The sequence below is a fragment of the Triturus cristatus genome, chromosome 12, assembly GCF_964204655.1.
Source record: "Triturus cristatus chromosome 12, aTriCri1.1, whole genome shotgun sequence".
NCBI classification, from domain to species: Eukaryota; Metazoa; Chordata; class Amphibia; order Caudata; family Salamandridae; genus Triturus; species Triturus cristatus.
This window is the reverse complement of record NC_140595.1, coordinates 101,069,650-101,358,007: the sequence shown is the minus strand read 5'-3', so window position 1 is coordinate 101,358,007 and position 288,358 is coordinate 101,069,650. Positions and strand designations below refer to the sequence as shown.

Genomic DNA, 288,358 nt, shown 5'->3' with positions numbered 1-288,358 from the left:
GGAGGCAGTTAAACTGTCAAGTGAACAATGCGAAGAAAGAAAGAACCCGTGTCTGCCGGTGTTTGAGTGGCACGTTGGCACTCAAGAATGAGGTACGGCCCTGTCACCCACGACAGCCGGAAATCAAGAGTCCCGCCCAGCACTGGGATACCAGAAGCAGGCGGCTGAGCAGGTTCTCGTACTCACCTGTGACCATCTGCAGAATCGTAGTACCAAGACTCTATGCAGAACCTCCTCCTACAGGGGACTCAAACAAGTCAATGTTTACACTTCTGCATGCACTCCACGCACATTTTGGTTTTGCTCAGCACATTTTTATTTATTTGTTTATTTATTTAATTATCTTTTTTTTTTTTTAAAGGCGGTGTTGAGCAGGTAATAGGCCGTCCAGGCCCTGACATTGAAAATATGGGAGAATGGTTGAGTACCAGGGCTGATGATACTTATCTAAGCCCGCCATCTGTCCTAATGAAAGGCGTAGAAGAGATGCCACATTGTCCTGTCCTGCCCTGATCAGAAGAAAGTGTCTGCAACAGTGCCTTGATGTTGACAATAAGAAACAGATGGTGACCAAGTTTGATGTTAAGTTTCTCCTCCCTGAGATTAGCTTCTTTTTAAAGTCCTGTGGTGGTCAGGTAGGGTTGTGTAGTCTCAGTGGACAACAAAGTGTGCTTGGAGGCTTCTTAAATCTGTGCAGAGTAAAATAACAGCCACCAAAGAGCGGTTCAGGTGGTGAGGCGCGTGCATCATGGCTCCTATGAAGAAGGACATTATCCACCTGAAAAGGTAGCGGCAGGTGAGAGAGGCACATGCAATGATATCAGGGGCCCTGCTGGAGGTGGCAAGCAGATCCCAGTAGACGTGTACCTGTGCAGAACAAGAGAAGTGAGGTAAAGCTGGTCAAATATGACACCGTGGAATAAAGTAGAGAGAAGAATGGCAAACGCATCGTGCAAGCATTTGCATGGATGGCACAGTGGAAATCAAAAACAAAATTCAGACATGAAAAGTGAAAAAAAAAATATACAAAAATAGCTGTGTGCCGCATAAGTCTATAGTAAGTAGGTAGAATGTTAGTTCACACATACGAATGGGAAAAAATATACATTGAATAAATTTAAATTTGGTGAGTATCACCTTGAGAATTAACCATGTACACCACTAGAAGGAAAATAACTTTCTTTGTGTGAAAGGAAGAAAGACTGAGATCTTAGGGGGTAATGGAAATCAAGAAAACACTCTCATTCAATTTATGTTTGTTGTCACAAAACTCTACTAGTGTAGCCTAATCTACGCGTAGGACATTGGTTTCAATTCCAGTTTTACATGCATGAGGTGCTGGTAGTTTATTTAAAATTTAAAAGGACATTTTAAGACAGGTGGTGGCCATCACACTGTGAAATCACTTAGACACAATTAATCTGAAAACAGTTAAGGAGGAAAGGCATTATAAATGACCGCTCACTTTAGAAAAACACAGTCTTGCAAAGTGCACTTTCTGAGAGAGACTAGAGGCCATACTTCCAGTGCCACCACCCTGAACCAAAATTTTGGAATTTGATAAAGGAGAGACAGGGGGACATCAGTGACTTCAATTCTGAAGAAGTGGATTATAACGCCACATTTCATTCCATGAACAAATGGGCACATATCAGGTCAAATGGGCCCTTTCTGCTTCTTTGTCACATGGAGTAGATTCTTTCCATATTTTCCTTCCATCCATCTTCCGCTTTTCAGCTTTGAATTCCCAACAATGTGACAAGCCAACTGAAGCCTTCAAGCTTGGCCTCTGACACTTCCATTTCTACAATAATTTATTGAAAAAAATGCTGGACATTTAAGTCTCACCACTGCTACATCCAGTGAATATTTCTTTATCATGGAACAGAACTTTGCTGGCAACAAAGAAAGAGGACTGGCACTGCAACTGTTGTTGTTAGTTACTTCCTCGTGCTCTGGTTGTGATTGGGTGATTAAAAGCCAATGAGGATCAGTTTGTAGGTGATTTCCGGTCCAGGTTCAACCGGGCAAGTACAGAACAAAATATTTAGAGCACTAGGTCTACAAATAGGAAATACCTGGAGAGCATTCTCGAGAAAGGAACACAACTTGCCAACCTTCATAGGAGCAATAAGAGCAAGGCTTCAATGTGGATTTTAACCCTCTTCAAGACAAAAACCAAGACCTCAACCTGCCCACTTATACAGAGGGACCAGATACCTCCAACAAGCGACCTCAACACATCGCATAAGCCATCACCTGCCTGACACGAGAATCCTGCTTCCTCCGACACACATCTTCTACCACACCCAATGCAAGACTCCTCAAGGGGTCCCAAACCGAAAAACTTTCACATGAAGAGGCCAGAGCCAACAAAGTGTCACAGTATCAAACAACTAAATAAAAAAGAAAATGCTGTTCTTCGAACTTTTGCGTCTCCCTGTACTGGGAGCAAGAGGTTTTACTTTCAATGTTAAGTAAACAATGCTGCCTGAAAGAAGAAAGATGACTTTATGTGGTTTCGCTCTTTGTCTTCAATAACAACGTGGTCGCAGGAGCTAAGAAAGTTATAACATGGCCATGATTTCACGCAAGTTCCAGGACTGTCTTCTGCGGTGCACAGTCTCTATAGTGTGGAAGTCTGTACCACATATTGCCATTTCATTCCTTTGAGTAATATCAAATTTCTAGTAGGCTCCTGTCAACAAATCTTCTCAACATCAAATTCCCACAGAGGCCTTTTTCCATGTTTTTCATCAATATTTCTACTCTTAAGATATATTTGTTTTCAACTATATGGAGCAACTTGACACCAGTTTCTAGAAGGATCCGAAGATGGACCTCAAGAGACCATCAGAAACTTTAGAAAGGATCAGACACTTGTAAAAGTCAAGGATACCTTTGAAAACCATCCATATGATGGGCCTGCTACATATAGGTGGTAATAACTCATGGCGATGAGGTATTCACAGTCAACAAGTTTCAGGTTTTCTTTCTAATGTGAAGCGCCAGGGAGCGCTTGTTGGTTAGAGAAGCGCTTTCAATATCACATAACATGTAACACTTGTTCACTTGCTGGTGGTGGTGTTTTTAGGATAGTGTGAGAGCCCACATTTGCACCAAGAGGTCCAATTTTCAGCAATAATACACTTGCTGGAAGTGAGCACCTCTCTCCGCACTATCTCGGCAGAACCTGTTCTCTCTGCATTTATCACTTCCTTTTCTATCTCTGTCTCTGCTGTCTGGCTCCCTCTGTTCTCAATAGCTCATTCGCTCGCATTTATTCCACCTCTCCCACGATGTTCTTGTCTTTCCTCCACCCTCCCCACCCGAGGGTTCTCTCCCTCTTCGCCTTTCTCACTCCCCAGTTGCTGTTACTGGTTTCAGTTTTTCCCTTCCTCTAACGTGATTGGTCCCCACTCTCTCTGGGCTCTGGCCACATGCTCTCTAGTAGCTGTATTATCCTAAGAATTGTTGGGGCCCCGGGCAAGACATATTTTGGGGGCCCTTGTTCAGAACAACTTTTAAGTTTATTACACATTTACTGCCGTTTGAAGCATTTCTGAATCCGATGAGAACTGAATTATTTTTGAAGTTTCACAAATGGTGCTACACAAAAATAGTTTCACTATTTCTTGCCTGGTGCCCCACAAATTCTTAGGATGGCACTGGGTATGAGATAAAAAAAAAGAGTGACAAGCAGAGGTAGGCAGTAAAAGGGGCAGAGTGGTTGAGGGGGAGAAATAGGGGGAAGAGGGAGGATAGAAAAATCACTTTTCTGGGGAGCGGGGAGGAGGCTCGTAGGGTAGGGGGGTAACTCTTGCTCCCCTCTTCGCCTCGCCTCAGCATTACCTCCTCTCAGTTTTTCTCCCTATTCTTTTTTGTTGTTGTTGCATTTCTCTATAGCGCTTACTCGACCCCAAGGTATTGGAGCGCTTTACATGAGCACCGGTTACAGTATACAAGGACAATCCTTCTGTTCGCGGTAGCTCCCGCCCTCCCTCTCTTCCATGTTGTGTGCTTTGCGCTTTCTGAAGCTGTGTTTTCTCTCTCTCTGTTTCCCTCTCTGCACTCCCTCCAAAGTTCCACCGTCTCCCTCTCCCCGCCTCGACCCTTCCCTCCCAGCCCAGCCTCTCCACAGCACCTTGGGCTCGGCTGTGGTGTGATTCGCATCCCATGACGAGGAACCGACCAATCCGCGGCGAGGAGGGGGGCAGGGTGACCTTGGCGCCGGTTCCATTCATGGGAAGTAACTTGTTCCCGGGGTAACTGTCGGTCACAGACGGAGCACACTGGCGTACCGCGCCCCAGCGCTCGCACAGTACCCCCAAAGAGCCCGAGCCCGGCTCACACCACAGACCCTTGTGTAAACACGCGCACAGACCAGATCGGACCACCTACCAGACCCCCTGGGGAAAGTTGGGCGTTTGCAGGAAACATTCAACATTCTTAGTAAAACAATTGGATATGTTTGAGCAGGAGACCTCGAATAACAAAACCGTGTTTATTTAAAAAAAAAAAAAAAAAAAAATGAATGAAAGAAAGAAAGAAAATGCGAGTCTCCTTAAAAATCCTGACCACGAAACAGTGCAACCTGCAAGATTCACTGGCTGAGATCTGCTCAGAAGACGCAGACAGCCCGAATGCACGCCCCCCCCCCCCCACACCCCTCTCCCCCGCACACCAGGAAACTGACGATCAGTCCTAACAAAAATTGAAACTCACTTGAACTTTAGCTTGAAAACTTAATTGGGGGGAAATGTATGAGCGGTCACAGCAGCGGAATGGCAATTGTTCTGAAATGAATGAGGGGCGCGTGTTCCAAATGAGGGCTGTGTGAAGCCCCAGTCATAAATACCACCTGACCCCCCCCCCCCCTACAAGTGAATTTGTGTACAAACACAAACAGGTCGCCTAGAGTCGCAGATGTCTCGTCTCGGACCAAATCCGGGACACTCCCCTCACACATGGCTCCTCCCAGCTGAGCCCTCGGAAGATGCGCTGTCTCATACATAATCACGACTTGTGCACTTCCCTGACAGCCTCATACATGTATCCAATTCGGGTGTCCTCTCTCATAGACGCCCCCAAACGAACCCTCTCTTTCGTTTGTGCAGCAGGTGCAGTGGCACCAGGACCCAACCAAATCCTGATTAGTACTGTATTGTACACTTCCGAGAGCAGTATTGAGGCCCAGTCCATCTGTCTCAGCATCCCCGGCGAATTCTCTCGCGCGTGCACCACTTGCCGCACACATCTCAGAGAGCCATCTTCTAAACACCCCAGGCACCCCCACGCGCATCACAAGAAGCCCACTCACAGATGGCCCTTCTGGTGGGCCTCTCTAAGGTAGCCCGTTGGGTACACCCTGGGGGTCCCCCGTCACGCACACCTCCCCTCGCACGTCCCTCTAGCTCTCGCAGACTCCAGGTGCCAACTCAGGCAGGCACTCACAGGTGAGGCCGCCGTCATGTATTTTCACAGCTATCTACATACAGCGCTCTGAAGCCCTGGCCTACTGGGTCATGTTCGCGCTAGATAAGTCAGCCAATTATTAAATATAGAAGAATCTGCCTCGCTTCTTTCAAACACAAAGAGATCCCGTGACAGGAACTCAGTGCGGCCTCACAGACACCCCTCCACCCTCCAGGCGGAACGTCTCAACAAATGAGCCCTTCTCGAGATATTCCTCCGTGGGCTCCGGGCCCCGGTATTACTGCACCTGCTGCACCAATAGTAACCACGCCCCGAGGCAAATGCATCATCTCAGACGTCAGTACTCACAGACGTCCACATACGTTCCAACTCAGGGACCCCTCACAGCTCTCTGGAGGTTTTCAAACCTACAGATGGACAGCGCTCTGAACAAGGAGGGTGAAGTTCGCGCTATAAATACAAACGAATCTTCGCTCACACATGCACGCATTCAACAGTTACCTGCACCCGCACCCCTTCTTCAAAACCTTAGACACCCTCGCTCGGCCATCAAAAGACATCGCCTTCTCAGGGACGCTTCGGCCCTTACAGAAACCCCTCTCTGCAGGATTCCCCCCGCACACCAGAGACATTTCGATCTTGTAAGGACCCCGGACGTCACCTGTCACACAGACACCTTCTCGAACGTCACCGTTCCGAGAGGTCCACAGACACCCCTCACGGGTGAGACCGCTCCTGTGCGAATTCAGTCACAAAGGCGCCCACCTTACACAAACCTCACCTCCCTTCCGACAAACATTCCGAGGTTCTGAATAAAAACCCATATGCCCGTCTCGCAGACACACAACTCTCATACATTCCTCCGAACTCTCTGAAGGTTTTGAAAACAGTAAAAAAAAGTTCCTTCTGTGCACTACTGACAGCTGTAATCCTGCTATTAAAACATCACTGTTAGAGGTGAAGAAAGCTGGGTTAATTTGTATCAGGGGGCTGCATATCCACCCACTCCCCGGGCCAGAAGGGGCAATCTGAAGTCCTTGGGCACCCCTCTGCCAGAGCTGCATAAATCTGGACGTAAAGCCAGGACACTAGACTTGATTGGTGAAGCTGCACACAGTGAAGTGCCAAAGGGCACACGGTGAGTCAGCCTTACCTGTGCTGGAGGCGGGAGACTGAGGGCACACCCCAGGCAGGGCCCAGGCGCAGAGAGTCCAGCACACTAGGGACCAGGTGACGCCGCTCCTCATGGTGTCCAAGATCGGTCTGTGTGTGGAGCAGGCAGGCAGGGAAGCTACAGGGAAAGTCCTGAGTGACAGGGCCTAGAACTTAAGAGAGGGGCCCAATGAGAGGGGGCGGCTGGTTGCCCTCCCACGGACTGCCCCTCGCCACTCCTCCCTCCAGCCCTCCCCTGAGCACTTTTCAGCCTCCGGGCCGTACACCCTGGCTGCCTCGACCCTAATCCCCTCCAAAAAACCCTGAGCCCTCCCAGAGCGGGAGCTCTTCTCACCCTCCAAGTCACTGAGCCGCACCTAACCCCTCAGCCTTGAACTCTACCCAGCCCCTCCCCCCACCTGTCTGCCTTCCGAGCAGGACTGGGTGGTGTGCCACCACCAGAGTGCCAAGGTTTGGGATCTACCTCATGGCAGTGAGTGTGTTAAACTTTAGTGCACACAGCGTCTGATTGGGTGCCGTGTGCACACGCACACAGACTTACTCCAGCATCGGTGTGAGATCCTGAGTAGTGCAGACAGCACCAGATTGATACACCGTGTGTTACAGTAACTCCGATCGCCCGTGTGCTGCTGGAGCAGCCTGCAGCCGGCAGTGGGTGGATGGTGGGTGTGTTCCTCCTTCTCGCCCGGGATTGGCTGCCGGCACTGGGCGCTGGCGCCTGCTCACGCGAGAAACCACGCGGGGGTAGGGTGACCAACCGTCCGTAAATTTCACGGACAGTCCGTAAATTGGACCTCACGTCCGTTGTCCGTGAAGATCCTTTTTACGGACGCCTTTTGTCCGTAATTATAGGCATTACAGAGAACAGATCTATTCCCCTGCGAGAGGCCTCAGCTCCCTGATGGGGCCGCCTCGCACTCCTCTGAGTGTAAGAGCAGCCCCACACCGCCCATTGTCATTCTGTGTGGGGCTGATTGCCACATACAGAATGACAATGGGTCAGTCTGGGCTGGCACAGCATGTGGTGGCCTCCTCCTGCTGCCTCGGTCCAGGCAGAGCATTCTGTCACATGGAAGTGCAAAACGCCCATGCTGCTGCTACGGGAGAATCCAGTTAATCGAAGGAAGGCAGTGAAAGAAGTTCAAAGGAAAGGATTATAGTTATAGTATAGCAGCCATGGTTGCTGCTTTTTTTATTTTATGCAACTAACAACCATTGACAAAGCCAATAGTTCTGGCTTGTTGTAGGTGTAACGTTACTTGTTCGTAGTGTAACGTTACCTGTATTATATATCTGGATCAGGCACGCAACACCCATTGGACTCGAAGGGCTTCAGCCCCCCCCCCCCCCCAGACACACTGCCGCACCCGAGCACTACACAGGTCTTTGAAAGACCATTTGCATGTTAATGAGGCCTCGCTGTTGTTCCACCCCTTCTACGAGCCCCTGCAGCTCCATTCTGCCTATTGCTTAAAGTTTCAGCCCCCCCCCCCCCCCCCGAAATGTTTTCTTAGCCCCCCCCCCCCGAAATTTGCCTCTAGTTGCACCTCTGATCTAGATGCAATGACACAAGCAGCAAAAATACCAGTCGGGCGGCACATTATATTAAGCACAGATTTTTAGCTTATGTGTTTTAAGCCACGCATTTTATTACATTAAATATCCTTTTGGAGAGACCCCCTAGTTTTTACATCCCACTTAAAGCTCTGGAAACACCATGTCACAGTCGCCCCACGTCCAGGCACTGTGCATCATGCATGACTTCCACTTTTTCAGATTGCCTAAGTGCAGGGGCATAGTGAACCCTGCCCCACCCCACCCCACCCCTTGCTTTAGGAACTACAGCGAGGGTGGAGTTCTTTATGGGTCTCATAATTAATGTGAAAAGGTGAGTGAGTAAGTGAAGGGATGGGTGGATGGATGGCTGGATAGATGAGTGAAATGAAGGATTGATGGATGAGTGAAAGGGTGGATGACGGGGGAGAGAATGGGTGGATGGATGAGTGAAATGATGGATGGATTGATGAATTGATAAGTGAAAGGGTGAATGAATGGACGAATGAGTGAAAGGGTGGATGTAAGGCTGGATGAGTGAGTAAAAGGGCGGGTAGATGGACAAAAGGATGGATAGATGAGTGAAGGAGTGAAAGGGTGGATGGATGAGAGAAAAGATGAATGGATGAGTGAAAGGATGGATGAATGATAGGTTCAATGGATGGATTCATGAGTGGATGAGTAGATGGATGGGTGGATGGATGGAAGGATGGATGGCTAAGTGAAAGGGGAATTGAAAGTGAAAGGGGGATGGGTAAATGGATGGCTGAACGGGGGAATGGGTAGAAGGATGGGTGACTGGATGGATGAATGAGTAAGTGAAAGGATGGCTGGATAGGTAAATGGCTGGATGGATGAGTGAATGGATGGATGGGTGGAAGAGCGGATGGATAGGGTGAAAGGGTGGATGATGGATGAGTAAAAGGGTGGATTGAGGGATGGATGAGTGAAATGATGGATGGAAGGATACGTGATGGATAGGTTTGTAAATGGTTGAATATGGACATGGATGGGCATACAGATGGAAGGACAGAATGAATGGTGAAAGACTGAATGATGGATGAAAGTATGATTACACATTGTAAGCCCCATTATCTTAAGCAACATTTCCTATTCATTGACTTTCACATTTATATGAGTGAATTGTCTCTATATAATATGTGTGTGTTGTAACGCACGCCAACACTCTGCCCCACATCCTTGGGATGAGTAGCACTATCGAAGAAATTAAATACGAATGAGAGAGGCTCTATGTGAAGATGAGGGGCGCCATTGGAGGGTGGTATCAAGGCCGGACTGGCCGGACCGGGCATCAGGTGTTTTCTCTGGGAGCTGGAAAGGTGGGGGCGGTTTTGTTACCACAAAAAGACCTGCACATTTGCTTAAAGCTGCGCGCACACTGACAAACCATGAAGTACCCAATTGTCTCAACCTAATATAAACTTATTTTCACTTGTACTTTAGTAGTTGTCTATTTACTTACTTATATACTATTGCGCAACCTTCTCTGATGTTTCTGTAAAACGTACCTTTTGTCCTGAATTTTGACCTCCTGTCCTGAATTTTTGTCCTGAATTTTGACCCCTTGTCCTGAATTTTTATACTCACTGTCCTGAATTTGCACCCATGTCAGTTGGTCACCCTACGCGGGGGCGAAGCCATGAAATCGGCTCATACTTTCCAGGAGTCGTATGAAAGTGGACACATTAGCACAAGATTGAAATCCGTGAGCTGCAACGGCCCGGCAAAGAGCCGTGAGGAGATAGCACCTTTAAGAATGTCTGGGGCCAGCGCCCTACAAATGTAGGGCCCGCGCGTACAGGAAATTCCAAAACTCATCAGCACCAGGGGGTTCGAAGAAGATTTACAGTGAGCACGCGATGGACGGAATAGGTGTCTGTAGAAAACTCACAGCGAAGGAGTAGCTGGGGCAATAACATTCATACCCCATTGAACCGTATATCCTCATGGCACTGAGTGCGTGCAGATGGATGTGGGTGAACCTAAACCGAACCAGTCTGCCCGACATTCCATCCATCTACACACACACATTCATTCATTCGTCCATCCAACGTCAGACATCCACCCTTCCAACCACCCACCCACCCCCAAACACACACATCCATCTATAAATCCACCTATCATCTGTCCATTCGTCCATCTATCTATCCATTCATCCATCCTCACACATTCATTCATTCATCCATCCAACGTCAGACAGCCACCCTTCCAACCAACCCAGACACATACATCCATCTATAAATCCACCCATCATCTGTCCAGCCATCCGTCCATCTATCTATCCATTCATCCATCCACACACCCACCCTCACACATGCATTCATCCATCCAACGTCAGACATCCACCCTTCCAACCAACCCAGACACACACATCCATCTATAAATCCACCCATCATCTGTCCATCCGTCCATCTATCTATCCATTCATCCATCCACACACCCACCCTCACACATTCATTCATCCATCCAACGTCAGACATCCACCCTTCCAACCACCCACCCACCCCCAAACACACACATCCATCTATAAATCCACCCATCATCTGTCCATCCGTCCATCTATCTATCCATTCATCCATCCACACACCCACCCTCACACATGCATTCATCCATTCAACATCAGACATCCACCCTTCCAACCAACCCAGACACACACATCCATCTATAAATCCACCCATCATCTGTCCATCCGTCCATCTATCTATCCATTCATCCATCCACACACCCACCCTCACACATTCATTCATCCATCCAACGTCGGACATCCACCCTTCCAACCACCCACCCACCCCCAAACACACACATCCATCTATAAATCCACCCATCATCTGTCCATCCGTCCATCTATCTATCCATTCATCTATCCACACACCCACCCTCACACATGCATTCATCCATCCAACGTCAGACATCCACCCTTCCAACCAACCCAGACACACACATCCATCTATAAATCCAACCATCATCTGTCCATCCGTCCATCTATCTATCCATTCATCCATCCACACACACACACACACCCTCACACATTCATTCATCCATCCAACGTCAGACATCCACCCTTCCAACCACCCACCCACCCCCAAACACACACATCCATCTATAAATCCACCCATCATCTGTCCATCCGTCCATCTATCTATCCATTCATCCATCCTCACACATTCATGCATTCATCCATCCACCGTCAGACAGCCACCCATCCAACCACCCACCCTCAGACACACACACACATTTATCCATCCAGGCATTCGCACGCGTACTTGTGAATGTGCGCGCATTGCGGAATGCGCGTGCACAATGATGCTCTTAGGCCTTTTTATGCCTCTTTAGAACGTGTGCACACAAACGAGCACGCTGAGCATACTCCCTATGACCCCTGAAGACTGAGTGTGCAGAGAATGCTGCCTCAGTACTGTGTACGTGCACTGCGGACGGCTAATGATCTATGTGTGTGCACGTCAGAATGTGTGTGTGCACATATGATGCTCAGTGCATTGGCGTGTGTGCATACTTCCGAATGTGAGTGGTGTATGTACATACTTAAGAAACTGTGCATAGAGAGTGAACACTGTACCAGCTTATAAGCATACTTAAGAACGTGTGCACGAGGGTGCTCAGTCTACTGGCATATGTGCATACTTCGGAATGCGTGTGCATGAAGGGTGCATATTGTGTTGGCAGATAAGTATACTTCAGAATGTGCGTGCACCGGGGGTGCTCTCTGTACTGCATGCATACTTCAGAATGTGTGCACAGAGGGTGCTTACTCTCCTGGCATATAAGCGCACTTCAGAATGTGAGTGTGTGAGACCGGCCTCACGGCGTATGCCCTCCCGATCATCCCGCCAACCTGCAACCACCCCCAAGACACGGCATCGCCGACTCCGGCCGCCCCAGCCACACAGACCCGAGGGCCGGCCAGAGTCCCCGACAGACTCGACACCCTACCACACATGTCCGACCGAGGGAGCGGGAACCCCCGAGCCAGACCAGGAGGCGCCAGCCCAGTCACACCTCGGATCGCCTTCCCCCGGGAGGACTCGATCGGCCACCAGGCCCCTGGGGAGCAGGCGCCTCGCCCGCCGAGCGTCTGGGGACCCTCCCAGACCCACCTGAAAAGACCAAAGAAACGAGCGGCAGGAAATCCCGCCGAACCCCCCTCAGTCACAAAAGGCCCCTCTCTGCGAGGACTCCGGACTTCAAAGGGCAGGGGGAGTATAATAGGGGGTGCCGGAGGAACGAATGGAGAGAAGACCTGGAACCATCAGAGCCTGCTGACGCTGTCGCGGCTCCCGAACGCTGAACCACCTGGGCCTGCTGAGTGACTCGCGGCCTCCAGTCATTGAACCATCTGAGCCCTGCTGACGAGGTCGCGGCTCCCGAACTCCGAACCACCTGGGCCTGCTGAGTGACTCGCGGCCCCCAGCCATTGAACCATCCGAGCCCTGCTGACGAGATCGCGGCTCCCGAACTCCGACTACCAGTGCCTGCTGAGTGACTCGCGGCGCTCCCCTCGAGGACGACTTGGCAAGAGATCGCCCAGAGACACGACACCCTCCAGCTCGAGGATTGTGAGCTATCCGCAGGGTACTTCGCAGAGACACTACCTTCAAAGACTGTCCCGCTACCCCCATTCCCCAACCGCCGATTTGTAGTATCTTGTGCCGCTGCTGTACTGCTTGCACCTTGGATCATAAAGATCCCTTGAAACCATCGATAAAAGAACCTATCGTCCTGCAAAGAATACGTGTGGTGTCACTCTGTTCGTAGTGTAAGCTCAGGGTGTGCGCGCCTGGTTCGGCCTACTTGGGAGAGGTGGGTCAAAGGGGTGGGCAAGACGTGTATCGAACCCCCCTCCGGCGAACGCCTTTCCAACATTTGGTGGCAGACGACGGGATCCGAGCCGACACCGAAAGAGAGCGTGCAGTGAACGACTGACGCACTACCAAACAGAGATGGAAGGAGAAACCTCCCTGGGTGCCGCAGGTACCGAAATAAGCTCACCGTTCCGAGAGGATCAATTGGACTATTACACGCATAGAGAATTAAAACAATTTTGCAAAGACCTTGGCATCGCTACCACCGAATTAAGCACAAAAGAAGACTTCCAGAAAGTATTGAAGACCTGGGTCGAGACGGGGGCGCCCCCGACCCAAACGGAAGGAGACTCTGCCCATGAACCACAAAGCATCCCGGTGAGAAACAACGGGCCAGAGGGGAACCTGTCCCCCGAGGAACTAGCAGACCGAGAGAGAAGACGCAACCACGAACTTGAACTGGCAAAGCTAAAAATCGAGGGAGAAATAAAACTGGCCGAGAAAAAGTTAGCCGTCGAGCAGTTACGGCTACAAGGGGAACTCGAGGAAAAGAGACGCCATAGAGAGCACGACGAAAAATAACTCCAGCTGGAACATGAACGCAGCCTGAAAGAGATCGAGTGGAGGGCTAAAAGCGAAAAGTCACAACCTTCCGGGAATCTACCATCCGCTCCCACCGTGGAAGCCAAAGTCCACATCCCCAAGGATGTGGTAAAAGAGTATTACAAGAACGACGATATCCAGCAGTGGTTTAAGGCCTACGAAGTCGCCATGACCTCTCACCGAGTCCCGCAGAAGGATTGGGGGGCTGGCCTATGGGGCCGGTTCTTAAGCGAAGGAAGAGATACCCTGCTGGATCTGCCCTCCACGGTCATGAACTCCTACAGCCACATGAAGGAAGCCCTCGTGGGCCGGTATGGACTCACCCCCGAAATGTACCGGCAACGGTTCCGAGATTGCAAGAAGATACCGGGCACCACATGGGTAGAATACGTGAACTTTTACAGCCGGGCCTTGGACGGGTGGATCAAGGGCAGCAAGGTCTCCACCTTCGAAGAGCTGTTTGATCTGATCGCCTGGGAACATTTAGCGGCCAATTGCTTTGTAGAACTGCGCCAACATCTCCTGGACAGTAAGCTCACCGACCCTCGAAAGCTGGCCGCCGAGGCTGATCGTTGGGTGAACACCCGGGCCACCCGAGGCCCCGTGGGGGACTACGGTCGCCACAGTCAAGGACCCCCCCGCCAGAGGGGCGGAGGAAACCACGGCCGACCGAGAGACTTCCCAGGGAGGCCCTCGCACAGCCCTCCCAGCAGCCCACCAGCGGCAGGTCCAGCCCCGTCCCCAGCCAGCGCCGGAGCCCCAGGGCGGCTAGGGCCACGAACCAGGATCACCTGCTTCCGCTGCCAACAGCCCGGACACTACGCCAATGACCCCCAGTGTCCCCAGTATCAACGAACCGCAACCACCAACCCCCCGGCCCGGCAGATGGCCTCCGTGGCCCTAGGGGAAGAGATGGAGGACTCCGAAGAGTGGGAACCAGCGGCCATGGCCCTGGTCTCCCTTGGTGATCGAGAAATGGTCCCCGGGACACCCTTGCCCGCCAACACAAAGAAGTACCGACAGCAGGTGACCATCAACGGCCACCGAGTCGAGGGCCTCCGCGATACCGGGGCGAGTGTCACCGCGGTCCACCGCAGCCTAATCTCAGAAGACCAGATCCTACCCGGTGCCCTCTGTCCGGTCATATCCTCCGACAATTCTGAGAGCCTCTGCCAGATGGCTCTGGTGCCTTTCGAGTGGGGAGGAGTCTCCGGAGAATTGAAGGTAGCCGTCCGAACATCACAGCCCGTAGACTGCCTCCTGGGCAACGACCTGGAGAGTTCCCCGTGGGGGCAAGTGGAACGAAGAGCCCATCTCGAGATGATGGGCCTACCAGAATGGGTCTGCGCCACCACACGCTCCATGACCGCGCGATTGCCTCTCTCCGAGAGCGGCGAGGCCCTCTCCCCGAACACTGTCCCCGAGAACCGGGACACCCTACCAGAACCGGACAACCCTCCTTCGGAGGGAGGAGAAGCCACTAACCCGGGAGAAGGGCCGGAACCTTCCGCCCCTGAGGCACTGACTGAGCTCGGAGAACTGCCCGAGATGGCCCAATGGCGCTGTGAGGGAGGGCCCTCCCGTGAAGAGTTCTGCCAGGAACAGGCCACCTGCCCTTCCCTCGTGGGACTCAGACAACAAGCCGAAGCCCAGAACGCCGGTGACCGGACCGGAACCCATTGGGTCTATTGGGACAATGGTCTCCTATACAGCGAACAAAAGTCAGCCGAGCTAGGCGCAGCCCGAGTACTGGTGGTTCCCCTGCGCTTCCGAAGCCTCCTCCTGGGCCTGGCCCACGATGTACCCTTGGCAGGACACTTAGGCCAAGACAAAACATATCAGCGATTAGTTACCCACTTCTATTGGCCCAAGATGGGAGCGAATGTAGAAGTCCACTGTAAATCCTGCCTCACGTGCCAGGGCAGTGGGAAAAGTGGCGGAAAGCGCAAAGCTCCATTACAACCCTTTCCCGTTGTGAGTACCCCGTTCGAGCGGGTCGGCATCGACATCGTGGGACCCCTGGATCCGAAGACCGCCCAGGGCCACTGCTTCATCCTTGTCCTGGTGGACCATGCCACCCGCTACCCCGAGGCCATTCCCCTCCGCACCATGACGGCTCCCGTGGTGGGCCGGGCTCTCATGGGGATCTTCTCCCGTGTCGGATTTCCCCGCGAGGTTGTGAGTGATCGCGGCACTAACTTCATATCCCGCTACATGAAGTCCCTGTGGCAGCAGTGCGGAGTCACATATAAGTTCACGACCCCCTACCACCCCCAGGGCAACGGCCTGGTGGAACGCTTCAACCGAACCCTGAAGGGGATGATCCTGGGCCTCGAGGAGCCCCTGCGCCGAAGATGGGACGTCCTCCTCCCTTGCCTCCTGTTCGCGTACCGAGAAGTTCCCCAAAAGTCCCTGGGGTTCAGCCCATTCGAACTACTATACGGACACCCCGTCCGGGGGCCCCTGAGCCTGGTCAAAGAGGGCTGGGAGACAAGCCCCCGGGGGACCCCCCCTGATGTGTTCCGCTACATCCTGGCGCTCCGCAACCAGACCAGGAAGTTCAGAGAACTCGCAGAGGCTAACCTCGAGGCCAGCCAAGAAGAAATGAAGCGCTGGTATGACCAGAACGCAACTCTGGTCGAGTTCCAGCCGGGCCAGCAGGTTTGGGTCATGGCCCCGGTGAAGCCCTGCGCCCTACAAGACAAATGGACTGGTCCCTTCAAGGTGATCGAGCGGAAGAGTCAGGTCACGTACCTGATCGATGTACAGTCCCCACGGAACCCCCTCCGGGTCCTCCACGTGAATCGTCTCAAGCCCCACTTTGTGAGAACGGAGTTAAGTTTGCTACTGGCCACCGATGATGGGGCGGAAGAAGACACTGAACCCCTGCCCGACCCCCTGTGCGCTAAAGACCTGGATGGTTCCGTGGAGGGAGTGAAACTTTCAACCACCCTCACTCCCCAACAGTCCGAGGACTGCCGCCAGCTGCTCAGACAATTCGCAGACCTCTTCTCCCTCATTCCAAGGGTCACCGACTGGTGTGTCCACGACGTGGACACCGGCGACAGCCCACCTGTGAGACACCGAGCCTACCGGGTGCCTGACCGGGTCCGCACCTGCATCAAGACCGAAGTACAGAAGATGCTAACCCTTGGGGTGATCGAACCCTCCGACAGCCCCTGGGCCAGCCCGGTAGTCCTGGTCCCGAAAGCGGCTTCCCCTGGGGTCGCCCCCGAACTAAGATTCTGTGTGGACTACCGGGGGCTCAATGCGGTCACCCGAGCGGACGCTCACCCTATTCCCCGCGCCGACGAGCTCATCGACCGCCTTGGGGCCGCACGTTTCCTCAGCACCTTCGACCTGACTTGCGGTTACTGGCAGATTGCGCTCACGGAGGGAGCAAAAGAACGCTCCGCCTTCTCCACACCAGATGGACACTACCGCTTCAGGGTCATGCCGTTCGGGATGAAGAATGCCCCGGCCACGTTCCAGCGGTTGGTGAACAAGGTCCTGGCCGGACTCGAGGAGTTCAGCGCAGCGTACCTTGACGACATAGCCGTATTCAGCTCTCAATGGCACGAGCATCTCCAGCACCTCCGGCAAGTACTGATGGCCCTGCGCCAAGCCGGCCTAACCGTGAAGGCCAGCAAATGCCAGCTCGGGCAAGGCTCCGTGGTCTACCTGGGGCATCAGGTGGGCAGCGGGCAGGTCGCCCCTCTCCAACCGAAGATCGACGCCATCAAGTCCTGGGAGCCCCCCACCACTCAGACGGAAGTCCGGGCCTTCCTGGGCCTCACAGGATACTACCGGCGGTTCATTAAAAACTATGGTAGCCTCGCAGGGCCTCTCACGGAGTTGACCTCCAAAAATCTCCCGAAGAAGGTGCAGTGGACCCCCCCGTGCCAACAGGCGTTCGACGCCTTGAAAACCGCCATGTGCACCGCCCCAGTGCTCAAGGCCCCCGACTACTCCCGAGAGTTTGTGGTCCAGACCGACGCATCCGAACATGGCATCGGGGCCGTCCTCTCGCAGTTCAACGACAAGGGCATAGATCAGCCTATAGCCTTCATCAGCCGAAGGCTGCTGCCTCGAGAACAGCGTTGGAGTACCATAGAACGAGAGACCTTCGCCGTAGTCTGGGCCCTCAAGAAACTACGGCCCTACTTGTTCGGAACCCACTTCCGAGTACAGACGGACCACCGGCCCTTGCGGTGGCTGATGCAGATGAGGGGGGAGAACCCCAAGCTATTACGATGGTCCCTCTCCCTCCAAGGGACGGACTTCACTGTCGAGCATCGCCCCGGGACGGATCATGCCAACGCCGACGGCCTATCCCGGTTCTTCCGCTTCGGCGAGGAGAACCCCCCAGTGGATGGGTAGTTCTCCACGCCTTTCAGCTGGGGGGGACGCGTGTGAGACCGGCCTCACGGCGTATGCCCTCCCGATCATCCCGCCAACCTGCAACCACCCCCAAGACACGGCATCGCCGACTCCGGCCGCCCCAGCCACACAGACCCGAGGGCCGGCCTTTACATTATATACATTATATACATATGTACCTATAGAATCCTAACTTTAACATCAAGGCACTCCACCACTTGGTCGATGGACCAACTAGTTGGACTGGTTGATGGTGATTTAGAACCAGCTAAAACACATCTAAAGGTTCAGAACTTTTCGGTTAACTTTCAATACCTTATTAAAGAATCACAAACTTGTTTCTTATTAATCAAAGTTTAGTTTATCTAATTAGGTCACTCTGTGTTGGCATATTCAGGATTACAGTTCAAATCATATTTCTATTGAGCGATTTCCAATCTTTGATCTTTAACATACAATTGACATAACGAACCAACAACCCAGCAAATCACCCTCCACACCAACAGCAGCCGACACCCCCCGCCCCTCTTCTAAATCCCTTTCTTTTATACTCTTTTCCTCCTTACTTTTAGGACAATGCACAACAATTTAGGGGTAGAAAGTGTTCTGATTGGCTAAATCCTCTGAATTTTGTAAGTCTCTTGAATTTTCCCAGGTTTGCCTGTTTCCCATGAGACCGGGCATAACATTTCTCAATTGCATTCTTTTTGGTAATGTCACAGGCGAAAGTTCCGAAGTAACAACATGTAAGCTTTCTTGTACAGGTCTTTCATTGTCCCCTCGGTCATTCACACTAGTCTTTATCTTGGCAGTCCTCCATGTTCCTATCCTTGACAAGGAACATCTCGGTTGTCGTCGGAGGTCGCTTGGAGATCTTCAGGGCCATCCGAGTCTGCGCAGTAGACATCGCGCTCACATGACGGTGGCCACTTCCGAACTCCATTTTAAGTACTGCGGCCTGGTAGGCCCGAATGCCAACTTAAGCAAAAACAAACATAATAGTAATTAATATATAGAAATGAAGATTCTAATGTTTAAACCTGCACTAATCCCAATATATATCAGTATTTTCCTAGCTTGTAGCAACATTTAAAGCTATAATACTCACCATTCTGCAGCACTGGAAGCACAAACCATCACAAAAGCAACATGAATCATGCAATTCTCTATTTAACCACATTCTAAAGTTAATTTGCGTACCACAGTTAATCATTTAATTATTTACCATGCAATTCGCATTTTAGTCCCACGTGTATCTCGTGTTTATTAAGGTGCAAATGTTGGTTAGTTATGCCACTTCACACAAATTAGTACAAGTTAATATTTAGAATGATTACGTAATTAAATTACATGCAAAATAGAGACGGTATACAAAATGTTGCTTTACCTGCTCCATCAATCCCCCCTTTGGTGATTTTTAACATCCCCACAAATCCCAATAAATGACAAAAAAAAAGCGGAAATGATTACTCAGTTCCCTTACATCTTGTTACGTTATATCATAGTATCTCCCATCTCATCTTCTCTTGTTTTCTTGTACATGTTTTCTTTCCATTCTTCTAGTTCTATATCTCCCACTTCTCTTCCTCTTATTTCCTTCTCCTTTTTCTTCACAATTTCTCTTTTTATTCTATTTTGTAATTTTCTTCTTTTTATACATACACACCCTAATCTTAAGATCAGTATCAGTATTACCACACAAGTCACTGGTATTAGTATTCTACCTACAAATGAACTACCTAATTTTGTTAACAAACCCTTTATGGTAGAAAAACTTTTACCAAGCTTCTCCCAAACACTTTCAACCTCAAATGGAACAATTTCCTCATGCAAATCGGTTATATTCTTAATGTATTTCTTTAAATTTTGGCTCTCGTCAGGAATATAAGTACAGCAATGTTGTACTTTCAGCATTCCACAGAATCCTCCCTCTTTGGCTAATATAATATCAAGGGCAAGTCGATTTTGCATAATCATGGCTCTCATGGCAACCATTTCGGTATTTACCATTAAGAACCCTCCAGCTATGCTTGTCGATAAGTGATCCACAACTGTAGACAATTTTCTAATTTTATGTGCATTCAGAGATATTCCAACGGCTGGTATCAGTGCTCCAAAAATATCCCCTACAGTTTCTGACCAACTCTCCCTTCTTCTACGTGTTAGTTGTCTACCTCTTTCGTGCAAACCGTCCTCTCCCCTTCCCACATGAAATACTTTTGGGAAGACCAGGCCTAGGTAGCATTTACCATACCAGTGGTCCAGTAACCTATAATAAGCCCTGTTCCCACAGATGTAATATATTCCAGGAAATACCGGATCATTTCCTCCTTTAAATCCCGATCCTCCCATGATTTTATATACATCATGGCATTCACTTGCACCTACAATATAATTATCATAAACAGTGTTATCTCTACTGATGCACAATTTTCCTTTCTGAGGCCAATCCAAAGCCATTGTGGGATTTATTTCTCCCTTTAAATGGTTTCCCTTTTCAGCATCCCAAAATGTTGTTTCCAATTTTCCCCAGACACTTTTCTTTGCATCTTAATTCTCCTCTCCTCTACCATGTTCAAAAAAGTTTTTTCTTCTTTTCTCTAACTACAAGTAAGATTAATCTTAAACACTTCTTCTAAAGTTAATTCTCTAGTTTCTCGTGTTTATTAAGGTGCAAATGTTGGTTAGTTATGCCACTTCACACAAATTAGTACAAGTTAATATTTAGAATGATTACGTAATTAAATTACATGCAAAATAGAGACGGTATACAAAATGTTGCTTTACCTGCTCCATCAATCCCCCCTTTGGTGATTTTTAACATCCCCACAAATCCCAATAAATGACAAAAAAAAAGCGGAAATGATTACTCAGTTCCCTTACATCTTGTTACGTTATATCATAGTATCTCCCATCTCATCTTCTCTTGTTTTCTTGTACATGTTTTCTTTCCATTCTTCTAGTTCTATATCTCCCACTTCTCTTCCTCTTATTTCCTTCTCCTTTTTCTTCACAATTTCTCTTTTTATTCTATTTTGTAATTTTCTTCTTTTTATACATACACACCCTAATCTTAAGATCAGTATCAGTATTACCACACAAGTCACTGGTATTAGTATTCTACCTACAAATGAACTACCTAATTTTGTTAACAAACCCTTTATGGTAGAAAAACTTTTGCCAAGCTTCTCCCAAACACTTTCAACCTCAAATGGAACAATTTCCTCATGCAAATCGGTTATATTCTTAATGTATTTCTTTAAATTTTGGCTCTCGTCAGGAATATAAGTACAGCAATGTTGTACTTTCAGCATTCCACAGAATCCTCCCTCTTTGGCTAATATAATATCAAGGGCAAGTCGATTTTGCATAATCATGGCTCTCATGGCAACCATTTCGGTATTTACCATTAAGAACCCTCCAGCTATGCTTGTCGATAAGTGATCCACAACTGTAGACAATTTTCTAATTTTATGTGCATTCAGAGATATTCCAACGGCTGGTATCAGTGCTCCAAAAATATCCCCTACAATTTCTGACCAACTCTCCCTTCTTCTACGTGTTAGTTGTCTACCTCTTTCGTGCAAACCGTCCTCTCCCCTTCCCACATGAAATACTTTTGGGAAGACCAGGCCTAGGTAGCATTTACCATACCAGTGGTCCAGTAACCTATAATAAGCCCTGTTCCCACAGATGTAATATATTCCAGGAAATACCGGATCATTTCCTCCTTTAAATCCCGATCCTCCCATGATTTTATATACATCATGGCATTCACTTGCACCTACAATATAATTATCATAAACAGTGTTATCTCTACTGATGCACAATTTTCCTTTCTGAGGCCAATCCAAAGCCATTGTGGGATTTATTTCTCCCTTTAAATGGTTTTCCTTTTCAGCATCCCAAAATGTTGTTTCCAATTTTCCCCAGACACTTTTCTTTGCATCTTAATTCTCCTCTCCTCTACCATGTTCAAAAAAGTTTTTTCTTCTTTTCTCTAACTACAAGTAAGATTAATCTTAAACACTTCTTCTAAAGTTAATTCTCTAGTTTCTAAGAAAAATTCACCTAAAATTCTACCAGGAATCACTTATTCAGTTCAGGGACTACAGGTATCTGTGAGAAAACATTATCTACATCAGTATAATAATATTCTAATTTCCCTGTTCTATAGAACAAACTTGCTAATACACTACAAGTTATCCCATATGTCAAAGGAAGGTGATGATAGGTGACACCTTCTGACACCGATGCAGGTAACTGCATACAGACATAACAATCTCTAACTTCCATAGTCTTTACATATTCGTACAGCAACTTTGAAAAAACATTATTAGAAAAATCATTTATAGACCTATCCTTGTGGAAAACTGTTCTATCTACCAGTTTAGTAACATGAGTATCATAAACCCCTTCTCTATTAGTCCTGTTCTCAGTGTGGTTTTCTACCCTTTCAAATGTCACCTTAAATGAAATCGTTATTGCTAATATGATCCATAGAAGCATTAGTAATCCTGAACAACAAAAACACATTTTACACCAACTTTGGAGAAACCCACATGTAGGTTTGCTACCTTCTGTGTTTGCCATTTCGGAAATGAGCAGTGTCTTTTGACTTAGCCTCTTTTCATTCACAACTTAATTTTGTCTAAACCTAAGGCGTTGGGTGCCTACTTGGTTCTTTCAGGTACGTGTCTTGTCCAGTGTTTAAATTCCCTGCATCTTTCTTTGTTACTTCAATCCGTGCATAGATCGTCTTTGTCTCTGTTTTCAAAATGGTTCAGAACTTCCTGATCATCCGTCTTCTCTGATATCAGATAAGATAACTCTCAGGATTTCCGAATCTTCTTCTTCTTCAACCACTCCTAGACTTCCTTGGCTGTCTCCTTCCTCTTGTATATCAGGAAGTGCCACATACGTCCACTCTGGTGACTTGTACTTCTGGTTGGGTTTCTTTATTCTCTTTACTCTTTTCAAGTGTGCCTGATCAGTGTCTTCTGATTTCTCTTGACTAGACACTTCATTTGCTTGTTCAGCGTTAGAAGATTTTACTCTCGTTAGTTGGTATCTCAATCTTTTAAGTTTATTAGGCCAAATTTCCTCTTTCGACGGTCTCTTCAACCTGTTCCCCTTCTCACCTCGCTCTGTTTTTCAAGCTCTTTTCCTCAAGATTCATCCTCCTTGGCCTTCTCCTTCACTTTCTTCAGATTCTGTATCGGTTTGACTTTTACTTTCTTTGGATTTTATTTTCTGGACCTCAGGTTCACTATCTACGTTTTTCCCTCCTCGTGTTTCTTCCACGCAATCTTCCTGCTGACTAACTGTCCCTTCTTCTACCTGAATGTGTGTTGTCCCTACACCTCCTCAGGGGTCTTCCGCAATAATCTTACCATCTCTCTCTGTATCTAATGCCTCACCTTCTATTTCTATGATTTCAGGTGGAATTTCTCTCGTGCTTGCACTTGGTGCTTCTTTATCAAGAAATTTCTTGTTCAGTTTCTTCAATATTTTCTTTTATCCTTTCTTGTGTTCCCACCTGTTCAGACTCTGATTTGGAGCTAGTGTCGGAAATTTCCAGTCGTCTCCTCAGTGGTATGTTCTCTGGCTTTGCAACTTGGCTCAACTACGCTTCTCCCGTTCTTGGGGTTTGTCTTGTTCTTGTGTCTTCTGATTCTGACTCAGAACTTGTATCAGACTTTTCCAAATACTCTTCTTCAGGTCTATTTATAGGACCAGGGATTCGAAGAGTATGACTAGCATGAATCCAATTCTTTACCTTGGCACACTTCACAGCAGTCGTCGTGGTCAGAATCACTTGACGTGGTTTCCCCCAGCGTGGGACCAGACAATTTCTCCTTCTATGCACTTTGATTCGTACCCAGTCTCCTGGACTCAAATCATGAGCTGGCTTCTTTTCAAGGGTGGTTGCATCCGGACCAACCTGATGAAACACAGAATGAACGGAATCAGCCAACCCCTTGCAATAATCCAAAACAAAGTCATCAGATATAGGCAGTAGTTTGTTGACAGGAATGAAAACATGTCTCATTGCTCTACACATAATAATTTCAGGGGGGCTCAGGCCAGTGTTCCTATCGGGAATCGACCTAATAGTCATGAGCACCAGAGGCAAGACATCTGGCCATTTTAAACCTGTGGCCGAACACATCTTTCCCAATCTATTTTTAATGGTGCCATTCATTTGTTCCACTACTCCAGAAGCCTCTGAGCGATAGGCACAATGTAGTTTCTGCTGTACATTCAATGCTTCACAAATCAATTTTATAATTTTGTTCTGAAAATGCTTTCCTCTATCTGATTCAATCGTTACTGGGAAACCAAATCTAGGAATGAACTCTCTCAATAGGAGTTTCGCTAAAGTAACTCCATCGCTTCTTCTAGTCGGGTAAGTTCCACCCAACGTGAAAACAGGCAGACAACTACCAGGACATATCTTAGCCGATTACATGGGGGCATTTCAATTAAATCAATCTGCATTCTGGTGAAAGGATCTCCCTCCCGTCCTATAGTTCCCAAACTCACCACTGTCTTCCTTCCTGGATTATATTGCTGACATATCAGGCATCTTTGACAAAGGCTCTCAGCTACAAGCCGGAATTTGGCATTATACCAGGTCTGTTTGAAAAGTCTAATCATGGCATCCCGACCTATATGTGCCTCTCCATAGTACATCCGTGCCATGGTAGAGACCATGCTATCAGGTATTACTGGTCTTCCATCACGATAAACCCAAACCTTGTCTACCTAGCGTGGTGCACATCCTGATTTTATCCGCTGTTTCTTTTCCTCCTCTCCTGCCTCTTCATGTAACTGCCTCACCTCATAGCAAAAACCAAAGGAAATCATGGACGGAGTGTTGAACATTGCAAGCACTCACCCCCAGAAACCAAGTTGAATCAAAAGTGCTACTTTCTCTTCCGGTACTTTAAAAATCCCTCCTTACATTACGGTGCCTCCATCTGTGCCTTTTACAGGTCTTGAAATAACAACAGATACTAAAAACCTTGCTTCTTCTCCTCCACCCGGCTTGATGATGCTTTCCTAACAACAGTGATGATTGGTGAATTGTAAATGGTGGAGCAGAGATACCCAGCTGTGTTGTACCGGTTGTATGTTAGAACAACGAGTTCCTCAACAATGACTATCTCAACAACGTGGTTGTCTCAACCACAAAGGCAAAGGAATGCATGGTAAACGAAATCCTTCCTACTCTTTAAAAACTAACCCGAACCCCTCCCACTTCCTAGAAACGACTCCGTACCTTCCCAACACCTAAAAACTAACCCAAACCCCTAAAAACTACCCCAAACCCCACCACCTCCTAAAAACGTACCGAACCTCTTAAAACTACCCCAAACCCCATCACCCCCTTAAAACTATCCCATACCCCTCCCACCACCTGAAAACTAACCTGAATCCCTCCCAACCCCTAGAAACTATCTCAAACCCCTCCCACACCCTTAAAACGACACCTTACCCACCCCCTAAAAATTAAGTCAACCACCTAGACACTAACCTGAATCCCTCCCACCACCTAAAAACTACCCTGAACTCCTCCCACCCCTTAAACCTACACCGTACCCACCACAACCCCTAAAAATTAACTCACACCACCTAAAAACTAACCCGAATCCCTCCCACCACCTAAAAACTAACCCAAACTCCTCCCACCCCCTAGAAAACTACCCATCCCCCCGACCCCCTAAAAACAAACCCGAATCCCTTAAAACTACCCCAACCTCCCAAACCCCCGAAAAACTACCCTGAACTCCTCCCACCCCCTAAAAAATAACCCAAACCCCACTTACCTGTCCTGTTCCTGTCCTTCGCCCCGCTCTCCCCACCCATCCCGAACATTAGACCGACTTAGCCTTAACCACGCACATGCATGGTTAAGGCTAAGTCGTTGTTCGGGCAAGTTGTTGTTAGGCTTGCGTGACTCCGGAAGTCGTTGTTCAGATGTTACCATATGAACGAGCAAAGCCAGCTAGTCAAACCTTTTCGATACCGTTCTGGAAGGCGCACAAAATTCCTTGTAAATTTTTCCAAAATTGCTCTTTTATCTAATTATTTAAAAATTACAGACAGTTAATCAGGAGCATACATGACATATCCCAACAGTTGATGGCTTTCTCAAATGACCCCTGATACTCCAGAACAAAAGTGTGTCGTTTGACATGGTCCATCATTTTTATAAAACCTTCCCTCTAATTTACTTATCTGTTCTTGCCCCTTACAAGTAATTATCCCCTTACAAGTAATTATCAGTCACAGGATATGTCTGAGAGTCTATCTTGAAGGAGTTAACCATGAATTGAAAAAGATGAAAGTTTGCACAATCCCAGGCTTTGAACACTTCAGCTACCCTTTATGTTCAAGGAACCCCAAGTTACACTCATCTTCTATGCGCAGGCATCATACTGTTGTTTGGCACATTAATAATTGTCAGCAAAAGGTACTACTATAGAACATGTAAATCCTTCACACTGGTTATGAAATTGACATCATAGCAACAGAACATGTCATCGAGCATTAATGCTAACATCTGGATTAAGGCTCCCTCAATCAGTGGCATAATCACTAAAATATAACCTGGCGTTATTACAGAAATGCATTTATTATTTCTGATTGTAATTTTCTTAGCACATAGAGGATTCCCCTGATAGAAACCCACCTTACAATTCGGAGTAACTCTACTATCAAACGTCAGTTGGTCATTTCGTGAAAATGCACTCATTTTGTCCTCAAATATCAATCAATCTGCCATTTTATAACTAGGGCTCCCGGTTTTATGGTATTTTTTTTTTGACATTTCCATCTGTATTTATCCATATTTATTTATTGTCAACTTTATCTGTATTTATCCATATTTATTATGGGTTTTGTGAACAAATAAAGCTGAAACTGGTACATTTCCACACTTTTTAACCAATAAATATGCAGTCATGCTTGAATGCCTGCCAGTATTCACTGATATGAACACCTGCAGAAGATAAATCAATGCATTTATATGAAAATATGCACATTTCAGTATCCGCCTCGTGCATATTTACTGCTGTTTAAGCCTCTTTGATAAAATTACTTTTTTATTTACCCCCCTTACCTATCAATCCACACAGTTATTGGCTTGGCAGTCATGGCAAAGTGTATTTAGAATCACTCAAAAAGCACCCAATTTCCGTTTTTATCCACATTTAAAAATAAATACAGACAAGAAAATAAATGCTTTTCTGTCTATATTTATGTGTAAAAATCAGTAAAAACGGAAAACAGGGAGCCTTAATTATAAGGTACTCATGTTTGTTACTGTCGATTGTGCCAATGTTCCGCCAAGGTAACAAAAAAAATGTCTCTGTTGCCCTGGCCGAGGTCCTGACCGTCAGATTTCAAATGGACACCAAGCTGGTGGTCATTTACAAATAGGGCTGCCTGTTTTCCGTTTTTACTGATTTTTATAGATACAGACATAAAACATTTATTTTTTTGCCTGTATTTATTTTTACATGTGGATAAAAACGGAAATTGGTTTGTTTTTTAAGTAATTCTAAATTCTGTCTGCCATGACTGCCAGGCCAATAGCTGTGTCGGTTGATAGGAAAGGGGGTTAAAAAAGAAAGGGATTTTAGTAAAGAGGCTTTAACAGCAGTAGATATACACAAGGCTGATACGAAAATTTGCATATTTTCACATAAGTTAATTGATTTAACTTCAGCTGGTGTTCACAGCATTGAAACCTGGCAGGCATTAAAGCATGAGTGCATATTTATCGGTTAGATAAATGTGGAAACATACTAATTTCAGCTTACATTTTTTGCAAAGAGCAAAATAAATATGGATAAATACAGATAAAATTAGCAAAAAATAAATATGGATAAATACAGACAGAAATATCTAAAAAATAGATACCATAACACTGGAAGCCCTATTTATAAAACATTGGCAGGAACCGCCGTCATGGCGGTTCCTGTCAGTGCATTTCGCTGTGTGGTGCAGGACTCCCTCAACATGACGGAGCCCTGCACCAAACAGTTTTCTTTTTTCTTTTAAAAAAGAAAATACAGAAACAGGATTTTCTTTTTGAAAATAAAAAAGATAATGCTCCCGTCACCATTGGAGTCATCTCCCATGGCGAGAGTGGCATAATTTATTTTTTACTGTCCCTCACTGCCATGGTGTGCCTGGCAGTGACAGACAGTAAAAAAACAGTTATATGTCCGCCTATCCTAAATCGGAGAACAGACATATAGGCAATTCTCCGACGGCTCTTACTCTGTTGGGCCGTCGGAGGGGTCTTACAGTGGCAGAGACGGAGTAGTTTCCGCCATGATTACACCAATGTTGCGCCCAAATATAAATCGAGCAGGCGGACCATTATCTTGGTGGTATGGATATCCTGCTGACGTTTCGATGGAGTATCCTTATCGCCAAGATATAAGTTAGTTTGTAGTAAGCTTTTTGCGTAATGCAAGCCACCTTGAACTGTATCCTTTGCTTCACCGGAAACCAATGGAGTTCCCTCCTGGCCTTAGTCTCATGATTGAACTTTCCTAGCCCTGCTGGTACTCTGACCACATAGTTTTGAAAGAGTTGTAGCTTATCAAGCACGTTATTTAAGAGGCCTAGCAACTAGAAGTTACAATAATGAACCGTGCATGGACACCAGTGGTTGCTGCTTGTTTATGCAGGGGCTTCGGAATATTGAGTAGATTTTCCATAGGAAGCACAAGATATGGTAGCTGCAGGAGTAGAATGCATTTATGTGTTCGTTGACGGCTAGCAAATCATCAATCCAGCTTCCCAGCAATTTCACCTTGCCTGCTGAAATGGGTGAAGAGCCAAGATTTGTTGTCAAATTAAGTTAATAGAAGCTCAGTTTTATACCCCTCAGGTTTTCATAAGTTCTGACTCATCCAAGCCTTGATATTAACTACGCATGAGCTTAGGTTATGTAGGGAGTCAAGCGATTATTTGTCGAGCCTAACAATAAGGTGTTTATCATTGTGCATATGCCACTGTTCGGAAGCCACGGTTCTAATTGGCTTCAGTGGCAGGACTACTTAAATGTTAAAGAGCACAAGTGATGGCATAGTGGGAAGCAGGGCCAAGCGCCACATTTGATTTAGGTAGAGATAATCCAAGTAGATACAAGGCCACAGGTTGTGAGTGGTTGGACAAAAACAATTAAATCAATTTGACCACTAACCTGGATAGGTCTATCTTCCTTACTCTCAGGATCACGATAGAGTGTTTCACTGGATTCAGATCGGCGGACAGATCCAATAGAATCAGGACCAATGAATCCCCATCGTCTATGATATAGTGGAGTTCATCAACCACATGCAGCAGAGCTATTTTTGCCCATAGCTTTAGCAGATAACCAATTTGGGGCAATTCACCCCTTCAAGCTAGGAAGAGATTTGTTCCGCTACTTGTTCTTCCAGAATTTCCTAAGTACAGGAAGCTTGGTAATATGGCTTTGCTTTTCCACTATTTCACTGTCTGGATTTAGCCTTTTTAGTAACAGGGTGATGACCCAAGGTTTTCATTGCTCCAGCATACTTCCAGTGGTAAGTGACAGGTTTGAAAGTTTCTGAGACATTTTCTCCTTGTACCGAGGTACGGGCTTTTAGGACAGACACCAGATACATATCATCAGGCAGATGGTATCTTGAGAGCTAGATGTCAGAGTGACAAGATAAAAGACACTATTGCCTAAGATTTGTTGGAATCGTGATAAGATGCTTAAAGCATGTATTAGATATGACAACATATGCTGAAATCTTAAGAGTAAATTGTAAATCTGCAACACAGGCTATAGGACTGTGATCTATTGACTTATGTATTTGTCTCAAACTAGTCTAAGACCCTAATTCCAAGTGGGCAAAGAAGGGGTGAGGTGAGCACATACTAAATACTGACACCATCAGGATGTGCTACTTACCAGGTGGAGTAAATATTTCCTATTTCATATTTGTTTCTGTTTTCCACCTCAAATTCTGCACATATTGATATTCAAGTAATGTTAGTGACTCCAGGTTTAAAACTTCATCTGGGTAAAGTTGCAAGGTTCCGGATTTTACCGCAAATTTTAGGATTCCAATCCCTGGGCAAAAATGGGTTTGCGTATGGATCTGAATTTACCACCTTACTTGGAATTAGTCAATAAAGCTGATTTTCGATATCAAAACACCTAAGTAACATGACCTTCCAGGGCTGATAATGTCTCGATTTCAAAATATTTTAGCTCCAGTGAAATTATGTTTTGTATTAAGAAGTGTGATCATTGGTCGAAAAGTTGTTCTTCATCACCGAAAAATTCCAACCCTTTTTGAAAATTAACACTTTGCTGACTCACAAGATCCACCGGGTTCCCTAGGAAGGAAAATCCTTTATGGTTTAAATCTCTTTATTAGTTTTGTGAAACAAAACGATCAGTGGTCAATGGCACAATAGCTATGACATCTTATATACTATCAAACAATCCCAACTCCCTAAGCCTCCCTACCCCAGGAATATCCTTTAAAATGATAGAATCTCTTTATAAAATTGAAGACATTTCGGTATCTTCCTTAGAATTGTTTTCTTTCGCTGGTTTTGGAATTGCTGAAAAACCTCAGCTTATTTTTTAATGTATTTTGAGCTGTGTGTTGTGTATGTAAATGTAGAATGATTTGAAATTATTATCTATTTATGGAAGTATAAACATTGTCTTTAAAAAAAGAAAAAAGACAACATTGTACTTTAAATCAACAGCACAAGACCAGCTCGGATCCCTTGAGCCTTATTCAAAGGTAAACAAGTGTCTTAAAAAAGTGTTACAACAACCACTGCATAGTACTGGCTTAAAGGTGGGAAAATATTGAACAAGAAAGCATGCTCAGTATAAAAAAAATCACTCTCAAAAAAGCAATGTCAGTAAAACTATCTCTGCAATGCCTCATTTTTAAAATTCCCCAGCCTCCATGCAGAGAAAACTGAATATATTTCAATTTTGTTTTTTTCAAATCATCTATTTTTCTCATAAGCAACAAGCATAACTTCGAAAGTCTCTTCATCGCATTTCATTTTCAATATGGTACATTAACCAGACAAGATTCTGTTTTTTTTCTACATTGAAGAAAGCATTCCTTACTTTGATACTACACAGTCTTTATAGCCCGCACAGATGTAGTCTGAAAGCCTTAGCTGACTTTTATTTTAAATTATGGGCCAAAAGTCTCGCTTCTTCCAAGGCTAATCTGTCCTCCATGTCTTTTTTGTATTAATCTTCATACGCAGTGAGCCTGTTATACCCCTCTTAATCAGTTGTTTGAGGATGCGATCTTTGACTAGATATTTCTCAAGTATGGCAAAAATTTGCATCGCTTCCTAATCTTCTTCAGTGGTGGCTGGTACAGATCGGGGGTGTTTGGGTGGGGGATTGGGTGAGCAGTAAAAGAAAAAGAAACTTACTTCACCACCGCGTCTCTCCTCCGTCATCTCTCCGTGGCCGGATCAGAAGCAGGAAGCACTCAAACTCTCATAGTCAACCATTATACTGCTGATAGCAGCATCATGATTGGTCTGAGCACCGTGGTTCGACGCTCAGACGGAGGCTATGGGTCTGTGCATGTTCTCCACCCAGGCTGTAATGCAGCCTAGTGGAGAGTATGCTAAGTGCGCATGACTGTTTGGCTGGCCCAAGATGGCCAGCCAAGCTGTCATGTGCACTTACAGACTGCTCACCACTCCCCCCCTTGCTCCTCTGTGATCAGAGCAGCCCTGCCCCACAAAACTGCCTCAGCAGGGAAAAATAAAATGATAATAACATCGAGTTATTATCATTTTATTTTTCCTTTTTTTATGCTGCTGAAAAGCAATGAGGCAACGCTTCTCTGCCTTAGCGGAGGAGCCGCCACTGATCTTCTTTGCGTTTTGTTATTGGCAAAATATCAGGCATTTGTTTTCCAAACACACCAATAAGCACAGCTTCCACAGTGGTACAGTTTCTAAAGCTAACATTCATGGTGGATGCGTGCTTATGGTGCTCGTCTAAGTATGAAGCAAACACAAGGAGATGATGGATGGAGCACTAAAACTTTTCAGACACTCACCCCAGTCACAGATCTGGGTTGAATCCATCACCGTTCTGTAGCTCACTTCGCCACCCCAGTTCAGAACCAGCCATATGCAAATCAGTCGTGACCCTGTGCCTCATGGGAATAGTCCAGCCGAACTGCCAAGCCAGGTCTTCCCTGGTCCAGAAACACGCATCCTAGGACCAGTTTTGGGGTAACACCCCTCATCAGCCAGGCTAGCTTAAATTCAGTTGCAAAGTGAGCTAGGGACCCACGTCTGCAATAAACGTAATGGGGCAACCCAGTGTCCCTCAGAACCTGGGTATACGTATTCAAAAAAGGAGAAAATGGTTCTGTCAGGGTTTGGTTACTTGAAGTGAATAGCAAAAGCTTATAGGTATCAAGAAGCAAAGATTTGTCAAAAAGCAAATTATCACACACACCAGAAAATTAGAATCAATCAGGATTTTTATAAAAACAACCAATGATAACGCGAAATTATTAGTAGGCTGTCACAATATATATTTTTCAATTTGTGAACGTGACATAAGTGACTATGGTGAATAGTGACGTGATAAATGGTGATACAATACTGTATATAACATTAATCAAAAAACAAGTGACAAGAAGGGGAAAAAACACAGTTATATACAAAGTCCTTATTATTTTACACATATGCTTAATAATCCAATAATGAATTGGACCATATTCTTAAGCTTTGTGTGGACATAGGTAGTACGCCGACGTTTCGACCCTGTGTGTCGCGCAACAATATATGCGTCAAAGCGGGTCTTCCTCAAGGCAGGAGGGAGACAGATGACAGCCCAAAAGTGGATAAAGACTGCGATGAAAGAATCTATGTCAGGTAAGTATGCGAGAATTAATCGCAAGGAGACTCCACCATCCAGATTAGAGTCTTGTGAGGCAAATTAATTAAATGACCAACATTCAGTTTGGAAAATGAATTGGATCAGTCCGATAACGCTTGAGAAATAAATATCCCACAATCACATTGGAGAATGATTTAAACACCAGTCCGGTTTTTCGTGATCTGAAGATAAACGCGTCCTTCCGTCTTTTCGTTTGGGCAGACGCTACCAGCTTAGGGCAAACAAAGCAAACACAAGGAGATGATGGACGGAGCTCTAAAACTTTTCAGACACTCATCCCCAGTAACAGATCTGGGTTGAATCCATCAACTTTCTTAAGCTCACTTCGACACCCCAGTTCAGACCCAGCCACATGCAAATCAGTCTTGACCCTGTTCCTCATGCGAACAGTCCAGCCCGAACTGCCAAGCCAGGTCTTCCCTGGAACGGAAACAAGCATCTTGGGACCCGTTTCGGGGTAACACCCCTCATCAGCCAGGCTAGCTTGAATCTAGTGGCAAAGTGAGCAAGACACCCACGTCTGGGAATACCCTGCCAACTTAGGGCAAACATAGCAAACACAAAGAGATGATGGACGGAGCGCTGAAACTTTTCAGACACTCGCCCCCTGTCATTGTTCTTTTGTTCTCTTCGCCACCCTAGTAAGTATAACACATTTTCCTTGCAGAGAGGAGATACAATCAACATGCTTACAAGCAGCTTCCTTGATGCCTCATTAACACTCCAAATCTTCTAAAAATTCTCCTCTTGGCTGATGATACATTACAAAGTACATTTCCAAAGTAACAAAAACAATTGTGTAACTGTTTGGACACCCTGAGCACCCAAAGGGCAAAATTTCATTTGGCTGCCGCTCTAACAATCCTTGCACTCCACCATCAGGGAATATCCACGAGACTGACATGTTTATCACCTCTAATACCACATTCTTTTTTATTTAAGATTGTTTTCACATCTCTTCCATATGAAAGCTGCATGAACCACACAAATCTGGTTTTCTTGATTCCTTGGAGGCAGGCGACTTGTTATTTTTTTCCGCAGTTCTCGGCTTATCTCATGAGCTGCTTATCAAGTCGTAGACAAAAAAACATGAAGAAATGGTGACTAAAGTTAAATCTTGCTTCACCAAGGCCGGGGAAAGCAGATCTGTCTCTATGCAGCCGCTCTCTTCCCAACTGGAAATGTCAACATTATTTCTAGAAAGGAACGTTAAAAAAGAATACATCTAAGCCGGGTGCTGAGTGAATCGCACTCTTTGGATTTTTTTCTATAAAATGTTACGTAGATATTCACATATATGAATTTTTGCAATAGAATCAAAGCAAATCCTAGTTTGATACTTTTTCAAAATGTATCTAACAAATATTAAAATATTGCATGGATCCTTAAATTCAGACTCAAATGAGAGGTCCTACAAAAATCTGGTATCTGATATGAATCTCTGATTTGAGTAATAAGGAAGACCCTATCCCAATCGTTGCCATGAGACAATAATTCTTCTCAAATAGAAATGTTACTGTTCTCATTGATTTCTAAAACAGTAATCAAACTTGCAAGGTCTTATTTACATCCGAGACACAGTGGCGGCTCCTCAAGGGAGTGCTGCGGGGCGGTGTGGCGGGGAGGGGAAGCACGCGCAATGTAATTCATTTTATTTATTTATGTATCTACTAAACTCTGTTTGGCCGTATGCCGGAGTTTACTACCCCCCACCCTGCCCCACCGCCCTGCAGCACTCCCTCGAGGAGCCGCCACTGCCGAGACTCCGCCTACATTAATGCCTTACCCCGCCCTAAGACGCTTTAAGGCATGGGCAAAGTGGACCCAGGGCCCCAGGCTTTCAGGGGACCCATGGATAGAGCCAGCTCTGTCCTTGCCCTGATGATCTTGAATAATTCTTAACAGGTTCTTTTAAATACTTTAATGTGTATTTTAACGCAGGTGATGCATTGGAATCTATTACAGACATTTGGCAGAGAAATGTTTGGTTTTCAACACCATGCAACATCCATAACAACAATTTCTTAAAGATGAAAACAAGACCTCACATATTAGAAATGGCAGGGGGTCTCAACGATTATTAACAATAGTAGTGAGCTGCTGCTGAATTATAATATTGAAAAAACTCATCCCTATCCCTGAATATTAGATGTAAACAGATTTAGAATTTGGAGCAGTGTGCCCATTCCATATCAGTGGCCTGGCCAAAGAGAGCATGAAAGAGCTGAAATTCGGTCATAAATTCAAAGTTGTTACGAACAGGGGCCACCAAAATACGTTTGACCCAGGACCCCCGAAATCCTTAGGATGTCCCTGACCCGCCATCATGCCACTGTGATCCCACCAAGACACCAGTGCTAATTGCCATCAATTACAGGGACAACCCCTGGGTGTAAGCAGGGCCGGACTGGCCATACCAGGCATCGGGCGTTTCTCCAGGAGGCTGGAAGTGTGGGGGCTGGTTTTGGAGCAGTGGGGGCCGGTTTTGTTACTGGGGGCCGGTTTTGCAGCGGTGCTCCAATATCGGCCCCCAGGCTCTGTACAATATATACAACAGACGTTTTCCAAATTCTGATTCAGGAATGATGCACTCCAGGAGGGAATATGGATAATCCCAGAGCACAGAAACTGGTGTACCACGAGTGGTCCAAGGCGACCTGTAAAAGTCTGTAACAGGGGCGCTCGACAAATCTACGTTTAAAAAATAAAAAATAGTTTATTGATTTTTACAAACATAATAAAATATAATCCACTTTTTCCAGCTTTACCGCATAATGCGTGAAGGTACTTGTTTCTTATCATACAGTATATTCTAAAACTTTGTCGCTCAAGTGTGAACCTAAACACCTTTTGTCCTCGCAACATGCCCAGCACAGCGTTTAGTGACAAAACACCAATATATTATTAGAAGACACCCATTATACACCGACATCCGAGATCGGCTCTGCCCGTGGGGGTTCACATATATTTCCTCAAAATTCGTTCCATTTGCCCCATATTCTAGACCGCTTCTTGGGGCATCCCCTGTACATGTATACCGCTCTTTCCGCCACCATGGCGTTGTCCATGTCATTCCTCCATTGTTGATATGTGGGGGACAGCCCCGAACCCCAGTTCTGGGCTATAGTACGTTTTGCGATTGTCATCCCCAGCGCCGCCCAGTCCTGCATCCTCAGGTTCAAATCTGTTGGTTCCCAAATGTTGAGGAGGCGCCTTATTGGCTCTGGTGGGACCTCTGCTTCCCCCACCCGCGAAATGTCAAATCTATGTTTGTAGAAAACTGTCTAGTCCGTACTCACGTTCAATAATTAGCAATGGAATCAGGTATCCAAGATGACGCAATCATTAAGCTTATTAGGGTTGGGTCATGTATTGGGAGAGGATGTGGTCTGTCGGCTAGACTGCTGACTTTGGTGCTGGAAACCAGGGTTCGAGGCTCGGGGTCGCGTCCACATCCTGTGATTCTGGGCAAACCACTTAATCTCCCCGTGCCTGAATGTGTAATGTAAATACGGTGCTCATGTACAGCGCTTCAATACCTTCTGGTCGAGTTTGCGCTATATAAATATGCAAAAAAAAAATAATGTATAAGAAGAACTATCCTGAAGTACTTAATGGAGGCCCAAGCCCCGAACCGATATATTAGATAATATCCTGTGGGTGAGGACCTGCACAAGGCCAAAACACGGCCTCCGAATCGCCGCTAATCCGTCAGGGCGAGTCAGGGGGGCTTTGATCCTTGGTGTGGTGAAATTTCTCTGTCAGAGGCGGAGAAGCCTCATTATGTAATTTAAATTTTATTTATTGAGTTTTGTATAGCACGAACTTGCCTCAAAGGCATCAGAGTGCTTCACAGAGTTAAAACAGCATCAGTTACATGAGTTACAAATGTAGTAAATAAAATACATAGTGAAAATAAATAAGAGAAGTGTACCATAAACAGAGGGGTCTGTGGACGATGGCGTGATCTAGGCCCGAAGGCATCAGAGCACCCATTTGAGGGATGTGGGACAGGAGCGCCACACCATACTGGGTCGAGGAGGACTACACATCAGGGTGATGTTTATTGGTTTTCTTCCAAAAATGAGGCCGGAGAACGATTGTGGTGCATTTGTTATTATTCAAGTAAGCATTTCTTCATAATTCTGGATTCCTTGGTTTTCAATAGGAAAAGTGGCCTTTCCAAGATGGCTTCTTGGAAGCTTTTTTCCATGCCTAACTGTAGATCCCCCCCTCTAGCTGACTCATAATGGCTGGATCTTGTTTACGAGTATATTCCGTACTAACGTCACATGGGCCTTGACCATGTGTTGGGGGGGTGAATCTAAGGGGGCCAGTCGTAAGCAATATCCCAACCAGTCCCAGAGGGACACTGATGCTTTACTGCTGGGTGGCCAGATAGAGGATTACTATGTTTTTTAGTGACTACCCAATGCATCTGCCTGGCACCATTCTCCACCCCTGCTGCCAGGTCTGGAACAGCCCCCAACTTTTTACAACGCTTGGTCCCAACCTTTAAGCTCGGCTACTTAGGGTTTCATTTGACACCCCTTCCCCCAAAGCTGGCCCCAGCAACCAGCTGAAAAATATGAATATTTTTCCACCCTTTTATTATCATAGAGTTTATGTACTGCTTGACCAGTGATCATACAGCAGGAAGGAAGTCTTTGTATAGCCACTTCTCCTATACCACAAGTGTCACCAAAACAAAAGGACTCTGTACATGGCAAGAAGATGTCTGTTTTAGGACGAGAGTGTGTCCTTTATTAATTCCTTGATGGAAATAGGCATAGCAGTGAAAAGTGGCAAAGAGAGTAGGTTCTACTTATAGTCAAGGCCACTGGAATTATGCGGCAGAGGTTGACTAAATTATGCTGCAAGAAACAGCAAATTATGCGACATAATGCAGCACAATTATTAATTATTTCGCCATTTTTATTACACTTGGTGACACTGTCTGGGACAAGATTTCACCTTATTAGTTCCAATTCAGCACCCAAATTCAGCAATAAGCAACTGAACGATGACCAGTCACCCTTAGCAAATGGACTTCCACTGCCCCGGAACAGGTCGCCACATTTGTAGTAACTTTTGATCCGTTTAAGCAAGAAACATTTTTTTTGTTAAAATCTGAAGTTTATGCAGCAGATGATGGATTATGTGGAAAGTGCGGCAAATCAATAATTATGCGGTTTAACACATTGGCAGAAGAATCACATTATTCTAGTGGCCCTACTGATAGTTCACAGTGCCTCTTTATTTATTGCTGAGTCTGGGCACTTGTCACTATGCGTTCTTTCACAAGCCCCTGCCCTCATTCATCCATTCATCCACCCATTGACGATTCTGAAAGTGTTCCATTGTGACATTTTTAACTCTTTTATGAGGTCTATATCTATAAGAATGCCACCAGTGGCCTAGCAATTGAGCCAGGGCCCTAATACAGGCAAGTGATTTTGGCCGCCCACCCAGAGTTTGCTGGCAAAAAGCAGCATTCATTGTGAGCCAAAGGCCCCTTAAACCCCTGGACCTTGCTGCCTCTGTGGCTGCTGCGACATTAATAACTATGCAATTGGATGCTATGGTCTTACGTTTCTACTTTGAAGTGGAAAACAAAGATTTAAAGAAGAACTATTGGCATGTTATTTAAACCATAGCTGCACAAATAAATCATTTCCGAAAAATATAAGCAGAATACTTGCAGTTAGAAGGGGAAATAGTAAGGAATTCTAGAACTATAACTTTTCAGTTCCTCAGAGAATACACAGCGTAGGGTTAAGACTAGTCATCCCTCAGGAACAACCAAAGTTCAGTTTCCCTCAAGTATGTCTGCCATTGTTTACAGTCACAAACATGAAGTAACACCAATTAAATCCTATTTTAGTTGGTATTTCTAAATTTTTTAGAATAAGTCTCTAAATATGTAGAAATAATCCAAAATCCATTGAAATAAAGAAATCGGGCCCAATTTACAAAGGGACTTAACGCTCATATTCATACTCATGCTGACTCTCCCCGCTCAGGGTGGAGCCTCACACTCCTGGCCGAACCTGCACTGAGCACTGCAGTGCGGAGACTCCGCCCAAGTGCCGAGACTCCCCGTGTAACTTTGCGAGTCGTAAGTCCCTTTGTGAATTGGGCCCCGAGTCATTAGTAATGTTTGACTGCAAGAGGAGGTTTGTGGAGCAGTAGTAAAGCGGATGGAGAAATAGTTTTTTTCCTGGGCTAACATAGGTGGATAAGAAGGACCATCACGCACCTCTAAGTATATCACAGGACGTGATGTCACTGAAGCATGTCAACATATGATTGACAGCATGGACAAGGAACCAGCTACTACGACCAGAAGCCAAGATAAATGCTCTTTTAGCCTAAGAATGACAAGTTGACGTGAGATTATAGAACACGGTCTACCAGCGAGCAGCAGCATCTGGAAAACAGCCTAAATCCCTAGCTCAGTCCAGAGATTCTTAGTTATTAGTCATATATAGGTATATATCTATATTACCTACTGACGGTCGCCAGAACGTAGTTATAGTTAGGATATAATATCAATAGGAGAAGCATTTTTTCCTTTGCCTATAACTTTGGCATAGTTTTACAAATCTTTGGAAAATTTTCAAAAATAATTTGTCACTCACTTCAGCTTCTGTCTTGAAAATTTCATGGTGATCTATCAAACGGGGGCCAGGAAAAAGGGGGAGGTCCCAAAATGATTTTTCTCCATGTTAATTTCCGTAGGAAACTTTAGACATGGCTACAGCCCGAACTGCTGAACGGAATGACACTAAATTTAGCAGAAAGGTAGTTCTTGATCCAGAAAGTACTCTTTTTGTTCAATGGTGTAAATCCGTTCAGTAGTTGCTGAGGAATTTAAAGATTTTTAAGATATGCAACTGAGGCCGCGGTGGATCCGCGACCCCTCCTGATCTCATGCCTGCGATCTGATTGGCTGCCAACACTTCAAACCAGGCCTCCTTCCTTCATTACATTTTTTTTTAAAAGGAAAGAAAAGACGGGACCCATTGCTGTAATCGGCCCAGGGAAGGGGGGGGCTAAACAGCACCCTCCTTCCCTAAAAAAAAAAACCTCAGGCAAGTTGCCGGAGACCATGCCCCTTAACCACCACTCTGCAAATCCATTTCCTGGCATAGTGGTGGTTGGGGAATGAAGTACCATTGAATGCTGAGGGTCTTTGGTGGTCAATTAGGCCTCCTGTTACCTCCTATAAGTCCCAGACAGCTGGATTGCTGAGAGGACTTGAAGGCTACGCCCCCTTTCTCCACAACTCTGCAAACATGCCTCCTGGTGTGCTTCTGGTTGGGGAATGAATCTTACTTTACTCATGAGGGCCTCAGGACTAAAGTGGACAACTTCCCCCAAACAGTAGTGAGCCAGGAGGCGCATTTGACAATGGTGGAGAAAGGGGGCATGGCATCTGATAACCTCCCAGCAATTCAGCTGTGTGGCTCTTACTGGAGGTGACAGGAGGGGTAGTTACGCCCCAAAGACCCTCAAGAGCCAAGGAGACTTCATTCCCCAACTAATAGTGCGTTAAGAGGCGCGTTTGCTGAGTAATGAAGAAAGGCGACGTGGCCATGAAACACCTCTCAGCAAACCCATTGTGTGGGACTCACGGGAGGTAACAGGAGGGGTAGTTGGCCCCCAAGGACATTCTTCGGGACCAACAACCCCTCCTGTTACCTCCAGTAAGTCCCATACAGTGGGATTGCTAACAGGTCTTTAGAGGCCACGCCCCCTTTCTCCACCACTCTGCAAACGCAGCTTGTGGTGCACTACTGGCTGGGGGATGAACTCCACTTTACTCCTGAGGGACCTTGGGGTCCAAGAAGCCCTCCTGGTACCTTCTATAAGTCCTAAACGGCAGGATTCCTGAGAACTGGTCAGAGGCTCAGCCTCCTTTCTCCATCATTTTGCAGACGCGACTACTAGTTACAAAAAACTATAGAAATTCACTGAAAAAAACAGAGGTACGGGGACGTAATAGTTAGGAATGAGCATTTACAAAACCTTAGAAATTCACAGAAAAAACGAAAGGTTACAGAGACGTTATAGTTAGGAAATGAAATTTTAAAAAACATAGAAATTCACTGAAAAATACCAAAGGTTACATAGATGCTATAGTTAGGCTCAGGTGTCACTCGTAAAAAAACAGACAAATTCAGCCGAACTAACTATAACTCACGCCCCCACAATGCACTGCTTATGACCTCATATATTACATCACCCATGACATGGTCAGTGACATCGCTGATGACATCTCAAATGACATCACTGATTACATCATCCACAGATTTTTTCATGCACCCACTCACTATCCCATATAACCTTTCATACACCCACTCCAACTACCTCAATACCATTCTCAAACCCATTCACACACATACCAGTGCTTACACAGCCACTCACTAACTCATAGATCAACACACACATCCACTCACTCACCCATACAGTCACACATACAACCAATCACTCACTAATACAGCCACAGACATATCCATTTATACAGCCATATAGCCACTCACACACTGAATCAGTCACCCATAGAGCTACTCACACACCTACTCACCCACCCATACAGTCAATCACACAGTCACTTACTCACCCATACAGTTATACACACACTCACGTATTCATATAGATACTAATGCATACTCACTCACCTATACAGACAGTAACACAAGCACACACTCACCCATACAGCCTCTCTTACATTCACTCACTCACCCATACAGACACTCATATACCCCATCTTTCACCTATACTGTCTTTCACATATCCAGTTACTCACCCATCTACCACTGACACATGCACTCACTCACACTCAATCACCCATGCAGCCCCATACACAAGTACTAACTAACCCATACAGCCATTGACTCACCCAATCACTCATCACCCACCTACACAGACACTCAGACACACATAGAGGTACTCAGATAACTAATCACTCACCCATACAGAAACTCACATACCCACTCATACACCCATACAGCCACTTAGACCCCAACTGACAGACAGATACAGACATTCACACAATCAGTCACTCACCCATACATTCACTGAGACACCTAATCATTTACTTATACAGTTAGTCACACACCCACTGAATCATCCAATCAGGCCCTCATACACCCACTGATTCACCAATGCACCTTGGTATATAATTTAACACTGAAACTTTTTAAAAACACCCACAGTCACGGATGACGTCATCAGTGATGTAATTTTAGATGTCATCAGTGATGTCACTGTCCATGTCATGAGTGATGTAATATGTGAGGTCATAAGCAGTGTATTGCGGGGGCACGAGTTATAGTTAGCTCGCTAACTAGAAAGGCTGAATTTCTCTGTTTTGTGTGCAAGTGACACCTGGGCCTAACTATAACCTGTAATCTGTAACCTTTGTTTTTTTCAGTGAATATATATATATATATATATATATATATATATATATATATATGCATATATATATATATATATATATAATGAGCTTCCTGTTATCAGTGCTTTCTGGGACTTGTAGTTCATGCTCAAATATTACCCTGTACGGGTTCTGCCTCAGCGCAATATTATTCTCAAACTCTCGATAGAGCCTCCGGATTTGTAATCAGTTTCATTGCGCTTCATACCTGCTCTTCTGCTACATGCCTTCAGGAATCTGAAAACAGCAGTCCACCTAAATCCTCGTGGCGGTGCAAACTCCCTGACCTGGACCCGCCAGAATACTTCATCAAAGAGTTGCCCACATACGGAGTTGCACTCAAAAAGCAGGCGAATCCCACCATGTAGAGGAATCCTTTATTTCAACAACTGATTACATGTTGTTTTTGGTGCATTGAGAAGTATTTTTGAAAAGTGATAGTTCTCAAACATGAATTTAGAAACATTCATACCTACCCCCACCATGACAACAATGCCAAAAATGAACTAAGAGGTAATTCCGTTGTAATGTGACCTTTTTGGGTGGACTGGGTTTCTATTATACATGAACATTATAGTTAATTAAATCAAACACAGAAGGTTTTGTAACACCTCCTGAAGTCATGTATGTGATAAGGAAGTAAAGTGTAATAAAATAATTGCCTAGGATCACACAATTTATTTAAATGGAGAAGGTGGGATTAATCCCAAGCATTTTGTTTCACATTGTTCAATTCAGACACTAGATGTATATGCTTTGCTTCCCCTACATCCACCTTACCACAAACATTCCCCCCCCACTCCACTCCCTGGCCGCCACCCTGCTGGTATCAGTGCTCCATCGGCCACATCACAGACCAAGCTTTGTGGCCCCTGGAAAAATGTTTGCGCGTACCCATGGTCTAGAGGAATTGATTGAATAGTCCCAAAAACCCTCTTTCTTTAGCAACAGACAAAATAAATCAGATGTCCAAATAACGGCCCAAACTGAGGGAGTACGGGCCAGCTAGATATCACACCTCGCCGCAGGAGGATAGCAGACTAATGTATGAATTGCCAACAACCTAAGCAGCACTTCAGCAAACGGTGATGGTGCCATCTACTGGCCAAGTGGACGAATAATAAGAAATCTATGTGCAGACGCTGAAGCGCAAGACAGAGCAGAAGCAGCTAAATTTAAATTCCAAGTGTGATTTTTTGGCCTTACATATGCCAAATATGTATTTGGCATATGTAAGGCCAAAAAATCACACTAAATATCTGTCCAGGGGATGATACAGGTACACAGGACAGACTTTTACACATGCATGATACACGTATTCACCAGGGCAGAGTTTTGTGGCAAGCCATTCAGTAGTGTAGCAAAGATGCAAAGGGCCCTGATGCAAAGCAAGGAAAATACCTGCTTTTAACTGCTGTTGGGACAGTAAAATACAGCATTTATCAGGGGTCAATGGGCCTCTTGGAACTCTGGGCACCGGCGCCACTGCACCTGCTGCACCACTGATAGCTAAGTCCCTGCATCGATTAGAGGTGAAAACAGGACCTTTATCTTATTTCATAATATTGCGTGTATTTTGTTCACATGCTTCCTCTTGGTGACTGAAAGTGTGTTTCCATTCTCGAACTGTAGTGCCCCCTTCTTTTTAGGGGTCACACCCAGTAGATATCCTAAGACCCTGAGACTTGTACATAGCCTTGTCCCCCACGGCAAAAGAATAATAAATATGTACTTCCCATCCCTTCCTTTGGGCTGTACTCATTGGAATATGAAGAATTTTAAGAATAAGACAGACTTGCCAGAGAATCTCTTGTACAGTATAATTAATGCTTACTATGTAGTAATATAATATATGCAATATGTATTAGAATTATCATCATAATAGTGGATAAATCAAGCAATAATTAATATTATCAATCTCGATCAAATATACATCTTGTTCATCATACATCCCCAATAGGTTATTCCAAGCTCTCCATCTGCCTTGTGACATTAAGGGTCTGATTTCGATGTCGGGTGGAATTTCTTCACCCCGACACCGACTCGGTCCTGGGGCTGACCGACACCCGGTCGGTGGTCCCGACCACCTCATTAGGCTGCGACCGAACACTGTTCGGTCACATTCCTGTATTTCACTATGGGAGCATGCATTACGGCTGTAAACCGGCCGTTATAGATGCGCCCATAGTGAAATGGGAGGTGCGGTTCATCCCTGCACCCCGTCGCAGACACCTCAAGGTGCCTGCCACAAGGTGCAGGGATCAACAGGGGGGCACCCTCCAACCAGAGGCCGTGCACCAAAGGGGGCCCTGCTATGGACCCCCAAAGATGCCTTAGCTTAAGGTATTTACAGTGTCTGGTAAATAGCTCTTATTCCAAGTTTTCAACATGAAAAGGAGGCATTACATGCAGAATCGTGTTTTTAATGCCCTGAAGTCCTTATTATCTGCCCTTTTTTCTGTCCCTTTCCCCTGATAAAGTTCGGCAGGGTTGACCTGCTGGAATCTATCACAGAACAATTGTGAGGGTGTGAGAATTATCACACAGTTTGTAATTCTGATTCCTGTGCAAGTTCTTGTTTCCAAGGGAGTGCAATTCAGCCCAAAGCTGTTAATACACAAGGCAGAACTGTGCTGCATATTGCTCTGCAAAGGTGGGTGTAATATGCAACTCTCTATAGGGATGTTAAGTATCTTTCTTTTTCATGTTAATGTTTTCATGCCTTTGGGATTGTGAACCTGCCAGGCCCTATCAGGTCTTAGCCCTGCCTGAGTGGTGTGTTGCACCACATGATTAGGTGGTGAAAACAGAACTTTCCACTCGCGGCCTCATTGCAGCACATTTCCAGTCCTGTGGCGTGTGTTACATGATTCCATTTGGTGATTGAAAGACTGCAGGTTCCTTCCCAGTGATGGCTGCATTGCTGGAGGTGTACCGTGTGCCTCCTCTATCAGCAATGCACAGTCCTGGCCTATCATAGTGTGAGACCCTCAGCTAACCCCATGGCTTTGCATTTCTTCCTAGCTGCACAGGTAAACATCCTTTAAGACAAAGCCAGAATCACGCTGTGCCACAACAGCGCCGGAAATAGAACGAACGCGGCATTAGCATGCATTCGCTCAGAACGAAAGTCGCAACAACGACTTGCTTCTAGGGAGGAGCATTGATGGAATTGGTGCAGGGGCGGAACACAGGCCCCTCCGCCTCTGCAGTGCGGGGGGGCCCCAAGCTCCGGGGGACCCCCTCAGCGCAACACTCTGTCTGCAGAGCTCCTGATTGAGCCCGGAGGGGGCCCCTGCACGTGCCTTGCAGGGAGGCCCCCTCAAGTTTCGTTACGCCAGTGAATTGGTGTAGGATTTAAAGTCCAACACCTTCCCTACTGATGCGCAGACTCGAGTTAGAATAGTAAATTAAACTGTTCCAACATCCAGCACCCCCTAAGGCAAGTCGTTAAAATGACTTGCTTTGCTGAATAAAGGCATCCTAATGACGTGTTCGTACTAAAGACGCCGTTCTGAACACATACGTCCTGAACGCATGCGGAATACCCTCATACATTCAGCTGCACAGCATCTCTCTGCATCTTCCTTCCTGCCCCATAGTTCTGACTCAAACCACCACACGAAACATACACTCTGCCTCATCCCTCCTCTCTTGCACTCATGCCCTATGTCTTCCCACAAGCTGTTTTCTTCTGCACCCACTGGCCTTCGGTCTCAGCAATCATTGCACACTGCGGTCCATCCCCTCTGTGTAGGGTGGAACCCTCACTTCATGTCATCACGGACACGGTTTCCAGCCCTGGACTTTCATGTGACAACTTAATGCGTCCTGGGTGTTTGGTCTTTGTTTGCTTTCATTGAGCTAATTAGATTAACACACCTGACAGCAATCATTTGTAAATTATAAGGCCAGGACTGAAAACAGTGTCTGTGATGACATGGAGTACCGCGGTCACCCTACCCATGGGCGACACCTCGTCTAGCTGCTGTGACAAATGCACACTCCTGCTGTCCTCACTCGCATCACTCCACTTCCCGAATGTATGTCACGCCATCCGACGCCCTTTCCGTCGCCTCTGAGGGCGTTCCAAAGTTGGTCCGGATTCACAAAAGTAAACTGAGACGAAAGTTTAAGTTTACGACTTTTTGTATTCACAAAGGGCATTTACTACTCCTGAATGCCCTGTGTGAATATCAAAAGTTGAACTTTACGACTTTCGGTATTCACAAAGGGCATTTACGAGTAGTAAATATCCTTTGTGAATACCGAAAGTTGTAAAGTTAGACTTCCATCTTATCTTACCTTTGTGAATCGGGCCCGTAATCTATAAATGATGATGTTTACTTCTTCCCAATGATGTTAGAAATATCTTTAGATTTTATGTCCTTGAAAACCTTCTCTGCTTCTTCGGGCTGATTTCTCAACATTTTTAGTGTGAGATTGGTGTTGCTGCTCATAATTAAGTTAGTTCTGGCCAATGAAAAAAATATGATTCAGCTTCGACCTTCTACTTCAAAACAATCATTGGCAAAGTCAATTGGTCTCACCTTCATGACCTAGTGGCATTATCAATGCAGTTTTGCCATGCTGTGCAGCATCGGTGTGATGCTGTGCAGCACAAGCAAAAGCCAAAGTTAAAATAAAAACAGAACGTATGGTAACGCAATGACCGGGCATTTTGTAGGCACGCAAGTACAATGAACCATCCACTTAGAAGCGAGGAAATGAAGGTGACAAAAAAGCCTAACAATTGTAATCAAGGTAATGCTCTGTAAGTCTTCCGTAAGCCAACAATATATAATTTACAAAAATACAGCTTGTGCTTTCTGGTAGGCACAACCTAAACAACACACCATTTGTTCCTGGAAACCATTACCCGTGACTGCTCTTGATTGACTGTTCTCCTTCCCAAAATGAGAAATGACCCCAGGGCCAGACTGGCTGTAGCGGGCACCCGGCATTTCCCAGCTGGGCCGGAAGGTTGGGGGCTGTTTTTTGCCCGTGGGGGCAGTTTTGTCACTGGCGGCCAGTTTTGCAGCAGGGTTGCAATATCGGCCCCTGTAACAAAAGCAGCAGTGCTGCTTCTTGCTAGCACTCCCCCCCCCTCGCTTTCAGGCTGGTCAAGCAGCAATCTGCTGGTTTCGGTTCCCAGTCCAGTCCTGCATGACCCAGACCAAATCTGATTACGTGTGTGAGTTCATCTGGCCCTGTAAGTCTTGTTGGGTATCATCAACCTGAATTGGTTTGTTAAAATTCCAAGTTTATATTTTGCTCCATGTGTTCCTAGCCCATATAATCTAGGCAAACCATGCGCCAAAAGCCTAATATTCATTATTCGAAGTGCGTTTGCAAATGTCAAAAACTGTTTATCGAAAACACAGATTTCTTTATCTAGGTATTTCATTCCCACACTCTTACAGCAATCTACCTGCCCTATTGAACATCTTGTCTCCCAGTTGGAACATCAGTGTGCCAGGTAAGCAAGCTCCAAAACATACCACCATCCGTCTCAGGATTTGATAACCATCACCTTTGGGGCACTAAACTCAATTCCAATTCTTTCACCACTATTGGAGACCCACTTCAGCTCGGATGGTGGAGAAGTCTTGGGACAGCTGCCACCATACCCAGTCATCAATGGCAAAGAGGGCACCTGGGCACTCCAAGTACCATTGTACATCGTCAAAGTTTCACAGATGGGAACATGGACACTCCAAGTACCATTGTACATGGGCACACCATGTAACATTGTACATCGTCGAGGTTTCACAGATGAGCACCTGGGCACTCCAAGTACCATTGTACATCGTCAAAGTTTCACAGATGGGCACCTGGGCACTCCAAGTACCATTGTACATGGGCACACCATGTAACATTGTACATCGTCGAGGTTTCACAGATGAGCACCTGGGCACTCCAAGTACCATTGTACATCGTCAAAGTTTCACAGATGGGCACCTGGACACTCCAAGTACCATTGTACATGGGCACTCCAAGAACAATTGTACATCGTCGAAGTTTCACAGATGAGCCCCTGGGCACTCCAAGTACCATTGTACATTGTCAAAGTTTCACAGATGGGTACCTAGGCACTTTAAGTACCGTTGCACATCGTCGAAGTTTCACAGATGGGCACCTGGGTACTCCAAGTACCATTGTACATTGTTGAAGTTTCACAGATGGGCATCTGAGCATTCCAAGTACCATTGTACATTGGCACTCCAAGTACCATTGTACATAGTCAAAGCTTCACAGATGGGCACCTGGGTACTTCAAGTACCATTGTACATCATCCAAGTTTCACAGCTGGGCACCTGGGAACTCCAAGTACCATTATACATCATTGAACTTTCACTGATGTATACTTCAGAGATGTTTCTGCCTTCTTGTGTCTTCAAGTGTGGAGCACAGTTTGACTTCTCTACATACTTCTGGATACTCAATGAGAATTTTTTACAATTCAAATAAAACCTTTTTCATTGGACCGCTTACAACTTCTTTCAGATGCTTCTAGTCACATACAAAACATCAGAGCGAAGACCACCACACTCACTGAACATCAGTTATGACTTAAATATGTGCAAACTGTAGAGAGTTTCTGAATATAGAAACATTGACACATCTGAAAAGGGATCAAGATGGATCCTGGTGTTCGCAGTGCAAAATCGCTAAAATAGTTTGGGTTGCCCTATGTGTACTGAATGTATTGTAAACTGATCAACTGGTGCAAGTAACAGAATCAAGATGGTCCATGAGTACCGCCACATCTGCCCGCCTTGCGGGACATGTCGAGCATATGTTCATTTGAGAGCATCTGAGGAATTGGTTGCAAATTAACAAATTTATTTAATTTGAAATTCCTGTGAAGATCTAATTTGTAACAATCTGCCATCTTATAACCTTTTTATGCCATGTGAAGATAATATTCTGCTGTAAGTGGAGGTGGTCTGGAGGTGACCCTGAATGATGCAGTCCTAAATGAATCTCAACTCTTTCTTCTGCACCTAACTCTTACTAGTGAGGGCTGAGACATCGACAAGCTAAAAGTGCATCCATAAGGGATTATGAAAAACTTTAGATGACGTAGCGTACACGGTGCACTTGGAGGTCTGGCACATGCTCAAGATTTGTAAAGTACCTTAGACCAGCACAGTCAATTTTAATCATGTATAGGGCAGATTTTAGGTTATGCTTCCAGTCTCGCCTTGTCACTGACTTTCCAAATTTCGTCTTCTAAATTCCTCAAAAAGAGAAAAAAATGTAAGAGTCCCCCTAAATGCGATAGGATCTCACTAACAAGTTTTCAATACTATATTTCTTTTTAGATTGAATCTACATGATACCTCCGTCGTTTTCTCTGATATGTTCTCCAGCCCACTCTGTTACATTTTTGGTTGTGACATGCAAAGCTTGGAAAAGCAAACATATTCTGACTGTGTCCTTTTAACCCACACTTGTCTTGGCTGAATAATTGTCTCATCTTTTCACTCTAACATTGCACAACAAATTTTATCAAGCTAGTGAAATTTGGCTGCCATTAAAAATCTGCCTCAATTGGCACAATCACTCCCTGACTTAACTATGTATATTTTTAAATGCCTGCTAACAATCCAAGAATTAAAGGGTCTATGTAAATAGACGTATTATATTGCCAGACTTTTCATCTCACTTGACACCACCATGTGATACTCGATATTGTCTCCCTTCACACAGTCTCCCGGTGAAGAGCTGCTATCGCATGGTGAAGTCGAAACCCCTGCACAGAGTGGGTTTCCAGTTCATGTATGGAGGCTCTGAACAGCTGATGTGCATTACAGGTTGTAAAACCTTCCCAGGACATCTACAGCAGCCACAGAACCTCTTCTCCTTGTTTGTGGTGGGGTGAGGGGCCCAAGGCAAAGCTAGGCACAAAGCCCCTTCCCCCTCCTCACAGAGTAGAAGATTTGTAGAGGTCGGCAGGTTTGTATTGTATTCAGCCCACTCGGCCAGCCCATCTATCTCACCAACCATTCACCTGAAACCACATAGCCCAGACTAATGAACACACCTAACCGGTATCACAAAGTAACTGGAGTAAACGTGTGCAATGTTGTTGAGAGCACATGACTAATCACATTAACCACTGAATTAACCACTAACCTTGGGTTCCAGAGTAGCATGCTACTCACCGTAAAGCACTTCTAATCCTCATCGGGGGTAGTAAGTGCTACATAAATACAATAAATGTGTTTGAGTGTTGGCAGACAGTTTGCAACTAGTAAATAACTCAAGGGACCAGCTGGTGGAAGGTTATTCCAGTGTTTATATCTTGGTCTCTAGTGTTCCATCAGAGGCAGCTCTAATGCTAATAGAGCAGAGACCAATTACTTATTATATTACATAATTAAGTTCACTTAATTGGAATTTGTCAAGCTCTTAGCTAATTTCTCATCTACATTTTAATGAGCACCCAGACACATGATTTCTGTGTTCTCACAATTAGTGACCATATGGCTTGATACAGCCAATTGCGAAACTCAAAATCAAAAAAAGAAGTGGTCGCCCAAAATATGTTAGTATCTTAATGATTGAAATGACTGTCTTTGAATGGAAAGGTGGGGAAAAATGATGAAATATGATGTAATTTAAATATAGAAAGCTCTATTTCTGGTTCAAAATTATGTCAATACATTTATTAATCTTGCTCAATAATTTCATCAACAAGCTATTGTGCCGTGTTGTTCACTACCACTACTATCTACCTCAATACTATTGTCCACCAAAACTTTAATCACCACCTGTACTAACCACGTCTATCACCTCTACTGCTAATCTCTCTCATTCACCCCTATTTTTATAATGGACCCTTGATTTCCAACCACAAATTTGCCATACCATTCAAAGCTGCTTAATCAATATCACAATATCCCTCCCTGTTCCCTATCTCCCTACATTTGACTCAATTCAAGCCGTCATTCATTCTCCCCATTTGAACACCTCTGTCTCTCAAATTGCAGTTTTGAAAAGGTTATTAAGGAAGCAACTTCCTTAATTTCAGTGTGGTATTCTCACAACGTTATAATACAATGCTATCTTTGAATAATCACATTAAATGAAACAAACATAACTACTATTAAATCAATATATATGTGTGTGTGTGTGTGCATATCAATATGCTAAGCAAATGTTCTGCCCTACAGCATTTATAAAGAAAATAATCTGTTGGTCTTGGCCCTTTCTGCAGGGTCATCCTCAAATGTTTTGCATTTGCCCTGCACTTTTTGTTGGAGTTGTTTTTGCTGGACTTTGGACTTTACCACTGCTAATCTGTGCCAAAGTGCTTGTGCTCTTTACCTAAAACATGGTGACAGTGGCTTATACTCACTTGGCATATTTAATTTACTTGTAAGTCCCTTGCAAAGTAGCACTACATGTGCCCAAGGCCTATAAATTATATGCTACTAGAGGGCTTGCAGCACTGATTGCAACACCCACGTAAGTAGCATTTCAAACATATCTTAGGCCTGCCATTGCAGTGCCTGTGTGCGCAGTTTTAAACTGCTCTGTCAACCTGGCAAATTAAGCCTTATGCCAGGCCTAAACTTTCCTTTTTAATACATATATCACCCCTAGGTAAGGCCCTAGACAGCCCAGAGGGTAGGGTGCAATGTACGTTTAGGTTTTACATGTCCTGGTAGTAAAAAACTCTTAAATTTGTTTTTCACTACTGCAAGGCCTATCTCTCCCGGGGGGATAACATTGGAGTAACCTTATTACATTTTATTAGTGTAATTTCCAAATGGGAAGAGATGACCAGTTCATGTTTGGAGTCTTTGGAATCACAATTTAAAATCCTCACTCATAGTGAAGTCAGACTTAAATTGCACTTCTGAAAATGCCACTTAAGTTGGCATTTTCTTGCCATAGTCATGTGGTGGCTGCAGGCACATGACTGGGTGTGGGTGACAGTTGCACTTTGTGTATTCCTCCTAGACAGCCACACACAATTGGGAGCTTAGCTGTGACTGGATGGGCCATCACTCGCAGGATGGGAGGGAGAAGCTGGGCCAGCCCCACTTATACCTGAATGGGCTGTGTCCTGTCTCCACACAAAAGGCTGCATACCCACGGTAGTTTTCTGGAGCCAGGGCCAGGGAGGCAGGGCATCTGTGCACTTCAAAGGCAAGCCTCTAGAAGTTTCTCCCCACTTCAAAGTCACAACTTTATATAAAAGTAGGACCTCAGACACCAGTTCTTCTGTACACTTCTGTATCTGTGGATACTCTGCCAGGAAGAAGGACTGCTCTGCTGCTACAAGGACAGCCACTATACTGGATTGCTGCAATAAAGGAACTGCTGCCCTGCTATGCTGACCTGCTGCCTGCTACCTCTGACAACAAAGCTACAATGGTTCTGTCGGGTATGAGAATAATTACTTTACAGCATTATATAATTTTTCAATTTTTCAATAGTACCATATAATTTAATATTACCTAACCGGAACACATGCAAAAACCACTTCATGTATGCTGAATTCAATCAGAATATTTATTTTAACTAGAGTTTTAGATTTCTCAGGCTGTCAACAATAAAACAGTGACATGTGAAATATGTGCTCAGTGACTGTGATAAAGTGAATGCAATATATACAAGTGCAAGTAAAATATGTACAAGTATTCACAATAGATAGTACAATTTAATCATAGAGGGGGTCAGTACAAGTCTTAATCAATGTCTCCAATGGCGGGCAAAAATACACTATGTTCAGAGCCAGGAGACTCGATAATACTGAGCCAACAAGTTACGCCGACGTTTCGACCCTGAAGACAGCTTACTTCATAGGTGTCATGGCGGGTCTTCCTCAAGGCTATGGAATGGATGTGGACAGCCAGAGTCTGAGGTCTGACTTTATCTTCTTCTTCAGTCTGATGAGAATCAGGGATCGGAATAATCCTTGTACGATTTATGGTGGAAGACTGGGAGCTCAATTATTCTGTCTTTTCTTTGATTGTTTCAAAGGCGTGATAATTCTAATTTCACGTCCTCCGTAGAGACAGTCTGCATCTGGCCTGGGGAACAAGAACTGGACCTGCAACTTCATCTTGAACCCAGGACCTTAGAGTGACTCAAAGGGCTAGTCTGCTGGCCTCCTGATCTGAGCCTCAGGGACATAAAAGACTCCCCAACAAGCTCCTGGGCCCAGCTGCAGTGAGTTCCTGACTCCCAAGTGGTGCTCCTCAAGCCCTGAGCCCTTGGTGTGGCTCTGCACTCTTGAAATCAAGCTTTTGGGCTCTTTGCGTCCATGAACATGCCAGTTTGCACCGGAACCACAGCCCTCACATTGAAAACCAGCACAAACCACCAGCAGCCCATCGCTTTGTACAGCAAACATCAATCGCCTGCGGTGGACCGCCAACGCGAAGCTCAAGCCTGCCCGTCCGCGGCAAGCCGGCCTGCTCTTCTTGCCACGCTGACCACTGCCAACAAAGGTCTCCTTGCTCCACATGGTTCTCTCAAACATTAACGGGAGAAGGTAAAACTCCATCGTGGTCAGCCTGAACATTTGACTTTGACCGGTCCAGCTGAATCAGATATCTCCAGTTCACGCTTTATGATTTTAGGCGCCATATTTTACTTTCTGCTTTAAAAATTCATAACTCAATTTCTACTGATTGGATTTTATCGTTTTAGTCTTGTTTTATTTATTAAATTCAGCTCAGTTTTTCTAACCTACTGTGGGATCTTTTTATGTGGTGTTTTCACTGTTTAACTGTTTTAAGAGTTTTACAAATACATTACAAATTGCCTCTAAGTTAAGCCTGATTGCTCTATGCCAAGATACCAGAGGGTCGAGCACAGGTTAATTTGGGGTTTGCTGTGCCTAACTCGGACAAGGATTGTGGCTGCTGCTTGACCAGGGCTCACCCCTCTGTCAACCAGTAGCCCAATTTCTAACAACATTATATTGATAATTGGTTTCTGTATGTCTTTGAAATATAAATAGGTAATTATACCATTTCAGTGGTAAGCTGTCAAGTGCAACCACACTGTCTACGGAAGCACATATCGCCTAGTGTGGACAGGGATTCTTTAGCTTCCTAACTTTTCCCGTTTGGTAGTATTGTTGAGAGTTGGTATCCATTCCATTTGATTTGCGCATAGTTCGAAGGTACTCCCTTCTATGATTTTGATTTCTCTGATTTATATCCATCCACAGCAATTTAGTTTTATGTTCCATCAATCCAAAATGAGTGTTTAAGCTACAGTGCATTTTTTCCAGCATGAAATATAGGTTGTAGGACATTTTAATGTCATTATTTATTATAATTTAGCTATGTAGAGCATGTTGAGAATCTAGATGGTAGTGATGAGAGAACTAGTGATAATCAAGCTCCTGGTGTTCAGTTTCTCAGAGATTGAGAGGGGTCCAACAGTTCATCCTTGAGTGAGTTCAAGTCACCTACAACATTCACATCATTTTTGCCTTGCACATTGTCAGGGAGACTTTATGAGCAAAAAGACCAATTAATTCTTTTTCCCAAATTTGTCAAAACCTTGGGCAGGTAATTTGCTTTTTGATAATATGCCCACTCTTCTAGAATGGTGAGTGTATTTTGATTCAAGAACAAAATCTCTTTGGATTTTTGTGGACTTCTCTTGATAGACCCATCATGTTCCTTGTTTTTACTTTGATGTCAACAAATCCAAGTATTCGTTTGCAGGTTTGTGACTGCTATCCACTAATGTCTTCTAAAATGCTTGCTGAATATTTCAAGTTGTTGTGTGCTTTTCGGCTGGATTACTTGGGATATTTAAATGGCTGTATTAAAAGAAGGCATTCGAAAGCAGATAGAATAAAAAAAAATAAGAAAAACAAATAGACTAGTTTTTTTTTTCCTGGAGTTTTATATAGTGCGAACTTGACCCGGAGGTATCAGAGTTCTTTACATGAGCACCAGTTGAGTTATACAAGGGCACATTCGTTTTTTTGTAAGACACGCGAAGATTAAGTGATTTGCCAAGAATCACAGGATGTTGAGTGTCGTTGCCGAGACTCGAATCCTGTTCCCCAGTTTCGAGGTTGACCACCCTAGCCATAAAGCCACACTAAGCCATTTAAGTTTTTCTCGTTTATTTAATTTTATGTTACAATAAGCTGTTTCAGCTGCTGGACTGGAAAACCCCAAAAGATCAGGCAAATTCAGTTGGACGCGCGACAGAGGCAGGGAATTTTTTAGGAACATTAATTACTGGAAGGAAGTGATAATAGTGGGAACCTGTAATTGACTTGTGTATCTGGCTTCATGAAAATAACACACCCTTGGGTGAGGCAAGCAATGTGCTTGTGTTGAAACAGCAATGATAGGTAGATGAATAATCCAAGCAGGGCCAAACATGTTTGAATAAAGAAATTAGACTTACCAAAAAAAGAAACAATAATAGCGCATGTGTACGTGTGATACAGCAGGTAAGGCACAAAGCCTTTGAAAACACGATGGGCAGCTCTCTTTGAAGTTTGTGAAGACAGGCACTCCAGCAACTTCTGAAGATATGTTAATAGCTTTATTAGAAAATAGCAGACTACCTAACCAGGAAACTTGACCTCAGATCCCAGCTTCTCCACCTGACCTAAATATGTGACTCTGAAGAAAAGGTTTTCACCTCATTGTGACTCTTTAATTGATTACAATTTTGGGTACCCCCTAGTAGAGATTCATTTTAGAGTGCTGTGTAACCCTTATGTTGTTTAATACATATTGTGTCCTATAATATTAATATCATTAACCATCTAATACAGTCCATAAAAATGTAATTGACTATTGGATGAGTCATGGTAAACATTGGCATGGAATTATTTATTAAATCTCTCTAGTACTGTGTAATATATTGAAACAATTGGAAAAAAAGAACTGTCTTTGAATGGTGAAAGCTCCACAAATATTATGACATCAGCCGCGGCCCGTGCAGGTAAGAGCAGAGGGGCAGTGGAGCCAGGTTGTGGGGGGATTCGACAGACGGCCACAAGGGAAAAATAAATAAATAATACATTTTTCCTTGTTGTCGTCTGTCGAAATCCCCCCCCAACTGTCCCCACCGCTCTTAACGGCTGTATGACATGCCATCCATTGTAGGACCATCTGGGTTTTCAGTGGTTGCTAAGGCCAAATCTGCCTCTTGACCCAGCTGTTCTTATGAAATTTGTAGCTGTTTATCACTACCCAGTAGGCTGGGGAACAACCTTTACAACGCAACTTTTACAACGCACTACCATTACAACGCATTTTTTACAACGCATAATCCATTACAACGCATGATATTACAACGCATGACACTACAACGCATTTTTAAAAACTACCATTACAACGCATTCCATTACAACGCATACTACCATTACAACGCATACCATTACAACGCATAATATTACACTATACTATCCAACACTTACCCTACTGATGCACCCCCTGGAGTTAGAATAGTAATTTTTACCCCTATACTATCCAACACTTACCCTACTGATGCACCCCCTGGAGTTAGAATAGTAATTTTTACCCCTATACTATCCAACACTTACCCTACTGATGCACCCCCTGGAGTTAGAATAGTAATTTTTACCCCTATACTATCCAACACTTTCCCTACTGATGCACCCCCTGGAGTTAGAATAGTAATTTTTACCCCTATACTATCCAACACTTACCCTACTGATGCACCCCCTGGAGTTAGAATAGTAATTTTTACCCCTATACTATCCAACACTTTCCCTACTGTTGCACCCCCTGGAGTTAGAATAGTAATTTTTACCCCTACACTATCCAACACTTACCCTACTGTTGCACCCCCTGGAGTTAGAATAGTAATTTTTACCCCTACACTATCCAACACTTACCCTACTGTTGCACCCCCTGGAGTTAGAATAGTAATTTTTAACCCTATACTATCTAATACTTACCTTAAATGCAATTTAATATTATGCGTTGTAATGGTAGTATGCGTTGTAATGGTAGTGCGTTGTAAAGGTATTTTTTTTAAATGCGTTGTAGTGTCATGCGTTGTAATGTCATGCGTTGTAATGGATTATGCGTTGTAAAAAATGCGTTGTAAGTGCATGCGTTGTAATAGTGTGCGTTGTAACGTCATACATCCCAGTAGGCTTCCATGTAGATATTGTCTTTCAGGAATTAAACCTCCAATTGTATGGGTCACCGCGTCCAGAGGGATAAAGAAGTATGCCAAACAGAGAGTGCCATGTCTGAAAATAATAATGGTGCAAAAGTCTTTAAACATTAACTAGTCAATCAAATGTGCACATTGTGAGATGCATATCCTATACATGCACAGTGACTTTGATTTTTGTAACTTTTTTTGTTGTTTTTATAGAGCCAACCTGGCAAGAGTGCATTTACACACTTTACAACAGAGCCATACTAAGGGCCTGATCACGAGTTTGACAGATAGGATACTACATCACAAACGTGACGGATATCCCGTCTGCCGTATTGAAAGTTCCATTGGATGTAATGGGATTGTAATTTGGCGGACGGGATATCCGTCACTTTTGTAATGGGGGTAACGCTGTCCTCCCGACTCGTAATCAAGCCCTAAATTACAATTTAGTTGTCACAGGATAATGGTCAAATACAAAAGAATAAAGTATCGTACGTTCTATGAATATTAAACTTTAAATTGTTTATTTTGCTTTAGTTATTATTTCTTATAACTTGTTTAGTCTTTTTTAATGCATTTTTTCAACAGTTGCCATCAAACAAACATAGGTGATTGTGCAAGCATCAACGGTCTGATTTCGTCCAATTTTGTAGTATGATTTCAGTCTCACCCACGATCAAAACAGTCTTACCCTTTCTCCCACCTTATTTCTTTTTTTTTAAAATGTACATACAACAACCAAAGCTTTTCTGAGGGGACTGCTACCAGCACTGATGAAGACCTACGTGGCCCAATACCGAGACTGTTTTGTCTTGATCCCACCTCAGGACACTTTCCTCCACCACACTACAATTTGTGTCTCTTTCTCTACACTTGCAGGTTGTTTTTGATCCACATTTCACTCTTTGCACTGTTTACCTATCTTTTTTTGCTCCTTATTTCTGCCTTTTCAGACTTTCTCTTTCTTGCTGTAGATCAAAGTCTAATGATGAATAAAAAGTCACCATCTCCAAAAATGAGTGCCGGTGCCCACCGCATGCAATCTCGGACACAAATTACGCACTTTGAGGTAAATCTTTGTAACTTGTCTAATTTGCTGATAACATCTGCTTTACGTAGCATTCAAAATTTGTACAGTAAGCATGGTTTGCAAACAAATTATTATTCAATTCAAGATAATTTATTGTAATTGACAGAAATCACAAGCATTGAAATCTCAGAATGCAATACATCTTATTGTATTATACAACCATAAATGAAAACACCTTTATAATCAAAGAACACTAGTTAACATTTGCCATTATGTCTTACTATTTTACTGCTCTTTTCATGTTTATCTCACTTTTTACCACTGCTCTCTTCAATTTCTCACTCTCCTCATTGCTCACAGATATTTCTTGTCATTCAACTCTTCTCTACTCTCTTATACGTTATTTCAACCACTCTCGCCATCACGTTGCACTCTCTTTACCTGTGTCTATGTCCCAGTTCTATTTCTCTATTATTTATAAATGGGAACATCCCCAGAGGGGCATGCAAACCTTGCGGGAATCCTCCAAAAAGACTAGGAGATGTCTTCTGGAATCCTTCTTTCTACTTGGTGTTCGTCTTTCTGGCCTACGACTCATGCCTTCCCACTCCGAACTCGTCTTTCAGACACGACTCCCCAACATTCGCCTGAGAGCAGCTTTGATCTCCTTGTTCCTCAGGCTGTAAATGAAGGGGTTCATCATTGGTGTGACTGCAGTGTACATGAGGCTGACAAGCTTGTCCCTGTAGAGTGAGCGAGCGGATGAGGGCTGCAGGAATGTAATCATTCCGGCACCGTAAAACAGCGAAACAACAGCTAAATGGGAGGCGCATGTGGAAAAGGCAGTTCGCCTTCCATGTGCGGTCCGTATTTTCAAGATGGCCGCAAGTATGGAAATGTAGGACAACAGGACACATGCCAATGGGCTCAATATGAGCAAAGACGCTTCAATGAAAAGAACTATGTTGTTGGTGGAAGTATCCGAGCATGATATGTTCAGCAAGGTTGGAAGATCACAAAAGAAATGGGTAATGACATTGGATCCACAAAAGGACAATGTTGTTGCCAGAAGAGTGTGCAATAGGGAGTGCAGAGAAGACACCATCCACGAAAAGATCACCATTCCCAAGCAGAGTCTTCTGGTCATCACTGCAGTGTAATGCAACGGGAGGCATATGGCTACGTATCGATCGTAGGCCATCCCTGCCAAGAGAAAGCTCTCTGTGTTCCCGACAAGTAGAAAGGAGTACATCTGCACAAAACAAGCAGAAAAGCTAATTGTCTTCTTCATAGAGATTAAGTCCACCAACATTTTTGGTACAGTCACCGAAGCCATGCTCATGTCTACAAAGGAGAAGTTCGCAAGTAGATAGTACATTGGCGTCTGGAGGCGAGTGTCAGTCCATACTGCCATTATGATGGTCACGTTCCCTATCAATGTGAGCATATATGTGATGAGGAAAAGAGTGAAAAGGAGTGGCTGATACTCAGGCAATCCGGAGAGGCCCAAGAAGATGAATTCTATGACTTTGGTGCTGTTCGCGATTCCCATACCACTTGCGTTGCGAAAGGAACCTGAAGATCGGGAGCATAGCCGAATATGTGAGACTGAACAGAAAACTGGATTCAACTGTCTCTATGCATTGCAAGCCAACATTAGTGAATGGAAGCATATGTGAACCCTGCCTTGCAGATTTTTTCTGAAAAACATATTTGAGCCTGACAATTTCTAGAAGGTTAAGTAGGTCAAAGTTTCTGACTTGAACCTATATTAATTTTAGGTGCGAATGGCAAATCATAACTGATGCACTGACCTAGGAGCAGGGCTTCAAGATGTTACTATGTGAATAGAATAGCTCTTTGCTAGGTAGGACAAGTGGTCTCAAACCCTTGTTTAACCATCAGTGACAAACACATCAAAGGTCATGATGTGACCTGATGCACGTCCTCTGTGATTGCCCCTCGGTACAACCCTTTTGGGAGGCAGTCGGCACCACGCTGAGCGAGACCCTACCAATCACATCACCCCTGCTTCACCCCCTGATCCTTCTACATGATTTAGCGACCTCCTTGGGCCTTTCCCGCCTTCATAGCTGTCTATTGCATACAACTCTAGACACAGCTAAGATCTGCATTCTTCGCCGCTGGCCTCTCCCCACCTCTTTCCCTTATACACTGTTTTGTTTTAATCTTCCAATAAAGATTGTGAAACAATCTTTTTTTAAAAGGGTCAGTTCAACTGGAAAGTATGTCCAGACAAATCTCCCTTTTTTTAGCAAATGCTTATTTTTAAGGAGCTTTAACTTCGGTCCATGTATCGGTTAGATCACAATCCCGAGGTACGGGCCTCTAATGGTGATTGGCCCAGCACTGAAAGCCTTTGCTTTTTTGACCACTGAGTTTTAGTTCAGTGACATAGACATGCCAGTCCAGGTTTGCTCTAAGAAGCTTGCTGCAATGCTTAAGATCAAGACCAGCCAATGAATCAAGAACTTCCAGAGGTTGTGAACAGCAGTTGGGAAGAGAGGTGGTCTTTCTGCTGGAGTGGCAACTTTGGAACTGGGCACCAGCAATCCTGGAATTAGTTCAACAGTCTGTGATTGTTGGCAAATCACTTCATTCCTAAAAAAAAGACAAGAGATATCCAATTAACCCTGGTGCTCATGAAAAGCATTCCGATGCCCTTATATATGAAACAGCAAAAATAAAAATAAAACAGAGTGGGAATTGAAGGGAGTGGTGCAATTTCATCAATTTTTAAAGGCGGAAGAAGTGACGTCACTTCCCATTTAATTTTTAGGGGTGGAGGAAGTGATGTTTCTTGTCTTGATATCAAAGGAAGCAACATAAAACATTTTATATCAAGAAATAGTGATAATCTGATATAATGCTTTCCAAAGCACAGAATACACAAGGCGCTGAATCACCTCTGACCTGACTCTAGGTTTAACTGGAGGGATCATATATCTCAGTGGCGTAACTGGGGGAGGGCGGACGGGTGGCACTGTTTTTGGGGCGGCAAAGGTGAACAAGCTGTGTCTGTCGACAACCACCATCCCCCACACCCGGAAACAAGTCATCCATCGGACACCAGACCACCACCCGAACAAGTCGGCCATCGGCCTCCACCCCTGCTCTTACCTGCACCGGGCGGCAAACTTAGGGTCCACCCCGGGTGGCATTAGGTCTAGCTATGCCAATGATATTTCTCACTATTTTATAAACACCACTGGCTACAAGGCCAGAAAATCATTTTCAAATCCCTCTGCATATGTTCATGGGTCTGTCTTTTGAGATAACATTCAAAACGCTACGCGTACTCATCCTCAGCTAAATTCTTTGCTGTAACCAGAGGCTCCCTCTCTACAGCTGGCAGTAGATCTCTCCTCATCTGAACCCATCAACCCTGGGACCTCCTGCGTTTTTCCTCAGATTACACCTCACGCTAAACTTGGTGATTTCCCATCACTTTACCTAATATTTGGGTAGCTGGTGCTATCTACAAAATAGCCCTCCAAGTCACTTGATTTTCACTTCATCAGACCTAGACTCTTCTTTTGGTGAGAATTTTTTTATGTAGTCAGCATTTTTCTGGCATGTCAGGCTTTTTGTGGCATAGACCAATCGCCCTTCAATGCAACTTTATTGTGTTTGTTATTGTGTACCATTTGTATTAAATGCTTGTTTTTGATCATTGTACAGCTCTCACTCTCAGGAACTTTATAAATTAATTAAATACAAAAGTGTGATGATACGTCTACAGCATTGCATGCTACTAAGTGGTTGAGGGGGAATTTTCAAGGTTTGAAGCTGTTTTTTGAAAGTTTGACTGAGTGGCCACCAAGAAGTGATGATTACTTGCTGAGGCGCCTTTATTGATTTCAAAAGTTAAGAGGAAGACCCTTGTCACAGTATCATTTCATTCATGTGCGGCTGTACACGGTTCTCAAAAGATAATGCCACTGAAGAAATTCACAAATGTCCATTCTTGAAATAGTATTTGAAGTTTTGTGTCTAATTGCGTCCGCTGGCAAAATTCTTCTCTGAAATTTAGGGGCAGATTTACAAGAACTGACGCATCTCTGCATTATAGCAGAGATGCGTCAGTTAATTTGCGTCATGCCAAAAAGTCCTTGCGCTACAATGGATGCGTCGCATTAACAATGCAGCGCACCGTGGCACAAGGATTGACAGATGCGTGATGCATCTGTTGGCGTAAAGGCAACGCATTGCTGGAGTCGTGTCGCAAGCACAACGCAACTCCAGTAATGCTTCGGAATGCCTATTGCTATTATGCTGCGTCACTCCTTACGCCTGCTTCAAGCAGGCGTAAGGTTTTGACGCAGTGGCGTCGTAGAAGTGACGCAATAAAATTTATAGATTTCACTGCGTCACTTTTACGAGGCTTTCTTACGTCGGAACGCCCACCCTGCATACATTATACCTGACGCAGCTATAATGTAGCGCAGGGCTTTACAATGTGACCCATCTTCCTAGATGCGTCACGGTGTAAATGTGTCACAATGTAGCGCATTGTTTACGACGCCGCTGCGTCACAAAAGTGACGCAACGGCGGCGTAAAAGTGTGCAAGGGGCTTGTAAATCTGCCCCTTGGTTTGCAGAATGTTTGTTATTGAATGAAATGAGGTTAATTTATCTTGCTAAAAAATCCAGCAAACAATAGGAGCTTTGTCCATTTCCAAATCTTTTCTGCACATTTCTTTTCCCCACTATTTTGTTGATCCTAGGTCGATGGCTTTGAATCAGGGGAAGAAGATACCGGTTATTTAACTTAGACACCAATTATGAGTGACCTTTCCTGCATTTCTGTGTTAGCAAACATATCCGAGTTAAGAATATTGTAGTCATTACTACCACACACCCCTTTTTTAAGTGAGTATTTACTATTTGTCAACAATGAGCGAGAACTATTTGGACATAGAGCTAGTTATCACTTCTGCCCAAATGTGTGTAGCCAAAAGAACAAACAACAATTTGCAGAACAAGGACTTCTTCCTCTGTTGAAACCTTTGTAAACAGGTATCCTTTGTGAATATTAACTTTCAACCTCAACAAAAGCCATAAATGCCTGTTTGAAAATTATAAGAAGAGAAATGTGTGCATAAAAAAGACAAACATTCAGCCAAAGGGTTAAAGACTTTTCAAAGAGTTTGGCGAAGTATCCCTGGTCCACTTTTTATCCCAGACATTTAGGCCTTGATTATAGCTACAGTGCTGATCTTGTTTTGTGATGCTGAAATGGAATTAAAAGGTGGATTATAATTAGAGCTCCCGGTTTTATGGTATTTATTTTTTTGTCATTTCCGTCTGTATTTACCATTATTTATTTTTTGTCAACTTTATCTGTATTTATCCATATTTATTATGGGTTCTGTGACAAAAGTAAAGCTGAAACTGGTATATTCCCATATTTATTTTACCAATAACTAGGCAGTCATGCTTGAATACCTGCCAGGTTTCAGTGATATGAACACCCGCAGAAGATAAATCAATGCATTTATATGAAAATATGCACATTTCAGTGTCAGCCTTGTGCATAACTACTGCTGTTTAAACCTCTTTACTAAAATCCCCTGTTTTTGTAGCCCCCTTACCTATCAATCCACACAGTTATTGGCCTGGCAGTCATGGCAAAGTGTATTTAGAATCACTCAAAAATCACCCAATTTCCGTTTTTATCCACATTTAAAAATAAATACAGACAAGAAAATAAATGGTTTTCTGTCTGTATTTATCTGTAAAAATGAGTAAAAACGGAAAACAGGGAGCCTTAATTATAATTGCCAACGTTCAAATTGAGACAGGCTATTTGGCCCTGTGCAAATCATGTACCCTTTGCGATACACACTCGCGTTTACAGTAGGCAAAATCTGGGAAACATTCTGGAATTGTGATTTTTACGCTATAGAATACCAGGTTTTTCCCTCCTGCTAACTTGTGAGCTAAAGACGCAGGTGAATCATTTAAGCATGGGCAAATATTACATGTGCAATTAGCCCAGTTGCTGATACCAATGAGTTAGAATGTTGATTTAGGAGCAAACAGGAGTTTGCATCCAAAATCAATTAGCCCATAGTTGTAATGTTAATCTTAGCAGTAATACCACTAAGAAATTTAAGGAAATATTGATCATTTTAACACTGTTGGCAAATGCAAGATACCCCAAGGTTCAGTAGGGAACCTCCATTTCAGGATTGAATGAATGAATGAGTGCATTTATAAAGCGCAACGTTCACTCCAAGGAGCATCTTGGCATAAGCGGAGAGAACTTGGAAATCTGTGGTGGGGAAAACTTAGCTAACACATGGGGAAAAGGGATCAGATGAGAGAAAGCACAGTGTGGGCTGAGGCAGCAAAGATTCAGGTTTTTAGAAGTTTTTTAAACATTAGTTCATACAAATATACGGCAATTGCAAAAACATAGATCCATGCTGGATTACCTCTAATCGTGCAATCACCTCGCCTCCGACGCTAGGATTGTCTCTCAGACATCCATTACTCGAATAATAGTCGACAAATTGTTAAATTTTTCACCCTAAATATGATCAGCTCTGTGCTTGTGTTAAAAAGGTTTGAACCTTAACCGGATACAGTTTTCTAGACATGTAGGCTACCAATATTCACTATATATTCATGCAATAACCGGTGAATACGTTTCTCACAGTTTCCCTTCAGTTTTCTCCTTTAATTATGGCCGGTGGTATTCGTAGACATCAGAGGAAGAATTTAACCACTATTGATTCAAAGCCATTGCACCAAATTAGATGCTGTAAAGAAGGAAAACAAAATATCACTGATATTAGATGCTGTAAAGAAGGAAAACAAAATATCACTGATATTAGATGCTGTGAGGAAGGAAAACAAAATATCACTGATATTTGATGCTGTAAAGAAGGAAAACAAAATATAACTGATATTAGATGCTGTGAGGAAGGAAAACAAAATATCACTGATATTAGATGCTGTAAAGAAGGAAAACAAAATATCACTGATATTAGATGCTGTGAGGAAGGAAAACAAGATATCACTGATATTAGATGCTATAAAGAAGGACAACAAAATATCACTGATATTAGATGCTGTAAATAAGTTTAAAAAAACAACAACACCGCTGATATTAGCACCTAGCAGAGTGGGAAATCTACGGAGAGTGTAATTTACAACTGGTTGTATTTCTTGCAGAAATGCCAAGAGAGTGTAGTGAAAAGAAGACCAAATGTTCCCCTAATTTTGTATTTCTTTTTACAATTTCTCGACTCTGGACCATTATCTAATAGTTATTCAAATATTTTTCTCAGGGAAAGAAAATTAGTAACTTCTCTGAGATAATGTTTGTTAAAATCAATGAGAACTTTGAAGCTATCCCCAATGGGAAGAACTTTGTGTCTGCACACAGGTGGAAAAACAGAAGGAGCTGATGGAGCCAGATGGATTAAGCAAGCTTCAGTGGATGATGTCACATTTCGGATCATTGTGTTGGACCAGGTAAATGTGACTATACAAGACCGTCTGTTTTAGTCGCAAATAACAAATGTTTCTCGTCTCCAGACATGTATATGGCGGGACTTCCTTCTTACAATGATTTCCAAGTAAGTCAAGTCAAAGTTGCCAGCTTATGGTACTGCCAGAAAGGATTTATCAACCACACATTTTGTAGTGAGGATTGTGTGAGGGGTTTGGGATAGCGCCAAAACTTCAACACAGTTTATATATTCTTAGTGCAAAATTAACCAGTGATTTACTTGTTGGAAAGGTCATATTTGACCCTTTTCTGTGATTCATGTGCAAATGCAGAAAGTAGAGAGTAGCTTTTTGTACCTAAGGCGGGTTCGCTTGAAACAGAACTATAAAAACAGCCTATGGCACGTAATGCCCCAAAGATGCTCAGAGACAATCTGCCCTTTGGTCAGTTTTTGCCGGTCCAACGCAACTGTTCCTCTGTCCAGAAATACAGAGATCATGTTAATACTCTTTTGAACAACTTGCTAGACAACCAATATCCGGCTCCGCCCATAGGCCAATCAGCCAAAAAAGCCAGGAGCAATAACTGAGTGCCTCTCCTTGACATCAATCCACTGAAACCTCCAACCGGAAGGCTGGTGTGTGTGAACACTTTCAGCAGTTTCTTTGAACTAATAGAGAAATCAGTAAGCAAGAATTGGCACATCTTGAATAAATGGATCATGTCTATTTCACGCCCTTTGTTTTCATTCAAAAGAGGTAGCAACCTCAAGGACAAACTGGTACACACCAGGCTGGTGAAGTACAGCGGTAGAAGGCAAAACACTCTTCGGAGGTTGCCACCAGTGCATGGACACTTCCCCTGTTGTTTGTGTGGAGTGTGTGCACAGACCGAACTCTCCACCTAGTTGGACATTGACTTGAGCACACCCTGGAAGCAGAGACAGCACACGAACTGCAATAGTGAAAGTTTGGTTTACTTAATGTCATGTCCCTGACGCCTACAGTAAGTGGGGATGACGACACGTAAAATCAGGACCCGCATTGCAGAGCATAGGAGCACTGGCAGATGCAAGAGACAAACAACCAAGACGACGAATCTCTTCATCGTGGAGGGTCATTCAGCTGATGACTTGAGATGGACTGTTTTGAACAAGACATATCTATCCCCCTCAAACACGAATGTCTCTCAGTTCTTGTTTGTTAGGGAACAGAAATGGGTTTTTAGGTTACGCAGTCATATCGCGGACTTAATGAAGAGATCCCTTGGACCTCTATCCCAGGTCATCAGTATTGTAACCATGATGAAACTACACACATACATAGTTCTACACTCAATGATGTTGCAATTTGCATCCACCCTGGGATGGGATTAGGACCCATACATATAAGTCCATATCCACCTTAACTGACTATGACCACCCTGTGCCTTATAAAATAAGGGAGAAAAGCAGCCCCAGCACACCAACCCAAAACCACCCCCCTTACTTGTAAATCCAATAAGATTGTTTAATAACTATTTATTTGTTGGTGTGTCATTTACAAATCTATCTATTATTCACTGAATACAGTTCCCATGAGCGTCAATGGCCATGTGATTCTAAACCTCTCATCAGAGCACAAACCTATTCTCCCTTGGGGCTCTGACGCTTTGCCAACAGCATTTCTCCCTACGCCGGAGCGAGATGGCTACAGTTTCCATAAGCCTCTTTTGGCTCTGTGTTTTTGAACACTCTATCAGCTCACAAACTGTGTATCCCATGAGGCTTAGGGTTTCTCCGATTGCGTCTCAATACATCCACGCTCCTCCGGTCTTTTCAGAGGACAAGACACATCTAGTAAGGTGTACACCAGCTACTTAAACCTGGAAACAGCGCAGCGGCCAGTGTCCTCTAACCTGGCGTCACTTGCGCCCACATCAGTTGGCAGTGTTAGTGAGGTCTTCCGCCCTGTGTGGTTTTTGCTAGCAATAATGGTCCAACTGCCGCCATGGAGTGTGGGCGTGTTCAGGGGCGGCTCCTCCATTTGAGCAGAAAAGCGTCACCCCCAGTGCTGAAAAACCGAATGGTGATAAAGTTTATTTATTACCGTTTTATTTTTCTGCAATCCGTCCTGAACTAAGTGTCAGGACGGAGCAGGGCCCGCGATGACGAGTGGCAACAGCAATGTACTGTGCGCTTCAAAATGTGCATGTCTCTTTGGCCAGCCATCTTGGGATGGCCAGCCAGACATGCACATTTTAAAGATCTCTTACGTAGTTGTCTTAGACAGCTGGATTAGAGAAATCACAGGTCTCCATTGCTCTTAAGAGCGCTGGGAGATCCTGCTCCTCTATCCAATTCTGGTGCTGCTTTCATGCTGTGAAAGCTGCACCAGGATTGGGTAGTGCAGTTTCCTGCATCGGGTGCTTCCTGGAATACACCCGAGGGAGGAGGACGTCGTGCTGCAAAGGTAAGAGAAGTCATTTTTTTTTTGTGCCCGACTCAACACCCTCGGTACAAGCCAGCAGCCTTTGGGTGTGTTTCTTCTTCCGCCACTTTATTATTTGCAAGTCTGACATTGTCGATTACGCTTCGCGAGCCTTAGTAAAGTCATATTTTTTAGGTCTCGCCTGACCCAGCGCATGCGCTGGTCTGGCGAGACTTTTAGTGAGGGCTCAAAAAATGCTACCATGACCAGCCTAGAGCTTCAGTGCATATGCGCGGGCGCGCGCTTAGGAGCAGAGGCGCCATATGGCAAACCTTGTCATGCTCACTAAGCGCCTGCGATCACTTTCGCGGCGCCCCTTTGATGTTCTCAGTGAGCCACGCGGCCAATGGTTGTTCTTTTTTTGTTGTTGATTGTAAAGAGACGTCTCCAATCAACATGCCGGTGACTGCTGGCTTTCACCAGGTTAAAGCACTATCATGCTCACCATTATGCCTTATACATTTTTGAGAGGTGTAAACATCCAGCCCTTGAAACCCTTAAAGCACGGCCAGGCTGTCACCTCTGTGTATGGTTTCCCCGTGGCTGCATTCCAATGTTCTGAGGCCCTTCAGCATGTCAGCTGCTCGCTTTAAACTTCAGCGCCTGCTTCGCAACACCCTGCAGATAGCGCCATATGTTTACAGACTACACACTCTCTGTATACACTGTTATTATGTAGCATTTGTATTCAGTTTTGGCTTTTCTCCTCAAGGAATTTCTTTCACCTGTAATGTTATACGTTCTTGTTGCCTTGCAAGTAGACTGTGGTCTGTGTTGTTTTTCAGTTCAGTTTTGTCTGACTTTAATTCGTATGAAATTTCTTTCGTTTTTGTAAAGGACCTGTAATGCTCCTAGCTTCATGTAGATACATTTTCTTTGCTCATATTTTAAAAGGTAGCCTGGGTTTCCAATCTAGTCTGATCCTACCACAGATTAGATCTAGAAGTGTCCTTGGCCCCCACCATGTCACACATGCACAGTCACCAACACACACGGGTTACATACAATTCATGCTGATGTCCCATGTGTCGGCAGATGTGAACCTTGAATTGCTACGTTGCCACGCTGCAATTAAAATACCACTGTTTTCTTACAGAAGCTGTAAGTGACTTCCATGTTTCCTAAGGGGTTTTCTGTAGTATTGATTTCATTGAAGTTAAATGCTAAACCGGATTTAAGGTAGGATACCTGACAGCGTTTTTTAGAGCATCCTCTTCAATTCATATTTTTTATTGTTTTTATTAGTTTCTGGCACGGAGGATTAATTGACTAATTCATAAATGTTAAGCACCTTTGTTTCCTGGTACTTGTTTCTGTGCCCCTGTCTTGCCCCCCCCCCTCCCCCCCGCATTTCCCTGCCTGCCTTCTTCAGACAAGGTAAGGATTTCTCTTTCTCCGCAATCATGGGATATGTGCCGCCTTTGGGGTACACGAGGCTGTGCCAATCTTTGTAAGCCCCTAGCCGGCATGACAGAGGACGAAGCCATGACTTCCTACCAATCTGAAAACTTTGGTGTGTTTGTTAAAGTTTAATATTATGCAGCATGTTCATTGTTAAATAGCTGTAAATGTCTATTTTTAAAGTATGTCTCTATAATGTGTGCGTGTGTGTGAGCATATAAATATGTATCTGTGTGTGTGTAGATATATATATATACATACATATGCGTATGTAGAATGTGAAGTTGTCAGATGTTATTTGAAGATATTTGTGTCACATATGGAGCAATGAATTACACAGCAAATTAGCAGTATTGCTCGATGAATCGTCACAGGCCTGTGCTGACCTATGATATATTATTTACATCGACAACTCTTCCTTCTTTTTGTGCATTGTTGTACGTATACAGGCATGTGAATGTATGTGTGTCTATGTGTCATACGTGCGTGTTGCTTCTTTAGCTTCTTTGCTGGGTAGCAGCTGGGGCATCCGAAACCCACATTTCACGGGGGTGATGAATTAACCAGGAATTATTGTCCGTAACTCACTGAAATCTCAATAATTCCTATGTATTATGAATTTCATCCAATGGGAGTCCTAGTCTCTGTCGTATTTCCCTCTCAGCAGCTAATTCGTGTGTAAGGATGACAATGTATTTAGATCTAGAAAGCATCCAATCGTTGCCCACCTTTACACCAGCCCCTTGTTTCATCAGCATCCTCTCCATGACTGGTCAACATACCCTGAACATTCGAACTGCAATTAGGCCCCAAATGCTAAATGAAAATTGCAGAGTGAAACTGCAAGGTCTCCACCTTTAGAGAAAAGTGTACTTCTTAACACCACAAATGTTGTATTCAGTCCATATGCCACCCACTCAAACTATTTATAACTTTTCTGTTCTTTTTAAGATAGACGACCAAACAGTATAGTCCAATATTTAACTTACTGTTTTAAATAATAGAATTACTATGTGAAAAAAGTGCTTGCTAACTGTACCAAAGTGAGCACACGACATAAAAATGAATAACATATATCATACTAGGGTTCTATGAAGCAATTTCGGGTGACATTGGTTTTGAAATGTCGAGGAGGGAGTGTTGAGGTGACGCAATGTCATGATGCCGAGGACCAAAATATAGACTGCTAATTGTTTAAATATTTTATATACCTAACTTCCAGATTTACATACTCTGCCAATATATAGACATTCAAGGTACGCAGATGTGGAGTAAAGAACAATAAATCTGTACCTCCCTCTGTGCACTTACCTTCTCGATAGTTTGGTACTCAATATACTGGTCATGAAATTGTGTGACCTCAATATTCCCTCTTCGATATTTCCTCCTCAATACACCGTCCTCAATATTCTATACTACAATCTATTTAAAAGGCCCTGGCCCCAAGATGTGTTAGACCACGGCACCCCAGATGTCAGATTAGGACCATCACACACAGATGCCCTAATAAGTAATTTTATTTTACATGAGAAGATTGGTGCAGTTATGGACAAATGTTTATTGAAAACTGCAAGCTAAAAGGGCTGTATTTTTTGGCGCGCTGTAGTAGTTACTATGGAAAACATTTAATGTATGTTAGTCGCAAAGTGTGTGTGGAGGGGTCACACAACATGTTTGGTTCCTGAAATAATTATTATGTACACATTACAAGTTTTACAGATATTATGTTCATGACCTAGCTAACATTGCGGCATTGATTACAGTGAAATAAGTATATTTTGTTTACTTTTTGAGAATGCTGGGCAAGAATTATCTTACGCTGTGTGTTTTGATGTGTCATTATCTAAACGCATTGTCATACTCGTAGAATATGGAATCAGACGAGAAGCTCAGTTTCCAAGTTTACTTTGTCATGAAATACATCATTCATAGAACAAATGTAACGTCTGAAAATTAAGTCAAATCATTCAAGAGTATTGCACAATCTTTGTGAGTTGTGGGCTTTAAATCTACTGACTTTGCGCAATGAAAGTCACCAACTATGCAATATATTAGAGAGAAGCAGTAGCTTCTCTCTAGTTACGGGCAGGTCACATTCACCACTGAAAAAACAGGCATTTACTGTTTAGCTAACAACGCCTGCATCATTGAAGAAGTCAGCATGAACCTTCAAAAAATAGAAACTTAATTCACTCTCCTTCAATTCTGTAAATTCTTCTTCAAGTTGGCCAATAGGATAAAAGTTAATGGAGGACCTCAGAACAGAGCTATGTGCATTACATTTCCAAGTCATTTTTTCTTTAGAACTGGCTATCGAAAAAAATATTTGAGCAGATTAAGTAGGTACAACGAGGCAAACTTCTTCTCCATGTACTTATATTATTAGTTTACCCAGCGTAAATACAACAAGCATTGGCATAGGCAATAGGTCTCGCTTTTGGGACCTCCTAAGTATTTAGTTTTGCAGCACAATATCCTTGGTGCAACAAGGAACTCAGTCTTGGAGTGGACGCACTCGCAGGACGACTTTGGTGCCCGGAGAGATTACTTCCTGTGCCCCAGTCTGTTGCACGGCTAATCCTTGTACCTTATAAGTGTTTAGCCATGCAACAGTTGATGTGGTTGCACCAAGGATATTTTGCTGGAAAACTAAATACTTATAAGGTCCCAAAAGCGAGACCTATTGGCTATGCCAATGCTTGTTTATTTGTGTACTGATGCGACTGTGCCGTATTTCGTTCCCTCGTATTTGAGCAACGGTGCTTTGCATCAAAGACAGAGGTTATTTGACCGATCACTGTGGTCATAATGGTTTAGTGTTTACACACTGTTTTCATAATGGTGGGGGGTGACGGTCACCACACATCGATAACCTGGGGGTGTCAGAAGCCTTTTACAATTGAGATGCCAGACATAACTACACAATAAATCCAAATGATGAAGGCATTTGTCAAGGCGCTACTAACTGGGTTACTGGGCACATACCTACACAGTGATGTTTACGCCTGAATTATAAATTGAGCTGATTTTTGAATTTTTTGATTTTATAACCTTGAAGTCACAATGAACCTCAGCGTTTTAATTGCTCTTATCCTTGACTGTTTTTCTCTTTCTCTTCTTTCTCCCTTCTATGAAGCAGTCTAGGGGCGACTGTTCCCTGAGCCTCACGTAAGGGCCAGGTTGAGGCAACTTTCCTGACGTAAGCTGGTACGCCTCTTCCATACCTTGTTACACTGACCTGTCTCATTAGTTCCCATTAAGTCACAGGGCTTGTTGCATGGGTGAAAAATAAGTGAAATATCCACTATATTCTAATGTGTTTTTGCAGGGTTGTCTCTGTGAGTTGGTTTCTTTTACCTACTGTATGTGGCTTTGTATTGCTAACATTATGCATACTGTGTCTTTCAGGAAGATGTCAGTAGACCCCTACTTTGGACTTATATTTGGACCACTGGTTTTCTATTATAACACTTATCATGTTTTCACTTTGAGCACTGAAGCAGAAGCACAATGATATAGGTTGTGAGGAATGCCGCAACACCCCTGAGGAAGGTCATAGGCGGAAACATGTCGACCTACCTTTTTGGAGATATCCAGTAGGTATAAATTTGCCTCTCTGATTTAGCTTGTTTTAATCTTGACCCAGGGACGTATTAATAAAATGTGATGCGTACCTTGGAGCCACTTTTAACTTTTTTGTTTTTTGCAGATTTATATAGCGCAAACTCGACCCGAAGGTATTGGAGCACTTTATACGAGCACCGTATTTACATTACACATTCAGGCAGGGGGAGATTAAGTGATTTGCCCAGAATCACAGGATGTGGACGTGACCCCGAGGCTCGAACCCTGGTTTCCAGCACCAAAGTCGGCAGTCTAGCCGACGGACCACATCCTCTCCACTTTCACCCTTCCACTCATGCCCTGCTTATCCTCGCCACTCCATGCTCATTAGAAAGGTATTTATCATACCTCTGAAAACATCCCTGAGCTCATCCCTCTAGTGAGGGGGTCATAGACCACACTGTGACTAGACATCACGGCGCTACGAGGTTCCCTATGATGAAGCATACCACCACTGGTGGGTGAGGGAATTCGCCCTTTAAAAGGAATATCCCTCTTCTTTCTATTTCTTCTATCTAGACGCAGGTGTTTATTTGTTCTTTGTTGTTAGTTTTGGAGAATCAACTCCTGCTGGTCTTTAAATCTCCTCTGGCCCTTATGTTGTGTCTTGATTGGGCGTATTTGAGCAACTACAGTTATTTTAAGTCTGAGACTCCTGGTGTACATAGAGCTGTAAATTTACTAAAAGGACGATAGACGTTGAAAGGAACTAGTAAGGCGCTTTTCTTAAAGCAGGAAGTATTCAAGTGTGTGTGGGTGTGTCTCCATTCCTGGGATTCGCCTTTGTGTCTGTGTGTTTGTTTGTGCCATGCTTATTTTGTAAAACAAATAAGGGCATGGGACCCATGTTTGTCTTATGAGCCCAGGTTTTGTGAGACCATGTGCTGGGTTACTAAATGCCAAGCCTTCCTAGTCTTCCGTCCTACACTCCCTGTATCTTCATCTCACTCTTGTGGATTTGTTTTCATCCCTGTTTCACCCTTTTGTCGCCGTCCTATTCCACATTATTTCCCCTTCTGTGTCTTTCTCTTGCTCTGGGTCAAAGTCTGGTGATGAAAATGATGGGTCTGATTTACGGTTTGGTGGACCAGTTATTCGTCACAATCGACCTTATTAAAAGTGCAATAAATCCCAAGGAACTTGAAAACAGGACATCAGTGGGGAAAGGGGAAAGGAACATGTTACCCTCGACGTGCACTACATAAAGCAGGTATTGTTCATATTTTTGCTGCTTGCGCTGAGCTAGTAAATTTGAAAAAAGAAACATCTAGGTTTCTTTCGAAGGAACTCAATTTGGCAGTAGTGCTATCACCAGATGTAATTTTATTAGGAATATCAGAGATAGATGGGCCAGAATATGGACGTGATTTGATCTTTTTATCTGTGGCAATCTTAAGACTTTGTATTGCTTCAGTGTGGTTAGATCCTAACTTGCCAGGGTTCCAACAATGGTTGGCTCGGTTTTTGACAGTGTATAATTTAGAAAAAACGATATACATGTGGAAAGGTAGTTGTGAACGACGAAAGATCTTGAAAATCTGGGCCCACTTAATAGAGTGGGTTAGAAGGTATCAGGAGGAGTGAGTGACAAATCTAGAGAGATAAATGTTTACATATGGTTCTTTGCACTGAACACTTTCAGGGTGGGGGGGTTTGGTGGGTCAAGTTTTTTTTTAAAAATCTTTTTTGTATATTTGCCTATAAATTGTGAATCTTTATATGTTGGTATAAATTGTAATTTATTTGTGAAAGCAAAGATTTTGAATGAATTATGCTATATATTTCTGTTGTGTCACCAGCTGTGTGGGAGGGGTGGGCGGGAGATTAGGATGAATTTTGAAAAACCGATAAAAATATTTAAACAAAAGAAATAAAAACAGGACATCATATCCATCACGTTTATGTAGGAGTAACCTGTCAATAAAACTCTAAATATGAAACTTAGTCGGGTTTTTAAAACCAAAATGAAATGATATCAAACGCGTCATAAACTTACAGATATTTCTCTTTACCTGAGTGAAGGTACGCTCTATCTGAGACCAGAATTCAGACATTGAAGGTTGGGGACCTTCTCTACAGCAGGAGAGAGTACAGTGGAATTCGCTGTGTGATGGGTCCAGAAGTCCATTAGCACGTGCTGATCTTACGATGACATAGAGATATGTTATCGATGTCCAACGATATTGATATTGAGGTTTTCACTAACCCTGAATTTGAGATTAAAAAAGTAGGGAAAATCATAACTCTAAAAATCTACCTTGCAAGCATTGCCTGTTTGGCTGGTTTCTGTACACCTCTTGTGTTCACTCTCATCTCTGTGCCTGATGAAGGTTATTTTAAATGTAGTTTTACATCCCTGAGGTAGAGCAATCCATCTCCCCTTGGACTAGCACAGTGTTATTGTATCTTTTTAGTCCCATCTGTTTTAAAAGCCCTGATGGACTAGGTGTATCCTTTCACCATTTGGGATTTGGCACAGGTAAAGTGACTACCCAGTGGCTTTACAATACCCACTCCTCATTAAAATCTACAGAAGTCCTTTGGGTATAACCTGGTTTAATGAAGAAAATGAATACAGTCACTGTTTTCCTCCACAGAGCCTAAGCTGAGTCTAACTCACTTATTTAGAATCATAACAACGGAGCTTCTTGTGCAACCTAAATCTTGCGTGTGGCATTTTAAAAAGAAAAGAAGAAAGATTAACAGAATAAACAAGGAGAAATAAGCACAATATAAAATATATATATATATATATATATATATATATCTGCGACTAAAGGTTCCAATGGAAAATTGCATAGGGAAAACACGTTTTGGGACCCCCCTTTCTTCTCAGCTCCCGCTTGCCAAATCACCCCGAAACTTTCAAGATAGGAGCGGACCGAAGCGCCCCACGAGTTTTGAAAATTTTGCGAAGATTCGTCAATCAGCGCCAAAGTTATTGGGAATAAAATGTTGCGATTTTCCTATGGTAACTAGGTCCTAAGTATAACTACCTACTGGCAACTGCCAGTAGGTAATATATATATATATATATATATATATATATATATATATATATATATATATATATATATATATATATATATATATATATATATATATATATATATATATATATATATATATAGATATATATAGATATATATATATATATTAAGTGGCACTGTACATAAACAACTATGAACCTGTAAGATGTATGAGTTACTGCAAGAACAGTTAAACAGAGTCCTTAAGTCTCACAAAGGGAGTCTTATTCTACTAATGTGTTTCACCCTGTGGCAATAGAATCACAGGAATCGAAAAGAGGTTCAGTGCTACCACTCACCCTGCCCTCCACACTCGGCTGGGCAGTTGGCACCTCCTGGGACTTCAGTGTGGTTTGGGGCTCTGTCCTAAATCTTACTAAAAAATCAGCGCCTTCGAAACTATCAGCGGGGCTTCAACAAAGGCCTAAGAGCGGCTAAAAAATAAGTGAACCATTCACCTTTTTTGGGCATGAGTGAAGAACTTTTATTTATCCAATGTAAGTCAGGCTTTAGGTCTGGATCCTCCTTCAGTCCTTAGAAAAGCGTCTTGAAAATCTTTGATGTGCCCTTGCCTTCCTGTGGTGCAATCTACGGTGCAGTCCTGTACCTCACCGGCCCTTCAGAAACGAATGAGTACAAAAATATATGTGTACGCCTTTCAAGTGGCATTGCTCTGCCTCCCGGGCAGTTCCTTGAAAGTCACCAACACATTCCTACTCAAGATAAAAGTTGAGGACACCACACCAAACAGTACTGTGTAAACTGAAACACGCCATTCGGTGTCCCATGTAACAATGTGTGCCTTAAATAGGAGGTATAGGGTGGTCTTGTGGTCAACTGGACCACTGCCATCTCTTAAACAAACTTTTTTTTTTTAAAGGATGTTTTTTAAAATGCAACATTGATTATAATGAATATATAAAAGTGATCACAGACATGGTGGACTGCTGATCCCAGCAGGACAAAATCCTTGCAATAGTCACCAATTGGAGTGAATCGCAAATTGCAACCTACCTCATGAATAGTTATGTAAGTGGGGGTGTTGAACGACTCATCCTGGACATCCCCCGTCGCAGCCACATCTCCGGACACCTGAGAGATCTGCATTGGCTCCCGGTCAACAAGAGAATCACCTTCCGTCTCCTCACCCACGCACACAAAGCTCTACACAGCCAAGGCCCAGGATACCTCAACGGCCGCCTCAACTTCTACGCTCCCAAACGCCAGCTCCGTTCGACCAGCCACGCCCTCGCCGCCGTCACCCGCATCCGCAGAGCCACCACAGGGGGGCGGTCCTTCTCCTACCTCGCCGCCAAGACATGGAACTCCCTCCCCACCCACCTCCGCCTGACCCAGGACCACCTCGCCTTCAGGAGGCAACTTAAGACCTGGCTGTTCGAGCAGTAGCGGATCCCCCCCCCCAGCGCCTTGAGACCCTCTGGGTAAGTAGTGCGCTATATAAATACGATGATTGATTGATTGATTGAACTCTCCCGCTATAGGAGCTACAGCGGAGTGGGGTTCTTTTATGAGCCTCTTCTGTTTACAACTTGGCAGACAGAAGCTCATCGTTAATGTTATACAGGAATGCCAGAGTCAATAGGAAAGCAAGCAGGAGAAAAGAAGAATGACAGCTGGGAAAGAGGGAAGGAATATTGAATGGAAGGAAGGGTGAATGAAAGGTAACAAGGGTGATAGAAAGTATGCATGGATGAGTGGGTAGATGGATGAGTGGGTGAAAGGATGAATGAACGGATAAGTGGAGTGACAGGTAAAGGGATTGCAAAGTAGAGGGAAATATCAGAGTGTGAATGGATGGAAGACTTTATTGATGGATGGGTAAGTGAAAGGGCGGATGGATGGGTGGATGGATGTGTAGATGGATGCATGCATAGATGATGGATGTGTGAACAGATAGATGGATGAAATGGCTAAATTATTGGATGAGGAGAGACTGGATGATGGAGGCGAAAATTAATGGGGGACAGAATGTAAAGGTAAAATAGTGGATATCGTGGGTGAATGGAAGAGTGAAAGGATGAATGAATAGATGCTCGGGTGGAAGAGACAAGGGAGATGTCCTATGGAGGGTTGGGTTCACTTGCTTCTCATGCTTGGTGCGGTCAGAGCATGAGTTCCAAATGTGGGGGTGGTATTTGAGTTTTCTGGCTACTCTCTTAAATGTGAGAACAGTCTGGGTCCAATCCACAGTTAATGGGAATTTTGTGATCAAACCTATTCGTGCATAGGCCTGTTCTCAAAATCTGTCCCTCTGGTTCATAAAATTCTATTCCATTTTCAAAATGTTGGTGATCAATTTTCAATCACATATTTCAAATCAAATTCATATACATCTGTCCCGCTGGTTTATATTAGGAGCTAAAATACTGGATTAGAGTTTGGCAGACAGGGTAATCCGTCGAATTTGCATCGGAGCAGCTTGCTGGCCAAACTGTCATTACACCCACCTCATTCAGAGACAGGCAGACTTTATTCTGGCAATGGAATACTTCTTCTGATGGCACACCGCAGTTGTGGCAATCGGAGAAGGGGCATTACAACATTGGCCTATTTATGCAATTAAAATATAATGCTTTGGGGGCGTGGCTTGGACGCCGAACAAGATGGCCGCCTGAGACCGGAGCTTTCCTACGCCGCGGCGGACTCTTCATCTCTTCGCCGCTATCTGCGACCGTTTCGGCTGATTCCTTGCGGCTCCTTTAAGCGGATGACTTTGCGCTGAAGATGTGACCGCCAGACTTCGTCTCTCAGCAGTTTTTGGCCCGTTCTTGCCTCTCGATGTAAGTCCCTCAGCGTGGCCGCCATTTTGAAATATGCGCGATGTGTGCGCGACGCTGAGGTGACCGCAGATATGCTCTCCTTGTTCTTCCTCCAGACACTGGACTTTATTATTAGCAACTAAGGGCCTCTCCTTTGTGTTTTGTGCTCTGTCATTGCGCTATGCCTGCAAGTTATTCCTCATGTCGATGCTGCTTCCTGAGAGACCCCTGCGTTCATGTTCCCCTCGCAGGCTGTTACGTCTGCTGTGCTCTTTTTTGATGATTTACTTCAGACTCAAGGCGTAAAACTCCCTGCATCCCCATTACGTCTACGTGCTGGGTTTTTGCTGCAATTCTTTCACCAAGTCTCAGCGCATATGGCATTCGTGCCCACTGGTGATCTCCCTGTTACTACTGGAAGCAATTTTTAACTCCTGTTTGCAACACCTCTGAGTCTTGGGATTCTTCATGGTTTTTGTTGTTGCCCCTTATTGCTCCTGTTGACCGCTGTGTTTTCCAACCAAGCATATTGACATTCTTTGCTTTTTGAGTACAAGACGTTGCGTTGGATTGCTTCTTTTTCATCCTGTCACTGGCACGTTCAAGCTTCTATGGGCAAGTTACGCAACCCAAAGTTTGTCTTTGTGCCCTCGAAGACCCCACCTTCCTCCGCCTCTTCTTCAACGGCAGGTCACTCTTCTCATCCTTCTCCCACAGATCAAATGGCGACGGCATCCTCCATCCGTTCTTCTCCGTCACAGCCTACCTCTAACAAGTCTTCTCCTTCTGCTTCCTTACCTAAGCGCTTGAAGCAAGACTCTTCTCCTCCTCCATCTGAGTCACCTCCATCCCCTATATCTATGGAGCTGATACTAGAGGAGATTTGCGCTTTGCGTCTGTTTGTGGAGGAGACCAATACCAAGATGCAGCTTTTTGAGGCTAAGTGGTCAACTATGGAAGTTCGTGTTTCTTCCGTGGAGCAGCAGGTTACAGAGATTCAGTCAAATTCTCAGCGCATCTCCTCTCTGGAAAAATCTCTTCTCGCCCTCCAACAGCACACTGAGGATTTGGAAAACAGGAATAGGAGGAACAACCTACGCGTTTATGGCCTGCCGGAGTCCTTGGAAGGAGATGATCCTGTTACGTTCTTCTCCTCTTTTCTTCTGAAACTTCTGGACCTTCCTGCTACTACCTCTCTAAGTATCCAAAGAGCTCATAGACTTGGCCCTCGCTCCTCCTCCTCAACCAAACCGCGAGGGGTCATCATCCTCTTCCTCAAGTTTACTGATCTTCTTCTGGTCCTCTCTACAGCTCGAGCAAAGCGCCAAGTGTCCTGGTTGGGTCAGAGAGTTTTTCTCTCTCAAGATGTCTCTAATGCCACTGCTGCCAGAAGAAAGGAATTCTTGTCTCTTCGAGCTCCTCTGCGCTCTATTGGAGCTAGATATGGTCTCTTTCACCCCTGTACCTTCAAAGTAACTCACCAAAACAATACTTGGACCTTCCAAGATCCAGCTGAACTCAAGAATTTTATTCACATTCAGACCAATGCTGGCATGGATACATCCAATCCTGCTACTGGTTGATTATTTAACTTTTTTTGTCTCTCTCCTTGCAGGTTTTGCTGATATACTCTTATCTTGGTTTGCTTTTTCTCCTTTTGATGTGATTCTACAGTGGTTGTTGGTTTGGGTTCTCTGTTTTTCATATAACGTCTGCTTTTGTGTTGTTTTCCTTAACATGATTTTTGTATAACGTGTCTCTTTTTCCCTCCCTTAGATTGCTCGATCCGCTCTTTTGTGTTCCTCTTCATCTCATACGATTCGTCTTTCTCATCTCCCGTCCTGGTGCGGTGTGTTGTTCTCCGGCTTAGGAGGCCGTTCTTGTCGAATCCTCCCATACCCCATCGTCATCTTGTCACCTCCTTTTTCCCCTTCAGGTATGTTTTCCTCAGTCATCCGTTTTGGATATGTACTGTCTCTTCTTGTACTTCTTTTTTCTTCCCTTTTCCCCTCTTTCCCTCTTTTCTACTCTTCTCTTACTGTATCTCTTGAAGTTCTTTTGTCTTGCTCTTTTCTTTCATTCATTTGCTGTTGTCCTTTATGGCGTTCTTGTTTCTATGCCTTTTCTGTGTTCCTTGCACATTTTATTGTTTTTAATTCAAAGTTATTTCATGGAATGTGAAAGGTTTCGTTAACCCTATTAAACGACAGAGAGTGCTTTCCCATCTAGCCTCTTATACTCCTGAATTAGTTCTTTTACAGGAAACTCATCTTTCTGAGGCGGAGTCTCTTAAGTTGAAGAGAGGCTGGGTGGGAACGGTCTTATTCTCTCCTACATCTAATAAAAAGAATGGTGTGGCCATTTTGTGTCACAAGAAACTCAAGTGTAAAGTTCTTTCTCAAGAGAATGATGCTGATGGTCGTTGGGTCTTAGTTAAGCTGTTAATCAATTCTGTATCCTTGACTGTTTTTAATGTTTATGGTCCTACTCATCCCGATTGTAATTTTTGGCCTCTAATTACTTCTAAATGTTTTCAATACAGTGATTCCATGTTCATTTTGGGGGGGGATTGTAATCAAATTGTTGACCCGTTTCTTGATCGCAAATCCTCTGCCCGCTTTACCCCTCACAAATCACATACGCAATTTCTTGACACTATTTCTAAATCACACCTTGTTGACTCATGGAGGCTGTCCCATCCTGACACTCTAGACTATTCCTTTTTTTCACCTCCTCATGCCTCTTTCTCTCGGATTGACTACATCTTCCTTTCTCAGTCTCTTTCTCAAAATCTTCTGTCCTCGTCTATAGAGCCGATAGTTATCTCAGACCATGCTCCCATTGTCACAGTTCTTGATCTTCTACCTCCTCATCCCAAATCTTCTCGTTGGCGTTTCAATAATTCTCTTCTTCTGGATCCTCTCTTTTCCTCTTCTTTTCTTTCTTTTGCTACAGAATTCTTTTTATTCAATTCTGATCCCTCTTTAGCCCCTCATGTTATCTGGGACTCTTTTAAGGCTACCGCTCGCGGTTTTGTGATTGATTTTGTCTCAAAGAAAAAGAAATGTTACCTTAAGAAACAGAAAGACCTGCTAGCTCATATTAAATCCCTGGAGCATAAATTCTACACTTCCTCTACTAAAACTATTTTACCAGACCTTATACGCGCCAAACTCGATTTTAACAAAACTACTACTGACAATGCTTCTTCAATTTTACTACGGAGCAGTGCGCGCTACTACGGCGGTCGCAACAAATCCGGTAAACTTTTGGCCAATTACCTTAAGTCTCGTAGGGAGCGTAATTCTATTGATTCGATTTATTCCACCGATAATCTTCTCTTGCATAAGAAGCAGGATATACTCGCCCAATTTCAATGTTTCTACCAATCTCTTTATACTCCTGAGTCGCCTCCCTCTGCTTCTCTTATTCAATCCTACTTAGATAATATTCCTGCCCCCTCCACTTCTCATCTTAACTTCCCTGGTCTTGAACTTGATCTCTCTATTACCGAACTAGATAGCGCCTTAAAGTCTTTAACTAAAGGTAAATCTCCGGGTCCTGATGGTTTCTCTGTGGAATTTTATCTGCATTTTTCAGATCTTCTACTTCCTAAACTTCTCTCACTTTTCCAGTCCTTTTTTACCTCTGGCACAGCTGCTGGTACTTTTCACGAGGCTACGATTTGCCTTATACCTAAGGAGGGTCGCAACCCCCAATTCTGTAAAAACTACCGACCAATATCCCTAGTTAATGTAGACTACAAATTATTTGCTAAACTTCTCGCCTTACGCTTGGATCCTCTTCTCCCGCATCTCATTGGCAAGGAGCAGTGTGGTTTTGTAAAGGGCAGGCTTACCACGGATAATTCCCGCCTTTTCCTCAACGTCCTAAATAAAGTACCTTCTCTCAACATTTCTTTAGCCGCCATCTCGGTTGATGCTGAGAAAGCTTTTGATAGAGTGGATTGGTCCTTCCTGTTTGCCTCCTTGCGCTGGCACGGTTTTGGCCCTAATTTTATCTCTCTTGTTTCTTTACTTTATTCTGCCCCTAAGGCGTCTGTTTTAGTCAATGGTCATCTATCCCCTTATTTTCCCCTACAGCGCGGTGTCCGTCAAAGGTTGCCCTTTGTCCCCTCTACTTTTTGTTCTGGCCTTAGAAACATTTCTTACGTCTATTAGAAATAACATATCTATTTCTGGTTTCCCTTATGACAAGACTCATTTGAAACTCTCTGCGTATGCAGATGACATTCTTTTGTTTATTTCTGACCCTGACCAATCCATTCTGGCCTTACTGCTTGAGTTTAACTCCTTTTCCCAAGTTTCTGGATACAAGATCAACTCTGATAAAACTGAGATCCTCCCTCTTACCAAATTTTGTCTCCCTCATCAGTTCTCGACCACTGGCTTCGCATGGAATTCCTCTAAAATTAAGTATCTTGGAATATGGTTCTCTAACTCCATCTCTTCATCTATTCGGTTGAACATGTCTGCTGTATTATCCCGTATTGATAAATTGTTCTCTTCTTGGAATCCTCTCTTTCTTTCATGGTGGGGTCGGCTGGATTCGATCAAAATGATGATATCTCCCATTCTTATATACATCTTTTCCATGCTCCCCGTACATATCCCTGATATCTACTTCAAACGCATCGACTCCTGTCTCTCTAAGTTTCTATGGAATCATAAAAAATCGAGAGTTGCTCTAGTTGCTCTTCGTAAACCGAAATCCAATGGCGGAGTCAATTTTCCGGACTTCCGTCTCTATCATAAATCTTTTTCTCTCCGTCAGGCTTCTAATTGGCTTGTTCTCGCACCCTCCCCTCTTGCTCCTCTTTGGCTTTCTATTGAACGCTCACTCCTCTCTCCTTTCTCTTTATCTGAGGTTGTACATTTCTCTGCTAAGAACTTAACCACTTCTCTACCCCTGTTCAAGCACACTTCCTCTCTTTTATATGCTCTTGTCCGTCCTGGTCCTGTTTCTCGTGAATCCTTTTTGGCTTCCCCTATCTGGTACAATTCGCTTATTCTCCTCAATAATCGTCCTATTTGTTGGAATGTGTGGAGATCAAAGGGTCTGATGTGGGTTAACCAACTTTTTGATGGTCTTCTTCCATGTTCTTTTCCTCGATTCCGACTTTTGTTTCAATGCCCGCAATCCTTTTTCCGCAGATTCACTGTCCTCATGGCCATCATACTTGATGTTTATTATTCCCTTCCCTTGTCATCCTCTCCCGTATCTCATTCCCCACTTCTTCAGATCTTGTCTACTCTCCCTAAAGCCTCTCTTATTTATAAATTCTTCTCCTCCCCCAATCCGACCCGCCCGAAATCTAAATTGGAATGTGCTTGGGAGTTGGATCTGGGCTGTGACTGGCCTATAGCTGTTTGGGACAAAGTTTGGTCCAGGTCCTTAAAAATTTCCCATTCTGCTTCACTCACTCAATCTATGTTTTTTCTATATCACAGACTATATCTCTCTCCAGTTTCTATTTCTCGCTTTTCTCCTGATAAGGACTCTAACTGTTGGACCTGCGCTGCCCCTAATGCTGATCTTTTTCATCTATTCTTTCTTTGCCCTTCTGTTCTCGTGCTCTGGGATCAGGTGTGGTCTTATGTCTCTCGTCTATTTTCTATCTCTACTCCATACTCTATCCCTCTTCTTTTTTTAGGTAGTATTTCTGACACTCTAGATATTCCTTCACACTCCTCTGGTCTATTAGATCTTATGCTGGCTCTGGCTTTTCAACACATTTCTTCTAACTGGAAGGATCTTTCTAAGCTCTCTATACAATGTTGGTGGAACTCTCTCTGTCATTATCATAGGCTCGATGTGCGTTTTGCCGCTGCTTCCACCCCTACCCTTAATAGAGATTTATTCTGGTTGCCTCTCACAGCCTATCTTGACCGCATGGCTCTGAAACGTATCTCTCCTTTATCCTCTGAGAATTTTAAACCCCCATGAGCGACTCTTTCTCTGTCCTTCTTCTTCTTCTTCTTTTACCCTTCTTATATTTTTTTTTACATTTACATTTGTCTTTCCTGCCTTTAACTATTCCCTATCCTCGGCTTCCTTGCTTTTTCTATTCTGCCTAGTCTTTGTATGATCTCACTTTCTATTCTCCTTCTAACGCCTTTTACCTCTTTCTTTCTTCTTTCCCTTCCTTCCTTTCTCCTCCTTTTTTCTCTTTTTCCTCCTTTTTCCTGGTTGCCTTTAAAACTTTTACAAAATGCTTTTTAAGCTTCCTTTAGGTTTCTTATGTTAACACATGATGATTCACTGTTTTTTCTTTTTTTTGATTCTACATGGACAATGTTCTTTGTATGATCTGTATTTCGTTGTTCTCTCTACTTTTCTTTCAATAAAGCATTTCAAACTGAAAAAAAAATATAATGCTTTTTTTCCCTGTCCATCACTGCCAGGAAAAGGTGGGTGGCAAGTGGCAGAATAAAAACAATAATGACCCCTTACCCTGGGAGAAATCTCCAAGAGTGTGTGAATCATTACTTATTTTTGTATTTAAAAAAAAACTCTTACTTTGGGAGTTTGTTTCTGAAAAACAAAAAAAGTTAAAACGTTTGGTGGCCAGCCTTCAAAACCGACGGCAGCCGTTCATCAAATCTTTGGTACATTGAAAGAGAACTATGCAGTGGCAGCAATGACTCATAAACACCATCAATGACTATTGCACTGAATATGAATGGAATTCCATCGAGAATGCTAATGACCTGTACAGCAACGCTTCATGAAGCCTGCCAGTGATTAATGCCATTGGCATGTCTAAGACTGTGGTGTCGTGAACAGATCTTTCGAAATACATTAGCCTCACCCACCCTCACTCTGCCATTGCATGATCATTATGAGGAAATGACTACATGCTTTTTCCCCATGTCTCATTTCGCTGAGATTCTGTCTTTGATGGTACACGGCCATTTTGTCTCTCAGGCACCAGGGCTATTTAGTTAATGGAATGTGTTGCATTCTTTTATAGTATTTGGAACTTTGTTTACTCGTATGTAGAATGTGGTAAAACACGTTACTTAATTAAGCAGACTCTGCCACTGTAAAATAAGACCAGACTTATGATGCAAACATCTGCGTGATGTTGAACAATTCGGAACATCTCTTTGCGGCTCTTGGCTAGCAGTCAGTCAGTCAGTGAGTTCTAATATAGCCTTATAGCCTGCCATGTTGGGCTGTACCGACCATCAAAGGCCTGTGCCAGCGCTAAAGGTCCGAGCCAAAGGAAAGGTCCTTTAACAAGGGAGCAGGACTTTAATGCCGTTATAGCCCAGTTACAGAGGGCTATAAGGCTATTAGAACATTCTGCCACTAGAGGTCAGAATGTTCTAACAAATAAAGCAAAGGCCTCACAGAGCCCGAGGGGATTGAAATCCCCTCTGCTCCATGAGGCCTTCGCTCACAGCAACATCTGTGAAGGACGCATTGAAATGTTGGAGCTCCGGGCTTCTACCGGCCATTAGAAGTCGGGAGCACTCCATTGTTTACAACGGAGCGCCCAACATTCCAATGTTCTAATATGCATAGGACTTCCTCAACAGATGATTTACTTCCGAGATGATTATATTTATTATTTTAGATGAATCAATTCTGAACAAAAAATAGCACTTAGCTTTTACAATCGACACAAAACAATCTTATTTGCATTATTTGCAACTCTCAATACTTGTCTAAAGTTTGTATATAATTAAAATCTTGCAAAGTGAAGGTATTTGTAGAGTGACTGTCATAGTTTGACTGCTGAATAAAACATTAGTATGAGTCACTAATTGATTCCTGGGAGCAGAAAGATCACAATGCGTATTTAACACTCTAGCAATTTGATCCTCATCAGATTACTGAACGCGCTGCCAAGAATAAGTCATTTCTTAATTAAATCAATCTTTGAACATGTTGTACATAATTGTTATGTACAATATGCTGACTCCAAAAAACTGGTAAAACGTATTTTTATCGTGTCCAAGGGATATCATTAATATTTTTGAATCTCATGTGATTTGTGATTTTGGTTAACAAATGATACTTGATTTACAAAGACACTTTCACATCAATGGATCTTTGCTCTTATAACTAATTCACAAAAGGTATCTGTGGTAATGAGGTTCCAGGCGTAGAGGTGAAGTAGTAGACGTAGCCAAGCAGTGTCTTTGTAGTTATTTATTAAGTCCATAACATCAGTGGTAGCAGCCCCACCAGGAGCAGCCTCCCTGCTGCTCAGCCATATTCAACGGTCAACACTCACACCAGGCACCCAAGTATTCCACTCATTTCCATCATACCAGCATTCTACACAGAACACTCACAGTGGCTTAGGAGCTAGGAACCAGGTACACTGCCCTCCTTTTCATGGCGGTGAGCCCGCCATGAAAAGGGTGGCAGTGAGGAACCTAAGGGACCCCTACAGGGCCCCCGGGTGCCTCTTTGCAAAGGGATGCATGCAGGGGGCACATGGTGTGCTCCCCATCTGTATGCACCCCCATGTTCCTGTACGGAATGAAAGACACAACATTGTGCGTTTCAGTCCGTGCTGGAACGTGCTTTAGTGTTCCCATTGCGGTGCCTTTCTAAGGCTTACTGCCTGGGACCACCGAAACGTCACCCACCAGACCAGGAGAAAACTCCTAATCTGGCGGGCAGTTAGAGGTTGACTTTGGAGGTGTGGCAGCGGGGCACTGGTGTGGCAACGTACTACCACACCGCCAAAGACGTAATCAGACTCTAAGTTACGCCAATAGTTCTAAAATGCACTGTGTAACTGCATAACATAAAATATAAAATCTACCAAAATGGGCATATGTTGCTAACAACACAGTTTTTACCAATCCAAATGAAATGTGAACATATGTACTGAGTACTGACCATACTGATCAAAGAAAGAGCAGAATCCAATTTGGTAACCTAACCTATGGCGCAAACCAACCACCTCTGTTCCACAGCTAAACTTGGACCCACACATCTTAAAACATATACATGTCTAGAACAACACCTTTTACAGCCTCTATCAAAAACAGGCAAACACAAAATGATTCAAGGTGAAAAAGTAAAAAAAAAAATAGAAACATTAGTGAATAAAATGAATTCCAGAATGTGAAGCGCAGGTGTTTTTCTTTTTTAATAAACAAAATATCTAAATGACAAAGAAGCGCACAAACCAAGGGAGTTTTGTGCTTGTGGAGACTCATGCTACAGCACAACCATTTGTAATCCAGCCAAAGAAACTGCCTCCATCAAGGTGGGAGAGTACCACAATTTGAACAGACGCTTCGATTTCTCCTCCAGACCAGCGCATTACACCCATACAACCCATAAAAGCGGACAGGAGAGATGCACAACTTCCTACCAAACAGGCTGCTGTGGAGAACCTGTGAGAATAGTTGTACATCCTAGGCGTGCAACTCCAACCAGTATGCATACTTGTGCATCACCGCTGGCTACGCGGGAGAGGCACTCAGGAAAGAAGGTTCAAGCAAAGGGAAATTCTTCCTAAATAAATTGACTGGAACCTCTATACAAATGTACAGAATCTCCAAGAACATCTCAAACACCCTTCAGAACAAGTACTCACACAATGCACACAGAGGCAGAGATCTGTGGGCATGAAAATACTACACCTCTAGGTCACTCCAGAGAACCGCCGAGACAATATTGACATATAACCTCCAACACTATGCAAGGAGGGGTGGCCCTCCAGCCAAATGTGACCCAACATATCCGCTTCTGGATACCAAAACACAACAGCGCACAGAGTAACCTATACCATGGTTGACTTCCTCTGTGCCATATGGGCCACTGGTTGCACACACCGACTATGAAGCAACGAATGGCCTTGCACGGTAAGTTGGCTCCATGAATTACAAGCTCACCGCTGACATATGCGAGCCGGTCAACTTGCTGTTTACACCAGCAAGCTCATGCTCTGGGATTTAGCATGATCCTAACTGAAGTGCTGGATAATATGGTGGTTGAGCTGTAAGGCAGAAGTTTGGAGTCCAGGTGTCAGGTGCATGTTCAGTCGGTAGAGGGTTGCTTGTATTAGAATGTGTTGTAGTATTGTCCAGAGGACAGGTTGTATGGGTTTTTGACATGCGCACAATGTAATTGCTTGGTGGTGGCGGATGAGTAATCTGTGTCTCGCTTCAAGTTTTACTCCAAATTGTTGGTACTTCTGTCTCATTTACTTGTTTTTCTCTCCTGTACTCGCTGGTACTCCTTCTCGTGTTACTTGTTTTTTAACTCCTGTACCGACAGCTCTTCTGCGCCCCTGGAATCTAAGCTTAAGCCTAAGGGAGGATCCATTTGTAAATATTTTTTATATTTTTAGTTATTAGTTAATTATGTAATGATGGGTGTGTAGTGTGGACAGAATGTTTTCTTGACCTTGACTGCTCCACCCTGCTTGAGATTCAGCTAGGAACTGCTGGCCTGTGTTCTGATTTTTGTAAGCATGTGCAGAGGTGTAGAATTTTCTAAAATATCTATTTGCTGAAAGGAAGGAATGCTTCATAAATCTACTTGTACCATAAAAAATGCACTTGTCCCTATTGGCACCATAGTGTAAGGGGACACATTAGGTCAGCGTTTTCATTATATCTGTGCTCTGATAACAGCCTCTCTGATTATGCTCACATTGTATCTGGGTTTGGATTCTAGCAAGGATCTGAATTTCCAACATTTCCACAAATCTAGAAACAGGAGCTCCAAGTAGATTGAAGTAGTTCCTGGGTTGGGGTGCCCTTTGATTCTGTGCACACCCACTAACTTGCATGCCGACTGGTATTTGCCAACTCCTCTCCAACATCTTCCCACACTGGGAAAGGTTGGAATGTTACTCCTGACAAGATCAAGAGTAGACCTTTTACAAGGGGGAAAAGGGTGAAGGAAAAGTAAATCTGCAATCTTTCAGCAGATTGCCCCAAGAGCAAATGTAACATGGTATTTGTAAAATGCATGCTCACCCTAGTATTTCCTGATGCTGAAATGGGAAATGTTTATTATTACTCAACTCAGTTGTACTCATGTTATCGACCTCAGGAGAATAAAAGGCTAAGCAGAGCCAGCGAGATTTCAACCTGCGACCATGTATATTTGTCCAAGTGAAAATGTTTTTCGAAAACATATGCGAGGTGTTCTGTTTCTAGGCATAACTTAGCAAACTTTTCTGAATTCCTGAAAGTAATTTATCTGAACTAATGCAAAGTCATATATCTGTAGGTGCACCTTTCTGTCTTTCTCTAAGAATTGGGCCCTAAACGTATTGTAATGTTGTCCACAAAGGGTTTACATTGACTCTCCTTAAATTTTATTTTAGATACTGGATTGCATCAAACAAATTTGACAAAAAGATGCCTCAAAGAAATGTTCTCAAAGGTTGTGCAACGGTTGAGCAGAACACTTTTTTTAAGTGGAATGTTTGTATGTGTGAATTTAATTTTGTATTGTATTGTAATTGCATTTATATAGCGCTTACTACCCCTGACGAGGTGTCAAAGCACTTTTTCGGCGAGTAGCACGCTAGTCTGGATCCCAAAAAGGATTAGTAGTGAATTAGTATAGTGAAATATGAAATTAATTTGAGCGGTGGATATGTTCGTCTGTTCTTTGAATTGAGAAGGATAGTGGTGGGATAAAAGAACGCACAAAATAAGCAACATTGTTTTCAGATTTCTGCATATAATCAGAGATCACTTTAAGTAGTCTCAAAGTTTTCAATCTTGCAGTCGTGTACCCGTTGATGTATTGGAATCACTGTCAGTAATGCAGGCTGAACTCACAGCTCATTACATTTCCTTGCAGCTACAGTCTTAATAGGAAATACATTGAATTAATGTAACACATATTCATGTTTGAATATTTTTTACACACACATATACAAATCCTTTGTGCTTCGGGGACTTGGGCCTACTTGTCAATCAAACATCGGCCCTTGGCCCCAAACAATATCTCCTGGGTTTCGGACAAGAGAAATTCCACACCACTGATTGTGGAGGGATTTGGGTGGGATTAAGGTTTTTCACAGCAGCACACAAGTATCAATGTTTCTGTCTGTAGGGATCTTGTGTGTCACTGCACTGATATATTTTTTCTCATTAGTAGTTTGTTTATTGTAATTTATTTCTGACCAGATGTGACCATGTAAGGGCCTCAAAGCAAATATATGTTCTTTTTTGTTGCTAGTTGTGTTGTTCGCCAATAAAGTCTAAGGGTGAGGTTGTGGGGTGTGATAAAAGCTTTTGTAGCCGAAAATTGAAGATATCTTTGAAATCAAAAAATCTAAATTCCTCCCTTGGAAATCTAGATGTAGCCTCTAAGCCATATGGTAAAAAATTGGTTGGCTAGCTGGAGGATTAATGTTGCCAGTGGTCAGTGTCTGCTATGAGCAGTAGGTAAACTGCTGTTGATGGGGCTGAGTTGGATTAGATAGCACAGGTTGCAGATTTTGGGTCACCTTTTCTTTGGAGCTCTTCTGAACTTTCAGAGTGGCTGAGACTTAAAAACAACATATCATCATAAATGAATATAGCACCCAAGCTGACCAACATTATCAACTTGCTTAGCCTGCCCTTTGACATCTTGCTCAGCTTCAAGACTTGTACCACACATAAGATGAAAACCACCTGGCACCGCCTATAGCTGTTTAGGAATGTATAACTTGTTGTTGTGGAAGAAGGCATCAAAGCTGCAGTACAAATTGTAGTACTCTTTTTTTGGGGGTTGAGGCGAATGTCTGAAATAAATGTTATGATGTGAGTTCAAGAGTAGTCACACTAATAAGGTTGTGCATCTTCTCGCGCTCCCTGTGCTTCAGCGGACTTATCCTTGCACCTCTTCTTTCTCATCAGTAGTCTTAGTTCCTGTTCATACTCCTTCATCCGCATGACGTAGTCTAGGCACTTGCAGTAACCCCAAACGTGCCGCTCATGTTTGCATGCTGTAAAGTTTGGCCAGTAGTCCCTCTTGCACTTCATGAACTCGATTAGGCGGTGGACACAGTAATCCCGCTGCACTAAGGAGAGCTGGGCAGCTTCCATCGCTGCTTGGGTAGCTATCATCACTCGCTCCTTGCGCTCCTCCGGGAAGCGCAACTCTGGACTAAAGGTCGGCATGTTCAGGGGGTTGGGTTCCAGGGACCCCAGTACCGGCGTACAATGTACACCCCGATGGCTTCCAATAGCAGAATAGTCTCTGCCTGCCCTGACAGGAAGTCACCTACAGTCGTGACCTGGAAGGCATGCGCTATCAGCGTCGTAGAAATAAAAAATCAAATTGTGGTACTCTCAAACCTTGATAAAGAGAAGGAACCTTATTGCTGATAGGTGCGTTGAAATCAAGCCCTTCTGACAAGTCTTTGATATGCAGCCGACCCCACTGACTACAGATCTTTGGAAAGGTGAAAGAAGCATGCCCACTCTTGGATAAGAGACTCCGTCTGTCAGCCCACATTACCTTAGGTCTCTCATTTTATGCTATTTTTCCATGCATCTACTGTGCCTGCAATACATTGTTTAGAATAATAACTAAGAGGCACATTACGATGCCACTGGGACCACCACCAGGCCATTTGGTGTAAGTCCCACTGACAGACGGCCCTTTGGGCCAACCACCTCATTACGATGCAGGATCCTTGACTGTCGGGGGATGGACCACCACCTCCAACAGGGTCTACTGATTCCGATGGGGCAGCGGTCAGAATTGTGTTCTTGAATGGAGGCGGTGCCTGCGCAGGCGCCACCGCCAGGGTTACAATGTCCACTTCCAACAGCATTTTCATGGCGGTCCCACGCATTTATAAAGCATTCCACAGGAATGCCACTACTTATCTGGCTCTCAGGTCCAGTATCTTGGCACAGCAGCATCGCGGGCTTGGTGAAAACCCAACAGAAAGCCTTCTCCTGCGAAACTCTGAAAATCTAGAACAAGATTAAATCCAGATTCACAAGAAACAGCTCTCCTCTCCGGCAACAAAATGAAAAGACGTCTCTTCACTTCGATTCTTGCCATATACTATTGTCTTTCCACTGATTAAAGAACATTTGTTTCCATTTCCCAATACTCTAGAATCTCCTTTCCAATACTCCCTGCCTCCCCTCATGTTCTACAGAAATTTAATTTATTTAATTTTTCACAAAAGCACAGAACCATGACATTTTCAACTCATCTAGAAAAGCAAAGCACAAGAAGACAGTTGAAAAACATGATAAACATAATGACTAAATTAACTGTATGCATGTAAAGAAGAAGAATAAAAAATAGTTTTTACATAGCAAATAAAATAAATTGAAATTTAAAAAGCTCAACTGGGTTGACAAAAGTTAAGGAATAATAAAGATAATTTTCTGCTATATTGTTATCACTGAAATTTGGAGCAAATCTTAATGTTGTTTAAATTCACAAATTATTCCAAAACACTCAGCTAGATACCACAACAGCCACACCTACCTCTAGCAATGAATCTGCAATAATACAACTGTAATATTTTAATAAATCTGGTAGATCTCATATTGGAATTCATAAGAGTTTTTACCAGTACTTAACTAATGTCTCGCCATTTTGTAGACCTCAGAGCAATCATACTACAGGTATTGTCCATATTCTGAATTTACAGTGCTATTTTAAATGGGACCAGCAGGTTTAACTCAATACTTGAGCCAGAAAAATGGAATCAGCATGTTTAACTCAATACAATGCAATTTTGGTAGCTGCAGCAAGTGCATGAACCAACTGAGGTGTCTTATTGATTTCTGCTTCAGTAGGAAACTCTGGATCAGGTTGACCACTACAGATCTAAGAGGTTCGAATAAATGCCAGAATTTCATAATATCCAGCTAAGATAAATGTAAAAGAAATGAATTTAACTAGAACTTATTTACATTGTGGCATGAGTCTTCTTACCTTTATCTGGCCCTCCATCTTTCAAAGGTTTCTACATAACTAAGAAGAAAAGTTTCTCTTCATGCTGCAATGAGCACAACTCTCATATAAAATGCAGTACCTGTACAACAAGATGTAAATCATAGGCTAATTACAGGGCTGGGGTTAAAGTACAATAAAGGAATTAAAAAGCCTTTAATAGTTTTATATAGAATTACTAACGCAAGTTTAACTTATTGTGAGATCAAAAATATACCTAAGAGCCGAGTCGATGAAAATGTAATATGTGCTCTCTAATAAGGTGTCAATGACACACCGACAACACCATGGTTTACTACAGATCCTCTGAGGTGTGGAGTCATCCAACAGGTTTGTCGAGGATTCCCGCCTTCCAAGCATGGGATTTCATCACTTCTTCATAGAGGCTGATGTCTTCAACCAGCTTATTAAATAGGGTGGCTCCAAATAACATGGTATAAAGGATGCACGTTAAGAAGACCTAAATTGACTCCAGCAAAAAGCACGGTCACGCCAACAAGGAGTTCCGGCGCCTCTTCAAGGATCAAAGCCATCCAATCAGTGGCTGAGCCACTTTAACGAGGATCAGGGTTACTCCATCAAGGGACGCAGTCATACCACGAGAAGAAGTGCTACACCAATGAAGAGCAGGGCCACTCTACGATGAACGATACAGTCACTCGGATGAGAAACAGGGTTTCTCCAGCGCAGACCATGGTTTATTTAATAAGGGGGTTGGACACTCTGGCAAGGCGTCCACGTATTGTACCTACTTCATTGTAATCCCAGATTGGTCACTCAGATGTAGCAGGAGCTCTGTCACTTTGGCTGGAAACACAGTCAACACATCAAGAAGCACAATCCCTTGAGGAGCGCGGCACTCCGCCGACGAAGCCTGTCGCTTCGGCTTGGACCATAGTGACTCTGTCGAGGAGCACAGCAAGTAAGACAATGCCCTTTTTTCTTAATGTTTTTTCAGGTTTTTGTTTCACAATATGAGAATTGGAATATCCACAGGTGGGTTTTCTTTTTATATGTGCAAACCATTATTTTATTGTATTTTAGTTTGATTTCTTTAATTTTAATGAATGAAAACTGTAACTCTAAGAATGCATTAGTTTCTAAATTGATAGCCCAGAAACACTGACTTTGGCACATTTCTGCCAGCACAAAATACTGCCACCAGATTAGGACCTGTTTTAGAAAATGGACAGATACCTCTTTCACAATTCACTTACTAGATGTGTGCTTAAAATGCTTAAATGAAAGTGGTTTAGTGAACTGGAATTCTTTTAAATTAAGTCTGCCTCTGGCATGTGTTAGTTTTAGAAGCTGCTTTTTGGGCTTGTTATTCAATGTTTACTAACAGTCTGCGGTACAGACTCTACTTTTCAGTCGAAACCTTACAGCATCACCAATTCTACTCCAGTGACATCTGTGAATGCCACTAACGGCATTGTGTATCTGCAGGTAACACGAAATGTGTACATGCCATATCTGCGAGTACCACCAAGCGTGCCCAGTAGTATTTCGAAGGACTGCCAACTGCAGTGGTGGTCCCTGCAAGTAACAGTAAAGTCAACATGTCATATGGACCATCAACTGTACACATGTGGATGTTGTGTGTACCACCAACGATTGTGACCACCTCATCCCAGGTCTACATAAACACACTCCTGAATTTTTCTCCTACAAATCATTGATTTCAGGTGTGTTTGTCTAATTAGTTAATGGACGCAAAACAAGACTACAATGCCCAGAACACAGCAAGCTATATCACAAATGTTCAGAAATGGAAACAGTGTCCGTAATGACCTAGAAGGAGGCGGTCACCCTACCACCAACTCTGCTCAAGTGTTACCCTAAGAGAACCACCAATTGTGCACTTTTATTTGCAAGTCAGTCTCATGGTGCTTGGACAACTCTGTAATAATATCTATAATAAAGTTGAATAAATCGCACATTTAGGTTTCGTGATCAGATCTAACAATACAGCATCAGAACTTTGAATTGTCACATCCATATCTCTGTCATTTTTCACAAGTTCCCTTATGTACTGCTTCCTCTTTCCTAGGGATGAAGGGCGTTTGTCGTTTCTTTGGATGCCTCCTGATCATTGCCCAACTGAATGCTCCGGGATGTTCGGCTCAAGGTATGGCTTTCCCGCCACTGTTATATATCTACAGGTCACTCTTAGATCTGCCCAAGAGTCTGGCAGTGATCTCTCGTTTCTTTTACAACATGCACATCCAGACACCTCTTCCTGTCAATGGGTGCTTGTGTTATCTTTTTTATGAGCAACCAAAAGTAACTGCTTCAACACTTGGCTCACCCAATGGTATCCATTTCGTTTTCCCTTTCTACCCTGGTCTTATGGTTCACTAAGGGAACAGCAGGCAGAGAAAGAACATTTAAACAGTTTCTGCTCCTTACTCTTCCCTGGTTCATCATCATTGGCTGTTGAGAGCTATGGGCGAGATAAGGGTCCAATCGCGTGATCTCATATTGGGTCAATGGATGTGTGATCTGTTTTCCACCAGCCCTACTATTATAGTGAAGCAAGAGCCATGAGTGTGAGTACCCAATTCCTAGCTTCCTCCAGATCTTTGTACTGCACACCACAATAATGTCCTTCCACCCGCAGGCCACCTTGATGACTTGGCTTATGTACCTGTACAACTTTTGCTTGCCCGTCCTCCTGCCTAGGTTAAAATGTTTGAAGAGAGAATGATTTGTCAAATGTATGAGGCACCATATGGGGTAGTTTTGTAAGTAAGGGCAGATACTTGTACGTGGAAGTGATGTTTGCTGTTTTCCGCAGGTGCGGTTTGTCAACCAGTGACATCTCAAGACGTTTGAAAATGTGCCTTTTGGTTTGTTAATGGGAAAGGACGAGGAAGGAAAGGTCAGTCTTGTTTTGAAGTGGAGAGGCTGGATAAGTGGCTGAGGGGTCAACGTAATGGTCACCGTGATTTGGGAGGAAATGGAGACTGGAGGCAAATGTGTTTAAAGGTTTAAGGAATGAGTATGAGTTACTATTACTCTGAAAGTTAGATCAGAGCTACATTTAATTTTAACACCTAATGGCTCTAGTGCTATTCATAGTGAACATATTTGTATCGATTCGCATCTGTATTTTGTGGTAGGTAAAGTAGTATTACATTAGCGCTATTTACTTACTATAAACTACAATTCACAAAAGACGAGTGGAAATCTCCACATCTATCCTTTCTATGTGGAGCGCTCAACACATCAATGGGACCATGGGGAAAGGTGGGAAATTGTGGAATGGAAGGGATTTAGGAAGGTGTAAACACGGGTTTAGAAAGGGTTATGAAGCAGTTTAAGGTAGGACAAGCTAATACTAACACCTACCAACAAAAGAGTATGCTTGTTGTTATTCACAAACTACAGCCCACAAGGCACCAAAAACAGTTGTAAATTTACTCCAGTCCATGCTGGGAGTTGGTTCTAGCACTACACATGATAGATCACAGGTCTTGCAACGTGATCCCATAGAAAACAATGGCAATAAGGACTTAACATAAAACCCATAGATTTTTTTTTTTTTTAAATTAAATTATTTAGACTTTTAATATTGAACATATATATATATATAATTTCTGTTAGTATTTAAACGTTACATTTTAATAAAAGTAAATAATTTATAATTAAGAAAAAAATTTAATTAAACTTAAAATTTGAATTTAGTAAATATTAATTAAATCTTCTAGTGTGGCTGTTATTTGTTTGTTTAAAACAATATTTATAAAATACATTAATAGATTTTAATTATTTCAATACTTAAATACCGAATTTGATTAGTAACTGTGATATAATGTTTTATTGTACAAGTTCTAGATTATTAATCGTTATTTTAAATTAATTCACAAATATATTTTACATTTAAATATTTAAAAAACAAAAATTAATAAATTGTATGAATTTTCCATATACTTTACCATAGGAGATCTCTGCTTACGTGTGAAAAGTTTCTATTAGTAGTTTTATGCTCTTAAACCTATTCTTTTTTGTCTCCATCCCCTGGTTTCAGGGAGTTGAGACATGTTAGTCAAGACTTGGGTGTGAATCTACACTCCGAAATAGTGAATTGCACTAAAGTGCATATTTACACCTATATGCAAGAGTAAAATTACACATGAGTAAGTCTGCATGTGTCAACTTACCTTTGTGCTTAGAGCACTTCGTATTCTCTACATACTCCCTGGGGCTTTCTATAAGTCTCCTTCCGCCAATGTCTTATTTGGCTCAAGAACTTTCGGCACGTGACTTTCTTCTCTTTGCTGTTTGGGTATATCCTTCTACATCCATTAGAATGCACGAGGATCTATTTTACCTCATTAAATTATACTCATTCCTCATACATTTTGGCCCTGATAAACCAAGCGATTTTAGGGTCATATTGTCCAATGTGAGCCTTTGCAACCTCAAAATGGCTTTAATAAATGTATCAAACCTATATTGCGATTCAGTAACATGTTATCGAATTGCAATTTGAGTTTTAGATTAAATGCAGAATCAGTAGCTGGAAGGAGCATGTACCAGGCGTCTCTTCCAAATACAGATTCTTTAGCTTATGTATTAATGTTCGGCGACCAAAATCCAGTTACAAAAATAATTATTTTTTACCACCCATTCAAAAGGGGTGGTAAGCATTTGCAATTGGGAAGGGGTCCCCAAGGGGCACCTCCCCTTTGTGAATGTCAACGAAACATTTTTTTTGAGAAGGCAGTGGTCCTCGTAAAAATGTTTATAAAAGTATTCATTTTATTTTATAATGCACCCCGTTTTCCGTTTAGGAAAATGAGCTGCATTAAAAAAAGAACTTGCTTATTTGAAAGCAACAACTGACATGGTGGTCTGCTGCCCCAGCAGGCCACCATGCCTTTGACTTTGACCAATCATAAAGGGTTTCAAATTGTGACCTACGTCATGCAAATTAATGAGGTAGGTCGAATTGTGACACACTATGAATCTGTATTTTGTGAACCAACCTATTAATGCATAGGTTGGTTCACAAAATACCAATGTGTTCGGTAGAAGTCGGTGTGCACATTGCACCCACTTTTACCAAATGCATTTTAGTAGATTCCTATTAAGAAATCACAAATCGTTATTTGATGCAAAGTACGATTTCTTAATAGGAATCTTAATACATCAGGCCCTCTACTCCTATTTCATTTGATTTCATTGTATACTTAAAGAAAATCTTTTTTAAACTATTTTGCACTGCATCAGGCTATATTGCTTTTGTCAGTGCTCAAAGTCAGAGTGTCAGACCTATTGGCTTTGCCAGTGCTTTTTAGTCATTTGAAACTTGTGATGCAACACAAGGAAGCAATAGATAATAATGTGTTTCCATATCATGATGAAGCACCACCTCTGCTATTTTAATTTGTTTAATTGCTGGTGAAAGAGGAATTTAGTTTCTAGCCCTGGATGACTCATAAATGATTTGTGAGATGGCACACCTGTGGTCCTTGCAGAACTGTCCACCTGCGGCATTACCAGAGGCAGGAAAACACCAGTCATCTGGGCTAGTATACTGAACTTGCATTATGGGTTCTGTATATGAACGCATTTTGTGTGCAGACACAACCGGAAGTTAATACCTTCTTCGGGAATATGGAGCCGAGCTTCACTCAAGGCCCATAGCCATACTCCAGGCAATGAGCATCACTGGGAATGTGCAGACTCTTCTGAAAGGAAATATCCCACATTGGAAACATGGCGGCTTAACAGAAGACAAATATCAACTCTCTGAAAATCAGCATATGTCTCTGAATGCAAATAGTGTTTCGGGGAACATGCAGCGCAACTCAAGGCAATGACCCTCTTTGCAAATGTACAGACTCCATTGTAGTCATTCAACCTCTCTAGGATTGTGCAGACTCAACTGGAGGCAATTGACCTCTTTAGGAATAGGCAAACCCAAATTGAGCCAATTGGTCTAGAAATATGCAAACCCAACTGGAGGTAATTGGTCTCCCTAGGAATATACAAACCCAACTAGATGTAATTGGTCTCCCTAGGAATATACAAACCCAACTGGATGTAATTGGTCTCCCTAGGAATATAAGGAATATACAAACCCAACTGGAGGTAATTGGTGTCTCTAGGAATATGCAAACCCAACTTGAGGCACTTGGCTTCTCTAGGAATATACAAACCCAACTGGAGGTAATTGGTCTCTTTGGGATTGTGCAGACCCAACTGGAGGCAATTGGTATCTTTAGGAATATGCAAACCCAACTGGAGGTAATTGGTCTCTTTGGGATTGTGCAGACCCAACTTGAGGCACTTGGCTTCTCTAGGAATATACAAACCCAACTGGAGGTAATTGGTCTCTTTGGGATTGTGCAGACCCAACTGGAGGCAATTGGTATCTTTAGGAATATGCAAACCCAACTGGAGGTAATTGGTCTCTTTGGGATTGTGCAGACCCAACTGGAGGCAATTGGTATCTTTAGGAATATGCAAACCCAACTGGAGGTAATTGGTCTCTTTGGGATTGTGCAGACCCAACTGGAGGCAATTGGTATCTTTAGGAATATGCAAACCCAACTGGAGGTAATTGGTCTCTTTGGGATTGTGCAGACCCAACTGGAGGCAATTGGTATCTTTAGGAATATGCAAACCCAACTGGAGGTAATTGGTCTCTTTGGGATTGTGCAGACCCAACTGGAGGCAATTGGTATCTTTAGGAATATGCAAACTCAACTGGAGGTAATTGGTCTCTTTGGGATTGTGCAGACCCAACTGGAGGCAATTGGTATCTTTAGGAATATGCAAACTCAACTGGAGGTAATTGGTCTCTTTGGGATTGTGCAGACCCAACTGGAGGCAATTGGTATCTTTAGGAATATGCAAACTCAACTGGAGGTAATTGGGCTCTCTAGGAATATATAAACCCAAATGAAGGCAATTGGCTTCTTTAGGAATAGGCAGACCCAACTTGAGCCAATTGGTCTAGGAATATGCAAACCCAACTTGAGGCACTTTGCTTCTCTAGGAATATACAAACCCAACTGGAGGTAATTGGTCTCTTTGGGATTGTGCAGACACAAATGGAGGTAATCGGCCATATTTAGGACTGTGCAGACTCAACTGGAGGCAACTGGCCTTTTTAGGATTTTGCAGACCCAACTAGAGTCAAATGGCATCATTTTGTAGGCACATGCATGCTCTGCGCTTGCATCAATGTAGCCACATAATAGTAGACTAAAGCCCCATCAGTACCATGATAGCAGGTTCCTTCTGCTGAAGCTGTTAATTCCTATGATCAGTTCTTGAATTACAGAAATTCCATTGTGAAATTTTGAAAGACTACCCATGCAGAATGTTTGCACCCTGAATATAGACCCCAGAATATTGATGAGACAGAATATCAAGGGAGGACAAAACAGAGAAAAAGAATATAGACAGGTAAATAAGTCTAGATTTCATATACCTAATTTTCCTTATACGTACCTATGTGGTACATATTTCTTCAAGGTACGTTAATGCGGACTTCGGAATGGTAAATTCGAGAATAGGGAATCTATACTTTTCTTTATGCACTTACCTTTTGATATTTTTACCATAGATATTCTCTACTCATTATAGTTGTATCATTATACTCTAGGGGGGGGGGGGGGGTATATTCATCAGTACAAATGCACAGTATCAGTTCTAGAAGCATTCTCCTCTGGGCATGCAAGATTATTAGGACATGTACGTGTGATTATAGTTTTGGTTCATAAAGGCTTTCTTACAAGTAAATGCATTACTCTTGCCATCCTCATGGGTTTACTACTAAATTCCAGGCGTAGGTTTTGAGTACTCCTAGCTGACTACTGGAATAAGGGACAAACCTGGGATTCTACAACAGTAGGTTGATTCGATACAATTCGAAAAACTTTATTTCGGCAGTGAAACACAGCCATAACAACACAGTACAAATATACAAGGTATCCTTGGAAAAAATACAAATCACAGACAATAAATCATTAAAAAAACAAAAGCACTCAGAATAAAAACGTGCAAAATACAAGGAATTTGCAGATCCAGTCTATTAAAAAGCCATTTGTTTTCTCCTGCTAAGTGCACATTTTAACAAGCATTGGCATTGCCAATAGGTCTCGCTTTTGGGACCTTATAAGTATATTTACTTTTGCTACAATCGCGGCACGTAAAGCGCGGGTGCCGCGATATAGCAAAAGTAAAGAAATAGAAAAAACCATCTATTTCTTTACTTTTGCTATAACCGCGGCACCAGTGCTTTACGTGCCGAGATTATAGCAAAAGTAAACATACTAATAAGGTCCCAAAAGCGAGACCTATTGGCTATGCCAATGCTTGTTTGCTTTTCACGCAGGGGAGGGGGCCTGCGAGATTCCCTTGCAGGAGCATGCGACCATATGGCGCCACCATATGGCGCCGCGCGCTCCCGCAAGGAAATTGCCAGACGTGCACGCGTTGCCATTGCAAGCAATGCAACGCGTGCACGTTTTTGCCCCCAAAGCTGTGCCTATGGCATTAGGTCTCTCTCCTATGCAGCGCATGCACGCTGCGTAGGCAAGACCTAAAAAGGAACAGACAGAACAAAGGGCAGGAGAGTGCAAAGATTGCAAATACAACAGAGCCTCTGCACATCTTCTGAAGCCACAGGCTCTAATTAGTGGTACTAAAATCTTGGAGACCTATAATATTTGCAGAAGATGGTGAAATGAAGCACGTTTTGGGGAGAGGACTCACCAAAGGGACAGATTAACACGTTGGTACAAATAAATCGGCTTGTGGGAAACTTAAGCGCTACCTTACTATACCCAACCTTCATCTGGATAACAAAACCCTGTCCCAGGTGGCATCCATCCAAGACAGGTACGGGTCCATGAGGGAGGAGGATTGCAGATTGACATACTCCCTAACAGAAATGTTTGCTATTTTGGAGTCCTCTCTATGCAATCTGTTCCTGGTTAGAATGGATCCAATGAGTGGATTTAAAGATTTGGTCCTCAGTCGACTCTTTAACACCAGCGAACAGGGTTGGCACACCCGCCAGCATGATGACATAGGGGCAGGCTGCTGGTAGCAGATCGCATATAGAAGGAGATGATGTGAGCGAGTCTGAGGGGTTGGTGGTAATGGGGGTGTCTTTGTGGGCAGAGGTAGACCCCCTCCACTATCCTGGGTCTGGGGTGCTGAGATGTTGTGGGCAGTTAAATGAGATGACGCAGATGCTCAGTAATAGCACCCTCCCCTGGGCCCAGACCTTCCCTTGGGTTTACCATAATCTGTCTGGTGAGACTATTGTTGCCCCCTTTCAGTGGCATTATAGGTAGGTGTATGGGCCGTGCTGGAGTGCCCAAGAGCTTGATTAGGAAATAGATTGAGTAATGCTGCCTTAATGGACTCAAGGCGGTCAGTCAAGACTTTCAGCTTAGCATCTAGAATTGTTTCAATCATTTTGCCCAAACTGGCTAACCTCACCTTGGAGGGGGTCCCTCACAGCTAGCCGAGTCACGCCCCCTATGAGCTAGGTGGGATCTGGAATTACTTGATTTACGAGTCTTAGATTTTCTTTTGTTTAACACTTGGAAGTTTAGGAGGTTTAAAGAAGGTCTTGATAGGCAGAAGGGGATAAGAAGGGGATGAGACCATAGGTGGTGGAGCTAAGGTGCAAGGTTGGGCCCCCTCATTAGTGGCCTCGTCCACAGAAGCATCTATTTCTTGCTGGACTATAGTCTGAGGGGGAAAAGTCATGTGTGGTTACCGCATCGTCGCAATTTGTGGCCTGGGCAAGAGAAAGCCATCTTTCCACAGAAAGTATTTCTTTGTCAATTACAACAGTAGGTCACATCAAAATCTTTGCAAATCAATCTATATATTTCTACCATCTCAAACTTAAGTCTCAGTGTCAGCTGGCACAGATCAGGGGTGGGCAGGGTAGAGTGAGTGTAAACAAAAAAACTTACCTTCTCGTCGGTTCCTCACCGTGTCTCTCTTCCGTAGTTACTCCCTCGCTATGCCAGAATAGTAAGCATACCCAGGATTCCCATAGCTCATCACAACACTGCAATGCAGCGCTGTGATTGGTCTGAGTACCGAAGGCAGTGGGAGTCGAGGCATGTTCTCCTCCCAGGCTGCAATGCAGCCTGGGTAGAGAACATGCAAAGTGTGTATGAATGTTTCGCCGGCCCGCGACGGCCAGCCTAACATTCATGCGCACTTACAAAGTGTGCTCACCACTCCCCCTGCTCCTGTCGTCAGCACATCCCCACCCGCCCTGCAAAGCTGCTGCAGCAGAAACAAATAAAGTCATATTAACGTCAAGTTATTGTCATTTTATTTTTCCTTTATTTTACTGCTAAAAAGCAGTGGGGCAACGCTCCTCCGCCTTAGCAGAGGAGCCACCACTGTTAAGTCTGTAGATTTTGCTAATCAAATGGATGTTGTAACCATAAATTCAGTGTGGGGTTTCCTATGTCCCTGTACCCTATTTCAGCTTGATTTTTTGCAGATGACACACCTCTCGAAACTTATGTTTGTACGAAGAAGTACTAAGCCTCTTTATACATAACTGTCCACAAGTACCACTGTTTTTGAGTATAAGGTCCTCAGAGAGCGGACAGGTTGAACTACATGACTTCTTAAAGGAACAGACTAGAGTTGGGCTCATCGGAAGAGGCTAGTTTCTGGTGCACACGGGGTAAGCAGTACGTGACTTGCCCGAATGTTTCACAAGTAGCGTCACAGGCACATAGCAGTGAAGTCACACTCCTCACATACCTTTAGGTCAGTACCAATGTTAAATGCTCTAAACATCCGAGCTAACGCTAGTATAATTGTATGCACCTCAGTGGACACTCCCATTAATAAAATGGTAATCACTGTTTTCCTGAATGACGCGTCCTACATAGTTGTTTTTGTGCTCCTCTCAGAGCTGCACGTAACATGGCAAGCAAATTTTCCCAGAATCCCAGAGCTATGTACAAGGCTGTGAAGCATGTGACCTGACACAGGGGGAAGGGGTGGGGTTAAGTTAGGAACCTGTTTCCCTAATAATCTTGGAAGGAAGCATCTTTTGACAGAAAAACAGGATTAATGATCAAGAAATTAGTTTTTTTTTTAAAAGGTCATGCTGTGAACCTGGTAAATTAACACAGGGGCACACTTTATTGGAAAGTAGGGTTTCAGACTGCAACTTCTTGTGAGGCTATTTACAAAATTGGTGAGCTGCTAGTAACCTCTATATTAACTTAAATGACTTTTGATCTTTCCAACTGGTTCTACAGTGTTGGTCAACCAAGGGCGAGATCCAAGTCAAATTTTAGGGTTCTCCATTATGGTATACATTTATATATACCAAATTGTAGAAAGGGACAATTATAATGTTGCTACATTAAAGCTGAAACCTACAAGGTCGAAGAAAATGAAAGGATTGTGTTATTCATAAAGTGGAGGCACCAACCCTGAAGATGAATTTAGTGGAATGATTTGCAATTCAGGCAGGAACATCTTTGTGTACTAAACATTTAAAGGGAGATTTAAATAAAACTACTGTTTCAAACAAACTATATCATCAAAAGGGTGTCAATAAGCCTGTCCCTCAGATTTCCTATTCAAGGTCTTTGTAGCCATGTACAGACTAGTAGGGATTTGCAAAACCTGAAGGGACCTTCCCAAACATTTTCTATCTTACTCCTTGTGTTATATTGTTCATTGATTTTATTTTCATCTGTTTTTTTTCTTGCCAGGAAGATACCCCTAAAGTGGACTGTGTGGTGGGTCTAGTGCTGGAATTTAAAAGAAAAACAAATGTCTCTGACAATGTTTAGACAAAATTTTGGAGAATAATTATAGTGTTAAGAATATTGAGGACTAAAATATTGTGAACGCAAGTGTCTATAGCTAAGCAAAGTTTTACTATATATAACTCCACTTATATGTATCTTGACGGTATGTATAGCTTCGAGGTATGCAGATATGGAGTTAAGAATAGTAAATCTATACTTACCTATTTGCACTTACCTTCTCAATATTTTGGTCTTCAATTTTTTTGGCATGATATACTGTCCACATGATAATTTTGTTTCTGTTATTCTGTCAGTGATCCCTAGGAAGGACAAAACAGTGCTGATCACTGCACCTTCAATAGTGTGAGCCAACATCATTAACATGGTGGCTCTTGTTGCGAATGGGCCACCAGGTCAAAGATTTCTGCCAGTGAAACTGGCTAAGCCCCTTTGGAATAACACAAATAGTTTCTCTACCTCTAAATCAAAGGTGGGTAACTGCAAGTGCATCATTGTGCGAGCTCAGTCATTTTATGGCCGAAGTCCATTAAAGTCTTGGAGATACATAAAGTCCAAGGAATTATCCTGTTTCACACTCATACATGCATGTGGAAGTTCAGGCAAATCGTTTTTTTCGCAACTACAAAACCACTTTTGGAATTCTGGGAATTGTAGTGCAGATCGCCTAGCTTCTTCTCCTCAGAGGATGAAGGGCTGGAGAGCTTGAATAAATGCCATTTCTTGGCAAGAGGATGATGTGTCTACTACCTCTTAATTCAATCTCTATATTGCAAGTGATCTTTGTCCAGCTCACCTAGCTGGCATGGAACTTGCTGTTCTTTCAGGTTAGTAGGCTTGGTTCCAGGGCGTGCACAGGAATGCTCTGAATCCAGGTCTCCAAATGGGATTTTATTCAGTGACATCAACAGGGAGCCGGTAGTCATCGTCGCCCTTCGGAAGTGACGTTTCAGTCAAGTGAAGGTGAGAGATTCTCTACACTTGGTAATTGCTTGCAATAAATCTTTTTTTTAAATCTACAGGTTGGTTGAAAGTTAAAGAAGCCACAGTTTACATCTGAGATGTAGGGCTTGAGGTCATATCACCAAATCAAAACCCAGGGTGGGCATTTTGCACACGCTGATCTGCGAATGGGTGTGCAATTTGCTATGTAACTTATGTACTAAGAGGTTGCATCACAGCTTGCCCATTCTCCAAAGGATGCAGAATGTTCTGCCTCATAAACATCAATTAGGCAGGTCACAGTTTGCGACTCCCTATTGTGGTAAATGAAGATGCAGGGAGTCAGTAGTAAGGTGGAAGAGGATCAAGGTTTATTCTTAAGGTAGTAGTCACTGGTTACAGGTAAAGTAGGTGTGATGGAAGCCCCACCGGAAGCAGCATCCTTGCTGCTAAGCGCACGCAACTGACACTCTACCAAACCATGCACACACCTGCATTCTAACTTTATCACAATCACTCTGGCTGAGCAGCAGAGGACATAACACTAAGGGGAGAATACACAGCAAAGATGAAGAGACCACACCTATATTTGACTGGGTGAATGCAAGAGGCTTCCAAGAAAACTGCAGACCTCAGTTCCTACATTTGTATTGCCAAATGGCAAGCTTGTTTATAAAGCAGTCCGTTGTCCATTAAAGGGACATGTTTTAATTTTTTTTCCCATTTAGGAAAACATTGGGTGAGTAGGCAGTGGCATCTAGATCCCTGCCGACTCCCCAAGACCACATATATGTTTCCCAATGGGAAAGCTAACCTGTGGGGGAAGCGGTCATTAACCATTGATAGATAACTTGCAAATTGTAAATAGGCATGGACGCCCATGTTACACAACTTCCTATTTGCTGTTTGTAAAAGGCTGCAAATGCTATTTTATATGGTACCTTCATACCATTAATTTTCCATGTTGTAATAAGTCTTTTTGCAGTTGCAAATCCTGTGATTTTGAGAGTCACATTTTTACAACGGAAAAAAAGACTTTGTATAGAAATATATATTTACAAAATTAATTTCTTTGTAAAATGAGAATTGAAGAAATGCTATTATTTACAAAGATACAGGCACACATTGCCAGTGAATGTAGGTGTTCAGGGCCATAGGTTACCTGAGGTCATCATTTAGGCAGAGCTGTTAGATTCAGATCCAGGAAGGCTGGTGCCATGCCAGGTTTTCAGGATTGCCACATATTTCTCATAGTGGGTGGGATGTTTGTGTCATGAAATTCTTGCATGAAATCTGTGCCTCTCTGATCTATGCTGCAGACCCACCCATTGGCATAGCCTCACAGAAAGGGTTACTGCATACATGGCTCAGATTCTGTACATTTCCAATGCCACTGGACTGAGCATCAACTGATGGGAGTCTTGATGACTGAATGTATGTTATCTGGACCTGATTGAGGCAATGGGGCAAGCAGGGGTTACTAGGGCAAAACTGGTGCTTGGAGACTTTTATCACAGCTGTCCCAGGCCCACACCTATGATGGCCCTACAAACTGAATGCCAAGTGCACCCTTTCAGCATAAGAGCCTCAATATAGTGGGCGAGCAGTCCAAGGCTTTTCAGGAAAGTAGTATGGGGGGTAGAAACACAGGGACCTTTAGTTACCCAGCAGCATGGAATAATGATTGTCTTTTGTAGAAAGGAAGATCTTTATTATATGAAAATGAAGTACCATATAAATGAATATGAACTGGGCGCTACAGGGAAAATAGACAAAAACATATCGCACCTAGAATAGGCTCATTATGAGTAGTATAATCAGACTTTGGAGTTGGGACCCTTAAGTCAGTCCTTCAATTTCCCAATCACTCAATGCCCACCGATCCCACTGTCGCTTCTTCCAGTCCAGTCAGCACAAGTTCAGAAGTCCGGGAGATACCTGAGTGTAGCGGCAGCGGGGTCACCAGCTTGAAGCCCTCACTCCGGAGTGCATGTGCAATGGCCCATCTCCATTGATACTGCTTGGATGCTTTGTGCGGAGTGGTACTGGTCAGCAACTATGGCTGCAGACTCCATCGGGGGCCCATGCACAAAGTCAGAGTAGCCACTTCCAGAAAAGGGAAGGGCCCACCACCCAGCAGAGCCTGTGAGACTTCAGTGTTCGTCAACTGCCCATGACTACTTGGCAGTAGAGGTTGCACAGGCTGTCGGATGTCTGGCGTAGACCTTTGAGACTGGAGACGCAGTTATATCCCTTTTCTTCTCCGTGGATTGCGTAGTTTGCCAGTCATGGTTCAAACAGCAATGGGAATGCGGGGAGATCCCACCGGCACTCTGGTCAGCTCCTGCCTTCTATTTTTCTTCGTGGTCACAGATTGCCAATGCTGATTTAACCGAGGTTTGGGAGATCCACTCCAACACTTCTCTCTGGCTCTTCCATCACTCTCAAAGTAATAGGACCCTTCTGGGCTGTCCCTTTCACTTGAACACAGGGTTTAGCCTCCTCTGGGCAGCCTACTCCAGGAGTGGGATCTTGTTGTCCTCACTCCCAGGCGATCAGGGAGGCTCCAGTAGCAAGGATCTCCCACATCTTTCACAGGAGCTCCCTGTAGACCTCCTAGTGAAGGCCACTCAACTCTGAGAGACTGGCTTCAGCAGCAACTTCCCAGTGAAGGCCGCTCACCTCTGAGAGACTGACTGCAGCAGCAACTTCCCAGTGAAGGCCGCTCACCTCTGAGAGACTGACTCCAGCAGCAACTTCCCAGTGAAGGACGCTCACCTTTGAGAGACTGACTCCAGCAACAACTTCACAGTGAAGGCCACTCACCTCTGAGAGACTGACTCCAGCAGCAACTTCCCAGTGAAGGCCGCTCACCTCTGAGAGAGTGACTCCAGCAGCAACTTCCCAGTGAAGGACGCTCACCTCTGAGAGACTGACTCCAGCAACAACTTCACAGTGAAGGCCACTCACCTCTGAGAGACTGACTCCAGCAGCAACTTCCCAGTGAAGGCCGCTCACCTCTGAGAGAGTGACTCCAGCAGCAAGTTCACAGTGAAGGCGCTCACCTCTGAGAGACTGACTCCAGCAGCAGCTTCCCAGTGAAGGCCGCTCACTTCTGAGAGACTGACTCCAGCAGCAGCTTCCCAGTGAAGGCCGCTCACCTCTGAGATACTTACTCCAGCAACAACTTCTCAGTTAATGCTGCTCACCTCTGAGAGACTGACTTCAGCAGCAACTTCTCAGTGAAGGCCCCTCACCTCTTAGAGACTGACTCCAGCAGCAACTTCTCAGTGAATGCTGCTCACCTCTGAGAGACTGACTTCAGCAGCAACTTCTCAGTGAAGGCCGCTCACCTCTTAGAGACTGACTCCAGCAGCAACTTCTCAGTGAATGCCGCTCACCTCTGTGAGACTGACTTCAGCAGCAACTCTCCAGTGAAGGCCGCTCACCTCTGAGAGACTGACTCCAGCAGCAACTTCCCAGTGAAGGCCGCTCACCTCTGAGAGACTGACTCCAGCAGCAACTTCCCAGTGAAGGCCGCTCACCTCTGAGAGACTGACTCCAGCAGCAACTTCCCAGTGAAGGCCGATCACCTGTGAGAGACTGACTCCAGCAGCAACTTTCCAGTGAAGGCCGCTCACCTCTGAGAGACTGACTCCAGCAGCAACTTCCCAGTGAAGGCCGCTCACCTCTGAGAGACTGACTCCAGCAGCAACTTCCCAGTGAAGGCCGCTCATCTCTGAGAGACTGACTCCAGCAGCAACTTCCCAGTGAAGGCCGCTCACCTCTGAGAGACTGACTCCAGCAGCAACTTCCCACTGAAGGCCGCTCAAAGGCCGCTCACCTCTGAGAGACTGACTTCAGCATCACCAGACCTTGATCTTCACCTGGTATTCTACAGAGTGCCCACCCTTTGATCAATGGAACATATAGAAAAAGGGGGGATGTGGAAGCCTTTTTTATAGTCATATTGCAACAGTAAATATTGATTCCAATGTCAGGGTCCTGCTACTGGTCCACGGGGGTTCCTTCCGTTAGTGTATCCCTGGTTTCTGCAGCGCAGACGTTATCCGTTTTTCATATGATGGTTTCCATCGATGGTAGTGATGAGGCGTATCTGAAACTGTAGCACCCAAACCATGAGCACAATTATGCATGAAGACCTTGCAACTGGCAGCTATTAGACTTTGGGAATATCACCACCGAGGGAGACAAAGGGGGCCGGCCCTGCTGGATGACTGCTTCTGCCCCACAAAGGAGACAACTGACTCTACAGTCGCACTGCCTTTATCGAGGTGCTGCTCAAGAAAAGACAATCAGTAAACCTCGGCTGAAAAGGTCCCCACTGCATGATTAAAGCATGCCTATAGCAGCCCTCTCTGAATCCTGCTGGATCTCAGTGTATATATATTTTAATACTAAACCCAAAGCTCAGGCATTCAAGCAAAGCACCCTTCCAGCGAGGGGAAGCTGTCCCTCAGCCTCCATCTTGTGTCATGTCTTATTAGCGGTGATTGAAATGGATCTCACCGGGCTCTCAGTCACACACTTGCATTCGACAAATCTGCACTACCAATCACCTTATGTCCACCTGATGCACATACCACTCTCTCAGGGATGACTGCAAAGGTTCACTATGGTAGTGAAATGTACACAAGAGAGGCCAATTGAGCTCCACTTTTCAAAGACAGGCCCGCTAAATAAACATATGTTTGATCCGCCCCTCCAGACCGCAGAGCCACGCTCTGGGTCTCAAAGTATGCCTGATACGCCCCTCCAGACCGCAGAGCCACGCTCTGGGTCTCAAAGTATGCTTGATACGCCCCTCCAGACCATGGAGCCACACTCTGGGTCTCAAGGTATGCTTGATCCACCCCTGTGGACTGTGGAGCCATGCTCTGGGTCTCACAGTATGCTTAATACGCCCCTCCAGACCATGGAGCCACACTCTGGGTCTCAAGGTATGCTTGATACGCCCCTCCAGACCGCATAGCCACGCTCTGGGTCTCAAGGTATGCTTGATCTGCCCCTGTGGACTGTGGAGCCATGCTCTGGGTCTCAAAGTATGCTTGATACGCCCCTCCAGACCGCATAGCCACGCTCTGGGTCTCAAGGTTCGCGTGATCCGCCCCTGTGGACTGTGGGGCCATGCTCTGGGTCTCAAGGTACGCTTAATCCACCCCTGTGGACTGTGGAGCCATGCTCTGGGTCTCAAGGTATGCTTGATACGCACTTCCAGACCGCAGAGCCACGCTCTGGGTCTCAAAGTATGCTTGATCCTCCCCTCCAGACCGCAGAGCCACGCTCTGGGTCTCAAGGTATGCTTGATACACCCCTGTGGACTGTGGAGCCACACTCTGGGTCTCAACGTATGCTTGATACACCCCTCCAGGCCATGGAGCCACACTCTGGGTCTCAAGGTATGCTTGATCCGCCCCTGTGGACTGTGGAGCCATGCCCTGGGTCTCAAGGTATGCTTGATACGCCCCTCCAGACCACTGAGCCACGCTCTTGGTCTCAAAGTATGCTTGATCCGCCCCTCCAGACCGCAGAGCCACGCTCTGGGTCTCAAAGTATGCTTGATCCGCCCCTCCAGACCGCATAGCCATGCTCTAGGTCTAAAGGTTCGCTTGATCCGCCCCTGTGGACTGTGGAGCCATGCTCTGGGTCTCAAGGTATGCTTGATCCGCCCCTGTGGACTGTGGAGCCATGCTCTGGGTCTCAAGGTATGCTTGATACGCCCCTCCAGACTGCAGAGCCACGCTCTGGGTCTCAAAGTATGCCTGATATGCCCCTCCAGACCGCAGAGCCACGCTCTGGGTCTCAAAGTATGCTTGATACGCCCCTCCAGACCGCATAGCCACGCTCTGGGTCTCAAGGTTCGCTTGATCCGCCCCTGTGGACTGTGGAGCCATGCTCTGGGTCTCAAGGTACGCTTGGTCCGCCCCTGTGGACTGTGGAGCCATGCTCTGGGTCTCAAGGTATGCTTGATACGCCCCTCCAGACCGCAGAGCCACTCTCTGGGTCTCAAAGTATGCTTGATACGCCCCTCCAGACCATGGTGCCACACTCTGGGTCTCAAGGTATGCTTGATACACCCCTGTGGACTGTGGAGCCACACTCTGGGTCTCAACGTATGCTTGATATGCCCCTCCAGACCATGGAGCCACACTCTGGGTCTCAAGGTATGCTTGATCCGCCCCTGTGGACTGTGGAGCCATGCTCTGGGTCTCAAGGTATGCTTGATGCGCCGCTCCAGACCGCTGAGCCACGCTCTGGGTCTCAAAGTATGCTTGATAAGCCCCTCCAGACTGCAGACCCACGCTCTGGGTCTCAAAGTATGCTTGATAAGCCCCTCCAGACCATGGAGCCACACTCTGGGTCTCAAGGTATGCTTGATCCGCCCCTGTGGACTGTGGAGCCATGCTCTGGGTCTCAAGGTATGCTTGATACGCCCCTCCAGACCGCAGAGCCACGCTCTGGGTCTCAAAGTATGCTTGATACGCCCCTCCAGACTGCAGAGCCACACTCTGGGTCTCAAGGTATGCTTGATACACCCCTGTGGACTATGGAGCCACACTCTGGGTCTCAAAGTATGCTTGATACGCCCCTCCAGACCATGGTGCCACACTCTGGGTCTCAAGGTATGCTTGATACACCCCTGTGGACTGTGGAGCCACACTCTGGGTCTCAACGTATGCTTGATATGCCCCTCCAGACCATGGAGCCACACTCTGGGTCTCAAGGTATGCTTGATCCACCCCTGTGGACTGTGGAGCCATGCTCTGGGTCTCAAGGTATGCTTGATGCGCCGCTCCAGACCGCTGAGCCACGCTCTGGGTCTCAAAGTATGCTTGATAAGCCCCTCCAGACGGCAGACCCACGCTCTGGGTCTCAGAGTATGCTTGATAAGCCCCTCCAGACCATGGAGCCACACTCTGGGTCTCAAGGTATGCTTGATCCGCCCCTGTGGACTGTGGAGCCATGCTCTGGGTCTCAAGGTATGCTTGATACGCCCCTCCAGACCGCAGAGCCACGCTCTGGGTCTCAAAGTATGCTTGATACGCCCCTCCAGACTGCAGAGCCACACTCTGGGTCTCAAGGTATGCTTGATACACCCCTGTGGACTGTGGAGCCACACTCTGGGTCTCAACGTATGCTTGATACGCCCCTCCAGACCATGGAGCCACACTCTGGGTCTCAAAGTATGCTTGATCCGCCCCTGTAGACTTTGGAGCCATGCTCTGGGTCTCAAGGTATGCTTGATACGCCCCTCCAGACCGCTGAGCCAGGCTCTGGGTCTCAAAGTATGCTTGATCCGCCCCTCCAGACCGCAGAGCCACGCTCTGGGTCTCAAAGAATGCTTGATACGCCTCTCCAGACTGCAGACCCACGCTCTGGGTCTCAAAGTATGCTTGATAAGCCCCTCCAGACCATGGAGCCACACTCTGGGTCTCAAGGTATGCTTGATACACCCCTGTGGACTGTGGAGCCACACTCTGGGTCTCAACGTATGCTTACGCCCCTCCAGATCGCGTAGTCACGCTCTGGGTCTGAAGGTATGCTTGATACGCCCCTCCAGACCACGGAGCCACGCTCTGGGTCTCAACATATGCTTGATAAACCCTTGTTGACCGCGGAGCCACGCTCTGGGTCTCAAGATATACGTGATGTGTCCCTCCAGACCCCGAAACCACGGTCTGGAACTCAAGGTATGCCTGATACGCCCCTCCAGACCGCAGAGCCACGATCTGGATCTCAAGGTATGCTTAATACGCCCCTCCAGATCGCTGAGTCAAGCTCTGGGTCTGAAGGTATGCTTGATACGCCCCTCCAGACCGCATAGCCACACTCTGGGTCTCAAGGTACGCTTGATACGCCCCTGTGGACTGTGGAGCCATGCTCTGGGTCTCAAGGTATGCTTGATCCGCCCCTCCAGACCGCGGAGCCACGCTCTGGGTCTCAAGGTATGCTTGATCCGCCCCTCCAGACTGCGGAACCACGCTCTGTGTCTCAAGGTATGCTTAATACACCCCTCCAGACCACTGAGCCACGCTCTGGGTCTCAAGGTATGCTTGATACACCCCTCCAGACCGCTGAGCCACGCTCTGGGTCTCTGAAACCTACATCCTCTCAAACTGAGAACCAGTAACCTCTGCGCCAAAGGTTTGCATTGACCAGTTACCAGCTCTTAAGCTGGTGGTAACTGAATCTCAATGGTGGAAGGGGTTCCTTTCTGACCTGTTCCTCTTTTAGGATCATCGTGGGAACTTCAGCGGGAGTAGACAGTGGTCAAGGGGACCGATGCTGCTCTCACCGAAATTTGTAAAGATGGAAAATTTGTTGTTGTAAAGCAGGCTGTTTTATTTAAGATACTCAGGCTGATTAAAAACAAAATCCATTGTGAAATGCACAGGGATGATGGTCTGATGTCCCTTGCAGGCCACCGTCCTGTGAAGGTAGCCAACGTGCGACCACCCTAATGAGTATTTATTAGGCAAGTCGTTCTGTGACCCCTTCGATGCCTTATTTTGCTATTTACCCTATTAGTTCAATGGTGGGTGCAGAATATAAATCACTGGTCGGAGAAAAATAGAGCGCAAATTTGCAGCTGTTGTTTGTAACCTGTGCAAAAGTACACTTATCCTGTAGACATTTCACTGCAATCAAGTGCCTTCTCCATCCAGAGTGCTTGGAGCCCTCTACCAGGAACTCCCAACTACATTACCATCCATGGGTAGGACCCACCTTTAGACACCACAACCCTGTATCCCATTGAAACAACTTGCACCCCTGCTGATGGCATCAAAACACATTAATCTGAAGGCAACTCATTTATATGAATAGTTCTTATCCTGAAAATCTGGCATATTCCAGCCCTTCTGGATCTATACGCTGCACCTGTGGAGTGGACAACCCAAGGTGAATACTATGTTTGGAAGAGCTGGCCTCAGATTCAAAGGCGTGATTTAGTAATGAACCTCTAAAAATTGATGTCTAGGTGATTACTAGACCGCTGACCTTCACTTTCAACATACAATACTAATCAAATTGAGATGTGGTTGTTACTGACTAATCCTATACGAGAATCATCGGGGCAGACATGGTAAAAGGGGTCAGAGGTAACTCTATCCAATGACGTGTTCTTTAGCTTAGCCTTCATGTCAATTCTGTTGGGTCCTCAACACTTGACTTGTTCCTGTTGGTCATCCTCAGCTAGTCAGCTATTGCAATGCCTATGGTAACCAGCTTCAAAGAAGGCACTTGTAAAGCCCACCTTATCCCTGAACTGAAACCAAAAAGGAAATGTCTGCAGTGGCTCCAAGGAAGTCACAAATCCCAAATCCTTGGCTTTGTACACAAAGCACTGAACTGTTGATCTTCTTGATTACCTCTTTGGGCTGTGACTTCTGCACCATTTGACAAGATCACTACCGGCAGCAATCCATAGCCTGTTGCTGCTCCCTCCAGCGGATACAATACAAACACTTTGGGCCACATTACGTGGTCCCCGGTAATGCTTACGACTCCGCGAATCTGTGGTGCTTCACCCTGAGACTGCACCGGCTGAAATCAGACCCAGCAGAAAGCAGCTGGAGTTTTCAGGAGAAATTCTTGGTAAAATGGAGTATTATCTTCCTGATAGGGGCTGGAAATGATGATTCCCGGTAATTCCACATTTCTAAGGAGACCCTCGGGATCTCACTTTTAATAGTAACTCTGCCGCCCCGTTCAGAGTCACTGATGCCCTTGGTATTGGGAACGATGGAGGAAGGGGTGGAGGAGGGTTTAAGTTACCGGTAAGTATAACGTGGGCATTGTAACGTGGCCCTCTGTGGTAAGATCCCTTCATTTGCATGGTGCAAACCCATGGAACCTTTTACTACTGCCCCATCTCGAGCCGCACCTAAGAAATTGAAGATCTGGATCCGCCCCACTCCCATAAATTGTAAGGATTAGACCTACCCAGCCACCTTCCTTCATACTCCCCACATGCACCTTCCCTTTCTCCTCCTGGCTTCCTGCCTGTTGTGTTCAGTGCTCCAGAGCTGCAACCAATCACACAGCAAGTGTGCATGACAACAATCAAACTGAATGAAATTAAAACAAGGATCATGCCTGGTGGAAATACAAAACCATAGGAGAAATAGACTTAGAACTGACCTAGATGTATCAGAACAAGAACATTGAGGTGTGTTTGTTGCCATCTAATTACAGTTATTAAACCATCTACAGAAATAGAGTTTCCAGGGGTGGAGGTGGAGCAGCGGAAGAATATGTCACCTTGTCGCCAGGACGGTGATCCAAGGCACAACAAACACTTTAGTTAAAACCCTGGTATGAAATAAACTAAAATAGGTTCTCCTGATGCAAACCATAGGCAGCTTAATCTTGGAAGAAATCTTCAAAGACCATCAAATGCAGCTTCCTTTCAGTGATCCTACAAACAGGGTCCCAGAATGCCTGCTAGTAGGAAACCGCGCCTAAGGAGCCATAAACCCAACCTCAACTACAGCCAGTGGTTGCGGGCAGTGGGTACCACTTTGGTTGCGGGGGATGGGCTCGAAGACACGCCGCCCCTATTCCACAGGAACCCCACTGCTAGCTGCCACTTACCAGCTCTCAAAGTCGCTGCCTGGCGATGAATGAAAAACTTCCACGGAGACCTAGGAAAACACAGACACCACAGTGGGGTTTTAAATCAGTTGTAGCCAGATAGATATATGCTAACCATTACAACCTATTTGTACGCCATTGTACGCCTTGGTGGAGGGAAAGATAATGCACGTAGAGTTCTAGGACTACCAAGCCTATGAGGGCACTCACTAGATTTCCTTTACTAGTTCAGGGCTCTGACCCCTCAAATTAAAGTCAGGATCAGGCCAGTAGCCCCTAAACCCCAAAACCATCAGAGTCACACGCTAAGCTACAGATCCAAATTCCTCCAGCAGAGCAAGATGTAGGGACTACTCTCATTTTTGGTGACCGGGACATATTTCTGACCCTTAGAAAGAGAGAGAAAAGCAAAAATGGAGAACTAAGGAGGAAGAGAAAGGAAAGAGTGATGAAAAACAACTGCAAGATTAAGTGAAGAGACAGAACGTGCCTGGTTCACAAAGGTAACTTACACTTTTGAGTAATTTACAACCTTGAGAAAGTTTACTACTTTATAGCTATTGACAAAACCTGAGTGTAAATTTACTCCAAAAGTGTAACTCACACGCGTTAAGTATAGCTTGCAACATGTATATAAACTGCTATATTGCATTATTTTGCACAAAATGTGGCGAACCGTTCAGTATGGAAAATATTTCATGGTTCCCTGTAAGATATGGAAGTTATTTCATGGATCCCTGTGAAATATGGGCTTCATCATCATAATTACAGTCCCAAACCACTCTATGGACTTTACCATTGTCCACTATTTAAGCTAAACTTTCTAATTGTTTACTTGCTATTATAAGAGTCGTCTTGCAAAGAACAGATTCAGTAATCTCTCTCTTCTATGAAAAAAAATGTTTTTTAACAGAGAGCGTATTTTTTTTTTACAGAAATTCTACATTCTTACCTACATAATTATTTTTCGCACCTTCTTTACATACACAACCAAATGGTTCAGAGTTCACTTACAGCTTTCAATAAACATTTCCATTATTTAAAAAAAGGATATTTTAAATTAAGTGCTTCAAAATAAGAATGTAATATAAAATGTATAATCGTTAACTTGTATAATATGGACTTAAATTGTGGTTTATGTGGTCATCAGAACCCCCTCAAAAGGCAATAAAGGAACATATTCAATGGTACCCTTTTTATACATCCTTGCATATGCTGTTATTACTGAAATGGTATGTGTTTACTGTTCTGTTCATGAGGGTCAAAGGTTTCTGTCTAACGCTGCTACTATCCCTCACCAGGAAAAATATAAAAGTTTGCACCTACATGCATTATGTCTCACATCTGGCAGAGTGCAAAATGCCTGATGCATTTCTTCCTTTAGCTTTACATGAATTGGAGACCCATATGGGTTTGTCCCTGTGAAGGCTCTAATAATTGCTTCTCAAGCAGAAACAGTGTTAGCCCTGCTGCATTCGTAGATCCACGGACGCACGCACTTCCTCTATGATGCTCTAAATTGCCTGTTGAACAGTAGTGTGCTACTAGTGCCATCTAGTGGTCATATGGAGCGATACGGTACCATTGAATTCTGAATCTGCTAAAACACGTTTTCAAAGCTAAGGCTGGTGAGGTAATCGTGTGAAGGGAACAATGGACCTCTTCAGTCCTTATGGGGTTACACCAAGCCCTTCGTTCTTCCCTTATATCCTTCCTTTCTTTCTCTTTGTTCCCTCCCTGCCGAACTCTCCCGACTGCTTCACTTCACCTAATATGCTTTGAAGCAACGTTTGGGTGGCGTCAAGCACTATGCAACAACATTTAAAGGCCCGAATAGGGGTATGGTTAAGTCCTATGTACCTATCAATGCAATACAATAAATGGGTTGCATGCAAAATCATAATAGTTTATGGACACCGCCAAAGCACAACACATAAAAACTGTTCTGCACCTGTTTAAATATCTGAGGACTTAGAGATACTGACCCGGAGTTAGATATCCTATTGTACATTATTAGATACAGAATTGTTCAAGCCATAATAATTAAAAGCAATTATGAGAATGGCGAATTTATGGTCCAAAACAGGGTTTAATAGAAACAGCAAACATAAGTTAACAGAGTATCATTATCAATTTGGAAAACTAAAAATGAAAGAAAACAGGTTAGGTATAACTTTATTTAAATGTGAATAAATGGCCCCAGCATCTAACTAAGAAGCAAACTTTATACAATACATTTTATACAAATTCTAAACATCAATATTTGTTTTAGCAGGACTAGGGTGAAAGATGGACCTAAGCATGAGTGGACAAACTGATCAGTGTCAGCTGCAGAGCTTTGAGACAAAAACATCCCTGCAAATTTGAACTTTGATTTGAGTTCAGATCTGATTGGGCGATATAGGGTATTTGAATCCTCATGTTTTTTTAATGAATGTGTTTGAAGTTTGGATGTGAGGGAATAGGATGGGGGCTTGTGAAAATGAATTATTTGAAAATATAAAGCAAATATGCATAATTTATTATGCATTTTGAAAATATAAATCAAGTTATTGATTTTTGTATGAAAAATAAATAGATCTTATTTTCATAAAGCTGGGAGTATATGTTATGGAGCACTGATGAATGGTTTCTTATGTAGAAGAAATACAGGTGATGTGATATTTTGATGGTTTGATTATCTCTCTCCTGACCCTGAAACTAAATTTGGGGTTGACCTTTTGTGTCTACGTGAAGTTCGGATCTTTACAAAGGGGATCATCTAATAACTGTATTTGACTGTTTATTGAGATTATCTGTTGACTCCCAATTTTTCATGATGATCTTTCTCGCGAAAAAGGCTCTTCTAAGGTCCACCTTATAAACTGGGGTCCAAATTCCAATGCCGAAGTTGGAGTAGGGTTTGGAACTCCAAAGGTGTGGATATATCTTACATCCTGCCATTTCTACTTAGAGATTTTGACAAGTCAAACTGCCAGAATCTGTTGGGGAAAAGGACTGGAAAAAAGGGCAAAACTCTTTTACTTATGAAAGTCACATTTTATGGATCATTTTCGTGTGAAAACCTAGAATTACAGGTATATACCACACTGAAAGGCATCTATTCTAAAAGTGGATGATGTGACCAGGTCCAAATGGTTGAAAACTTGTCAAGCAAAAAAGTGCTGAAAGGTCAGTATTTCAGGCCAAGTAATTAAGGTTCATTCTAATGATTTTAAGGCCCACCTTCTGTTTTTTTTTCCTTTCTCACTGGTTTCACTTCTTTAAACTGTCCGAAGACATGCAAGAACTCTACCTTTCACAATCTGTTCATAAATGCACATCGTGTTCATGCTTGTAGTATGCTGCACTTGCCCAACCATATTTACTAGTTACTATACCCTAATAAAATGCTGTTCTGATGTTTTTGATATTAAAATAATTTTCAGCCTTGAATTTAAAAAAAACATGTTTTCCAGTAAAATTAGGACTCTTTTTTCCATGATTGCCATGCATGCCTTAAATCAGGTTTTCCTAAATTGAACCACGGGGCCCGGGACTGTGCCAGATGCTCATCTGAAGCGAGGATGATTGCCCCCTTCCAGGTCGTTATGGACACCGTTCCCAATCCTGAACTTTTGTGGATCACCTAATGCATTCTGGGCACTGTAGTCCTGCTCTGCGTCTATTGAAATAATTAGACTGCCATACCTGAAAACAATTATTTGTAGTGAAAGCTTCTAGACTGGTGTCTGCAATGACAAGGAGTGGGAGAGTTACCCAAGCCAAGTGTCAAAGTGCATTAAATCCACAGTCATGTGGAAAATACAAAAGCCACAAAATCACATGATTGTAGTAGGCATGCCTTTAGCCAGAAAAACTCCCTCTACAGGCACTATTCTTGAAACACCCGTCTTGAGACACCCACACAATCATCAGTTGCTGCTTGCACTTGGTGCATATGTGTAGTCACTATGCATTTATGCATGCTTTCAGTAGACAAGGGATAGGTCTGAATGATGCATACTTTTTGTTTTCTTACAGGTAAGCAGGCCCATGTTTCACAAGCGAGCACTCCTAAATACATTCACTGCACCCCTCAAACTTCAGTGAAGAGCTGCCCACCACAGGATGTGTACAGGAACATCAACGGTGCATGCAACAACAGGTAAAAAATATATATTTTTTTTTAAACTGCTAACGTTTTTTAGGTGTCCGCTGCCGGTGCTGCCGAATGTCAGTGTTGACAAATAGCAAGGCTGCGGAGTCTTAATTCGACCCCCTGTATCTCTCTTACACCAACCTGCATTGTCTCCATATCTTCCTCTGGAAAGCTTTGTTCTTTTTAGTTTGGGCCTACCAGTCAGTGCTTTCACTGTCAGTTGCGAGGCATATTGTGGCTTACCAAGAACATAGAGGGGCTGTGAGCCCGCCCGTTGCTTACCATTGGTTGCCTTTCTTGTAACTCTCATTTGCCTAATTCTTATTCATGTCCCAGCTTGTCAATCTTATGTTTGGCCCGCCCATGATGCATTGCCTCTTTACTATCTCTTTGATTGGCATGCATCTCTGCTTCCACTGCTTGCTTTTCAAGTACTCATTCATTCTTTCTTTAGTGTTAACTATTGACAAACCAATAGGTCAGAAAGGTGAGACCTACTGGCTTTGCCAATGCTTGCTTATTCCTGTTTTCTTCCTTTGTCATCGATTTCCTATCTTCCAGTGTGGGTTCAAAGGTTCACCAATCTCTTTAGCAGCGACTATAACTGTATTCAAGTTAAGTACAGTTTTTCTACATACAGAATGACTCACTGTGCAGAAGGTGCACTAAAGAAGTGCTGAACTGTCACCATTTACATCTACAGAAAAGAGTGAAAAACCAGGACAGAATATTTACTTGTCCTAAGGACACTGCATGTAAGTAATTCTATCCTCAGATTCCTGCTTTCCACCTTTAATGGCTGATCCTGACAGACATCCTGTCATTGTCAAAGAATGAGTGTAGAAGCCATGGACCGGGACATCATAAGAAGTTCAACGAATGGGGTTTGAAGCCATGGACCGGGACATCATGAGAAGTTCAACCAATGGGGTTTGAAGCCATGGACCGGGACATCATGAGAAGTTCAACCAATGGGGTTTGAAGCCATGGACCGGGACATCATGCGAAGTTCAACCAATGGGGTTTGAAGATATGGACCGGGACTCAAGACGACAGTCACCATCTTATGTTTAGGGCCATGACATCCTATGGCAATGGTTGCCATACACTGGGGATACTTGGAAGTCTGACTGAAATACAGCTACATATTTGAGAACTAAACATGGTATGAATGAATGAATGAATGGATGAATGGTATAGATTTGTAGAGTGCAACAATGCCCAAAGGCGTCAAGGCCTCATTCAGTATAACCGAATAAGGGGACTCAGGTGGTTTTGTTTTGTTTTGTTTTGCGAGACCAAAATTTCAAAAGTTTGCAGAGGTTGTTTGAGACAGTTTATTCATCTCTGTGCTTTACAAGTGCACCAAGGGCAAATGATGATAAACATTTCATTTTCAATATTGAAAATATCAAAACAAACTTGCTCCTGAGACTAAATTGTGAAAGCAATTGAGTGATTGCTCTACAAAAGATTAAGATTGTGCTATATGTGCACCTATTCACTCTACAATCCTTCCGAAACCAACTCAAATCGTGGCCATATTACATGACTGAGAATCTAATTGACAGGAACAGAATTAGGAACATGATAGAGCATTGTTGTGATGTGTCCTTGGCTCCACAAGAATCAGGACACCATAAAGCAGAAAACAGCTCCTAACATCTTCTCTGCCAGCAGTATTCCCACGGAATACTCCTGCATCTTTGGAAATATACATTCTAATGCACAATCCTTTCCGGAACGCACCCACTGTAACAATCCCATAACAAGCATGTAGGGTTTAAGGGTAGAGATGATTTATGCTTTTTTTCAAACATGGTTCTAGGCAATGTTTCCTCACACTCCTAGGTTGTTTGAACTGATTGTAAAAGCTATGGCTTTTTGGCCAGTTTGAGTGGATAAATCGTGTTCGTAGGATGTGTAATCTGGTTTAGTATTCATCAAATGGATCCTGAGGATTGACAACTTCCTTCTCACCCAGGACCCTAGGAAAATTGACACCTTCCTTCTCGCCTGGTACCCTAGGGAGATTGACAACTTCCTTCTCGCCCGGTACCCTAGGGAGAATGACACCTTCCTTCTCGCCCGGTACCCTAGGGAGATTGATACCTTCCTTCTCGCCCAGGACCCTAGGGAGATTGACACCTTCCTTTTTGCCTGGTACCCTAGGGAGATTGACACCTTCCTTCTCGCCCAAGACACTAGGGAGATTGACACCTTCCTTTTCGCCCGGTACCCTAGGGAGATTGACACCTTCCTTCTCGCCCGGTACCCTAGGGAGATTGACACCTTCCTTCTCGCCTGGTACCCTAGGGAGATTGACACCTTCCTTCTCGCCCAGGACCCTAGGGAGATTGACACCTTCCTTCTCGCCCAGGAACCTAGGGAGATTGACAACTTCCTTCTCGCCCGGTACCCTAGGGAGATTGACACCTTCATTCTCGCCCGGTACCCTAGGGAGATTGACACCTTCCTTCTCGCCTGGTACCCTAGGGAGATTGACACCTTCCTTCTCGCCCAGGAACCTAGGGAGATTGACACCTTCCTTCTCGCCTGGTACCCTAGGGAGATTGACAACTTCCTTCTCGCCCAGGACCCTAGGGAGATTGACACCTTCCTTCTCGCCCGGTACCCCAGGGAGATTGACACCTTCCTTCTCACCCAGTACCCTAGGGAAGAAGCAGGGATGCCTAGAAAATTACTATAAGAGTGTGGGAATTCTTTGTGCGGACCCCTTCAGAACTTTCTGTAAGCTTTCTGTGATTTTTTTTAAAGAACATGGAGCGTTTAAATGTATGAGTTGGTCATATTTTGTTAAAAGATTCTCTTGTGTGGTTGGCTTTGGTCGCTTCATTCTCTTGTTTTGCAAATGAACTTTTTACCGCCTTTTTATGACACCCAGTTCACAATTTCAGCTGTCTTTACTTTGTCCAAGATAACAGCTACAACACAATTGAAATGTTAATATTTAGTAGGACCCATCCATATCTGGTAGCAAAATCAGGCAATCCTTTCAGGCAAGCAAAAGTGAAATTGTGTAAGCCGATCAAGATTGATGAACTGAAGTTTAAGTAGAAAGGTCCAACTGGGATATCAGATTTGTTATTCGATAAAATGTGATGCGGATTGCACTATCGAATTTAAGTATGCTTAATGGCAACGAAGGTTGAAGATTGATGTGCCTGAGTTCTGGCTCCTACAACTTTAGGAAACATTAGAAAACAAAATATCTATGAATAAATAAGTTATCTACATTACATTTTTTAGTCCAAAGGATTCATGACATACATTCTATCATGCCTGGTTAAAAGTAAGTAATCAATTGTAATCACTACATGCATTATTAATACTTTTTGATGGATTGGTCCTATTTTTTGTTCCATATTTTTTTTTCTGATAACATAGCAAATACTAATTTTGGGCTTAAGTATCTATGCGCACAAATACTTATTTGTCCACCTTTTAGGGCGAGTCCTACACTTGGAGTATCAGACACTGCTTATGCACATTGGCTGCCAGCCGAATATGAGGATGGAGTTTCTTTGCCACAAGGTTGGACCGAAGGCAAACTGTACAATGGCCATCCTCTCCCACTGGTAAGTCATACTAGCATTCGTTCTACCTCTGCCATCTCCTTAACCTCACCTCTCCCCTCAAGCCCGGACTTAGAACGCAAACCAGCCCCGGTAATTAAGCCGGACCTGCTGGGGGGGAGGGGGTTTCTGGTGGGAAACACTGCTGCTTCTTATGTTACAGAGGGTTGATTTTGCAGCACTGCTGCAAAAATGCCCCCCACTAGTCCAAAACCGGCCCCCACCCTTCTTGCCCACAAGGAAAACACCCGGTGCCCGCTACGGCCACATGCGTTCATCGTTCATAGTTCATCATGTCAGTTCATGGTTTTTGTAAGGTAATCCCGAGATCTCAATAAAGACGTATGTTGGGAGTATTCCAGAGCACTGATGAGGTGTGACTGTAGGCCAGACCCAGAGAATTGGAATTGTCTGGTGTGACACAAGGAGAGAATAGCCATGTAGATGCCAAACAAACACCTCGTGTCAGGTGATGCATGGGGGAAATGCAAGGACGCATGTGAGTCACTGTTAAGTCAGGAGCCTATGTGTAAGTACCAATGTTCATTATTCGACGCATGGTCTGTAAGGGAGAAAAACATTAGCAGCCTGTATCTTTAAGGGACGACATCAACTAATACATCCATAGCTGTTATCTGTTGCACTATAAAGAAAAGAACATACTTGTATCCGTAAAGGACAAAGGTTCATATAGCTGTCTCCTTCCCTTTGTCAAGGGCACGGTACACCATAGCCGAAATGTATTGTTTGTATTAGTGGTAAATAGCATGCTCAACGGCAACCTCCTATACTACATCTAGTGTATGATCCACCACCAAGATTATACACTTTGAAGAAATTTACTTATAGTCTTTATTTGTGTCGGACACCATGCACACCGACCAATTTTAGCCATTTTATTTTTTACTTTCGTTTTTTTTCTCTGCTTGTGAGGCACTATATCAGGCAATGATAGCTTCAGTTTAGTGGCTGAGGTTGAAAGACACAACAGGACACAACAGGACACAACTGATGAGCTGCAGAGCACAATCTTAAACTTATGTTTGCCTTGTGTGGTGAATGAGTCAAATGTGACCACAGATTTGTTATTGAGGCAGCAAGAGATCAATGCATGAGGGAGGGCCAAAAAATGATCTGGTGAATTCAGAGTTGAGGCCCTAGTTTCACTTTCTTTAATTCAAAGTAAGGTGCATGCCATCGCTTGAACAAGTGAAAGAGACATACATTGGCATAGAAGTGATCCTCAAGAACTTTTGGAATCGAGCTGTGTTTCCACGTTACTTTGGCCTACATGTAATAGCCAACTATATTACTTTTAAGGATGGTTGTGGGTGAACCATGCAGGAATTGGAGGGGATTAGAAAATGGAAGAACCTTGAAGTACTCTTCATGTCACTTGGGAGATTTACGAGAGTAATTGTCCATGTTTTACCTGTTATGTACAATCTGAGAGGGATGATCTTACCCAGTGGAGTGATGTTCCATGTACTTGTTCAAGGGCTATCCAAGTATAGACTTTGCAGCTATGCAAAGATTTTACAATATAAAATGTATATTTGTTTCAAATAAGGACATAATTAACAGCTGGATAGTAGCAGGAAAAAACTGAAATCTGGAAAGAAAGTGCTAAATCCAGAGGTGATTCTCACATAGAAATTTCCTCCAATACCATGTCCCTATGAGGGAGAAAATTTCAAATTTTGCATTTTCTATAAAAGATTATATACCATAATAGCTAAATAGGTACTATTCTCCAGCCATATTGCCATATTGACAACCACTTTAGTATGAAGGTAAGCATGTACAGGTAAATATACATTTAATATTTCACTATTCCACATATACATACTTTGAAGATATGTATATCCTCAAAGTACGAAAATGTAGAGTTAAGAATAGTCAATGCATTCTTTTGCATACATGCTCTACTCATGATGTGGCTGTGGTCAACAGATTCAATATTTTGGTAGGACAATATTAAACATGTGATAAAGTGGCAGAACATCCTTAAATAGTTACAGAATTGTCCAGTACCTCCAAACTATAAGGAGTCTCTGTCCTAAAACTTAATATTTTGATAACAAAAGTTATACAAACTGTTTCTTCACAATTGTGTCCTTCTTGTTGAACAAAAAATAGATTAAACTGAAAGTTAAAAAATGGGATTAACTTCAGTCTGCTGTTGTATGTAAACATCTTTATGTCCTATTTGCCCATATGGAAAACTGGTTTGCCGTATCCCTGGTTCCAAAGTTAAAATGGGTGCACAAGAGATATATAGTCTTCATTCAGCACCAGGGCAAGATTTACACGTAAATTATCCACAGTGTTAGGTTCGATCATATTCATCACTAGAAACTGCAGACTTACACCATGAATTATCAATACCCAGCAAAGTATATTCACATGTCCTCTGCGTATTTTTATATGTGGAAAATATGTAGAAAGCATTGAAAAATATTGAAAAATGAAATTCCAGGATTTAGACAAGTTGTCTACCTGCTAAGACATTGACTTTGAAAGTCCAGAGTCTTGGGTTCCAGTTCTAATTTCAGAACTTGACCACAGAGTTGCATCATTTTGATCAAACCTTGCTCTCTCCCTTCCTCATCTTGTAAGTGAATGTAATAAAAAAAGGTTAAAAAAACACTTGTCTGGTACCATTTATATGTTCTCAACACCCTACTATTCAGATCATAAGTTCTCTAATCTGGTTTTATACAGATATAAAATAGCACAAGGTTTTGTATTTAGTACCACATCCTGAACCAACGGCAAGCGATGGTAATTGTGAAGCACGCTGCTCTAACAAACTAATAAACAAACTTTAATCATTACATAGGTATTCATTTACAAGTGCAAGGAAGGGGTAAATCCACTCTTTGGTTTGCATAGACATCACTACGTACTCAAATGGGCACTTGCTATGTGCATCATTTTTGATGTACCTTCTAAAATTGTTTCTTCGCTCCCTTTTCTTCTCTTCCACAGGTCAGAGATGTATCAAACAAGATTGTGTCCTGCCTTGACAGGCCTGAGAGCGCTGATGAGGAGAGGTCACAGGTCTTCATGGAATGGGGCCAGTTTATTACTCATGACACAGTGTTTTCACAGCTTGGATTTTTAGAATGTGACCCGCAGAAAATCACCGGTGATCCGTGTATCAAAGGGGTACCCGAAAATAGCTTCCCCATCATGGTAAGACACAGAATGGATCCCTGTCCTAAATTATTAAGAGTCCATGAGACCAACATTTATTTTTTCATCATCATGTAGAGTCTTACCAATTAAGACATACAATACATATATGTACCTCATTCAGTATCTACTGTTTGCTAGTCTTCTAACTCTCTCAGAAGTTCTCTTCTAGGTTTACTGACTGTGGATGGAACTTTCCAAAGTGCATTTGTTTATTGCTGGGACATTATTTTCACAGACAAATATAGGCATTCAGTGGTCTGTGGGAGTGTGGTGAAAATGGTAACCCCATATTATCCTGAGGGGATTTGGGCTTGTGCCTGCTTGGAGGGACCGTCATCCCTCTGTGCTATTCACTGGTATGACTTCACACCACCAGGCTTTCACATTATGTGGCATTTTCTCTAATGGAAATGCAGTGTCATACGGTGCTGTGTTTTCTGGTTGCGTCTCCTGGGGTCCATGAAGCACCAACATTCCTGGTCTTGTTAGACTGATTCACAAACCCTTCAATAGGAAATTGTAACATTTACACTCATGTGTTACGACTTACAATTTGCGAATCAGCCTTTCATGATACTATCCAAAATTCCAAGAATTCTCCCTGGAATCTGAACAATTGGAGTTTCCCCGGAGCACTCAGAAGCCTAAAGATTTACAGATGTTATAGCAAGTTTAAATTACTATATTCCAGAATGAATACATAAATGTACCTCTATGCTTTAACTTTTTTCATGTCTCTGGAAGGAGAAATTATTTTTTCAACAGAGAAACCACCTCACCAATTTTGTGATGTATAGCGCCCTTTCCCAACCTGACATTTGTGCATGCCTGTAGTAAATCTCAGACCATTTTCAGAAGGGAAACTGCCCGCAGATGTTTTGTGAATGCCTAAAAATGTAATAACTTGTGGGTATTAAGTTTTTGTAAGTGTAGGTATCTACAGCACCCCCCACGCCCACGCCGTGAGCAGAATACACATTAACAAATCTGTTAAGCGAATGAAACTCTGTTTATGAGTAAATTTATTTATGAGTTTGAAATACAACAATTGCCAAAGAAATCGTGCTCTCGCCATTGCTTATTTTTGGGAACCTAAGGTACACTTCAGTGCTGAATTAGTTTTGTCAAGCAGGCCCTTTGTGAACAGTCTGGACCAATTAGTGTGAAAAAAATCAAGACTAAATCAAAGGATTTGAAACCATCCAAAATACTCTTTCATTTTTAAATTGACATTCGTTTGAATCACTCGGTTTGATCTAACATGTGGGTTGATTTTTCTTACCTTTCTCTCACCCTCATCCATGCCTATGTTTCTTTCCCATAATTTCCACCCTAACTGTATCTCTCACCCAAACCTTAACCATAATCCTGATCTTATCTGCTTTGTTATTCTGAAACCCATTACCTGTCTCACATTTTAATTTCCATGAATATTGGATTTTTTCCAAACAATTTGCTTGAAACTTCATGCAATACAAACCAAATGATTTAAACTAGTCACTGATATGTCCTTGAAAGCCAACACTCTGCTTCTGCCATTTGTTTCACACAGTAACTTCTCCTGTGGTGCTTGAATGTAGATGTTTTTGGAATTTTAGAATTAAAGTTAAGAAGCTATCCAACAGCTGTGTACTTCCACTCCTCAACATAAAATATCATCAATTAACCATCTTATGTTGCATAAAGACGTATTCGATATGTTGCCAAACGCATCTCTCCTCCGACCATTCCATCATTAGGTTAGCCAAAGATGGCACAAAACTAGAGCCCATGGCTACTCCTCAGGACAATAAATACAATTTACACTCAAAGTCAAAGTAATTATTTGTTAGCCTCAATCTAATCAATGATAAAACGTTTACAAATGTTTAGAATTAATTACTGATCTTGAATTAGCAAAATAATCAACGACATGCAACTCAACTTAATGTTCTATTCCTATACAGAGTGCCACAACAGTAACAGTCTCCAAACAGAATTAATTTTCCCATTGTATTGCATAAATTCTTCTGAGAAAATCAGAGGTTTCTTTTATATATGAAGTTAAATTGCAGTAAAATAAATTGATAGAAATCAATACATATGCTGTAAGATTTCTAATTGCAATTGGTCTACCCGCAGGGGATGGGAGTGCTGACTTCTTTAGGTATTATTGGCACTGTAGTGAATATTGCTATTTTAGGTTTGGAGGTATCAAGAAATCAACTTCCTCCCAGGATAAGATCAACTCATCCAGCCAAACCGTAGAATTTCATTCAATTCTACCTCAACTTAGCTTTTAGACATTGTCATTCAGCGTCTAAATAGTTAATTTACATAATTATTTATATTAACTATTACCAAATGTACCACTGTATGAGCTTTTTTTAAGTGGATGAATTTTTTACAGTAATTTTTGTTAGAATTTGCTGTTAATTTTCCCCATGTTCATTGTTCTTAATCGTCAATGATTACCGCTTTTGCTATACCCCTGAGGTCAAACCTACTAGTGACAGAGGGCAGAATCAGGATTTTCCAAAATGCTGTAAATCTGGGGTTGCTGCTGAGCATTTTGTTATTATATTACCCACAATATAATGTTTAGTCATCTTATACCCATTTCAACCCTGAGGCATTGCATATGTGTATCTGACGAGTATCGCAGTTTATATTCAATACCTTACAGAAGCTTGTTTTAGGAGGGGGTTTTCCAGAGATAGCGGGGGTAATCGCCGTTTCGTAGGGAACATCGCTGGCTTTCCAGTGATGTTCCCTGCAAAAGGGCAATAACCTTACTGATGCGACCCTGTGGTCGTAGCAGCATAATCCACCCCCTATGTTAGGGATGGGTAAGTCACGATTTTATCAGACGTTAGTTTTGGGAGAAAACAGAGGTTTTCTCCAAAAACTAACGTCTGCTAAAATGCTGGGGCAGCCTTGTAAATATCGCGATGTGCACTTCAGCGATATTTGCAAGGCTCTACTGCCCAGTGACGCCCACTTTGCATCTCATTAGAGATGCAAAGGGAGGCGTCGGGCAAAAAGGTGCTAACATGCGATTATGCATGTTAGCACCCTCTTGTAAATAGGGCGATAGTTTTATCTCTGCTTTTTTGGCTTTTAAAGCCAAAAAAGCGGAGATTAAAGCCCTTGTTAATATGCCCCTAAGTTAGTTGACAGCAGGAGCGAACTGATGTCTGGGTAGTTGATGCATAAATGACAGTGACTGACAGACGACTTCTATTTGTTTTGTTTACAGCTTCCACCCGATGACCCGACGGCAAACACACGTGGCAAGTGTATGTCATTCATGCGCATTGCGCCAGCCTGCGCGAGCGAGGCAGAGGCCCGGGAGCCAGCCAACATAGTGACGTCATTTCTGGACGCTAGTGCGGTCTATGGCAGCCAGGATTGTTACGCACAGATGCTAAGGGACAAAACAAACAACATGGGCCTTCTAGCAGCAAACAAGCGTTTTAAAGATGGAAGCCATGAATTTTTACCCTTCGATGAAGAGATAGCGGACACGTGTGGCCCCACCGTGTTCTGTATCCGCAAAGATCCCTGCCCGCTGAAGAACACCACCTACAGCATACCGTGCTTTAGACCTGGTAAGCAATATTTTAAAATACCTCGAAGTCGGTGACTGTGGACACGTCTGTGGCCAGTCGCTTTGCAAGGAGTGGAATAAATCTTGAAGTATAGGTAGCATTTTCAGATAAAGACCAGATGGCATCAGTGGAAGCCACCCAACCTTCTCCAGAACGTTTTAAAATAAAATTCTTGGAAGCGTGCAGGATGAGAATTATGGAAAACACGCTTTTTCTGACATATTGTTTGTTGTAAATTCTTGTTAAAGAGTGTTGGTGAATAAACAACAGCTGGTCTTCCACTATTTTTTCACCTCATACCTCGAACAATTTCGTTTTATTTTAAATATGATTGACTAGATTTTTTATTATATCTATTGTGTAGATTTAATTTTCTTTCATATAATTGAAGTAAAATTATATATGTATAATTCTAATGTTGCCCTGCGGTGGTAAATTAGACCATCTAAGAACGTAACAGTACCCTTATTATGAAAGAGAAAAGTGGTTTAAAATGTATACCATTCTCCTAACGAATGTCACACTTTTGTATCACAATGTAGTTCTTAAAATCATTACGGGGCGCGTGGTCAAGATGGCGACTGCATAGGAGGCGAGTCTCTGCCCCTCCGCAGGCCGCCACTGCTGGCAGACACTTCTGCGACACCTAAGACACGGAGAAGGGACTGCAGAAATCGGGTCTCGCCCAACGAAAACCCTGGCACAGTTGGAGCTGCACGGTTGTTGCCGCGCCGACTGCCAGGTGGCAGAGACCCATGACCGCACTCCCAAGATGGCGGCCACAAGGTGAGGTTATGCCAGCCGGCCATGAGAAGAGGTGATGGTCGCCTTGAGGGAGACGAGGGATCCCCAGATGCTGCAAACCCTTCAAGAGGGTTCGGGGGCCCCAGAAGAGACAGCTGCCACGCCTGATGGCTGATTGGGACCCAGTGGCCTGGAACTAAGGACCTAGCACCCAAAGGAGGCTGGGACAAACAGCATTGTATCGTCAGCCTGACTTAGAGCAACGTCGGGTGGGAGCTGAGCTCATTGGGCACCCAGGATTACACACCACGGAGCATGCGCACCACAGGGGATTGGGCCCCCTGGTGGATCACTCGAGGTGGCCAGACGAGCGTTGATGACAAAAGGGTGCTGGTGATGGCGGTAGCTCCCATTCCCATACTCAAGGACAGTGGTAGCTTCTGAATGTGAGTGCATGCAACATGACAGCCCTGCAACATATGGTTGAAACATCTGGACAAGTGGCCCGGTCTCCCAGCTTATGGTGCCATGTTGGGGCATGTAAGAGAGAGAGCCCTGTAACTCCACAGTGTACTAAGGGGTGCCCTAGCCGTGAAGCTGCACCACCGGACTTCTCCAGGAAAGTGACAGGTCAGGGGGAGATCCTGGAACGACACTAGCACCAGCTAGGGATGCCCAGAGTGTGGTGCCGGCAGCCACTAAGGAGTTGGCCACTAGACTGCCAACAAAGAACTGTCACGGCTTCAGCAAGGGTAAAGAAGGAATGCTCGCTGAAAGATATGCTTATGCAATCGGCAGAGGAAGCCCATCAGTCGCAGTGATCGATGTCCACAGCAGAGGGAAGTGAGGAGGAAGCCCCGTTGACAAGGTTCTTTATGGAGGCGCTCTTCACCTCCCTGCGCAAGGACAGCCAGGCAGTGAAATGTGAAATAGCACAGGACGTCAAGGAGGTCAGGCGTGATCTGGTGGAGGTGGGCGACAGGCTGTCCACGCCTGAAGACAATATAACCGGAAGGGGTGAGGGGTTTGCGCACCTGCAGCAAGAAGTCCTATGTTTGCAAGAACAACATGCAGCACTACAGGCCCACACAGAAGACCTTTAGAACTGTTCACACATGAATAACATGTGCATCCACGGGACGCCGACTGGGTCTGAGAGCACAGACATTGCAGACTACAAAAGGCCCTCTTTCGCCAAATACTAAACCCGCAGGGTGAGACTGATGTGTAATTGGACAGGTTTCATAGAGTGGGCCTCACAAGGGTCAAAGGAGGCTGACCGCCTAACATCCTTGCCTGCGTTTATAATTTCTTAATTGATATAGACTATCCTGTGAGAGATGCCCAGCTCGAACGTTTCAGAGGCCAGAAACTAGCATTATATCAGGACTTGTCTGCTCTAACTCTCCAGAAAGGCAGGGTCTACCAACCATTTACAACATTACACATAAGCAAGGGGATGTCCTACAATTGGGTCCATCCATTTTGCCTATTTTTTCACTGGGAAGACACTCTTTATCAAATTAAAGACCTGGCGGAGGCCTGCAGACTCCTAAACATACCCAATCAGGCGAAGGGGAGTTCACCCCGCAGACCCCACAAGAACAAGGAGAGACAGCACAGCAAATGGGGGAGAGTCCCAGCATTACTCAAAGGCCTATGACGGACCCCGAAACCATCGCCCAGGAGCAACAAGCTGTCATCAACAGCCTTTATGGTGACCCAAAGTGACAAGAGTCAAACTAAGACTTCCCAGTCCTGTGGCTGACATGGAACCCCTGCTAGGCAAGTGGGACTATATCAGCTTTTTGGGCAGCAGTGGCAGGGGGGCTGATGAACCTGAAATACACCCTTGAATGCACACTTGCTGGTCCCCACCTGGGAACACCTCTCAGAACTTCCTTGGATACCACTGTATCGACAGTGAACTCATTTTTGTATGGTGTATCTGAGTTTATGGTTGGGGTTTAATTAGTCATGTACTCACTCCATTGAAGAGGCTCACAAGTGCACATGGGGCCCCTTCTCTCGACCCACCTGCTAGCTCTATGCAGCAACAGTGCCCAGTACCATCTATGCTTTAACACCGGGGCATAAGTCAGATATATAGCCTTTCTTTACCCTTGCCCACAATGAGTGGAAGATTATTACACATAATGTAGTTCAGATTTAGATAGGGCGGAATATGCAGTGCTCCGCTTGCAGCACTACTTCTACGTAGGTGGCGCAAATGTGGCAGACTCTTGGCTAACAAGCTGCGGGCTAAACGGCAGGCTGAGGGGGAGGCCCTCCTCCTGCCAGATGGCAATACAGTCATGGAGGGCACAGCAATAGCGGCCACCTTTAGGGATGTCTATGCTTCTCTCTATGAGACACAGGACTCGTAGCCTGCAGACACTCAGGCCTATCTGCATGGTGTGCACATGCCTAGGCTGACACCCTTAGCAGGTTGACTCTCTTAACCAGCACATTCGTGTACAGGAAGTCATTGTGGACATAGCACACCAGAAACTGCTTAAATCCCTGGGCCAAGATGGCTTTGCTGCCCTTTTCTATATGTTGTTCTGCCAGGGATTCGCCCCTATGCTCACTTGACTCAAACTCGTTGGTGGATATGAGTACCCTCCCACACACCATGCTGGAGGCATCCATTACCGTCATACCCAAACCAGGAAACGATAAACTGCAATGTAACTCATATCAGCCTATTTCGCTCATAGATGTTTACGACAATCTTTGCACCAGTATCCTGGCGGCACGTTTATGGTCCCTGATGCATGGTCTGATAGACCCCAATCAATCCGGGTTCATCACCCATCATCAGTGCAGAGATAATAGTAATCCTCCCTCTAGTGGGTAAAGACAAGCGTTCCTGAAGGGAAATAATGCTTATGGCCATTGACGCTGAAAAAGTGTTTGAACAGGTGCATTGGCTATACCTGGATGCGACGCTGACGCACTTTGGCATCAGGGACATATTTTGCGCCTGGGTCCTTATTTGCTATGGCGAGTTTAATGCAGCGTTACGAGTTAATGAAGTGCTATGGACTATCTTCCCCATTGGAACATGACAAGGCTTACCACTGTCACCTCAGTGATTTGCTCTTCACATGGAGTCTATGGTGCAACGGGTTAGGGATGATCCATGTATTACTGGAGTGAGGTTTAACGTGGAGGGACATACTATCAGCCTCTTTGCGGATGATGTTATAGTTGCGCTAGATAACCCCCTATGAGCCTTGCTGTCCTTCCTGGATGAGCTGGGACAGTTTGGGCGGGCCTCAGGCTTCCACATTAATCTCCAGAAATCACAAGTGCTCAACCACCCGGTCACACCGCCCATGCATAAACAGTAGATTACCCGCTACCCATTAGCGTGGATGGACTTCTTGATGACACACCTCGGGGTGCAGATTGCTTCCACCATAAAAGAGACGGTGGCCACCAATTTCCGCACCTTGCTCCGACAGGTCTGTACTTAACCTCACTCACTGCCTTTCATGGATAGGGAGGGTGGCAGCCATGAAAATAACCATGCTACAGAGGGCTCGATTCTTGTTTCATGCCCTTCCTTTGGCCCCACCGGCAGGTATGTTTCAATCAATCACTCCAGACTGACATCAACAGCTTTGTTTGGGATGGACGGAGACCATGCATGAACCATACTCAAATTCTTGGCCCTGCTCGGGAGGGAGGTTTGGGAGTGACTAGAGTCCTACACTACTATCAGCCCGAGCAACTACACTTCCTAGTGGAGTGGAGTGGAGCCATAAGGAGTCTGAGAAGCACTGGTGCTTTATGGATAGAGCAATAGCAGGGGAACATCTTTGGATAATATCTTGGTTAAGGAAGAATCAGAGAGCCTGGAGACTGTACTCCTCTACAGTTACAAGAGCCACCCTTGGTGTTTGGGACGAAATCTTCACCCGGATGATCCTTGACATTAACGCCTATGCTGGTAAACTGGGAGCTTACCCCGGTCCTTCAGTCTACAGCTTTCGTGACCTGGCAGATGGCCAGATGTAGCTCTATCGCCCACATGTTTGATTCTGGAGGACTCATACCCTACGAATCGCTAGAGGCCAACAACAGCCTGATGGAGACAGAACGTTTGCGATACCTGCCACTGAGTCACCCATCCAGATGTCTGGGAGGGGGCACAGCAGGCACTCACACTTTTTGAAAAGCAAGCAACGCATTATCACTGACTTATGTGCCGTCTTGCGGCAACCTCTTACCGAGGAAAAAATGCCGGTCCAGAAACCATGGGAGCTTGAGTTGTGGTAGACCCTGACGCCGAAAAGAATGGGCGTACATCTACTATAGAACACGTCATACGGCACGCAACACCGCAAGCATAGAAGCTTCTACTAAAATTGCCACGTACTGGTATCTAACTCCTGCTAGACTACACAGGAAGGACCCCATTCGCTGTATGGACTGCTGGATGGGCTGTGGGGCACCAGGAATCTTGCTCCTCCTCCTTTGGCCTTGTCCAAAACTCACACGGTAGTGGGATGCATTTGTGACAGACACTGACAAGTACTGTGACACACAGCTGCCACTCTTCCCAGCGTACATTGTCCTGGGACTTCCCAACCCCTTGACCTTTTTTCTCAAATCTAGGATGAGATGATACATTGGCTTGGCAGTGGGAGTGGGGCTACCCGGAATTCTCTTGCTTTGGGGTACAGAGAAACTCCTGACACATACCGATTGGCTCTACAGAATATGGCACGTTGTAGGTATAGAATGCCTGACACTCGCAATGACTCATCAGTTAGCAGCCTATAGAGAGCTGTGGGTGCCTTACATCACACTGCTCTCTGCAGAATTCTACGAATGTATGTGTGCTTAAGTACCTACACTTGCTGCAATTGGGGGTGGAACAACCGGGGAGGGAAGAAGACGATAGTGCTCTAGATACAGGAGGGTCACATGACACTCAAGCACATTATTCTGAGCACAGGGGAAGGGGGCAGGGAGTTGGGGTGGAGGGGTAGTAGGGGCTTTGTTCTGATTGTTTTTATTTTTCCTATTTCTATGCGCGCCTCTGGAAAGGGGTCTCATAGCGACGGCATTCTTTTGTATCATTTTGCACTGAAAGGTGAATACAAATATTTGAACCATGAAATCATTACACACCCGATCACTAATTGTATAAAGTACATTTCCAAAATGTTATTTTACTGCATAAAAACCAAAATCTGAATTTGCATGTTGTCTTGAAGATTATGGCAACACTTATATCCTCTAATCACCTACTTATTGCATGACAATGCTGTAAAAAAAAGATCACAAAGGCTCTTGGCCTTTTCGTGTATATATATGTATATAATCCACGATCAGATTTTGTGAGTTACTCCAAAAGATATATCGCATCAACAACATTGTTTCTACTTTCCTACCGTAAATCCTAGACGTCATCAAAGCATACAATTCAATATCCAGTTCTTTCCCTCTCTCTAAATGACTGTCTCTTTGAAGACAACCTTGGGGCGGGTGACTTTTCCAATAATTATAATTAAAATTCTTTAAATGGGCAGTCTAATTATATTTTTTCACAAATTTGTTTAATATTATCAAATCTACTATAAAAGTCCACTAAAGACATAAATAAAACGTAGTTTATACCACAGAATCCTGAAAAACAGGAGAAAAGAACCAGATTACGAGAGGACTGCTTTGTTGCACAAGGAACCTTCATTCCAAATAAGACCCCACACATATAAATCAATTTATTTTACACAATTACGTTTCTCTTAAATAACCACATATCACATTTTAATATCCTATTAGTTGCAGGGATTCACTAGTAGTTAATGACCAAGCCCATAGGTCCACTGTGCCTCTTCACCCGTCCTGTATTCAAAGCAAGGATATACCTATGTGCGTATTTAAATAGAGTGCACGCTGGGCTAGTATCGTGACAGTAGTTATCAAAAGTTATGGATGTGTTTTCCACCTAACCCCTCAATTGATATGCTAAACTTTATATTACGCAAACTACTTCGGATACTGAGTCCAGGTTTTTATCCCTTAGTGCACCATTTCTTTTAACAGTATACCATTCGTAGAAATCCCTGCTGGTGGCATCCAAATAATGGAGGAAGGATTTAGGTACCTAGGTACAGAAGTCACTAGAGTCAAGGAAAGGTTTATGGACCATAATTATTAGAGGGTCTTAAAAGCTTTCAAATTAGATGCCCAGAGGTGGCACCAACTCCCAATATTGATGTTGGACAGGTAGCCATCTTTACAATGATAACACTACAAAAAGTGTCATATGTGTTTCAAAACATTCCCTATCTGGTCCCAGACACCTTTTTCCAGCACACAAAAACAGTCATTTGGTACTACTATGGGATGGGAGTGGAGGTCACTAAGAATCAAACTAGCCATGCAATATAGAACAATTTACAACTGGTGTATTGTACTATCTCAATACTTCCAGAACTGAGGTAGAAAAAACAATCACTCCTACAGGCAATGAGGACATTGATACAGATTTGGAGTAAGACCACAACTTTTATGGAATTGCAGAGGAGGTTCATGAAAGAGACACCACAATGGGGGAATTCTATATTGAAAGAAGTACCCTAACTCGCGGGGTTTCAGAGTTGTGATACCGTAGATATAAGTAAATTGTGGAACATATGTGGCAAAGAGGTGTGTTGATTGATCAAAAAAATTTAAAGGAAGAATATAAGATGTCTCTTTCACAGGAATTTCGATACCTACACCTCTGAAATGAGGGTGATTGTGGGCTCAGTAGATTGGACATTCCTGCTAGAGACAGCCCCACTAAAACGAAGGGTGTTATTGGAAGGATCCATTAGAGAAGCAATTGAAACTATTTATGGAACACTAAGAAATAATGCCAACAGCTCCTCAGAGAAAAAGACTGGAACCTGTGGAGGATTTTAATTGGGGGCAGTACAGATGCACCGGAGGCAGATGATGAAACAGACTTACCTAAGACTAATTCAAATTAATATTCTGCGTAGTGCTTACTATAATAGAAGCAGACTATTTAAAATGGGTATGCCCGTAATTTTAGCTGGGCACTATTAAATCGTATGGGTGATTTTTTTATCTGTTGGTTTTCTAAAGAGTTCCACCAATAGTTGTTCTCCATTATTAACGAGCCATAGATCTGAAAACAAAATTCTGCATTAAATCTATGAAAAATTAATCATATTGATATTCAATAAATCATATCAAAATACATGTTCCCAATCTATCGTGCACTTTTAAATGTAAAGAAATTACAATAGAACATCACTGTCCAAAAATACATTAATAATATTGTGGTGCAATATTGAGAATAAATCTTGATTCAAAATCATCTATATACAAATGTCAACGTTTAGCCCTTCCTTATTAGTATTCAGGGAATCCTGATTTGGATGATTAAGTCACAATCAGGATTGCAAACAGTGTGCAGGTTTTGCCCTTCCAATTTCTATTCCCTACATAGATATTGGCAGAAAAAGCTGTTGAACTGTGCATGGGAAAAAGTGACAGCAAATAGAGAAACGTATACAGAAATCAATGTCCAAACACCTAGTACCCATTGCTCTGGGGAAACCTTGAAAGGTGCTGTTATAACTTGGCCCAAAATTACTTTGCACCTAAGAATTTCATCATTTTAGGTACTGTCTTCTTTCAGTGGTTTGCTGTACATTTGATCAGTGCCTTAAAGAAAACTTTATTTGAGTCAAATCAAAAACAAGTATGCTGGATCCCAATGTGGTGATGGGTTAGCATTCAAATAGCTCTGCAAGATTTCCATGAACTCAATTTGAGTGTTATTGGGGTAGGTGATCTTGAAATCTACAACCATTGTTATCTGAATCTTTGAAGTGTTGATCATCAACTATGAGTGTTTTGTTCACAATAGTTAAAACTGAGGTACATGTCACTACAAATTGTGTGTTGGGAGTGTTAGTTGAAATTGAATCCAGGATAGAGTTTAGTCTTCGGCGAATGAGCCATAGTCAGTGGTAAAGGTTCATAATGTCACTTTCCATGTGGGAGCTTCCAAGCATTTAAGAAAAGCCAAGCTCTTACAAACTATCATTAGCAGCAGCCATGACCAGAGTAGAAGACTGTTATTCCGTAGTCACCAGAAAACTTGGTGGATTAGGATGCAGAGGATCTCTGGCTTCCTGGTTGAGGGGAGTCTCATTGGCAAGCAGACAGTATTGAACCAGAAAGCCCCTTTCCATACTCTGACATCCTTGGATCCTACAGCAGCAAGCTCATAGAAGGTCTTGTATCTATAGGAGAAGAGCTCAACAGCAAGACCTTTACCTGCAAAGATACTCTGAAAATGTACACATGCATCTTTGCTTGAGTGGGACTGTCTGAGGCTCATCAGCATCCAAGATATTCCTAGATCAGGACATGGACTTGCAGGGCTACTTATAAAGTGCATCTGGTGACTCAAGTGTGCCATTTCACAGACAGAATCTATCTCAAGCAAATGTTTTTATTTCCAGTCAGCGGGAAGAACAGGTAATTCATAGACTAGTTTAGAAACACTTAACATGCCACAGGGATTCCAATAAGTGCCTTGGAAGTTTGTGTAGACCACTGAGGATCCAACCAATCTAAGCCAATCACCCAGTGGTCCCACATATCTATATATTCAATGCATGCTGTGTTCCTTGGTATTTATATGTAATATCCTTCGGATTCAGTGGATACATGTGTCAATCAATCACTCTGTTAACTGCGGTTTCCTCTTTTGTAAGGTGACAAACGAGGCAATCAAAATTTGGCTTACTTGACCATCAACACAATATTCATGCGAGAGCACAACCGGTTGGCAAGGGAACTAAAGAAGTTAAATCCACATTGGAATGGAGAAAAAATTTATCAGGAGGCACGGAAGATTGTGGCAGCTTTGATGCAGGTAATGATTGAAGTCCTGGTTGCCTCCTTTCTATCCCATGTGTATGAAAATCTGTATGTGGTGGTGCCTTTGCTGATGTGTGCTGAAATGTAGTGGGCACACCATTTATGTGTGTTTGTAAGTATGTACATGTACTTCCACTGTTAAATCATGTTTCAGGTAAAAAAAACTTGTAATTAAGTTGGGTATCTGAGATACCAACCTGAGTCCACCATTAGCAGTGGGATAGATTTGCTGCTTATCACCATCATGTCTATGGTTTTCAGTTCTACTTAGTGTGACCACCCCACTGTAGGTCATTACAAACACTGTCTTCAGTAATTACACTTTCACCAATAAATAATTGATGCCAAGTGTGGTAATCTAATTATTGAATTGGAAGTAAAACAAACTAGAACACACACAATGCTTTAGGCTATCACACAACCGTCCAGGACTGGAAACAATGTCTATAATGGAGGGAAATGGCCGCCGTAGTGCTACTCTTACCCCATAATTGATCACCAGGGCCTGTTTTTAGCTAAGAGTATCTTGAAAATGCAACTGCTAATGAAACTTGAGCCATTAAGGTTTGAATTCAGGAGGCCTAAGCCTCCCTCCATAAGATGGGCACAATTCATAACTAAAGCAGCAAATGACCTAGCTTGCCTTTGACAGACATATAGCGTCTGCAAAACATTAAATGCAAAATGTGTTCCACCCCTAAGACACCACTATCAGACAGACACAAAAATAACTGACCTACAGATATTTTGCTTCTGCTTTGCGAACCTTACCACAGTCTAAGATGGCGTATGTGCAGTTAGGTCTAAGTAGGATACTTATTTTAACAATCCGGGGGACGAAGTATTTTTGTAGGTAGATAGTTCGACCGTGTTATAGTATACAACCACCTAAAAGGGTTGCTTTCATGAATGTTGCTGTGGTTTGAAGTCATTAGCACAGCATGATATTTAAAATAAGGAAGAAAGCCCTAGGGAGTGGAAGCCATTCACCACACGGGAGGCAATTATACCAGAGCAAATACATTTTCTTTGACTTTATCAAATTGCTTTTTAGATTCAAATTAAATGTATACACAGAACAAAAAATACATCACACTTTATTTAAAAAAATATAAAAGGCTTTAGTAAAACTTCTCGAATATTTCTGGCAATAAAAGAAAAAATAAAAGAATGGTAAAGAAGAGACATCACCTCTTTGTGCAAAAGTGCACAATTTCTTTAAAATAAATTAAATTCTTGTCTCTTACAGCAATGTAACAGAAGACTAAAATGTTAATCAAACATAACTCAGCTTAACAATGGAGTATCATGTATCTCCTAGATCTTGGAGCAGGGCGATGGCAAGTGTACACAATTTCTAAAACCACCCTGAACATTTCTTTGAAATCTGGCAACAGCAAAACAATGAGAGAAGTCTTCGAGATAGTCAAAAATTGAAATGGTACTTTTCCTTAACGTAGACCTGATGCTAGTAAGATTGGTTTTAAAAAAGAGGCATATCTGTACCAAATTCAAAGGGCAAATCAATAGCCTATATACAACGCATTTTATTGCTTAATTTTGCAGCTACATCAGCCATCAGAAAGCAAGGGTTCGCTTTATTATCTCCTATTCTTTTATATTGCAAGAACATTCTCATTTTAAATAGCATATGCCTAAGATTAGAATCAGAATGAAGGTTAGATACTCATTAGGTTGCATATCCATCACTGATAGCTAATAACTAATTGATTAGTTGGTTGATTGATTGTTTGATTAACAGGATTTATATAGCCCCACTAACCTATAGAGTCTCTTTACAATGGCCTATAACTGCCTAACCAAACAAACGTGATTTCAGCTTACATCAGAAATTGAGGAGTGAACAAGAGCGCTTGATGTTGAAGGGTAGAGCATTCCAAAACTTGGGGCCCTAAAGAAAGAATAACTACCCCTTGTTTAGTGGTTGTACTATGAAACCTTAAGGTGGACAATGCCTCAATCAAATCAAATGAATTAACTAGCCACTAAACTTTGGCTTCTTCATTCTAGGTGATAACCTATAGAGACTACCTCCCGCTTGTACTTGGAGACTGGACAGATCTAGAACTCCCTCCTTACAAAAGTTACAATGAAGATGTGGACCCCAGAATCTCCACGGTTTATGTTATTGCCTTTCGTTTTGCCCACACATCCATTTCACCGTACATGTTCCGTTTGGACAGCAAGTACAAGCCTTATGGTCCAGATTTTAAGATACCTTTCCATCAAACCATTTTTGCTACATGGAAACTTGTTATGGAAGGTAAGAAGCTTTTCTGAAATCACAATTGAGTTCATATGATACTATTCCAATATGAAACTCATGTGCATAGGCCCTGTATCTATATTTATGTCTGCAAACCTATACACTGTAATGAACAGAGGACAGTTAGCTTTAGCTTGCCTGACTAAACAAATGTCAGTGATTTGTGATTGGCCATTGAAACATACCAAAGACAATTTCTCGGCAGGTGATGAAATACCATAACGACAACATTTTGCGTTGGGACTCAAATCCCATAGAAAACCACTTGCGAAAAGCAGAGCATCTTAATTTATTGTAATTAGCATCAGGTGAAGGCACGCAACATTTATTATCATGCATACTCTAAAGACTTCACAAGATGTGTTTTGTTACAGATGAGGGTCTGTTAATGAATGCACCTCATATGTAGATGTGTAACAATGCAAGTAAGTCACTGTCTACAACCATCACCCACAGTGAAAGTTCTGAAACTTCAGCCCCAAACTAGCAACAGTGATAAAGTGAGTGAGCTTATCAAAATTCCATGCGACACACATAAAGTATTGTTCTGTGTTATGAATACTGCAACTGGAATGGAATGCCCTTTTCTGGTTGTGACATATAGATTATTATGTGTAGACCTGAAAGTCACATCAAGAGCTTTGCAGTTAAGAATCCGAAGGGATAAGGTTTGATTCTGGTCTGTTTTTCCATTCTTCACCTCAGTAATCCCAATGAGTTGATCGGCAATGTTGTGGTCCCTAGTTCTAGCAATAAAGAAACTAGGGCACTCTGTTGGTCCAACCAGTGCAACTGCACCGTCTTCTTAGATGGAGAAGAGAATAACTTGAGAAGCATAATGAACTGCAGTTCTATCATGCAAAGTTGTGTAGGTCGCTTAGGGGGGGTTGTACAGTTCTGCTATTGCTACAAAGTGTTTTGTTTAGTTCTTATGAGCACATCTAAATATCATTCCAGGTCTTGAGATCACATCTTAAGTGCTATGCCCATATGCTCGAGGTAAATTTCGCCCCTTGACGTCAGTGTGTGTAACTACTTACATAGATGTGATATACTGAGGTCAGTACAATATATATAAGCTGAAACTTAAAGCTACTTACATATTTATAGAATCAATGAACAGATGGATTAGCAAAGTATTGGGACAGAAGAGATTACCTGTAATGTTGGGTGTAAAGCTTTAGAATGCCGTAGTTTAGCACAATATAGAATGTTGCAAGTAATAAAATACCATGCAAGTCAGGGGCAGCCTCAAAAGGTTTATAGCTGCGTTGTCCAGTATAGGTCCACAAGGAAAGGGTCCAAACTAAATTTTCAAGATAATCACTGTCTACATATATGAAATTAATTATAGGAAACTTTATCTTACGTGACTATCCTGAAAATAAGCCATTAATTTACAATCCAGTCTATCTGGAAGTTTTTTCTGGGCAGTTTTGAATGTTTTCTCAATGTTTTTGGATTACCACAACTAAGGCAAACTCTCACTTGTTGTTCTTAACCCTAACTCACTGGAACCTGTGGTCTGATTACAGGTGGGATTGACCCACTCCTTAGGGGCCTTCTGATTAACGACGCCAGGTTAATGAAACAGGACACTATGATGTCAGACGAGGTCCGCGAGAGACTCTTCCAAGCACCTAATAGGGTTGGAGTAGACTTGGCTTCTATCGATCTACAGCGAGGAAGAGACTTCGGCCTTCCGAGTAAGTCCTGGCTTTTTGTAATGATACAACAACCTCCTACTATTTTTTCTTCTGTATTCCTCCATCAACATTGTAGTGTATTGCCTTTCAGAATGAAGAAAGACAGTCAATATATTCCTATTAGTGGCTTGGATTCTTCCACCTCGACTTTATTACCATTAACATATACAATGCTTTCCACAAGATCTGCAGAGCTAACTTCCCCTTTACCCGATTTTCTGCACATTTTTGCAACCACAACCCCTTTACCCACAGGTCTTTATCTCACTCTTACATTCCAATCCTTCCTTTGTTTCTTTGTTTTTCTTTGTTTCTTTCTTTGTTTGTTTGTATCTTTCTTTGTTTCTATCTTTCTTTTTCACTGTTTTCCTACTTTTCTCTACCACCTACTTTGTCTGTCTCTCCCTCTCTCTCCTCCCTCTCTCAAGTCTGGTGATTTGAAAAAAAGATCCTTGTCACAAAAACGAATGCTGGAGTCCACCGCAGTACAAAACAAACACAGAGGGGCCTATTCACAAACTGAATTTTCTAGTACATGAAGTAATACTACAGTAGTACTACTCACGTTCTACAAAATGCTGTTTACTAACCTACAAGCGGAGACCTCCTCCCTTCCTATCATTTCTGTGTGGAGATTTTAACATGTGCAAACCTATGTTTTATTAGTAGATTTTGGTTGCACAAAGCAAGTGGCTGGAAAATGTGGAAATACAAAATGTAAGGGGTTAAGGGAAAAGTAAGGTTGGGTTTGGGGAAGGACATGCTACTTCAAACACCCACCCTCAAAAAGTGAGCCCATATACTTCTTAGGTAACTACAGCCCTAGAGGTTACAAAACAGTAGTAATTGTTTTCCAGTCCATCCTTATAGTAAGTCAAGCATCACACATGGCCACTCACTAATACTGCAACACACTCCCATTGAAAATAATCAAGGCTAACTTAACACCTCATTGGAAATAAAGAAAATAACTAAAGTAATTTCAATTTTTAAATTGTATAAATTGCATATAAGCATATATGCATTTTTTTGTTTGTTTGATGTTAGAACTATACATTACTACTAGACAATAGTTTTATTATTTTAAACTCTCATAAGAAACGTAATTTTAAAATAAAATTCAAATGTTCAACTTTAGTTAAACGATTTCAAATGTTTTAATTTAATTCTACACATAAGTTTTAACAACAATTATTACATATTAAGTAGGGTTTAGTATGTTACTGTAGTGGGGATTTTTTTAGTTAAATTATTATTTCAAAATAGGTTTACATTGAATAGATATCTTTTAATTCATTAATTATTTTACCCAATTTGAACAAAATGAACTAGTGAGCTATAACATTTTATCTTACTAGTTGAATGTTTATATTACACGTTCAAAATTATTTTATATGTATATTTTATATTAAAATACTTTAAATAATGTTGTTAAAGAATAATACATTTTAATATTTCTGCCTATATTTTTAACAGGGAGACTCTACATGTGAAAAATGAATTACTAGTAGCAACTTTACACTGGTAGATCCTGTTGTAGGTTGCTTCTCCATGTGGTGGAGACATGTAAGGGTACATTCCGATGTAAATCGACATTTGGAAATGGTGAATAGCAAACACCTGTACATTTACACCTAGGTCCAGTATGAGAGTTACCCATGAGTAAATCTATGTGTGCAAATTTACCTTTGTGAATCGGGCCCAGTCGGTGCATATAGCAACTGCATGGCATGGTCGTTGAACCCCAAATTTCAAAAGGGAACATTTGCAACAGATGAGTGGTGGCCACACTCGTGAAAAACAAGCCTGTAGATGTAGATATCAAGTACAAAGTGAAGAGCTGAAGGCCCTGTTTATAGTATTCAAGTCATTTGCTCCAATCTTGAGACAGGTTTTGACTTGCTCTGGTAATCAGGGTGCAAAGTGACCTAGAACATGACTTTGTACCTTATTTTATGGTAAGTTCATAGAGAAAGACATATTTTTAACACATATAATTCCTTTGTGTGGTTTTGGCAGGTGTTATCCTAGCATTGGTATGTTGCTACTATGTTTAGCAATAATCTAGTCAACTCATAAAGGGCCATAGAATTTTACCCTGTAACCCACCTGCCCTGGGGTTTGGGGGAGGTACCAATGACTATGTGGGTGCAGAGTTTATCACGGATTGCAAACGAGTCTCCACTGAGAAATTAGAAATTACAGAAATAATCAGTAATTCCTGAAGTTAATTATGCTGGTATTCTCATTTTGGCTTTTATCAGCAATATAGTCCCTTTGGGAGAAACTTGTAATCTCGTTTGAATCGGTAACCCAACAAATTTTACCCGGTAACTGTCACTCCCTCACCCCAACCAGGTACCAGAGAATCTGAGTGTGCAGAGTTTAACAAAAATTGCAAATGAGTCCCTGAGATACCACAAAAAAATTATGAATTACAAAAGTATTCAGTACTCACTGGTGCAATTATGCTGGTAATTCCTATTTTTTCCTGTTTTTAGCAAGAGAGTCCGTGGGTGAACCTTGTAATTTTGTAAGGATTTGTAACCCCAGTTACTGGCCACATTGAAATTAAAACAGGACTCTTTATCAAGGCCTATCCATAGTAAAAAACAGTATGTACAATAAAGTTGTATGCTATTCACAGCTTTAAAAGTATTGTGTGAGAATACCGCAATAAAAAATGGATTTCAATTAAATTCAACATTTTCAAGAATAACTATTGTTCAAATTGACAAAGAACAGCATTTACAGAAAAGATCCATTATAACTCCATCTTTCACAACTACACCATGACATTGATACCCAAACAAGACACATTTTTGAAGACTGTCAAACATTTATAAGACTCAAAGCTGTTGCAGTTTGTTACAATTCGATGGAACGTAAATTAAGGTGCAAACCTCATATTGGATTTTGGCAATGCTAGTGCATGGCTAGGTGATGTATATCCTAGTATTTGTTGGCATGTGTATATTTATCAATTATTCAGTCCAGCTAGGATCCACCTGTCTTTTGAAAGGTAGATAAGGTACCAACTCCTACTTACTTTGGTAAATAGGCTCACACTCATATTTACTCCAAAGGCATGCAAGTTGTTATAGATTGATCATCAACAAAATAATTTGTTCCATCACATGCAGTTAAATCATGTAAAGCATGGCATTTGGTTTACCATGTTATCTTACATACTTTTTTCTTTAGAATACAATACCTGGCGAAGGTACTGTGGACTCACTGAACCAAACAACCTGGCTGAACTCGCTGCAGTCTTTAAAAATGAAGAACTGGCTAGGAAGCTCTTGGATTTGTATAAGACTCCAGAAAATATTGACCTCTGGATTGGAGGAATAGCTGAACCATTTGTTGAAAAGGGGCGAGTTGGTCCCCTCTTCGCTTGTCTGATCGGAAGCCAATTCAGAAAAATCCGGGATGGAGACAGGTAATTTGCTAAAGGACAGATGCCTGAAAACCAGTTGGATGCAGATCATTTCTAGTGAACACTAGTTCAGATATAGGGCAATTTATAGGTTATGCTCACAAACAATATTGTAATTAGTAGGTGGTTTAATGTAGGTATGGAATTTGAGTTCCATATTTGAAGCCATCTATGTTGAGCGTATGTCATTGGGACAGTTGTGGTTCAGAGTACGATTGCTGTATTAGCCAGAAGTGACCCAGTTATGGAGTACACGTGTCCTGCAGGCAAAATTAATGGAACTTGCCATCATGAGGAATGGTAGCTAGTGGTAAGGGCCGCTAGAAGAGGCGTAGGTAGGTAATGCAGAGTTGGCAAAGTAACCCTGAAAATGATGAATTTTCTTTTCTGACAACGTCTGCGGATATGGCACAAGATGCCAATAAGGTTTGTTGGCAGATAGTATGTTCTCTTGACAAGGGTATCAGCTGTCAACACATAGCTCTCCAAAATATTCTGAGGATGGGGTGCCTTTATGTGCATTGGTATATACAGGGTCCTCAAGTTTACTGTTCCAATAGTACTCTAGCAATATTTCAAGAACTCATGTTTTATGGTTCTCCATCAGTACTTCCTCATCCAGTCCCCTGGAGGACATTTAAACAGTTCAAGTGAGGACTTTTCAGCTGTGGTCCAAGGGAAAACCCAACTCATAGAGACCTGTGTTGTGTTTAGAGCTGCATGAATCTTTATTAGAGCATCTCTTCCTTTAGATTGACAGGGTGCTCTATCCTAGAAAGATTTAATGTAGCTTTTTTGTGGTCTAGCTTGGCTTGAACTAAAGACGGCAACCATACATGTGTAAACTAAAGATGACCTTGAGGGTAGGAACTCCTTCTTGAAACAAGCTGTCAGTGATGATGGTATGGGCCACAATGCTGCCAAGGGCTGCATTGACCTTGCTCCAGCAAAAGACTTCCCTGTTGCTACATCTACATGGCTCGTCACTGAGACTTGTGCAGCTAATACCATTCCTATTAACTTTGACAAAAGACCTAATTTATGCTTCTCATCCCTCTACATTAAAGTATAGTATATACATTAAGTTTTGTTTTCTTCCATACCTGCTGTGAAACTGTAAACTGAATAAATGTATGCTTATATTTCTTATTATCATCCTTCCTGAGAGATCTGCGGTATCAAAAGAGACATACGTGTAGACACAAATTCCCCTTAGGCACATTCACAGGGGTTTAAACAGAATGAAAAGTCTTGCAAAATGACGCTAAATGCACTAGCAGTTGAGCAACAGGATGGTGAGAGGCATGTAGGTGCTCATGCTGCATGGAATGACCATAATATCATGTACTGATACAAAACGTATAAATTACTCTAAAATAAACAAAACTTCAGAGCGCTAACTGTTACATTCTGGCTAATGCTGCAGGTGTACCTTGGTCCATATGTTCGGATACAAGAAAGATGTTAGAGTCTATTAAGAGATAGTTATGCCCCAGTACAATTTCTTCACCTCTCCTCATTTGCTTGAAGTTCACTTGTATATGAATGAGAACAGGTCTGTTTTCAATGTTTTCTGAAATGCATATAGTTAGGCTCGCTCAGCTCTCAGGCTTGGGGTCAATACATTCTACAGTCTGGTGCCCTGAACCATCAAGATCTTGTCTCTGTGTTTGATCTAATTGAAGGCTTGTTGGGTAATCAAGTGTATGACACTCAACCACAAAAAAAGTCACCACCAAGGAATTACCAAGAGGGAGCATATGGTCTGTTTGCAATTCATCACAAGCAGAGGGATTCCTCAGAGAAGCGAGTGCTAGATGGGGGTGTTAGGCTTTGGGGTGTGAAGGCTGGAAGGCATTGGGGCCTTGCAGAAAACATGTGGCTCATACCAAAATGGATGCCAAATACTAGTCAATGGATAAAAGTCTAACTTCCCTATAGTAAGAAAGCATAACACAAAAATATTGAGAAAGCAGTATAATTGATTTGGTTTTATGTTCAAGTAATAGTGGGTATGTGAGCCTACTAAACTTCAAAAGAATTTTACAACTGTAATTGAAAAAACAAAAATGGTATGTTATTCACTGGAGTTTAGAGTCTTTTTTAGAATTATTCTGAACGGCTGACAACAAATTGTATGAGAACAGAAAAGGGGACTGAAAAGACAGGCCTCGGGATAATCCTATATTCAACCAAGAATGCCAATGTTCCCTAGATCTTCTAAGGTGCAGACAGGTTCTGAGGAATTTTCACCGATCATACAACCCCCGCTGTTGACTCAATGTGCTCTACAGAGACAGATACCTCAAACAAAATCCCAGTGTTATGTGGAGGTGCAGACTGTTTTCGTGACATCATCTGGGTACCTTTATTGTCAAACGTGGGTTCTCTGTGTTTTGCTCTGCAATGCCATCAGTTAATTGAGTTAATTGAATTCATTGAATTAATTTTTATTTCAACCTCATTCTAACCATGTGTTATCTTAACTACAATGTTCTACTGTAGCTCTTTATTTGCATTTTATTTATTATACGTTTATATTGTTTACACTACAAATTAAAGAATAGTAGTGAAAATATAAAAATTAAAAACAAAAATAAAATCTAACATAAATATGTTGTAAATATTTTGTTTCCTTACTTGACATTTATTATTCTGTAGGTAGTATTGACCTTTTTTTTTACCCTTAGGCGATCTTTCTTGGTTCACGTTTTGTACACTTGTTGTATTGCAGCCTATTTTTGAGATACTTGAATTATAAGTCATAGGCCTGAATGCATGCACACTTGTTCGAGTGACTATTTACAAGATACAATTAGCTGTCTATCTGTGGCTTCCAGGTGAACTTCCCTTAATGTGAAACCCTCTTGCAGCACAATATGTCAGTGTTTGGTGACGTCAAACTGTTGCTCTACTCTCAAAGGGAATCCCTATCTTCTCTCAATGGGAAGTTCAAAATGGTGATGAGATATCACATTCATGACCATCACTATGGGTTTTCCTCATTTGCGGTCTATGATTATATGGCCTGACAGATTGTATTTATACGACAATATCATTGGAGAATGGGCAGTAACGGTAGGGTCCGCTACATTTCTCAACACATCTGTTAGGCAAATCTCAGCAAATGCCCATGCCATTCTACAGTTACAGGTACAATTGTACCTTCCTGGCTTTCTGAGAAGTGTCCTACCTTCAGAGCACCCAGACTGTGTCCACCGACCTGCTTGTCTACAAAAAGGGTGTGCCAGGCAATCTTCAGTCCATAACAAAGACTGCATATTCCACAGACCCAGGTACCTGCACACTAGACCCATATACTTTAACAAACACTCTTACTGTGCCAGGGCACAGGGTATTCCATAAATCAAACTGTGTGTCATTGACAATCTGTCTAACAGGGCTATAGCCACAGCTTACTGAGTTCTAAAGACCCCTTATGTTCAACCAGCGCACCCTCTTACTTGCACCAGTATCAATGTGTTCCATAGAAATGGATGTTGTTTCACCAAAATACCAAGGATACCAAGATGTATCACACGCCCTTTGACCCGAATTACTTCACAGGGTTGAAATCTTGTCCCGCCCTCAACACCTACTTTTTTCTGCCAAGTAGTTATGGAAATGGCAGGGCTTGAATACTATAGAAAGTTTACCTTCTCTTCCTGCTTTCATTCATTCTGATACCAGGGTTAACAGGGTCAGTGCCAGGGTTCCCAAAAGAAATCCTTCCTACCCAAGGTGTCCTCTAGTTAACGTCCATGTGCGCAGACCCTTACAACTCCACTCACAATTCGGTATTTGACGATCAATGAATTTATGCCTTAAATCAGCGTGTCTGCATAAATTACTAACCTTGATAATGTATGACAAATGTGACTGGAGGATTCTGCTTTTAATCTGTGATTTTTCTACAGAGCTTCAAATTAATGTAGGTGGGGTTTGTTAATATGAGGCAATACACAAATAAATAAATATATAGCATAAATAAACATTTCCATTCCTCAGTGTGACAACCCATCTTTACTTTTCAGGTTTTGGTGGCAGAATCCAGGCGTGTTCTCCCAAAAACAATTATCTGCTTTAAGCACAGCAACTTTATCACGAATAATCTGTGACAACAGTGGCCTGAAAGAGGTGCCGACGAATGTATTCGAGTCTAATGAGTACCCAGAGGATTTTGTGAGCTGTAATGATATCAACAAACTCGACCTGTCTGCCTGGATGGAAGGCAGTAGAATAAAAGGTAAATTTAGCATGTATATCTGAGTGATTTAATAATACATACATTTTTATTGAGTGCATACTATTCCCCAAATTAACATTCCTCAAATTACTGACCTCCAGGAGAATAGAATGGTGAGCCAATCATCACCACATTCAGGTGTGTGTGCTATTAGCCCCGGCTTTCAACTTGAACAGTAGGCCAGGAGGACATACAAATTCTTTAAAATATGTGCTACAGCGGTGCTTATACCACCCCCACTTAACAGAATGTGTTTATGTACTTCCAGCATATACGGGTGGTGCAATACGTGTTTCAAATCATGTACATTTTAGTTTCACCACACACAATTTCATTAAAGAATTAGTGTGTGGTAAACCTGATTCACCTTTGCCAAGTGAAGGTCTAATGACTGCAATTGGTTACTGCCAGCCTTTTATTGGCAGTAACCTTTAAATGTGTTCACTTAAGTTGAAAGTTTTTTTGTGCACATGTAATCAGGCAAACATACCACATTACCCTAAATCAGAAGTACTGGTAGAACTGAACCATTAATAACAATACTGCACAGTTCTGTCTTTATCTGTTAACCCCAAATGAGTGTATTTGTTGGTTAAACAAGATATTCACCCCATTTACCTGCTTCCCTTGTTTTTGTCCACCATTTTCCCTAAATCATTTTAATAGTCAATCCACTTTTCACTACCTGTTTTCATAGGTAGTTAATGTTTAAACGTTGCTTTTATTGTTTACATTGATAACAAGTTTGTTTTTTATCATAGAACTTTCAATTGTTTAAACTCTAAAGCATTTACAACTGTTTTCTCCACTAAAATGAACAAGAGAAGTATGCTCGGTCAAGCTATCACGAAGCGAGTAGTTTGGTCACTGGAAAACACCACTAATCTCACCATGTGAAAGTAGCTGAACTTAAATTTACCAACATGTTTCGTATTCGCAGATGCTTTGCTAGTTGACACTATCAAAAAACAAGTATTGAAAACCAAGAAAATACCTTTTGGGCAAACAGCTACAACACTCTATTTTAGATGAAATCCAGGCTATGAACAGATTTGCTTGAAATTGGGATTGTATTTCTGAATTTACAAATACTTTTTAATGTTTTATTACAGAGAAACAACACACAGAGCTATAGTGGATTTCTATATCGAGGAATATCTTACCGCCATCAAGAGGCATGCAAATAATGTCACCAGATTGGATATTCTGCATTTACTGTACAGAGAAGTGTTCAAACCGACAAACAAACCTCTCATTTTTTTAGCTGAATGCTTTACAAATATGATTTCTAAAAATTGTTTGCATTGTGTAGGTCTTATAATTTATTTTATTTATTTATTTGTGGGCAGTCGAAATTGAAAAAGGGATTAATTGACTTGACTTGACTTGAAAAAGGGATTTAAAAGAATTCTGTTAAATTATTGACTGAATACATTGTGTGTCCTGAAATGCTGTCAAAGATTTATTTCACAAGTTGTCCAAAAGACTGGTTTGCCATTGGTACAGGAATTGTTTTTAAGAATTACGAAGAGAGGTGGGTTAGGGGCTCTTGCTATGGTAACTAGCAGGATTGAAGTGGGAAAAAGGTGAACCAAGGGCTATGAAATTGGAGTATGCTATCAGAGGGCACTCATCATGTTCACCCTAGAATTATGAATGAATTTCTTACAAATGAAGCACTTTATAGTGTGTATAGAGGAGGGAGTGAGTGTGTGGGGAAAGGAGCTCGGATTAAAACATGCACCATTAAACTGGTCATGTTGAAAATATTCATTTTATGCTACAGTGTTGTATAAAGGATGTCAATGTTTTGTCAAAATAAGTGAAATCTATTTAATGAAAATCAAATAGTTTACTACCCGAATAATGAGTTTGTCTTCATTTAAAAAGACAATCAATTTCACTGTAAAGTGCAAATGAAGTATGTTATACTGGCCAAGGGTTGTCTCTTGTTTATATATGTGACTTTACTTGAAATATTATGGAGCAACAAGAGAGTTTTATTCAAGGAACAAATCGAAGCAACCAGTCGCCCAACAGCAAGCACATGATTACTTAGACAATACAACAGATATTTTCCTCAAATAAAACAACACATCTTACCCTAAAGTTGAAAAGATTTTCGATATAAGTCCACAACAAATTCACTTTTGTAAATATGCATGTTCTAAGGTAGAAAGCTGTGAAACTATAAACATAATAATGGATTTTCCTCCATGAACCTGTCACAGTGTCTTGGGTATGAGAGTTCTGGACCATAGAAAACAATGTGTTCTAAGAAGATTTCAATTAGCCGTAACAAGTTGTATACAAGTTTAATTATGAGCCAATTCTCTATAAAACCCACAGCAGCAGGATTGTGTCAATGTTGCTTCAAACCACTCATGTTGAATTAAATCATAGAGTGCCGCTAAACCAGTTTGATTAATTCACATGGATCCATAATCTATCTGCAATTCTGAATCCTCCAGTACACCATGTTATCCACAGATGAGGTGTACTTCTGATCAAGTGCATCTTGTGAAACATTTTCCTAAAATTGGGATTACCGATTTCTACGTGTGTTTACATTTTTAAAGCAACTTATTAGAAACAAGAGAAATTCCTCCACCTACCAGCCAACTAAATTTACATAAATGTGAATTGCTATTATAGAAAATAAGTGCCACTATATGCATTGGACATTAACACAGTTGTACAGTATGCCATCCAGCAAAGGGGTGACAGACACGGTAACGGTTAAACAACAATGGATTTCAATGGCTGAAGTGTGTGATGAAACCTGCTTCCAGAGTATTTTGTGTAGGCCTTCCCACAATGGTATGTGCCTGGACATAGGAGATTGTGATTCATTGCTTGGTTAACAAATCCTGAGACAAGGGAGAATCTTGGTTGCTGGAACCAGACCAGACACCTGTAAATGGAGAAAAGACAAACTGGGGTTTGTCATTATGAATGTAAACAGTATACAGATACAGCAACATTCTCAAAAGAATTATGAAATAAACGTATCTGTTGAATTAGGCATACAACTATACGTATAACATGTTTTATTGCAATCAACCCATGATTAGGACAGCCACTTATCCCTAGGTTTAGAGTGCACTACTACAAAGTCCAGGTATTTTGAGAGTACTGATGATGCAAGTGGAAGATTGTAAGAGATTAAGGGCCAGATGTACAACCCGTTTTTGACGGCGCAAACGGGTTTGCGACCCGTTTTCGCATGCAAAAACCTACAGGGCCATGTACAAACCCTATTTAGCGAGTCGAAATTTATTTGCAACTCGCTAAATAGGATTTGCGACTCGCTATTACGAAGGGGTGTTCTATTCCTAATTGTGACCCCAAATGCCATGTATGACTGTTTTGCGGTTGCAAAACAGTTGCAGTTGACCACCCTTCACAGGAGGGTTGTAAACCACTCGCAAACGGGAAGGGGTCCCCAGGAGACGCCTTTTGCTTTGTGACAGGCTCTAAAAATATTTTTTAAGGTCCACTACCTGCCCTTAAAAAATGAAACAAAAACGTTTCATTTTTCTTTTTTTAAATGCATTCCGTTTTCCTTTAAGGAAAACGGGCTGCATTAAAAAAACTGCTTTATTTAAAAGCAGTCCCAGACATAGCCCAGCAGGCCACCATACATGGGAGGGCTGGCCATTCCCAATGGGGTCGCAAGTTGCGAGTGCCTCATGAATATGCACAAGGCATGCAATTTGTAACCCCATTGGGAATCGCAATCAGTGTCGCAGACACTGTAGTACATACCAATTTGGTCGTACATCTGGCCCATCGTGTGCATGACAAGAGGTCCAGAAAGAATGATGAGGGTGCTGGCACATATGCTTTGGGGACAATGTGAGCTAAAATTGGTTTGTTGGAGGGACTTGCTAATGTTTCTGGTGTAAAAACTCAATTTAGACCATGTTCAATCCTAGGAGGGACTACAGAAGAGGCTCACAACAGTTTGGTGGTGATACTGCTTACACTTTGCCAGGCGATGATACGGAGGCAAGAGGCAAAGCAGGAAAAAAAGCGATGGTTGACCATGAATACAGTTTCTCGTCCACAGGTCACCATTTAAGAGGACAGCTCAGACAGCAGTTGGCGGATGTCTGAAGGAAGAAGCTACCTTCCCTCTGTGTATGAGGTGTGATGCTGGCAGGGGAGATGGACACCTCCAAAGGGGAGATGGACACCTCCAAAGGGGAGAGGGACACCTCCAAAGGGGAGAAGGACACCTCTAAAGGGGAGATAGACACCTCCAAAGGGGAGAGGGACACCTCTAAAGGGGAGAGGGACACCTCCAAAGGGGAGAAGGACACCTCTAAAGGGGAGATAGACACCTCCAAAGGGGAGATAGACACCTCCCAGTTTTGATTTTCTTTCCTGCTCTATGATGGGCAAATTGACTTCTTTTCTGTTCCTTAGCATGGATAGAAAGAACAACTTTTATTTGCTGCAAGTACAGTGTTGTAAAGGCATGATGGTGTAACGGAGAAGGCCCTACAAGAGTAAGGTAGCTGTGGAGGCCGATAGCCTACAGGCTGAAGCCAATGAGGGGCCACTTGATCACCACAGCAGCAATGAGTGCCTGACCTTCTTGCAATCTTTTAAGCCACAGCAGGTCAACATGCGGTGAGCTCAGACTCAGCATCTTCTGCCTCTAGGATCAACACAACCCCTGGCACCCAACTCTCTTATCACCTCTTGTCTGTAGGATGCTTGTCAGAATAAGCAGAAAAGTAATGAAAATGAACTGCAGTTCTTGTCAAATGTCCACCAAGCTTGCCGCAGGGAGCGCTCTATTCTTGAGGGCTGGAAGTGTCAGTATGATGTCATCATGTTGTCACCTGATATGAAGACCCTGAAAGAGACTTAATGTTGGCCACTCCCAGTCCCAATAGAAGAAGGCCTATCCAGATCTGGACTTGCCCCAGACCAGAGCCTTAATTACTGGTACAATCCATCAAGTGCACTTTGCTGGTTCTTGAGACTCTTCGTCCAAATAAGGCAGTCGGAGGTCTAACAGAACTATGCTAGGGCCTTTACTAAATATCCCAGGCATCCACTATGTACAAACCAAACTGGTTGTATCTTTTTTAATACAAATGGTTTCCTAGACTTAGCCACCTTAAAGGAAAACTAGCTTTTTGTGGTCTAATCTCGTCATAATTGCTGTATAGAAGCTCACCTGTTTGAAACATTGCTATGTGAATAGATTGCCTTGGCCCGTGTGTTTCACTGGGAAATCTGGTGGTTGTCCTGTTTTTAGGTTATTACAAGTATAGTAGTAGCACAAACTAACAACTGATGTAAGATTACCTATTACCTCCATGGTAGGCATATGAGTCTTGCATCAGCATGGGGGTCAACAGCAAGTAACAACAGCCTGGTGGAAGATGTGTGTGTTTGTGTCTGCACATTCCCAAAAGGACAGGGAGACCATCCTTTCCCACTTAACATTGTGGCCTTAGGCAGGAGTGATGGTCTCCACTCTGCCCTAGAATGAGGTAATGGGAGAAGGAGGCATTGCTCTTTACCAACCACAAAGGTATAAATGGCCACCAGTGTGCATGGGGTTTGAGGCATCTGCTAATGGCATTGTAGCCATTAGTAGATTGAAGGTGTCACCACTGGTTAACCCCTTCAGTGCCCGCCCCTTTCCCCGCCCTGTGCCGGCCGTTTCATTAGCGGGCGGGGTTTATGACGAGCTGGACTCGTCATGGGCACAGCGCAACCGCGGCCCATGACGAGTCCAGCTCGTCATGGGCACCGAAGAGGTTAATGCTTGCACTTCCAAGATGGTGGTCATTGTTGACATTCTGTGGCCATTCATGGTAGGATTGTATTGTATTGTATTGTAATTGCAATTATATAGCGCTTACTACCCCTGACGAGGCGTCAAAGCGCTTTTTTGGCGAGTAGCACGCTACTGCGGAACCCATAAAGGATTAATAGTGAATTAGTATAGTGAAATATGAAAGTAATTTGAGTGGTGGATAGTTTAGTCAGTTATTTGAATTCAGAAGGATAGCGGAGGGATAGAAGAGGGGAAAAAATTGCATTTATATAGCGCTTGTTACCCTTGATGTGGTGTTGAAGCACTTTTTTGGCGAGTAGCACGCTACTCCTGAAACCCATAAGGATTAGTGGTGATTTAGTCTAGTGAAATATGAAAGTAATTTGAGTGGTGGATGTTAGTCAGTTATTTGGACTGACAAGGATAGCGGAGGGATAGAAGAGGGAAAAAGGTTTGCATTTATATAGCGCTAGTTACCCCCGATGGGGTGTTGAAGCGCTTTATTGGCGAGTAGCACGCTACTCCGGAACCCTCCCGCATGTAATTCTCTCACTGTCCTAGTGGTGGTAATTAGTGGTACATTATGGCGTCCTTGGAACAACTGTAGCCACCGATGGTTTAATGCTGCATGGAATAATGGTGCAATCCATGGACAATGGACAATCTTGCAGGATACTTGGAGCAGGAGAGTTTTTTTTTCCTAAGACACAACAACATTTACATTAACTGTGCAAGTATTTTTAATAACATTTCTGCATTAGGAACGCACAAATGAAGCACATATTTTGTTAATTTTGAAGTGTGTAAGAAAAAAATACTTTAATTGGATTAAAACAAATCAATACACTAGGTGATGCCATTTCCGCACATGATTTATTGTGCACTATATAGTCTTATTAGTAAAACTGTACATCTGTGCAAATGTAATGGTCATTTCAATAGGAAATATGTTGTCTGTAATGGCAGTGTGCAGTCACACATGCATACTACACTCGACGCCACTGCACTCTACTCTGCAACACTCCACCTTACACCATTGCACACCACTGTACACTGTGCCACTGCAATCTACTTCACTCTGCACCACTTCACTCTATGCCACTGCATCCTACACCACTGCACTCTACACCACTGCACTTTTCGCAACTGCACTCTACACTACTCTAGTCTAGGCCACTCCAACATACTCTGCACAACTCCACTCCATTCTCTGACACTCTGCTACACTGCGCTCCACGCCACTGCACTCTATGCCAAAACACTCTATGCCAGTGCACTTTGCTCTGTAACACTCAACTCTGCGTTACTGCACTCTACGCTAATCCACTGTAAGCCACATTAATATACTCTGACCGCTGTACTCTACGCCATTGCACTCTAAGCCACTTTACACCGGTGCACTATACCCTGCACCACTCCACTCTATGCCACTTAACTCTACTCTGAAACAACCTACTCTATACCACTGCACTCTGCCACTCTAATCCACTCTACACCACTCCAATCTACACCAATCCACCCTATGACACTACTCTGCAACACTGCACTCTCCACCAATGAACTCTACACCACTTTGCTCTGCACTACTGCACTCTATGCCTATGGACGCTATGCCACCCTACTGTGCATCACTGCAATCCACGCCACTGAACTCTGCATTCCTCCATTCTACGCCACTGCACTTTATGCCACTCCACTCTACATCACACTACGACACTGCACTCTCTGCCACATTACTCTACTCCACTCTACTACGCTGCACTCTACACCACTGCACTCTATGCCACTCTACTCTGCACCACTCCACTCTGTGCCACTGTACTCTATTATGCACCACTCCAATCTATGCCACTGCATTTTACAATGCTACTCCACTCTATGCCACTGCACTCTACGCCACTCTACTCTAAACCACTGTACTCTATGTCAATGCACTCTAAAATAACAATAAGATATGGAGTTGTAAAGCGCCTGGTTACACCACAACTGAGTGTTCCAGCTCTGAAACCATGACCAAACTGCTGTGAGACCCAGGAGAAGTGTTAGAGAAGGCAAAAGTGGGCAATTAAGTGGAACTAAAGAGCCAGAGTTTTAAAAGATTTCTGAACCGAGTTTCAGAGGGTTTGGTTCTTACCAGTGCTGGAAGGGAATTCCACACCGTAACCGCTAGGAAGGAGCAGGAGCGTGCCCCCAGTCTGGCCCTAAGGACCTTGGGGATTTGCACAAAATTAGCCTTCGAAGATCTCAAATGGCGCCGCAGGGAGTAGGGCTGTTTCAGGGGGCGTAGGTCTTTGGGACCTTTCTGGAGAGCCTTGAAGCGGATTCTCTTTTCCTTCGGAAGCCAGTGGCGAGTGGCCAAAGCCATTGTTGTGGATGCCCTTCCGGGGAGTTTTTTTATTCCATTGCTTTTTATTGAGTACCAACATTAACACAGTACAATCTTAGCTAGTACGTTTACATTGGGGCAACTATTAGAGTACATTCAAGCAGCCAGGATGTGCCGTAGTCCGTAGTTCTGGATTGCAATCGTTATCTACGTAGCCTGTGCAAGCGTCCCAGTTTCCTTATACATTAGTGCTCCCTGCTCATGGAATCTGGGGGTAGGAGAAATCAGAAAAGAGAAAGGAAAAGGGTGGTTGTGGGGAGAAAAAGGGGGACACGATCCCTGGCCTCCAGAGGTGACGTGTTTGCAGGCTGCAAATACATGCGCTACCCATGCACAAGTGGGACCCATCCATCCCTCCTAGTCTGACGTGGTGATCCTGTTTTGGTCCAGGGGATGAGAGCAAAGGTAACTCAGCAGCGGTTCCCAAATATCCTGAGGGTGAGCCTGTACAGGCATCAGCTCCCAGTATTCGGACAACTGGTCATGGCAGGACACTGCGTCCTTGGGCCAGTCAGTAATGCGCTGACCCCTGCGACGGCCCCAACACATCGCTATTTTCCTCTTGGCCAACAATAGAAGCATAGCCGCTAATTTCCTTACAGTCGCGGGCACTGTACGCACATACCCAAGCAACGCTATTACGGGGGTGAACGCAAAATTGTGTTCCAACATCGCCTCCAGCACATCAAATGTGATTCCCGGTATCGTGCAATATCCGGGCAGCACCAAGCTAGGTGTAAGAACGCCGCATCTTGAGCCCGGCACCTCACACAGCTTGCATCCTCACTCAAGCCAGTTTTGTGCAACCATGCGGGGATCCTGTATAGTCTGTGTATGAACTTAAAGTGGATCAGCCTCAACCTATAATTAGGGTACAACTCCCTGGCCTGCGCGCAGCATTCTGTCCATTTATCTTCCTCTATGGGAATTCCTAATATCTCCTCCCATTCGCATCGCGCCGGAGGGACACTAACAGGTGCTGTGCGCTGCATGCCTGAGTATAGCTGGGTAATGAGTTTGTGCAGTGACGGGTTACTTAGAAAGTCTTCTAGTGCCTGGTATGTTGGGGGCGCTATTGTAATTTATACGAAGTGCCCACGCAGTGCCGCTCGGAGCTGGTAATCTGCCATTCTATCAAGTAGGCCCGTGTTCTCCCCCACAAGCCCCCTGTCCAGCGGTATGAATGACCCATCGGGGAACGCATTTCCCATAGTGTGTAAACAGAGCTTCCGCAGTCTCTGGCATACCCCTGTATCCTCCGAGAAAGGTATCCTCAGGGCTCTCAGCAGTGGCACAGAGGGGGCGATCGACGCCTCCAGTTGCGCTCTGCGTCTCAGCTCTTGCCATGCCCAAATGGTGCATCCAACCGTGTTTACCTCCGAGCGCGGCCTGGTGTGCGGTCTATAGAGGGCCATGTGGAGCAGTGTCGGAGCTGCTTGGTCATGTTCAGGTGCAGTGTGGGCCATGAATTGAGTCGGGTAGAGCCAGTGAACCCCAAATTAGGCTTGCGCACAGTTGTAGTATAATTCCATGTCTGGGGCTCCGAGACCTCCATGTTCGAAAGGCCGCGTCAAAGTCTCCCAGGCAGACCCTGTGTTGTTTATCAGCCCAGGCAAGGGTGATCAAGTTTGAGCGCAGTCTGCGCCTAAAGTCAGTGTTAAGGGGTAGCGGGAGGTTAGCACATACATACAGAAACTTAGGAGGCACTACCATCTTTTCTATGGCTAGTCGTCCTGTGAAGGACAGCGGTAATGCCATCCAGCGGCCCAGGCAGCTTTCAAACCAGTCCATGAGTCTCCCATAATAATATCGCCAAAGCTCCTCAATGTTACGACTGAGCCAGATTCCCAGATATTTCACCGGGATCTCCGCCCAGCTAAGTGGATATTCTGACTGGAACCTGTCAGTGACCATGGTCAGCGGGAAGATAACCGACTTTCCCCAGTTAATTGTGATACCCGATCAGCCCCCACATCCAATGATTTCCCTGATTAGGGGGTCCAGATTCTCAGCCGGGCGCTAGACATACAGGGTCACATTGTCTGCATACAGAGACACCAGGACTACTCTTGGCACAAATACCAGGCAGCGATGCGTGCGGTGCTGTCTCAGTTGAGCAGCCAGAGGCTCCATGGCCATGGCAAAAAGGAGGGGGGACAACGGACAGCCCTGTCTCGTGCCGCGGGCAACTAGGATGGGGAGAAGATTATCCCACTTATCCAAAGCCTCGCCATCGGTGAGGAGTAAAGCAGGGCAACCAGTTTTCAAAATTTGGGGCTTATGTCCAGTAGAGAAAGAAGTGCAAAGAGATATAGCCACTCAAAGGTATCAAAGGCCGTGGTGGCATCCAAGAAGATCGCGGCTGCTGGGAGGGAGGGGTCTATTTCTTGCATGGTCGCTAAAAAGGTGCGTAGATTGTGAGATGTACCCCTGCCGGGGACAATGCTGCACTGATCAGGGCGTAGCACAGTGGGCAACAGCGGAAGTAGTTTTGTTGCGATCAGTTTAGTGAGAATTTTATTGTCCAGGTTGATCATCGATAGCTGTCTGTAGGAATCGCACAGCAGCGGATCCTTATCCAGTTTAAGAATCGTGACATCTCGGAGAGATGAAGGTAGCGTTCTACACTACAGTAATTCCTCATACATGTTGCGGAGGTGTGGTGCCAACAGCAGAGCAAATTCTTTGTATAAATAGGCCGTAAATCCGTCCAGTCCTGGGGCAAGGTACGGATCACACCAATCACCTCGGCCTCTGAGAATGGCTCATCCAGATATCTGCTGTGGCCGTTGTCTAGCCATAGAAGCTGGATAGATTCGAAAGAGGGGGGCCAAATCAGGGTGGGGGTCAGATTGTCTCGCCGCATAGAGTGAGAAGTAAAAGGATAGCATTTACGCTTGGACAGCCTCCTGACCGATCGCCATCTTATTGTCGGTTGTGCGAAGCTCACTAATAGAATCGTTGGTCCGTGGTTTTTTAAGGAGACCAGCCAATGTTTTTCCCGGCGGTCTCCCTCTCCATACATTCTGGCGTGTGCCTCTTTCCCTTTGGGCTGCCTCTTCAAACTCGGCAATTTTACTTTAATGTCCCCAAGGATCACCGTATGACTAGTGGTGAAGTATTCCTTTTCGAGCTTCCGTATTTCTCCTCAAGGCGCCTGTGGTCCTCTCTCAGTGAGCGCAGTACACCCGCCTGCTTAGCGATACACTCACCCCTGATCACAAACTAAAAGGCCTCCCACAATGTGGAGGTGGATTCCACTGTGCCCTCATTCAGTGCAAAGTATTCCACTATTGCTGAACGTATCATGTCTCGAAATACTTGGTCTCGCAGAGCTTCCGGTGCTAGTCTCCAGCTGAATGCTCTGCTAGGAGCACCTGGTAATGAGATCTCGAGCAATGCCAGAGCATGATCAGATAGGGTTCGAGCGAGATGGGTGATTTTGGTAACCCATGTTACTACATCCTTCGAGGTCGGCCAAAAATCTATTCTGGACCAGGTAGGGCCCACCAAAGATAAGCCTTCCTCCTTGTGCATGTTGTGGGGGCACCATATATCCACCAAGCCGAAATCCCTGTCCAGGTCCAATATTACGTTAAAATCCCCTCTGCAAAGAACCGCACCTGGACCGAGCATCTAAACCAGACGCCACACCTCACCGAAGAAGTCTGGGTCATCCACATTGGGTCCGTACACTGAGACCAACCTAATTGGGTGGCCCTCCAGCATCCCTGCTAATATTACGTTACTCCCTTGTGGGTAGCATAGTGCAGTACGCATGCACCAAGGTAGCCCTTTTCTGAGGATGATCACGGTCCCTCTCACACAGTTAGAGTAGCTTGCAACAAATTTCTCACACATCCATCCCGCTCGCAGGCGCGTCTAGTTGGCCCCAGTCAAATGCACTTTTTGTAGGAAGCATATATCCACCCCATGCCAGTCAAGGTATGCCGCGACCAGCCTCACTTTCCTGCAATCATTCAGGCCACAACCATTCCATGTCACTGCTCTCAAGGTAGTTACATTTCCAGTGTGCTTGCCCATACATTCAGATGCAGAGTCTCTGGCATGCCTGTAGCTTCAATACCTACTAGTGTGTGGCAGAGGGAGGGCAGAGTGGGGGAAGAGTAAAGGGGAGGGGGGAAAGCGAAAGACAACAAAGCAATAATAGACTACCCAAACCCCAATAACACCACCCACCTCCCACTACAGCCACACAACTTGGCTGAAAAACAATTCCCCTACCCCAATGCGGCCTCGAGTGGCCAACCAACAGAAACAAATTAGGACTCATCCTGTTGTATTCCGCTTTAGGTGTCCGTATATAGGTTTTCCTGAAACATGTCCTTATATAGACACAATTCACAATGCCCTTATATAGGCATAAGATCCCAGTCCTTATTTAGGCATTAGCCGTGCTATCCGAATACAGGCATGGTCACCTACATCCGTCCACCCCAACGTCACAACGAGTTCTTAGAACCCAGACCATTAAGCTCTTGGGAGTTCCCCTAGCACAGGATTATTGATTTCTCCAAGAACTCATTTATTATGAAAGAACCGCTATTCCTTAAGGGTTCATTCTTGATGTCTTCCTCTGCCCGACTTTACGTCAATGCTAACATTCCATGGCACCTATCAGGTATAAATATACCTTCCCGTGCCCAAGCAAGTAGTAGGAGACCTCGACTTTAGAGTAGCCCGTGTCCCGGCCTGACGCACTGACAAGAGATGCTGTCATCCCTGCTCACAGAGAATCCAGCTTCCAGTGTTCTGACTCCCTTCACGGGGTGTTAGAGTTCGAGACCCGGAAAGAGATTCCCACCTCTCTCATTCTCAAGGTATGGAGCTGACTAGAACCTAGAGGGACTCTTGGACTACCATACTATAGCCTACCATACTATAGAATAGTATACTATAGAATACATCACCTACTTCTTACCTTGTACTACACTTAGGTTAGGTACACTGGGGGTAGAACTAGTTAGAGAAGCATCTTATGAGTACTCGCATTTTTAGCTTATGTTATTTATGTATATGAATATATGTGTCATAGCTAAAAGATAATGCTAGCGCAGTATTATTTCTTTCTACTGCTTACGCTGTACATAATGTATCTCGCATACTGTCTTACGATTGTGACAGCTCATATCTCTTACACGAGAAACAAGACTGTTCAATAAATCCTTTTATTGAAACGCCCGTCTATTCTTTCTGTGTAACTCTACAGAAACTAAGCATGCACGATTAGCTGAGTGAAACTGTTATCTGTTGTTTCCACGATTCTGAGAGTGTTCCGATTCTAAAATGAAACAAAGTTGTCATGTTTATGCGGTTGCCAGAAGCTACTCCCTTCTTGTTTACAAGGAGTTTCTAGTGGCCTCTGAGTTAGCTGGCACAAAGTAATTAAGTTTAATGTACTTTATAGGGGCATATTGACCTCAGTCCTATGCCAAATCAATAGGGTATATTATTCCAATGCGCAGAGCCTATTAGAGAAATAGGAACTACACTACATGGCGCCCAACGTTTGGTAAGGCACTAATTTAACGCTAGATACTGAGTAACTCAGTCGTGCTAGGGGAAAACACTAGGGGCCCGGCGTGTCCCAGCTGGTGGTAACTGGGTGGCTGAACGTGATAAGTACAGCAGGGAGGTCCCCGCTGTCAACCTGGCAGACAAACAAATCAATAAAGAAACATCCTGAGAGGGTGAGTCGTCATGAGGAGAAGACGAGAAAGGGTGCCCACCCACACCAACCCGGAAAGTTATTGAACAGTAGGCCAGCATAGTTCAGGCAGTTAGTCATTCTCACTGAGGGGTTCCCCCTCCTCTGTGTGTCTCTCCGCTTGCAGAGGCAGCTTGGGGGATTGAAGATTCTGGGCAAATTTGGCAGCTAGTTTAGGATCGGTGAAGTATGTCGTTTTGCCAGAGTGAAAAATTTGTAATTTTACAGGATAGAGCAAAGAATATTTAATGTCCTGTTTGGAGCATCCTTTTCACTGGCACAAACTCTCTTCTGGTAGCCTGTACGGTCAGGGTAAAATCCGGGTAGAACGAGACAGCGTTGCCCTGGTGTGTTGTTTCTTGCTGATCTCTGGCCCTGTGCAGCACAGTGTCCCGGTCCCTGTAATTTAGTAAACAAGCTATTATCGGTCTCGCTGGGGCCCCCAGAGGGGTCCAAGGGCAGAGAGCTCTGTGGGCCCTCTCTTTTATGCAGACTGCTGATAGGGAGTCGCCATACAGGGAGCCCAACATTTCTTCCACATAATCATCAACATGGGTCATCATAGCGGTGGATTCTGGAATTCCCACGATGCGCAGGTTATTGTGTCTTGACCTAGCTTCTAGGTCCTCATTCTTGTTCCTGATCACTTCCAGGACTTTCTTCATGCTGAGCAATTTTTCCAGCGTGGCTGTCCCCTCGTCCTCCAACGTGGATGTACATTGTTCGATATCTGCGATACGTTCATTGTGGCCAGATACCTTATCTTTTAGCCTGTCCAGTCTGTCAGACATAGAGTTGATGTTTAGGTCAATGGTCGTGAGTGACTGTTTGAGGTCTTTGAACATCTCTCAGATGTTCGGTTCTTGTGGGGACAGGGTGTCCAAGTGTACCTCCATCTGTTCTTCCTCTGAGGGAGTACCGCCACGAGGAGGTCTGCGCTGCTCGAAGGACAGCTTTGATTGCTGGGCATCCGTTTTCCCCATGTTCACTTGTCAATCCTAAGTGCCCCAAGGGGTGCACTGTACAAGGTCAACAGTTAGTATCCTTGTAACTTTCCTCAGATAGGTACCAGGTCCTTCAAGGGGCTCCGTGGCACCACTTATATTCCACACCTGTCCGCAGTGATGCCAATCATGGGGTGAAATGTGTAACTGAACTCTGCACAACTCTCAATGAGGGAAGGGGGTGGACGCCCTCTTCCAGCAGGTGCTACCAGCTGGAACCTTTCAGTTCTTGGCCTGCCATCATGGCAGCGTTTCCCCGAGCTTTCAGTTTTGATATGGCTGCCCCGGGCTCATTGGACTTCTTCCATGCTGGCATACTCCATGGGGCGCTCTTTCTGCTGCACTAAACCCATCCTCCTCCAACTGGGCCCACCCGCACAAGCAGTTCTCAGCAAGTCAGCAGGACGGCCCACTCCATCCCCCCTTAGGTGCTATTCATGTGCACGGGGATCACCCACAATATTCTCTCTGGATCGGAGCAGAGGCCCCGCCACACCCAACCGCGCCACCACTCTGGGCCATCACTGCCGAGTCTTCATGGGAGGGGACTTAGCACTCTCACCCGCCGGTTCCCCACCGCTGCACCTCTCACCTGCAGGTCTCATTTTCGTTTTCTTGGAGACGCTCTCTGCCAGGACTTGTGCCAACCTCAGCCGAGTGGCCTTTAAGTCTGTCCAGCAAGGGGTAGTGGCTGCGTCGTCTCCTTCTGCACCGGCGCGGCCCAGGCCCTGCTGCTTCAGGGCTCTCAGCTTCGCTTCCGCTCCTCCCCTCTCGGGCACCGATTTGCACCCACGGGCCGCGCCCGGGTGAATCGGCTGTTTAAATGTGCACAGCCCTGCACAGGGAGGCCGCGTCACTCTTCACAGCCGCCCGGACCATCACAGGCCTCTGTCCCTTCAGTCCGCCTCCAGCTCTTCTCCCGGGTCTCCACAGCTGCAGCCTCTGCCTCCATGCGTCGCTGGCTGCACAGCTTGTTCCCACGGGTCCCCCAGTCACCAATCCCTAGCCGGGGGGAGGCAGGAGCTAAAGGCCCTTCTGGGGAGGTTAAGGACCAGGTGGGGCACTGCATTTTTCCACCTTTGGAGCTTTTTTAAATTCCCTTTGGTGGCTCCCAGGTAGAGAACATTACAGGAGTCTAATTGGGATGATACCAACGCATGAATCACCGTTTTGGGTGATTCAATAGGGAGGAGGTCCAACGTCTTTTTTAACATTTTAAGAGTGCCAAAGCACTTCCCTGCTACACTTCTGATTTGGGATTCGAAGGAAAGATTGGAATCAAACCATACGCCTAAGTTTTTGACTTTCGACTTGGGTTCAAGGATCTGGCCTCTACACAACTGCACTCTACGCCACTGCACTCTACTCTGCACCACTGTACTCTACGCCACTCTTCTCTATGCCACTGCACTCTATGTAAATTCACTTTACGGCTCTCTATACCACTGCACTCTACGAAACTCTACTCTGCAACACTGCACTCACCCCAATGAACTCTATGCCACTGTAGTTTGCACTACTGCACTCTATGCCAATGCACTCTACGCCACTCTACATCACTACACTCTAAGCCACTGCACTGTGCATCACTCTACATAAATCTACTCTACACCACTACACTCTATGCCACTGCCTTCTATTGCGTCCTCCCCAGCCCAGGGCATGCAAGTGACCACACCAAACACGTGGCTCTGTAACACACATCTTTATTCTCTGGCATACAACTGTTAACTCAACGTACTGCGTCATAAACTTTATTGACCACACCCAGACCCAGCCAGATACCTCCCAACTGATCACACAACCTATCTAAGGAGTCCTCCAAGGACCACAGGGGTCCTGCTGTACGTGATCACACAACACTTCATCTTCCCCTTAGTAAAATAAAAAGTAAAGACAACATATATAAACTATAGTTCCTCAGTGAGTTGTCGAGGTGCTTGCACCAATCTTCCAGATCAAAGTGTACGAGGTGCAGTAGTTGCACTGTCATCTTGCATCGTAGATGTAGACTCAAATGCTTGACTTGGACACTCAGGTGGACTTGTCTTACTCGTGATGTCTGGAGCCACGATCGTCGAGGCAGATGCTTGAAATGTGACGAGCCTCTTGTAATGGACTTTCTGTGACGTTGAGCGGTCACCATATGTCCTTTACTTGTCACGACTCTCAAAGGGTCAGTATCAAAGGGAGCGTCAGTCTTGCACTTTCATTTTTGTTTGACTAGGACCCGATCTCCTTTTTCGAAAACCGTGTCCTGAGCGCATCTGCGCCTATCTGCTTAAGTCTGCATTTTGCTTTTGCAAGAAGTGTCCGTGAAATTAATCTCATCAGTGTCTATCACTCAGCTCGTGGTCCATTGTGGTAGCTTTGTCCCAATGATTATGCCAAACTGCAAGGTGGCAGGGCTTTCATCGGTTGTAGATTGGTGAGTTGACCGATAGGCACGAAGGGCTGGACATAAGGCTGACTTGAAATTGATTCCTTCTAGTGCAACGCGCTGAACCACTTTCTTAATGGTGCCCATATATCGTTCAACAACGCCATTTGCATGTGCCAGAGAGGTCTGCTTTTCTGATACTTGACGTTTAAGCGACTAAAAAATCCTTACACTCTCTGCTATTGAAGGGTGGACCATTGTCAGATTTAAGAATGTAGGAAGCACCCCACGCTGCGAAATTATCATCCAGCCTCTCGATGACTTTGCCATGGGTGGTTGATGATAAATCTTCCACTAAAGGAAAATGTGCGTACTCATCAATGACTACCATGAGATGATATCCATTGTTTAGAGGTCCAAAGAAATCAACTGCAATTTTCTCCCATGCTTGTTTGGGAAGGTCAGACATATTTAGCGGATGCTGTGTTGTCTTGGGAAGTGGCATGCTTTCAGTTGTTTCTCGACTCGTTCATGAAGGCAAAAAAAACACACTCTGGCTCTGAGGGCTCTCTTGGTGGCTACAATTCCATCATGTCCGTCATGTGCCAGTTCAATGACTTGTTGCCTCAAGCTCTCAGGTATGACAATTCTTGAACCTCTTAGTACAATACCTTCTTAAGTGACGGAAAGTTCTGTTGCAGTAACCCACCCCTTTTTTTGCATAATAGCTGATGCACTTTTCCTTGTTGTGCCCTGGGCTCCTGCCAATCAGGTTCCCAGGGCCTGTGTTCCTTCCCTAAAAACTGCCTAACAGCCAAAAACTAAATTGGCAAACCCTGGCCACATGTCAGCCCCTGGTAAATGGTACCCTAGGTATCCAGGGCCTTGTGACCAGGGAAGGCCTCTAAGGGCTGCAGCACTCATTGTGCCACCCTTAGAGGCCCTGTACCCTAACACACACACACTGCTCTTGCAGGCTGAGTGTCTGGATACAAGACAAAACAGAGAGTCGACATGGCACACATCCCTGTGTGCCATACCCACAACCTACACTGCCCTGGCATACATCAGCCACCCCTCTAGCTGGGTGCCCTATGCCAGTGGTGTGGGCACAGAGGCAGGAGCCCTGTGCCCCTACTGTACCCAGGTCCATTCCTGGGTCCTGTAAGTGCAGTGCTGCCAGCTAAGAGTATATGGTGCTGGGAGCGTGTCAAACACGAACTCCACAGCACCATAATGGCAGCACTGAAGACTGAGAAGTTTGGTATCAAACTGCTCAGCACATTAAATCCACACTGATGCCAGTGTGTGATTTAATGTACAAAGCACCACAGAGGGCATCTTAGAGAGGCCTCCTGAAACCTAAACCTACAATCCACGTCTGTTCTGAGGCTGCCTAGGCTGCCACACAGCAGACATGTTGCTGGACCCCCGGGGTAGGAGAGCCCCTGCTCTCCTGGGTCTGCAACAATGCACATCCTGGGCGAGGTGCTAAATCTCCTCCCCCAGGATGGGCAGGGGGAAGCTTCAAAGGCATACCGCCTCTGTGAGCTTCCCCAGGCCACTGCAACCCCCCACTCTGGCGGGAAGCTTGGCCGGAAACCCCAAATAAGGACAGGGGATGTGCCAGCCTGCCAACCCCACCCCTCAGGTGGGGGAGGCGAGGTGAAGCACATCTCTGGGCTCTCGCCATCTTGAAGATGGGAAGCCATGCCCAATCAGGACTAGGCTCCTGCCCCCCTCCCACAGGAGAGAGGCAGGATAGGGGGTGTACCCACCCCAGGACAGGGACCCATTGGCCCCTGCCCTTCACCTACCTGTAACGCTCCTAAATCTAGTATTTAGGGGCACCCTGAACCTTCCTCCCGCAGATTCCAGAATTCAAACTACAAAGAAGAGCAAGAAGAAAGAAGACCTGCCCTGCAGCTGCTAAAAAGAGGAAGACACCAACTGCTTTGGCCCCAACCCTACCGGCCTGTCGACCCTCGAACCTGCTCCTGCTCCAACCCGGCATCTCTTGGGGCCAGCAACCTCACAAACCCCGGAAGACCTGGCTACCTCTTGGCTCTAAGCCCCTGGGACTCCCATGAGTAGAGGCTCTACTCAAAACCTATCTCTAATCCCTGGCAGCAGCCCGGAACCGCGAACCCAGCACACTCTGCACCAGCCAAGCCTGGCCAGTGCCGGAGTGAACAAAGATCCGGAGGACGACCCCACGGCGACTGTGACCCCGAGTCCGGCACCCAAGGACCTCCCTCGACACTCCTGAAGAAGCCTGCAGCCTCAGAACAAGGTGCCGCCCCTACCGCGATCAACAGAGGGTAAGATTTCCCGACACCAAAAGGCACCCCTGCACGCAGCGCCCCACGGCGCCCTGTGCCCAATCCCGGGGTACCTACCTATCCTCCAACTACCCAACTTACCCCTCGAAGTGGTGGTGGCACCTGAAGAGTCCTCGTCCCCGAGCTTGCAGTCTTTTTCTAAACCGGAGATTTCCCATTGAAATCAATTGAGCGCCCGAAGGCTCAAAAGCACTCTGCAACCAGCTGCCCGAGTGGCCCTGGCAGTGAAAACTCTACACCTACCTTCTTCCCCACTTGCCCTGAGTAAGTGACCAGGAGCCCAGCTCCCACACCCGCGTGGCTTGCCAGTCAGCAGCCACCAACCAAGGCCCCCCTATCCCTCATAGGATAACATTGGGCCTAACTCTCTCTGCACCCGGCCGCCCTAGAGCCGCTGAGGGAGAACCAACTGTACCTACCTGACCCTGGGGGACCCCTGAGTCTATGCCCAGAACCTCAACTCTGCCAGTCGAGTACTTACCCTTAAACCGCAAACTCTATTTTCCTCATAGGGTAACATTGACTGGCTTTTTCCTGAAATTTCTTTTTTAAGTGTGGACTTTTCAAATCTTAAAATATTCACCAAAAATCAGCCGAGTAACAAAAATGAAATTACTCACCTGCTCTTAGGTGAGCTCCCAGTGCTGGATCTTGGTGCCCAGCACTGACTCTGAAAAATACTTACAACTGTACTTACCTGTAACCCAATTTTCTTCCATAGGAAACCATTGACTGTTTTTCTGTGAAATTTCTTCTAAGTGTCGATTTCTGCAATCTTTAAATATTCTTCAAAAATCGTATAATATCTGAAAACGTAATTACTTACCTGTTTTGGATAAAGGTCCCAGTGCTGAGTCTAGGCACCCAGTACTGGATTACAAAAGTAACTAGAACATACTGTACCTGCAACTTGAATTTTCTTCCATAGGGAATCATTGACTGTTTTCCTTGAAATATTTTTTGTGTCAACTTTTAAAATAGCTAAATATTGTTTAAAAATCGTTACAGTACTTAAGTCGACTTTCTTCACTTGATTCTGAATACTGACCCAGGATTGAATCTAGGATCCAGTCCTGGAATTCCAAAAGTAATCTAAAAAGTAATCTGTTACAAATAACTTGAATTTATCATTAAGCTCAATGCATTGTTGTGTTTAAAATAGAGTTGCCTATTGCAACCACTTGTAACTGTTTACAAAAGCCAATTGCATATTGCAAAAGTATTTATATAAAGCATCTCATTCTGAGAAAGTATATTTTAATTCCAATTGTTGGTTCTAAAATAAAACAAGCATATATTTTTTTATATATAAACCATTGGCCTAGAGTTCAGTTATTGAGTGTGTGAGACCATTTGATGACTGAGTGTGTACAACAAATGCTTTACACTGTCCTCTGATACTGCCTTACAGCTCGACCAAGCTACCACTTTAGAGAGTAAGGTTATATTTAACTTTAGCCTCTGTCAAACCCTTGGGGACTGTGGACTCTGTACACCCTGTACCTATTAAGGAACAGTATATACAGAGCCACTTTCTCACACCAATGGATTAAGTAACTTTGTAAGAAGTTTGCAGAGGACCACAAGGGTCCTATTGCACATGATCACACAACACTACACCTTCTGCCACTGCACTCTGCACCTCTACACTCTAATCTATGCCACTGCATTCTATGAGGATGCATTGTATGCCGCTTAATTCTATGCTGCTGCACTCAAAGCCACTGCATTCTACCCTGCACCAATCCACTCTACGACACTTCACTCTACTCTGAAACAATGCACTCTATGCCAATGCAATTACACCACTGCACTCTACTCTGTACCACTGTACTCTCCGCCAATGCACTTAATGCCACTGCACTCTACAACACTCTACTGTGCAACTCTGCACTCTATGCCACTGAACTCTGTGCCACTCTACTCTGCAATACTGCACTCTATACCAATGCACTCTACTCCAACCCCACTCCCCTATGCATCACTCTACTCTATGGCACTGTCCTCTCCGCCACTCTGCTCTGCGCTACTACACTCTATGCCACTCTACCCTGCACTACTCCACTCTGCACCTATGCATTCTACTATGCACCATTCTTTTTTGGGAGAAGGAGTTTTATATAGCGTAAACTAGATCCGAAGGTTTCAGAGCGCTTTACATGAGCGCCAGTTGTGTTACAGACCCACACATTCATTTATTTTTTTTTTATTTTTTTTTTGAGTTTGAAAATATTTATTATTCACAAAATTATTTCAACAGATTGTAGACATCCTACCATGCCTATAACGTAGAAGGAAGAAGGTTGCTCCAAAGGAACGTACATGAAAAAAGTGCTCTAGTGTGAGGTGATTGAAGATAAGAAAATGAAAGGAATCCCAATGGAATCAGAAAACAAGCATCCCTAAACGTGTTCTGAGTATGACTGATGACAAAAATAAGTCCAATTAGGTCTGTCCAATATAGATTGGTATACAGTATGTTAGTTCAATATGATTTATAAACAAAGCAGAGAAATATCATCTGTAAAGAGGCAGGGAGGGGGACATGTTGTCCAAGCTTCTTGAGGGTGGCGTCGACGTTTCTGTAAGCTGGACGTGTAGTGCAGCAGGTACTGGGGGTGGTATTTGGGTCTCTGCTGGTACCAGAACACAGTATAGTAACTGACGCTCGTTCCACTGCTCATAACTCAGGCCAGTCTGGCCATCTGTCCCATGGTCACTGACATTGAGCACAGCTTGGTCAGCGCAGGCAGAGACCAGGCGCGTGCAACATCAAGATTAGAACAAAATGTATGAGTCTAAAAAGAGCAACACATCCCTGTGTGACACATTATATTTTAAACACAGATTTACTGAAGTTTACATTGATTTATGTATTTAGAACTGTTAGAATAACATGTTCCCCTCACTTGCATTACTTACAGACACAAAGGGCACTGAGCACAAGGAAGAGTGGACCCCAGGAACATGGTGCACAGGTCAGCAGAGCTCTGGGTGGGGCCCTCCACTCATCCTTAAACCATGGCAGAGTTGGAGACCATCCCCGTCCATGAAAATAGGCTCACAGCGCATTGGACAACGTCATGTGGGTTTTATGTCAAACACATGTGGAACTTTTCCTTCACCCTGAATTAGCCAGCACCCCATATGTATTTTTTAGGTCGAGCCTATAGTGGTAGCGCGCATGCGCTGCTCGCTCTGCGAGGCATGCACTAATGGAGTATGCAGTGGAAGCTCTGCCCACTCTCCGGCCATGTTTTTAATTGGCTTATGTCATTTTCTTTTGTAAATGCTGCCTTCTGATTGATTATGAGGCTTGATAGTCCCTCCTTATTATGGCCATGTAGTCAATTGTATACTCCCATGGCTACTGGCCCTTTTACAGTACGTTACATGTTATTTAGACTGTGAGAACTACTTGGTCCATGCCTTCTCACCCCCTTTCTCCCTCCTCCCCCGCCTACGCTCCCGTTGTCCGTGCTCCCCCCTCCCCTTGTCCGTGATTCAATGCAATCGGTCTTGCGTAAATGCGCGACCTATTGCATTGCCAATGCTTGTTTTATAGGGTGAGGGCTTTTGGGTGATGTGGTCGTCGCTCACTGTCTTGGCGATTGTTATTAAATCGCTCTAAGGTTGTTTTGTGGGACTGCCGGGAGCCTGTGTTGCAATAACACGTTGGATGGCTTGGGTTTTAGCAGGGTTGTCATGTGCTCCTGTGGTGAGCTGATGCTGCAGAGGTTGAGGTGGTGATGTGCGTTGCACAGGGATTTATTAGAGCGTGTCTCCATGGAGAGAGATGTTTGACATTGATAGCTGAGGCTAAAGTTTTGAGTCACTTCCACTTTGAGGGTGGGTTGGAGTGTTGTTGATTTGGATTATGTTTCTTGCAGTGTCATCCTAGCAGTGGGCTGGATCATTTTTTTTTTTATTTTTTTTTTTGGAAAACCTTTATTATTCACAGTTGCATCATCACTTAGTGTACATGCACCATCCAAGGTGTTAAATCAAGTAGCCAATGAGCAGACATTTCCAGAAAATATGACACAGCCATTAAGCCGGTAACCCGTGGGTCCGGCGGCGTTATACTTGTTGGCATCGCTGCAGTCTTTAGGCGCGCACCTCGTCAAATGATAGGTCAATGTTGTTTTGTGTGTTTGTTTGGTGTTCCTTATTCGCAAGGTTGGCAACTAGGAAGGCGCTATGTCCCAGCCCGCACCGCGACCACCGCCCAGCCCCCAACTAGAATTGCTCAGGGCGGCGTGGTGAGTCTCAGACGTAGGGGCCCCTGGCCAGCACAGCATCAGCGCCATAGTCGCGATGTGGGCCGGAGCGCGGCAATAATGTTGCAGTATAGCTCACTGAGGCATGAAAGCTAACACTTAAGTCCGGCGAGTCTCGTCTACAGTTTCGTGATTCAGGGCCATGTGCGGGGTATGTGGCACACGTCCGGCCCCCCAGCGCTGTGCCCCTCAAGCCGCTGATCGTCGGGGTACGTCCGGCTCTCAACACAATATGCCCTCGGCAGGAGCGTGCTACTAGCTGCGGACGCACCCATCCCTGGCAGGGCACATGGGTCATCGCTGCACCGCTGCCAGAGAGCAGGGCACGCAAAATAGGGCGGCGCTCCGGGGATGCCAGATGGCGCATACACCGTCTGTTATCTGTGATAAGGCAGGAATCCAGTCAGGGAGCACAACCTATAAGCAAACTGCTCCCTGCGCGTATGCGGCGATAGGGGGAGCAGGGATAAGGGTCGCAAACTCAAACGGGGTCAAGGGGGAGGGGGGGGGAGATCATTTTGCGCTAGAGCGGAGGGGCCAGTAGCTGCCTAGTGGGGCACAGCGGGGCTGCGCGCACAGACCCACACATTCATTTTCTTTTGTTAAGCACTGGGAGATTAACTCATTTGCCCAGAATCACAGGATGTTGAGCATCCCTGCCGAGACTCGAACCCAGTTCCCCAGCTTCGAGGTTGACCACTCTAGCTGTTAGGCCACGTCCTCTCCGCAACTCTAATCTATGCCACTGTATTGTACGCCGCTGAATTCTGTGTCGCTGTACTGTACACCACTGAACTCTTCATCACTATACTCTGGAACACTCTATGCCAATGCACTCTGCACCAGTCCACTCTACTCTACACCACTGCACTCCACATTACTCTGCTCTGTGCCATTTTATTCCACTTTACTTTACGCCACTCTACTGAACACCACTCTACCCTACGCCACTGCACTCTACACCAATGCATTCTACACCATTGAACTCTATGCCACTCTACTCAGCACTACTGCATTCTATACAAATGCACTCTACTCCACTCCACTCTACATCACTCTACTCTGCATCACTCCACTCTATGCCACTGGACTCTGCAGCACCCCACTCTACACCACTGCACTCTATGCTACTGCACTCTACGGCAGAATGTTCTACTCTGCACCACTCTATGCCTCCCTGCTCTGCACCACTCCATGCCACTGCACTCTATGCCACTGTCCTCTACTCTGCATCTCTCCACCCTGCACTCTACTATCCAACACTCTAATCTATGCCGCCACATTCTATGACGCTGCATTGTACGCCACTGAATTTTATGTTACAGCATTCTACGCCACTGCACTCTACGCACTATACTCTGCAACACTCTACACCAGTTTACTCTTCTCTATGCCACTCCTTTATATGCCACTGTAAGCGACTCCACTCTATGCCACTCCAACACAGGATACTCTGTGCCACAACACTCTACTCAACTTTTCACCATTCCACTCTACGACACTCCATGCCACTCTCTTCTATGCAACTAACTTTTAGTCATGCTGAACAGCAGCCACGCTGGTGTACAACATGGCTAAGACACATTGGCAAAGGCAATAGCTTTTGCATAGGTGAGACCTATTGGCATTGCCAATGCTTCTTTAACAAGGCAATTCTGCCTCAGTTCACTTTACTAATAGTGTAGGGCATTAATACTCAAAGTACGGCCTGAGAGTCACATGCGGCCCTCCTGACCTTTACATGTGTTCCCCTGGTCAACAACATTACTTATTACTAGACTGCTGTTTACTCGACTTAGCGCTAACAATAAAAATATGTTAAACAGGCAGACAAGCATTTATTTAAAGATTAATTGATGTTAAAGAAACAATGGAACTAGCGAGTCATGCACAGCTTAACTTTAGGAACACCTTCATTCTTAAAGACATCTTGCATCAAAAGTATAAAAATATGACAAACATTCTTCAAAATTAAAAAATGTAGTTTATTAACATGCAGAACCAAATTTTCACCTTAGTACATCAGATTATATCAGTGCATTGAGAATTATTAATTTAAAAGTGGTTGTTTTCAAACATGAATTTACAAACATGAATTACCCTCCCACCCCCCCAACCTCCTCACCCTGACAACAATTTGAATAGTGAACTAGAAGGCAAGTTAATTGTTACTTGCACTCTTATGGTGGCTTGGGTTCCTATTATACATGAACAACATTATAGTTTATTAAATCAAACACAGGAGAAAGTTTTGCACAGTGCACATACTGAAGTCATGTATTGATACATGCCACCCCTCCGGATTCAGGCGGGAGACTACTGATTTCTGCCATGCAATATCCCGATTCCTCTGTGGGCTTCAACCAACAGGGACTGGTCTAGTGTGATTCGGAGTATGCACTACCAGCAACCTGCCCCTGCTGGTCAGTGCATAACATTTTTACCATGCTCTCTCTGCCTGCCATCCCGCTTTCTCTGTGCTCCCGACAGGTAAGAAAAATCCCTGTCTACTTGCATTTCGAATATCCCATCCTGCAGCCGCACACTTGCAAGTCCCATACATTACAATAACCCGATTGTGGCCTCACTAGAAGTCAATGGGGGAAATGCATTCTCCTGATTATTTTTATTAATCTCCCACTTTTCTCTTATAAAATGTTGGCACATGTGTATTTTGAGATCCTCTTCTATGTGATAATGAAGAGAAAGAGGGAAAATGAAAAAAAACAATTGACTAGCATCACACAATTTGGCAAAGAGATTAAGCCGTGATTAATCCCATGTTTTCTGGTGTCACATTGTTCAACTAAGCCACTAGATCAATGCTTAATTTGAACCGGTCGTTTCCAGTGCTCGGCAGAGGGCACTTAATGGTCAACAAATGGTGGCGCTCTTTATTTCATTTTATTTAGAAATTAGCAAAACAGCTGTTTAAAAATTCCATATGCATTCAAAATGACTAATACCCGCCGTCCAAACCATTCTAATTGTTTGGGGGCCTAGAATAGTCTGAATTGTCACTCGTTGTAGTGCGATAGTAGTTGGGTTTGTATTGTCATTAGCAGTGCTGGCAGGGGCAATGAGTGGTGCAAGCAGAAGTGGCCTCCTAACAAGGACCCTGGCACTTTTCGTTTTACAAATTAAGCACTGCACTAGATGTTTATCCTTCGCTTACCCTACACCCACCATATCGCCAATCCCCCTCGAACCCTCCTCGCCCAACCTTCACCTTGCTGGCATCAGTGTGACCCTCGGTTACATCACAAACCAAACTTTTTGGCCCCTGGGAACATGTTTACGAGAACCCATGGAGTAGGGTAAGTTTTAACAAACGTAGAATATTTTTAAAAAATTATTTTCATATATTTGCTATTTTAAGTGTATGTTTAAAAGGATTAAAGTGCTACCCTAAGTTACATTGCTTTTGTAGGAGAATATAATATAAACTTTACTTTACTTTACTTCACTTTACTTTACTTCAATACTGGCTTAATTATTATTGTTGTTTGACTTTATAGTATACTAGAACGTGTACAACGAAGCATTTGACAGTTGGGACGAGAGATGTGTATGTAGCTGGCCCTTACTTACGTTAAAAGTATTCTCGATTATAAACATGAACTTTTTTTTAAGTCCTGTCCTTTATTTCCCTTGACAGGCAGTTCGTTTTGAGACTGAAAACATTGTACGTTATAACTACGTTAATCCTGCGCCTCGTCTCTAATAACTACGGCGCGAAGTTATGGTACCGCTGAGCTTTAAACCAATCAAGTAAAAGAAAGAGTAATCTACTATTGGTATATGACCTTGCATTGGGTGAGGACGGATGTCTTGTTGCGGATTGGACAGGGAAGTTATTGTAACTTTCTCATTGGCAGTGAGACCCGAATGGCTGTACCGCGCGCAGTGATTAGCTGAAAAGACGATTGTCAGCTGTTCTTTGACTGAGATAGTGTCCAAGACCCTTGTGCCTGTGGCACCTCCCACCTCCATGAGTGGGCGGGTTCCCTGACTTTAGAATGACTATTCCACTTAAGATAGTGTTTCCTGGGGAGCTGGGACTCATTTCGATACTCCCTATGACTAGCGTGAAAACTAGAATGGTAGTTGGCGAATAGGTTATTTTCCAAACTGACGTTGCTTATGCTAGACACCGACTCCGCCCCAAAGCAGTGTCTGTGGCACCATCCGCTCAAGAGAGCCATCCGTACTGTAACTACGTCACGAGTAAGTCACTTCCTGTATCCCTCTCTGTCCCATTCTCTCTAGTATCGCGCCTGGGGCCAGGCCCATAGTGTGCCCCCGTGCTAACAGCAGAGTGGTACTCGTGTGAAGACGGCTTAGGCCAGCAGCCTTCTCCCGTTGGGTGTCTTCGACAACCCACCTTTGGCTCGCACTGTGGCCACTACGAAGCCGGTGAGTCTGACGTGCGGTTGTTCACCCTATGGAATTAAACACCAGTTGGTTTTGAAAACATTGCTACAAGGGGGTCTGAATATCCCATATCCCAACTGATTTGAGAGCAAACTGTAATGGTACCGTAAAACTCTGTTATGAATGTACTTGGATCGTTGCGCCCAGGTGGGGGTTTTATGCGTTGGTTACTTGGATTGAACTAGTTTGTCAAATTGACAGCAATGGTTTGTAAAGTCTAGAAACCGAAGACCTGTGGTGACATGGAGTGAGGTGGATAGGTCTCTCTATTCTTGTTTCTGCTGTTTTTATTTCGCCTAATACCAGACGAGTTTCTGTTAGATGTGTGCTTCTGTAGGAATAAAATGCTGCAGGTGTGTTTCCGAGGGCCCACTGCATCCTTCATGATGTCAACCTCTGACTTGTGTTAAGAACTTGGTCAAGTGTTTTACTAATGTTAGTGCATTTCCAAAAGGATCTCTGAAAGGGTGCATGGTATGCAGTTCAACCCTGGGCCTAGTGTTGCTGACCACAATGCGTTAGACATGGGCGTATTGTTAGACATGGGCGTATTGTTACAGGTAAGTGTTTCGGGCGTGTGGTGAAAGGGTTCTCAACCAGGGAGTGTTTGGGATGCTGCACGAACATGAAGTTCATTGCTGCCTGTCTCGGAACTTCCGATTGTTCTGTCACATGGAACTGGCTGACATATGTCGTGGACAGTGGTAGACATTCACACAGTAACACCCTGCCCCGCCGTACTTGAAGCTGAAGGATGCATCATTCTGACTCCACTTCAACAAGCGTTGCAGATAAAGTAAACGTCATCAGTTAATATGAAATAATTTAACCGTTCTCATCTCTAAAATTGCATACAGTCACGTTACGTGGATTATCTAATGTATGCAGCTGTATATCAAATAATATGACGCTAATAAGCTTATATGGAGCTACCAGAAGAATGTGTTGACAGGACCTAAATATGAGCGAAACTAAAACGCCCCAACGCATATAACATTTAGCTCTAACTACTTTCAGTGTTTCTGTGTTCATTGCCAGCCTTGGGCATTCTGGCCCGGACACTAGGTGACTAGCTTTTTGACCTCCTGTATTTCTGCCAGGCACTGCTGTCATAGATACCACATAACACAACTACCAACTCGCAGTGGAAGCACAGCTGCTAGTGGCACCGAAGTGCTGCGTCTCCTTGTACTGTTTGGACACCATCCATATTGAAGCAGCTGGATTTGTAGTGCAACTGCCAGTGCACACTCGGCTGTCGGACTGTAAGATGGTCTTATCCTGTTATAGAGTTTAACAAGATAACGTGAGAGGTCTCCTAAATTCTTGCCTCCGCGTGCAGGTTCACCTCCTCCCGCACTTTGTAGTGGCCACAGCTGAGGTGTTGATACTCTTGGGAGGTGTAGACTGGACGTTGGACTTCGTTTGCCTTCGTTTATTGCAGTTTGTAATTGTGAGTCCCAGTTGAACTGCACTAATTACCTCCACCAGGCTTTGTCATGGAACCTAGCGGTGTGAAGTTAACCTTTGTATGATGTACTTATACTATCTGTGTGGCACTACAACCCAACCAGAGTCCTGGAAGAGTTTTCTGTACTGTTTACGAAATTATAGCTTGTATCCAAGGATAACTGGTTCAGTGTGTGGTCTGTGAAGATGAGTTTAATCATTGAATTGGCTACTAATTGTTCATATTTATTATTGTGTGAAATGGACTCTGCTTATCCGACAATGGATCTTTGTAGTGTGATCTGCTCACCACAAAGCCATGGCATATGTCAAAAGCCTTTGCCATTTACATGTTTTCACATGGGTAAATGGTTGACCTTTGCTGGCTTATTCTCCTGAGCGACATTGTAAACTAATGGCGTGGATTCCTTGCTGTGTTGCATGGTAGGCTTTTACCTAACTCCTTTCCCTTAGTTTTAAATCCTATGTTGAAACAGTGCAGTGGTGCGAGGTTGAGATGGCGGCCACGTGGCTAACTATATAGGCTTCTTGTGGGCATAAGTGAGTCAAAAGCTTTGTCTAACATGTTCTTTTGGGTAGCGTGAATTCCATACAGGATCATTTTCTCATGGGTATGGTATAAGGACATTTCAAGTCACAAGAGTGGACTGGCCCTATTGTTTGTGGCTGAATGCATTAATAGAGGCGTTTAACCCCAAGGAGATTTTTTATCTTTTAAATATGCAGCCCTGGGCTATGACATTATATATAATCTTGTTCCTGCCCCCCGATTTAAATTTTATCCTATTAGTGTGTCTTGTGTATTTTTTGTGATGCTTATACAACACGTTTGCCAATTCTAAGCAAAGGAAACTTACTTTTTGTGCAGTTTAGTGGTACTGTTTTTACTGACCTTGGAAGATTGAAAGACTTGACTGGCATTGCATGGAATGTAAATGGTGCAAGTAATTGAACCATTTCTCCTGTTTCTTCAAGGGAGAGGATATGGCCCTACGGCTAGAGCAGTGTACTCGAAGCTGTGGTACTGAGTCCGAGTCTCAGCAGGGACGCTCTACATCCTGTGATTCTGGGCAAATCACTTAATTTCCCTAGGACTAACACAATGAATGTGCCCCTTTGTAACACACACAACTGGTGCTCATGTAAAGTGCTCCGATAGCTTCGGATTAAGTTTGTGCTCTATAAAACTCGGGGGGGGGGGGGGGGGGGAGTGGAGACCAGTGTCGTGAGACAATGGTGCTTTTTTCCGTTGTCCAGCTTGAGCAGCTTGTAAAGTCCCCTACTGTCTGGGACTAAGAGGTTGGGGAAAGCAACTTTTCCGTCACCTAGCTGAAAGGCTCACTGCTAGGCGAATCAAGGACTCTTTTTTTCACCTCAAGTGAGGTGTTGGCAGGGGAGTTGCCAACCCAACAGTGAGAGATTTGCTGGTGCTAGCATCACTGTCCTCTAATAAGTCATTTCAAGTGAGTAAGCCATATTGTTCTTATTTAAGACATGTTTTGACTATAGAACACACCTGTAATAATAGGTTAATGTACGTTTGTCTGTGGGCGCTCCACCATATTGTTTGAGTAAAGGGCATGTTTGATTCGTCCCTTGGACAAGTAGGCCCAAACTCCTACAACACAAACGCTGTGGCTGTCCGTTTACATTACCAGAGTATGGAACTGTGAAAAAGGATTGTCTACATATAAAACAAAATTTGCATCTATATTTATAAGTTGTTTAAACAAGTACATATGATTTTTCAGGGGTGCAGAATTTAATAAAATATCTACTCGTCCGTGGGACAGGTTGCTTGATAAATCTACTTGTCCTGTAACAAAATAGTCTCCTCCCTTTGGTGCCTTGTAGTGCGGCGGCAAATATGGCAGCAATCTCATTATGTAAGAGCTCTGATAATAGCCTCTCTGATTATGCCAGAGACCATACCATAGTAAGGTTTGAATACTAGCCATTTCGTATTTTGCCACCTTTCCGCAGATCTACTACCTACTGGGGCTGTAGGTACTGGTAAGCAATAGTTCCCCGTGGTTGGAATGCCCTTTTGAGTCTGTGCAAACATACTAACTTGAATGTTTTATGGGCTTTCATCAGCTCTTCTCTAATATTTTCTCATAGAGAGAAATGTTGGATTTTTACTCCTGACAAGGGCAGAATTAAACTTCTTCCAGGGTTGGGCGAAAAAAGTGTTTAGTGGGATAGTGAAGTTGTTACTGCTCAACAGATTTTCGCAAGAGCATATCTACACATGCATATTTCCTCGTGCGAAAATGCAGTTCACAAATATTTTCTAGGAGTGCGATTTCCTGACCTACTTCTTTAACTTCTTGTGATTCATGAAAGCCGTAAATTTGCACTAATGCACAGACATATTCTATGGGTGCACTTTTTTTTTTTTAACCAAGAATTGAGTGCCTATTTAGGGGTCTCTCTCTCTCTTTCTCTCTTTCTCTCTCTCTCACTCTCTCACTCTCTTTCTTTCTCGCTCCCCCCCCCCCCCCCCCCCTGGCTTTACTGAGAGTGATAGCATCCTGCTCTTACACAAGGAGCATCTTGGCAGGCAAAATAGTTTTGTTCAGTGCCAGGAACTACTGTGCCAACGTGTGGTTTATCAATTTTGTCAGTTTGTTATAATGATGAAGGCCTGGCGGCTTCCACAACAATTACATTTTACAAAAACCATGTCCAAACAGCACACACATTAACAAAACAAAAGGCTGACCAACAATGTCATACCTTTTGGCTTTTCCAACGCTTGTATATTTTCATGTTTCCTACAATTTTGTTGAAACTGGTTACACTGACTTTTCCATTATGGATATTTTTGGGAAATACTACATGCATCAACACATTTTACTAAACAGTGCTTCAAAGAAATGGTACCTAAAATTTCACAGTAGTTTAGCAAAACGTTTATTTTTCTTAGTTGAATTTTTTTAAAAAAAACATTTTATTTTAAAAGCAAAGAATCCGTGATATTGCTTTCAAGCTTTTGCGTATATTTGCATCTAATCAAAAAGCCCCCTGAAAGCATTATACATAGCCTGATATTGTTAAACTTTGTAAATACGTGTACATATTTTTATACTGGAACCACTGTCCGTAATGCTGTCTGAACTTACAACCTTTTCTTAGACAACTCACCCTAATAATAAAGGCTTTGTATTAATGAACCATAAATGCAAGTTCGAACAGCACTAACATAGGGACACACATATCACAATAACTGCAGACAATGCCCTTCACTGATCCATAATGTGCTATTGTAATCTGGCAGCCGAAGGGTTTGTGCTGCAGATGGTTGGGCCTACTTGTCCCAAGCACAAAATAAACATGAAAACTTGTCCCTGACCCCAAACAGTATGTCCTGGGCGTCGGGCTATAGGAATTCCACACACCTGATTTTTTTTTTTTTAATCAAAGCCTTTACTATTAGGACAAGGTCTCAATAGAAATTAGTGAGCTCTGTTTGAATTATTGAAAGTAGTTTCAGTTTAAAAACTTATATAAATGTTCCAAATGTAACAATTTGAGGCTACTTACAATACTCCATAGTTTAATGAAAGTATAAGCGGGAGCCTGAAAGCATGGTTGGTGATTGCTTTAAAAATTAAAACGTGCACTAAAAAATGGAACTTGGAAAAAAAGTACGAAATTATTTTGCAAATTTAGATACTTTTTTATCAAAGGCATCAGGTAGTAAAAGATGTTTGATGCATGACTAAATAATAAAAAAACAAAATAATAAAACTGAATCTGTGCAAAATCAGTATGTGCTAAATTAAATTAGGGATCTAGTTTTCAAAGAAAGTCTCAAAGTGCCCACAAAGGAATTCACAAACTTTACAGCAGCACGACTGGAAACCATGCTCCTTGCAAACTTTGTGAAAATGCTTTTCTTCTCCCCTTGTCAGAAGTACATTTCCAATCTTTTTCAGTGTTGAAAGATTTGAGAGGAGTTAATGAATAACCATAAACATCCACGTTTGTGAGTGTGCAAAGACTTGTAGAGTAGTCCAAACCAGGGCTACCACTCCCACCTATTATAACCCATGCATGTAGAGTTAAAGTCATTGGAGAAGCTTGATTAGCAGTTTCAAATTTAGATGGGGCATTCTGGGCGTAGATGATATGGACCCAGGCCCCAAAAGACCCATCGGAAAATTTCACTGAGAAGGCACCTTGGAGACTCTGGTACCCAGCATGTTGTGGTCACATAGATGTAAGAAACGCCTGACCAAACAATCTATGGATAAGCCTTGTGCTGGGGAGTAAAGTTCCTTGTATCCAGTACCTCTGCATAATGGAATGGTGTATGGAGATAGTGAGGTTGGAAACTTCTGTAATCTTGGCAAATCCCTTCCTGCAAGGAATATTTACCACTCCAATCAGGAGACAATCCGTATCCACAGGTAGGTTCACAAGGACCTATAAACAAAGTGAATCAATTAGAAGGGATAGGGAGCAGTGTACTCAAGGAAGTATGTGGAACGGAAGAATATTAAATCCCAAGGTAGAGATTGGCGATCATGAGGAAGAGGCCGAAAGATAATCGGCTGGAGTAAGTGGGAGACATCGAGGGCAGGAGACCAAAGGGTTTAGAATGTAAACAATGTAAAAGGACCAGGAGTCACCAATAAGGACAGTTTGAGGGATTCATACAGAGCAGGCACAGACCATAGAGCTCAGTTTTAGTAACAGAAGAGAAGGTCAACTTTCAATGCAGAAAAGGCCATCTCTTTGGAGAGACCGGCTGGTTGTTCACCCTACTGAGAAACCTTTGCTAGGCCCTGGGCTATAAATTATGGGTGGGCTGGGACAACAAGGTGTTAAAACACGGGAGAGACCCAAAACCTTGTGGAAAGGCATGAAGGGACCCCCTAGTGTGCGGAACAATGAGGGCTGCATGGCAGAAAAGCACACAACAGAAGACAAATAAGAGACTTTACAAAATGAGGTCTAAATTCCTCGGATAATACTCCAGCAAGGGGAGCTGGTGGGACATTGGTGGATAGAGACTTTAGAGTAGTAGGGCGTAGACATCAAAGATCTTTGTCATAGCTTCATATCTCTACGTGCCACTTGTCTTTCCCTATTCTTAGGACGTTAAAATACGACCTACATCAGTGGTTCTTAAACAATCTGTTAAGTCTATTCAGAGGGCCCGCTGCTGCTTAGAAAGTGACATAACATTAACAGAATAATAAAGTGTATATAAATAAAGAAGCATAATTGAAAAATGAAAAATAAAATTTTTCTGTTGATGGAATGAATTTGAAATTGTAGGCTAAAAATTAAGTTAGTATCCTCTGATTGATTTTTGGGAGCAGTGCATGTGCATCAAACAAAATATAGTATGGACATTGAGTGGCCTCAACTGAATTTAGAAAAGCTCCAATCTTCCCAATACAATTTTGATTAAAAAAAAAAAAAATCCTGTTTGTGAATTAAATACAATATTTCATCATTTGTCTATTTGTTTGATCAATTCGTATTTTCTGTATGGTTTTGCGGTTCAAATCATCTACTGCTTAGGCCAGGGTCCTTCGCTTCGAGTAATCTCAGTGAGGGTCCCTGGATTCTAACAATAATTTAATGTGGGTCCCTGGGTATCAGCAATGATTAAGTGGGGGTTCCACAGAAGTCAAAAGGTTAAAAACCAAAGGCCTCGATTATTCTGTTTAGGGTAATACCAGCATATACCTTAGTTTCCATTCTATTTGTCAAACTGTTATTGTCCGTTCAGTCCAGCTGTTACACTGGATCTTTGGGTAGATGCATAAACTGTTTAATCAAGACTGAATAATTAAACTTGGGAGGGTCACATTTACAATTGAAGGGAGTATAAGAGGTCTCTGGTTAAGGTGAAGTTCCTAAACATCGGAAGCCAATGCTTCCAAAGCCAACCATGTGTAATCCAAGTTTTCTTAAATTTGTTTGTCAACTTCTCAGATTCCTTTACTTAAAGCCATTGTGAAAGGCAGTGTGCACATATAAAGTAAAACTATCTAAAGACATCTTTAATCTAATTACAGAATTTGATTTGCCTAGGCAGCAAAGAACCCACGTTGAAGTCTGCTTGACAGAACCACACACGTCCTAGCAAGGAATTCACATTTTGTCTTAAGGTATAGCTTTTATGCAACTCTATCTGTATTTCAGCTTTAGGTATGAAATTGTTTACGGTGCTCTGCGTTCCTAAGTGACAGCTTCGTAGAGGTTCTGCAAATCTGCGTACCATTCGGCCTCACGGTCACATTGCTTTGGGATTCGATGCTCATGCCGGATATATGGTATGAACCCTCTTTTATACTATGAAGTGATTCTGCTCTTGTCACACAAAACAGTCCAATTTATAGGCCTGTATTTTTACTGACTTCCTTGCCTACATAATTAGATTGACCTCCTCCTGCACTTACAATAGCCTTTGTGAAGGTGTTGATACTGCAGGTAAGTGGTACTAAGGAGGTTGGAGCCTGCTAGCTTATAGTTTGGGCCTGGTCTTGATCACAAATATAGCCGAGTAGGCTTTCGTGTCAGTGCTTTCAGAGTCTGGACACTATTACCATATGTTCAAGGATATCTAGTTTGAAGTCAAGAATATCTTGTGTAGTGTTTGATTAGTGAAGCCAATTTGTACAATGCGTTACTTAGCATTGGTTTTTTTTTTATTGATTCTGCCTAGTCCCTTTCTATGTGTGGTACACTTGGCCATGGCAAGAACAATACACTTTAATATTCTGTGTGTTATATTATAAAATTGGTAATTCTTATAGCTACTGCATCTAGATAAATCGTAAATGAGTAACGGGTGCTGCAGGTCTTGGTAGCCTATTTCTATGCAATTGCATACATTAAGTTGATACCTGTCATCAAAGTGTTTTAGAAAACTGACGAGCTCCTTAAGGTACTTTGGTTTTTGTTTGGTTACTTAAATAGTACTAGAGTGAATGCAAGTTCTCCTGCCTTTTCAGGAAAGGGGCATCCTATCCAGCAATGAACTCCAAGATATGAAAGAACATGCTTGTTGTGGTACTGTTTTTTTAATAAATATATTAGTTTGATCAAATCATGACTGCAATGCATTCAGAAAGAATCTTAGATTTCCATCTTCTCTGAATATCCGATGTACTGACTATTGATCTTGAGTGGCATTTGGCTCTTGCCACTCATTCTTCTTCAGGTTTCCCATAGTCCTGTAATCATGATCTCTTTTTTAGTTTGTGCAAAAAAGATCACCTTCTCCATTCATCAGGACAGCTAGATCTGGGTCTTAATGTCTTTCATCCTCCGTGATAATTAAAATTACTGTTAGATGGACAGGTGATTCTGTTACCTTTATTTGAATTGATGGTCTCTGGAAATTAATCATTCAACCTAATGTTTCCCAATTTACTAAATTTACTGGGTATAGAGGATATTCAAGTGTACATGGTTTTTCAACACCCCATCTCCTTATGGACTGTGCTATCCAAAGTAATTTCCCTTGACTCATCAATTCCAACAAAGTCTTCCTTCATCACAAAAATTAGTTTTTAAGCATATAAAGATCTGCTCTACGAATATTTAGCTGTTTAAAGTGATACTTATCCGCAAAGAAATGTTACATTACAACCCCCTTATTTGAGATACTTTATTTGCTATTCTGTTGTGACATGGCTTGTACTTGATTTTTTTTTTATTTCGAATGTGTATCTGAACCACATCTTTATTTGCAGAAAAGACCAAAGTTCTAGACTGGGCTCCAATTGTCAGAGAAGCATCCACATACTCCAATTTCTACAAATTTGCTTTGTGTGGCCCAGTTCTGTTTTCTGGACTTGTAGAAGCTGACGAGTGTATCATTTACTCTAATTCAGAATCTAAAAATATTTTCCTTTTTTAGTCTTTTGGTTTTTAGAGGCATTCAACTCTCCAAATTGAGTCCTTCATTAAACATTGTGTACCTGGTCAGATGCAGAGTTCCCTGGTATTCCACATGCCTTGAAAGAGCAGTAAGTGTTTTTATAGACAAGGGGACCCTAAGGTATGTAAGGACAATGGGTACAACTATTTATAAAGGGACAAATGGTCCCTACCTACATGTACATTAAACAATGAACATAGAAGTTAAATCAATTCTTTGTCAACAGAAAACGAATGAGATGATGCAAGTATTTATTAAATCTTGAAACATGCAAAAGCATAAGGGACGTGGTAAACACACAAGACAGCAAAAGAGTTACCACAGCTCGGACATTTTCTTAGTGACTACAACAAAATGAACAAATAATGTCACGTCTTTCTTGGGGTACCAATGCAATCCTGTAAGAAAGTGCCCTCTTTTTGCATGGTTGCTCCCACTTTTTGCCAAACTGTTGATGTACTTTGACTGAGTGTGCCCTGGGTTTCTGCCACCCAGGGCCTATGTTCTATTCCCTAAATTGTACTGTTGCAAAACCAAATTGTCAACTCTTGGGCCACATGTAAGTCCCTTGTAAAAGGTACCATAGGTACCAAGGGCACTGTGACCAGGGAAGGCCTCTAAGGGCTGCATCACTCGTGCCACCCTTAAAGGTCCTGTTCCTTTATACACCCACACAGCCATTGTTCTGCACCAAAACACGCAGCTTGCAAAGTGAAGAGTCGACATAGCAACATCCCTGTGTGCCATGCCTACAACCCACTGCCCTGGCATAGGTAAGCCACCTCTCTACCTGGGTGCCCTATACCAGTGGTAAGGGTACGGTTGCATGAGCCCTGAACCCTTACAGTTTCTAAACCAATTCTTAGACATGTAAGGCCATTAAGCTCATATGGTGCTGGGAGTTTGTCATTACGAACTCCACAGCACGATAATGGCTTTACTGAAAACTGGGAAGTTTATCAAACTTCTCAGCACATTAAACTCACACTGATGCCAGTGTGGGATTTAATGAAAAATGCACTCGGAGGGCATCTTCGAGAGGCCCCCTGAAAAATGACCTAAGTCTAGTGTGCTGGCTGAGTGGCTGCTCGCCAGCTGCAACCATTAGACATGTTTCTGTACCCCTAGGTCGAGAGCCTGGCGCTTTTGGGGTCCTGAAACAATGCACATCCTGGGACAAGGTGCCAAGCCTCCTCACCCAGGATGGGCAGGGCCCACGGAGGGGAAGCTTCAAAGGCCTGCGCCTTTGTGAGCTGCCCCAGCCATTTGCTCTTTCCAGCAACTGGCCTCCACTGGTTCTGACCCCCACTTTGGCCAGGAGAATCGTTGGGAAAACCAAGTTAGGAAGGGAGGTGTGCCCACCTTTGACTACCCCACCCCTCAGGTGGGGGGAGGCGATGTGAGGCACAACTCTCAATCCCCGTCATCTTGCAGGTGGGGGGACCCAGCCAGCAAGGAAAGGCATATGCCCCCTCCCACTAGAGGGTGGCATAATAGAGGATGTACCCACCCCAAGGAAGGCACCCATTGGTCCCGACCTGTAACACCCCTAAATTTAGTATTCAGGGCAACCCCAAACTTTGCCTCCGCAGACAAGAACCGACTGGAAGAAGAAGAACCTGTGCTGATCTAAGAAGAGTAGGATGTCCACTGACTTGGCCCCAGCCCTACCGGCCTGTCCCTACCTCCAACTTGCTCCAGTAAAATCCTGGTGTGACCTGCAGCCAGCAGCCCCCAAGAACCAGGAGGACCTGACCTGCCTTCCCAAACCAAGACTTTGTTTCCCGTGAGCACCGGATTTGCTCACCAACAGATTCTGGCTCTGACCAAATCTGCACCGATGCCCACTGCCCGAGTTTGAGTGGCCCACCACTACGAGGAGGTCTCCCCGGTGATTCTGACCCGAGATCTGGTGCTCTCTTACCTGCCTTGAATCTCCAATAAACGCCTGCAGCCACTTTCTGGAGGATCCCCGCGACCGTAGCTGGTAAGAAAATCCGACACCTAAAGACACCCCTGCACCCAACGTCCCATGACCTTGGGTGGCCCAACCGACAGTGCCCCAGCATCCCAACCTACCTCTCCAACCGGTGGTCACCTCCAGAAGATCTTCGTCCCCAAGCCTTCAGTGTTTGTTGCAACCGGAGAATCCCCATTGAAATCAACTGGGCACCCGATGCCAAAACAGCACCCTGCACCCAGCCACCCCTGTGCCTCTGCAGGTGCACTTTGGGTGTAAACTCGGATCCCCTTTTGCCTTGAGCCTAAAACCAGGAGCTTTGCTCTCACAACCTTGTGGCCTGCTCGTGAGCAGCGACCAACCGGAGGCCCCGTATCTCCCATTGGATAACATTTGGCCTCAGCACTCTGCACCCGGCTGCCTTAGTTCCTCTGAGGGTGCTTTGAGAGCGCTTCTTTGACCCTGGGAAAACCCTAGTTCTAACCCCAGGAACCCAACTTCCACAACCAAGTACTTACCTGCAAACTGGTAACTCTCTATTTCCTCTCATAGTATTGCATTGACTGCTTTTCATGAAAATTGCTTTGTGTGGAGTTGGTTTGTATGTAACTCTGCAAAAATGCAAATGTATAAAAACTGCTTTACTCCCCTTTTCTCTAGGAAATGTCCCAGTGTGATATCTAGGCATATTGCACTGAGTACAAAAAGTAATCCATAAAGTAATCTTTAAAGTAATCTAACAGTAATTTCAACTGTATTCTACGCATTTACAAACCTGTAACAAAGACCTTTTCATTCAGCTTGCTTGTATTGTTCAACCTGCCTTGAAAAGTACCATTTACACTTACCTGTGCAAAGCTGGCTTCGTTTTAGGAAATACATATAACTACATAATATTTTTATTTAAACAATTTGGTCTGAGTTCAGTTTTTGTGTGTGTGACATTTCCTGCCTGAGTGTCTACAATAAAGGCTTAGCACTACCCTCTGATAGAGCCTTACTGCTCGCCCACACTTCTATCTAACTTTACCTCTGCCTACCTTTGGGGTTCCACTTGACTCTGTGCACACTATACCTTACTTTTAGTGGTTAGATTCCAGACCCGGCAGTTGGTGTCTGGTCAGCGAGAGCGGTGCATGCTTTACCTATGTCTATGATAATAAATCTATCGTACAATCTTCAGAAGACTCCAGCGTTGTTACTGCCATGTAACTTACCACAGTAAGCTTCCTACATTTCCTAATCGAAAAAAAAACATTTGCGATAGTCATGGCACTCCATGTCTAGCTAGAGTACTTGTGGTAACCTCTATTTCTCTTGTTAGTTAGTGCTCTAGAACTGTATTAGGTAATGGCATGAGCATAGATTCTCTTTCAGAATTCTTGTGTTGTGGTTTGTGTGCCAAAGTTTATGTTCAATAAACTACTTGGGTTTAGGCCAGGTCATAGTTCCGAGTCTGCCCAGTTGACGGGCAACTGCCTACAGCTGAATGCTGGGAAAACGGAGGTGCTGCTCCTCGGAAAAAACTCCAGTTATTGGAGTGATCACTGGTGGCCTTCCTTGCTGGGCCCCATCCCATCACCGAAAACTCTGGTGAAAAACTTGGGTGTATGGCTGGACTCCTCGCTTAGTTTTCAGACCCACACAAGGAAAGTGGCTGCTACTTGTGTGGGCCTGCTGAGAAGCCTCAACCCAATACTCAGTTTCTTTGATTCCAAAACGCGCCAGCTAATAATCCAATCCATCATTATCTCCCGGTTGAATTACGCCAGTGTTCTATTTTTAGGCGCCAATAAAGCAGAGATAGCACGGCTGCAACGGGTACAGAACTCAGCGGCAAGGGCCGTGGTGGGCCTCCCCCGTAGGTGCTCTGTCAGAGCTACTATCCAAAGATTACACTGGCTTCCTATCGAATCTAGAATTCAATTCAAGACCCTCACTATTGCTTTTAAAATTCTTAAATCAGAATGTCCTGAACTTCTATGCCCGCTCTTAGTACCTTACATCCCTCAACGCAATTTGCGTTCTTTAGGTCAACACCTTGTGACTGTTCCTCGAACGAAACTCTGTCGTGTTGGGGGCCGCTCCTTCAGAGTTCTGGGGGCAAGACTTTGGAACTCCCTGCCACCGAACATTCGCTCCCTGAATAACTTGTCCGCCTTCCGGAAGGCAATTAAAACTCATCTGTTCCCACTGTCTTAGGCCTTCTGTCTCTCCCTCCCCATTTCCCTCAGCAGGTATTTTATGGTTTTTAGCGCCGGGACGCCTCGTTGCTGGGGCAGCTGTTCGCGCTTGATCAAATTCATAACATAACATAACTTCAAGACATACTGGATTTGAGTCTGTATCGACACTAGAGTACTGTATCGCTGCTTTGGACATGGCTTCATCATCTCAATTTAGTCAGCCTTGGACTTTAGATTACTGTCAAGAGAAGCATTTTCAGGAAATTAGCTGTTTTTTCTGAAGGCCGCCTCCCCAAGAGCCGGCCTTGTGAGGCTTTATTTTAGTGGACCAAAAATGTGAGCAAGTGATGAGAAACTTTGCCGAAGTTTCTGCTACCACCAGTTCACAGTAACACAACATCACAATCCTGTTGTACTTTGACCAACAAGCTACTTTGTTCCAGCTAACAATCTTATCCCATCTGTCAGGCAACCTGCAGTGGTGTCGTTTTTAGATTTGATTTTATTTCTTTATTTGTGTTTACTCTAATGAAATAGGTCCCGTTCCAGTTGGAATCTTAATGTAGTGACGGTGTTGCAAACAATTTACTTCCAGTTAACTCCTTCGGGAAGGGTTGATGCACTGTCCTATATTTATGAACTGGCTGCTGAGAGTACCTTATTGTATTACTGGGTCTCCCACAGGTCTATATCTATAATGGGTGATACTTATGATGTGAACTGAGCTGCTTTCATTTCAATACAAGATCCTACAGTCTCCTATATGCAAGATACTCAAAACATGCTAATCTAACTCAATGTAAATGTAGTAGTAGCTAAGATCGAGAGCATTGCACCCCTACATGTCATTGGTTCAAGATTTGTTAGGCGTTCCTTTCTAAATACATAATACATTTTCTCATTCATATGGCCATCTGATACATGAAAGGTTAATCCAATTAGTAGACATCAACCTCCACAAAATCACAGTAAAACGCTAATGACGAGTGGCAAGAATTCTAGATGTATTTCTTAATGTCGTACAAAATGCAGGCATGAATGTACGATAACCTGGTTATCGTATAAATACATTATGTACAGGAGTTAGGAATCAAGCCAGCTTGTTTAAACAGTGCTGTTTGATAACATGTGTGCTTGGTTGCCATGTTTTAAGAAATGTCTGCTTTCTATGCAAAGAAGGAAAATTAGCATTCTCTAATGCTTTTTAAGCTCTACAGCTGGAATATGGCTCAAAGGAAATGGTGACATTGCAAGTTTCTACTGGTTGGAATGAAGGAAAAGTAGCAGTAGACTCCTGTGCACTTCCTATTGTTAGTTTGACAAGAAGTATCATTCAGCGCCCAGTGCAGCAAAACGGGAGCACAGCATGAACTGAGCACTCCTTGATCCATAGGGCACCATTAATAAGAAAGGAAGAGGGGCCATATTCGGCATGCACAGACCCTTTGATGGAGCGATTTTGAAATAGTGTCTTGATGGTACTATAACGTAAATCAGGAGGCTTTACAAGACTTGGCTTATTATGATGGACCAACCATGATTGTAGACATCTTTTTTTTTTTTATATAATTAAGTTTAACTTACGACTAATTGGCTAGGTATGTGGGGATGTGTTGAAATATGTGGATTATCTCATTTTGACCCTATAGTGCTGAGTTTATAATTCTTAATAATAATCAAATATTGTTTTCATATAAATATGGTTTAATCTTCTTTTAGTATGAAATAACAATTACCGTGTGGCATACTGATTTTTGGAGTTTGGATTGGGGTGCTCGGAACCACCTGCCCACGAGAGATTGGCAGTAGATAATCCTCTTTTCCACAACCGTACTGTAAACTGGCATTCAGGCTTGTCCTTGAACCAGATGAATGTCATGTGCGTTGTGTGATAGGAATATCACACCAGCCCTGAAAGGTTCGACTTTCTGGTCTACATTTTAAATAAATGTATCTATAAATGTATCTATAGGAGCTCTTAATGGAACTATTTGTCTTTGGCAGTGGCTAGTATCCAAATCTGGCATAGGCCTTGTTCTTCTGGATCTGTTTGGCATCACTGTTATACAGAATGTTCAGCAGTATAGCATCTACTGATCACGAAAAGACTTGACAAAAACCTGCTAGATATGCTGTCTATAACTGGTCTGAACTATCTTCTAGTTAAAAAAATTGACTGGATTCGTGTCTTTGGTGTCCGTTTAGAGAATTAGGTTTACTATTCTATTTACCTTTTTTATATTTATTTTTGTTTAATGGCAACTTTTGTTATTGTTGGCGCAGTAGGTTTAATAACCTTCTTGCTTACAGCGTACAACACCCCTCCTTCTGTTTCATTTTTTTCATTTTTTTTTTCATTCGGTTTTACAGAGAATACAATCACAACCACTGTTACAGGGTTAGCCAAGATTGGGTAATGGTCATTTACTCATTGGTATGTATGTGTGTATATATATTCATCACAGTCTTCTCGGAAGAGAAATTCTACTCGCACTCACGGGTTAAGGTTGCATTGATTTATTACAGCAACAACGTTCATAAACAGCTCAACAACCCAACGTTTCGGTCTGTCCTCAGACCTTGATCACGGGTGCAAAGCGCAATGTCAGATGTTCACTCCACTGCTGGGGACTTTTAAAATGCTTCAGCATTGACAAAGCCAACAGCGTCGACCGGCCATGTTAAAAGAATAACAAGCATTGAAAATACAAAAGGTCTCTTATTTTAATAAGTTAAAGCCATTTGCTTTGCTATACAATACCATTAGCAAAGCAAATGGCTTTAACTTAATCAAAGGCGAGACCTATTGCATTTTCAATGCTTGTTACTCACATGGTTTGGTGGGTCTATAAACATTTTAAGAGACTAGCATTGGTTGTGATCACTTGACGGGCCCCAATGTTGGTCAATTGCTTACATGCTCACTGCCAGTCTCTCCAATCATGCCTTGATTCCATCTTCCGGTACCTCCCCTCCTCCCAACCTGACAGTCACTAAGCAGTGTGACTCACATCGGATCAGTGAGAAACACTGTCAAATACAATACCAATAATTCAGTGACCATTCCAGTGCCATAAATGACGTAAGGATTGCAAAAGGTTTTCAAGACTACAAGAATAGTTGTAACACCTTACACAATTCCAATAAATAGAACATTGCATATAGCATGAATCCAGAATAAAGCTTTGGCAATCTGTGCAATGATGGGAGTAATACAAGAGATTTCACAGATCTGATGAACACCTTTACTTCAAGATACTGGCCAGCCCCACAGTCACCCTCCGAGGAACCCTCATCTACCGACCCCCGCGGACCCTTCGCCAACTCCATCACGGACCTCAACTTCCACATCGACAACCAACTGGACCACAACACCACATCCCTCCTGGACAACCTCCACAACCTTGAACTCCGCCAGATCGTGACCGAGCCCACGCACTCAGCAGGACACACCATCAACCCCCTCTTCATTACAGGAAACTCCATCACCTTCAGCCACATCACCGAACTCCCTTGGACCAAACATCGTTGCGTCCACTTCACCTTCAGAACACACACCAGCACCTCCTCCCACGAAGAAACTGGACCAAAATCACTGACGACCAGCTTACCTCCTCACTCAACAATTCCACCCCAACCATTGCGGAAAACGACGACCCCAACACCGCAGCCCCACCCCAAAATCAAGAGCATCTACGACCACTTCGACTAAGACAACCAACACGCTAAACCCTCACCAACCACCCCGACACCCTGAAGCCAGCGATCAACAACTGGACAGCCCTCACCACCGAAGACACACTTAAGACAATGAAGTCAATCCACTTAGGGGCCCCCACAGACCCCTGCCCCCACCACATCTTCAGCAGAGCCGTCGACACCATTGCACCCATGCTCTGCCACACCATCAACCGCTCCCTGGCGACCGCCTTGTTCCCCGACAACTGGAAACACGCCGAGGTCTACCCCCTGCTGAAGAAACCCTCAGTGGACCCCACGGACCTCAAACTACAGACCCATCTCCCTGCTCCCGTTCCCAGCGAAAGTCATCGAGAAAGCCATCAACAGCCAACTCGCCACATTCATCGAAGAACACAACCTCCTCGACTCCTCCCAATCCGGCTTCAGAAAAAAAACACAGTAAGGAAACAGTAGCCCTCATCCTCTTCGACCTCTCGGCGGTGTTCAACACAGTCTCTCACCGCACCCTAATAAGCAGACTCTACGACGCAGGAATCCAGGACAAGGCCCTCGACTGCATCCACGTCTTCCTCTCGGGCAGAACGCAACGGGTCAGAGACCCTTCCCCTCTTGGACCCTACACTTACCACCTGTGAAGTCCCCCAGGGCTCCTCCCTCAGCCTGACGCTCTTCAAGGTCTACATGGCTCCACTCGCTCCCATCCTCTGAACCTACGGACTCAACATTGTGTCATACGCAGACGACACCCAACTCATCCTCTCCCTATCCAACGAATCAAACCCCGCCAGACACAACTTTCGAGTAGGCATGGAAGCTGTCGCCAAATGGATGAAAAACAGCTGCCTACAACTAGACACCAACAAAACAGAAGTACTCCTCATGGGCCCAAACCCCGACGCCTGGAGCGACACCTGGTGGCCCCCTGCCCTCAGAAACCCGCCAACCCCCACGGACCACGTACGCAACCTGGGAATCCTCCTGGACTCCGAGCTCAAAATGGACCACCAGATCACCTCTGTCTCGTCTTCCTGCTTCCACACCCTCCGCCTCCTTTGTAAGACCTTCAAATGGATCCCCCTCAAACACAAAGACCGTCACTCACGCCCTGGTCACCAGCAGACTCGACTATGGCAACACACTCTATGCCGTAATAAACAACAACCTCACCCGCAAGCTACAGAACATCCAGAACCTCGCCGCAATACAGGTCCTCAACCTGCCAAAACACTGCCACATCTCCCAGCACCTGTGCACACTCCACTGGCTCCCCGTCGAGGCGAGAATCACCTTCAAGATACTCACCCATTCACACAAGGCCCTCCATGGCACCGGACCAGCATACCAGAACAGCCGACTCAAATTCCACGCACTCCAAAGGACCCTACGATGAGACCAGCTCTCCTACGCCGTGGTCCCCCGCACCAGAAAGACCAGATCGGGAGGCCGCTCCTTCTCCTTCCTCGCGGCCAAAGCCTGGAACGCCATTCCGCTTCACCTCAGACAGACATCGCTCCCCATCTTCGCAAGAAACCTCAAAACCTGGCTCTTTGACAGACCCCATCCTTGATGGAAGGGAACGGAACATGCACCCCCTCCCCCTCCGCCTTGAGACCCTAACGGGTGAGTAGTTGCGCTTTAACAAACTCCTGATTGATTGATACTGGACAGAGGAAGGGTGCTACGGATAAGGGCTAACATTGGATCTAAGGCCAATGTTCTAGAAAAGCTAGGGCGTAGTTCCAATGTGTATCACATTTTTAAGTGCTCTCGTTTTATGGTGTTAATGACCTCTCTACGTGTTGCTATTGAACTAAACTGGAGTAGTCTGTTTCAGAAATTGGAGTGTACTAGCATTTGTAGCATTGGGACATGGGTGGCAAATAAACTCAATACTCCTCCGTAACTAGGACGGCCAAAAAAAGGACTAACCAGATACATCTATGTGAGTTCATCCAAATAATTCTGACAGTTGTTTTTTTTAACAACCTTTAATTCCTTCACATGCACAGAGAGCCGGTTTATTAAAAATCCAGCAAGATGTCTCTGTCCAAGCGTGAGCTAGAGGAGATGAAGCCATGGGTGGAGAAGACAGTGAAACGGTTCCTTGGTTTTTCGGAGCCCACTGTGGTCACAGCTGCGTTGAACTGCGTGGGGAAAGGAATGGACAAGAAGAAAGCAGCAGGTAAGTTCTGTTAGTCATTAATTCTGCTGCATGAACCTTGCTTGTGAGTTGTTGAACATTAAAGTTTAATGAATGGCCCAGAGCTCCTGAAACATATGCGTTTATGGCTTGATAGCTTTAATTATACCATAAAAAAATAAAAGGCCATTTACAATGCTGCTGGGACTAATATTTTTTTCATTTTATTTGTACAAAATATTAGGGTCATCCCTTTGCAGGTGATGAGTTTTACAGTACGTCAGAACTTTGTATTCAGTGTATTTGTTTTATGTATTTATCTGCCAGATCTTTTTATTGAGCACCACCACAGTATTGCAGAAAATGGACACATGGAAGACATCAACCCTATTTAACAGCTGCAGAACCTCTCAAATGAATAGAAAGAATTAATGCACACACAAGAAAATATAGGAGAAAGAAGGGTGGTAAGGGGGAAAGAAACGAGAAATGACACTCAACACCTCCAGGATGCCCAGGCCTTTCACAAGACAGAACATTACGTAGCTCTCCAAAATTAAGGAAAACCACAGCAACTGAACCGCCAGTGTCATGGTGTAAACTGAAAAGTAACACATCCTCTTCATGCTAAAGAGCAGCCTTGGACTCTGTTTGAAAATTAGAAATATTTAGTCTTGCCCTCCAAGATCAATCAACGTTTGGTTGCAATCCTTACCAGTGCCACACTTTTTAAACTTGTTTGCATCTCTAGCTTTGTAACTTTGAGCGCCTCCATTCTCTTTTTGGTTGGCTGCTTATGTTGGATCAAAAAGAGTATCTTGCGTACCCCGAATTTAAGGTCGCTCTTAGGGGTACTTGCCCCTTTTTCTCTCTGTCTGGGACGGATGAGCTGTGATATACAAGTCCCAGCACATCATTTCTTCATTCCAGGGCCCACAGCTCAGAAGCTCTAGTTACCTCAAAAGCAGTCTGACGCATCTCCCAGGAATAGTCTCTCATAAACTGTGACATTAGACAGTTAACATTCTCTAATTTGGAAAGGGGTGAAAACATTCAATCTCCGATTTGAAAAGCATTTACCGTGTTGTCAGACATTCCACCTCCTGCACCAATCAAGCCGCGGCTTGAAATGCAAAGTCATTTAATATTTATTTTTAAATAGCAATCCTAGCAGTCTGGCTCAAGTTTCCAGTGATGATACCATCTCCACTAGGTTGAGGCTCTATCCTTCCATACATAGAACTTTCCTTTTTAGTTTCTCAACTGCCCTCTATCAAGGAAACCTTAAAGTCCACATGCTTAGTTGTGGTCCTTATTTTGTAGGTAATTTAGCACGGACTTGGCCTGATTGAAAGAAGCCCTTCAAGGGCCATGGCTATGTCTCAGTATCTACGTCGCTGTCAAGTAGAGGCTGAGCAAAGACTGAAAAACATCCATGTTTAGCAGGGGCACAAGAGACCTCAAAGTCCTAATCTGCAACCTGGTGTTCAGTAGTCCCACAAAAGGACCGCTCTCAAAGTGTTCGTTCGTTCCTCGAAATCATCAGTAGTTACAAAGTGGATAGTCACAGTTTTATCCTCTGATGTGAGCACCCACCACATTGCTGTAACTTTATTCCCACATAGCCATTCATTTCCTCTGTACTCGGATATATTTTAAGACATTAATTTAAGTTTGTATTTAGAAGTTACTGTGTTAATACGAAGTTTTCTGTGCAATGTGTAATTTGTACATTAACCCAATTTATTGGTGTATATGTACGAATTACTAGCTTTCACCTGCTTTAGATGTTTGTAGCACCTTATATTTTGTGTGTTTCTATTAACCTGACATCATGCGTAGAATGTCATCACCTTGTTGCTTAAAGTCATGTGTTCCTCAAGAGATGTCTGATAGAACATGGTAGACTGTTTTTTTTCACCAAGCTGCTAAATATTTTTTTTCAGACCAGCTTAGGCCATTTCTTGATGACACCACTTCACGTTTTGTGGAGAAACTGTATGATGCAGTCGATGAAGGTCGTAGTTCCCGGCACTCCAGATCCAGTAGTGACCGCAGTAAAAAACGGGAGATTAAGGTAAATGGTCAAAAGTGTACATTTTGGCTGAGTGTGTCTTGAAATGTAGGATATATATACTGATCTTCTACAAGCTGGAAAGACCTGTTTGATATGCTGTGCATAGCAGCTAGTGGTCTTTCTAAAACAGTTGGTTTTTTTTTCAATTTAATTGTTGGTTTCAGTGGATGAAGGCTATACCTGGAAGTATGTTATTTATATATTTTATATGTACTTTACTATAACTGTAGTGCATACTGCGTCTAAAAGATGTACGTACTACTTTAAAATAAATGAACAGGAATTTAATTTCAAATTTTTTTTATCAACTCCTATACATTGCCACTTATATTCTGATAAAATCAAGTCAAATTGTTGCTCGAGTGCTTTCTGAACTGGTGTAAATTTCAATCCAATAGAGTTGTTTGGATCCGAATAAATTAGCTTGAGCAGGCATGTAAGGTGTTTCTACAGAATCTGGTAGACTTGTTTTCTTTCTGCCTGCCCAGGATGTGTTTGGAGATGAGACTGACCCTTCCAAAGACTCTTCCAATAAGAAAAAACGCATTGCTCGGTTTGAGGAGGTGGAAGAAGAGCCAGAAGTTATCCCAGGACCTCCATCAGAGAGCCCAGGCATGCTGACCAAGCTACAGGTTCGTCTTGCTTTTAAGTATCTGAAGACATTTTGTTAGTTGAAGGGGTTGTGAGTGGAGAGGGAGTTCCCAAGCAGATCTTTTAGCCTTCTGGGGTGGTCTTTTAGAGATTGTCAGAGCTTGTAAAGTCTTTTAGAGCTAGCACTGGATCACAACTTAAACCCTTCTTCTAAAATCTATTCTTGTAGACAGTGATGCATGGAGTGCAGCTTTCCTCTGGCGTATTAGTTGTGACGTGGGGAGGCTTCCATACGTTCTAATATGCACATGTGAGTTTATTTTGAATAACTTTACCTTGTTGATTGGGCTCTATAGGTGAATTCCACCTCTGTTGCTTGTGCCATGCACTTACGTGCAGTGTAATTGGAAAGAAGGTGTATTAATCGCAAAGATTTACACTCTGGACTGGTTATTCTGTGGGGCAACTTTCAATTTCAAATTTAGGTTCAAAGTGAAAATGGTTGTAGAAACAGGGATGCTCCCTCCTGTCTTATATCGGAAGCAAATGTGAAATCCTTCAGCAGGAGCTCACCTGGTCTCTGTAGACCTCCTCCTCTCACTTGCTGTAGAAATGTACTTCTGCCTCTTCTTCTCCTGCTGTTAATGATAATGTATGATTGTGCCTCAGGTGATGCTAAAGTACGGTAGCCTGCTTCGGGTTTTGGTGTACATTTATTACAATTTCTTAATGATTTGTGTCTAGGTTTTATCTGTTGTCATTGGATCAAAACCTTCTATGACAAACTAGAGTCACCAGAGAATAATTGACAGGGTCTGGCTAATGGGGATGCGTGTTACCAAGGCGTTTGTCTGCAGTTTCCTCCAGTGATTAAAAACCAAACATATTTATCTTGAAGGACAAAGCTAACTACTTAAAACGAGTTATGTACACATAGAGCCAGACCTACCAAGAGCAACTCCAGTGTGTTTTGGGTTGAGAGGCAGAGTGGACCATCTATTATGCTGTTTGAGCCTTTTTGCCATTCAGTTTGGGGATTCTTGCAACGCCTGGAGTGGAATGGCATGGCTTTAAGTGACAGGAATTGAAGGTTGCTGCAAGACTAGGTGGATTGACGGGGCAGGTCCAGTGCAACCTTTTTGAAGGAGAGGGTTGTAGGGTCCTTATTGGTGAATTGAAGTTGTTAGTAGAAGGCGGGAGCAACAAGGTGAAGAAAAAATGATGCTGACTAGAATGCATAAATTGGTGTGACCGCTGTTTGCAGAATGTGGGGAACTAACAAACTACGTGAAGGTGTTTGTAGCATGCAGTGAGATGGTGAAATTAAAGCTATTTGCTAATCGATGAAGGACTTGGGGCAGTGGTGGTGCGAATTAAAAAACAGTTTGAGTGCAGAATGTGAATTAAAGCTACTTGCAAGTTTGGGAGATGGATATGGTAGATGAAGTCAATTTGCAGATATATCTCAGGATAGAGTTCACTGAGTTGTTCACAGGAATTGTTGGAATGTTGGAAGTAAGTTGAATTCAATGATTGGTGGTGAGAGATGAAAAGGGAGGAGGTGACCCTATTTTGGGTGCTGGACAATGAACGAAGAGTGCAAACATGGTGTTTGCAGGGTCAGTCACCGTTGACGCCATGGACGCTGTTTATGCTTAGGAAGTGGTAGAGGTGCAGTTTGGCTATTTCCATGATTGGTCAGGATAGTGAAGATTGTTGTGGCAGGTGGATAGACTGTGATATGTTTGCTGGGAGAATGGTATGTGAAAGGAAATACCTGTTTGTCTTAACTGTTGTAATAAATAATAAATTGTGTAGTTAATAACCTCTTCATAATTATTTATCCACGAGCTGGACGGGGGTATGCCAAGCTGAAAATACACTGAGGGAAAGAGGTCCGGTTTGGTATACACGCCACCAACCACTTCCTCCCTTTCATAGCTTATAAACTGATAAATCCCCACACTTAGGTCTGCAGTTGCTATTTGATCAGGGAGTGCATCAGAGGAAGAGGACATGGCGCCGGATGCTATATTGGTTTAGTTATTGACTACTCCTCCCACCCAAATCGTAGCTTTTAACAATCCCACCATGTATATAGAGCTGCCTTGCAGTTTGACACTCTGGTAAGAAGAAAGGAGGGGAGTTTGTGAAATGGGAGCAGGTAGTGCTTTAATGGACTGGTGTGTTAGGGAAACAGAGAGATGAGGTTTGCATATGTGGTAAGGAATTTAAGGGCATTTGTTCTGCGTACCAATCATCCTTCTGTTATAGGGAAAGAAAACTGAATATAAGTTCTTACCTGCTGTTGTAATATACCCACCATATTTTCAGATTCATAATTCTTATAGTGATTCTTTGGAGGGGATTGATGTTATTTGCAATATATTGATGTAGTTTGTATCACATTGACCCTGGTTTGTATTGAAATAGCTTGAATGGAGAAAGAATTGGCAGAATGTATCCTTGTTACAGGAGGCAAAGTAGTTTTATCTGGATCTGAATTGAAGCTTTGTACTGGGTATTGAATGATGAACCTGTCTGAGCCGGTGAAGGAGAATGGATATGCTGGGTTGAAACCATTTACAGGGTTGTTAAAAAAATATTCGCAGGAAGTGGGGTGGTAATGGGTGTGAATTCAAACCGTTTCCATAGTGTGGAAGCAGTCCCTCTTAGTAGAGGGACGAGCGCAACACATAGCATTGTATGCGGACGACCTCCTCATTTTCTTGCCGGATGCTGGGGAGGCCCCACAGGGGGCACGGAGCCTGCTGGAGACCTTGGGGAGGGTGGCGGGTCTTCGGGTGAACTGGACCAAGTCATGTCTATTCCCCACCGAGCCAGACGGGGTGGTTCGTCCGGGGGATGTCCCGTGGGAGCCTCGGTGTTTGTCCTACTTGGGGACTCAGATTTATCATGCTCCCGCTGATATATTGGAGGGCAACGTGGGGCGAGCAGTGCGCGGGGCGAGAACCTGTTTTGACTTCTGGGGGACTCTCCCATTGTCAGTGGCAGGCAGGGTCGCCCTGGTGAAAATGGTCATATTGCCCAGGTTTCTTTATTACTTCGGGACCCTCCCAGTTTGCATCCCGGGTAAGCTCTTTGCGCAACTGAACACTTTGATTACGGGATTCATCTGGGGCGCTGGGAGACGGAGAGTAGCGTTACTTACTCTACAGAGGCCCAGGGGAAAGGGGGGCCTTGCGCTGCCAGACCTGGAGGCCTACTACCATGCTGCGCAACTCCAGTGGTTCACCGGGGAGGGTCGGACCGAGTTGGCACCATTTGTCTTGTGTGCTTCTCCGAGTTCCGATGAGAGATGCTTCGATGCCTTCGGATTTGAGGGCGGTGCGACAATGCTGGGCGCGCTTAGCCAGGAGGACGCATGTTCCGGTTCCCTATGCACATGAGATCCCCTTGAGGATGTGTGGGGCGTTGCCTCACGGGGGAGTTGGAGCAGGTTTTCGGCCTGGGAATAGGCGGGAGTTATGGCACTGGGTGACCTCTATGAGGATGGTAATCTTCTCCCTTTTGATGACCTCAGGGAGCGGCACGATCTCCCGCGGGGGTACTTTCTCTTGCATGCAGCTTTAACTGCGTCTATCAGGAAACACTGGCAACAGGGACTGGTGGAGCCGACCACATCCCTTGCCTGTCAGTATGTAGTGATGGCGGCGGGGACTTTTAAGGCGGTGACCTGCCTTTATCGGCGGATTACCTGTTATATGCATCAACCCCTGACTGCACTGCGACTCAAGTGGGAGGCGGATCTGGGAGAACCCATTGCGGAAAAAGCCTGGGACGCAATTATGGAGCGCCCATGGAAATGTTCCCCAAATGCGCGGTTCCAACTCATCCAGTTCTATGTCTTTCATAGGGCATACCTCACGCCTAGTAAAATAGCTGAGTATTTTGGGGGGGTCAGATGCTTGCCCCCGTTGTGACCAAGATGGGGCGAACTTCCTCCACATGTTCTGGGACTGTCCACGGGTGGGAGACTTTTGGCGGGTGGTGACGACTGCACTGCGGGCTGTGACTGAGAGGGAACTGGAGGTGGTACCGGGGGTCTGCTTGTTGCATTCGTTCCCGCACACTGCTAAGACGAAGGTCACCAGCCGGTTCATTGACCTGGGGTTGGTCCTGGCCAAACGGGAACTTACTTCTCATTGGAAGGCGAGGCAAGGGCCTAATCTCTTGCGGTGGAATAGGGAGATGGTGAAGTGGGCAGGAAGCGAGGGGAACTATAGGCTGTGCATGGCGGAATGGAAGTGAGAAATCGCAGGAAATGGCCCGGGCATGGATGGCACTCCTGGAACTATTCAAACAGCTGGTTGAGGACGGAGAAGGAAGGCCTGAGGAGGGGGATGGGGCAGGGGACCCTTTAGACTTTCTCCATGTTCTTGGGAGTGCGCGGCGAGGGGAGGACTGTGGACCAGAGATAAGCAGCTTCCTCCTGGACTCTTGCTATACTCGCTGCTGTGCCCTGTGGGAGGTCGATCCGTCAGGCGGCGCGGGAGGCTTCAGTGTCCACTTGACTACATTAGATCCTGGCGACATGCTTGGGAGGGTGGTTGGGGTGGGGGGTGCTGTTGGGGGAGATTTGACGGGGAGAGGGGGGGGGGTCTTTTGATTGTGTTACTTTATGGTAATGGACCACTCTTGTGGACGGTCTGCATTCTTGTACAGACGCCTTATGAGAAGAGAGATATGCCGTTGAGCTCCGATTGGCGGACTGATCGATTCACTGCATCCTGGTTCATCTGGGTGGCCTGTTAGGGGGCAGGGGATTTGAATATGTTATCTTGTGAAACTCAAAAGTCTGTTTTAAAAAAAAAAAATAGTGTAGAAGCAGTTTGTGAAATATGGATTGAGTGAAACTCATGTATTTTCAGGGGGTGGACTCGATCGAAAAGATAAATTCAAGTAAATTGCTCTGGGTCATGAAGGGTGGATAAGGTGAATTGAATTTGCTTGATAGGTGTGGGGGAGAATGGGTGGAATGAAGTAAAACTGTGCAGTGTGTGGAGGATAGATGGAAACATTCATGGATGCAATTTAAGCATTTCATAGTGGTGAAGGAAAATGGATTGGGTAAAATAAATCTCTATCATGGGCAGGAGGAAATTGGGTGATGTGAAGCTGTTCGTGTGAGACTAGAGGATGGATTTGGAGAAGCCATGGTGTTTGGTGCAGTACATCTGTGTAGGATAGTAGCCTCTTGTTGTTTTTACTCTCATGGTCTACCTGAATTTGCTTCAAATCCTTGAGCCTGAATCTGAAATTAATATGAATTTCTTTCCCCAGATAAAGCAAATGATGGAAGCAGCAACCCGGCAGATTGAGGAGAGGAAAAAACAGTTGAGTTTCATCAGTCCTCCAATGCATTCACAGGTAATTTCTCGGCACAGCAAATGCAAGTCTTCCTCTTTCATTGAAGTAACTAAAAGCCTCATGCACTTGAGTTGGAATTTTCCTTCTTTAGACTGCTTTTATAAATCCCAATACTGCAGCTGTGGGGAATAACTGATAATAGGATGACAGATTGCATATCCTGTACCACTGCAGTTGTTGGATGCCTGTCAATAACACATCGCTGCCAGTAATCTGTTCTGGTGTACCATTTGCTTGTAATCCCTTCTGCATCCATTTACGGGTAAGCTCTTGGGCAGACCCACTTGGCTGTTGTGTTCCCCATACCTCATGAAGTCTGAAAGGTGCACTGTATCCCTTCGATCTCTGAAGAAGTGTGATGGATAATTTGAATTGTTAAGTTTTATTTTAGTGTTCTAAATTTTCCTTGTTTTGCAGTCTGTTTCTTGCATGGTGCAATTTAAATCTCTGCGCTCCAGCTCTGTCCTGTTGCCTGTAAAGTGGCCTACCGGGTGCCCTAGGCCTCGTATGACAACAGACAGTGCATGTTTTAGGTTGTGCCTAAATGGACAATGTCTTCAGTCCACTATCTTTTCCAGACTGTCTATTGAAGTATGAAATGTGTGCTCCCTCAGTGCACACCGTGGCCATGAATCAAGATGCAAACAGCATGATTGAAAAAAAATATATATATATTCACTTAAAAAACCATAGGTTTCACACATGTAATAGTTAGCTGGACATTTCCCTCGTAAAAAACCAATGAAATTCCCCCGTTATAGTTAGTGCAGGCAACTATAACTCACGCGACCGCAATCCTCTGCTGATGACGTTAGATATTACATCACTGTATTTAGACACCTATTTACCCATGTCTTCTTTCATTAATCTTTAGCTATACATATATTACAAATATTTATTTTTCAGAAAGACACATATGTAATCAGTGATGTAATATCTGACGTCATCAGCAGAGGATTGCGGTCGCGTGAGTTATAGTTGCCTGCACTAACTATAACGGGGGAATTTCATTGGTTTTTTACGAGTGAAATGTCTAGCTAACTAGAACATGTGTGAAACCTATGGTTTTTTAAGTGAATATATATATATATATATATATATATTACTGTTCAACTCTGTTGGGTGAAGCTTTACATGATTGTTTTTCTCTTTGAAACAGAGAGTCTCTTCTTCCAATTCAGAACGAGCACCACCCGGAAGCACGATTCAGCCGTCTCAAGCTGCTACCTTCATGAACGATGCCATTGAGAAAGCAAAGAAAGCTGCAGAGCTGCAAGCCCGTATCCAGGCTCAGCTGGTCCTTAAACCCGGACTTCTAGGAAATGCACCCCTACCTGGATTGCCCCACTTGAATGCACTTGCTGTTGCCCCTTCGTGAGTACCCATCCCCTTTGCTTTCAGTGTGTGTTGATGTGAATATGTGTGTCCGGTGCAATAGGAAACTTTGAGTGGGACCTAGTAAGCCCCATCAACAGTTTGATACTTCACTTTCATCAAGCATTTACTGCCTGAGCACCCTATGGTAGCCTCTTGTTTGGTTCTTGCATCCATGTGGTAACAGCACAACACTTTCAACAGACTTTTTACTCCTGTAAAGGAGGATAAATGTGAGTTCATCTCTTGCAGTATTGTTTGATACAGCCATCCATGCAGATAAATTCTTTATCAATACAGTGCACATGTATTTGTTCCCATTTATAGAGCCCTGCACATTTAGTGTGTGCTGAATGTGCCAACATTATTATTGCAAACATTTTGGCACCTTGGCTGTCATCTTTACTAAATGTTTAGATTATTATCAGGGAGGTTGTTCAAGCTCCTTCAGTTCTTTTCTGAAGTCTGTGCTCTGCAGAGAAAGTCCGCTCTCTTCTTGCATGCGCTCCTCAGTGATAATGCAGCGCTGAGATCCACAGGGTAACCAGTTGTTCAGCACAGTAGCATAGTTATCGGAAAGTTTACTTTCTGTAACATAAGAGGGGAGTAAAGTTTCTCAAGACTCACTTTCTTTTCCAAGATAAAAAAATTACTTTGACATAACATTACTATTTACCACTGATATTCCGTCTTTGGGGTAGAGTGGATGCCAGTTTCATTTCACTTGCAGAGAATGTTGAGAGATAAAAACCTGGGGCTGCATTATATAAAGAGTGCATTGTCCCCATTCGCACTTGAATGCACCTTTTTAAGTAAATGCAAAAAGTGCACAAAGGGAAAGTGTGCAAAAATTCCAATGAGGTGGAGCCTGGCGGCATTTACAAATCACTGCAGTCATGGGAGCGGCACACAATGAAAGGTGGAGTGACTGTTTGAAGAAGCTGTTAGTTCTTTAGCAGTGCATGTGTCACGTAGCCTGCATCACAAGAGGGTAACGGAGAGCTCCCCCCATTGCAGGCGGATACAGTGAGTGAGTTATTGCAAGATGGTGCTCTTTGATGTAGCATCCTATAGCTCGTTGATCTATATCCTTGAAAATGGGTTTAAACAAAAATGAAACTTCCAAATGACTGGCACTTGTTTATTTCTGTATGTTTATCTCGGCAAACCATCTTATCTAGTTTCCATTGTTAGATTGCCAAGCATGACCTACACCTTGAATACATGCATCAAATTGTCATTGTGGTTAGAAAAGTACTGTATGCATTTGGCATTGCAGAAGACTAAGATCTACAGTAATTGGTTGCAGAATGTCTGGTCCCCAGAACCAATTTTAGTAGCTGGAAAACAGATGGTTCAAGAGGAGTGTGTTGCGCTAGTGCACTACTCACCCTTGCTCCTGGCTTGGTTTTTTTCTATTTTGTTTTTTCCTGCATCACTGTTTAGATGTTATGTTTTTTTGTACGCAACTAACTTAGCACCAGATGGACAACGAAGAAGGGTCCATACTTACACTTGAAGGCAAGCGATACTTTATTTTCCAAGCAGAATGAAGATGCTTGAGAAATGCAAACTACTCTGATATGAGATCTCAGCTCAGTGATGTCTGAAGAATCCTAGAAAAATAAAACCGAATGTTATTGTGCTGGTAATACCTTATTTATAGTCATTTGTTAAAACTGACCATAGCTTTGCTTTTAAAAACAAGGCGTAGAAAATATTTCTGCATTTGTGTGAATTCAATTTCTTTGTGCACTTTGCTGACAACACACATCTTTGATGTACATTGGGCTTCCTTATGATGGAAACCAAGAAGCATTCTGCAAGTCTAGACTGTATCTTGCATGCATCCCACACATCTCTCCTTACTACTGGAGTGTTTTGTTGCCTAGCTGTGTGTTAATATTTCTGAATTTGCGTTTCTAATAATTTAAAATCTTGATTTCTCCTCAGGTCTGTGGCAGCACCAGCAGTAGTAGTTGCCCAACCAGCACACCCAACTCAGTTTGCTGCAAACCTAAACTGGAAGGAGCACTTTCCTTTGGGGGAGGCAGGGAAACACAGGTAGGTTGTCTTTTACAGCCTATGTGTTTTGTCATCATTGTAGTTCTGTACAAGCGGTCGTTCATAGTACAGTCCGACTGTGGGCCTGCTTAACCTCTGCTGAGCCCACTAGGGTGACATCGGCTTATCTAGATCCACTGTGTTTTAATGTAGTAAATGGCTTAAGAAATGATTGTTAAAGACCTCTTCTACCCCTCCCATTAACTTTATTAACAGAAATAGTTTCTAAATCCAAACATTGCCAGCGGCGATTTACGAAATGTTCCCTTTACCGAAATAACTTTATGTAATGCAAAATACATTGTTTCCCGTACTGGAGGCGATCTTACTCCAGATCTACAGATCATTATGGCTGTGTGATGGGGTCGCTCCAAGAATAGCGATGAAAACGTTCAGTAGGTGTGTACAATGCCCTACCAGATATAAGAGCCTGTTACTGGGCTGTGCAGATTCTAGCAATAAATGATTGCATTTACACGCCGCAATGTGACCCTTCTGTTAGACTAGAAAGATCGACGATGGAAACATCCGCTTTAATGGACAACATTTATGCTGCAAGCGAAGAAACGCCTGCTGCTAGCCACACAGTCCTCACTGGCAGCCTGGGATGAAAGGGTAAGGCACACACAATTGGGCTGCAATAAACTACAGGAATACCTTTGGGACATCCTATCTGATGTGGGACAGGTCCTAGATTGTGATATCCCCCACAAAATATCATGATGAGACCTACTAGAATAATTTGTAGGCTTTGTGTCCACTGTTGTTAAATGGCTTGGATTGGAAAATGATTTGTTTACTGGTTATGATCTGTGATAAAATCCCCAAATTTCAGTTGTTTTTTTTAAAATCCATGAATTGAAAATTTGGCATCTGAATCGTTTGACAAATCTACTTTTGTGCGTCATTTTTGCTTATAATAATAACATGATTGAGAATTGTATATATTTTTAAGCACTTTAGTACATTCATCAGACACTTCCCCTATTCAGATTCGTTCCCCAGATTAAGTTAAACAAGTGTACAATCGTATACGTTTATGCCTAAAAAAAATTTGCCCCCTCTGCCCTTACAACTTTATTCATGCCAGTGCACTCTTAAGAGAATTTGTATCTGAAGGGCAGCACTCCTTACACTTAAAATGTTACGCTAATTAAACTTCTACCAACATCTTGTCTACTATCGTTTGTTGAAAATCATATAGCAGGCAATATAGCCATAACAAATGTTATCTTCCCATTTTTTTCCATTTCAGACTCCAGGTCAGCTCCAATTCCTTACAAAAGTATAAACTCAAACTATACCTGGGTAGAAAGGATTTTGTTCTTGATTTATTGGAGTTACTAGATGTTTTTTCCATGGCTTATGTGTGGTAAAGTGCCCGTTTTTGACATGGTCACACCCACTTTTTGCCTGGTATCTGATGCAATTTTGACAGAAGTGCACTGGGTTCCTGCTAGCTAGGTTCCCAGTCCCAGATATTGTTCTCTAAACTGTACAATTGTTTCCCCAATTGGCAAAACCATTAGCACTCCCTCTAAATCCCCAGTAATTGGTATCCCTGGTACCTATGGCCAGGAGGCAAAAGAGGGTCCCCAAGGGCTACAGCGTGTATTGTTCCACACTAAGGTATCCCTCGCCTAACTCATGCAGACTGTCATTTCAGGCTGAGTGTCTTGCTACATATAAAAGTAAAAACGCAGCATGTCACACATCCCTCTGTCCCACACCTACAGACACTGCATACAGTATTGGTAAGCCACCACTACAACTGGCCTTACAGCCCTAAGGCATGGTGCACTATACTACATGTGTAGACATATCTGCGTGAGCAAATATGCCCTTGTGATGTGTAAGCCAATTCTTAGATGTCACAAGTGGACAGGGAAGCCATTTTGAGTACATGTGCTGGATGCTGGTAAAAACGAGTTCCCCAGCTACATGATAGCTTCACTGAAAACTATGGTGTTTGGTATCAAACGCCTTGTATTAATAAACCCACACTGATTCCAGTGGTGGATTTCTTAATATCTGTACCCAGAGGGCACTTTAGAGGTGCCCCCTGTAAACCTAGCAGCCTCTTTTGTGCTGGCTGACTGGTGTCGCCCAGCCTGCCACCTCACAGGGGTTTCTGACCCCCCTGCTGTCATCTCCTCCAAGCAGAATGGCTCTGTAATTGGCATATCGAGGCAGGAGGCTTCAAAGGCCTCTGCCGCCTTTGATGTGTGATTCTGGTTTCCCCATACAGGGGAAATGTCACCCCCTGCCCTGGTCCCATTTGGCACCAGGACAGGTGGGAAATTAGAACTGCAGGGAGGAGTGGTGCACCACCTGGCCAGTCACACCTCTAAGGTGAGCTGACGGATGCCCCCTCTCCCCCCCCCCCCCCCCCCCCCCCCCACTTTAGGATTTTAGAATTGGGAACTCTGGGGCAGAGTTATGCCCACTTCCTACAGGAAGGGGTCACATAGGGGGTGTAGTGATGCCAAGGGTAAGTAGCCCATTTGCTTCCCCCCTTAACACCCCTACATTCAGCATTTAGGGGAGCCCCTGGCACCAGGAAAGCAGATTTCACCGACTGGAAGAGAAGGACACCCAAGAGCCGTGAAAAGTAAGAACCGAGGAGCAGCAACTGACTTGTTGCCAACCCTGCTGGCCTGCCTGCTGTCCCTGACAGTTGTGCCAAAGACAACTCGTCCTGCAGCTGCTGGGCCTCCAAAAGCCTGAGAGGACTGCCAGCACTTCAAAAAGCAACCAGGATCCCCTGTAGAGTAGCAGAGCTGCTTCCCTGCAGGCACCCAAGAAGAACCACGAGCACTCCGAATCTCAAAACCCGACACCAGAAAGCACCACTGCACCTGTGCCCTTCAGGCCGAGTCAAAGTGGGCCAATGGAGCCAGTGAGGACCTTAGACCCTCCAAAGTCAAACCCCACCTTGGGTTTGCCCGGACTGGACTCCCAGTCGCCGCCTGCAATCTCTTTATGTAGGCCCCCTGTACCACGAGTGTCTCCTGCAGTGAAAACCTGACGCCTCAAGACCACTGTACCCGAGCACCGCAGCCAGAGAAGAGGACCGAAGGTGTCCCTATGTGACCGAACAGCATGAGACCTGAGCCCCTGTTTCAGCCAGACTGGCCCCCCAGTCCCTACTTGCAGCATCATTGTCCCAGGACCATTCCCCATTGAAGCCAACGGGGCTCTCGATGCCAAAAAGCACATCGGCACCTAGACGACCCAGAGCCTCCTGAGGTGACTTGTTGATGCTGCCTTGGACCTTGCCCCGTACTTACTATAACTCCGGAAGATTGGTTCTGTAAGTTGCTGCTAAGTAACCCGTATGCAGGATGTACGTTTCCCCCCCATAGGATAACGTTACCGTATTAGAGACCATACAAATATATTTACCGGTTTTCTTTGCAAAACTGCTATTTTAAAATGTACTTACCTAATGACTAACTTCTTAGTGCTACAAATTATATAAAATGTGTGCTATTTTTCTACATTGGTGTGGATCTCTTTGAGTGTGTGCTTATCATTTATTGGCTGTGTGTAGGCAACAAATGTCTAACACTCCTCCTTGATGAGCCTAAGGCTGCTCGGCCACACAACCACTAAAAGAGCAACTTGGGATTGTTAAAGCAAGCCCCTGTTAACTCATAATGGATACCTGGACTCTACACAATATACCTCTTTTTGGTATATTATATAAAGAGCTAGCCTTCTACAGTATTATAATGATTTTGCTTTTACTGTAGCCAGATGCAATCCAAAGAACAATACACATTTTTTACCCATCAGATTTGGACCCAGTTTGAATTATTTTGAATAATTTATGATCCTATTTCAATTTAGTATAGTCATTAATAATCTTTTGCATGATTGTCATTGCAAAGCCTCAAATGACTAATCTCTATATAAAGCTGTACCAGAGTATGATGCTAATATATCTTAGGCGGAACATCTTTGCAGAGGATGAATACCTGTGCAGAACGCATAAAGAGCGTAGAAATAAAATGGTTAAAATGTGTCCCTGCTACGTTTGGCTACACCAGGGGTACTCACAAACTTTCTCTCGGGGGCCAAATTTACAGTGTGGTTTCTGGCTGAGGGCCGCACCGGTGGGGGCGGGGCTAGACCCAAAAAAAAACAATGACCATGAGGTTGAACACAGGCCCCTGCAGCGGACGCCTTCGTCCACTGAGTCACCAGACCAGGCATTCACACATCTATCTATCTATCGCTCGGTCTCCCTCCCTCTCTCTGTCTCCCTCCCTCTGTCTCCCTCTCCTCTCTCTCTCTCTCTCTCTCTCTCTCTCTCTCTCTCTCTCTCTCTCTCTCTCTCTCTCTCTCTCTCTCTCTCTCTCTCTCTCTCTCTCTTTCTCTCTATCACTCTCCCTCTCTCTCCGTCTCCCTCCCTGTCTATCTCGCTCTCCCTCTCTCTCCATCACTCTGTTTGTCTCCCTCCCTCTCTGTGTCTCCCTCCCTCTCTGTGTCTCCCTCCCTCTCTGTGTCTCCCTCTCTGTCTCCCTCTCTGCCTCCCTCTCCCTCCCTCTCCCTCTCACTCCGTCTCCCTCCCTCTGTCTGTCTCCCTCTCTCTCTCTCTCTCTCTCTCTCTCCCTCCCTCCCTCCCTCCCTCTCTCTCTCCCTTCCTCTCTCTCCGTCTCCCTCCCTCTATCTCTCTCTCTCTCAATCACTGTTTGTCTCCCTTTCTCTCTGTCTCCTCCGACAAACACAATAATAAGAAACATGGTAGCACCTATTCTCTAAATTTCTCAGGTATGGTTTGGCCTTCCTCCAAATGTCCTGCTGGTTGCCCTGTTGTCGCTTCTTTGTTAAGTTGTCTTCTCTCTCTTTTTTATCTCTGGGGCATTTTATCAGTGTTTTCTTTTTCTGACTTATTTTCTTTTCACGTCATTCTTATTTCTCTTTCATTCATTGTCATTCTTCTCGTTTTTGTCTCACTTTAGTTCTTCTTTTCACGCTCTACTACTCCTTTGCCCTCTCCTGTGTCCTTTCTCTCTTCTCCTTTTAGTCCTGTACCTGTGCTTTTGTTCTCTCTCCCTTTCTCCTATTTTTTCTTTCTTCCCCAGTTTTACCACGTCTTCCCCTGTTTTCTCTAGTCTTCTGTGTCTCATTGCACGGCTGCTCCTCTTACGTTTCTGACACATGGTATCAGGGATATGGCCTTTTCAGAGCACAAAGGCACGCTGTTCCCGTTCTTTTGACCACGTACCTCGATTCAGTCCTAAAAGGCGTCCTTGCGATATTCCCTTTCATCTGCCTCTCTACAAACAATTTCTCTCCTGAACTGCACACGATGAGAGGGGAGGCGGGGCGGGGCACAGAGTGGACAGAGCGCACACAGCCGCCGCACCCAAGTACTTCACGGGTCTTTTAAAGACCATTCACTTGGTAATGAGGCTTTGTTGTATTTCACCTCTTCTTAGTGCCCCTGCATCTCCACTCAATCAGAGTGGAGATGCAGGGGTGCTAAGAAGAGGTGAAGTAGAACAAAGCCTCATTAACAAGTGAATGTTATTTAAAAGAATCGCCCGGCCCCCATAGCTCGCAACCGGCGCCAGCGATATTAAAAACACAAAGGCATATGATGTCGGCAAGGTCCGCGGGCCGCCAAGGAAGGCTTGCCGGGCCGTACTATGAGTACCCCTGGTCTACACTGACAAATTAACCACTTAACTTAAATATTTTGATGTCTTGAATCTTCATACCATAAAAGTATGTAATTAATCCAGTTCAGCTAAGATCACACTTGTTTCATAGGAAAATGTGATCTATCTGACAAACAGATTTAAGGAAAAAAGAACCAACTTTGTTACATTTAGTTATTTATTGAATTTGCCATGGTTCTGCACTGGTTCATTATAAAGTTCTCACTGTGAAACCAGTCCTTCTGTAGAAGAAGCAATGCTTATGTTTTATGTTATAACCTTTTCTTTCTCAAGCTTCAATTTAGCAGCATTCAAATGTAATCCAAATGTAACTATTACATTTCAGAAAATTGGATCTAAAGGACCAGACAAAGCCGTCGCCACTTATCCTGGATGACCAAGGACGCACAGTGGATGCCACTGGAAAAGAAATTGAATTAACTCACCGTATGCCAACTCTCAAAGCAAATATCCGAGCTGTGAAGCGGGAACAGTTCAAGCAGCAACTGAAAGAAAAGCCTTCCGATGACTTGGAGTCCAACTCCTTCTTTGACCCTCGTGTCACGATTACTCCTGCACAGAGGCAAAAGCGAACTTTCAAATTTCACGATAAGGGCAAGTTTGAAAAAATCGCTCAAAGGTTGCGAACAAAGGTAACCTTTTTTGTTATTTCTATCCTATTTCAAAGACTTAAATCTTCCATTTAATTTCAGTGAGGTCTAGTATTATGTCTATTCTGGTCTTCCATAAACAGAGTTCCAGAAGTAGATACCATCAGGTGACTTGTTTTGAAAGAATAATCTAGAAATTACTTTTTTTTTTAACTGCTTCCCGTAAAAATGAAGTCATGCATGAAAGGGAACTTTTAACTGTTTTTGATCACTGAAATGCAGAAATGTATGTTTTCTTACTTAGCACCATATTAAGGAGGATTGTGAATGAAGGGTTAGATGAATTGTTCCATTACGATATACCTAATTGCCTCAGAAGCTTTAACATTAGAACTGTGATATTTAGTTTACTGCTGTGAGAAAGTGCCATCTTTCTTGCATGGTATGCCCCCACTTTTTGCTGAATGTACTTTGACTGAGTGTGCCCTGGACTCGTGCCAATCAGGTGCCCAGGGCCTATGTTCCTTCCCTAAAACCCAAATTGGCAAACCCTGGCCACATGTCAGCCCCTGGTAAATGGTACCCTAGGTACCCAGGGTCTTGTGGCCAGGGAAGGCCTCTAAGGGCTGCAGCACTTATTGTGCCACCTTTAGAGGCCCTGTACCCTAACACACACACTGCCCTTGCAGGCTGTCTGGGTACAAGACAAAGCCAAGAGTCGACATGGCCCACATCCCTGTGTGCCATGCCCACAACCTACACTGCCCTGGCATACATCAGCCACCCCTCTAGCTGGGTGCCCTATGCCAGTGGTGTGGGCACAGGAGCATGAGCCCTGTGCCCTTACAGTACTCAGGTCCATTCCTGAGCACTGTAAGTGCAGTGCTGCCATTTAAGAGTATATGGTGCTGAGAGCTCGTCAAACACTAACTCCACAGCACCATAATGGCAACACTGAAGACTGAGATGTTTGATGTCAAACTTCTCAGCACATTAAACCCGCACTTATGTCAGTGTGGGATTTAATGTACAAAGCACTACAGAGGGCATCTTAGAGATGCCCCCTGAAACCTAACCTACAATCCACGTCTTGTCTGAGAGGCTGCCTCAGCTGCCACAAAGCAGACCTGTTGCTGGACCCCTGGGTGGAGAGCTCCCACTCTCCTGGGCCTGCAACAATGCACATCCTGGGCGAGGTGCTAGATCTCCTCCCCCAGGATGGGCAGGGGCGAAGCTTCAACGGCATGCCGACTTTGTGAGCTTCTCCGGGCCACTTGCTGTACCCAGCAACTGGCCCCCACTGGTTCTGACCCCCACTCTGGTGGGAAGACTGGCCGGAAACCCCAAGTAAGGACAGGGGATGTGCCAGCCTCTGCCAACCCCAGCCGTCAGGTGGGGGAGGCGAGGTGAAGCACATCCCTGGGCTCTTTTGCATCTTTAAGATGGGAAGCCCTGCCCAATCAGGACTAGGCTACTGCCCCCCTCACACAGTAGAGTGGCAGGATAGGGGGTGTACCCACCCCATGCAGGGACCCATTGGTCCCTGCCCTTTACCTACCTGTAACACCCCTAAATCTAGTATTTAGGGGCACCCTGAACCTTCCTTCCTTAGATTCCAGATTCCGAAAAAGCAAAGAAGAACAAGAAGAAAGAAGACCTGCCATGCAGCTGCTAAGAAGAGGAAGACAACAGCTGCTTTGGCCCCAGCCCTACTGGTCTGTTGACCCTCGAACCTGTTCCTGCTAAATTCCGGCACCTCCTGTGGACAGCAACCTCACAAACCCTGGAGGACCTGGCTACCTTGTGACTCTGAGCATCTGGGACTCCCATGAGCAGTGGCTCTGCTCAAAGCAAGTTTCTAACCCCTGGCATCAGCCCGGAACTGCGAACCCTGCACCCGCCTAGCCTGTGCCGGAGTGGGCAAAGACCCCGAGGACATTCTTCCCGCAACCCCCCCCCCCCCCCCCCTGGCGACTGTGACCCCGAATCCGGCACCCAAGGGCCCACCTCGACGCTCCTGACGACGGCTGCAGCCTCAGAACCAGGGACCCCGTCCCTACCCAACCGCGATCAACAGAGGGTAAGATTTCCTGACATCAAAAGGCACCCCGGCACCCTGCGGCCCCCTGTGCCCGACTCCTGGGTACCTCCTTATCTTCCAACTACCCAACTTACCTCTCGAAGTGGTGGTGGCACCTGAAGAATCTTCGTCCCCGAGCTTGCAGCCTTTGTTCGTCCTTGAGCTTTCCCATTGAAATCCATTGAGCGCCCGAAGGCTCAAAAGCACCCTGCACCCAGCCGCCCGAGTGGCCCTGGCAGTGTAACTGCTACTCCTTCCTACTTCCCCATTTGCCCTGAGCAAGTGACCAGGAGCCCAGCTCCCACAGCCGCGTGGCCTGCTAGTCAGCAGCCACCAACCAAGGCCCTCCTGCCTCCCATAGGATAACATTGGGCCTAACTCACTCTGCACCCGGTTGCCCCAGTGCCGCTGAGGGTGTAACAACTGTACCAACCTGATCCTGGGTGACTCCTGAGTCTGTGCCCAGAACCATAACTCTGCCAGTCGAGTACTTACCCAAAAGCTGATAACTCACTTTTCTTCCATAGGGTAACATTGACTGGTTTCTTCTGAAATTTCTTCTAAGTGTGGAGTTTCTAAAACTTAAACTCTTCACCTAAAATCAACCGAGTAACGAAAACAGAAACACTCGCCTGCTATTAGGAGAGATCCCAGTGATGGATCTTCGTGCCCAGCACTGACCCTGAAAAGTACTCACAACCGTACTTACCATTAACCCAATTTTCTTCCATAGGCAATCATTGACTGTTTTTCTGTGAAATTTCTTCTAAGTGTTGATTTTTGCAAACTACAAATATTCTGTGAAAACGTAATTACTTACCTGTTTTAGATAGAGGTCCCAGTACTGAGCCTAGGAGCCCAGTACTGGATTACAAAAGTAACGAGAACCTACTTTACCCGTAACTTGAATTTTCTTCCATAGGGAACCATTGACTGTTTTTTAATGAAATTTCTTCTAAGTGTCAACTTTTAAAATGGCAAAATATGGCTTAAAAATCACAACAGTAACTAAAACGGATTTACTCACTTGTTTCCAAGAACTGTCCCAGGACTAAATCTAGGATCCAGTCCTGGAGTTAGAAAAGTAATCCTGAAAGTAATCTATTGCGAATAACTTATTGTGTTTGAAATTGTGTTGCCTATTGCAACAACCTGTAACTATTACCTACAAAAGTCAATTGCATATTGCAAAAGTATTTAACTAAAGCATCTCATTCTGAGAAAGTATAATTTGATACCTATTGTTGGTTCTAAAATAAAACAACCATATATTTTTTATATAAACCATTGGCCTAGAGTTCAGTTCTTGAGTGTGTGAGACCATTTGCTGACTGAGTGTGTACAACAAATGCTTTACACTGTCCTCTGACACTGCCTTACTGCTCGACCAAGCTACCACTTTAGAGATTAAGGTTATATCTAACTTTAAGCTCTGCCAAACCTCTGGGGACTGTGGACTCTGTACACACTGTACCTATTTGGGAACAGTATATACAGAGCCACTTTCTCACAACTGCATCTCATCGTTTTATACATTTTTGGTTTTATTTTGCTTTTTTAATCTGCATTTACACAGAAGTGGGTTTTCGATACTTGCCAAATGTGGTTTGAAAGCTGGGTTTGCTATTTGTGTTTTTGTTAAAGCTGTACACAAATTAGAAAGTATAATTGTAACCCTTTGTAAAAGACCTGATGTGACGTCTGAGCTTGGCTTGCCAAGGGCTCAACACCCATCTATAGATCATGCCCTCCTCTATGCTATTGGACCAAAATGTGCCGGGTAAGGGGCCCGTGCTAATCACTCTTTGGGTATTCCAGTAATGAAAGATTCCCTTGATAAATGGTTTACCACAAAGAGATAAGACCACAGATGCGGAGCATCATAGGAGAATGATTCCCTTGAATGGTCCACACTACAACCCATGTTAAACCCGTGCTTCTAGGCCAGCATGCAGCACAGAAAATTCATGCTCCTAAAATCTGAAGAAGCAACCTGTGACCATAAAGCATTTTTTAATGTGCGCCCGAGAACTTTAAAAATAAATATCTTATGGATAGTTGCTTGAATGACCTCACATTGCTTTTATTTATTTCATATTCAATGGTGAGAGCTGTTGCTTTAGGAAGTAGCTGGCAAGACACCTCTGTGAGTGAAGCACTCGCTGTCTATACATGCTGTGAAATGCAATCCAATCGTTTGAATCCTGCAGCACTAACTCAACCTTTTTAGCCTACTAGTGATAATTCAGTTTGTACCATTAAATTGGCTGCAAAACCTACTATATGATATACCAATTCACAGTCCTTTGCAAAGCGTTTGGTTTAGGAACTTGTGAAATGTTTTATTGCACTTGAAAATGGGGTATATTTTGAAGTAGGTTTTGGAATATCCTGGGCACAACACATAATTTCCATTAAAACACCCTGCAGCCACACATGCTATAGTTCCATGGTCCTTCCTCGACCACTTCTTCATCTCTGATAAGAAACGTTTATGACTGTTTCACAAACAGATGTTATGTGATCTTTCCACTCCGCCACCCCAGGTCATGAAGGTTAGTTTGTCCATCCTAATTTTCTGCCAATGGCACTTGGGGTGGTAGAAGCTTCTCCTATGCTACCTCTTGTTTCTGGAATCAAATGCCAGAGCATCTGAGGAATCCATCTTACTTCCTTGCTTTCAGGGATTCACTTAAAACCTGGTTGTTTGCTCTTCCCGTGTAGATTCCTTTTAGGGAGTTTCCTCCTTCATACAGTAGGCAGTGCCAAGACGCCCGTGGGCATACGCCGCGCATTACAAAATTTTAATAAAATCAAATCTAGGCATGCTGACACTGGTTTATGACAAGCCACCATTTATAATATAAGCGCAAATACTACAACGCCTACTATGCTTGGGGCAGTTGACCTAGCACAATCCAAGGATAGTATGTTGTACCAATCATGTTAAAGTAGATGCTAGTACATTGGCCATGTTGGAGCTTGTTATTCTGTTTTACATTTGCCCTCTTGTTTTAGTGATGAGCTCAGTTCTAATTTTAACTCTGCTAATCTAGGGAATAGTATGGCAGAGAGTGAGGTCTGGTGAGCTTTAGAAGCACATTTTCTTTTTCGCAAGTCACACTGAAGACTGAATCGATTTTTCTTCTAATTTTCAAAAAAAACAACCTGAACATGAACAATGCTTTTAAGAATGAAAATGTTTTCTTACTTTCTTTGACTTTTGAAACTTGTTCCATACAAGACTCTTATTAGGGAGTGGTGTCTTGCGCACTGCTTTCCCAGCCAGTGCTCTGGTTGCAGTAGTATAAAGCCCCTTTTTACCAGGCTGGGACCCCATCTACCTGCAGCTCCTTTCAATTAACCTATAATCTCCACAGTGCATCAGTGAGAGACTGTTTTGGTGCTTGGAGATTGGCCTTATCTAATGCTTTTGAAGACCCCATAAGAGAATGTTTAGACAGTGTGTTGCTGCAGCAGCAAAGTATCTGTCCCTTTGACCAGAACTTGTTGGGAGATTTAGGGGCATTTTCAAGACTTCAACAGCTGCCTTGCATTGCTGGTCATGTGGCTAGTAGTGTGTTGACTTGGTTGAAGACCATCATTGCCTAGTGATAGTGATGCACAAAATGACATCAATGATTTACAGGGCAGGTAGAAGATAGGGAAGGATAGTGATGCTGTTTGTCACATCCATGCATCTTGCACCTTCTATGGTTACCGTTGCAACACAGCACCCACTAGTGGTCCTGCTGCCAAAACGTTAAACGGGGCATTACTGTTATTGTTACTGTAATTTGCTTTGTTTAATAGAAGGTAGTTTAATTCCGTTGAACATAAGTATTGTTATTGAGTCTTTCTTCTGGAACGACCTCGTTTAACTCACAATTTTCTTTTCTTTCTAGACTCAGCTAGAAAAGCTCCAGGCAGAGATCTCCCAAGCTGCCAAACGAACGGGAATACACACCTCAACCAAATTAGCCCTTATTGCTCCAAAAAAGGAATTAAAAGAAGGAGACATTCCGGAGATAGAGTGGTGGGACTCTTATATCATCCCAACTGGCATCGAGCTGTAAGGGTTTGTTCTTGCAGTTTAGCTGAATTAAATCTAGAAGTATGGCAAATAGGATGGGATACAGCAGGCTCCTTGTTAAATTCATAAGCACTAAACGCTTCATGATCGAGCATTTATCAAGTGAACGATAGCTTTGTGAAACGGACTATACCTTTCTGAATTAGCCTTTTTTTCTAAGCTAGTCTAGAGTTAACTCTAGCGCTAGTACGCAAATAGCTGGGCAAGCATGAGGCCATATTTTGTAGAACGATTCTTGAGCTCTGTTCCTGTTGATATTTAATTGTACTTTCGGTACAAACAAAAGCGAATCTGTATTTGCATGTCTTCTATTTCGTGTATTGGCTTTAAAGACCTCTTTGTGGATTTAAGGCCATCCATGTTTTCTTTGGTGGGGGAGGGGTGCGCAATGATAATTGTGCCTGGTCTAATGCAAAGAGTTGTACGATTGATAGATGGTGATGAATAACTGGAAAGGAAAAGATTTTCTGTACAAACTGAACATTCCAGGTCATCTTGGATTTTTTTTTTTTTTTTATTGTTTCCCAAATATAGGCCCAGAGCCTGAGCCCAGTAGCTATTCAAGGAGGAGACTGATCTTGTCCTCCTCCTGCCCTTCCAGGACTCCACTGTAATCGCCATAGTCACTTCAGGATGATAGGCCGCATGGCTGGTACCATTTGTTACCATAAAAAGAAAAAGCAAGTGTAAACGAAAGAAATTATGGGTGGAATGCATGAGTTAATCAGCCACAGATAATTACTCTGGGCCGCATTCCTATCCATCGTTTTATTGCCCAGAATGACCACATCTGAGGTACAAATCAGAAAGTTTCTTTGCAACAGCTAGGTAAATTGACTCCGCATCAAATATATTATGGAGATATGGCCTTGAAATAAAGTTTTCGCAATAGTCATTAATTATACTACTAACAACCAAGTATTGTTGCATTTTAGAGTTCGATTTCATTCTGATACATTAATTTTAGAAGAAATGAGTTCAGATAGATAAAATTAGAGTAAAAACAGAGCTCTGCACTATGCTTAGAAAGTCTTAGGCTTATAAATTAAATGAAGACTACTCACGTAATAGGATTACGGGTAATCAACATTCCTGAATAATAGAAGTTTGGCATTTATTTCAGAATTTCATTGAAGGAATTCTGCACTGCATAGAAGTGTGTATTCACATTTCCATAGTAAGATAAATGAGAGAAGTGAGATTGTAGGCGATCCTTGCTAGAGGATAGTTACACCAGTCAAGTAAGCACTGTTTTGGCAGGTGGCCGTGATCAGCTCCTGTAAATATTGGGGGTGGAATGCAACGTGAAATGCAACAAAGTATTTTCCAACCCAACGAGGTAATGAAGAGGGGGCAAACATCCATGTCTTCCTCCCCTTCTTATTTTCTCTTATTTCCTGACTATGGCCAAGCTAGGAGCTACATTTCCATTTCTATATTACACCCAAAGGGAAAACACTGCCCCTCCCTCCTACGTTTATGCAGTTCACATCTTGAGCTCGATCGTCTGTGTAGCATACAAGCCATGATGGAGATTGGGGGTGCAAATTACCTATGACGGGCCTCGAAAAATCATAAAATGTTACCAGACCTGCAGGTCTAGTGACTTAAATAATCTGCTCGACCTAACTGTAATGCTCATGACCCATAACCCAGACTTACCTCTTAGTTCATTAACAGCGTTATCATTGGGGCGGGGCAGGAATGGTTCTCAAATCATGCTTAAAAACTATCACTTTTAATAAATAAATCATTAAAACATGAACTGATAGCACACTGTCATGTGCAATCCGCACATTTTCCATTGAAATGGCCTCCACATTTGCAGTTTTACTGATAAAACATAGTGTACAAACGATAATGTTTGGCATTCGAGTTTCTGCATATATTTGTCATTTGCACGTCACCAGGTAAAATGCTCTGATTTGTTTTACTCCTATTTGAATCTTTGTTCGCATCACACTTATGAATTACAAAAAAAAGTGCATTCATAATTCCTGATATATTTTGAAATATTTGTACTATTCATTTACAAGGTGTTTAAATGTTGTGTTGGAAAAAAACTGACATCCTACAGCCTTTTGTTTCACCATGATTGTCAGACTGTTCACTTGACAAATGCCTCTAACTGTAGTAGAAGAAAGAAAAGTAAACACCATTTTCCAGGATAAGATAAGCAGCAGTTAGGAAAAGATAAACTGACATTTGACCTCTGCCATTGAACAGACCGCAAATAAGTCAAGATAAAATCATTTTTTTAAAGTGCTATTTGTTGCTCATTCACTTACTGAATGAACAGACCACCTGTTCCTTTCCACCTCAAGTTCACTCACCTGAACGAACCAGTAGGTCCTAAAAAAAAATAGCTCGACCTGATAAAATCTGACTCGCCATAGCGAGTGGACGAGTAGATTTTTCAAAGCCTGCGTGATCTAAAATATGATCCTTGTCTTGCATTCCATTAGATGCATTGCTTCTCGAACAGACCTAAAGAGTTATTTATCATTTACATCATAGAGCTAGTTTGATCATATGTTAACTGAGACTGTTATTTGCAGATTGCAACACCGTATTGGCCCGTTCCTCTGCAAACTATTCAATTTTCTTTCCACTTCTATATAAATCAGGGCTGCACTTATTGGATGCGTGGTCAAAACGTGCTTCTTTAAAAACCATGCTGTAGAGCCTGTCTCCCTCCCTATGCATAACTTCATATTCATTGCCATGAATGGATGGCTATGTGTAGCTTGAACTGGAAATTTCAGTTTGGGAAATTTGCTGGTCTGTGGTAGGGACCAGCTCAGATATATTGGGTAATTGGAGAGCTTTTAGGGAGGATGTTTTGTATGAATGTGTCATGGCTTTAAGCAAGAGGAGAATTGCTTCTGTTTCTGAAGCTTAACCTTAATAAGTTTTGTTTATTTGTAGAACTGAAGAAACCATATCTAAAAGAAATGATTTCTTTGGAATCACAAACTTGGTGGAGCACCCGGCGCAGCTGAACCCCCCAGGTAATCTTGATGAACACTAACCTTACTGCCGATGAGAAGTAGGACAAAAACGCATGGAAAATAAAGGAAATTTCTACTGCCTAGGCAGCATGCATGAAAAGGTTTAAATTCAAGCATTGCGTGTTTCGAGGTAACCTCCATATTTCATCATTCCCAGTTGTTAGGTCTCGCCTGGCGAAAGCAGCGCATGCGCTGCTCTCGTCAGAGAGTCCTTTTGGAATCGATTCTCCCATAGGCTCATGTGGGCTCATGCACGCGTCTGCATGGACAAAGATGGCTGCTCTTGCCATCTATACATAGCAGACAGCATGCGCGGGACAGTGGACAGTCCGCCGCCATCTTGTTCACGCCGTCTTCCTTCAACTCTGGCTCCGGCGTGCTTTCACTTTAAAGAGTGCACGCGCGCGCGATGGACCCAGAGTTGAAAGAAGCTGGCGCGCAACAATTTTTGGGGGGTTTTGCTTGCTTTCAGCTGTCATCCATTTGGGCTCCCCCCCCCCCCCCCCCCCCACCCCCGTGTTACACTCTTTGGTGTTTCTTCCGGCATGCATTGCTTTCGTCTGTGTTCTTCCCCCTGAGCTCCATGCTCTCTCTCACCCGTTTCCTCCCCCCACCAGTGCCCCCTGTGTTGCTTGCGCCACTCCCTTGGCCCCCCGCGTTCCTTCTTCCCTCCTCCCCCATGTTGTTTCTCCCCGCCCACTATTTACGAAAAAAAGCGCTTTTGCACATAAATAAAAGTAAACCAAATGTGTGTGTAATTGTTTAGGCTCACTTGCGTGGTTCGCACGCCTACAAATTGACGTGGGCAACCATGCCATAAGCATTTTCTTTTTCTGCACAGCATCGGGAATACTGCAGTACAGTATCGCCAAAACCCATTGGAAAGGCCATTAGGTCTCAGAGGCAAGACCTGTTGGCTTTCCCAATGCTTATTTTGAGAAGTGCCGGTACTCTCCCTCCCAAAATAAAATAGTGCCAGTACTCTGTATCGAACAGTACCTGGCTATTTAAAGCGCCGAATATAGGAAGAGGTGGGTGTTATTGTGTGAGTTCCAATTTTTGTGCAAAAGCAAAACAAACCGGAGAACGAAGCACCGCAAAGCTTCTGAGTGATAAAAAGGACCTGGAAGAAAAAATGTAGCAGTATGATTAGATATAGCACTGTCAATTTATTGAGATTGGGAGGCTGATGAACTGAGGGTACTAGCACACATATGAGCCTGTGCGCGCTGCTCTCCCCTTGTTCATTAGTTTCCCGTATTTTAACGTGCTCATAAGTATGTTTTTATATGTACTATTCAGGTTTGTGGCGACGGGGCACTAACTAGTACAGCCATAAATTAAGTAATGAATATAGGGAAAGGTGGCTGTTATTGTGTGAGCACGGAAAGAAGGAGAGGTGAGAGAGTGGTGGATTAAGTGCCATATTTTATAAATGATTGCGGATCTACGGACATTAGGAGCGTGATTAGCAGTGGTATTGCTGCAAAAAAAGCAGAGTGCAGGAACACTAAAAACAAGCATTGGCATAGCCAGTAGGTCTTGCCTTTGGGACCTTATAAGTGTTTAGCCATGCAACACTTGATGTTGTTGCACCAAGGATATTGTGCTGGATAACTAAACACTTATAAGGTCCCAAAGGCGAGACCTATTTGCTATGCCAATGCTTGGTTTTTTTTGCAGCTCATGTAAAAAGGATCCCAGAAGACTGATAGGTTTTTGATGACGTTTTTTATTTTTATTTTGCAAAGTTATCACTAAACCTGATTCTTCTGGGTTTTACTTCATAGTCTCAAATCTGATCTAGTTTGCAGTTCTTTTTAATGCTTTTCCCACCCTTTAGTCTATCATAACTTTGCTGTTTGTGAAGTGTCCATCCTGTAGCAGGAAAAATTACTGCAAATGCGCGTGGTTTGTCAGCCATCCTCAAGGAATGTGAATTTTGACTCAAAATGTCAATGAGTACTCAGAAAGACAGGGAAGCCCATGCCCCTCACAGGCAACTGGAAGAAATATGGAGATGTAGAAAGGGCATCCTAGAAAAAGGATCTTTCCTTGTCAAATATCCCTCAGTATCTTAAAGGGGAAGCAATGAGAAAGAAGGACCATCATTCTAGCTATTCCATGTTGGAGACAGTCACAGGCCTGAAATTCGTGCTTTCACCATCACTGTTTCGAATCATCATTGCCATTCAAAAGTGAAGGCACATTGGCGACAAGACTTATGCTGATATAAATTAATTTGCCATTTTGTTATTCATCTTTATACTTTTGACGTCCCTCCACTTCACTTCCTCCCATAGCTCTTTGATGTCAATATATGGAATTTCTGCGCCTATAGTGCGGTCATCACGTTCTCTGACGTGTGGGATCGCTAGTTCAGCCTATGCTTCTGCTGATAGTAATTTAAGAAAAGGTTCCATGCAAAGTCCTTTGCAACCATTGAAACTGCCTCTGAATTCTCCTTCAAGGTTCATACTGGTTCCAAGTCAGGCTTTTATGCTGCAGCTCACTAGTTCAGCACCGTAGTGTGGTGTGCCAGCACAGCCTCTACAGTCTTCAGATCCTGCTTGTCCTGCATAAGTTCTGATGGTGGCTCCACCTTTTTCACCAAAATAGTAGCCAGAGGATCCCTGGCAAATGATTACACAGCAGGAGGAGAGTCACAGCAATAATCATGACGTTGGCCCTACTAAATGGAGAAGGGGAATGTCCAGGATATCCTGATTAAATGTTACGGAATTTCACATTGTGTTTGTGAGCGGTGCTTGGAAACTCAACATTCCACTTGAAATTCCTGAGGTTGCGGAATCAGTTCTCATTCTACAGTTTTAAAATTCAACAATTAATGTTTCTCTGGATATTCTTGATGCATTTGTTCCATGATTGTTTGAGCTCGCTTGAGGGCTATTCCAGATGCCAACCACCACAAGAAATTGTGGCTCTCCTGTTCAATAAAATGTTTGTTGCTACACCTACCCTAAAGCCAGCCAGTAATACAGCTCTCTTAGACAATGATGACAGGTTCCTGGTGGACAGTCTACCAAAATGTATGAAGGATATGCTCAAAGTTAAGAGATGCTTAAACAAGGCCTTCTAGTCTCCACTCAGATGATCAGCTCAAACCTCAACTACTCTGGCAGTACTCGTCATATGGGAGTACTGCAAATGGATAACAGTTGCTCACCCGTACCCGTTCACCACTACTCGTTAGCAGCAGTGACCTCATAACTTCTCCATGGCTCCTTGGGATTTTGTTTTTTCTTTTGTCATTTCAATTTTTTTAATAGATTTATGAGAGCCAAGCAGCTGCAGTTTGCTGCCAGTACACTCCTTTCCCTAAAAAACGTTTTTCCCACACCGTTTTTTTTTTTTTTTTAAATATCATTTACTGCTTCAAACTGAGTATCCACTATTTTGGAATAGTACATTTAAAAACAAAGTCCCACCCTGTCATAACATGACTGTCCATCCTTAATTGTGCGTTTTTTTGTTGTTGTTGTTTTTTTCTTCACATAACGTGGACGTATAGGCAGCTAGCATTTGTTTCCTCTCATTAAGCACCGGCAAAGCTAAAAGGTTGGCTAGCTCCGCTGACGCTTCTTATCTGTTGGCTGTGCCAAGTCTTGTGTGTAAGATGAGAAGAGCAACTCGTATGCCCACTGGAAGTCTGCGCTAGTGCGATATTGCTATGTGAAGCAGCAGCATTGTTTAACTATCCGGTTATGAGCATTCCGCCGCGGAATGTAGTCTGGTGTTTGTGAGGTGTAAATTGCAGGAGGCAGTGTGAAAACTGTTGGTTTTGATGATCACACACATTTAACTGACTAGATACACTGGTGAGATCCTACCTTGTAAGCTTGTGGGTGTAATTTAAAAGGGTGTGCTCAAAGATGGTAGATGAAACTGTTCTCCACATTCTCACAGGGAATGTGGCCAGGTACACGCAGCTGCTGGAAGAAGCCACTTTTGTACGAACACTAAGCCCAGGATAGTGCAGAGCTGACAAGTTTTTTTAGTAACTTAGATTAAATAAACCCCGTGTTGTGGTACTAGAGCTAGGCTACCTTAATGTGTACATTTCTGACCATTTATCATTTTCTTTTGTTGTGTTCATGTCTGCCCTGTTTTCGGCGGGCTAATGCTTTGGCAGTAGCCGCTTGAGTATTGTCAACACTTTGTCACTTATCATGTTTGTTAAACAGTGGTTGAGTTTACGTTGCCTCTTGGGCTATACTCATTGAACCTTCCTCTTTCTTAAACAGTGGACTCTGATACACCTGTGACTCTGGGAGTTTATTTGACCAAAAAGGAACAAAAAAAATTACGCCGACAGACACGGCGGGAAGCCCAGAAGGAAATGCAGGAGAAGGTCAGGCTGGGCCTGATGCCACCTCCAGAACCAAAAGGTGCGATTGTTGATTTAAACTCTTCCAGAACTAATAGGCAACATAGTGTGTCTGTGGTAACAATGGAATTTGCCTGCTTAGCCTGTTTTTCCTTTTTTAGTATGTTCCGTACTGCTTTAAATAAACCTTTGGGAGCCTCTAGAATTATACAGATTGAATACCCTTCAGACACTGATAACTGAATTTGGGTCTTATTAAAGTTCCCAGGAAGACCGCCAAGACCCTGGTAAACCCGCCTGCCGGCTTACGATAGGAATCCAGGGGTGGCGGTGTCACGGCGGCAGGAATGTTTGGCTCATAGGATAGCTTAAACAACATACTGCCGCCATGCCAGTGCCTCTAGCATGTCTGTGCACGTTGTGGCATGCACCATGTCGTGCATGCCATGCAGTGCACAGGTGACTGTGCACTTTTGGGAGGGGCCACGGTTGAGCATGTGTTAAGATGAAGAGGGTAGTAGCAATTATGGCAGATGCCATCTGTTTTCAGCTGAATTGTTAAGTGAGATCATAGGCATGTGCACAGGCCCTAGACTTCCATGTTCCTTTATAAATTCTATTTTTGAATTGAGTGTTTAACCACTTGTGGTCTTCCTTCCAGTCCGAATATCTAACCTGATGCGAGTTCTGGGGACAGAAGCCGTCCAGGACCCCACGAAAGTTGAAGCTCATGTCCGTGCACAGATGGCCAAGAGGCAAAAGTAAGTTGGACATTGGTGGGGCCATAAAGGCTCTTTTCTGCATGTAAGGTTTAATGGGTAGACGGTACATCTCAGGTAAAGTCAAAGAAAGCAATTCACAGAGATCTATTAGAGCTCATCACATCTGTGCCCCTGGTGAGAGCTGAACAAACTGTATCCTTCAGCAAATGTTTTCTTTTTTCTTGTATCCTTTGGCAGGACAGCCTGCAAACTCGCTGTTGGACTGAAGCAACCCGCAAGTTTCTTAATTATTTTTTACCACAAACGTTAGGCATGTTGCGGGTTTTTTTTGGTTTGGTACACCTTTGGACCTTAACCTTGCTTCTTGGCTGAGAAGTGTGTTTCTGTATGCAGACTGGTGTCTTTTGCTTTTGGGTTTTCCCAACAACAATTCCAAATTAAGGTCAGGGTCTTGTCACCTGCACCCAACTAGTGCCAGTGAACCTTGTTTCAATTATAAGGTACAAATCTCGTGTATCAGCTGGCGTCTCTGTGCATTTGCCTTTGTCCCTCGTCTGAGTAAGCCTGTCCGAGTGTCTCTGGCCTATTGCTCATATCAGCATTTCTCTTTATAAGTGGCCCTGTTTGTTTTGCCTCTTAAGCGGAAATGTCTTAGATGGACTTTACCAGCTCATCACGAAGTAAACCACCATTTTGTGCTGCACAGACGCAGGTTCCAGTGGGACCCACGTTCACCAGTCCACCTTTTAAACAGATGTCACCAACACACACCATTTATTCTACACCCTCGCCCTGTCCATGTTACATGATGAAGATAAAAGACCAGACTGCTGGGTTTGAACACCTTTTTACTGAGGAATGATGCGACCTCCGCATATCCTGGGTGGAGAGGGTATTAATCAGTGTCACTCCAATTTGGAGCAGACTTTGGGTTTTGTCCAGAGTCAACAGAAAAACGTATTGACCCAGAGAGCATACATCCGGCTTGTGTGATTCTCAAGCCATCTCTGGGTAAAAAACGTCTGTCAAGGGGTGGGGAAGGAGCAAGACGACCCCGCTGCCCCTCTAATTAAGGACTTGAGAGCAGTGGCGGCCGACACAATGAAGAGTTGGTGAGGGGTGGTGGGGGTATTTAATAATAAAAAAAACACTTACCTGAAGCTGCAGGCCGCATCGCTCCTCGCGTTCTGCTGTGCTGCTTCCTGGTCTCAGCAGGCACTGGGGCAGCAATCGGACTCCCTGTGCAATCCCTACGCTGCTCTCATTCAATGAGAGCAGCACAGATATTGGCTTGAGGGGGCTGAAAAGATGCCCGCTCAGGACAAGGAGTCTTTGCTGTTTCTCCAGCCCTGCTGTTCAATACAGCCGGGTAAGTGAAACTTAAGTGCGCATGTGTGTTTGGCCGGCTGAGACGGTAGGCCAAACACACATGCACACTTAGAAGTGCACGTAGCACTCCTCCTCCCCTCTCTCATGCCCCGCCCCTCCCTGCTCAAGCTGGCTCAGAGCTGGCAAATGAAAAATAAAACAAACATGATGTATTGTTTTATTTTTTACTTTCTGGCTCTGAGCCAGTGGGGCAACGCTCCTCCACCATTGCAGAGGAGCCACCCCCTGCTTTAGAGACTATTTCCCACAGGTGCCCTTTTGTGTTTTTAGCCTTACGGTGGCGAGAATATACTAAAATTAAGTCTCTTTAACCTAACTGCAGGTAGTTGTAATAGTTATTCAAGCACTGTTTAAAAAGATTTGAAGACCGTGCAGAAGTAGGTCCTTCTATCTCAAAGAGGAACTCCTGCATGGAACCCATTGGAAATTGGCATCCGTTGAACTGGAAATGGAAAGAGGGTCAATCCTGCGAGTAACAGTGTAATCTCATGGAGTGCGAGTGCTGGGTATGCAGATTAAACAAGATGCCGATTGTTTCAAATTCAATATCATTGTTTTATACTGCATCAGTCTTTCAATGTATTATCCTGCCATCTAGTGGTTGGGTCTGGAGTGGTCTCCTTTTGTTTTCTTTTATTTCCTCCCTGGAAAACGTCTGCTGTGACGTCATGTGTGCCCCGGAAGCTGCAATGCTTGGTCGTCATCTTTCGATTCTTTTCTTAACAATTTGAGTCTGGATGCAGATTACACATCCATGGTACTGGACTAAAATTCCATACCTTGTAAACTGCCATCCTAGTGGCCATAACGTCCTTGGGCAGAGTGACCGAAATACAGGCACTCAGATTGCAGGAACCATACATTCAAATCCATGAGGGCAGAATACAAATTAGAAGTAACCTAAGTTTGTGCCCAAGCTAGTTTCATACTTTAACAACCACCAATAATACAACTGCGAGCTTTCTTCCAGCAGCTGAAGTCACATGGAGAATGCGCCCTATACACTCTGAACGTCAGAAGGGTTGTGATGTACTACATGCAGGAAACAAAGACAGTCCGAAACAATAATCAACTCTTCATCTCATTCCCCACAGCAACCAAGGGGACAACGATGATGTTGAAGGGTACTATTACAAGATGGGTATTTCATAAAGGTGTTACACTGCCACAGGAATGACACTAGAGGAGAGACCAGGAGCCAATTCCACAAGAAAGAAGGGAGCAACATTCTCTATCAGAGCTAATGTCCCAGTCAGCGACATTTGCATGGCAGCTACATGGTCCTCCGTACAGACCTTCACCAAACAATATGTTAACATCTGTCCAACCAAACAAACGAGCACAGGTGGGATAAAAGGTACCTAAACACCCGTTTCCAAATTCACACTCTTTCTCACCGCAGCTTCCCGAAGGACAAGAGAATACCGCTAATTAATCTAAGCACTGCATGTGAATCCAAAAAGATTCCCCCTGCAAAATGAAGTTTTCTTACCTGTAGGAGTAGTTTTGTATCTTGAAGACTTTCTGGATTCAGATGTGACCTTCCCTCCACTGCCAGAAAATGAGTGCAGGATTTGCATCAGAGGGAAGCGTGTAGGAAGCTACAAAGACGAAAGGCCTCCGATAGAAGAATCTGAAGATGGTGACCATATATCGGAGCTTCTGAGGCAAACATCTCGCATCACATACAACCAAATAGATGATGACTACTCCTACTTAAATAAGAAGAAAAAACTAGAAAACTGAGACTATTCAGGACCCAGCCTCTAGATGGTGGAATAATGCACGGCGTGTGAAACCAGAAAGTGCTCAAGTTGATAACACGCCCTTCAGGTAAGTAAACATTTTGTTTTCTGTAAACATATTTCAACCTGGATAAACATTGCTTTACGCGTTGTAGCAAAGTACTACTCGAGGTGTGCTAAGCAGATTTTATCTATTTTCTGTATGCATGCTGCTGAGTGTTTTGTTTTTATTCCATACAAAGAAGTTGGTTAGGATCATAGAAAATCAGCTAAGCGAAAACGATTGCATTCTTTCTGACCTGATATTGTAATTATTAATATCTGTTTAAAGTAAGAGCAATTACATTAATTAATGTTAGAAAATTGATTATTTGTAGCCTTTCCAGACCTCCACCATATTGGTTAGGAAATGTTGCGAGGAAGATGGCTAATAATCTATGATTTTTAAACTGGGAAGGCTCAAAGTATTTGTTGGTTGCCAGGAAGGATTGCCATATAAGCTATATAATTGTCATTTGTGCTGGGATGGTGCACAAACTATCAGAAGCCTTGTACATGTGGTGTAAGGTACAAAACATGAAAAAGTTGACATTGTTTATTTTACATTGCACTTTAGAAAGCACAATGAACTGCTTGATTATACAGATGTCTGGATATACCTTGGGTCACTGTTCCAGTGTAGGACCCCCTGTACATGGCTTCAGGGTTTCTGTGAAGTCTTAGTTTAATTGTGTTGGTTGTGTCCCAGTGTTGGTATACCTCTTGCTATGTATTTATCCTGGGGCACACGTATCCATAACCCAGTATATTTTTGCTGTGCTTCCATTCTGCTTTATTACCCATTGACAAAGCTGAACATGATTTCCGAATGGATAAGCAGACGGCTACTTCGTTTGTTTATAGTTGCAGGAGGAGATTGGTTGAATTATCAGATATGAGTGGTGTGTTTTCTAATGCGTGTGAGACCTAGTGATGTGCTCCAGACTTGATTTAGTGGCTTGTGGCAGTGTCTTACCTGTTCCGTGATGTGCAAAAGGTTTGTGAGGGATAATTTCCTGCACTCCTATACAGACTACAATGAGTTTAAGTCTGAGAGGTGGTAGAGTCATTATTTTAAAAGCAATAAGTTTTGATTTTTTGAGTTCTAGACTGCTTTTGAGGGTCCTCTCTTTCTCTGCATGTTCCAGAACGTACATGCGTGACAAAGAAGGAGCTCTGTCCAATGCAAGTGCCTAGTTTTTTCCCTGTTTTTAGGTCTCGCTGCTTCGCCTTGCGATACTCTATTGTTGTCGCTTTCGTTCGCGAAGGGAGACCAACCATGTGCGCGCCGGACAGGCGATGTGCACGCACATGGTACCTCCTCTCTGGCATCTCCTTTGTAGTGATAGGAGCTTTGACACGCTCCCACCGTGTGCTTGATTTATTAGCTCTTGCAAGCATTCACCGCCGGAGCAGGATTTAATTGGTCCTTTGATCCGTAGGGCATTTTTTAACCTCCCACTTTCCTGTTGAAATGTTTTATGTAAATGCTGATAACATGGCATCATATGACTTGACATAGACAGGTTTTAAACTTCAGAAAATATACCACACAATTCACTTCTATGACTTCTGCCGTTATTACTGTTGTTCACGGAAAAAGGAAAGAATAAATGTGGCATGCGGTGAGACTCCTCGCCTTGCCGGAAGCGGCAGCCGCGATGCCGATATTCGGAGCGCGCTCTAATTACAGCTCGGCGTACCATGCCACTGTGTGATTGTTTTCTCCTGTTGATTCCCATTATATGAAAAGGCAGTATTGTCTGTTCCGTGCTAATTCACTTCTCCCACAAGAGCGCTGCAGACAGCAGTGGCTCGATGTTTATTTAAAAGGAAATTCTCATGCCCGGAAAGTCTGTTAACTGAAAAAGACACCACTCTAGCCTATCCCAGAATGAATATGTTCTGCAACTGTAAGCATTACTACAGTGCTTTCTACTGCTAGGATTTTTCATCAGGGTCGGACTAGGACGAAAAATAGGCGCTGGCAGTGTGTCCTGGTACTTATCCATATATTTTTGTCTACCCGTGCCTCTTCCTGTGCCACCCACTTTATCCTGCCACCTATCCTGGTGTTATATTCCCTGCCCTGCCTTTCACTCTGCCACGCACTCTCTCCTGCCACTTAAACATATGCGCACGCTTTACAGTTGCTTTCGCCGCACCTTCCGTGCCAATACCTCGCTTAATTTACAAGGACTAACTGCAAAACATAAGGATATCACTTGTCAGCTGCCTGCATGACTCAAACTCTTTCTAAGATACTGACATCTCCAGTGTCAGAGATGCTTCCAAAAACGATGCAAGCATGTACGGCGCTCCAGGCAAAATTGCATTTTTCCAGCTGGAGCGCTCCTAGTGCCCTGGAAAAAAGGGATAGATTTGGAACTTGGAATAGGAGAAAGTTAGCAGGGGGTGCGGCATTTGCAACCACTGGTCCTACGCGAAAGGATGAGGAGGGGCAATGAAACAAGGAAGTCTAGTAGACTTGCCCATCTGAAAGGCAGTAGAAACGAGAGCCAAATACACAGAATCAGCTTTTCTAGATAGAATATAACATGGTGGTGTAACTGACAGGGCCACCAACTTGGACCAAAGTAATTGTCACAAGAAAAACGAGCATTTACAGTGCAATAGGTCTCGCATTCTCTAAACTTTGACCTAATGGCATTGTAAATGAAAATGCCTTTTAGTTATGTGCACTTTGTACTTCTTGTCATTGCTTGCAGGTTTTCAAAACACATAAATAAAAGGCATTGTCTCTTACAATGCCAATAGCTCAAAATCTCTCAAATGCGAGACCTATTGCATTGCAAATGCTTTTTTTTTTTTTTTTTTTATTTAAAGGCTGGATGAGCTTGGCTTGGACCATTTTAAATGATAGGGATTTCAAAGGAATGTACAGTTTTAGTATTGATTGTATAAGAAAATATAGGTAATGGCACAAGGACAGACCAGTGTGTCCCATAGAGATTTTAGGTACAATGTAATGTGATCTTGTCTGTCCAGGTTTAGGAGTTGTCTTGCTGCTCCATGCTGGATTTGTTGTGGCTTGCCTTTTTTGATTTTGGTTTAGGAATATTGTGGAGCTCTCTGTATGACATTGATGTTGTTGATGCCTGGAGCTTGTGAAATAGACATATGTAGGGAATGAATGGTCCTATTATTCTCATGAAGAAACCACCAAGGTCACTTTGTTAACTTGGGTTTGGTGTAAGAAGATGAAGTCAATGAGCATACGGAGGCTCTTCACCACTTTTCTTGCAGTCGACCGTGTGCCATCCTCCGGGAGCTGGATGGATATAGGGGTCATATTTATTTAATTTTTTGCCATGTTCCTCTGGTATTTCTGTCTTTAATGAGTTAAAGTCGTGATGGCTCTTTAGCGTCGAAATATTTTATTATCAGCAGGCATTTAGTGAGGACGGAGAGCTTAACGGCCCAAAAATGTTTTCATTTGACAATTTATCATGTATTGTTTTAATGCTGAATGGAATTGACTAGATCAGGAATGTGGGACAAAAATTCTTAAAGAGTAGTTTGACAATTGTCAGGTGACTGGCAAAAAGCAGAACAAAGGATATGTGACTATTTTGGCACTGTCGGTGAAGAAGGATTTTAAAGAAATTATTACCATGCGCTTCAATCCTGTCAAGTCTTTGCACACATTTTCGGATAAGAGTTGGAGAAGTTATGCTATTCAGTTAGAATCATCCATGTTTTTGAGGCCATCTGGAGATTAAATATTCCTTCTTGGAGAGAATTCTCTCGGTCCGCAAAGGAGATTATGTTCAGTGAAGCTGGAGATCCGAGAAAAATCTGATTCATGACTTTATCTAGGAACCTTCAGTTTCTCCTTGGTAACGCCCTAAGTAAGATGTCTTCAGGTCACTCTAGTTGTCCAGTTGATAGGGAAGAACAGATCATACTCTGGCAACCATAGCAATGGTGGTTTCTAGAAACATGTCTTTATATATTTTGGAGGGAAATTGCCTCTTGGAGATCCTGCCATATCTATAGCTTCGACTTGTTTGCTTGTTTAATCATTAATAGGTTTGGATTTCATAGTGTAGGTTGTCTTTTTAAGGTAGCGTGTTTTTCTGTGCTCTGCAGTTAGGCAGCTTTGTATGCTTTTACAAGAAGGTGTATTGGTGTGTTTGCAGCTCCATTGATTTGAATTTCTGTTTGTTTTATTTTCTAGTGCTAATACATTTCCTTTCTCAGTTTGTGTACTTTATGTCTTGGTGTCATTGTATCCTGACTTGGTGTGTCCTAGTGCCAGTGTATTGATCTATGCACTTCCTTAATATCCATATCCCAGTATTTTATTTCTTGCCTGTTGTTGTCATTCTGAGTGGATGTACATTCAATGTCTCATTGCTTGTACACGCAGTTCTCTAGTGGCTTGATTTCCTCTTCAATATTGTTTACCTTCACAGGGGTGTGGAATAAAAAAAAAATCTACTTGTCCATGGGGCAGGTTGCTTCATAAATCTATTTTGTCCTGAATCAAAATCCACGTGTCCTATCGTACCATGTAGTGCGGCGACAAATTATGGCAGCAATCTCATTATATAAGAGCTCTAATATAGCCTCTCTGATTATGCTAGGGCTCTTACCATGGTAAGGTTTGAATACTAGCAATTCCATTATTTTTCCACATTTCCGCAGATCTACTTACTGGGGCTGAAGGAAGCACCAAGCAATAGGTCCAGAGTTGAAATGCCAGTTTGTGTATGTGCAAACCTGCTAACTTGCATGTTTTCCGGGTTTTCACCAGCTCTTCTCTAATGTTTTCCCATACCGAGAGTGGTTGGAAATCTACTCCTGACAATGGCACACGTAAAACTTCTTCCAGGGTTGGGGGGGAAAGTGGTTGGGGGTGAAAGTGAACAGATTTTCCCTTGAACAAATCTACACATGCATATTTGCTCGTGCTAAATTGAGTTCACAAATATTTTCTAGGCGTACTATTTCTTGGCATGCTTCTGTAAATTCTTGTAAGTTAATGAAAGCCATAAATCTGCAAGGACATATGCCATGGGTGCCCTTTTGAGGCTTTCTTTAACAACTGGGCCCCTAATTTGGTCTGGTGTCAACCAAGACTTTTTGTGTTTAGTAAAATGCTTTATCTGGCTGGCTTCACTGTGAGTGACAGCATTCTGCTGTTTCACAAGGAGAACAACGGCACACATAGTAGTTTTGTTCAGTGGCGGGAACTGCTGTGGCAAAGTGTGCTGTTTGAGACAAAAAACTATTTTTCTTTTTGCCAATGTTTGTTATATTGGTGAGGGCTCGGCATCTCCCACACCAATAAGCTTTTCCCAAAACCATTCCATTCCAAAACACGCATTGACAAAACCAAAAGGCTGACCAACAATTTCAGACCTACCTACTGCTTGTTTATTTTTGTTCCTCATAATCTTATTGAAACTGGTTACACTGATTTTCCATCCTGAATATTTTTTGGAAATATTAGCATGCATCAACACATTTTGCCAAATGATGGTTGTAGGAGAGTAGGATCTGCACTTATGTTGCCCCCATTTTTTTTCTGATGTTAACACTGGTTTCTGGCTATAGTCTGGCTGGGACCCTGCTGATCAGGGCCCCAGCCTCTCTGTTCTCTCTAAACAACTTGGAGTGCATATTAGATGCACTAGTGATTGGATACTGTGGTGCCTTTTGAGTCCCTAGTATATAGTACCTTAGGTACCAAGGGCATAGGTACTTCACAGGCCTACCAGGGGCTGAAGCATGTATTATGCCACCCCTGGGAAGCAAATTAAATCTGACACCACAGGCCTGCTACTGCAGCCTGGGTGAGGTAGTGTTAGCACTCCTCACTGAGATGTAGGTTCCCTATATCTCTCCTTACACACACATATAAACCGATCAGTAACTGGTGTGGGAGTATGATCCCACCCTTCTAGTGGGATAGACATGTACCCACTGTGGAAACACTGTAGAATCCTGATGAGCCCTGGCATCACTAAATGGATGCCACCAGTCAGACACTGGGCTGCCCTCCTGCTGCTGACCGAAACTCGCAGTGGAGGAGGCCCAACAATAGGCATCCTGTCACAGGGAGGTGTGGTCACCTCCCAGACAGGGTTTAGTGTATTGGGGCTGGGTGGGTGCACTCCAAGAGTGCTCTGAAGTCCTGCACTGGGGGAGCAGTAGGCTCCTCTGCATATGCCAGCTCAAACCGGTTCAGGGGCTACCAGCCCCTGCTCTGGCGCGAAACTGGACAAAGGGAAGTGGGTGTAGCCACCCACTCCCCTGACCCTCCCATAGGTGGGGCCATAGAGCTAGTCCCTCCCTTCCTTGTAGTATAAGTTAGGGAACCCTTGCCATTGCAAACTAGATATCCCTGGACGATGCTCTGAAGAAGAAACATGGACCTTCGACGTTCCACTACCTCTGGAAGACTGAAGAATCTCCCTTGGAGTCAAGGAGTGACTCCCCTGCTTGGCACCAAAACTTTGCATCAACGGTCGCAAACTTTCCCGCTCCCGCCGAAGTCCCTGCAGCCCCGGAGGCGGATTTCCTGACTTCTCCAAGGCCATCGTGAGTCCCCAGCGACGCTGAGGCAAGTGGACCCCACGAGTGATGAGGAACCGCAATACCTGGGTACCAGGCACTATTTTCGAGTGCAATCCCTTCATGACGTTCTACGAACTTGTGCATTGGACCACGTGTGGTCCACGCCTCCAGCAGGATTTCCTCCGAAGATCAGAGGCCTACCTCGTCCCGAGTGACCGTGGGCTCCTGGTGAGTGAATCATCCCGAGGCGTCTTCGCGATCCCTTGCCGGTTGGCTTGTGGGTCCCCAGAAGACTTTTCTACAGAACCAAATGGCTCCCCTGGTTGCTCCAGGCCTGCCCTGACCCTAGCTGGGTGAGTCCCTCAGACCTTGCTGGTCTGCACCGCCGACTTTTTACACTTTCCACGAGACTTGCTGTTGCCACGGCTTTTTGGCTCCAATCTGGTCGCCGACACCTCAGTAAGCTGCAGACTTCGTGGGACATGCCGAATCCAGCTCCTGGTCGTCGACGACGCCTCCTGGACCTCGTGGCTGAAGAGTCAAGACACCCGTGATCACCTGAAATCTCCCGACGACTGTGGGCATCCAGCTTCCTTGCCTCGGGTCACTGCCAAGTGACTTTGAACACTGTCCCCTCTGCTTTCAGGTCTTCTTTCTTCTGAATCCAGGCTTGGATTCCACCGGACACTTCTTCTGTCTTCACAAGCAACAAGTCTTCTTTGGCTCCCATTGAAAACGACGCCGCGACCCGATACCAAAAAACACCTATGCACCCGGCTTCCCTGGGTGAGGTAACTCCAGCACTACGGTGCTCCTGTGTGTGTTGGCTCTAGAACTACTTACCCTGTAAGTGACTTGCTTGTAGACTCTCCCGAAGTATCCTAAAACTTTAAAATTCCAACCACGACTTGCTCCATTGAAGTCAATTGGGATCTGCGGCTGTGTTCTCACACTGCATGCGTCTCTTGTGGGTCCTTTACTTACCTGCCTTGGGTGGATTTGTGAGGCCCCAGCGCTTCTGAAGGCCCTAGGCCTTGTCCCCTCGCAAGTCTATTTTTCATAAGTCTCTTTTTTAGTACATGGTCTGGTACGCCCCTAGGGCCCCAGCCATATTTGTGCTCAACTTTTTGTGAAATGTAGATTTTTGCATATGTCCTAGACTAATAGAGTGTGTCTAGTAATAAATACATATATATTTTATATATATATATATATATATATATATATATATATATATATACCTCTGTGTGGTGTCCTTTCATTTAGTAATTCAAGAGACTATAAGGTAAAACAAGCTGCTTTACATTCCTCCAAGACTTGGCCTGAAGGCTGCTCTCCACAGCTACCACTAGGATAGCTTTCTTTAAAAGGTTGTCTTAAACCTATCTACCATAAAAGTCGAATTGTACTGGTGCAAGGTGTCCACTTTAACTAGTGAACCGCATATACCAGGCCAACTCCTCACAATGGCATAAGGCAATAGTATCTAAAAGTTTACAGTAGTTTATCTAAATGGTTTTTTTTTACTGGTTGCATTTTTTGGTGAATTTTATTTTGAAAGTAAAGAATCATCAATCTTTCTTTCAAGCTTTTGCAAATATTTGCATCTAATCGGAGAGCATTATGGGAGCATTATACATAGCCCCATTTTGCTAAACTTTGAAAACATGGATATACATGTTTATACTGAAACCACTGTCAGTAGTGCAGTCCGAGCTTAAATTTCCTTAGAGCGCTCACCCTTATAATAAAGGCTTTTCATAATGAACCATTAATTCTAGTTTGAACAGCATTAGCATATGGACACACATTACCTTAACTGGAGACAACACCCTTTCTTGATCCATTAAGTGGTAATATAAACTAGCAGCCAAATGGCTTGTGCTGCAGAGGGATGAGTCTACTTGTCCCAAGGACAAAATACATATGAATATTTTGTTGTCCTTGACCCCAAACAATATGTCTTGGGTGTTGAGCTATAGGAATTCCACATTTCTGCCTTCATTTTAGGAAAGTATGCACTCTGATCCTGTACACAAGTCTCACTGTAACCTGATTTGCCTCCTGGAATACCTCGCTCTGTTCGAGTGTTAATCTCTACGATCCCAAAGTTATATTCTTGTGTTTTTTCTTCCTGTCAGAGTTTCTGTTGTGTTTCTCTGGTGATGTCTTGGTGGCCTTCTAGTGAAGGTGTCTCCTAATCAGTGTCACTGTATTTTTTCTTCGTTCATTGCCTGCCTCAGAGTATCCGTATTTAATATGTTGACATCTAGGTTGTGATGACTATTCACACTTTGTGGTGAGCATCAGCTTCAAGCAGTAGTACCTTGATTTGCCAAAGTGTCAAAAAAATCCAACTCTCGAATGTGCTTGCTGAGAGGCCAACTTTTTAATCATGAACTCGTACTGTTTATCCCAAAAAAATTCCATTGATTAGGCTTTCTTATTAATCTGAAGAGGTTAGTGTATCAAAATTAGATGATGCATACCATTTAGCAATTGTACATTATTTGCAGAAGCTTTGAACCCCATCATTTATTGGCTAGAATGAGCTTTCTTAGGATAGCTTTGACCCAAGATCATTTAGAATCCAGCAATTTATAAATGCAACCCATCCTACAGTCCTAGTGTGTGGTCCCTGGCCTTGGCTGTATCCTGGTACTTGGAAGTATGGAACATTATGCTTCTAAGGGGTCTCAGTAGGGGTACAAATGGGACCTAATTACATTTTCAGATTTACCGAAAATACACTTAAGCATCCATGATGAACATAAAGCACTATAAGAACAAATACTGCATTTTGAATGACTGATAACTGGCTGTTGCCTTATTTTTGCCACAGAGCACACGAAGAGGCGAATGCTGCACGAAAACTAACGTCTGAACAAAGAAAAGAAAAGAAAGCAAAAAAATTAAAAGAAGATATTTCACTTGGGGTTCACACTTCTGTATATAGGCAAGTATGTCTTACCTCAATAGTATTTCCCATTCTCTGTTTTTGTTCACATTGCAAATGAAATGTTTGTGGGCCATGAACCAGTAAGTGTGCAATCTTACTAGTCAGGAATACTAGTTAATTTGCCCTTCATAGATTCCAAGAAACTGGTGAATTCTTCATCCATTGTTAGTCAATTAATTGTGTCTCTCAAAGTGTGGAAGCTGGAGGTTTGAAAAAAATGGCCTACGACTGGAAACAAATACTTTAGGGGTAGTTTTTAAAAGTCTTCTGGGAATTGATGAATATATCAACCAGCTGACAATAGTGTGTTAATATATATTCTCAAGCAATGTTAATGCGTCGCTTCAAAGAATTAGAAATTTTGAAGCCCGGGTGGCTGAAGGATATGCTGTTTGGAGCCTCCACTGACTTTCTAAAGGTTTCCCCTAGTTCAAGGCATGAGTGCTCTAGATACACATGGTTTGCATACTCCTTCCATCAGAAATATTTTCTCGGTGCCGACCATGGCCCGAAGGCAGCGGTGGTCCTGAAGCGTTTTGTTTGGTCGGAGAGAGTTTGGGTGGTAAAGGCCCTTTAATACTCATTGTACCCTGTCCCGACTCGATTTCCAGCTAGGAATTCGATTCTGGGAATAGGAAGACTTCCTCCTCTTCTGCTGCCGATGATTTGACCTCTTCATGTTCGGATTCTTGTCTGAAAATATCCGTAGTATGTTGTATGCTCTGTCGCTGCATTTCTCTTCGTCAAGCCCGACGATCCCATAGAGTCTTTTTTGATTGGAACGGTCGACAAGCCTCACAATCTTCTTCTTTGTGCTCCGATGAGAGGCACGAGTTTCAGACTTTATGCAGGTCGGTGCGAGGGTACTTGAAGTAGCACCGAGGACAAAACTGAAATGGAGTCCATTCCATTGGCGGAAGACTGGTTAGTACGGAGCAGAGTAGAAGTCAACAGATGAGGCTAGGCCCGATGGCCGCCCATGATGTCTTCGACCGATGAGGGAGTTTTCCGATCGATTCGATACACGGGGAATAGTGAAATGCGTACGATAACCATACCGTCGAGGGTGCAGTGGATTGCACACCGGAGGGGACCCCGAAGGACGGTTTTGAACTAAAGCGCCGCAAACCACGTCCAAACCAGATGGCGGAAAGAAAACGATCCACCAATGTGGTCGATGCCCATGCCAATATCACCGAAAGGAGGAGCCACCTTACCTCGTGACTGGAAAAGACTTCTTCTAAGAAAAACAACTTGCATACATCCGGACCAAACATTAGATGCAGGAGAATGCAAAGCATGTGAATCTATAGTTCTACATGCCAAGAACAGATGTTTCCAGTATAAGTAACCTAATTCTTTCTCCTCATCCATTAGATCACAAACTAGGATGGAGTGGATGGCTTGGCTGGAGAACTATGTTCAGACCATATCTTGTGCCTCTTGGGGTCCCAAGATCAAGAATGGTTAAATACACTAGAACAAACCAGAAAGGCATCCCATCTGAGAAAGACTGCCCGCCATGTTCAAGAACTGATTAAATATCTCCTTTGTTTTAGTTGTTTGGGCAAATGACTTTTGTGCTACAGTATAACCACTTTTGCTGGCGCCACTGATTTTGATTACCTACAAATACCATTTGATGCTACTGGATATGTAGTTTTCATGAATTTTCTTTTCTTTGTTCCCTTTAAATCATCCTTACAAGGGTTATGGATTGGTTTACTGTTACACACTGAAATGAAGAACTTGCTCTCCCTCTGAGATTTTCTATAGAAGAGGATGCAAGGTAAAGGTCCCTGTAGTTAGATGTACATAAGGTTTCAGATCGTGTAGTGGGTTTGTGCAAAGTAATTGAGAGCACAGAGATACCACTGAAAGTAGAAGTGATATGATCGGAGGTGTTGTGTCAAACTTTGGGGAAAAGGGATCATGTGTGGTTCAAACATTCAGCCATAAAGAACGGTAAGTGGTTTGTGGTGTGTTGGCCCTTTTGAGATTGCCAAATTGGGAAGGAATGCAGTATGGCTTTATAAATGATCAAATGTGGATCATGAGTCAATTGGCAATGAAGGTGTTTGGTGGACATTTTTGCTAGATACTTCTATAAAATAGACTGATGTTGGTGGGATTATGCCGAATATAAATAGTCTGCTATATATTTATTGTTTTCTCTTAGTGTTTTTGAAATAAAGAATAACGTTTTAGTTAACCCATTAGCTGCTAAGGCTTTTCCATCGCCTTTTTGATGTAGCGGGAACTTTAGCTTTTAAGCCTTAATAATTGTTTTCCCACTAAAGGTATAAAGACTGTGTCCTTTTTTCAAGATGTTGGATATTTTTACGGTACCTAGGATTAAAAAATTCCACGAGAGTGACGCTAGAAAATAGTCAAAGTATAGCAAATGTTTTTTTATTTTGAAAAATGGCAAAAGTGTTGTGCAGTAGCTTTTTTCAAAATTGGCACCATAAGGTTTGTTATGCTAAGACCAACACCTTCTCAGCTTTTAGAAAAAAGCAGAGGTATTTAGAAAAAAAAATACAGCTTTCACATTTTTTTGGAGTGCTAATCGATTTTTCCTTTTTGTAGTTTGTGTCTGTTTGCAGTTGGTGGTGGAAATCCAGGAGTGAAACCAGAAAGTTGTACATTCAATTTTTTTTTTTTTTACAAAAATCAGAATTCCAGTGGCTGTTTGTGTAGATTGCTGATTAGCTTCTTTGTGAAAAACAATAGCTGAAGTAAAAAAAAAAAAAAAAGAAAATAGAATGAGGTGACCGTTTTCATCCATAACTTTTCCCCCTTTGGCTGATTTGCAAAAGTAGTCTACCATTGGGTCCGTCAGACCAATCTGGGTAGTGAGGTACATAGTCCATGTTGTTGGTGCAAAAATATGTGATACCCAGAACCAACAGCTGAGCTCCAGCTTTTTAATAAAAATTATGTTCGAACCATGCATCAATTCATATGGTAATATCTAATGCAAAGGGGTATGAAGAAAACCTGTGCATTTTTTGTGTTCTAGATACAGAGTTTAGGCATAGTGGATATTTGTGCACGTTTGAATTTTTAAAGAATGAATATTTTTTGGATTCCTATACTGTGCATTATTCCACCATCTACTGGTTGGCTTTCTTTCTGGTCTTCCGCCCTTTTGGCCGTCCTCATTCATTTAGTGTTCTGTCCATCCTTTTGTGATGTCGGGTGGAAGCCCTGGGATCCCCTAAGCATGATTGCCATCTTTAGATTTCTTCCATTGGGTCTGGAAGCATAATTAAAAGCTCATGAACGGCAGGAAAACCAAAGGAGAGTTTCTTTAGGTAACACCGTAAATTAACCGAAAAAGATCAACTGGAATCCGTGACTGGCATAGAGGTAACTGGAAAACCGATGGAAGCCATTTTTTTCTTTCAGCAAGGAACTACTGTGAATAGGAGAATGAACATCTGAGGAATCGTAACATTAAAGATGAATACCCTCTTTTAGTTTTGCTTGAAATACCACCACATTTGCCTATAAATATGGTCACTAGGCATGCAACTTTTGTTTGTGGAAGCATCACAGTTCTGAAGGGGGGAGGGGCGCACATGTTTTGAATTTCTGCCCCAGACCTTGATGATCAGAGAGAAGCAGAGGTGTGCACTTTATGCCATGACAGTCACAGGACAAGCAGCCCTTCCAGAGAGTTCTAGAACTGTCTAGCGACGAGGACAGAGCCAGGGAAACAGAAGTGGCATGGAATGAAGGCTCTGCCACTAAGGAGTTACTCAATGAGATCGAATGAAGGAGAGTCGAAGAAATGCTAAATAAAAGGAACCTGTTGGAAGCTGGCCACAATGATGTATCAGAAAGTTGATATGTCATGTAAGGAGTCCAGGAGTTCCCTTATGAGTGGTTAGGACCTTGCTATGCAATCCCAAAGTGCTTTATTAGTGGGTAGTGTGGTCGAGCAACCTCAGGCTTAACACAGACGAATGCAAGACATTTACAGATACACACAATGATTATTAAATGACGCACACGACTCAAGAAGGAGATCCACACCAATTTATAAAAATAGCAGGTATCTTTATGTATGTTTGGCATCGGAGAAAAATCATTCAGGTAAGTATGTTTTTTAATATAAATACTTTTCTCTTCTAAAAGTGGACATAGTGCAATTTCTGATTTCTGAAATGTTATTCTATGGAAGGAAGAACAATTTCTTCAAACCGATATAGTACAGCAACATATAAGACCAATCTCCAGGAGTCAAGGTGAGCGGTGGGCAAGGTCCAAGGCAGCACAAGCAGTACACAACCAGCAGCACGGTGGTGACCGGGTGCAAGGTGCAAAACTGCTTCGGGGTCCCAATGTATTTCAATCGAGATCGGTCACTGTGGAAAGAGGATGCAGGATCTGTCCAGGGGGCCAGTCGGGCTGAACCAGCAAGTGGGCTGCGGCCTTGCGATGTTCAGGGACTGGGTGGGGACACCTTTTGTCCTCTTCTTCAAGGCCCAGGGGCAATGGGTGTAGGGGTGTCCTTATTCGTCAGTTTTTTCCTTAATGGAGCAGTCGCAGTCAAGGGGGTCTGGGTGCAGAGGCTTCAGGCGACGTCTGGGTGTTAAGGAGGCGTAAAACCACGATGGACTCGAGCTCTGGAGGGCTGGGGGACCTTGTTGACACAGTGGCCCACTTCAGTTCATGCCGGAGGCGGCGGGTGCAGTGGTGACTGCAGGTGTAGGGAGGTTCCTGAGCCCTCAGTCTTCTCTTTTGGAGTTTCTTCAGAACAAGGAGGTCTTAAGTCTTTTTCGAAGGCATGCAATCCTCCCAGGTTTCTGGAGTCAACAACTGCAGGACAAGTCGACTGTGGTGCAGTTTTCGACAAATGCAGAAAGGCCAGCAGGACTGCTACCAGATCAGCTGCTTCTTCTCTCCTCTGCTTTTGCGGCTCTTCGATGTCCTCTCTTCTTAGGTCATCAGGATCAGTTTCCCAAGTGTAAGGTACTCTCGTAAATACTGAATTTAGGGGTGTTGGGGGTGTATAGGGTAGTAGACGAATTGCTACTGACCTTTGGGGTCACTACGCCCACTAAATGACTGCTTCCTGCGGGAAGTGGGCATAACCTTTTCCCAGAACTCCTAAGTATGCCATCACAAACATGGCTACTTCTGAAAAATCGTGTCCTCCTCACAGTGCCACATCTTAAAGGATGCCACTAGCCTGGAGGTGGCATGCCTACCTGACTAGCTTATTTCCCCCCTCCCCTCCCCCCCCCCCCCCCCGAAACTCTGCAACTCAAGTTCCCCAGCACTATGATGGCTTCTCTGAACCCAGAAGTGTTTGGTATTGTAGGAAAGTGCCCTTTTTGCATGGTTATCCCCCAATGTTTTGCAAGATACCCAATGCCAACTTGACTGAGTGTGCCCTGGGCCCCTGCCTATCAGGTTTCCAGGGCCTGTGTCTTTCCCAAACTGTACCTTTGTCTCCAGAATTGGCACACCTCTGGGTCACCTGTAAGTCCCTTGTAAAAGGTACCCCTGGTACCAAGGGCCCTGTGACCAGAGAGGGCCTCTGAGGGCTTGCTCATATATTATGCCTCCCTAAGAGATCCCTCACCTAAACACACACTGCCACTGCAGGCTGTGTGTTCTGGTGCAGACTAAACTGAACTGTCGACATGTGTGATAAAGTGGCTCTGTATATACTGTTCCCAAATAGGTACAGTGTGTACAGAGTCCACAGTCCCCCAGTGGTTTGGCAGAGGCTAAAGTTAGATATAACCTTACTCTCTAAAGTGGTAGCTTGGTCGAGCAGTAAGGCAGTATCAGAGGACAGTGCAAAGCATTTGTTGTACACACTCAGTCAGCAAATGGTCTCACACACTCAAGAACTGAACTCTAGGCCAATGGTTTATATAAAAAATATATGTCTGTTTTATTTTAAAACCAACAATAGGTTTTAAAATATACTTTCTCAGAATGAGAAGTTTTAGGTAAATACTTTTGCAATATGCAATTGACTTTTGTAAATACTGGTTACAGGTTGTTACAATAGGCAACACAATTTCAAACGCAATAATGCATTGAGCTCAATGGAAGTTTTAAGTTATTTGCAATAGATTACTTTCAGTATTACTTTTGTAACTCCAGGACGGGATCCTAGATCCAGTCCTGGGACAGTTCTTAGAAACAAGTGATAAAAGTCAACTTAGTTACTGTTGTGATTTTTAGGCCATATTTTGCTATTTTAAAAGTTGACTCTTGGAAGAAATTTCATAGAAAAACAGTCAATGATTCCCTATGGGAGAAAATTCAAGTTACAGGTATGGTATGTTCTCGTTACTTTTGTAATCCAGTACTGGGCTCCTAGGCTCAGTACTGGGACCTCAATCTAAAACAGGTAAGCAATTACGTTTTCAGAGTTGGTACGATTTTTAAAGAATATTTATAGTTTGCAAAAATCAACACTTTCACAGAAAAACAGTCAATGATTTCCTATGGAAGAAAATTGGGTTAATGGTAAGTACGGTTGTGAGTGCTCTGCAGAGTCAGTGCTGGGCACCAAGATCCAGCACTGTGATCTCTCCTAATAGCAGGTGAGTATAGTTGTTACACCCTCAGCGGCACAGGGGCAGCTGGGTGCAGAGCAAGTTAGGCCCAATGTTATCCTATGGGAGGCAGGGGGCCCTTGGTTGGTGGCTGCTGACAAGCAGGCCACGTGGCTGTGGGAGCTGGGCTCCCGGTCACTTGCTCAGGGCAAATGGGGAAGTAGATAGGTGTAAAGGTTACACTGCCAGGGCCACTCGGGCGGCTGGGTGCTTTTGAGCCTTCAGGAGGCTCAATGGATTTCAATGGGAAAGCTCCTGGTTGAACAAAGGCTGCAAGCTCGGTTATGAAGATTCTTCAGGTGCCACCACCACTTCGAGAGGTAAGTTGGGTAGTTGGAGGATAGGTAGGTACCCAGGAGTTGGGCACAGGGGGCTGCAGGGCGCCGGGTACAGGGGTGCCTTTTGGTGTCGGGAAATCTTACCCTCTGTTGATCGCGGTTGGGGGGGGTACTTGGTTCTCAGGCGTCATCAGGAGCATCGAGGTGAGTCCTTGGGTGCCGGATTCGGGGTCACAGTCGCCGGGGGGACGTCCTTGGGGTCTTTGTTCACTCCGGCACAGGCCAGGCTTGGCGGGTGCAGAGTGTGCAGGGTTCGCGGTTCCGGGCTGATGCCAGGGGTTAGAGGCTGGTTTTGAGCAAAGCCTCTGCTCATGGGAGTCCCAGGTGCTTAGAGCCATAAGGTAGCCAGGTCCAACGGGGTTTGTGAGGTTGCTGGCCACAAGAGGTGCCGGGATGTAGCAGGAGCAGGTTCGAGGGTCTACAGGCCGGTAGGGCTGGGGCCAAAGCAGTTGGTGTCTTCCTCTTCTTAGCAGCTGCACGGCAGGTCTTCTTTCTTAGTTTTTTCGGAATCTGGAATCTAAGGAAGGAAGGTTCAGGGTGCCCCTAAATACTAGATTTAGGTGCCCCTAAATACTAGATTTAGGGGCGTTACCGGTAGGTAAAGGGCAGGGACCAATGGGTCCCTGCCCTGTTGTGGGTACACCCCTATCCTGCCACTCTCTTGTGGGAGGGGGGCAGTAGCCTAGTCCTGATTGGGCAGGGCCTCCCATCTTCAAGATGGCGAGTGCCCGGAGATGTGCTTCACCTCGCCTCCCCCACCTGAGGGGTGGGGTTGGCAGGCTGGCACATCCCCCTGTCTTTATTTGGGGTTTCCGGACAGTCTTCCCGCCAGAGTGGGGGTTAGAACCGTTGGGGGCCAGTTTGCTGGGTACAGCAAGTGGCCTGGGGCAGCTCACAGATGCGGCATGCCTTTGAAGCTTCCCCCTGTCCATCCTGGGGGAGGATACCTAGCACCTCGCCCAGGATGTGCATTGTTCACAGGCCCAGGAGAGCGTGGGCTCTCCTACACAGGGGTACAGCAATATGTCTGCTGTGTGGCAGCCTAGGCAGCCTCCCAGACCAGACGTGGATTGTAGGTTAGGTTTCAGGGGACATCTCTAAGATGCCCTCTGTGGTGCTTTGTACATTAAATCCCACACTGGCATCAGTGCGGGTTTAATGTGCTGAGAAGTTTGATATCAAACTTCTCAGTCTTCAGTGTTGCCATTATGGTGCTGTGGAGTTCGTGTTTGACGAGCTCTCAGCACTATGTACTCTTAAATGGCAGCACTGCACTTACAGTGCCCAGGAATGGACCTGGGTACTGTAGGGGCACAGGGCTCATGCTCCTGTGCCCACACCACTGGCATAGGGCACCAAGCTAGAGGGGTGGCTGATGTATGCCAGGGCAGTGTAAGTGGTGGGCGTGGCACACAGGGATGTGTGCCATGTCGACTCTTTGTTTTGTCTTGTACCCAAACACTCAGCCTGCAAGGGGGGGGGGGGGGGGGGGGGGGGGGGGGGTGGTGTGTGTGTGTGTGTGTGTGTGTGTGTGTGTGTGTGTGTGTGTGTGTGTGTGTCGGTGTGTGTGTCGGTGTGGGTGTGTGTGTGTCGGTGTGGGTGTGTGTGTGTGTCGGTGTGGGTGTGTGTCGGTGTGTGGGTGTGTGTCGGTGTGTGGGTGTGTGTCGGTGTGTGTGTGTGTCGGTGTGTGTGTGTGTGTGTCGGTGTGTGTGTGTGTCGGTGTGTGTGTGTGTCGGTGTGTGTGTGTGTCGGTGTGTGTGTGTGTCGGTGTGTGTGTGTCGGTGTGTGTGTGTCGGTGTGTGTGTGTGTGTGTCGGTGTGTGTGTCGGTGTGTGTGTGTGTGTGTCGGTCGGACGTCCGTCCGTCCCCGTCCAGGACCTCTAAGGGTGACACAATGAGTGCTGCAGCCCTTAGAGGCCTGCCCTGGGTACCTACGGTACCATCTACCAGGGGCTGACATGTGGCAGGGGTTTGCCAATTTTGGGTTTGAGGTTTTTAGGGAAGGAACATAGGCCCTGGGCACCTGATTGGCAGGAGTCCATGGCACACTCAAAGTACACTCGGCAATTCAGCAAAAAGTGGGGGCATACCATGCAAGAAAGATAGCACTTTCTCACAACATGGCACCCATCCCTGGGTGCCATGCCCCCCAACACTGCCTATGGCATGGGTAAGACGCCCCTCTAGCAGATCTTACATTCCTAAAGGCAGAGTGCACCATACCACTGGTGAGGGCATAGCTGCATGAGCACTATGCCCCTTCTGTGTCTGTACTATTCGCCGGCATTGTAAGTAGGAGTTTGTCATTACGAACTCCACAACCCCAGAATGGCTCCACTGAAAACTGGGAAGTTTGGTTCCAAAATTCTCAGCACATTAAACCCATACGGATGCCAGTGTGGGATTTAATGTAAAATGCACTCTTAGAGATGCCCCTTGGAAATTGACAAGCCCTGGTGTGGTTCACGACTGGCTATCGGCCATCTGCCACCACCAGACAGATTTTTGGACCCCTGGCCTCTGCTCTCTGGGTCGTGAAACAAATCCCATCCTGGGCAGAGATGTCCTACATCGTCCCCCAAGATAGGCAGTGTCCACGGAGGGGACGCGTCGAAGGCCTGCTGCCTTTGTTAGCTACCCCCAGCTGTTTGCTGCTATCAGCAACTGGTCCCCACCGGTCCTGACCCCCTTTTGGACTGGAGAATCGTCAGGAAAACCTAGCAAAGAAGGGAGGTGTGCCCACCTTTGCCAACCCCACCCCTCGAGTGGGAGAGGCGAAGTAAAGCACACATCTCAGTCCCCTCAATCTTGAAGATGAGGGAACTCCCCACACACCCCCCAATCATGGAGAGGCTTATGCCCCCCTCCCACTGGAGGATTGCATAAAGAGGATGGATTATCCTGTGCATCACGATCTGCTACCCCATGGCGAACAAGGCGCCACCTGAAGTTATTAGAACTCATTCTACTAGAGCGGTCTTCTACTTCCGGTTTTGCTATATGTGTCCCTGTGGTTGACATTTGCAAAGCGGCAACTTGGGCCTCCCTCCACACTTTTGCGAAGTACAGACTCTGAAGTCTGAAGTGAGGTGGGACAGTCACTCTCCCCGCTTAGTGTTGCAGGATTTTTTTGCATAGGAAGACAGGCACCTATCTCAGAGTGCGGGACTGCTTGGGTTTCTATTCAAAAGGTGAGGAATTCACAGGTAGATATATTCATCAGAAGAACAAGTTACTAACCTCAGTAACACGTTTTCTGGTGAATACAGTATTCACCTATGGGTTCCTCACTGACCAACCCGCCTCCCCGTTGCTTGTCTGCATATGCCAAAAAAAGAGCTAATTTTATTTTTTGTTATACTTCTGACTGTATAGAAGAATATAGTGTGTGTGTGTATATGTGTGTATATATATGTTCGAGGCATATGAGCTGCAGATTATACACTTGTGCATAGATCGCTTTCTGGTGTTGGGCCCGGATGCTTGCAGTTGTTTTTCATCTTGGAAAGTCTTTGGAAGTCACGAGGTCGGTGACTCCTCCTTTGGATCGTATTGCGCATGGGCTTCGGCTCCATCCTCAGATTGTTTGTTTTTTTCCGCAATCGGGCTCGGATGTGATCTTCGCGCTCCGGTTCTGAACAGGTTTCCAGTTCAATCGACGCGCAATCCTCACCCCAATTTGCGGTATTGTTTCGATCGCGATCTACACACTCTGCGCGGCTCTCATCGATCAAAACCTTCGATTCCAGTCGTCGACGCCGGCCTTCGGGCCTACCCAATCTCCGGTCCTGGCTCATGGAAAGGACTCCCTTCAAGTGCCCTCGATGTGGGTCCAAATTCCCCCACACTGATCTCTACGAAGTATGCAATCTATGCCTCTTCCCTGAACACGAGGCTCGAGACTGTCCTACGTGCAAGTCCTTCCGGTCCAAGAAACCTATTCGAGACCGAAGGGCAAGAAGAACCATGGCACACTCGTCGACGGCGATTCCAGATAACCTCTTCGGAGAGGGCGTCGACGCTCCAGAAGAACACCACACCCGCGAGGGCCTCGTCAGCGCTTCCGAAGCCAACGATTCAGATGTGGAGGACATCACTCCAGCACAGAGGGTCGTGTGTACCAATTTGCCACCCCCCCACACCCTCGCCGGCACCCAAGAAGGCTTCGGTCACGCCTTTGCCTCCGGGCCTAGGTAAGACCAAAGACACGGTTTCCCACACCGCACCTTCGGGACCAGTAAAGAAGCCTATTAAGCCTTCAGGCGGCTCGGGCTCGAGCCAGCCCACCGTCAGTGCCGAAAAACATTCCTCCGCACCGACACCGAAAAAGAAAATGGCCTCCTTCGTCACCAACCCCCATCCCGAAACACTCGGTGCCGAAAACCAGTTCCAGCTCCTCTGTACCGACTCCATCTTCGGAACCGACGAAAGCACACAAGGCCACCGGCACCGAGATCTCTAAGTCGAAATCCATCTCGGCACCGACCAAACAAAAAGCCCTTTCCAAGCCGCATAATTCTAAACAGGACACTAAAGTCAAAAAACCAACGGCCCGATGCCTTCAGCGCCGACGGATAAGCCACCTTTGGAGGAACTCTTTACACCGGATCCCTTGCAAAAGACATTGACCAAGGATCCCAAAACCGGACATTTGATGCTCGGCATCAAAAAGAGACAGCTGGAAAAACCTGCCCCAGCTCCACCTCCAAAAAGGAAGGACGACTATAACATCCCCGACATCCCTAACGTCCCAAAAGATGATCTCTGTCCTTCGAGACCATCCCCACCAGAAGACTCATTGGGGTTCAACCATTTACTCCAGAGGGCTGCACACTATCCTGGGGTAGATCTCCATACCGACCCCGTGGAGGAGGATTTCCTCCTCAATACTTTCGATACCACACATAGGACCACCTCCATACTGCCCATGCTAAAAGGGGTTATAAAACATGCGCCAGAGGTCTTTAAAGACCCAGTCGGAGCCAGGGTCATTAACCCGCGCATCGAGAAGAAATATAAAGCCGCCCCTACAGATCCCTCCTACATCAGAGGGCCAGCCCCACTAGATTCCCTGGTAGTGTCCACAGCACGAAAGAGGGCCAACTCCCAGGCGTCCGGCGAAGCACCACCACCTGACAAAGAGTCAAAACTCTTGGACGCATCCGGGAAGCGCACTGCATCACAAGCTGCCAACATATGGCGTATCGCCAATACACAAACGTTACTGGCTAGATATGACCGGGCCTATTATGACGAGCTAGAAGCCATAATGCAACACCTCCCTGACAAATACAAAAACAGGGCAAACAAGTTAATTCAGGAGGGCAAAACGATCACTAATACATCCATCCGTTGTGCCCTAGATGCAGCAGACACCGCCTCCAGGGCCATCAATACTAGCGTCGTCCTCCGTCGCCATGCCTGGCTCAGGATCTCAGGATTTAAACCAGAAGTGCAAGCTTCCATCCTGAACCATCCCTTTGACCAGGAAAATCTGTTCGACCCAAAAGTGGATGAGGCCCTAGAAAAAATGAAAAAAGACACCGACACGGCGAAATCTATGGGAGCCTTACAATCACACCTTCCCAGGCGTTCCTTTCGCCGTTCCTCCTTTTGGAGCACATCCAGAGGCTACTCCTCTGATACCGCTTCCACGTCATATAAAGCTCCTACCCAATCCACCTTCACAAGGGGTTACCAAAGAGGCGGCTACAGGGGCAACAATAATAAAGGCAGAGGCAAAACAAACACCGCCCGCTCTGCCTCCACACCTACCCAATGACTTCCCTCCACCCCCCCACTCCCCAAGACCATTCCACTCCGGTCGGGGGCAGACTCCAAAATTTCCTTCATGTCTGGGCTACCATCACCTCAGACAAATGGGTGACACAAATCATTCGGTCAGGCTACTGCCTAGAACTAATGTCTACCCCCCCCAAACATTCAAACATTCCACCCTGACAACGCCCAATGTCACAGGAACATCTAGCATTACTAAAGCAGGAGGTAATCTCCCTCCTACAAAAAGGGGCGATAGAACACGTTCCTACCAACCAACGCAATCTGGGGGTTTACTCCCTATATTTTCTCATACCAAAAAGGGACGAGACTCTACGGCCCATCCTAGACCTCCGGCCCCTAAACACATACATACACTCAGACCATTTTCACATGGTAACACTTCAGCAGGTACTTCCCCTGCTCTCCCACAACGACTTCCTGACCACTTTAGACCTAAAAGACGCTTATTTCCACATTCCTGTACACCACGCTCACAGGAAGTTCCTCAGATTTGTAGTGGACAACCAACACTACCAATTCAAAGTACTCCCATTCGGAGTCACAACAGCACCATGAGTATTCACCAAGTGCCTAGCAGTCGTGGCAGCACACCGTAGGAGACAACACATCCATGTCTTCCCATACCTAGATGACTGGCTAATAAAAGCCAGTTCATACAACCAGTGTGTACAACACACGCATGCCACTATCCAGCTACTTCACCAACTGGGCTTCGCGGTAAACCACACAAAGTCTTATCTGCAACCGTCCCACATAAAACAATACCTCGGTGCCACCATAGACACCTCAAAAGCGCTAGCCTACCCCAGTCCAGCCAGGATCACAAGCATTCAGGCTCTACGCGCAAAACTTACAGCACAACACTCCCTTCCAGCTCGAGTGTTTATGCAACTAATCGGGATGATGGCCTCTTGCATATTCATAGTGCCTCACGCAAGACTCCAGATGCGTCCTCTCCAAGAGTGCTTAATGCGCCAATGGAACCAGGCCCAAGATCAATTAACAGATCTGGTGTTGGTAGACGGTCGTACCCATCGCTCTCTGCAGTGGTGGACCACCAAAAACCTTTCCAAAGGGCGACCGTTCCTGGACCCGGTTCCTCAGATAATACTGACAACGGACGCATCGCTCTCCGGCTGGGGAGCTCACCTATTACATCACACCATGCAGGGCAAATGGACACCTCAACAAAAGTTACTCCACATCAACCATCTGGAGTTACTAGCTATATTCTTAGCCCTAAAATCTTTCCAAACACAGATTTCAGGCAAGGCAGTCCTAGTCCGCACAGACAACATGACAGCCATGTACTACATATACAAACAAGGCGGCACACACTCTCCAAAGCTCTCTCAGCTAGCACAGAGCATATGGAGATGGGCCATACCCCAGAAAATCTTTCTCCTGGCCCAACATGTCCCAGGAGTCCAAAACACTATAGCCGATCTACTCAGCAGACAGACACAACAGATCCACGAGTGGGAACTACATCCACAAGTTCTTCACCCGTACTTTCAACTGTGGGGGCATCCACAGATAGACCTTTTCGCCACCCACCAAAATACCAAATGCCCAAGCTTTGCCGCCAGATATCCACACCCATTGTCCAAAGGCAATGCGATATGGATGAACTGGTCAGGCAGATTTGCGTACGCTTTTCCGCCTCTCACACTCATTCCACTAGTGGTGCGCAAACTACAACACTCTCACTCTCATACTAGTAGCTCCAACTTGGGCCAGACAACCGTGGTACACCACACTGCTGGAATTATCTGTAGTACCGCACCAAAAGTTACACATCTCTCCACACCACTTAACCCAGAACCATGGAGAGATCAGGCACCCGGACCCAGCTCAGCTCAACCTAGCGATCTGGCTCCTGAAATCCTAGAATTCGGTTGCCTCAATCTTCCCCCTGACTGTATGAACGTCATCAAAGAAGCTAGGCGACCCACCACTAGAGCGTGCTACGCCGCCAAGTGGAAATGTTTTGTTGTCTACTGTCACAACAATACCATCAATCCCCTAGATGTGTCCATTCAACACATCATCGGCTATTTACTACACCTGCAAAGATGCAATCTAGCCTATACGTCTATTAGACTGCACCTCACAGCCATAGCAGCTTATCTGCAAAACAGGCAACATCTATCACTTTATAGAGTACCTGCCATTAAAGCCTTCATGGAAGGCCTTAAAAGAATAATTCCACCCAGACTGCCACCCTCACCTGTGTGGAACCTAAACCTTGTTCTCACCAGACTAATGGGGCCTCCCTTTGAACCTCTGCACAAATGTGAACTCCAATTCCTAACATGGAAACCCGCTTTTCTTGTAGCCATCACTTCCCTCAGAAGGGTCAGTGAGATACAAGCACTTACCATTCAAGAACCTTTTCTGCAAATGCACCATAACAAGGTTGTACTCCATACCAACCCAAAATTCCTCCCTAAAGTCATTTCTCCCTTTCACATAAACCAAGGGGTAGAACTACCAGTTTTCTTCTCGCAACCACAAACCGTTGCGGAAAGAGCTCTTCACACACTAGATGTCAAAAGAGCCTTACTCTACTACATACAGAGAACACAACCTTTCCGTAAGACCAAATAGCTGTTTGTCTCTTTCTCTCCATCACACAAGGGCAACCCCATCTCCAAGTCGGGAATAGCTAGGTGGATTGTCAAATGCAATCAGATTTGCTACTACAAAGCAAAACTAATGCTATCCGTTCCCCTAAAGCCCATTCTACACGCAAAATAGGGGCTTCAATGGCATTTTTAGGGAACATCCCATTAGATGATATCTGCAGAGCAGCTACATGGTCAACACCGCACACTTTCACTAAACACTATTGTGTAGATGTGCAAACTAAGCCACAAGCTAGTGTGGGCCAGGCGGTACTCAAATCATTATTCCAAACAACTGCAACAGATACGGGTGGTCGCCGCTAAGGGTGGGTACTGCTATATAATTATGCACAAGTGTGTAATCTGCAGCTCATATGCCTCGAACGAAATATGCTACTTACCAGTATGCATCTGTTCTTGGCATGTAGAGCTGCAGATCTACACACGCCCACCCGCCTCCCCGGCTACCTTTATCTGTTCCAGTTTATCTTATTTAGATACAACACACATGAGCATCTTTCCTGTTATTACTACGCTTCATCTTTCCCTGTTGGCGAAAAACAATCTGAGGATGGAGCCGAAGCCCATGCGCAATACGATCCAAAGGAGGAGTCACCGATCTCGTGACTTCCAAAGACTTTCCAAGAGGAAAAACAACTGCAAACATCCGGGCCCAACACCAGATGGCGATCTATGCACAAGTGTGTAGATCTGCAGCTCTACATGCCAAGAACAGATGCATACTGGTAAGTAGCATATTCCATATATACACACACACACATGTATGTGTCTGTGTGTGTCTGTGTGTGTCTGTGTGTGTCTGTGTGTGTGTGTGTGTGTGTGTGTGTCTGTGTGTGTATGTGTATATGTATATATATATATATGTGTGTGTATATATATATATATATATGTATATATAATGTGTGTGTGTTTCTTTGTTTTACATTTTTATTTGAGACCTACCATGTTCTTCCACATGGATACTGTTGGTTTCAACAGTTCACCTTCGAAAACACCAAATAAATGGCTGGAAACTGACGTCAGCACACAGACCAGGGCTTCTTATGGCTCCGATGACATCACACGGAATCTGGTACGGAGCCGTGGCGTTATGACGTCCTCGTCAACATGGAAGAGCTGTATAGAAAATTTTCTGCAGAATGCTGGCACATTACCGATATTCCAAAGGTGATTAATCCACAGGTAGATACTGTATCCACCAGAAAAAGCATTACCGAAGGTAAGTAACTTGTTTGTAATGTACTTAGACATTCTTCGGACTGCGTGATTAGGATGTTTGTGTAGAGCCTTCGGACTCTTTTGGAAAAGGGTAAAGAAATTTCCAGCAGTTAGTTGGAACAACTTCTGCATAACAGTCGTTTCAGAAAGTTTACTGGACATGATGAACCTTACCTCCTCTGAAGGACAAAGAAGGGTACTTCGAACTGCATTGTTCGGAGGAGCGGGTTTGCAAGTTCTTCGTCACATTAGCCACTCTAAAAGCAGAAGTACTGTAGCTCTGGGCCGGGCGGGCGGAGTTGCCTGCCTGAAAGTGAAATGCTTGGAGATTATGGGAATTGACCGTTTTGCATACCATAATAGTATTTGCCAATTAGAAGGAACCCATTGTGATGGAAAGCAGCGTTACATTTGTGATTTCATTTTTGTTTGTAGGTAAACAATAAATGATAGATGATAGTGCTTTTTTATTGTTTATATTACAACCATAACATTTCATTAACAAAAGTTCTCAGTGCATATATATAATGCATACAAATATAGGCAAAAGCCTCTTGATTATGATCACTCTAGTTGGACCATTTCATTTTATGAAATGCATATGGCTATCATTAGAACCCCAGTTAGCAACTGTTCTCTGCAATACATAACCTGTCAGACAATCTTAAAATGAATACTTGATCTAGATCCTCTATAGATTCTCTTGTGCACACTGACAGATTCTTTCATTTATCATCATTTATCAGTTGTCTGAATTTTTTTTCTTTTTTTAGAATCAGAAATTTGACAAATCCAGCAAAGAAATTCAAGATTGAAGCAAACGCAGGACAGCTCTATCTAACAGGAGTGGTGGTGTTACACAAAGATGTGAATGTGGTGGTGGTGGAAGGAGGTATGTGTAGCTTCTGCGTTCTGGGCTCTTTTTAATCTTGTTGTTTCTCTGCCTAGTGCAGACTACGAAATCTCACTAGACAAATGCATGTTGTAATCCTAGGTGCTGTTCCAGGATGCTGTGGCGGGCTTCATGCAGCCCTTGTGGTTAGCACAATGGCATTTGTATAATCTTGTTGCAGACCAGTTCACTTTAACTCTGTACTCAGTAATATGAAAAAGATTCTTCGGCCCAAAAACCCACATCTCTCATTTTACGGATGACCTCGGACGGTGAGTAAACTTCAGGTTTCTACTTCAGTGAATAATAATCCCGCTCTCATTTTTCACTTTAAATAAACGGCACATTGAACGTACAAGGGTATCCATTCCATATTCATCATCTGGGGAGACTATTTGAGAGTGAATACTATTTCTAAATCTGTAATCTTCCACCTACCTCTCCTCATTTTTCGGTTTTTGGTAATTCTGGGCTCATTTCCAGCGTGGCAGCATAAGTGCCTGGCCACGCAACATAAATGGTGGCTACATTCTAGGCACAGGGCATCTTTTCTGCGTGCAATGTATTCTTTCTTCGACCTCTGACCCGCTCTTCAATCTTCTTTGATGCGCCTGCTTATTTGCTGCCTTGTAAAAGAATCCCTCTGCAATTGAGACGGGAAAGGATAGGAGGAAAAAACGTGGTGCTTCTTGCTTGGGTTCAGATGCCCATAGATCTTCCAAAGAATGGGACATCATTCTACATCATGGTAGCTCCATTGAATTCATGAACCGTTAATTCCTGAACCTATCTGCAGGTCCTTGAAAAACACTGCCAGAGAAGCCATATTATGTTTGTCGTTTTAACACAAGGTTATCTAGAAGCACTCGTCTTTAAAAAGACAACGGATACAACGCTTTAAGTAAAAATGCCTATTGTTTAAAATGAAAAAAGTGCAAGAAATTAAACTGCTACGAAGCACAAAGTCACACATAGGAAATCTGCATCATGCTTTTAAGCCACGTTTTTTTATCCAGCCAACCTGACCTTCAAATCACTGTGGTCACTGGTTGGGTAGCTGAGAAACCATTTCTTTTGAATTGTGAGCAAAGAATTAGGATCTTGAAAGAAACTGGCATCCTAATTTAACTTTCATGATTTCCTGGGAAGTCTGGCAGGTGGATTCAAGATTCCCATTTTGCATAACCATTGTTTCAAGTAATTCTCCTGTTACAGTAATTGGATTTTAACTGTATTTTTTGAGAGACTGTTACTCATACAAAGTGAAATGCTGTTTGTGCTAAGCATGCTGCATCAATGGTTGGGGGCTCCATTAAAACTCACTGTCTTGGAAATGTTGATCTTATTAAGAGCACAGCAATACAGGTTTTCAGCCAAGACGAGGAACCTCCCTCTATTTTAGACGTCCCGTGTGTTCAATAGTTGATGAGTTTCCTCGTCTGAGCCCAGTGTGTCCTCCTCTTAAGGGTATTCCACTTGGCAGTCTCAGCTGTTTTAAAGCGAATACCACAGGTACAGGTGATATTCCCATTGCAGAAGGTTAAAGTTCAGCGAGTCAACCACTCCACTGGCTTGTATTCAGGCAATACTGGAAGCATCATCCAGAGGAGATGCAACTTCTCACCTGACAAATATGCACAATTTATCTTCTTGAAGCCGAGAGGGCACATGCAGGTTTTCTCCTCCCTTCTTTTTAAACGGTCAATTCTGACAACCTGCAACTAGGAAAGGAGTAAATTCAGAATAACCAAGAAAGAAAAATGTGCTAGCAGTGTGGCCGTTCACAACACACCATCCTTTTTGCCGTGTATGACATGCTGCAATTTTGTATGGCTTGAAAAATGTGGAAATGGATGTGCGGTGCACAGTAGGGGTGGGATTTGCATTTTTTAAAGCTTTTTAGGTCTCGCCTGGCGAACGCAGCGTGAAGCGCTGCTGTCGCCAGCGAGATCTATTGTTGCTGACTTACCTCGAAAGTGGGACCGGAGATGGGCATGCGCAGGCTTTTGGCGTATTGGAGCTGGTGCACACGCACTTACAGCCACGCGGTGTGCACATCTCCTGCCCCCCTTCCGTCCTTGCAAGCCTCATGCAGCGTTACTTTCACTTTCCCCCTCACACACAACAACCACACAAGACCCCAGTCTCAGAGATCTAAGCTCTGCTGTTGTGAGAAGGGTGCACTGAGTTTATGAAGTTGTTTCTACGGGTCTGTCCACGCGCTCAGCCTGTGACTAAAACACGTCATACCCGTAGTCATCATGTCATGTCCCCATTAGATGAGAAATGTCCCTGCCCCATTATTTCCAGTCTCAGACCACCCATATACCTCTTCTAAGCGCCAATTATTTTGATATTATTAAAGCGCTATAGAAACATCGTCATGTAATTTAATATAACTTTTCAAGTACGGCGTACATGAGCATGCTATTACTGAGACCGCACTATATGTACATGTAACGCATTTGAACACAGAGCACTCCTGTTAAGTCACTTATTATATCCCTGATTAAAACGACATCCCATAAAATTTGCTTAAATCCTGACCCTAATGCATGCGTTGCAGGCGAAAACTGGGAGCGCATCGAAACTAGCGAACTCCAGTACCAAGCGCTACATGATCGCAGTACCTGCACATTTCACACGTGTTTTCCATGTATGTACATTTCGCCTTGGGGAAAAGCGCTTCATTGAGGACATGAATTCCAGGCGCCCCCTCAGACTAGTTAACGCTCGGGCACTTTTCCTCACATTATTTAAATACATGCTCCATCTGTCCCTGTGGGATGTATTGCACACAGTTGGTTTAGAAGCAGAATAAAGTTACAAATGCTTCCACAATGGCAATCTGGGTCTGGCAACAGTGACCCTAGCTGCTAAGGAAGAACATTTTGCCATGGGTAGCGGCGACGGTCTGTTACTGGATTCCCAAATATTTGATACATACCAGTCCGACCCAATATCGGTCTCTAGCTAGACCTAATTTCCACCCTTAACGTCCTTGATATTTAACAATAAAAAATAACATTTACATAGCGCCCACCACAGGCATCAGTCAATAGTTTAGTGCTGAAATGATTTCACACCGCCAAAGGAACGTAGTTCACCTCTCGGCTATTCATAGATGAGCAATGCAGACATGAGGCACGATCCCATACGTCGCACTGGTGCCAGCAAGATGACATCGGCTCCTGGCTATTTAGTATCGGTTTCGAGCAATTTTTCATCTGTGCCAGGCAGTTCTGCAGTGACGTTTGTAGTGATGGTCAGTGTAAGCTTTTGAACCACTCGGTTGGTATAAACCAAGGATAGTACAAGTGTGGTGCAAATGCACGAGGAAACGAGCATTTGCAATGCAATAGGTCTTGCATTACTGAATGTTTGAGCTATTGGTGTTGCATTATTATTAGCAATGCCAACATCTCAAACTTTAATAATGCGAGACCTATTGCATCGCAAATGCTTGTTATATGCTTGTTTGCAACGTCATACCTGTACAGGACAACTCAGATTTTTGTTTTTGAAAGATGTTCTTGTCTTATGTGGACTATTTGCTTTGGATATGCCTATGTGTATACTGCTCAACAGATTTCAGCATTACCATTTTGTTTATCTTTAAAGGTCCAAAAGCACAAAAAAAATTTAAACGTCTGATGTTGCATCGAATAAAATGGGATGAAAAGTCAAGTTCGAAAGGACGCAGTGAGTGTTCATCTTTATTAAGATTGTCAATGGCACTTAATCTCTTATTCTATCTGTTCTTGGCTACTTTTTTTAAATACTTTTTGTTGTATTTATATAACATACACATTTAAGCATTTCAGCAATGCACGACTAATACAATTGCAGTACAGGATATATAAGCATTTCAACAGCAGATCAAACCAGTCCGTAATAATTCCACCGACATCCCAATATTTTTGTTATGTTTGTGTGGGCACCCTCTGGCTTCGTATCTTGCTTTGTACATGGGTTCCTCCATCTTTGCACACTAGTCCATTGCTTTGTGCCAGGCATCGTTCTGAGGTGCATTTGCAGAGGTCCACACCCTGGCTATTTTTCTTTTGGCAGCTAGGGTGCCAAGGCCCATCAATGTCTATCACTGCTGCTCCCTCTCCGGACTTCCATTAAGCCGAGGAGCGCCATTTGCAGCCTGTGATCAATAAGACATTAGAGCACTCGGCACGTGGAACAAAAACGGCCCTCCATTAAGTGCAAGTCTGCTCAATGCTTGTCACATCTGGGGCAGGCATGTGAGGAGTGCTTACGAGGCTTTCACAGCCGCAATGATGTCAGGTAGGTGGTGTATAAATATCTGAATTGAATCAGTCGAAGCCTGGTTGATATGGCCAGTTCCGTAATGGCTTCTCTCTCCTTACAGTCCTCCAAGGGGCCTACCATGACTCCCACTTACATCTCCCCAGGAAGAACAGGTTGGGGGAGTAAATAACCAGCGACTTGTAGATTTGGGAGATACCCCTCCCTGTCCTGGTGGTCCCATGAGTTGAGAGGAGTTGGCCTAACGGCTAAGGCGGTCGACCTCGAATCTGGGGATCTGGGTTCGAGTCTCGGCAATGACGCTGAACATCCTGTGATTCTGGCCAAATCACTTAATCTCCCTGTGCCCAACAAAAAATTAATGTGTCCTCGTGTAACGCAACTGGTGCTATGTAAAGCGCTCTGATACCCGATTCGGGTCAAGTTTGCGCTATATAAAACTCTGTAAAAAAAAAAAAGTGGGTAGATTGTTCTACATTGGGCTGATTTACCTCAAAACATTGTCTCCCCTTCTCTCATCTGTGATCACACACCTGTTGAAGGGAGAGTGCAGGATTTTCTTCCCTACTGGCAGGAGATCACATCAGACAAGTGGGTATTAGTAGTGGTTTGCCAAGGCTACTACCTAGACCTTTCCAATCCCCTCCAAATGTCCACCCTGCAAACACACCATCCACAGCGACCATCTCCCCAATCTGCAGGAAGGGGTACAAGCGATCATTCAAAAAGGGGCCATAGAGCAAATACCCCCGCCACCAGCCAGGCAGGGGCGTCTTCGCTACCATTTCCCTCCTAAACAGATTCACAAAAAGTGCCACCAAATTACATCTGCAGTCCCTTCATGTGCAGTCCTAACTAGAGGCCGACTAAACTCTGTTGGAGGCAAGGCCTACACCAGCCCATAGAAGTTGTTGGCCTTCTAGTAGCTCTTCCCTGTTTTTCAGCCAAACTGTCAGCACCTATTGGGCATGATGGCTTCTGCATTGGGCATGATGGCTTCTGCATCACCATAGTCCCATCCGCCCAGCTCCACATACAGGAATGCCTCTCGGCTCAATGGTCGCAAGCGGAGGGTCAAGGGGAATGTGTAGTGTTGGTAAATGCCAGCACTCATTACTCTCTGCAGCAATCTGTTGCAGGACAGACTATTGCTAGACTCCATTCTGCAAATCTCCATTACCTGGGACTCCTCTTATGCCGGCTTGGGGTTCATCTTAACCACCTGGCCGTTCAAAGGGTGTGGCCCGTTAATCTCATGGGCACCACTTCAATTACTTTGCCCTGAATTAGGGGAAAGACCGGCTTAGGTGGCAAGGTAGTACTAATCAAAACAGGCACCATGGCAGCCATGTTCTACCTCTAGAAACTGGGCTGTAATCACTCACACCCACCATCATAACTCGCACAAAAGACATGGCATTGGGCACCCCACCATCCTTTTCCTTTCATGACTGAATAACTTACGGTGGTGGACAACAACTTGACTGACTTGCTTGGCAGGACCTGTCAATGGGAACTCCATCCGCAAGTCCTAAGCTATTACTTCCAGTTCTGAGGCACTCCACACACAGACCAAATTGCCACTCCTGAAAATGGAAAATGCCCCAAAATAGTTTCCAGGTACCCACGCTACATGGGCAGTGCACTATGGATGAACTGGTCAGGGATCCTTGCCTACACTTTCCTGTCTTTTCCACTCCTTCCATTCATAGCCTGTAAGATGCAGCTAATCTCCTAGCGCCTCATCCTTGTAACCCTCACTTGGGCCAGACAGCCCTGATAAGCCACACTCCTCAAGATTTCAATCGGCTCTCATGAGAAGCTGTCCAACAGGCTAGACCTTCTCACCAGGTGTCCAGGTCAAATCTGACATTTACACACCAATCTAATGATTTGGCTGCTGAGGTCGTAGAGTTGGGCTACCTACTACTTCCACAAGAATGCATGGACCTCTTACGGGAGTCTCGCAGCCCTACCACAAAAGTCTGCTGCACAGCAAAATGGAAAAGATTAGTCCATTTTTGCTTCCCTAAAAACCTGGTTCTCCTGAAACTTGCTTTTTAGGATCTCGTCTGTTACTTGCTTTGTCTATACTGCCATACAGCTTCATTTAGCAGCCATAGCCGCTTAAATGCAAAACGGGGAACATGCCTTGTTTTTCCTTACCCATAGCTAAAGCCTATTTGGAGATTCTCAAGAGTCATCCATCCTAGAGTTCCCCATGGTACCTCAACATAGTTCTCACCAAACTCGTGGGACCCCTTTTGAGCCTTACACTCTTGCCCCCACCAGTACCTTTTCTAGAAGGTTGCTTTTCTTGTGGCAATCGCATCTCTCAGATGTATTGATGAACTGTAAGCCCTCACACTATGATAACCCTTCATTCAGGTTCATAACGATAGAGTGGTACTCTGAACTTATCAAAAGTTCCTTCCTAAGGGGGGGGAGTTTCCCTTTTTCTCCTCAGTCAAACCATAGAGCTCCCTGTCTTTTCTCCCTCAGCCAGACTCTGTAGCAGAAAAAGCCCTTCACACTCTAGAGATTGAATGAGCTGCTCTCGTGTACTACATTGATAGGAACAAGCCCTATTGCAAAGCTGGCCAGTTGTTCATAAACTTTGCTAAACCTCACATGAGCCATCTGATTTCCAAAGTAGGCAACACCATGGTAGATAGTTAAATGCATCCAAATCTACCAAAAGAGCTCTCCCTGTTAATTTCCGGGTACATTCTACACACAAGAAGCTGCAATTCTGGCTTGTCTTGCCAATGTTCAATGACCTCATAGTATCAAAGCAGCTACTTGGTCAACCAAACACACCTTCACTAAACACTGTGTGGATATCTTAACCTGTTATTAGGCAATGGTTGGCCATATGGACCAAAGGATGCTATTTCAGACATCTGCATCATCCACATACTAGCCACCGCTTGTAGAAGGGTACTGGTTTAGAGTCTATGCAGAGCATCGAACGTGTTGTTTACCCTGTGAGTATCTGTTGATAAAGCAAACACAAGGAGATGATGGACGGAGCGTTGAAACTTTTCAGACACTCACTTTGCCACTGGATTCAAGCTAGCCTTCCTGATGAGGGCTGTTAGCCCAAAACTGGTCCTAGGATGCTTGTTTTCGGTCCAGGGAAGACATGGCTTGGCAATTCAGGCTGGACTGTTCCCATGAAGCACAGGGTCATGACTGATTTGCATATAGCTGTGTCTGAACTGGGGTGGCGAAGTGAGCTAAAGAATGATGATGGATTCAACCCAGATCTGTGACTGGGGGTGAGTGTCTGAAAAGTTTCAGCACTCCGTCCATCATCTTGTGTTAGTATCTGTTTATAGCCTATAGTGCTGTAGATTCACATGCACCTGCCCTCCTCCCCAGAAGTGTGTGGCTCTGATCACAGATTTCGTCATTTTCAAAATAACTCCTTTCCCAGTGCACAGGTACACCCTAATTTCTGTATTCACCACTTCATATTACTCTCACCCACTGTGAGAAAATCAATATAACATGGAGTCTGCTCATGTGCATTGTTAACTAAGGAAGGAGTCGCAGTCCATCTTGTCTCGAAAGACTTTATTTGAAGAAAAACAACTTGCAAAGTAAGAGCACAACAATGGATCGCAGGAGTATGCTGACCATGTTAATGTACAGCTTTACAGACTACGAACAGATGCTTACTCAGCGAGTAACATTTTCCGTTTCCGTCATAAGGCTGTTGTACACCCACGTTCAGGAATGCCTATACCGCATCTTTCAAAGTCCCTTTCATGGGCCCTCGATATTACATGTTGATAAACCTCCATCAAAACATGGTCCTGTTTGAAAGCACTCTCTCACTCATCATGTGAAATGGAACCATCACTTACTGTGTGCTGACAACCATCCATTACATCATCCACCCTACCTCGGTTCCAACAGTCAGTGGTAATCTACAAAGGCTGTTGGCCAGGAATTCCCCCCACCCGCTTATATTCGACTTCGAAACTGCACTATTATGACATTAGCAACCATATTGTGATTTATTTTTTAAAAGAGAGCAGGACTAGCCATTTGGTTGTGAATGCATCTTGTGGCCAGTGATCAATCTTCACTATAAATTCTGTTCCTCACAAATGCCTCCTAAAGTAGTTTACTGTCTACCAACATGCCAACGCCTCTCATTTAGTTGTGGCATAACTATTCTCTTCCAGGGGATCCTCATCAATAGTTATAATAACTGAATAGTCCCACCCACATGCGGGGACCCTGAAGCATATACAAAATACATATACATGTATGTTTAGCCAAAAAAAATGTATGTGGTACCTTCAAACATACATATATACATAAACATGCTGCCTAGAATCATTCAACAGGCTAAGCTGCCAAAAGTGCATTGGATGTTTCATTTAAAAGAAAAATCAGTTTATGTAGCATTTCTGTAAAAAGGAACATGCACTCCTCTAGTGTTCCAACATAGCCTTTTATTTTCAAAGAAAAAGGCAAGTAATAGCAGGCAATTAGCCCATAGGCTGCATAGATAAAACCACAACAGTAATAAACTGGCACCGTGCCTTTAAGACTTCCAATACCTCCCTGCTTCCATTATGCACCACAGGTAACCGTTAGGTCAGTTCTGTTTTTCCGGCTCCTTCTGTGAGGATCCTGGAGCATTGAGCTCGTCAGTTTTTGATTGTTTCCAGTCAGAAATTAGTTTCCAGATAATTGTTTCATACTTCATTCGACATTTTTTGGCTGCTGGCTACCTTTTCTGATGATTTTAAGAACTTTTCCTGTCAGAAATGCCAGCTTTGCCATCTTCCCACAAGAATGACATTTATTGAACAAAGGACCCACACACTGTCTGTATTGTGTGTTTACCATCCTCACACAATCCAGAGAAGTGCTACTATTGCCAGCAGTTTTCCAAGAGAACACTTCGAGACAGAGAGAAGATAAACCTGCGTGCCTTATTGGAGAGAGGAAAAGGATCAAAAAGTGGCTTGGGAGCTCCCATGCTTTTAAAGAGACCTCCTCTCATGAAAAATCACACAGGTCAGAGAAAAAATGACGATGTTCTGCTTCTCCAGCATCAAAAAGAAGGCAGATACCTGATTGTTCTCCTTCGGCATCACGGTTGATGTCAGCGAAACATTCACAGCATGCAACGACGTAGAGGGACCGATCGACGTTGAGACGTGTTGCTTCAGGCTCTGAGGATGGGAGACCGCAAAAGTGCAAGTTAACGTCAAAGTGGTCTTGGGTCGACGTCAAAAAACCTCCTGCGTCGCCATACACTGATGTCTGCATTGGTTGGTATCCAGGACTCCTCCTCCCGTCGGTCGATGTCGAGGACCCCGCCTCAGTCACATAGACGTTCGAAGTCGAGGGTGTCACCATTGGTGTCACCAGCTCCAGTCCGGCTTACGACATCGAGGGACATTTTGACAGTCTTCCCAGTGAAGGAACGGTGTAAACTATCCTCGCCTTCCAAGACTCCTACGTCGGGGACAGACATCATGACGTTGAGGGCCAACCCCCCCCCCCCCCCCCCCCTTCATCGTCTGTGGAGGTACTGGCAAGGCAGAGATCTAGGTCCAGACATTCGACGTCGAGAGATGTATCTTCTGCGCCAAGTATCCAGATCATTCAAATCTCGCCAGAGGGATCTCCAGCTCACGGGAAGCAGACGCCTCCGGTTAATCTACCTCCCAGATGGTTACAGAGTGTTTGGCATTGGAGACCTCCACCTAGAAGACCAGGCTCAGACTTCTCACAAACTTATTTGCCTTCCAGGGTCTCTGCTGACCCACCACCTGCTGCGTCTACGGGGAGATCTCCACATAGGTCACCAAGGAGAACTAGATCTCCTCCAGCTCGAAGAGCCCCTTCTAGAATGCCACTTAGACAGTCGAGATCTCGTCATTCCTCCAGATCAAGAAGAAGAAGCAGACGAAGATCTCCGTCATGGTCTATGTTGTCACGTTCTTTTGTGAGAGACTATTCATCAACTTTGTCGGCTACTCCTCCGGCTCGGGTATCTCCATTGGACGACATGGTTACCTTTAATGAAGTCCTCTGCAGAGGTGCCAATAAGTTGAACATTGACATGCTTGTACCAACTAAGTCTTCATGTGTTATATTTGAGACACAGCATCAAAGATCCCCAGCAAGGCCATTGCTTCCTCTGGTTCCTGGGCTGCTTGAACCAGCCCTGCAAATCTTCTTAATTCCAGCTGCGGTGGGGTCTGCTCCTCAACGCATCACCAAAAAATACAAGGCTCAAGACCTGGATCCACTGTTTCTAAGAACAGATCAACCTCCGGATCCTGTTATAGTGGCAGCAGCCAGCAAAACACATCCTGGATCAGCATCCTTTTCAGTGCCTTCCGAGAAGGAGAGTAAGCCCATGGACTCTCTGGGTAAGAAAATGTGCAATACCTCGGCATCCTTCATGAAGGTGGCTAGTGCCTCAACACTCCTGGGGCGGTATGACCCGTCTCTATGGGACTCGGCTAGATTCACTGATAAGCTTCCCAAGAAAGACTAACAAGACTTTCATGAGACATTACAGGAAGGCGGTCTTGTTGCGTACCAGGTAATCCGTGCAGTTGCGGATGCCTCCGATTTGGCAACACATGGGTATTCCCATGGCAATTGTGCTAGGCATTTGGCCTGGTTAGGGCTCACTGGTCTGAAGTCGGAAGCACAACGCAGAATTCTAAACCTTCCCTTCAATGGTACCTCCTTGTTCAGCACTCATGCCAGTATGATGAGATGTCGAAGATGAGAAGGGAGTTGGACACTTTGAAGGCGATCGGCCTAAAGAAATGTAAGGATTTTCGATGCAAATACCTACCATATGACCGTCTGTTTTTTCAACAGAGGGTTCAAGCCCCTCACTGGTGGACTCAGCAACAACAGCCCAGGTCGCATTACCTCCAGTGTCACCCAGGACAAGGAAGGGGAGCCCCTAAAACAACACTGTCGTCGGCAAAGCAACCTCCAAAACAGTGAGCACTAGCTTCCCCATCCCTGTTGCCCACTCCGGTAGGGAGAAGTATTATGTTTCACCTGGATGAGTGGAGAAAAATTGCTAAAGACAAATGGGTACTTAATATTGTGCAGAATTGTTACTTGCTCAGATTCAAATCTACTGTTCCCCTGACTGGGTGCTAAACGACAAAGTCGCACAGGACATCTTCCAACAATGGGGTTTTCCAGACCTCAACCTGTTTGCGGATGCAACAAACGCAAAATTTTGCGTCTTCACATCCAGGTTCCACCAACCAGGCTTTAGATTAAAAGCACTTTTTGTTCAAAAGGTCGTAGACCGTACTTTACGCCTTTCCACCAATTCAGCTCTTTCCTCTGGTAATCAACAAGACCAGAATGATACTGATTGCACCAGAGTTGCCTCGCCACTGGTGGTATCCGAATCTTCTTCAACTATCCGAGACCCCACACAGGAGGTTGCCTTGCCGGCCGGACTTGCTATCCAAACTTGGGGGGGGTGGGGGGGAAGGTGTTCCACCCCAAATTCTCATCTCTGAGATTGACGGCATGGCTCCTGAGGTCCTCCAGTATGGACATCTAGGTTTGTCTGCAGACTATGAACATGCTTAAGGAGGCTAGAAGACCATTCACCAGAAAGTCGTACGCTTTCAAATGGAAGCGATTTTACTAATGGTGCATTAATAATGATAATGTGTACTTATTTTAGGGCAGGAATGGGTAATTCTATTATACCTTCTGTGTTTAGCCACATCAGGACTTCAGTTTTACTCTGTCAAAGTTCATTTAGCAGCTATTACAGCATACAGGAAATCTATCATGCAGGTTTCTTTTTTTCAGATACCTGTGTTCAAAGATTTTCTGGAACGGTTAAAGCGGTCTATTCACCAATCAGATCCCCTTCCCCCTCCATGGGAACGGAATATTGTTCTTGCTAAGTTGATGTGTGCCCCATTCAAACCAATTCATAAAGCTTCTGTGGAACATTTGTCATGGAAGACCGCTTTCTTAGTGGCCATCACTTCTGCTCGCAGAGTGAGCAAGATACAAGCTCTGTGTTGTAAAGAACCTTATTATTTTCCATGCATACAGGGTGGTCCTTTGAACTCATCCAAGTTTTTTTGCTTAAAGTGGTCTCGGATTTTCATATTACCAATCAATTACTCTTCGTACTTTTTTTCCGAACCCTTCAAGTCCTCCAGAGTGTGCTTTGCATTCGCTAAACCTCAAAAGGGTTCTTAAGTTCTACCTAGACATAACCAAGACTGTAAGAAAATCATACTACCTGTTTGTGAACTTATGGTTCCATATGTACTGGTTGTTCAGCTTCCAAACAATTCATCTCTAGATGGATAGTCTCATATATTACTCTGTCTTACCAGCTAGCTAATTAACATCTCCCTGATAAACCGAGGGCTCATTCCACCATGGAAAAGGCCTCTACCTCTGCCCTCCTCCGGAATGTGCCAATCGCATGAATCTGTAAAGCTGCCACAAGCCGATCATTGCACACATTTACTCGCCATTATTGTTTAGACTGACAGTCGGGCGGATGTTCAGTTTGGGCAAGCCTCTGTAAGGAATCTGTTTGGGTAATTTATCCTTTGAGTATTTTGCTGTGACTATATTGGTGTTAGTCCGCAGGATGGTGGGTATGGGCTTGTTATTCTAGTCCGTGCGTATGCCTATTGATAAGTATCCCCTGGAAGAGAAGGATAAGTTACTTACCTGTAATCCTAGTTTTCTTCCAGGGGTATACTCATCAGACATGAGCAACCCGCCCACCTCCCCGGACGAATATCTGTGGTATAGTAGCGTTTTCTTTCTTGCTTCATGATTCCTACATGTTAGTACACCGTAAAAAAGACCTGACCTAACTGTCACCTGTGGTGCATGATGGGAGCAGGGAGGTCTTGGAGGTCTTAAAGGCACGGCACCAGTTTATTACTGTTGTGGTTTTACCTATGCAGCCTATGGGCTAATTGCCTACTATTACTTGCCTTTTTCTTTGCAAATAAAAGGCTATGTTGGAACACTAGAATAGTGCATGTTCTTTTTTACAGAAATGCTATATAAACGTATTTTTATTTTAAATGAAAAATCCAATACAATTTTGGCAGCTTAGCCTGTTTAGGCTGCATGTTTATGTTTATGTATATTCATATATTGTATATATGTAGGTTTGAAGGTACTACGTACATGTTTTTTTGGCTAAACACACATATATATATATATATATATATATATATATATATATATATATATATATCTACACCAACATCCCTCACCATTGCAGAGGAAACAGAGCACCACGGGACACCAGGTAAGCTGCCAAATTCCTTTTAATTCAGGCGTTGTGCATGACGCGTTTCGTTTTATCTAAAAACTTCCTCAGATGCTGCCAGGAATCTCACAAGTGCTTCTCCCGCCCACGTTTAAAAGCTATGTATCCCGCTACGATTGGTCAGGATACTGCTGGTATCTTCGCGCTGGGTAGGCACAAACTCAGGAACATGGATTTGCACGGAGCAGACATCGTAATGTAAGTACTAACCCCAGTGGGCGGTGTCTTCTCCCTTCTTCCCCACGTGGACCTTGATTTGTCTCGTGGGCGATGTAGCAGCTCCCCGTGTTCCTCACCCCACCGCTGAAAATCCCGGAAAAGGTCCGTGCATACCGCCTAAGTATGCAGCATGTCCACACGAAGTCGCAGTCCACTAGATAGCGGCCGGACAGATCTCGGGCATGCGGTGTGTCCAGGCGTTACCACAATGTTTGTAGTTAGTCCAAAACTTGCCACCAAAATCGCCGGACACTATTGGGGTGGGTGCTCTAAGGGATGTTCGTGGCTGCACCCCAAAACATCGACACCATCTAAATATATATATTGTATATGCACTGGGGTCCCTGCACATGGGCAGGACTATTCAGTGCTTATGACATGGAGTATACCCCTTGAAGTGAACTAGGATTACAGGTAAGTAACTTATCCTTCTTACATCTCTTAGTGGCCTTGATGAATCATCATGGTGATTTATGATGAATAACTGACTTCTCTACCAACCCTGAGCTGTGACGTACCCGCTGACACTCCTGTATCTTTTGGCATCCATACTTATTACACTCTTGTCTTTGGTTCTAATGGTTTCTATACAAATGCTGAGGCAATGTCTTTAATTGATTCTCTGAACTCCTCCTCAATTAAAAAAAATATATATTTTCAATTATTCATTATTCCACTCATGGTTTTGTGTTAAAATTATTTTATTGGGCTCTGTATAAGATATTGCCACCAGGTGGTAATACCCTGCACAGAGTCAAGGAGTTCCCCAAAAGTGTACAGGGCTCAATGTAAAACCCAAAGTGCTCTATTAGGGGCAGTGTGGGCGAGCAGCATTAGGCCGAACACAGAGAAGTGTAAGACATTACACAATGGTGATCAATAATGTGGACACACAACTCAAGAAGGGGATCCAGACCAATTTTATAAAATTATACTTTGTACTTTATTTAAAGACCCAGGTCTTCGTAATCAGGTAAGGTTTTAATTTAAAATACTTTTCACTTTGAAAAATCGACATTTAAAAAGGTTTTCACACTGTCTAATGCTATCCTATGGGAAAAACTGTATTGTGCTTAAATAGGTATGTATTGCACTTACAATCCCAGTCTGCGGAGCCAAAAGTCAGCAAGGGCCAAGGATTGGGTAAATACCAAAACTACACCAACAGCGGCACAGGGGCAGAGGTCAAAATCCGAGATCGGTTGCAGGGGCCAAGCTTTGGAGGTTAGGATAAGCACTGGGGGGGGGCGCACAAAGGAGCACCAAACAGCACCAAACATACACCACCAGCGGGGCAGGGGTGGCCAGGTGCAGGGTGCAGTTTTGACATCGGGCGCTCAATACTTCTCACTGAGTATTCCTGTGACGGAAAAGAGGCTGCAGGCATGGCACTTGCCCTTTTCTGACCTTTGGTCCTGAAGACTGGAACTGTAAGTCTGATAATTACCAGTTTAACCACATTATTGTTTTCTTCCATAGGATAAAATTTAACTTCAGAAATTTTGTGTCGACTTTTGAAAGTGAAAAGTACTGTTATTTAAAAATGCACTTACCTTATTACGAAGATCTTGGCCTTAAAGTACAAACAAAGCTTATTTTTCTAAAAATGTATGTGGATCTTCTTGAGTCGTGTGTCCATTATTGGTCAATGTTGTGCAGTAAATCTCTTACACTCCTCTGTGTTTGGCCTAAGGCCGCTCGCCCACACTACCACTAATAGAGCACTTTGGGTTTTAAATTGAGCCCTGTACACTTTTGGGGAACCTCTGAACTCTGTACACAGTACAACCACCCAGTGACAATACCATATATAGAGCCAGCTTCCTACAAACTGAATGGACTGTAATGTCACCAAGTTGTCCACTGAAAACGTTATCTGTGATCATGATCTATTTCCACGAGCTTGGATGATCTGTGGCCGCATTTATGTTGCTTAGCAGTAGCATGGCTCCAGCTTTAAGAGGCTACTGGCACCAGCCACCTCATCGGGGATGATAGATACTTTATTGTCCTTGTCACAAAAACGTCACCATCAAAGGTGGCAGCAAGAGGAAATATGGAAGCATTCAGTCATGATCCTCTTAATCGACCATAGTAGAGGTTTTATACAAATGAAGGTTTTGAGTGAATTGATATATGCAACTGGGTTGTTAATATTGTCCATTGACATAACACCATCCAATATCACTCCCTAACTTTTGCAAACCAGTTGCCTCTAAACATTTAATAGATGTAACAACTAAAAAATCTGGAAATAAAACTACCGGCAAGAAACCTTCTCTCAAAGACTGCCAAACACTGAAATTAAGTCTACACCCCCCCCCCCCATGCATATCACTTACCTACTTATCAAAGATATATTTCAGTCTGGATGAGAAACCCTCTTTTCAAGGTAATCGGATATTGCAGGTTTATGTAATAACTTGTAATTGGGTCATGTGAACTCTGCACAAAAAGGTGTTACTTCAAAGAGAATCAGCTAGAAATGTTCTCTCGCTCTCTTCCTCTTCTCTGTAACATCGCAAACCGTGAGACATACATAATAACTATTGACAAGTTGTATCAAGAAATAATTAATTTTAATAATTAGTCATGTTCAAGTCGTAATGACTACCTATTAAAATTTGGTTTCATTTTTAATGAAACTACAGCATTTTAGTTTTAGTTTGTTAAATTATTTACACATTTTTATTTTGTGGGAGGTTACAAAATGTTACTTAGAATGTGTGATGATGGAAAACACAATTGCTCATCATCCCCTTTACCCGACACTGTACAGATGAAGTAAAAGTAATGTGCCTGGAAATTAACATTGTTGTTGAATTCAAATATGCAAAATCCACTCTAAATCTCGTCGGTGGTATATTTGAACCACTGGGACTGAAACCTAGCCATGTAAAGTATACTATCAGAAGACCACGGTGAAATACTCAATGGACGAACTATGTTTTTTGTGGCCTATGCCACACTATCCGTTTTCGTGACTATTTTCATCACCTATAACGCCTTATATGTAAAGTTCCCAAGAGCTGTTTTTCGAGACTGTGGTGCCCTGCTCACCATGATGAGCCTGGCAACCTTGACTGGTGAAGTGGGTGAAAGTCCACAAAAGTCAGCCCGAGAGAATCCGTGGAGAGAAGCTTGAAAGGAGATCTTTACTGTGTTTTTCTTGGTCCTGTTCGAATTTAAAGAGTGCTGTATATTATTATATATATATTTTTTAAACGTACATTTCCTTCTGGGTAGTTAACAAAATTATAATCTTGCCATATGTTAAGCGTTTGGACTAGTGAAAGTTAAAAATAAAACTGATGATGATAACCCACAGAGATGAAATTGAAGACCTGCAGCTCCGTTTGAGAAGCGTTGTAGGGCTCAAGCCCCCCATAGCTGCATCACGCCATTCCAAGAAGAGTGTAACAGACGTCCTGCAGCGGTGTCTTTGGAATAGAGGAACAGTTAAATACCTCAAGTGTTCAAACTTCATTCTGTATGTCAGTTTTATGGTCGACTGGTCAGGACAGCTCACTGATCTAATTGAGTTTCTGGCTCGCATCTTTATATGGTGAGCTCAATGCCCCTTGTAGAGGGATTCTTTTATGTATTTTATTTTGAAAGCTTTGTATAGCGCGAACAAGACCCTTGCGGTTATCCGAGCACTTTACAGGGAAAATATAGGTGACAAAGATACACATAAAAATAATATAGGTTAGTCTAATACAAAAGTAGTAACTATAGCAGATTGGCAAATGTATACACAGTTGTATAAATAGTTCAAGTAAATTTGGCCAAGAGAATCGATTTTACTTCTCTTTTTAAAAATGCTGTGGACGGGTTCTGTCTTGTTTCTGGGGGCAATGCATTCCAAATCCTGTGAGCCATTCCTGAGAAGGTCCGGCTGTATGTTATTTTTCTTGGTAAAATGTTGTGGTTTTAGAAGGAAGATTATAGGAGCTCCTGGTGGTTCTATTAGCACCTGATAATACCAGTTTCTCAACTAGGTATCTCGGAGTATTGTGATGTAGTGTCTTGTGCGTCATGCAGGCTATTTTCAAGTGGATTCTGGCCTCAAAAGGTAGCCAGTTGAGAGCACGAAGGTCAGGGGATATGTGACAGTTTCTTTTAGAGCCTGTGATGAGTCTAACAGCTGCGTTGATTGAGGCTCTTAGAGGGGCCGTCGTCTATCAGGGAAGGCCTCAGAGAGCGACATTCCTATACTCCACTCTGGGGATTACTGGAGCTTGAACTGCTTGTTTGAAGTCCTGTGCGGGCAGGAAGGGTTTCAGTCTCCTCAGGGTGTTCATGTGAAAATTTGCTCCTTTAGTCGCGGCACTGATGTTTTTCTGCATGTTTAGCTTATTGTCCAGAGTTATTGATGAGGGGTTGGCCGTTGAGTGGCGTTAGGTGCTGCATCCACTCGAAGTTGATTGTAGATTGGCTGGGGGGCAAAATTAAGAGGAATTCGGTTTTGAGGGATAAAACAATAACCATGTATGGTGTGTATTATTACATGATGGTGACAGTGTGCAGCTGTCTGTCTGCGCAGTGAAAACGGATACAAGTATGGGTTTGAAGGTGAAATATCTCATTAAATGATCTCTTTGATTCTTTTTTTATTTATTTCTTTAAAAAGATGAACACTGATGTGCACTTTAAACCACTGTACAATGCCTGATTTAAAATACGTTTGGTTTCAGACGATGACGAGTCAGACGAAGAAGCAGCAAAAAAAATCAACAAATGCACACTAGTTTGGGAGGTAAGTGCACTGATGCCTGCCTGAATTCTGTAAAACTATATTCGCAGAATATCTCTCAGTGATATTTATATTGGTGGTGGGGGGAATTTGATTCTGCTGAAGTACATTAAAATTCCGCAGAACTCTGCGATGGGCTGGAGTGGTCATTTGGCACTATTTCCTTAGCGCACAGCGCGCCCAAAAATGGATGCTTTTTGCACTAAGAAATAGCGCTGCCATATACTAAATGCACTGCTGCGTGTACACCTAGGCGCACTTGCATACTCTGCAGTGATTACAGCAGAGTATGTAAGGACGCTGAGGGGTATGCACTGCTGTGCATACCCCTTGGCGCTTTTATATATTCTGCATTATAAATTGATTGCTCCCTCCTTTCCTGTTTGGCCCTAAGATCCTGGAACGTGGTGTACCTTCTGGTTAGATACACACATACTTATGGCACAGGCTCCCCTGCGGCTAATCCAGACACTGCTCTTGTGCATGAGAGCAGCATCAGGATTGTCCTGAGCACCCTTGATTTGCCCTCCCAGAGAAACTGGGAGCCTGTGCCTTCATGTCTCCAACCTGGCAATTTTGCTCAGGTTGGAGACATGCAGTGCTGACAGCAGTGCGGAAACACCCCATCCACCCCCCCCACCCTCCCCCCCCCCCCACCCTCCCCCTTCAGCCTATCGGCATCTGAGCCGTCCCCAAGACTTTAAAAAAAATAAAACGATAATTAAACTGTTTTATCGATTTATTTTTCGAGTTTTGCGGCTGCTGGCTTGGGTGGTTGGAGGGGCACGCTCCTCTGACATACCAGAGGAGCCGCACCTGATGGAACAAGGTGAAAGTGAGCTTTAGTTTGGGGATCTTCTGTATAATTGTTCTCACAAGAAATGGATTGGGGAATATGCTTAACAATCTGCTTGAAGCTTTGTATAATTACCGCATGTTTGCCCATATTGTTTTGGAACTCACTTATTCAGCAATTTTGGAATAAAATCTGATTTGGAAATATTTATATACGGAGATTGACTTGTAACTGAAGGAGAGTTCATACAGCTGTGATGTCATTGATTGTTTGATCTGTGCAAGTAATTGTCTAAGATATGTATTTTTCCTTAAGGAGCATAGTCGATGCAGAGTAACGTCAACACACCCTTATTTTCTTTCTTCTTCAGGGTACGGTAAAAGAGCGTAGCTTCGGTGACATGAAATTCAAGCAGTGCCCAACAGAGAACATGGCAAGGGAGCATTTTAAGAAGCATGGAGCTGAGCACTATTGGGACTTGGCTTTGAGCGAAAGTGTTCTGGAATCGACAGACTGAGGCCATGTCAGGATGCAATTAATTCTAATGCAGGACCGTGTTCGAGGAATATGGAAGAAATCCTGAACCCAGTATTGTACGGCTAATGGTGTGTGGAGCATCTGAAGAACTGCCTTTAAGTATCAAACATCACAGATGCACATTGTTAACCTGGAACAAACAAAGCCCACAATTTTTTAGAACTTCGTTTAAGAAAATGAACAACTGGTGTTGATTATTAATATTCAAGTCGAACTTGTTTGTATAAAATTGCTTTAGAACCAGAAAAGGGTACACGCATATATGTTTATTTTTTTTTAGGGAGTTTATATACTGTAGCTTTACAGTACAGTTTTGGATGGTGGTCCTCACTACAGTCTTGCACCTGAGCTGAGGGAAAGCCTTAGACCCACAAGCTTGGAAAGCAGGACATCATTGGAAGAGCCAGTAACTGGTGGATGCAAAGTCAGTCTCGAAACAAAGGTTGTCCTTGCCTCTTGAGCAGAACAGCCTTTGTATTTGCCATTTAGGAGATGGGGATTTAGCCCATATCCGATCTTTATTGAATAAACCTTTTATAAAGATGAACAGAGGTTTCTGGTCACAAGTTCTTATTGGCCTTTTTTACATATATAGGTCCCAAACGTAGCATTTGTTTAATCAGTCTTTATTGTACACTAGGGTCGCAAACAGTAGTGGCTGGTGGAATTTGAAAGTGGTGAGGCGTAAGACCAGTTAATGAACATTGGCGTGCAAGCAGATGGAATGAACGAGCTTGACCTTTCCCAGGGGGATTGGGGGTTCTCTACCTGAGAATTTGTTTATAAATGAGTCGGAAATTGTGCATTTGCAAGTACAAATTCTGTAATAAAGTGTCCAAAAACACATGGAGGTTTGCCCTGATGTAGCACCCACTATTGCTTCTCCTCATTAACACATTCTAATGGAGATGGTTGAGGAAAGCTCAAATCCTATTTCAAAGGTGGTGTCCAACATGTAGATAACACTAAGAAAGAGATGCTCTTTCAGTTAAATGGTTGTCTATAAAGTAGCATTCTGGGCAAACTGCATAGAGTATGCCATTTGCCATGGTTCTGGAACACTTATTAGCTATCATGTGAACAGTGGTTGAAGTACATAAAAAACAGAAAGTACAGGAAGTGTGATTCTGAGTGCCATGGGGGGCAGTTAGTGTGGGGGCAATATAAAAGTCTTGCATAAAGGACAAAATGTTTTGTAACACTTATTTTTTATCTTCAGATAAATGCCTTTAAAATAACACACATACCTTAAATGAAAAATAAATGTTAGTTAAACTAAGCTGTGAGAAATGAACTTCTACGTTATGAAACCTTAATTGGATTATGTGATAATTCAGATAGTGTGTCTACCTAGAGAGTCGCAGATTTGAATCCTGGTTGGTTCACTGGAGACTAGTGATTTGTGTATTTACGGTGCTAATATGTCCCTTGTCCCAGCCTGTTACTGAAGGCACTGTGACTAAGTAGTCTTTATTTTGAATGTTAATTCTGATGAATACATCTGCCAGTGGATTCCTCACCTTGTGAATATCCCCTGCGCCAGCAACATTCGGAAACTTTCGTAGCTCTCCACGCCGACGAGGATGACGTCACAGAAGCACGGCTCCGCTCGCGGCTCCGCTGACGTCACTGGATCCATAAGAAGACCTCGTTGGCGTGATGACGTCAGTTCCCTTTTTTCCGCGCCGTCGACTAACGGTTTTCTGGGACTCTCCGTAGCTTTGGCTAGTTTCTTTGTGTTTTCTGCTGGTGTCTCTCTTTCTTCTTGCTTCTTGTTAAAGATGTCGACAAAGAAGTCCGGATTCAAGCCAAGCAGGGAGTGTGCTAAGCACATGTGCATTACGGATCCGCACAAGGACTGTGTCTGGTGCCTGTCGGATCACGACGTCGAGGGATGCTCTTGCTGTCGAAAAATGAGTAGTAAGGCCTTAAAAGAAAGAGAAGCCAAGTTGTTTATTGCAAGGATGAAAAAAGAGAAGAGAGGTCGAAGACGATCCAGATCGAGGTCGAAGTAGACGTCGGGGCATGCTTCTTAGTCCAAGAAGCATAAAAAGAAGAAGAGGCATGGTTCTCGACACCGTTCGGATAAAGAAGCGGCTCCCAGATCGACTTTGCCTACTCGTAAGGACTTTGTGTCTCACTCTCCTGTCTCAATTCCTGCTTCTCCTGTTTGCCTGACCTCTCCTGCGGCTTCACCGGAGCACTCTCCAGCTCCGTCTCCCATGCCGGCACATTCTCCAGCTCCAGTTGAAAAAGCTCCGGCTCCTGATGAGTCTTCGACTCCACTGGCTCCACCGTCGGCGCCGATTGGCCTGAGTCCGGTTATGGCTCAGAGCCATATCCCCCCCTTTCCAGGCCCAGGACAAGATCCATCACATTATTTGAAAGCGATGAAAGGAGTCTTCACTAGAGCGATGTACCTCTCTGGAGCACCTTCGGGGCCCATGGGTCCAATGGCTTTCAACTTGGGGGTTCCTCAAGGCTACGCTCAGGCTCCATTTATGCCTTTTTTCCTGGCGACGCCGTCTTGGCATTTCCCGGCGCCGAGGACATCGACGCCGCTTCCATCTTCACCGGCTCCAGCTCGACCTCGTTCGACTCCGGCTGCTCCTCCGGATCTGTGTTCGAGTCGGTTACGGCGGCGCCGACGCCGGTCATGAGGATTAGGTCCAGGCGGGAAGATCAAAGAGTCCTGGAAGAGCAAAGGTACCAGGTTGAGGAGATGAAAGAGGGCGAGCTCATGGAGTCTGATGATTTGTTTGAAGAGTTGAAAGAGGCTAGTGGCTTGGATATATCACCAGAGTGGGAGATTACTCCTCCAGCTGATACTCCCTCTAAAGATGTGGCCCCCTACCACACGGTTATTAGAAAAGCAGCGGAGCTTTTGGATCTACAGCTACCAACTGCTGAATTCAAGCCAAACATCCTCACTGAGGTTTTACATTCTCCCTCCACTGTGACAGAGCCCTTACTACCATTTAATGAGGCCATCACTGAACCAGTCTTGGAGGTATGGCGAAAGCCCTTTTCAGCTCCTGCGGTCTCTAAAACTGTGGCTAGAAGGTACAGGGCGGCTCCAGGTGATCCAGACTTTCTCACCTCCCATCCTTCTCCGGAAAGTCTGGTGGTTCAGGCTGCTTGCTCTAAGAGGTCTTCAGGTGCCTTTCCTCAGGTCCCTAGTGACGGGGATGCTAAAAAACTTGACCAATCATCCAAAAAAGTCTTCTCTGCCAGTATGGCCTTAAAATCGACTAATGCCACCTGTCTTTTGGGCCGTTATATCCATGCTCTCATGGATTCCCCTAAACAACTGGCCCCTAAGTTATCAGAGGAGGACAGACAGAACTTTAATGAGGTGCTGTCAAACACTCAGGCGGCTGCACGTCAGGTTATCCAGAGTGGCCTGGATACTGCGGACTCTGTTGCCAAAATTATGGGTTCTTCTATTGCCACAAGGAGGAGTGCGTGGGTGAAATCATCTGAGTTCTCCCCTGGTGTGCAGGCAACGCTTCTGGACCTGCCTTTTGACTGTTCTGGGCTTTTTGGAAAAAAGGCTGATGCTGCACTAGAGAGATTTAAGGAAAGTAAAGCCACGGGCAAATCTCTGGGTTTGCAGTCACAACCTAGGGGCTCTTTTAGGAGGTACAGAGGCTTTGGAAGGTCATCCTTTCGGACCTACAGGCAGCCCCAGCAGCAGCAGCAGCAACAACAGCAACAGAACACCCTGTATAAGAGCTACAGGGGCAGAATCAGAGGTTGTGCTCGAGGTCGGCATCTCTCCTCCTCCTCTTCCTCCATCCCTCCCACCACTGCAAAGCAGCCCTGGATCCACCATTCTGGATCATGTTGGTCCTGTGGGGGGTCGGCTTACCCATTTTCTACAAGATTGGGAATCGGTCACTTCAGACCTCTGGGTTCTAGATCTTGTAGAAAATGGGTACGCCCTTCCCTTTCGGGAATTCCCCCGGAATTACCCTCCTTGTCAAGGTACTTGCTCGGAGGACCACCTTCTCCTGCAGGAGGAAGTCTTTTCGATCGAGGAGGAGTGCGTGGCTGAAATCATCTGAGTTCTCCCCTGGTGTGCAGGCAACGCTTCTGGACCTGCCTTTTGATAGTTCTAGGCTTTTTGGAAAAAAGGCTGATGCTGCACTAGAGAGATTTAAGGAAAGTAAAGCCACAGCCAAATCTCTGGGTTTGCAGTCACAACCTAGGGGCTATTTTAGGAGGTACAGAGGCTTTGGAAGGTCATCCTTTCGGACCTACAGGCAGCCCCAGGAGCAGCAGCAACAACAGCAACAGAACACCCTGTATAAGAGCTACAGGGGCAGAATCAGAGGTCGTGCTCGAGGGCGGCATCTCTCCTACTCCTCTTCCGCCATCCCTCCCACCACTGCAAAGCAGCCCTGGATCCACCATTCTGGATCATGTTGGTCCTGTGGGGGGTCGGCTTACCCATTTTCTACAAGATTGGGAATCGGTCACTTCAGACCTCTGGGTTCTAGATCTTGTAGAAAATGGGTACGCCCTTCCCTTTCGGAAATTCCCCCGGAATTACCCTCCTTGTCAAGGTACTTGCTCAGAGGACCACCTTCTCCTGCAGGAGGAAGTCTTTTCGTTATTAAAAAAAAATGGTGCGATAGAGGTGGTTCCGGAGCAGGAGAGAGGTCAGGGATGCTACTCCCGGTATTTCCTGATTCCGGTATTTCCTGATTCCGAAAAAGGATGGCAGGCTACGTCCAATTCTGGATCTCAGGATCTTGAATCTTTTTCTGAAGCAAGAGAAGTTCAAGATGCTCACCCTTGCGCAGGTTCTTCAAGCGCTGCAACAGGAGGACTGGATGGTGTCAATCGATTTGCAGGATGCGTATTTCCACATCCTGAAGTCGCACAGGAAGTATCTCCGTTTTACGGTAGGGTCGCAACATCATCAGTTTGCGGTCCTTTTGTTTGGTCTTACTACTACACCTCGAGCCTTCACCAAGGTGAT

General features: G+C 44.1%; 4 protein-coding genes and 1 pseudogene across 5 annotated transcripts in view; 2 read left to right on the top strand and 3 right to left on the bottom strand.

The window, feature by feature from the left end:
- The window catches only part of LPL (lipoprotein lipase), a 69,841-nt gene extending 62,868 nt beyond the window's left edge, over positions 1 to 6,973 (bottom strand). The window contains exon 1 of the mRNA XM_085639533.1: positions 6,590 to 6,973. Coding sequence (XP_085495659.1) covers positions 6,590 to 6,683 — 94 coding nt within the window. The 5' untranslated portion in view covers positions 6,684 to 6,973. The remainder of the gene's footprint in view (positions 1 to 6,589) is intronic.
- Positions 6,974 to 59,202: 52,229 nt separating this feature from the next.
- Positions 59,203 to 60,351, bottom strand: LOC146772738 (olfactory receptor 1f45-like). Its single transcript, XM_085637783.1, has one exon. It carries the CDS (start codon positions 60,130 to 60,132, stop codon positions 59,203 to 59,205), a length of 930 nt encoding a protein of 309 aa, XP_085493909.1. The 5' UTR covers positions 60,133 to 60,351.
- A 31,802-nt stretch (positions 60,352 to 92,153) lies between these two features.
- Positions 92,154 to 93,157, bottom strand: LOC146772737 (NADH dehydrogenase [ubiquinone] 1 beta subcomplex subunit 7 pseudogene; annotated as a pseudogene).
- A 1,572-nt stretch (positions 93,158 to 94,729) lies between these two features.
- On the top strand, positions 94,730 to 155,634 carry LOC146772736 (myeloperoxidase-like). Its single transcript, XM_085638797.1, has 12 exons — positions 94,730 to 95,218; positions 96,350 to 96,427; positions 121,674 to 121,797; positions 125,261 to 125,390; positions 128,379 to 128,585; positions 131,827 to 132,178; positions 141,682 to 141,842; positions 143,879 to 144,131; positions 145,670 to 145,840; positions 149,045 to 149,282; positions 153,314 to 153,525; positions 154,638 to 155,634. Exons 2-12 carry the CDS (start codon positions 96,352 to 96,354, stop codon positions 154,658 to 154,660), a joined length of 1,947 nt encoding a protein of 648 aa, XP_085494923.1. The 5' UTR covers positions 94,730 to 95,218; positions 96,350 to 96,351; the 3' UTR covers positions 154,661 to 155,634.
- Positions 155,635 to 181,383: 25,749 nt separating this feature from the next.
- Positions 181,384 to 283,918, top strand: PRPF3 (pre-mRNA processing factor 3). Of its 2 annotated transcripts, none has more exons than XM_085639345.1 (17): positions 181,384 to 181,675; positions 201,119 to 201,291; positions 203,196 to 203,326; positions 203,815 to 203,958; positions 209,222 to 209,308; positions 210,468 to 210,682; positions 212,636 to 212,746; positions 218,762 to 219,068; positions 225,012 to 225,178; positions 228,128 to 228,210; positions 232,476 to 232,619; positions 233,220 to 233,319; positions 245,842 to 245,955; positions 263,324 to 263,442; positions 267,064 to 267,144; positions 281,980 to 282,041; positions 283,205 to 283,918. In XM_085639345.1, exons 2-17 carry the CDS (start codon positions 201,147 to 201,149, stop codon positions 283,349 to 283,351), a joined length of 2,157 nt encoding a protein of 718 aa, XP_085495471.1. In that variant the 5' UTR covers positions 181,384 to 181,675; positions 201,119 to 201,146; the 3' UTR covers positions 283,352 to 283,918. The 2 variants fall into 2 exon arrangements, with proteins under 2 accessions (XP_085495471.1, XP_085495470.1); XM_085639344.1 differs by having other exon boundaries at positions 181,442 to 181,864.
- Positions 283,919 to 288,358: the final 4,440 nt, after the last annotated feature.

Bases quoted from the DNA above. Each gene is read 5' to 3' on its own strand.
- LOC146772736 (XM_085638797.1), top strand. From the start codon at position 96,352: ATGAAGGGCGTTTGTCGTTTCTTTGGATGCCTCCTGATCATTGCCCAA. The intron at 128,586-131,826 runs GTAAGACACAGA...TTTTGTTTACAG, and splicing joins AAAATAGCTTCCCCATCATG to CTTCCACCCGATGACCCGAC. The intron at 132,179-141,681 runs GTAAGCAATATT...CTCTTTTGTAAG, and splicing joins CATACCGTGCTTTAGACCTG to GTGACAAACGAGGCAATCAA.
- LOC146772738 (XM_085637783.1), bottom strand. From the start codon at position 60,132: ATGGGAATCGCGAACAGCACCAAAGTCATAGAATTCATCTTCTTGGGC.
- PRPF3 (XM_085639345.1), top strand. From the start codon at position 201,147: ATGTCTCTGTCCAAGCGTGAGCTAGAGGAGATGAAGCCATGGGTGGAG. The intron at 209,309-210,467 runs GTAATTTCTCGG...TCTTTGAAACAG, and splicing joins GTCCTCCAATGCATTCACAG to AGAGTCTCTTCTTCCAATTC. The intron at 212,747-218,761 runs GTAGGTTGTCTT...ATTACATTTCAG, and splicing joins GGGGAGGCAGGGAAACACAG to AAAATTGGATCTAAAGGACC.